Source organism: Ovis aries, chromosome 4 (assembly GCF_016772045.2).
Source record: "Ovis aries strain OAR_USU_Benz2616 breed Rambouillet chromosome 4, ARS-UI_Ramb_v3.0, whole genome shotgun sequence".
Lineage (NCBI taxonomy): Eukaryota > Metazoa > Chordata > Mammalia > Artiodactyla > Bovidae > Ovis > Ovis aries.
Genome location: NC_056057.1, coordinates 70,041,400 through 70,329,757, shown reverse-complemented (window position 1 = coordinate 70,329,757; position 288,358 = coordinate 70,041,400). Strand labels below are relative to the sequence as shown.

Here is a 288,358-nt window from a genome sequence, read left to right as displayed (position 1 = left end):
GACCAGATGCCATGATCTTAGTTTTCTGAATGTTGAGCTTTAAGCCAACTTTTTCAGTCTCCTCTTTTACTTTCATCAAGAGGCGTTTTAGTTCCTCTTCACTTTCTGCCATAAGGGTGGTGTCATCTGCATATCTGAGGTTATTGATATTTCTCCTGGCAATCTTGATTCCAGCTTGTGCTTCTTCCAGCCCAGCGTTTCTCATGATGTACTCTGCATAGAAGTTAAATAGGCAGGGTGGCAATATACAACCTTGACATATTCCTTTTCCTATTTGGAACCAGTCTGTTGTTCCATGTCCAGTTCTAACTGTTGCTTCCTGACCTGCATATACGTTTCTCAAGAGGCAGGTCAGGTGGTCTGATATTCCCATCTCTTTCAGAATTTTCCACAGTTTATTGTGATCCAAACAATCAAAGGCTTTGGCATAGTCAATAAAGCAGAAATTCTCTTATCCCCTTGTTAACTCTGTCAATTCATTTTGTTTCTTTCAATAAAAACCCAAATTGATAACACAGGTACCATGAGGTTCTTTCTTAGTGTGGCAGTACTCACACTCACCCATCACACCCTCCTTCAGTTCAATTAAGTTCAGTCGCTCATTCATGTCCGACTCTTTGTGGCCCCATGGACTGCAGCACGCCAGGCCTCCCTGTCCATTACCAACTCCCCGAGCTTGCTCAAACTCATGTCCATTGAGTCAGTGATGCCATCCAACCATCTCATCCTCTGTTGTCCCCTTCTCCTTCTGCCTTCAATCTTTCCCAGCATCAGAGTCTTTTCCAGTGAGTGAGTTCTTCCCATCAGGTGGCCAAAGTATTGAAGTTTCAACTTCAACATCAGTCCTTCCAATGAACACCCAGGACTGATCTCCTTTAGGATAGACTGGTTGGATCTTTTTGCAGTCCAAGGGAATCTCAAGAGTCTTCTCCAACACCACAGTTCAAAAGCATCAATTCTTTGGTGCTCAGCTTTCTTTATAGTCCAACACTCCCATCCATGCATAACTACTGGAAAAAACATGGGTTTGACTAGATGGAAAATCATATCTGCCTTCTTAGAGCAGAACATTTCTCACTGAGCATCCACCTGTGGTTCAGATTTCAATTGTGATACATTTTATTCCTTGGAAGGTTAGCACAGTGTACTGAGAAGACAGTCCACACCCTGGAGTGGAATTACCCATATTAAAATCCTGGCCTTGTGCCTTAACTAAACCTGTCTACTTATCGGTTAAAAGAGAATAGTAGTATCTACTTTATAGGGTAGTTGAGAAAATTGAATAAGATCATTCACATAAAGTGCTTAACCTAGTACTGGGTACATAATACATCCTCAGCAAAATTAACTATGGGGACAATAGCTTAAATCTACTTCCTTAGATTTCCTTTTATTTGTTCTGTGTGGCATCTCTTTTTGGATAATAGGATTAAGCAAATATGATGTCTCTCAGGTACAAAGATACAGTGTGATCAAGTGAACATGTGTTTGGAGTTATTAAGCAAGCAGTGATTTTAAGAGGCTGGAGTCAGGGACTTTGCTGAAATAGAGCTCTCTGTATTTAATTGTTATCTATTACGTTCTCTCTCTCTTTACATCATCTCCTCGGATTCCTCTTTTTTCCTTGACTTTTTATGGTCAAATCTTGCAGCTGAACATACCTCTAATTAAAGAAATAGTTATTGAGGGCCAGCATTGAACATAAAGATGCATTAGAATGCTTAACACTCTTCTTCATCTTCATTTCTATTGCTTTCCCTGACATTCATGCTCTTAGGAATTCTTACTCAAATGGTCAAAAGGACTTCTTAACTGACCTTTACTCTTCCTCCCACCACTCAAATCTGTCTGCCAGATTAATCTTCCTAAAATTCAGCTCTGACTACGTATATCAGCAAAACCCCCTGTTATTCATCATTATGGTCCAAATAAGTTCAACTGTCTTATCTCTAGTGTGCGGGGTCTTACAATATGGTGTCACATTTTCTTCTCTGTCTTCTCCCTTCTGTTCTCCATTGCCCTGAACATCATCTCTTCCTCTCTGGCAGGATTTGCAATTCCCTCCCAAAATGGGTCAAAACCTTGACCATTCTTTAAGACCAGGAATAAATGTCACTAGTCTAAGAAGTTTTTCCCGGTTTACTAAGACACACAAAGGCTCTCCCTCCCCTGAAGCTCTGGAGCACACTATAACTCTGTTTCCAGCTTTTAAGATTCTGCTTTATTTCATAGACATTGAGGTAAGACCGATAGGACTCCTGGACTATAAGAAGAGAGATTCTGAAATGTACTTCCAAGGAGAGAGTGGGGAATTTAGTTTTCTCTGGAAACTTAAAGACAGGAATACATATTTCAGGGAAATTTTTTTATAAGATCCTGTTCTGCCTGGAAGTCAGTCAATGAACTAACATCTGCCAAAAGATTGGGTAATTACAATTCTAGTAAGTTTCTGGAGATAGTTTAAATTCCTTGAGACTGCATATGCATTTAGACAAGAAGAGAAAATACTAGCATGGACTCTCAGGAGGGAGATTAAAGACTACCTGGATGTATTTTTCCTTTGCCAAAGGAAATAGTTAGTAGCCAGGAGAAACCCCTAGAGGAGGGGTTGTTTTGAGAGTCTCTGTACCTTCTTGCATGCTAAGTTTCTTCAGTCGTGTCCGACTCTTTGTGACCCTATGAACCACAGCCCACCAGGCTCTTCTGTCCACGAAGATTCTCCAAGCAAGAATACTGGAGTGGGTTGCCATACCCTTCTCCCGGGGACCTTCCCAACCCAGGGAGTGAACCCGCGTCTTTTACGTTCTACCTGCATTGGCAGGGTTCTTTACACTGACCTTTCCCACCGCCATGTCCGTCTTAGGCCTGTCCTTCACCTTCCACCAGAATCAAAGAGAACTTTCTCTGCGTCCCTTTCCTTCAGGGATAGGTTATAAAGCCATCTCAGATTCTGAGCTAAACTATCAATCATATTGTGCCTCTTGTGCTCAGTTGTGTCTAACTCTTTAGCGACCCCAGGGACTGTAGCCTGACAGACTCCTCTGTCTAAGGATTATCCCAGCAAGAACACTGGAGTGGGTTGCCATTACCTCCTCCAGGGAATCTTCCCGACCCAAGGATGAAACCCATATCTCCTTCGGTTCCTGCATTGGCAGGTGGATTCTTTTACCACTGAGCCACCTGGCAAGCCCCTATCAGTCATATATCTTGGCTCAAAGAATAATATTTATTCACCTATAATGTGGATTTATTTATTCCACCTTTTAGTTCTATTGATTTTGTTTTATGTATTTTGAAGTTTATATTAAAAGGCACATGTGAATTTAGGATTGTTACATTTTTCTGGTGAATTGATTCTTTTATCATTATGAAATATTTTTTGCCATCTCTGGTAATATTCCTTGAAGTCTACTTTGATAGTGAGGCCACATCACTTTTTGTGGTTGACATTTGCAAAATAATTTTTTTCCATCCTTTTACTTTCAGCCTATTTTAGCCCTTACATTTAATCCATGCCTCCTATAAATAGTATATAGTAGATTCATTGAGTTATTAAAAAAATATGATAATCTCTGTCTTTTAATTGGAGTGTTCAGTTCATTAGCATTTAATGTAATTATTTATCTAGCTACATTTATGTATCCTATTTTCCCATTTGTTTTCTGTTTGCTTGTTTTCATAAAGAGCTGCATTTGAATAGGAAACTCATGGATACAGTGCTTCTACCCTTATTTGGTAATATTTTAATATCTTAACCCATGAAGTAAGGGGTCTTTCTGATATTACTCAAATGTTGCCAGGTGAACATCTGATTTTTTGCCTATCAGTAAGGGAATGTCCCAATTACTTAAAGCTTAAGCCATTTTCAGTTTTATTTTTGTAAATGGTAGCTCAGAGACCATCTTCTCCCATGTCTTTTACATAGTTTGGGCTGATATAATACAACAGAGCTCCACAAGAAGGATAATTGAGTCAAAGAGTATTAAACAAGTATATAATTAATGATGTACATTACTCCATTGTTTTCCAGGTAGGTGGTAGCAATTTACTATGCAACTAGAAATGCATGAGAGTGCCAATTTTGCCACACTTTTAGCTGCATTGGATATTTTCATGTAATATAAAAATTACTTTATTTACAAATTTAATTATACCTTAACTCTGTGATTATATTTAGTATATTCTAAATTTTGTATGTTCTGTAAGAACCTCAGAGCAATATGTGAAAATATAAAATAACTATTATTCTGAGAGTTCTAAAGAATTTTTACATAGGCACAGTGAAAAATTCTAGAGAAGATCCAGGGAGACTAAAAAAATTCCCTGCTTGATTCCTGAAGAACACAATTGCTACTTAATAAATCTTTCTATTAAGAATCCTCCTTTTCAAAACCTCATGCCAAATCTATATTCTGTTTCATTCTAAGGCATTGTCTCAAAAGGAATTTGCAAGATGCAAATTTTGATGCATCTAAGAAACAACTATGTGCTCAGAATGGAGATTGGCCCACCCTGACATCAGGGGAAAATAAAAATCTTTGCTAATTAGGTGCTTTTGTAGTAAGGAAACAATGATTTCTACTATGCAATTGAGTATGAGAATTTCTTTCATTATAAACTGCAATTCTTTGTTATGTGAAAGCAAGAACTAATTTTATTTTCAGATCAATATATGGTGTGATGAATTAGTAGATGTGAAATGTTGGACATAGTATAAAATAGCAAATTAGGCTGATTGAGTTTGGGAGCATCTGTCTAATCAGACCACATGGCTATGGCCAGGTTACACAAATCACATAGGTTGCTGCTCTGGAGTTTTCTGGATTGTGCAGAACTTCCTGATTGAGACAGGCCTCTGAAAAATCACAATGGGACTTTGAACAAATGCTTTCATCTCTAAGGCTTGTCTCATAAAATTGGTGTGGTTCTGAAATGTGTTTTCTCAAAGGGTGTAATGCGTATTTGCTTTTTGTTGGGCGGGCTGAGCCAATAATGATTGCAATCGATAAGAAACCCTTTCATCACTTGAGTTTTATGATAGTGACTTTAAGGGTCTCCTGACATGAGATGAACTCAGTTAAGTTTTATTGGTAATTTGCCAGATATGCGTCATGAAATCTACTCAGAGGAGTTCAGAATTCATTTTCATCTGCACCTATTGAAAGCCTCCAAAGATTATAGGAAACCTAAACCCATTTCCAACCTGGTCAGCATCTGGGGGTAATAGCCTACACAATCGGTTCCCAGCTGTCCAGACCAGTTCTCACAGGAACATTGACTGGCACAGATTTTCTGTCTGAGCTTTATTCCTCTCCTTTGCCTGTCTTTCCTCCAACTGTTGCCCCCCCTACAACCCCTGCCCCTCCACATACACACTCATATACCCTATCTAGCTGTCCCCTGTAAGTAGGAGATAGTCTGCTTTGATGGTGTTCTAAGCTCTAGCTGCCTTCCTGAAACTTAAAAAAAAATTATAAAACATTCTTAAATTATTTTTGAGTTGTAGTGATGCTTTAGATCTGTAATTTCACTTAAGCCTTACAATGATATTTTGAGAATATAATAATTCTTTTATAGAGGAGGAAATTGAGGCTAAGCAAAATTAAGCAACTTGTCAAATATCACGCCGCTATTTTACCTGGTGGATGAGGAATACTGTACACAGATCTAACTTGACTTCAATGTCCATAACCCTTCCAGAGACCACTTTGGCTTCCAGGGAGCACTAGGTAACTGAATACTTGCTTTCAGTTCAGTTCAGTCGCTCAGTCGTGTCCGACTCTTTTCGACCCCATGAATCACAGCACCCCAGGCCTCCCTGTCCATCGCCAACTCCCGGAGTTCACTCAAACTCACGTCCATCGAGTCGGTGATGCCATCCAGCCATCTCATCCTCTGTTGTCCCCTTCTCCTCCTGTCCTCAATCCCTACCATCATCAGGGTCTTTTCCAATGAGTCAAGTCTTCGCATGAGGTGGCCAAAGTACTGGAGTTTCAGCTTTAGCATCATTCCTTCCAAAGAACACCCAGGACTGATCTCCTTTAGAATGGACTTGGATCTCCTTGCAGTCCAAGGGACTCTCAAGAGTCTTCTCCAACACCACAGTTCAAAAGCGTCAATTCTTCGGTGCTCAGCTTTCTTCACAGTCCAACTCTCACATCCATACATGACTACTGGAAAAGCCATAGCCTTGACTAGATGGACCTTTGTTGGCAAAGTAACGTCTCTGCTTTTCAATATGCTATCTAGGTTGGTCATAACTTTCCTTCCAAGGAGAGTTTTAATTTCACGGCTACAGTCACCATCTGCAGTGATTTTGGAGCCCAAAAAAATAAAGTCTGACACTGTTTCCACTGTTTCCCCATCTATTTGCCATGAAGTGATGGGACCAGATGCCATGATCTTAGTTTTCTGAATGTTGAGCTTTAAGCCAACTTTTTCAGTCTCCTCTTTTACTTTCATCAAGAGGCTTTTAGTTCCTCTTCACTTTCTGCCATAAGGGTGGTGTCATCTGCATATCTGAGGTTATTGATATTTCTCCTGGCAATCTTGATTCCAGCTTGTACTTCTTCCAGCCCAGCATTTCTCATGATGTACTCTGCATAGAAGTTAAATAGGCAGGGTGACAATATACAGCCTTGATTCCTTTTCCTATTTGCTTTAACCCTGCCTAAACCACTGAGTAGGTGAATTATCCATACTATACTTGCTCAAATGAAAGGCTATGTGTAGAAAGTGTAAGTGGATATCATTAATATGTGATGTGATTATTTGTTGGAAGGTCAACAAAGACATCTAGGTCCAAGGATCTCCTGACATCCCTACAGGACTTCTAAAAGTGTTTTTGTAGTTAATTCTTTGGGTTGATGGGTCTGGCTCACCTTACCTTCTATCTCCATGATCCTTGGCCAGAGCCAAGTTACCTATAGTTACACTGGGCCCAGTGCCTCGGGACCATGATATTTTTAGAAGCCCACAAAAATGTTTTAATTTCTTTCAAATCAGAAGAAAAAAAGTGAATAGAGTCCAGCCTGAATTATATTAATCTTTATGCCAATTCATTAACAAAATAAAAATTTTAATATATACAATTTTAAATATCATATTTTCTCATGAAGGCAAAAGTGCCTAGAAGTCTATGAAAGTTACAATGCGGTGCTGACCTCAGTTCCTCCTGGCTGGGGCCATCGACGCATACAGACTGAAGTCTGCACTCCAGGCCACTGCCCCCACTCTCTAGCGGGGTTTGGATGTCAGGTTGCTGTGAGTAAGGGTTGGGTAACCAGTCATAACCAGTCTAAGCTGATTTGTTGGCTCTTGTGTATGTCCCTGCTTACCAAGTGTGGTAAGACTTCTAGCCCACACTTCTTTTTTTTTTTAATTTAAATTTATTTATTTTAATTGGAGGTTAATTACTTTACAATATTGTATTGTTTTTGCCATATATCAACATGAATCCACCACAGGTATACACGTGTTCCCCATCCTGAACCCCCCTCCCACCTCCCTCCCCGTACCATCCCTCTGGGTCATCCCAGTGCACCAGCCCCAAGCATCCTGTATCATGCATCGAACCTGGACTGGCGATTTGTTTCTTATATGATATTATACATGTTTCAATGTCATTCTTCCAAATCATCCCACCCTGTCCCTCTCCCACAGAGTCCAAAAGATTGTTCTATACATCTGTATCTCTTTTGCTATCTCGCATACAGGGTTATCATTACCATCTTTCTAAATCCCATATATATGTGTTAGTATACTGTATTGGTGTTTTTCTTTCTGGCTTACTTCACTCTGTATAATAGGCTCCAGTTTCATCCACCTCATTAGAACTGATTCAAATGTATTCTTTTTCATGGCTGAGTAATACTCCATTGTGTATATGTACCCCTGCTTTCTTATCCATTCATCTGCTGATGGACATCTAGGTTGCTTCCATGTCCTGGCTATTATAAACAGTGCTGTGATGAACACTGGGGTACACGTCTCTTTCAGTCTGGTTTCCTCAGTGTTTATGCCCAGCAGTGGGATTGCTGGGTCATAAGGCAGTTCTATTTCCAGTTTTTTAAGGAATCTCCACACTGTTCTCCATAGTGGCTGTACTAGTTTGCATTCCCACCAACAGTGTAGGAGGGTTCCCTTTTCTCCACACCCTCTCTAGCCCACACTTCTTGCTGTGTCTGAACACTTTCCTTCCCAATCTTTACCTGTCTAACTCCTATTCAGCCTTTGAGACAGCTTAACTATCATTTCCTTAGAAAGTCTTTCTTGACATCCTATTCTCAATCTAAATTTTGTACTCTTGGTGTAGTCTAGAGCATCTTGATTGACCTATGAAGTGCTTGCTACACTCCATTGCTGCGTTTATTTGGCCTAAGATCTATCTTCCTCTGTTACATCTATGCACTTTCACTAGCTGTCTCCGGTATCTACCCCAGTGCCTGATACTTGCTAGAAGCTTGATAAATACTTATTGAATGAATTACTGATTGATTAGATGTCTTCATAGCCAACCAAGTCTTGTATTCAGTGGTCCAGGGCAAGATCTGGGCCATGTCCATACAACCCTCCCATGCCTTCCCATCGTGTTGGAATTCCCATATGATGGAGTTCCAACACACTGAGTTCTAGCTTGCTTGGTTACCTTGAATAGTGCCCCAGATTCCCTGGGTTTGGGGCTCACCCTTCCATAGTCAGAGATTAGACTGACACTTCCACCTGGACCAGAGAACCGTACTGAAAGTTTGTTTAGTTTACTTCTGTGATATAGGCTCAGATCTTTGGAAAGCATGACTAGCATCCTCTTAGGTCCCTGAACTCTCATCTGAATTCATTAAGCTCTGTTTCTCTACTGGGGCGTGGATTCTGCTTGGCCCCAGATTCCTCTTCCTTTTCCATGGCCTCTGTGTCTCTATAGGCTTCATGCTGATGCCCATACTTGTATAAAACAGAAGTTACAGAAAGCCTCAGCTGAAATGGGAGAGGTTTACATGTTAAGCCATTATTAACCATTAACACCAAGTGATTTTCTTTTTTGAATTCTTGTAATTCAGGCAAAGTAGAGGAAATATGAGGGGCATAATCAATACTTCAAAAATTTTTCATTATGAAATCAATGAATATTCAGTGTTGGAAATTTATAATATAAAATAAGCAAAAGAAATAAAATAAAAATATTCAATAAATTTTTTTTGCTCACCTATGTTTTCAGTTTTTCAACATTGAATATGTATTATTTTTATAATAAGAAAAAAGTTGTTTTTAATTTTTAAAATGTTCAAGAAGATATATTCCAAAATGTTAGCAGCTTTGTTTCACTTGATGGTAGGGTTGTGGGAAATTTAAATTTTCTTCTTTGGGCTTTTTTTCTTCCAGTTTTTATACAATGATAGCCATGCTATTTTTATGATTGAGATGAAACAATTTCACAATAAATATTATAAAAATTAATACCACTACTCAGAAAGAATTATTGCCAATAATTTGGTGGGTATATCTATGTCTCCTATAGAGAGACATATAGGTGGGTTTCCCTATGTCTAGATACAGTTTTAAAAAATGGTTATAGTCACGTTGTATTGAAGCCTTATTTTAAAACTTACCCAGACATCTTAAGCATCTTTCTACATCATTAAGATTTTGTCCACAAAATCAGTTTAAATGACTGCCTAGTACTCCACTGTCCAACTATTACATAGTTTATTTAAACAATTCACTGTTATTGGACACATGTTGTTTCACATTATCATCATTATTAATAATACTAATGACTATTTTCTTTGAGAAAATACCTAGGAGCAAAATTGCTTGATCATTGTTTTTTTTTTCATGTGCCTTTGTAAGGCTTTGTGTTCACATTGAAAATCCAAAATTAAGGTTCTGTTGCTGGAGTCTGTTGCTGGAAACTTGAATGAAGTGAGGACCTGAAAGGGAAAAGGAGAAATAGTGTGATTATGGAGGACCACAAATCTGGGTTGGGTAATGAGGACTGTGTAAACTGTATCAAGGTAAACACAGGTAAAGCCGTGACAGACTAGGATGAGGCAAAGAGTAAGGTGTTTACTGTGAATGCCTGTACTCGTCATCCAAAATCCAAAATTTCTTCTTGGCTTGGACTCTTTTGTCCAGGCTCTTGATTTGAATTCCTGATTCTATGCTCAGTCTCACAGTGTTTTCAATGTCTTTGTCACTATTGCTTAGGGCTGAATTTCAATTTAAGTTGCGTCTTGTGCGTTCTAGGGGACACTGCTCATTGCACCTTACGAGTTGTACTGTCTGTGCACTGTACAAGGGCACAACTCCTTGCACAACTATTGCTCCTTTCCATCTCTTTGTTGTGGTTCTGCCTTTTTGTTATTTAGAAGAGCCCTTTATTCTCAATCTTTTGTCCAGGTCCTGGATTAGCTTTTCACATAAACTCCCATACTACTCCCATTCACTTTAGAAGGTTGGTGCTGTTACGAATGTAGCAGAGGAGATTTATACTCTGGATGGAAATTTGGGCAAAAAGTTCCTTGAAACTCAAATTATCTAGATTTCCTACAAGTCTTTTTGTTTGCCTTGGGAACCAGCTGAAATCAGAAGCATTAAATATAACTGATCTTAAAATACATTAAAAATAGAAAAAAGGATCCAAGTACCTGGTGTGCAATCCAACTGCCCCAAATACTAAAACTTTATGTTCATCCATAATACTTTCCTTTTAGAATAAAAACATCTGAATATAATAGTAAAGCAGCAGGGACTCACCAAAGAGTGAAGTTATCACCCGCCTGCAGGAGAGGAGACATTTACAAGTACTCTATTCCTTGTGGCCCTCTCTATTATAAAATTTTCATGATAAATCCATCCCCAGCTAATGCCTAGGGTGATTTAAATATACGGCAGCAAAGTCTCTGGTGGTCAATAGAGGGATAATGAGTTGTAGAACTACCAAAGAGAACAGAAAAATCTTCTTAGTTCAAGCTTTGTGTTCTTTCTGTTTGAAGCTTTTTGAGACATTAATTGCAGAGGAAAGGAATAGATGAAGAGGAAAGCGAGGCAAAGAGACTAAGTGAAAAGACTGAGTCTAGGCTTTTGTGCTTATATCCAAATAAATACCAAGTAGTGTGCTAAAATTTCTCTACAACGCATAGCGTATTCCATGTTGAATGGCCAAATGGAACATTTCTAACACCTTCCAATGTTGCTCATAAGCAAAGAAGTGTATTGGGCATGAGGAAACATTTGAGTATATTTTGTGAAGTGGGAGATAACAGAAGAGTCACCTCTGAGATCTGCCTGCACCACTATGTGTGCATGTGTGTGTGCACACGCACATACACACTCGCTCACGCACACACACACTTGCAATTGTTATGACTTTCCACCTCTTTCTATACTTTTAAATATATTAAAAGACTTGAGGTTGGAAATCTTCCTACCCTCCCCTTTCATGTCTCTCTTCTTCCCTCTGTAAGTACAATCACTGATTATAATCAACTTCAGAGCACTTTTCTTTTCAAAACACACTGACAATGATGAAAAATTTACTTTTCATCTGTGACATTTTATGTGTGAGTAACTCTAAATACCCATCTTTGTCATATATTTAGGAGTATGTGGAAATAGACATAAAGAAAGAACTGGCTTCCCTGGTGGCTCAGACCGTAAAGAATCCACCTGTAGTGCAGGAGACCCCGGTTTGATCCCTGGGTCAGGAGGATCCCCTGGAGAAGGGAATGGCAACCCACTTTAGTATTCTCACCTGGAAAACCCCATGGAGGGTGACAGCCCATGGGGTCGAAAAGAGTTGGTCACAACTGAACGACGAGTACTTTCACTTACTCTTCATAAAGAGAGAGAGAGGAGATAGAGAGAAAGAGAGAAATAAGGAAGAAAGGGAGGAAAAAAGGAAAACAACAAAAAGAATAATCACTTAAGCACTGGAACACAGTAGTTCTTAATAAAGATCTTCTATATTTACCACATTCTCTGAATGATTTTAAGAAAAAATCTTGCCCACTACTCTCTCTTCTCTGGTACTCTGTCCTGTGTTCTCTGGCCGCCTTGATCTCCCTGTATTCCCATGTGTGTGTGCTAGGTTGCTTCAGTCATGTGCAACTTTTTGTGACGCTATGCCTTGCTATGCTATCACTTCTCTTTATATCTGTTTTAACGTGCTTTGGCATGGTTTTCTTGTGCTTGGGGTTTATTGAACTTCCTAGATCTGTGGGCAATGAAATTTGGAAAAATTTAGTCCTCATTTCGTTACACATTTTTCCTGCCTGCTCCCTTCTTCAGGGATTCCAGTTTACATGTACGTTAGGCCTCTTGAAGTTGTCATGCAGTTCACAGATGCTCTTTTCTTTCAGTTTTTTCTCTTGGTATTTCAGTTTAAATAGTTTTCACTAATTCTTCCTTCTGCCATGTCTAATCTGCTATTAACGCCATCCAGTGTACTCTACATCTCAGACGCTGTCATTTTCATCTCTAGAAGTCTGGTTTAGATCTTCTCTTCTTGGCATGTGGTGTTTTGTGCTGTCACTTGTTAAAGACTTATTTTGAAATAATTTTAGACCTAAAGGTGAATTCAAAGACAGTTAAGTCCCTTGGAATGGTTTGATCCTTTCAGGTTTTGTTTTTAAACCTTTTTAGGTGAGACCAGAGCTTTAGTGCAGGGCTACTGTTGCCCACCGCTGAAGTGAAACACTTCTGAGTACTCTACCAAATGTCCCATGAATTGTGAACTTCTCTCTCTGGCTGGTGGGAAGAACTATTTCTGGTCCTGAGTGACTTCCAGAGATTGTTTCCTCTAATCGTTTATGTGCTTCTTTTCCCAGCCTCACATAGGTAAGTTTCCTGATTGGTACTTAGTATAAGTCCATGCTCAAGAGCATTTCCTCTGCAAATCTGTGAAGTTCTCTGCGCAGTTCTCTCTTCTCTGGTACTCTGGCTGCCTTGGTCTCCCTGTACTCCCATGCCTGCGTGCTAGGTCTCTTCAGTCGTGTCCGACTCTTTGTGATGCTATGGGTTGTAGCCCACCAGCCTCCTCTGTCCATGGGATTTTCCAGGCAAGAATACTGGAGTGGGTTGCCATACCCTCCTCCAGGGAATCTTACTCACTCAGGGATTGAACCTACATCTCCTAAGTCTCCTGCATTGGCAGGCTTGTTCGTTATTATCAGTGCCACCTGGGAAGCACGACCCCGCCCCCCCCCCCATCCCGCCCCACCTGTATTCCCAATTTTCCCCAGAGCAGGGAGATTTGGGGTTTTTTCCCCTGGGTTTTCCCTGTCTATGCCAGAGGGAAGTCTGTAGGCAGTAGTAGACAGAGGTAATTTTAGGACTCATTTTGTATGTTTCCCATCTTTCAGGGATTACTATTCTTTGGTATTTTATGCCCAATGTCTTAAAAACTCTATTTTGCACTTTTTTTGCTTATTACTGTATCATGGCCAAAGAAAAGTCTCAGTAAATGTAATAAATATTTGTTGAATGAATGAATAAACTTTGTATCCTGTACCGTGGTGGGAGTTCATTAAAATGCTTTTACTGAAAATTGTTCTGTTCTTGGAAAGTTAGATCAGGAAAGAACAGTAGTTCCTAATGGCAAAGAAGTTGTAATTATTTAGCCATTTTGTCAGGAAATGTGGCTTTAAGAGATGACCTCCAACCAGTTAGTCTCCTGTCCTTAAACCCCTATAAAGATGGAAAATCTCAACAGCCTGATGGATCCAGCTTGGACCACATACTCTTCCCTTGGCTTGAGAGTGCAGCATGCCACAGTTGACAGTCCTATTGAAGCTGCTTGCTGTGACAGGAAGGTAAGGTGCCAAAAGGAAGCAGGGATGCTCTGTACAAACAAAGGAGATGGATTCTGTGCAGCCAAACCAATAAATGTGTCTGGTCAGTAGTCATTTACAAAGATGTTTATTGGATTTTTTTTTTTTTTTTTTTTAGTACTGAAACCTTATTGGCTTCTGATACCATGAACTTGCAGGTAAATGACTGCTGATTACTTTGCATTGTATTCTAAAGCATTTCTAATGGTATCATTCTCAGATGATAGATGTTTCGTCCTATTATTAGGAGAACTTAGATATATATGCCCTGCTACACGCACTTGGCTTCTTTTCTAAACCTCTAAAAATGCTCTTATACCTAATGTATTTTGGCAGCATGATGGCTACAAGACAGGGCAAGTCTAGAGTCCTCTGGTCTGGGAACCAGGCTAGGTTGGATCAGGCAGAGCGCATGATATGAGGGTAAGAAGCTTTGAGTGTGAAGGTTCAGAAAGAATAATTTGAAAGGTGTGTGTGTGTGAAGTTGGAATACAGAAAGCATGATTAAGATCTAGGCCTGGAGGGTCTGCAGTACCCATACAGGAAGACTGATGAATCACAGCACGTGTGGGCAGAAACGGAGACTAGACATACAGATACAACCCAAGTTGAGCTTAAAGGAATAAACAGAGAACGTATTCTCTAACTTCTAAAAGATGAGGGACCACAGTAGTGTTTGTACACATGGGAAGATACACATAGCACCTGAATTGCTTGTGACCTTTGAGGTGGGACCATTTGTTCCCCAATAGATAGTGATTAGGGCATTGATGCTTTGTAGCTTCCTTACAGTTCTAGCATCTGTTGTTGTTGTTGTTGTTTTTAAAATAGCTTAGTTGGCCCTTAAATTTGTGCCTGTAGAGGGACATCTGGAGGTCACAGTGCTCCTTATGAAATCTCATAAAGTATCGATGTAGCAAAAAATGTAATTTGTGCTAAACCACGTATCACTTTATTTGGATTCTTGTAAAGACATGTAGTAATATGTGTCAGAGATTTAAGAAGAATTCAAGATTAAAATTCAAAAATAAGAAAAACATGCATTATCTGGGTTTTTTCTTTGTGAACACAGAAAAATCATAATCTTTTCCTTTTTCATTAGTGGAATACTTTGATTTGACTTGTATAACACTGGGATTCTGTGATGACTAGATGACAAGGACACTTAGAAGTACCTGCCTTTTTATTGAAAAACTTTTAATTGCAATATATTTATATATTGTACTGGTAACAGTTACTGTGTATCCGCAGTTCACCCCTTGCTCTGTTTGAATCCATGTACTGCTGAAGCTGTCTTTAAGAAAGAACTCATTGCCCAGCTGTAAGGAGTGTGGTCAGCTGACAGCTTCTCATTGTTCATTCGTTCAGGTCTGCTTTTGAGCTGAGGTCGTGCTCTCCTCAAGGTGACCCCAGTCAATGACTCTTTAAAATTAATCAATTTTTGGCTGCACTGGACCTTCATCGCTGCGCATATGGGCTTTCTCTAGTTGTAGTGAGCAGGGAGATGTGCGGCCTTCTCATTGCAGCATCTCTTGTTGCAGAGCACCAGCTCTAGGATGTGTGGGCTCAGTAGCTGCAGGTCATGGATGCTAGAGTACAAGCTTCAGTAGCTGGTGCATGGGCTTGCTTGCTCCTTGGCACGTGAGATCTTCCCAGACCAGGGATTGAAGCCATGTCCCCTGCACTGGCAGGTGGATTGTTAACCACTGGACCACCAGGGAAGCCCCCAGTCAATGATTAAATAAGACTTTTCACAAAGACTTAGTCATGTCAACCTATCATGGAATTCCTCCAGAGCAACATTTGCTCTGCAGCTCCCGATGAGCTGGTAGATTCTTTACCAGCTCTGCTGATTGTCTGACAGCTCCTCCTGCCAGTCCTCCATCTCCCCTGTCCCTCACCAGTGTTACTCTCTAATAAACATTTTATACCCTCTCTCCCTCTTGGCAACTGCTTCTGAGCCAACTGATGGACATGTGCACAGATCATAAGTGTACAGCTTAATCCATTTTTACAAACTGAACACACTCATGTAACCAGAACATTATGAAGAAGATTATAAACAGCACCCTAGAAATCTCGTTGTGCTACCTGCCTTCCAGTCATCACCCCTCTTCTAAGGAGTAACCATGACCCTAACTCTTTTAACATCCTGGATTAGTTTGTCCTAGTATTGTAATTTATATAAATGAAATTTTAGGATATCACTTGTGTTCAGCTTCCTTTGCTCAAGATTATGCATTCTTTTAAATTCTTTAAAGTGTATAATAATTGAGGTGTAAGTTTTCAAGTAAGCATTTTACTTTTTCATCATTATATTCTGGTCACTTTCTTTGTCTCTTTGTTTCTCTCTGCTTCTCTTACACAGACACCCACACCCCAAACATGATGAATATTTTCCAGTTCAGTTTCCAATCTGACAATAGCAAAAATTTTATAGGATGTTCAAAATACTAATTTAGTTAAATTACGATACGATGGAGGGCTCTCTGGATGGCTTAATGGGTAAAGAATCCGCCTGCAATGCAGGAGACACAGGAGATGTGGGTTTGATCTCTGGGTTAGGAAGATCTCCCGGAGAAGGGAATGGCTACCCACTCCAGTATTTGTGTCTGGGGAATTCCATGGATAGAGGAGCCTAGTGGGCTATAGCCCATGGGGTCACAAAAGAGTCAGACATAACTGATCAACTAACAGTATACCACCCTATAAGACATGCTGGAATTGTCTATGCCTCTGTTTGTCTCATGCTCACCAAGTTTCTCTAGTTTAGCTTCCACTAGATCTTAGTCATCAGGGATAGATCACCTTTTAATACTATTACAGAGGACAGTGACTGCTTTCAAATAACTACCAATGGACCATCGATACCATGTCTATGTGAAGCAGATCTTTCCTGAGTTTTAGTTTAATCAATTCCCCAGCTCTGCTCTAGAGAAACGGGGGTCTTATTACACAATAATTTTTGCTCAATTCTAAAGACATTTCTTCACTCATTAACTGCCTGTTAGTTTAATCGCTTCTAGAAAAATTCCTCTTTCTCAAGCTGCTTGATGGTCGAGGATTTCACTATATGTGTTTAAAGAATTTCCACCTTTCATTTCTTATTCCCTACCCAACTTAGGAGCATTCTTGAAAATAATAAACGGAAATTTAAAAGCATTTTTCATTCTTGACTATGTGCACTTATAATTACCATAGAGTCCTCTGGTGAGAGGGTATCTTCCAGGGTGTTTTTACTTATAACTTTATTGTTAGTGGGATTATTTTAAAGCCATGTTGGAAAGAGAATTCTTCATTTCTCCGTGGAGCAGAAAATATCTTGCTACAGATTGCTGTGCTTTTACATATGGCTTTTTTTTTTCAAACTCTTGAAAACAAAATGTTGGTTTAGTATTGTAAGCCTTCTCTTTCCTACCTTGTAAGTATTCCAAAACATTCGTGTTAGATCGACAAATGAGATCAGGGTTCTTCCTAGAAAATCATTTTTTTCTTAATGCAGTAATATTGGTCATATATAAACTCTTCATTGGCTTTCTTTGGGGCCTCAAATGCTGCACTGTTCAGAGTAACCCTCCAATAGAATGAATGAATTGATAGGGAATTCCCTGGCTGTCCTGTAGTTAGGACTCTACACTTTCACTGCAGGGGGTATGGGTTCAATCCCTGTTCAGGGAAATAAGACCCCTCATGCCACGTCCTATGGCCAAAAATAAATAAAAAGAATGAATGAATTGATGTAAAGGCCTTGTGTGTTTATGTTTTAAAATTTAAATAGTGACTTCAAAGAGAGGAGTAAACAATGTGAATTTTTTCCCAAGATTTTAAAAGGTTTCTGTTTTTATGACTCACTAGTAGTAGAATCTGTTGTGAAGTGAATTACGTGTGAATTTAGATCACTTCTTTGAGATTTGATCTGAGAGCAATAGTGAAGTTTCACAGCTTTTAGCAGGGTTATATGTAATTAAATATACTTATAGATTCTTACTATTTTAGAACTACGTGCAATGTGCTCAGTCATGTCCGACTCTTTTGCAATTCCGTGGACCGTAGCCCGCCAGGCTCCTCTGTCCATGGAATTTTCCAGGCAAAAATACTGCACTGGGTTGCCATTTTCTTCTCCAGGGGATCTTCCCAGCCCAAGGATTGAACTCATGTCTCTGCGTCTCCTGCACTGGTAGGCAGATTCTTTACCACTAGTGCCACCTGGGAAGCCCAGGTCATTATAAATGACCTTAAAAATAGTCTAAGATAACTCCCTCTCCCCCTGCACACCTTTACAGGGCAAAAGTGACCAGTTCAGTCACTCATTCATGTCTGACTCTTTGTGACCCCATGGACTGCAGCACGCCAGGCCTCCATGTCCATCACCAACTCCCGGAGCTTGCTTAAACTCATGCCCACTGAGTCATGATGCCATCCAACCATCTTATCTTGTTATCCCCTTTTCCTCCTGCCTTCCATCTTTCCCAGCATCAGGGTCTTTTCCAATTTTCCAGTTTGTTGTGATTCTCACATTCAAAGGCTTTGGTATGGTCAGTAAAGCAGAGGTAGATGTTTTTCTAGAACTCTTTTGCTTTTTCTATGATCCAACAGATGTTGACAATTTGATCTCTGGTTCCTCTGCCTTTTCTAAATCCAGCTTGAACATCTGGAAGCTGACAAGAGAACTGGGAAATTACTGACCATGCCACCCAGCTGAACAGCCCTGGGGTTTTCCATGTTGTCCACACTTTAGGAACTCTGGCTAAACTAGACCATTGTTCTCCAGAGATTATCAGTGTTACAATCTCAAATTTACATATGTTCAGTAAGGAAATGACTGACATCCGAGGGTCATCTCATCCACCTCAACATTTGAGGTTATTCTAAGCTATTCCAACAAGTTTCTCTGTCAATGTCCATGAACATGCATTTAAAAATTCATCCAACCAAACTGTGCTGGATGAACCAGATTTAGGACCTGCCTTTATGTCCAAAGCCTTTGACTGTATCAGTTTAGGTCAGTCGCTCAGTCAAGTCCGACTATTTGTGACTCCATGGACCGCAGCATGCCAGGCCTCGCTGTCTATCACCAACTCCTGGAGTTTACCCAAACTCATATCCATTGAGTTGGTGATGTCATCCAACCATCTCATCCTCTGTCGTCCCCTTCTCCTCCTGCCTTCAGTCTTTTCCAGCATCAGAGTCTTTTCCAATGAGTCAGCTCTTGGCATCAAGCGGCCAAAATATTAGAGTTTCAGTTTCAACATCAGTCCTTCCAAAGAATATTCAGGACTGATCTCCTTTAGGTTGGACTAGTTGGATCTCCTTGCAGTCCAAGGGACTCTCAAGAGTCTTCTCCAGCACCACAGTTCAAAAGCATCAATTCTTCATCACTCAGCTTTCTTTATAGTCCAACTCTCACAACCATACATGACTAATGGAAAACCATAGCCTTGACTAGATGAACCTTTGTTGGTCATAACTTTCCTTCCAAGGAGTAAGCGTCTTTTGATGCGTCTTTTCATGGCTGCAATCACCATCTGCAGTGATTTTGGAGCTCAAAAAAATAAAGTCTGACACTGTTTCCACTGTTTCCCCATCTATTTTCCATGAAGTGATGGGACCAGATGACATGATCTTCGTTTTCTGAATGTTGAGCTTTAAGCCAACTTTTTCACTCTCCTCTTTCACTTTCATCAAGAGGCTTTTAGTTCCTCTTCACTTTCTGCCATAAGGGTGGTGTCATCTACATATCTGAGGTTATTGATATTTCTCCCAGCAATCTTGATTCCAGCTTGTGCTTCTTCCAGCCCAGCGTTTCTCATGATGTACTCTGCATATAGGTTAAATAAGCAGGGTGACAAAATACAGCCTTGATGTACTCCTTTTCCTATTTGGAACCAGTCTGTTCCATGTCCAGTTCATGGTCGAGGTTAAAAAAACCAATAAGCACAGGATGGGAAGTCTGGAAGCCCACATTATCCTCCTGGCTCTGTCAGTAACTGGCTGTACGATATAGGCATGTCTCTCCACCCCAGGTTCTTTACCTGAACAATAAGGACGAAAGGATGATATTGAAGTTCCTCAGACTGGCATCTGAGGATTCTATCAGTCTAGGCAGCTTTATGCACTCATGCTTGTTACTTGAGGAAATGTAATTAATACAGTTTCTGAATTCTAACCCAACCTGATGAGAATTAGCTCACTAATGAATAAAACTCATTTAGAGAGGCATAGGCAATGCAGACCTCCCAGTGTCTTCCTTTCCTTTTCTAAGCAGAAGGAGAAGAAATATTTGTAATTTATTGTGCTTCAAGTATTTCATTTAATCATAAAGATAATACTACAGGCTAGGTATTATTATTTTCATTTTACAAATGTGGAAACTGGGGTTCACAGGCTTGTCACTTGCTCTTCCATACACATGGAAAGTGGGGTGCTGGGATTGGTACTCCAGTCTGTAGACAGGAATCCACACAAACAACTTCAAGAAAGAGGTATTTTATGTAAGATTTAACTTGAATCTTCATAGAATTCCATGAATACAGCTAATAAACAGACCAGACCTCACAAAGTCCAGAATTCTTGGGCATTTCTGGATCCAAGGTGGTCCTTACAACCCAAGGACCAAGAGTCTTAGATCCTTACTCTGTTGTTGCATATGTGATGTGATCTGAATATCTGGGTATCTATTTCTTTTTGTCTCTGATTACAGCAAGCTCCAAAACATTTACTCTTTGTATCTATTTTATCCTTAAAAAAAATTCACAGTCTTTGCTTTCTCATAGTTTTGGCTTAACCATAACTTCAGCTTGCCAAGATCCCTCACAGCCCTACTCTACTTCCCTCTCATAAACTCTCTGCTACTTTATGGCTTCTTTCTCTATATTCTTTAAATTTCCACTCCTTCTGCTAACTGCCTATATTACTCCATGTTTCCCAAACAAAATTATCAAGGGACAGGCCCGGCTCTTCTTTCGTGAGAGCCATGTGAATCTCCCCGTCTCCAAACACACCCAGAGCAAGAGTGGGTGCCTGACTCAGAGAAGACAATTCATTGGCTAGCCAATGACTTATGACAGAGTTTGGAATGAAAGTACAAGCAGGGCCTATAACTCGTTGCCTGAAAGCTTATATTTTTTTGAGGAGGAAGCCTATGGGAGTCCACTCAATCTGTTAATAGGTAAGCTGAAAGAACAAGAAAATTAATGCCTCCCAAAGCAGTATTCAAAGATGAATGGGGGTTTGGCAGACATGTTCCTGAGTTACTTCTCTTAGGAAACCAAGCTGTGGTCCATAATTCTCCCAGGGTTCCCCAGGAAGATTGAGTTCGAGTTGCTGAAAGTGGCAACTGACTTGATACTGCTGCTGCTGCTGCTAAGTCGCTTCAGTCGTGTCCGACTCTGTGTGACCCCATAGACAGCAGCCCATCAGGCTCCTCCATCCCTGGGATTCTCCAGGCAAGAACACTGAAGTGGTGAAAACTGAAAGTGAAGTCACTCAGTTGTGTCTGACTCTTAGCGACCCCATGGACTGCAGCCTACCAGGCTCCTCCGTCCATGGGATTTTCCAGGCAAGAGTACTGGAGTTGGTTGCCATAAAGCACCTCATATTCGCTCCCTTCCCTTCTCTGACTCATTTCCTACCTCCTATTGGCAGTTCCTGGGATCACTTCCTAAGTAACTACTTGTCCTTAAATCATTGACTCTGGTTCTATTTCTGGGGGAACACAAACCAAGACCCTCCCTTCTTGTGTGTGAGGGGTACACATCAATTAACATCTACTAGGCTCTGAGCATGAAATGGCTGGATGGCATCACCGACCCGATGGACATGAGTTTGAGTGAACTCCGGGAGTTGGTGATGGACAGGGAGGCCTGGAGGGCTGCGATTCATGAGGTCGCAAAGAGTTGGACACGACTGAGCAACTGAGCTGAACTGAGACTCTGAGCAATGTTGATCTAAAGTACCCAGGAATTAGGGAAGGTGACGTTTATCTCAAACTAATTGAATTTCCTGAAATTTGTAGATAGCAAAATGAATGGCTCAAGTATTTTTGATTCAAGGTGTTATTTACTGAGAGTAATTCAGCATACATGAGGATCTTGGGATCTTAGATATGCAACCATTACACTTTTATTTTACCTCTTTGTTATTGTTACCTGTTTGTTTCTCTCACTGAAACATATGTACATTATATTCTTTTATATCTTCCTAACATCTCAAAAGGAAGGTGTGTGTGTGTGTGTGTGTGTGTGTCAGTTGCTCAGTCATGTCTGACTCTGAAACCCCATGGACTGTAACCCACCAGGTTCCTCTGTCCATCGGATTTTCCAGGCAAGAATATTAGAGTGGATTGCCATTCCCTTCTCAGGAGGATCTTCCCAACTCAGGGATCAAACCCGGGTTCCCCACATTGTAGGCAAATTCTTTACCATCTGAGCCACCAGGAAGCCCAAGGAAGACATAGTAGAGCATTTTTCTTGGCATGACTGTAAATCCTGGTTGTGTTTTTGACATTGGATCATCTTAGGTGTCATTTTTAGGGACTCTACGAGTTACCACAAACATCTCTGTGATGTTAAAAAGAGGCAGAGAAACAGGGTGGTCTGTCAGCATAAGAATTTTCTCCATTGTAAAATTTAGAATCATAATGGTTTTCTAAGACTACTTTGATTATCCAAAGCCTTTAACTAATAAATTTCCAACCATTTTGTTGTTCTGATCTCCAAATTTTAATTACATGTTATGATTAAGAAACTGAGATGATTTTGTTTTAGGTCCTTGAGGTGCTTTCAGATCGAGCTAGTAGAGGATTCTCATTTGAGGAAAATAAGACATATTTTTAAGGAAGCTGGAGCACCTCACAAATATAATATCCTATTCCAGTTAAACAATTTAAGACATATTCAACTGGTTATGGTAAAACTTTAAACACCCCTGAATTGAGATATGTATATGAATATATTTAACCTGTTCACCCACATAAATTTTGGTAGGAGATGTTTGACGGCAAGTAATGGGTAAATTCCAAGTCAACTGTCCTAAGAATAAGTGCATTTTATTTTCTTGTATAACAAGAAGTTCTGAGAGAATGGCTGAGGGTCGGTGTCAACTCATTATTAAGGACACAGCTTCCTTGCACCTCTCTGTTATCCTCAGTAAGCTGGCTTCTTTCTTAGACTGACTTCTCTCATGGTCATGTGACAAGCTGTTGATTAAAGGAAAGGGAGCATTCTTGCCATGCTTCTCATTTTAAAATCAAGGAAACTTCCCAGAAAAGGCTCCTGGTAGGCTTTCCCTTGAATTTCATCGGCCAGAATTGCATCATGTGCCCTTTCCTAAATCAGTCACTGGAAGGAGATGGCCTGATCTCTTCAGGCTTTACCTATGAATTGTATAGGAGAGTGCTCCCCAGGCAAAGTCAGGGCTCCCTCAGCAAGGAAAGGCAGTGTGGGTAACTGCTGGGTAGACAACCAGTCGGGTCTGCTATTATCTCCCAAACTGTTGGCCTTGGGAGGACCAGAGTAAAGGAGTAGCAGTTCTTAAAGCACTTTCTTTTGTGATGTTTTGTGAGTAAAGAAATATAACCCATAAATGGATTACCAGTGATGAACTGTCATGAAAGATGACTACTAAGCATCATGCAGCATTCAGGAGTGGAATGATTTGGAGAGAGAAGACCTAAATTTATTTTCTGACTTCAACAGTTACCAGTGTGACCTCAGGTGATGAATCAACTTCTGAGTCTTAGTTTCACTATCTGTACAATGGAAATATTTTCTATCTCACAAGGACCTCAAAGTTTACAGTGAGGATTAAATAAAATTGGGTGCAAGGGAGAGTGCTTTGTAAACAATTAAGATCCATATATGAGAGATTTAAAAGAGAAGCAATAATCTGCTGTTTATATAGACAAAAATATCCATGCTTGGCTCTAAGGGAAAGCACTTGGAAGAATTCCAGTGTATGAATAGATTTTCAATGAAACAAAGATGAGTTATTAACAATCTCAACAAAGTTAGACTCTTCAAACTGTTTTTGTAAGTTAATACATTCAGGAAGGGGTTTAGATGTACAAATGTGTCACCTGTCCTTCTACTTCTGGGTTTAAGAAGGAGTATACTGGCCTGGGACTAATTAAGAATCACGTAGACTTGTATTTTGACGCAGTTAAGCCTGGACACTAAAGGTCTTCACCATCACTGCAGGCTTGCTATCTTCATTACGACCAAGTTCACACAAGCTCCTGTTAGCTCCTAAGAAAGCTTTATCACCTATTTAAGTTCTAACTAGCTCAAACCCACATACATCTCCAAATGGTCTACCAGAAAAATATTATTTTCCTAACTAATAAGTTACTGTGATCTCAGTTTCTCTCCCTGCCCCCTCATCCCTTCAGAGCCTTAATCTTTCATCTCTAGCCTTGGACCTGAACTCCAGCAGTTCATACTGAAGGAGGCTCTGTTGACTTTGAGCTCAAGAATTTGTATGTGTTGTAATACAAATGTCATTAAATATAACATTTACCTGCTGAGAACAACATTATACCATTTATGAAACTGTATGATTTCTATAACTAAACTCAGCAAGATTTTATTGCTCTTCCCACCTGTAATCACAGAAGTGCTGACTCAACATTCTAGAACCACAGCTTACCAATATGCAGTTTCACTAAAATCTGCAACTAGTCCTTGTTTTCCCATCGTTTCTGTTTAACCAGTTTTTGTAGTTAAACAACCCCTTTCTAAAAGGTTATTATTAATTAAAGGCTCAAATTAACGCCAAGAAAACTTTCATGTCACAAATTCTCACTGCCTCTGTGATTAGAAAGAACTATACTTCTATTACCATGATGATAAATATTCATGAATGTCTTTTAAAATTTTGTAGGTATTTAAGTCAATTTCACTTTCTCTGAAGATATACCAAAAGAAGTCTTTGATGTACTGACATGATTTCTTCCTTATTTCCTTATCCCCTACTCTGGCTTATTTATATTTTATTTTATGTTATACACACATACACACAAATTTTCTTCCACGTATCTGCCCCTTTTTATTGGAATGTTTAAGTGATTTTGTGTTTCTCTTAAGGTCCTTTAGATATTTTCAAATAACCATTTATACTGCGTTACATCCTGATCCCCCTGAAAAAAGAGAGGGGGAATAAAGAGTGCCACATGGAAATGGTCAAACAGTTCATCTAATCCCATTTTCACTTTGAACTACAGTTATTAGTAGCATGAATACAGTTAAGCTGAGAGGAAGGTATGAGAGCAGCAGAAAAAGTTAATTGTGTACCAGATACTGCTGTGTTTATTTGTCATAAACTAATTGTTAGTATGTTGAGGGCACGTAAAGTGTCCTCCTGACTTCAACTGTGGTATGAGTGTATGTACAGAAATGTAAGAATTGATAAGAGTTACCAGTCACTAATACCACTGTAAAACTGATCTCTAGAAGCTTTACATCATTTAAAATTTTTTTACTAAGCTCTTCACTTCAATCATACCCTGAAGCAGTTATTTCCACAGGTTAATGATGTGTTATATAAAGAGCAATTTCCTTTTTATTCTTGGTGAATTTGCCTTTTAATTTCATTTAGCAACCATTTTGTCTTACATGATGGAATAGTGTAGATTTAAATGAACTCTCCAAAGATTGATAAAAATCGATGTCTGTTCACCAAGCTTTGAACTATACTTCAACCTTATAAATGAAAGTTGCTGTTTTCTTTTAAAAGGATCATAAAGAATATTTGATTATTTTGGTAAAGACGGGCTTCCCTTTGTAAAAAAGATGGTATATTATGGAATGACATTTATAACCTAACGTTATTCAGATAAAGTGGGGGAAAAAAACCCAGCAAGACCTCAATGAGGGAAGCAAACCTGGAAAATAAGGAAATCTGAAAAAATATAAGGCAACTATCTTCATTTTGTTTTGTGGGACCTTGTCGTTACCTGCTGGGGAACTCTGGCAAGTCTGTTCAGACAGAGGCTGGCAGATGCATTTATTAATCATTTCAGGAAAGATGAAGAATGCCTTCAAAGACAACACCCTCTCGTTCACTTCACAGAATCTTTTAAGGTTTTACTGTTATTAAGATTAAATAAGAGATGGGCAGTAAAGATATTGGAGAAGAGTTTATTATGAGAAAAAGTACACATTAAGAATCGGGCTCCCCCACCACTTAGTTCAGCACTCTGTACACATTCTTCCATTCAGATTTTTTTATTGTTGTTTGCTTAGGGAAAAAAGTCCCTGGTGAAAGAATGTAGGCATGAGTACATTAGCTGCCTCTCCAGTGCTCTGTCGGCTCTGCAGGCCCACATTCTCCTCCCAGGTTTGTAGCTGTCTGCTGGTCAGTGTTGTAGGCTGCTGCTGGCTGCAAACCAATCTTCTCCTTGCAAATAAAGGAGTCGTCTGCCAGCATTGTATTTGTTGGGGCTCTTCTGAGCCAATCAGGACTGCCCTGGATGGAGGGGACAAGGAAAAGTTTATAATAGGATCAGTTTTGTTTGCAATTTGTTTCTAATAGATGCCAATAAGCCAGTTAACTAGGCTCCAGTTAATGGACATTTTATTGTTTCTCCCCCTCGTTGTGCACATGACCTCTCCTTAGAAGATCTGCTTTGCCTAAAAACATGGATCTGCTGCCTGGTAGCTGGAGGGCTCTCTCTGCTCTAGAAAACTTGTTCGCCAGCCTCAGGCTGCAGACCAGGCCAAAATACTTTGATCATCCTGTCAGTGGGAAATTTACAGCAACATTCGGGCTTTTGTTCCATGTGTATTTCTCCAAATATAATATCTCCCTCAAGAAATCAATGATAAGCTGTTAAACTAAAGAGCATGGTAACATCCACAGAGCAGTAAATTAATGGTCTTTTGTGGATAGATGGTTACAGATTTCATCATAAAAAATGGATAAAAGATTACATATCACACAGAGCGAAACTTTTAATAACTCAACATGACTTTTCTTAATGGGTTTTATTCATTTTAATCATTATAGTGTCAATGATGATTATAGCCTTATTAGATTGTAGTGACTGAGGGGACTGTTTATGAGATATTGAAAATCTCAGGCTGCTCAGAATAGCCCAGCAGCTTGTGTGGGTTTGATGTGTAACTTTATCTGGAGGAGTAGGGCTTGTCAGGGAGAGTTTCAATTAATACTTTTACTAAATTGCTCCTGTCTTTAGTGACCTAGGTCACAGATGACTTAAGAATTCCACAACATCAGCTTTTCAAAACAGTTGAGCTGCAGCAGTGTAAATCAAAGGAGGTTTGGAGTGAATGTGTTGTGTTTAAATAAGGTGGGCCAGGAAAGGCCTTGGACAAAAGTGGCAAAAGTCCCTCTTGCTTCATTTTGCAGCCAGCAGAGTTCTTATTCTGCCTGATGGTGCCTCCCCAGAAAGGAGGTACCTTAATAACAGGATATAAAGCTAGCCACAAGAATCTGGAAGGTTAAATTCTCAGTTTTTCCCTTAATGTCTGGACACATGAGTAAAATGAAAGCCAGGACTCTATTAGTGATTAATAAGGTGCTAGTCCGGAGAAATGCCCCAGGACACTGTCATCCTAGGAAAATTATTGTAATAAACGTGTTAATGCTATTTCTTAAAAAAAAAAAAAAAAGGACCCTACAGATGAATACCTTCAATGGAACCATGGTCATAATACTATCCAGATGATACCCTCTTGATTTAGTATTGATTCTCCAGAATGCCTATTTCTATTACAAACAATTCTGTCACCTAACAATTATTCCAAATGTCCCACTATAATGAACATCATGTATAACAGGTCCAGGAGAAGCTGCGCATCATGGTGTCACAGCAGGAGACCTGGTTTGCATTTGAGCTGTCTTCTTTAGTAGCAGTGTTTTGGGGGGAAAGTGACTTGAACTGTCCCAACCTCCATTTTGCTGTCAGTAGAAATAGGAATAACACCTGTTTTGCTTATGTCTTTCACAAGGTGATTAAGAGAATTAAATAAGCCCACATTTGTGGTTAAGAAAGCCTGTGTTTTCAAGTTAATCTTTAGAGCTCCACTAAGATCCAGAGGCCAGATCCCTGGCTTATATACAGGGATCATCATATGTGTGTGCTAAGTCACTTCAGTCATGTCCAGTTCTTTGCAACTCTATGAACTGTAGCCCACCAGGCTCCTCTGTCCATGGGATTCTCCAGGCAAGAATTCTGGGTGTGTTGCTGTGCCCTCCTCCAGATCTTCCCAACTCAGGGATTGAACCCATGACTCATATCTCCTGCATTGGGAAATGGGTTCTTTTCCACTAGCAGCACTGGGAAGCCCAATCAGTCACTAAGCCCAGTCAATTCAAATTCCTTACTGTGGTGGTTTGAAAATAGATCCCCAAATTCTCTGACATTTTTCCTATTGAGAGGTGAGTCTATGTCTCTTTCCCTTGACATTTGACTTCTGTGACTGTATGACCAATAGAATGTGAAAGTGTCACCATGTGACTTCCAAGGCTAATCCATAAAAGGTGGTTCAGCTTCTATCTCACTCCTTGGAACTCATCAGCAAAAGGCCTTCATGTTGTGGGAAAGCCCACACTAGCACATAGGGAGGAACCACATAGGCCCTGAGACAGAAAGAGACAGGGACTCTTGGCCGACTCTCACCTACTTTGCCCTCTGCTTTTGAGGCTCCAACCACCATCTGACTACAGCTATGATAGGTCCCTGCCTAGCTATACTGCCTGGCAAGCCCTTCCCAAATTCTGACCTTCAGAAAACATGAGAGATGATCAAATCATTGTTGTTGTTTTAGCCACAAAGTTCTGGGGCAAACCGTTACAACACTAGCTAAACCACTGGTTCAGTTCAGTTCAGTTGCTCAGTCGTGTCCAACTCTTTGCGACCCCATGGACTGTAGCTTGCCAGGCTTCCTTGTCTATCACCAACTTCCAGAGCTTGCTTAAACTCATGTCCATTGAGTTAGTGATGCCATCCAGCCTCCTCTGTTTCCCATTTTCCTTGTGCCTTCAATCTTTCCCAGCATCAGGGTCTTTTCCAATGAGTTGGTTCTTTGTATAAGGTGGCCAAAATATTGGAGTTCCAGCTTCAGCATCAGTCCTTCCAATGAATATTCAGGACTGATTTCCTTGAGGATTCACTGGTTGGATCTCTTTGCAGTCCAAGGGACTCTCAAGAGTCTTCTCCAACACCACAGTTCAAAAGTATCAATTCTTTGGTGCTCAGCTTTCTTTATAGTCCAACTCTCACATCCATACATGACTACTGGAAAAACCGTAGCTTTGACTAGACAGACCTTTGTTGGCAAAGTAATGTCTCTGCTTTTTAATATGCTGTCTAGGTTGGTCATCTTCACTTTCACTTTCATGTGTTAGAGAAGGAAATGGCAGCCCACTCCAGTGTTCTTCCCTGGAGAATCCCAGGGATGGGGGAGCTACTGTCTCTGGGGTCACACAGAGTCGGACATGACTGACGCAACTTAGCAGCAGGTTGGTCATAGCTTTTCTTCCAAGGAGAAAATGTCTTTTAGTTTCATGGCTACAGTCACCATCTGCAGTGATTTTGGAGCCCCGAAGAAAATAGTCTCTCACTGTTTCCACTGTTTCTCCATCTATTTGCCATGAAGTGATGGGACCGGATGCCATGACCTTAGTTTTTGGAATGTTAAGTTTTAAGCCAACTTTTTCACTGTCCTCTTTCACTTTCATCAAGAGGCTCTTTAGTTTTTCTTTGCTTTCTGCCATAAGGGTGGTGTCATCTTAGTATCTGAGGTTATTGATGTTTCTCCTGGAAATCTTGATTCCAGCTTGTACTTCATCCAGCCCAGCATCTCACATGATGTACTCTGCATACAAGTTAAATAAGCAGGGTGACAATATACAGCCTTGATGTACTCCTTTCCCAATTTGGAACCAGTCTGTGTTGTTCCATGTCCAGTTCTAACTGTTGCTTCTTGACCTGCATACAGATTTCTTAGAAGGCAGGTCAGGTGGTTTGGTATTCTCATCTCTTTAAGAATTTCCCACACTTTGCTGTGATCCACACAGTCAAAGGCTTTGGCATAGTCATTAAAATGGAAGTAGATGTTTTTCTGGAACTCTCTTGCTTTTTTGATGATCCAGTGGATGTTGACAATTTGATCTCTGGTTCCTCTGCCTTTTTGAAATCCAGCTTGAACATCTGGAAGTTCATGGTTCATGTATTGTTGAAGCCTGGCTTGGAGAATTTTGAGCATTACTTTGCTAGCGTATGAGTGCAATTGTGCAGTAGTTTCCACATTCTTTGGCATTGCCTTTCTTTGGGATTGGAATGAAAACTGACCATTTCCAGTCCTGTGGCCACTGCTGAGTTTTCCAAATTTGTTGGCATATTGGGTGCAATACTTTAACAGCATCATCATTTAGGATTTAAAATAGTTCAACTGGAATTCTATCACCTGCACTAGCTTTGTTTGTAGTGATGCTTCCTAAGGCCCACTTGACTTTGCACTCCAGGATGTCTGGCTCTAGGTGGGTAATCACACCATTGTGGTTACCTGGGTCCCGAAGATCTTTTTGTATAGTTTTTCTGTGTATTCTTGCCACCTCTTCTTAATATCTTCTGCTTGTGTTAGGTCCATACCATTTCTGTCCTTTATTGTGCCCATCTTTGCATGAAATGTTCCCTTGGTAACTCTGATTTTCTTGAAGAGATCTCTAGGCTTTCCCTTTCTATTGTTTTCCTCTATTTCTTTGCATTGATCACCGAGGAAAGCTTTCTTATCTCTCCTTGATATTCTTTGGAAGTCTACATCCAAATGGGTATATCTTTCCTTTTCTCTTTTGTTTTTAGCTTCTCTTCTTTTCTCAGCTATTTGTAAGGCCTCCTCAGACAACCATTTTGCCTTTTTGCAGTTCTTTTTCTTGGGGATGGTTTTGATCCCTGCCTCCTATACATTGTCACAAATCTCCGTTCATAGTTCTTCAGACATTCTATCAGATCTAATCCCTGTAATTTACTTGTCATGTCCACTGTATAATCGGAGGGGATTTGAATTAGGTCAATGACTGAATGGTCTAGTGGTTTTCTCTATTTTATTCAATTTAAGTCTGAATTTGGCAATAAGGACTTCATGATCTGAGCCACAGTCAGCTCCTGGTCTTATTTTTCCTGACTGTATAGAGCTTCTCCCTCTTTGGCTGCAAAGAATATAATCAATCTGATTTTGGTATTGACCATCTTGTGATGTCCATGTGTAGAGTCTTCTCTTGTGCTGTTGGAAGAGGGTGTTTGCTATGACCAGTGCATTCTCTTGGCAAAACTCTGTTAGCCTTTGCCTGGCTTCATTTTGTACTCCAAGGCCAAATATGCCTGTTACTCCAGGTATCTCTTGACTTCCTACTTTTGCATTCCAGTCCCCTATAATGAAGAGGACATCTTTTTTGGGTGTTAGTTCCAGAAGGTCTTCTAGGTCTTAGAACTGTTCAACTTCAGCTTCTTCAGCATTACTGGTTGGAGCATAGACTTGGATTACTGTGATATTGAACGGTTTGCCTTGGAAATGAACAGAAATCATTCTGTCGTTTTTGAGATTGTACCCAAGTACTGCATTTCAGACTCTTTCGTTGACTATGAAGGCTACTCCATTTCTTCTAAAGAATTCTTGCCTACAGTAGTAGATGTAATAGTCATCTGAGTTAAATTCACCCATTCTAGTCCATTTTAGTTCACTGATTTCTAAAATGTCGATGTTTACTCTTGCCATCTCCTGTTTGACCACTTCCAATTTACCTTAATTCATGGACCTAACATTCCAGGTTCCTATGCAATATTGTTCTTTACAACATCAGACTTTACTTCCATCACCAGTCACATCCACAACTGGGTGTTGTTTTTGCTTTAGTTCTGTCTCTTCATTCTTTCTGAAGTTATTTCTCCACTGCTCTCCAGTAGCATATTGGCAACCTACCGACCTGGGGAGTTCATCTTTCAGTGTCCTATCTTTTTGCATTTTCATACTGTTCATGGGGTTCTCAAGGCAAGAATAATGAAGTGGTTTGCCATTCCCCTCTCCAGTGGACCACATTTTATCAGAAATGTGGTTAGGGTTAGACTACTAATTAACAGTGCTAAACAGACCACTTAGCATCCATCTCTCTATGATTGCCACACTGTGTCAGACCCTTGTTGCCTTGCCTGGCCAGTGGCTGGCGCAGAGGAGGACTAGTGATCATTTTGGGCTGAAGGAAAGCCAGCTCATGAGAACAGGCTTTGTGGGCAAGATTAAGATCTTAAATCTATTTAGGCCAGAATTTTGTGATAAGAGATTTCTCCCTACATTGTGAAACTACAGATCTATGATACAGATATTAATAAATCCAGCAACTAGCAAGAGATACATGCCTCCATCAGAAATGAACAATAAAGAGAATATGTTTTTCTAAATGAGTATTATCAAATCCTACAAGAATGATATGTTTAGAGTTGGTTCAGATCTCCCCACCAGTTTACTCTTTTTCTTATCTTATCAGTTGAAACCAGACCAGTTACTCGAGGTTTTCTCCCCAAAGGGCAAAACAAAGATTGTTTTACAGTTTTCTTTTCATGCCAGCTAGTATTCCCCAGTTTCCATTGGAGACATTAAGGTTTTAACTTTTGTTAATCCTTAGACAACACTAAAAGGATTCAGAGAGAGTCTGATTTACACAGTCAGTGAGAAACAGCCTTCCAATTCTTATTGCCTTTTATGTGTTCCATTTTTCAATTTTATCTATTGGAATGTAAAATTTCAGCTCTTTTATAAATTGCCTACTAATGTTTAATTCCTTATATCATTGTATTGTTACCAGATAGCCACAATTGCTTCATGGAACAATACAGAAGATGCATTAACTATCAATAGACAAGGACTCGAATAGATAGCAAAAGTAATATACATGAAAAATAGACTGTCAAGCAATGTCAGCCTCAATGAGCAGGAATTTACAGTCGTGTACAGTAGCCACAATGGCCCTCACTGTTGATTCATCCTCTGATTACTCTGTTTGCACTGTAGACAAAATGGCCTAAATGAAGACCAAGATAATAAGTGAACTATCTATCATCTCTTTTATTTTTATTCCAAGCTAGAATTGGCAGAGAAAGAACAGTAAATGGAGATTCCTGCTGGTTCTGTGTCATAGGACTCTTTTAAAAACACCAAAGGCTCCGTGAATTATTTAAGACAGATAGAAAGTAGGACTTTGCAATTTTACTGAAGCTTTATGTCAAGTTCTTTACCCACACCCCAACCATCATAATCTCAGGGTACAGATTTTTGTTGCTGTTGTTTAGCAACTATCAGTTACAATGTTTGCTTTCAGTAGATGGTAGACTGGCCAAGTCAGGAATTAATGAAAGAGCCAAAAATGGAAATAAATATTGTAGGTACAGGCTGAGAACTCAGAAGAATATTTTCAGTTACTCAGAGAATCTCTCATTTTAGGCCCTCGTTAAGTAATTTTACCACCTTAACAGTCCCACAGACTTGTCAGGTCTTGGAGGTCCCACAGAATCTTAAACTCACCATAGTTATGAGAAAACTTGCTATTATATATATTTTTTAAACCATTCTACAATACAACAAAACTAACCCCATCCCTTTCACCTTGATTTTCTTTCTTGCCTTAATGGCATTATAATTTTCCCACTTACTGGTGCTCCTAACCTTACTGCCTGCTTCATTGTCCACTTACAATATTCAATCATTGCTGAAACAGACATTTTCCATGAAGCAGATGAAGCTTTAGTTCAGGGCTTCTCTTGTGCACAGATCTCTGGCAGCAGCCCAGCAATGTGTTTTTGTAAAAGCATATGAGATTTTTGTAAAATTGGGGAAAATAAGATATTTCAGCTGATGTTTCTTTCCACTGTGCCCTCTCCTCAGCCACTCTTGCCCTCTTGTCAGGTGCCACGTTGGAGACTGGGCAAGAGGGTTGTCAAATTGAGTTTGGGGATTCATTCATTTGGGTTTAATGGGACATGTTTATGTGTTCTGGAGGCACTTCTGTTTATATTTAGTTAGTGCAAGTTGTCCCAAAATAGGGAATGCCTTCCAGTATATTCCTACTGCCCACTGTGCAGAATCATCGACCTTATAACATAAAGAAGCAAGGCCAGAAGTGCATCATTCTGTGCGAGTGGGGAGGAAAACACACGTGAATGTGTGGAATCTTTCAGTTGCCAGGCATGTAAAGTTGTAAGCCGAGGAGTCACTTCTCATCAACCCCTGGTCAACATAATAGTTCTCTCCTATCAAGAATGTACTCTAAAATGTAGTGTATGCAATTATGAATCCACCATACATTTTCTTTTTTTTGGTAAGAGAACACGTAAACCACCTCTTGATGAAGGTGAAAGAGGAGAGTGAAAAAGGTGGCCTAAAACTCAGCATTCAAAAAACTAAGATCATGGCATCTGTCCCATCACTTCATGGCAAATAGATGGAGAAACAACGGAAACAGTGACAGATTATATTTTCCTGGGCTCTAAAATCACTGCAGATGGTGAATGTAGCCATGAAATTAAAAGATGCTTGCTCCCTGGAAGGAAAGCTATGACAAACCTAGATAGCACATTTTAAAAAAGCAGACATTACTTTGCCAACAAAGGTTCATCTAGTCAAAGCTGTGGTTTTTCCAGTAGTCATGTATGGATGTGAGCTGCTGCTGCTGCTAAGTCGCTTCAGTCATGTCTGACTCTGTGCGACCACATAGATGGCAGCCCACCAGGCTCCCCTGTCCTTGGGATTCTCCAGGCAAGAACACTGGAGTGGGTTGCCATTTCCTTCTCCAATGCATGAAAGTGAAAAGTGAAAGTGAAGTCGCTCAGTTGTGTCTGACTCTTAGTGACCCCATGGACTGCAGCCCAACAGGCTCCTCCGTCCGTGGGGTTTTCCAGGCAAGAGTACTGGAGTGGGGTGCCATTGTCTTCTCCGATGGATGTGAGAGTTGGACCATAAAGAAGGCTGAGCACTGAAGAATTGATACTTTCGAATTGTGGTGCTGGAGAAGACTCTTAAGAGTCCCTTTGACAGCAAGGAGATCAAACCAGTCAATCCTTAAGGAAATCAGTCCTGAATATTCATTGGAAGGATTGATGCTGAAGCTGAAGCTACAGTACTTTGGCCACCTGATGTGAAGAGCCAACTCATTGGAAAAGACTCTGATGCTGGGAAAGATTGAGGGCAGGAGGAGGAGAGGGCAACAGAGGATGAGATGGTTGCTTGGCATCACTGACACAGAGAACACGAATTGGAGCAAATTTCAGGAGATGGCGAAGGCAGGGGAGCCTGGCACACTGCAGTCCATGCGGTTTCAAAAAATAGGACACGACTTAGTGACTGAACAACAGCAATATGAATAATGAAAAATAGAGTTCATCAGCCTATGTTTATATGGCACAAACTGATAGCAGGTCTATAAATATTAGGTTCATCTTTAACTATTTACACTTAAAGGAAACTTACTAGAAATATTTTGTAACTTTAAACAAGCCTAAAAATTTATATGACAGCACTAATAATGAGTTATGAGCCAAAATTTTTTAAAACTAGCATTAATATAAAACAAATTTTGGTCACCCATGCTAAAAGAGAGACTGAAGTTTCTTCCTACCCTTTCCATAGAAAATTGTATTATAAGATATTGGCCATATGAAGATGCAATCGAGTGTACAGCCAAAAATGTACAAAGATAAGAATTTTAGAGGTTTGTCAGGCAGTTCATTTCTAAAATATGCTTTTTTGTGACGCTAGTGGTGTTTGTCAAGTTTCTCGATTTTGTAATTTGTTATGATTTTTTTCTCATTCTAAATAAATGTTCACACCTATGGTTTAGTTGCTAAGTTATGTCCAACTCTTTGCCACCCCATGGACTATAGCCTGCCAGGCTCCTCTGTCCGTGAGATTTTCCAGGCAAGAATATTGGAGTGCATTGCCATTTTCTTCTCCAGAGGATCTTCCCCACTAAGGGATCGAACCTGGGTCTCCTGAATTGCAGGTAGATTCTTTACCAGCTAAGGTACCAGGGAAGCCCAGTTATTAGCCCAACAATTAGTATTACTGTAACTTTTATACTTAACACTTTATTGTTTTTCTTTATAAAAGAATCACATAAGCTTCTTGATTATATGAACTTCACATCCACAAACCTGGCTTCATCCTGACCCAGCCCTATGGGTTCCTCCTGCACGGTGTTTCTTTCTTTCTTTTTTTAAAGTATTTATTCGGCTGTGTTGGGTGTTAGTTATAGCATGTGGGGTCTTTGTTGAATCATGCAGTCTTCCATTGCAGCTCATGGACTCTCTAGTTGTGGCACACGGGCTCAGTAGTTATGGCACATGGGCCTATTTGCTTCATGGCATGTGGGATCCTAGCTCCCCGACCAGTGACTGAACCCAGGGCCCCTTTACTGGAAGCATAGAGCCTTAGCCATTGGACCTGGATCACCAGAAAAATCCCTCTCCACGGTGTTTCTTGACTCTGTGCCATCTTTCCATTTGTCACAGACATCACCTTACTTCAGACACCATTTTTTCTTGTGTTATAATCCATCAGAGGGAGTACTTAAAGCGATTCTCATAGCATCTTCTTTTCCTTACTCTTTTCCATACTGCTTTCTCATATCAGACTACTCTTATTAATAACAACAATAAGTACAATTTGTGCAGTACTTGTTAGGTACCAGGTACCTTATATATATTGCCTTTAATTCCCACAATCACCGTAGTAAGTAGGTATAACTACCATTGCAGAGATGAGAAAATCAGGTCTCAAAATGCTTAAGGCACTTGCCCAAGACCACAGAGGTACCACAGGACAGAGGCGAGATTCAAACCCAGTTCCCCCAATTCTGTCTGCCAATAGCATGCAGCCTCCCTCTCTTCTAAATGTTTATCTCCCTCACTGTTTGCAGAAATAAACCTAAACCTTTAGCTCTTCCCAGTAAGATGCTGGCCTCGCCTTCCAGGCAGGTGGATCACCTTTCCTGTTTACGTGCCCCCAAGTCAGCCAAATGGAATCCTTGATGGTGCCCAGGTATAGCACACATTTTCCTTGGCACTGAACTATGGTAAGTAACCCCTTCTCAACTTTCTGGAGCCCTTGAATGCAAGCTTCCATGCCATCTCCAGCCTCCCAAATGGGTGTGATAGCTCCTCTTTAGGTCACAAAGAATCTTGGTTTTACTGTTAGAGATTATACCATATTTTACTTCTTTTGATTTATAGGAGGAATATGGGCACTCATCTGTACCTTGTTGCAATCACTTTATTTCAGTTTACTTGGTTCACTTAATACCATAGACACTTTCCATATTTTTCCTCACAGTCAATCATTTCCATTTTGAATGGCTACTTTTTTATTTGATGTGAGTTATTTAAATATTACTCTATATGTAGACTTTTTTGTTTCTGTTTTTGTTTGTGTTTTTTATTGTTGTTGCTGTTTGTTAAAGTCAGCATTGGAAAGAACATCATTGGAAGGTAGATTTCTTTCCTCTATGGCATTATTTCCCCAGGATAAAACTCTAGACATGGTTTTATAGGATCAAAGAGAATGGGCATTTTATGGCTCCCGTGGCCCTGTTGCTTTTCAAAGGTTTGCATAGTTGACACATTGTGATCGGTAGTACAAGATTGTACTAGTTTCACCTTACAGCATTGGGTGGTATTTAATTTTCTGTTTTTGCCATAAGCAGGTGGTTCCCTTTGATTTCTTTCTTTCTTTCTTTCTTTTTTTTTTTTTGATATTGAGTGTCTTGAAATTGGGGTCATAGAAAGGAGGGAAACCAATGAATCATGTGAATAAAATTTCTTTAAAATTTGGAAATTTTAAGATGAACGGTGGGAGGAGAAAAGTTTGTGAATAATTTGATCCAAATTACAGAAATAATTTGACCCACAAATTTATCAAAGTTTTCAAAACTACATGATTGTTACCTGATAACCAGGCTCAGTTGGCTGATTGGTTGGCTATTTACAGATGCAAATATTATGACTCTGCCAGATGTGTAATTGGACAGCCACTGCCAATTAAAGGAGGCAGCAAATTGAAGGGGTCTGGGAGGTAATTGATTCTCCAGATTAGTAACCCAATTGGTCAAAATTACAATACCTGTTGAAGTTGTTTTAAATTATGCTCTAATAGTAATTAGAGGCTTTGCCTCATGTTCTATGAAATATTTTCTCTTTGCCAATGAAGTATTAAGGGACTGGTAATTTAGGCAAATAAATGATGATTGCCTGATCAAAGTCATTAAATTAATATAAAATGTAATGGTAGTAAATTCTCCAATAAAAGAAAATGGTTTTAATATCTCTATAGGGAGGTAGCCAAAAATACATTCTGCAAATATTTGGATATATTTTTCATAAGGTCCAGCTGCCCATTCCATTTTGCAGGTTTTCTTGATAGGTTCATAGACCCATCTTTTTTCTTTTACTATGGCAATAAGTAATTGTGTCTATTCCATGCCTTTGTCCTACCTAATTGCCACTTTATTGTTCCCAAAGGGCAATCGGACTAAGACTTAAAAAGCTGAATTTAAAATGACTAATAAGAGTTAAAAGAAAGAGCCCAGAGATTGCAGAGCCATCACAGCCTGATGCTATTTTCTACATTTATATTGTAAGATAATTAATGAGAATCATACATTGTCGAGAGAGTTGAACTGTGCTTTCTCAAGATCTAAACTTTAAGAACCATCTATTTACTCTCATTTGTGACATAGCATATTCTGACGCTCTCAGATACCTTTGGCTAACCTGTCCTAACACTTACATTTATTTGAAAAATAAAATTACCCTGATGTGCTGAGCTGTATCCTTAAAGGAAAATGAATCTGAATAAGAAATGATGGCTTTCCCCACATACTGAGAATTCCACTCAACATGCAGCATTTAGATTGCGATAGAATTTCTGGTATTTTCTAATTGTGGCTCCTGGTTGCTTTATAAAGATGAGGAAACTGTGGCTCAGTCTTTGTCTCCTAAAACAGAAATCTGGAGAGCACTCACTTTTTCACTTAAAAAGAAAAATCACTAATTGTAAGACTGAGTTCTGCCCCAATAATCTTTAGCATAATTGGAGAATTTGGCTGCCATGAACAAAAGTTGTAATTGAAATTGTTCCTGGGACTCTTGAATAAATACAACCTAAAAGTATAACCCTTCACTGCTGTGGAAACAATGTAAAAATTGAACATGATTTTTAGAATCTTTTTTGACAAAGCAAGTTTCTCCTGGATCCTGGGTAAGTGGACTGGGAAGGAGGCTGCACTTTTTGGGTTTAGAGCTTACCAAGAGTTAGTGAATCTGAACCTTAGTCACTGCAATTTTAGTTGGTCTGCCCCAAGTAAAGCACAAAATCATGTTTTAAAGGGGTGAATAGATGCTTTAAAAATGTTTTCAAAATAAATGTTCTGAATGTCAGTTTGGTCTCTGGGTTAAATTGCCTCTAAATTATCCAGTTCTAAATCGCATTTCAAAGCTTCGGGAAACCGTGTCTGGGGCCTGTCTAGACCTCAGAATTGGCCTGGTTTGTTTTAAGGTTTCAGCAAGGCCTAGGCCTGCTGGGTTTGCCTAATGCCAGGGGAGAGGCATGTGTGAGACGTGATACAGATTTCTAAGGTACTGTTGTGGGTTGTTTTTTTTTTCCATTATACTTTGTGTGGAAAAATAATTTAAAGTGTGATATCATGGTATATTTCTGGAATTGCATCATTTCTTGGCTTCAGAGCTTCTTAAGTGAGGAAGGGCAGCGTGGTAGATCACAACCAACGAAGTGGGATCAGAGACCTGGCTTCTAATCTGACACCATCACTAACCCACTAGGACTTTGGAGAAGTCATTTAATCTCTCTGCACTTCATTTTAAAAATGAGGACATTTGGAATATAAGCTCCCTATGGTCTCTGGTTCTATGCATCTATGATATTACAAAAAGTGCTGACAGGTTTTCTCAATTTTATTGTATGCTATATGTTTTTACTGGAAAACAAACCAACAGTTTACCTCTAATTATATACCAGGTAAATCTAAACCTTAGAATGGACACGCCAGCTGGGCATTTGTGGGTTAGTAAATAAGGGTTTATGGAGATTCGGAAATCCATGCAGTTAAGGCACCAAGCCAGTCGGGGTTATACATCTGTCACAATTGCTGTGACGAAAGATTCTAACTGAATATATACTTTAAAAATGTAGACAGGCTTTGGCTGTTTTTTTCAAAAATAAAGATCTGGCGAGAACTAGAAACATTGATCAAGTCAGTTAGCTCATACCTTAGCAGTTCTGCTTTGCATGCATTTGACAGAGTGGAACATTCATAAATAGGTATATTTAAGCCCCCATCAGGGCTGGATTGTGTAATAGTCTGGCACGTGTGACTTGGGCATTTCTTTAATTACTGGCTCATGTAGCACCTGCATTACAAGTCAAGCACTGTGGGTCTGGTGGGTCCAGCTCACACTGAAGGGATAAAGGGTGCCACTCATGTCTGTTGCCTGATCCTTTGAAGTTGGACAAAGTAATCGAGTTAGTCACTGGAGATGGACCACTGGGCATCCTACGGGGCCCTGTCATTCTGGCCAACAGAGATGTTCCCTCAAACAGCCAAAGCCATTTACACATGAGTTCCTAGCACAACAGGACGCTTCTACTTCTGGCAGCTCCGTCTCAGTGTGGTTCTTGCTGTGTGAGGAAATCTCATTTAGAGAGAGATGTATTTACTGTCTTTACCTAGGGAAGATATTATTGTTGTTGTTTTTCAGGCACTAAGTAGTGTCCAACTCTTTTTAACCCCATGGACTACAGCATGCCAGGCTCCCTGTCCTCCACTATTTCCCAGATTTTGCTCAGATTCATGCCCTTGAGTTGGTGATGATATCTAACCATCTCATCCTCTGTCGCCCCCTTCTCCTGCCCTCAATCTTTCCCATCATCAGGGTCTTTTCCAGTGAGTCAGCTCTTTGCATCAGGTGGCCAAAGTATTTGAGCATCAGCTTCAGCATCAGTCCTTCCAATCAGTGTTGATTTCCTTTAGGATTGATTGACTGGCTTGATCCTTGCAGTCCAAGGGACTCTGAAGGGTCTTCTCCAATACCATGATTTGAAAGCATCAATTCTATGAAGTCTTTTTAGGTAGTTGAGAAAAAACACTCTTCTGTCTCAAATAATGGCTATTGAATGGACTAATTGGCTAATTGTTAAACTCTTTTCTTTAGACCCATTTGGTGATGTGAATTCTCTTAAAACATATCCCTGAACCTCTGTCTCATAAGAAAATTGGCTGTAGAATGAAAAGTGAATGAAGTCTGGGAGAAGTGTTTTACTTTTGTAAGAAACCGAGGCTCAGTTCACATAGCATAGAACTAAAACCATTCCAAGGTGTTAAATTCAGTGGCATTCAGTGCATTCACAGTGTTGTACAATCACCACTTTCTCCCTAGTTTTCAAAGCTTTTTCATCATCACCAAAGAACACCTCAAACTCATCAAGAGATAACTCCTCATTTCCTCTTCCCCCATCCCCTGGCAACCACTAATCTACTCTCTGTCTCTGAGGATTTGCCTCTTCTGAATGTATTTTAGGTTTTGAGAAGCTACTTTTATTTCCAAAGTATTTAGCTCCAAAAGATATGAAGGAAAAGAGTATGGATCTGAAGAGAGAACATGCCTTTGACTATTAAATATTTACCTGTCAGTATCTCCAGCTTCCTTGCTCCTGAATTACAATGCTTCCCTGATAGCTCATACTAATTTTTACAGTTGAACTGAAAATATTTCTATACAGGTGCAAAATAAGAAAAAAAAATCATGGACCAACAAGAGCAGCTATGTGGTCTTGTTTTTTCATTAAGTATTTTATAAACCTGGGAACTCTAGGAATGCTAAGCTGGGAAGAGAAAGGGAAATGAGGAAAATAGCAAAAATGGAAAAAGGTCTTTTTATCCCTCAGGCATCATTCTTCAGTGAGTAAGAAGAGTTTCCAAATACCTGCCTATGTTCCAGGAATATTTAAGAAATCTTAATAAACTCACCCCTATTTCCTTATTCTTCCACAACCTAGTCATTTTTTCCTCTCTAGATTTAAGCACCAGGTTGCACGGAATATAGAAATTCATGGGTTTCATCCAAAACCTGCTATTTCTTCAAAGGTGAACTCATTCACTACTCACATAAAGTAGCATTGTACATGAAAAAATATATTTAAATTTCTAGTCCATGGTTTTTAAAAAGTAACTTGCCTTCTCCCACTAATGTTCTACCCAGGTAATACAATAAATGAAAACATGTATTCATTGCCATCCAACTTTTAAAATTTGGCAACAGTGAACACTCATTGAAATCTGCTCTATTGCACGGGGCATAAGGGGCTTCCCTGGTGGCTCAGTGGTAAAGAATCTGCCTACCAATGCAGGAGGCTCAGTTCGATCCCATTTTTGCATTAGGAATGCCACATTTTAATGTGTGTGGCTGGCCTGAAGGAAGGTGTGCAGGGGCAGTGCTGGGGCTGGAGGGCTGTAGCTGGAACTGTAAACCTTTAAAGCTACAGAGTTTTAAAAATGACTCTGAGTTCTTCAAAGCTTTCTTCTTTTTTCTCAATAATTTCTCTTCATACCAAATAGCATGTTTCTCTTCCAAAGCACTTTCCCCCACTCTGTTTCTGTGAGACGGGCTCACTTTTCAAGTGAGAACATAAGCTCCGAGGAGTGGCTTGCACTTCTTGTCTCTTAGGGCCACTACAAGGGCTGAGAACTCATGTCCCTCTTTTCTTTCAGCAGAGCTGATCTGGTTCTCATGAACCTCATATTCAAGTTTATATTATAGGCTGCTAAAAAACTTTCTATAAAAATGATTTTAAAAGAACAATAGCCAAGTAAATTTTTTAAAAAAGTATTATAAACAGGTTAAAAAAAAAGTCATTTGGGCAACTTTTTGAAAACCACCATCTGATATTATTGTAATTTGAGGCACCATCAGTCATCTCTTGCATTTGTTTTCATATTTGTAACCATGGAGTTTCTCATCTCAGAGCTATAATACTTTTTATAACTGTAAGTGGAAGCTGTTGCCTAGGTTTGATTTGTTAGTCTTCTGCCGTTAATTTATTGGTTGGTTCTACATATTTTATAAAATTCAGCCCTTGAAAAACAAGCCTTGGCAATTTAGTGCCATATACACTTTAACACTTAAGAAATGGCTAGATGTGTTTCATTTATATTCTTTATTATTCATTTGACTTACAAAGTATATAGGCATGGAAATTGCCTGTCAGTTTTACTACTGAAAGCTTCAGCTACTCTTACTTAAGATTAAAGTCGTTCTTTTTATAATCACTCACTTTCCTCCAGGAAAATTCTCTGTGTGGGGGGAAATCTTCAGTAGAGAAGGATTCTATGTGGACTTCCAACCCTTTAACCTAGATTATAGTAGCATGTTAAGTCAGGAAATGACATATCGGGGCAGGAATCAGTTGTGCTCCCTCCCAAGTCTATTTTAAAGCACTTTCCATTTTAAATATAGCAATAAAATATCAGCCTCGAAATGTCTGATAAGGATAAAAGCAATAGATCCAAATCCAATCTAAATCTGACACTGCCAGGAACAAGAATTCACACTGGTAAGTCAGGACTCATTTATGGGGCCATAAATGGGTGGGCCAGCTATAATTTGGGTATTAAACTTGTAAAATATATTGATGGTGTGCAAGAGCTAAATAAATAATTTACTATAAGAAAATTGGAAATCTTTACATGGTACTTAATTGACCAGTGGGTCTCCCAGATTCTTGATGGGTCTTTGCTTTGCATTTGTGTATTTTTCACAGACTAGATTTTTCTTTTCCTCACTTCAGTTTAATTTCCCTCTGCAGTGAATGATCACAAGTTAGTGCATTTCTGAAAACACACACAGTTTCCATTTAAAATTCTACCAATCCATTACATGTCTTTGACAATTTCATTTACCTTCTCGGAGGATAATTGTACCACACATTTGGACTATTCTGGAATTAGACAAATTTCTTTCTGCTTCCCAAAAAATTACTTCGGTACTGCATCTCAGATTTCTGTTCCACAAACAGAACGGGTGTGAGGGTTGGGTTTCAATGAGATACTTTAAATAATGTACTGTAGGGCTTCCCTGGTGACTCAGTGGTAAAGAATCCTCATTTCAGTGCAGGAGGCACGGGTTTGATCCCTGGCCAGGGAAGATTCCACATGCAGCTGAGCAACTAAGACTGTGCGCCACAACTATTGAGTCTGTGCTCTAGAGCTGGGGAGCTGAAGCCACTGAAGCCCTCTCTCCCTAAAGCCAGGTCCCCACAAGAGAAACCACTGCAATGAGAAGCCTGCACACCAAAACTAGAGTAGCCCCTGCTCACTGCAACAAGAGAAAGCCTGCATAACAAGGAAGGCACAACACGGCCATAAATAAGTAAGTAAATAAATAAATATTTTTAAAAAAGAGTGTACTGCATTCTTTCACTTGGTATTTTGGGGAAATGCTGAATGAGGAAAAAAAAATGACAACTCTGTCACTGTCTCCTACACATCTATGAGATGCTAAGTACAGTTGATGAAGGGGAAGGAGAAAAAAATAGGGAAACTCAAACTAAAGTATTGTGAATGGCTATCTACTCCAGTATTCTTGCCTGGAGAATTCCATGTACAGAGGAGCCTGGCGAGCTACAGTCCACGGGATCACAGAGGGTTGGACATAACTGAGCAACTAACACAATAACAACAAGAGGTTAAAAGAAAGACAAAAGCAGAGGCATGGAGTGATGACAAACATGACTCAAGAACTATTATATATGTGTGTCTAAAATGGAAGTGAACACATTATAAACTTACCTATCTTAAGACTAGGGCTTCCCAGGTGGAACTAGTGGTAAAAAAAAAAAAAAAATCACCTGCCAATGCAGGAGACATAACAGATGTGGGTTTGATCCCTGGGTCAGGAAGATCCCCTGGAGAAGGGCATGGCAACCCACTCCAGTATTCTTGCCTGGAGAATCCCATGGAGAATCCTGTAGCCTGACGGGCTACAGTCCATGGGGTCACAAAGAGTCAGCCATGACTGAAGTGACTTAGCACGCACACAGCATCTTAAAGAGTAAGAGATCATGTATGTATACAACAATGACATGTTTCACAGATGTGCAATTTTACTAAATGAGAAAACTGAGGTTGGGAACTTGGGATTTGCACAAAATAATTTGTATAGTAAATAATTAGGTTGGAAAGATACCTGCTCCTTGGAAGGAAAGCAATGACAAACCTAGACAGCATATTAAAAAGCAGAGACATTACTTTGCCAACAAAGATCTGTATAATCAAAGCTATAGTTTTCCAGTAGTCATGTATGGATGTGAGAGTTGGACCATAAAGAAAGCTGAGTGCTGAAGAATTGATGCTTTTGAACTATGGTGTTGGAGAAGACTCTTGAGAGTCCCTTGGACTGCAAAGAGATCAAACCAGTCAATCCTAAAGGAAATCAACCCTGAATACTTATTGGAAGGACTGATGCTGAAGCTGAAGCTCCAGTACTTTGGCCACCTGATGCAAAGAGCTGACTCCTTAGAAAAGACCCTGAAGCTGGGAAAGATTGAAGGCAGAAGGAGAAGGGGACGACAGAGGACAAGATGGTTGGATGGCATCACTGACTCAATGGACGTGAGTTTGAGCAAGCTCTGGGAAACGGTGAAGGACAGGGAAGCCTGGCATGCTACAATCCCTGGGATCACAGAGTTGGACATGACTGAGCGACTCAACAACTGGTGCCCAATTCCTCCAAATCCCAGATTGGCTCTAGTTTGAAGGGTCATTTTGTGCTTTCAGCCACAAGCAATAGAAAGGCCAACTCGAGCTTAAACAATACAGAGTTACATTGGCTCGTATTTTGGGAAGCCAGAGAGGGCAGGCTTCAGGCTCGGTTCCATCCAAAGTTCAACTCTATTTCTCTGCAGTCCTTTCTCCTTGGGGCTCTTCTGGGTTCTGACTTTGGCTTCTGGCTGGCTTTCCTCAAGGCTGCACAATGGTGGTCAGTAGCAGTAGGGGCAGCAAGCTCCCTAGTTCACTTCCAGCAGGCAGGAGGGTCTGATTCCCTCATTGCTCTTTCTTAAAAGCAAGCTAGAACTTCCCTAGAAACTTCCATAAACCCTTTTCCTTTTCCAGAATTGAAGCACAGGACATTCTCCATCAGCGATGGAACAAGGGCTGTGAGTAGACAGTCAACAGAATTCCTCAGCAGTTAAAGCGATTCTGGTAATCAACAGATTTGAGAAAATCTGTGTTTGTCATGGTCCAAGGCAGCAAAAAGAGGTTATTTTATTTGGTACCAAATACTAAATTCTGATTTTTCACTGTCTCTTATGTGTTTCCTTATTTTATTTCCCTGTTATCCCTCATGGTTTTTGCTTGCACATGTCAAGACCTTGGACTTCTCACTGGCACAATGATTGCATACCCCTCTTAGGTAAGAAACCCATTGGTTTGGCAGAAGCATCTGCTTCCTCAGAGGCCCAAACTTAATTCTATGCTGAATCTCATTTTAAAAGGGAAAGCAAACAAGGAAGTTAGTCATATGGAATCCTATACAGTTCTGAGGAAAGGTAGATGAGAATTCATTGTTTCTCCTGAAGTGGTGTCTGGCAGCCCAAAATACTCCCAAATACGCTGAAAATTAGTTTATAAGCAATGTGTTTTTCTGCCAAACTACTGTCCCAGCCACTATTCCATTCAAGACAGTAGGGCCATATAATTCACACAATCCTATCTATTCTCCCTGAGAATTACTTTATTTAACAGTACGTACTATGAAGCTTTTATTTTTTGGTCTGGAAGATTCCTTGGTGTTCCAGATATGCTGAGCCTTCCTTATAGTGGGTACCTGCCTCTCACCCTGAAAGCTGACAATACTGGTTAGCTATAATACCAGGCCGGGTCACACACACTGGGACCCCATGAAGCAGATCCTGCAATACATGGAACACACACCCAGAGAGCAGTATTTCAAACAGCACTCATTGGAGATGCTGAGGACAAGAAGGCAAGGTAGACAATGATAAGTACTTTGCATGCTTTCCATTGGAGGAGTCACTGAAACAAGGGGAAGTACTTTCTGTACAGGCATCTGGCCCAGGTAGGTAATAAAAAGCAAAGAACAGAACTCTAAACCCCAAATGCTATGTTTTTAAATGAGGCTTGAGACTTAAGTTACTCATTTGTGACTGGCAGGACTGGTGACATAATTTGCAAGGCCCCGTGCAAAATGAAAATGTGGGCTCCTCATTAGAAAACTACTAAGAGTTGTAAGGCAGTGACATCAGAGCATTGAATCAAGCATGGAGCCCTTTGAAGTGTGGTCCCTATCTGCCCATGCATGTCTCACGCCATGTAGCCAGCTCTGGTGACTATCTTCTTCAAAGTGACAACAATTTCTCTATCACTATTTACTGTATATACTTCTTAGATCTAAACAGTCATTTTCTCTGAAAGAGCTCAGAATATGGAAAACTAAGTTGCTTGGATATTAAGAACTGTTTTAAATAGGGAAAGATTTAAGAGAAGCAGAGATTGCATGAATAAAATTGTTTTTGCTCTAGAGTCAGTCTTGGTTTGCTAGACCCATTCCTGGTTGAATTCTGCTTTAATTCCTGAGCAGCCTTAGGTGAATCACATAAGACCCAATGTCTCAGTCTCATTTTATGTAAATTGGGAAGAATTCTAGTAACTACCTTACTGGTCTCCTGTCAGGATTAAATGCCACATTGAAAATAATGTGCCTAACATAATGCTTGGCTCATAGTAATTGCTCAATAAATAGTAGCAGTTGCTATAATAATTATTCCCAGTTCCCAGAGTGAAGGGATGGTTGAAGACTGAATCCTCCAAAGATGACTTAGGGTTAGTAGGCTCAAGCTATATTATTTTTCCTGAGTCTAGTTACCACCAGAAAAAATTTTTATGTGTTAATTTTTTTCCTAATAATATACTTTTTAATTGTAGAACATTTTAGAAAAAAAATTTTTAATGACATTTACCCATGGATTTGGAGAAAGAAATGGCAACACACTCCAGTATTTCTTGCCTAAAAAATCCCATGGACAGAGGTACCCAGTGGGCTGCAGTCCAGGGGGTCATGAAGAGTCGGATACGACTGAGTGACTAAGCGTGTGCACGCCCATGGATTGGTCATTCAGAGATAATAACTGTGAGTATTTAATACATTTGCCTGAAAATTTTTTATTGCATATTTATGTATAAAAATTGAATCCTATGTATGTACAGTTTTATATCCTGCTTTTCAATCCATGACTCACTCTGAATAGCACCTCATAACACTGTGACTATCACCTCATGTTATTAAGTGGCCTTCACAAAATTTTATGACAGCTTCATTCCATATTGGGCAGGTGTTCCACAATTTATTTTTTCCCTGTCTTTTGGACTTTACTAACTTTTCACTATCATACATCATGCTGCTCTGAATAACCATATGCATATATCCCTGGTCACCTCTCTGATACATGTCCTTAGAGAAGTGCTCTCTCTTAGAGATGGGTAAGGAGTAGGAACACGTCAGCCTCTCGATATGTACTTCCAAAAAGATTATGCCAGTTTCCCACTGGGTGAGGATGGGGGATTTTACCCCTCCTGAAACCTTCACCAGCATCTGGTAATATCACAGCCACAAACCTTCTTTACCATTTTATAGGCAAAAAAATTTATCATCGTGTTTGTAATAATTCATTTGCTTTGATCAATAGTGAGGTTGGACATGTTTTCATCTTTATTGAGTATTTGCCTTACTTTTTGTGAATTTTAAGTTCATGACTTTGTCAATTTTTCTGCTGGGAAGTTTGATTTGTGCCTTTGTATAAAACGATAAAAAGTGATTGAACAGGGATTTTAAGCCTAGGTGGTGTGGCTCTAGAATTGACATGAGTAACTCCAATATCACGTTGGCTTTAAATAAACAAATTCCTGTTGATAACCTACTTTCTTTTTGTACTTGGTATAATTCCTTTATTCTATCTCTCCAAATAAATCCAGCTGCTCTTAGACTTTTCTCCAGGTCTTACCACACAACTCTTTGTTTCCATTAGCCAGACTTCAGCAATGAGCACAATCAGGAGCCTCTTTCTACATTGTTTGACTCCTGGGTTATGACTTGGCCTTATAGTCTGATGGATTTAATCCCATTTCTGGGATTAAGAAATGGTTTAGTTGTTAATATTTGTCTGACTTTTTGTAACTGCATGGACTAAAGCCCACCAGGCTCCTCTGTCTGTAGGATTTCCCAGGCAAGAATACTGGAGTGGGTTGCCATTTCCTTCTTCAGGGAATCTTCCCAACCCAGGGATCGAACTTACATCTCCTGCGTCTCCTACTTGGCAGGTGGATTCTTTACCACTGAGCCACCTAAGAAGCCTGGGGTTATTACTTGCACTGAGGCAAAACTATCTACCTAATTTGGGTGTAAACTCCCTCAGGAAGATTTTCCAAGTCCTACCTCTTCAAGACTAGCAGTCATTTCCCTCCTATTCTCTGTTCCTGTTCCCTCTAGGCAGCACACTTCTACTCAGCAGTTTACATTGGATAAAAACTCAGCAACTGTTATTCTTGAAGCTGCTATAAAAGTCCCTAGTATAATGCGCACAAAAGATTTTCCATTATTTTGAATAATTTTTGGGTTAATTTACAAAGACTAATCAAAAGATACTATCAAAATAAAGTCAAGTCAAATGAACCTCTTTGAAAAACTTAGAATTCAAGGACACCAAAAGAAATGGGATTAAGCCCTTCAGATTTTAAGGCTGAGAAAAAGTGCTTTCTTCCTTATTTTCTGGATAAAATTCCAGAGCAATTCTGGGCATGAGATTGGGGAATGACAAAGGGATTGCCCCCCATCCAATAGGACACCTCTTGTTTCCTTGGAATGAAGCTTTTTGCTAATTTGTTCTGAACCATCCCTAGCTATCAGCATGGTCTGTGTCTAGTTACACATCTTCTCCTCTCTCTCAAGCCTTCTCTGATGCCCCTCGAAATTTGGATTAGCTGTCCACCTCATGCTCTCTCCCCATCTCATACTTGCCCATTCTGCTTAACAGCATGGCCTCCATCCTCACCCAGTTTGCAGGTCCTTGTGGGCAATGACTTTATCTCGCCCTTCACTGGATCCTAGTCCAACCATCTAAAGGGATTCATTCACTGATGCCAAATAAATATTTAGTAAATGAATGAGCGCGTCTCTGCTAATTGGAGACACTGCTTTTCGTTTACTTTTTCATTTCTACAAAAAGGCAACCTGACTCCTATGTTGGTGAACATAGAGTGTTTTTTTTTTCCCCCTAATTTCTCTCCTTTAATTAATGGATCATGAAAAATCACCAAGTCCTATTAAAAATGAACTGGTTCAGAACATCCCTCCCCATTGTTAGCAGCTCCCAAGGATTCTACAGGGCCCTTTCCCGAGGTGCTACCCTTTCCTCCCTGATGTCTCCAGAACCTAGTCCTGGAAGACTTTTGTTGAACAGAGAGAAAAACGGTGTGCTGCTGGACTGCTCTTTCTACCCGGCTCCCAGCCAGGCCTTTTTCTCCTACAGTTTCCCAGTGATCCAGCTGGTGACTGCTTCCTGCCCCCCTGCTATGCTGGCCCAGGGTGGGGGTGGGGGGTTGAAGGTTTTACTGTTCTTCAGTAATCATGCAGATTAACAGCTGCTGTTCAGTAGCTCAAGGCCTCCCTTAAATTGAGATGGCTGGGGCCACACATTCCACAAGCGGTTGGAAACAGCTCTGCCTTGGCTACCTTATTATGAGAAAGTGACTGTGACTGTGGAGGAATAAAGCAATGGTTTGGATGTCTTTTGTTTCATGCAGCCCATAAAGAAAAAGGCAGCTTGGTATCCCCATCCATGCTTGGTTTGGGCAAATAGACCCTCTGTGATCAAGTCCTTAATTTTCGCTCTCACTGCCCTCCCTGTTACATGCAGCGGGATGTCTTGTTTGTAGGTAGCATCCTTACAATGCCCACCCCAACCCAGTTGCTCTGAGACCCTGACTCAGGCTGCTAAATAGAGTATTGTATCCATTTGGTCTTTCTTAGAATTGCACACAGTTCATCAGCTTGCTATGACCTTCCTTCCATTAGTAGCTGTGGCTGAATTTTGTGATATCCCTTTCTTTTCTGCGTCTGAGGTAATTTTGGGGAATATGTGAAAAGCTAAATCTCCTGCTGGTCGACAGGCAAGAGCTGGGTACTAGAGGCCTTGTGGTTGATGGGGTATTTGATTCTTTTTCGTTCTGATTAAGCCTCCGGAGACTCATAGTCCAAACATGAAGGACAAATGGATTTTAAATTAGTTCTTCTGGTCCGAAAACTCTGGCTGCAAGTACAGAAAGGTTAATGGTCTTGTAGGCATTTTTACTTGCATCTCAGTTTTACAGCTTTGAGTCCTTATGTGAGCCTATACGTGCTTCCTTTTCGCCAGAGATGTGAGAGAACTAAATCCAGAAATAATAGATACAGTTTAAGGAAAGACAGGTAACCTGCAGAGAGACTGAGGTTGTTTTGACTTCTCTGCATCAGAGCAAGCCCACTCTCAGTAGGGCAGAGGAAGACATGGGAAAGCCCCGTCTTGGTCTGTAAGTGTCTAGACAGCACAGAATCAAAGGCTGTCAACCTTTCTCCCTATTCTGAGGTATCCACTCAGGGGAAATGGTCCTGTTGCTTTTTTAAAAAAAGGAATTTCTGAGGAGTGGACATTTATTAAATAAGGAAAATGTCCATTTGCTGATCTTGGTGTGATATGTGATTATTCATTCAATATTGGAAGCGGTGGAAGTCACATATAAACAGCATATATTAACAGTTAAGCATGAGATGTATGATTTCCTCAACTAGTAGCAAAGAAAGTGATAAAATAGCAGATACTTGATTAAAAGAAACTCAGATGAAGAAAATAAATAACTGTAGCTGAAGTTGTAATGGTCTTCCCTGTATATCACCATCAGTCTTTCGGCTCAAATGAAGATTTGAACGTACAGCTACCAGAAATTCCAAAATTGAAAGCAAATTGTCAAGTGCCAGGATGAAATCTCCTGCAATAATATATAATGTAGTAGCTCCATTTACTACTGCAGAGATTATCAAAGTCCGTTATTGTTTTTAATGGCAGTGTGTCTTAATGGCAGTGTGTCTTATTAGCAGTGTGCTTTTATCTCTCTGATGGAAAAATGGCCCTAAATCGGCCTAAAATAGCCCTACCGAGCACATTTCACACCTCTGCACAAGGCACTGGGGGTTTCTATGGGAGGGGTCTGCTTGCTTGGGTTGAAAGAGACTTGGTTTGGAAAGGGGGGTGATTGTTAAAGGCAGCAGGTACTTGCATTCAATTAAGGCCACAGAGAATACTGCCCTTCTGCCACCTTCCTCTAGGTCTTGGGGGTAGCAGTGGATTAAAGGTGTTGTTGAGATGGTGGAAGTAAAGAGAAAATAATTTATGAAGTTGAAGACTGAGTGCTAAGTGGAAAAGTTTTACCACCAACCGGAAAACCTGTGTCCAGCCTGTGGGGGGATGAGGTGTGAGGAGTGAGGAGAAATAGGGTAGGTCCTTCAAAGTCAAACATCATGAACTTCTCTGTGTTATTAGACAGCAAAGTCTCTGAGTGTCGCTGGAGGGCTGCTGGCGTATGAGCTGGTCAGTGGGCTGGCCAAACGTGGTCAGCTGCATATGCAGGGCCTCGGTTTTGGGATATGGAGATTGGGATATGACACGTGGTATCCAGTTGCCCTGCTTTGCATGTGACACCCGGGTCAGGACTGTGTGGCCCCATCAGCTCTGCACCAATATTGGCAGGTTCATGGCCAAGTCAAGGTTTATCAGAGGCCAGAGTACTAGGGAGATAAAGAGAAGATTCTATACATATGTCCTTTTGGTTTATGGTACTCTTCTGACCATTTCCACATTGAGTCACAAAGGAATCAGGAACAAGCTGTTTGATCTGAGCAATTTGCTTAGATTCTCTGAGCCTCAGCTTGCTCTTTGCTGATGACCCTTCCCTCCCTCTACCCCCATCTCCCCAACCTCTAGCCTCCAAGTATGATTCCTTCTTCTTGTATTTCTTCTCAGACACTACTAACTCCTCCAAACACTGGTCAACTCATTAAACTGGCTAATTTAAAAAGTGATCAGTTGAAAAGTCAAGATGTGGATTAGGAAGCTACTTATTGGTTAGTGTCTTCAATAGGAAAAAAAAAGCCATTTATCCTTTAGAGCAGAAGAAAAAAATGTATTAAATTCTGTGATCTAGAACATTTATAATGCATCTGACCACAAATTGCAAGACTCACTGAAATGACATTTAAATCTTACAGCACCTCGAGACTGAGGCAATACCAGTGAGGAATGTAGCTAAGAGACTGTGTTTCATCCTTGATCTGAGGTTTTCTTTCTTTTAAATACAATCTTGATAATGATTTCCCATGTACCTCCTTCCTTTCTCTGTTGCCTTAACCTTGAAACTTGGTTTGCTATCCACTGGGCAATACAGATTTGCAACTTGACTAGATGGGAAGGAAGAGAAGGGTTTGCAGCTATAAAACAACCCTGCTTTTCCATTTCAGAGAGAGGGCATCTCTAAGTGGGATTTCGCTGGGTGCTACTCAAGGTAAGGATCAAGGAAGGGTCACATTCCCAGTCCCCAGAGGGGTGAACCTCCCCCGGGGACCTCAGGCAGCACACTGCTGATGCAGAAAGGTGGATCTACCCTGCAGAGTGGTGGTAAGACTTGCAGGACTCTGGCTGCAGTGATGAGTCTTTGGATGAGAAAGCTGGACAGAGTGGCCTTCAGGGCTCCCAGGTAGAGCGCAGGGCAGTTCTCTTGGTGCTCATCAATGGTAAACTAGTAGCAATGTCTTTAAAGAAGCATGAAAGAGACTTACTGACTTTTTAATAGAGGGTAGGTTTTTGCCCTAATGCTAAAAACACATTATACTCTAATTGTCACCTTTATGTTTCTATTCAAACTATCATCTATCTTCTCCATCCTTTCTTCTTTCTTGTATCCCCATCTCCAGTCCTCCATCTGGGCATCCTGAGACAAAATTGTAGTGTGGGCAGAGCTTGCCCATGGCAGCTCCAGGAAACTGTTTGTGCTGCCCTTCATCTCCCTGCTCCCCATCCTCAAGGCCCAGGAAATACCCTCAGTGACTTGTTCTCCAGTGGGTGGTAGAACATAGGCTGGGATGAACCACCAGCTTCCACTGCAACTTCTGTCCTTTGCTACAAAGCATCCAAAACCACTGTGTGTCATGGTCTCTCCACATATATTAAGTGATAATAATCCTCACTCAGTCAGTAGGATGTTTTCAGCAATGAATAACAGAAAATTCAAGTCAAATATCTTCAACATTCAGAATGTTTACTGACTCCCAGACAGGAAGCCCAGGCTAGGGAGGGGTTAAACCAGCACCACAGCTTTCCTTCCCGTGTGAGCCACATCCTTCAGCCAATCTGGAGGTGGAGGAAGCAGTTCCCAGTGGAGAGAGACAGAGTTGCCTCTGGGAGGTGTCCTGAAAGAGCAAGGTGAGCAAGAAATTGCCCAGCTGCCTGGAAAACTTGTTCTTGAATCTCAGTAACTTGAACTGAGTCACGTGGGGAGTAGGGTCACCCTTAGAACAACTGGGCTCACCTCTGGATCTGGGTCAGGTAAGCCTCCCTGAGGGCACTGGGGCTGCAAGGAGAGGGGAGGGTGCTACAACAAAATCTGAACTCCCATTAGAAAGGGGCGGGGGTTAAGGAGGCCAGGGCAACATCAGACACTGTCTGCTTCATGTGCTTCTCTGCATGGTCTGAGCCCTCCACCCCCACCCCCACTCCCGCCCAAAGAAATAAAAGGAAAAAAGGGATGACTACACTTGGGCACCTAAAAATACTAAGTTCATATAAGGGACAGTTAAAAAGTTAGCGCTGTCAGGCTGTAGATGATTTGTTTCAGGGGAGCACCCAGCCTAATAGGAGGTTTTAGTCTGTAAAGGTCGCAGCCTTTAATGATGAGATTTAGTTCCCTATGTGCAGTCACTGGCATATGTTTGGGATGTGAGAGAGACTTCCAATATCTGACTGTCATGGCTTATATAAAAACCTTGGGCCAGCCTGGCTTCCCTTGGCGTTCTGGAGCATATCCACACCACAGCATAGGAGCTGGAATGGCCATGCCTTCTGTGGGATAACCAGTATCATCAAATGATGCTCATCTTAAGAGGAGGCCCTTGCTGCTGTGCTTAATTTACACCCACATCTGAAGATGCATCTTGAGGCTAAAATTTTAAAACTGGTCCAGAGACATCAGGTTGTGTCACCTTGAGTTCTCTTGGAGGAAAGAATGCAGAGCAAGCCAGTGCTTATTCCTGTTGGTGGGTGGTCTTCCTCCAGAAGCCACAGATGGCTGAGCCACACCCCAGGAGTTTCTGATACAGGAAGTCTGGAAAATTTGCACCTTGAGCAAGTTTCCAGGTGATGCTGATGCTCTAGTCCAGGGACTGCACTTAGTGAACCACATCCCCTGACCTAGGGGATGAACAATGGAGTGTGATTTGTAGCAAAGGAAAAAGAAAAACAGCAGCTATCTAAATGCAGTTGGCTTCATCCCTATTCTGGGTTTGATCATTATTCTCAATATGCTCCCCCATTCATTAGTGTCCTAGGTCATTTGTTCATGGAAGGATCCCCTTTTTCCTCGATAGTCTGGAGCTCCTTAGGGAAGAGTAATTGATTTGTAGTCTGTAGTCTATGTGGAGCTCAAGATTTTGCCCCCATGGCTGTTTATAATGTACAAGAGAAAAATCGAGTTCCTAGAGGTGTTAACCCTCTCTGCAATGATATTCAACCCTGGAAAGCACAAGGAAGTCCCGAACAGAAACCCTATACAGTGGCTCTGGAGAACTTGTAACTAATGGGCACTTGTAAATCTAACAGGATTTCCTACTGGTGTGAATGCCTTGGGTAAAATGCTCATTAAACTGTCAGCTCACAGAGAGGTGTTGCTCCTGGGAAGAGGGTCACAGCATCCTGGGGAGGAAAGAAGTCTCCCCAGGCCACCAGGGTCCTTCCCTCCCCTGATCACTCACCACCCACTTCTGGCTCCTTCCAAAGCCCTTCAGAGGGTTTTTACAACTCTGTGCCAATTCCATCAGGAAATTATTAATTTTCTCCAATCCAAAATATATATTCACTTTGTTGGCTCTTTGTTCTTGTTGAAGAAGATCTCTTCTATGGAAATGGAGAATAGCTAACCACTGTCCATGGTAGAACAGTACTTCCATACTTAAAATCAGTTTGTTTCGACAATGAAAAAGATTAACATTTATTTTTACTCAAATAACACTTGCACATCAGTAAAAAAAAAAAAAATTATATAGCACAAAATCGTATATAATGAAAACTGAGTTTCCTTCCCATCTCTGGCCCCTGGGCCAACTGCCCAGAATTAACCTCCAACACCTTTTTAGTGTGTACTTACCAGAAGTTTTCCAAACACGTATTTGTGTACACACACACACATTCACACACGTATTTTTAAACTTAATGACACATCTTGGATTCTCTTCACATTAGCACATATACTTCTTTGTAAGACTATATTATAAATTATTTAATCAGTTCTTTATTTACGATATTTTGTCGTTTCCAGTTCTAAACTTCCAGACAATGTTATAGATGCATCTTTGATTATGCTGGCAAATATAAGATTTCCTAAAGCAGAGTTGCTGGGTCAAATGTTTTACATATTTTTAACTTTGGCAGATTTGGTAGAGCTTACACCAATTTTTACTCCCTTCAACAGTGTTCAAAAATTCCAGTGTTTTGCTATATACTAAACAATGTGTTAACAAACTAATTTTTTTGGCCTGATAGGCAAAAATAATGCTACTTCAGACCTATAATTCACATCTCTCTCATTGTACTATTATCACTGGACATCTTTGCATATGTATGAGAACTTTGACATTTCTTGTTCTCTGAAGTTTGTTTATACTCTTTTACCTATTTTTCTATTGGTTGTTGACATTTTTCCTTTAGCTTTGTTGGTTATCTTTATATATCAGAAATTAGCCTTTGTCATACATGTTGTAAATTCTGTCATGCAAATTTTAAGGTTTTTTTCCCCCACAATTTGTCATTTCCTTTTTGATTAAAATTTTATTTAGCTCAAGGTGTTTTATGCCATGGAACAATTTCTTATTTTCATAAGAAAAATGTAAGTTAAATGTAATCATGTTTTTTTATTGGTGACCCCTGGGTTTTATGTGATGCTTAAAAGAGAAAAGGCTTCCCTGATCCAAGATTAGTTTTTTAAAGTTCTTTATTTTCTTCTAGTAATTTTGTGGTTTAATATTTATTTTAGAATAAGGAGAGAGATATGGGTCCAACTTTATTTTGCTTCCCTATGGCTTCCTATTGTTCCAACATGACTTATTGAATAATCTATTTTTAATTTAATGGTATGCAATGTCACTGTGATAATAACCTAAATTCCCATTTGAGTTTGAGAATCTTATTTGTGTAATCTGTATTCATTCCACTGATTTGTATTTTCATTTGCCAGAATCTCATTATAAGAAATAGTGCAACTTTATAATGCATTTTAATATCTGGTAGGACTAGTATCCTCCATTATTCTTATTTTTCAGAATTTTCTAGCTATACTTACTTATTCGCTTTTTCATACAAGCATGAAAACTAATCTGTCTGAAGTTTAATATTATCTTGTTGTTATTTCTATTGAGACTGCATTGAATTTATCAGTTAATTTAGAGAGATATTAAGTCTTCCCACCCAATAAAAGAGTTTACATTTCTATTCATTCAAATTTTCTTTTGTATCCTTTTGTTAAGGTTTTATTCCTCTATAACTTGAATATTTTTGTTAAGTTCATTTTCTATATTTTTTGGTTCTTTATTGTGAATGGGTATTATTTTCCATTTGTTTTCTAATTAATGTATTTTTTGTATCTTATTTTCATATCCATCAGTTTTATTATATCTATTTTCTACTATAATTTTGAATTGAGTATCTTTTGTATACTCCTCAAATAATTTTACTTTACTTACTCTTTTTTAAAAAATGTTTTCACATTTTATTTCTTTCTCCTGTTCTATTGAAATGATTAGAATAATGTCAAATTTCAGAGAGGTAAGTGGATTCGCTGGTCTTCTGATTTGAACAGGAAGGCTTCTAGGGTTTCCTTGCTCAATCAATAATGATTCATGCTTTGGTTAATGATCTTGTTATTTTGTTAAGATGTTTAGGATGCATCCATCAATAATGTTTTGTTAAATCTGCGTAAAAATTAAAAATGAATGTCAGGTAATTCCATGACTTTTCAGCATCTATGAAAGTGATTATAATTGTTCTCTTTCGATCTATCAGTATGGTGAATGATATATATTAATAGCTTTTTCCACTATTGAATAATAAATAGCCAGCTTTATTCAGTATTTACTGTGTGCCAGACACTGTTCTAAGCACTTTACATGTATTAGTTCATTGAATCCTCTCAATACACTATAATGAGAAAACTGTGGCATAGAGTAGTTAAATAATTGTGTGTCCAAAGTCCTACACCTGGTGAGTGAGAGCTGGGAACTGAACACAGTCATTTTACTCCTGAATCTATGTCCTCAATAGCTATTCTCAGCAGCCATCTTTTAATTTCTCATTAGGAGGTAGCATCCTCTTAACCTACTGCTGAATTCTGCCTCCTAAAATTTGTTTTTTTCCCTTGTTATTAATCGATTAGTTTGGACTATAATTTTTCTTTTTGTATGTGCGTGTTATCTTTGTCAGGTTTTGGAACTGGTATCTTGCTAGCTTCAAAAATTAATTTGGAGGTTTTTCTTCTTTTGCTGTGGCCTGAAACAATGTAAGTAGTACTGGAATTATTTTCTGTAAAGATTTGGTAGAAAGCATTCTCCACGCCTATTAAAGTGTCTGATTTTGTTGCTGAAGGAGGGAATGAATTTTTAATAAAATTTTTTCCTATTTTTCTATGATAATTCAGCATTTAGATTTTCTACAACTCCTATGGTAGGTTTTAGTCATTTATATTTTTCTGAAAACCATTCATTTCATCCAGATTTTCAGCCAATTTCAGTAAGTCTGAGCAAAGGAGTATCTCAGAATTGTTAAAAAATTGCATGTATCTATCACTTTCCCACTTACTATTTTCATTTTGTATTGTTTGTTCACTTTTTCCCTTAATTATATTAAACAATAGGTTTATTCTTTTGTTTTGTTTTCAGAGAACAAGCTCTTGGATTTATTTGTTGGTCCTTCATTTTATTATAACTTTTCCCTCTTTATCAGTGGTTACTTCTAATTTTGTACAATTTTGTTCCACTTTTTTACTTGACTATATTGGCTCATGATTTGTTTTTCTATTTTATTGTTTTCTTTGCTTTATCTTTATTTCTTTCCAGGAACCAACTCTTAGATCTATTTATTAGCTGCACTATTTTTAAAATTAGTCCCTTCTGCTTTTAATATAGGTATATTTTATTTCTTTTTAAAACTTGCATGCCTGATTGACTGCTTGTGTTTTTTTATCTTCATTCTTTCCTGTTTAACAATGCTAGTAAGTAGAACTATGCCATGAGAAGAGATATCTCAAAGGTTCTAATACATAGTTCTTGCATTATCAATATTTTTGAGATAGTATGTTTTTTATTTCTTCTTTGGACCAAGAGTTGAGAGGGGTGGTTAAGACTTCTTTTGTCTTTGATTAAAACATTAATTTGCAGCTAATTGCACTGAGATCAGAGATTGTGACACGTGATATTTCTATTTTTTGAAGTATATTGAGATTTTCCTCTGTGGTTCAACTTTTAGAAATGTGGCTATTTTTATCAACTGAATTATTGGCTTATTCTCTGTATTCAAGGTTTAGATATATAGATGCAGATATACACACACAAGTTTGTATGCTTACACATATATGCACACTGTGGGATTTTCAATAGCCTTACTAACTTGACTGTTTACTTGATCTGGCATGGACTGAGAAAAGTGATTTAGATTTTCCCACTGCAATTGCCTTTTTATATATTTCTATTTTTATTTACTGCAGTTTTTCTTTTATGCATTTTGAAGCAGTTCTACTTGCTGCATGAAAATTCACTATATTGTATGATTATCATTACAAAGGGTCTTTCTTTAATATAGTATTGTCCTGAATTTAACATTGGTTGATACTACCATGGTTCTTACTGTTTTTTTCTTGCACTTAATTTCTACATCTTTGCTAATCTTTTTACTTTCAACCTTTCCAACCTCATCAATTCCAAGATGTATTTCTTGAAAGTGTTATAAGGCTGAGTTATCATTTTTATCCAATTTGAGAGTCTTTTTACTTTAAGTGGAAGAGTTTTCTCAGTTACACTTACTAATAAACTCTTTTTGATCTTAATTCTATCATCTTATTTCATGATTCATTATTTTGCTCTTTCTTTTTTATCTTTTCCTATATGGTCTAGGTTTTCTTGCTTTATGTTCTGTGGTGAGTGAATGTATTTGCCTTCTGGTAATTCTGAAGACTGATATTCTGAGTTTTGCTATTCTAATGATACCCTAGTAACTTTTAATAATATACTGAAAACTCTTCTTGATTTGTCAACTTCAAACAATATATTTTAACAGCACACTGTAAAAATAAGGAAATTAGCAGGACTTCCTCTTGCCCTTCATACCTTCCTGCCTTTGAATATTAATTCCCTTCCCCTATTATAGTACATCACTATCACTAGTTTAGTTTTTCTTGGCACTAATCACAATGTATAACTACCTTATTTATTTATTAATTTAATTGTTTGTTCTTCAGCTCCCCCAGTGGACTATATAATGCTTGAAGCCCATGATATTTTTTTATGCTTTTGAGTGATCCAGAAGGTGTAGCACACTGCAGAATAAAGAGCCAGCATTATAAGAGACCTTTGGGATCACCTTCCCCAGCTCTCACTTTACACATGAAGAAACCAAGCCCTAGAGGATGGAGACACTCACCCTATATCATAGAGCTAGTTGTGACAGGAGCTGGGCTAGAACTTAGATCTGCTCACCCAAGCTTCTTCCAAAATTCCAGGCTCCCTCAAAATGCATCACACAAAGTTTTATTCTAACACCAGGGGAAGGTTCACACTTGCTTGCCAAACCAATGTGGAAAATACTTTTTCATTATGTCAATTACTATCACTCAGTGCCTTCTAAATGACATACTTGAAAATAGCTCCATTATAATGTGCAATTGAAAAGGACTGCCATTTCATACATCCACAATAACCTCATTACTATTTACAGATACATTCTGAATCTCTGGACATGTCTTGACTGAGGAAGCCCAAGAGGAAGACCACCCTCATTCTAGGCTGGGAATCAAGATTGTAATAAGTGACACATTCAAAGACACTTAGAATGGCAAGAATTGATTCCAGAAAAGAATCTCTGTTTCCTGGCAACCAGCTCAGTACTCCCTGAAGGGCACTTTGAAGAAAAGCTCAATCAATGGAAGGGTCAAATGTTTTCTTTTTCAAATGTCCATTTTGCATGTAATGGTTGCTCTGTGCAGACTTTATGGGGTGTTCGCTTGTTCGGGAGAGGTAGGGTCCTTCTGAGTAAACCCATGTGCTATAGGTGAGAAATTACTTCAACTGAGTTTATTGGCATTTCTTAGAGCATATGAGTTCAAAGAAAATTATTACAGGTAAGAGCTCTGTCCATTGAAACACCACTGTATAGATTACATAGTGATATATACAGTCAGAGAGACATCCAAGAAAAGCTCAGTACAGAGCTTGCCAATTCTGAAGATCAGCCTTTACAAGGGTTGGTAAATCTTTCTTTTGACCCTAAAGCTACCTACTTTGCCCTGATTATTTTTTCAGACTGAGATCTCCCTAGTGGAAATGAATGGAATATAGAAAGGGTACTGTAGTCATATAGTCCTTGGTTTGAACCAGGTTTTTGCATGGCCTTGAGAAAGCCACTTAACTTTGCCAAGTTCTGCTTTCTCTATATGTGGACAGAGTGGAATAACACTATTTTAGAAGGCTGATGTGATACTTTGGTAGGATTACATGAAGGAATCTGCCACTTGGTATGAACTTCACTTGACAGCTTTATTAGTTGTCAAAGATGGACATGGAGGTGTGGACCAAATGGAAAACGGAGGACTAAGTAATGTTGAATTATGTTTGTGCTTAGAAGCTTATGTTAGTGTCTCTGTCGGCTCTCAAAGCTATATTAAGCATATACATGATAACTCTTTAGGACTTGGAAAAATGGGTTTCCACTGAACAGAAGGAAAAGTGGGGCCATCAAGAAGTACAGTCATAAACCTCAATTTGCATCAGTCACTGGTCAGCTCTATGTATGAGCAGCTCTTACCAGGGGCACTATGGTACCCTGGGGGCTACTTTGTGAGTATGATGGGGATTCACAGATCCCTGGAGCCTCAGTACTTTAGAGAGTTCTCTGTTTCTGACTAATATAACACATTTCCTTAAATTGTCCATTGCCACACTGCAGACATGCATTCCCCTATCCATCGCCATTATTACCTTGTGTATGAGTTAGACAGAATAGGTCAGACTTTTAGAAGACAGGCCCATGAGGCATAACCCCAAACAAAAATAGTTTACATTTCTATCTCACTCAGCTCAGGTTATGGAGCGCTTATATAGTGTGCTAGGACTTCCCTGGTGGCTCAGACGGTAAAGCATCTGTCTACAATGCGGGAGACCCAGGTTCAAGCCCTGGGTTGGGAAGATCCCCTGGAGAAGGACAATGGCAATCCACTTCAGTACTATTGCCTGGAAAATCCCATGGACAGAGGAGCCTGGTAGGCTACAGTCTATGGGGTCGCAAAGAGTCGGTCACGACTAAGTGACTTCACTTCACTATATAGTGTGCTAGACTTTGTGAGTTCTGGGTGAGATGGACACGTAGGTGAATCAGACTCAACTTGTCCAGTGTAGAACTGGAATAACAGAAGACCATGTGGTGTTCACCTTGGCCAAGTTAACCTGGACCTCAGTTTCTTAATGTATATTAAAAAAGGAGGTCTTGGCCAGGTGATTCTCCAAGATCCATTTTACTTCTCTGATTTTTATTTATATACGAAACTTTATGCTAAGTTCCTTAAAACAAAAGAAGCAAAAAATAAATCTTAAAGGATAGAGGGATATAATAAGAAACAGAAACATTTAAAATGATTTTAACATCTTAAATTTCCTCTCTAAAAAAAATTAAACTGAATCAATAATGATGGCTTCCTCCAAGAAGTCAATTTTAGCTCATTGTGGAAGAGTCCCAAGGGTCTCAGCTGTCCTTTCCTTTTCTTTTTGCCCCATCAAAGTTTTCCATGTAGATGTTTTTTCCTTCTCCTGCTGTTGGCTGTTTCCTTCATGTTGTTTCCCGCTTGTGTTAATTCGCTTTTATTTGACCCCTCACATCATCCATCAAATTCTCACATGGCCATTACAATATCATTGTTTTAGTTGAGGTCTCAACAGCTTCAATCAATCTATGACCAAAATTCCTACAACTCTTGCTACTCTTTTTTTCTTCCTTCTTCATTTGGCTCTAGCTCTTTATGGGTGATATTAGTGTTTAGAGGTCTTCCTCCCATTCATCACCCATCTTTCTCCCCGCAAAATCTCTTTCAAAGTCTCTTCAGCTTTCAAAGCAGAAGAAAGAAATCTCTTTCAGCTTTCAAAATGAACAGAGTGATAATGCAGTAGACACTATTATGCTAAGAATACTTGGATTTTGCTTATTAAAGAAGTGAGGCTTCAAGTCATAATAGATATGAGTTTTTCTTTTTAAAACATTACATTCAATTAAGTTGTGTGTGAGCTAGGCTCACAGCCTATGGTTTATATTGTTATAAGCCACAAATGAAATAAGGATTATAAAACACACTGAAGAGGAAAATGCAGCTTGAGAATATGAAACAAGTGTTAATTCAAGACATTTAAAGTTTTTTCCATTAGTCTCTTTATAATTAAAAACACAAGCTAAATGAAATTAAAGAACAGGATAAAAGGAGGAGGATGTTTTAAAGAGGCAATTTAAGGTAATTATTGGACAGTCCCAGTTTTGCCCAAAGTCGTCTCTACCCATCTGTCCAGCTATCCATCCAATAGCTTGGGCACTGGAAGGTCGGGTTGTACAGTATACAGAAAACAAGTTAGATATTGTCCTTTCTATGGAGATTTTATTCTAATATTATTTAGTCACTAAGTCATGTGTGATTCTTTTGTGACCCTATGGACTGTAGCCTGCCAGGCTCTTCTCTCCATGGAATTTTCCAGGCAAAATTATTGAAGTGGGTTGCCATTTCCTTCTCCAGGGGATCCTCCAAACCAGGGATGGAACCCAAGTCTCCTGCATTGTAGGTGGATTCTTTACTACTGGGCTACCTGGGAAGTTCTTTATTCTAATGTGTGCTTAGTCACTCAGTCATGTCCAATTCTTTGCGACTCCATGCACTGTAGCCCACCAGGCTCTCCTGTCCAGGGGGATTCTCCAGGCAAGAATACTGGAGTGGGTTGCCATGCCCTCCTCTAGGGATATTCCCAACCCAGGGATCAAACCCAGATCTCCCACACTGCAGGTAGATTCTTTACTATCTGAGCTACCAGGGAAGCCCAAGAAGACTGGGCTTCTTCCCCATCTTCCCAACCCCAGGAATCGAACCAGGGTTTCCTACATTGCAGGCAGATTCTTTACTAGCTAAGCTACCAGGGAATCACTATTTATTCTATAGTGGAGACCAAATTTTTGAAAAGGTTAACAAATATATGAACTTAATAATCTCAAAATGTGGTAAATCCTGTGAAAAACAGTGGAGGGGGAAATGGTGGAGAATATTTGGGGAGCTTTTAGGATACTAACATCTGACCAGGTGGCAAGCTGAATCATGCACATATTTAAATAGCATGCTCTTTTTAAAAAAAAAAATTATTTTACTGAAGTATAGTTGATTTACAATGTGGTGTTAATTTCTGCTGCAGAACAAAGTAATATATATATATATGTATGTATATGTATATGTATATGTATATGTATATGTATATATATCAGAGAAGGCAATGTCACCCCACTCCAGTACTCTTGCCTGGACAGTCCCATGGATGGAGGAGCCTGGTGAGCTGCAGTCCATGGGGTCTAAGAGTCAGACACAACTGAGCGACTTCACTTTCACTTTTCACTTTCACGCATTGGAGAAGGAAATGGCAACCCATTCCAGTGTGTGTGTGTGTGTATGTATATATATATGTGTGTGTGTGTGTGTATATAATTTTTCAGGTTCTTTTCCCTAATGATTTATCACAGGATTTTTAATATAGTAACTTGTGCTATACAGTAGGAACTTGTTTATCCGTTCTGTATATAATAGTTTGCATCTGCTTGTCCCAAACTCCCAATTTATTCCTCCCCCACCACTACCTCCCCGACTTGGGCAACCACAAATATTAATGTTCTTTAAAGGGAAAATGAACTTCCACCTCAGAAACTAGTTTTCTGAAAGGGCTTTAAGAAGATGAGGAGAGAAATGACCAGTTAGGAGACAGTTCTGTAAACAAAACTGTAGCTTCCAGAATACATATCTTTATATAATAGGAGCGGGCCAGGCTCAGCTGTTAACCAAAGGCAGTTAGTGGTCCCACTCAGCCATTGATCATTATCGCAGTGAGCCCCTCCCCAAAGAGAGCAACCAGCGAGTGACCGTTAGTGGTCCGCCCCAGCCATTGGTCAGCTTTGCAGTAGGCACTCCCTCCTCTGTATAAAAGGAGCCTGAATTCAGCCTGCTGCTGCTGCCGCTGTCACTTCAGTCGTATCCGACTCTGTGTGACCCCATAGACGGCAGCCCACCAGGCTCCCCCGTCCCTGGGATTCTCCAGGCAAGAACACTGGAGTGGGTTGCCATTTCCTTCTCCAATGCATGAAAGTGAAAAGTGAAAGTGAAGTCGCTCAGTCGTGTCCAACTCTTAGCGACCCCACGGACTGCAGCCTACCAGGCTCCTCCGTCCATGGGATTTTCCAGGCAGGAGTACTGGAGTGGGGTGCCATTGCCTTTTCCAGTAGCTTCCAGAATACAAATCTTTATGTAATAGGAGCGGGGCAGATTCAGCTGTTAGCCAAAGGCGGTTAGTGGTCCTACTCAGCCATTGATTATTATCGCGGTGAGCCCCTCCCCAAAGAGAGCACCCAGCGAGTGACCGTTAGCGGTCTGCCTCAGCCATTGGTCAGTTTGCAGTAAGCACCGCCCCCTCCTCTGTATAAAAGGAGCCCGAATTCAGCCTGAGGGAGACGGTTCTCTGAGAGACGAGTCTGCCATCTGCTCTGTCTGTGAGCTTAGCTTTGTGGTTACAGTCGTTATTCCTTGCCCCAGCAACCCACCTCCTGATTTATTGGCCTTTCCTATGGGAAGCAGAGAGAGCTTGGGCTGGGTTATCACTTACAGTGACAGTTTCTAAAGTCAGAGATGACATGAGCCTGACCCTCAGGTAACCTCTCTGTTCTCTCCTCCTCCTTGTCTCTCCTCAGTCACTCTGACATCTTTGCTGTTCCCTGAACATTTCAGTCCACCTCAGGGCCACCAGACATGCTCTTCCTCTATCTGGAATGCTTTTCCCCCAGAGTCGTATTTCTTGCTCTCTAATTCTTTTTAGGTCTTCAGTCAAATATCACATTTCTATCGAGGCCTTCTGTGGCCATTGTATTTAAACGTGAACATCCTGTTCCCACCTGGCTTTATTTTTTTTTCCCATAAAACACCATATTATGATATACATTTTATTCTTTTTTTTATTGGCCAGCCATCCCTCAACATTCTGTGTAGGTTCCATGAAGGTAGGGAATTCTGTCAGCTTTGATTAGTGTTGAATCTCCAGGACCTACCTAGAATAAGGCCTGACATAGAGCAGGTGCTCAATTTCTATTTGTTAAGTAAATGAAATAATAAATGGTCATATTTGAATACATATAATATATAATATGAATGTAATGATATAATTCTATATAATGTATAATATAGTAATAAATTCTATATTATATAATTCTATATAATATGAATATATATAATATAGAACTAAATCTACATTACAGTATTAAAATTATTATACTTCAGGCTAACTATGGTAAACCAAAGGCATAAACTTACAAGGACTAAGAGAATGAGAGGAGACAGTAGCAGAAAGGAAATTTCACCAAAATTTTCATGACAGGTGGTCTTATTTTGCCAGGCTGGGAAAGCTGAAACAAGCCTGCAGGGGAGAAACAAATTAGATAGAAGTTATTTGTGCCACAGATCAGGATTTGGAGGCATCTTATATTTCCCCCGTCCCCCTGCATCTTTCTCAAAAAGCTACTAGAGTATATATACCACCAAACAGGGGAAAAATTGAGAAAGAAAAACCTAGGATTGAGGAAACAGGACTCTCAGAGACAGGTAAAAGAATTTCCAGAATGAGAGTGAAGAGAAGTTCCAGCCTGACAGATGGTCATCAGGCATAGGCAGCAACCAGTCCAGACTATAGGAGACAGACAAAAGACTTCAAGGTTGACATCTTTAAAAAAGAAGAAACTGAAAGACAACCTGGTATATTTGAACATATGGAGAGATTTTACATTTCTATCAGATTTTAAGTAAGGTTCAGTTAGTTTATAGGGATATGGAAAACTAAAAATATGAGAAAAGAAATGATTAACTCTGAGGAAAAAAAAAAGCTATTAAAAAAAAAAAGAAATGGAATTATGGTCAACTTAGGTGGCACTAGTGGTTAAGAACCTGCCTGCCAATGCAGGAGACATGAGATGCAAGTTCAATCCCTGTTTCGGGAAGATCCCGTGGAGGAGGGCATGGTAAACCACTCCAGTATTCTTGCCTAGGAAATCCCCATGGACAGAGGAGCATGGTGGGCTACAGTCCATAGCGTCGCAAAGAGTTGGACACAGTTGAAACAACTTAGCATATAGTGGCTCAACTGTGAATGATATTTATTTATTCATCACAATACTACAATTGAGAGGCTGAGGGGGGGAGGGTAAGTCTTTGATGTGTGTAGGGAAGTATTAAAAAAAACAACAACAGTATCTTCCATAGCTGGGAGTCAGCAAATATTATCTAAAATTGAAATACCAAAAAAACCCACATATTATTTAGAAATATGGAGATGAAAACAAGTAGTTAAAAACTGAAAATGACTTCTGGAAAGCAGTATTAAGGGTAGGGAAAAGTAGAATAGGAACTGAAGTTTTCCTTTACAAACCCTATAAGCCTTGACTTTCTAAGTGATATGTACATGTTATATTTTGATGTAAATAAAAAATAAAGTAATAAGAGGAATGTATGGTTTCTTGTTACTCTCTGGAGAAAGATCTTGAAGTAAGACATGTTTATGTTGGGATACCTGTAAATATAGAAGATATAGAAGATACAGGAGATATTTGTTAAATGTAAGTGAATGAATGAATGATGAGAGTTGTCACAAGTTTATTTAAAAGTTGAGAGTATATCACTGGCAGCCAGTGAAATGATGAGAGGCCTTGCATAGGAAGACGATTTAAGGAAGCCCAGAAAAGATATGCATTTGTGTACCCCACCACAATGGAGCCCCAGGGTTTCTGCTCAGTTTAACCTATTACACAGTGTAATGCTGGCAAAAATTGCTCATTTCCATAGAGCTGACTTTGCAGATTTAAAAAGTACTGAATGGGAAATAAATATGCTGCTCTTAATAAATGTCTAGTTAAGGTAGAGTTAATATAGTTAAATGTGAAAGTGTATGAATGATATATTTTAATAGCATTCAGAGCACATTTCAGCATCAAGATAAATGCAAACTTGAAAAAAAAAACTCTTAACATCCTCTAAACACATTGCCTTATCATAGCAAATGATAAATTACTAAAGAAACATGTTATTCTGCAGTGTTTTGAAGATTAAGTAGAGTATGAGTGAAATTAACATTGTGTATAAGTAAAGCTGTGACTATATCATGTCAGGCTGGTAATAAAATTGCAAAGGGGAGAGAATTAGAGTTTTATGCCACAGAAATGGAAGTAGTTTTCATTTTAATTGTTTTTCTTTAAATGGATTGTTTCTGTAATATACTACATTCTTTCCAGTTCACAGATGTTCAGGAGGGATAAAAGAGTTATAAAATATTCTAATGTGAGCTTCTAAAATAGCTTTTTTGGAACAGAAAAAGAACAGCCTAAAGAATTCAGAATTTTTAAAGTACAGTAAAGCATTCACATTGCAAATTTAGTGATTCGCATTTTGTGATATGGGAAAACAAATGGACTTTTAACTTTTATGCCATAACTGGCCTTTTAGTCAAATAAATCAGTTTCATCTATGATATTCCACTTTTTAAGTTGGGTGTCTCTCTACAATTCAATTTCTTTCTTCCTCATCTCATCTCCTGCTAGCAGTTCTTTATTAGAAGTGGTGTTAGAACTCCCCCTTTTCTCTATCAGATAGATTGGGTTCTGGTCTTCACTTCACCTGAGCTAACTCAGCAGGATGGATGTATTGTGCCAATGTTGGAGGCTCCTGGCTATCCACTCTATCCCCCTCAAAATCCCTTTCTCCCTCCCCTCAACCTGTAGCCCTTAGCATGGGCTACTCAGTTCATCTACATCAGCTCCCCCAGGGATGCTGTGTTCCTCTCCAGTTCTCTATTTGACTTTTCTTTTCTGCTTCTTTATATTTCTTTTTAGAAAGCCGTTGTTTTTCCATGATCCTAAAGCTATTTGTATCCTTGTGCTGTGTACAAAGGCTCCTGTTAATCTCAATGGCTCTGCTTTTCTCTTACCATCATAATTGCCTTTTCCTTCTGGCCCACATGGTCAGAGCCTCATTTATATGTGCTGAGACGGGGATCAACTGCCTTGGGTGGGTTCGAGTTCTGTGGAAGACAAGCTTCAAGGTTAAAGGGCCACTTTAATTACTTAAACACCACCAACAAATATTTACTAGGACCTACTATGTAGCAAGTACTATGCTAGATTTATAATGTTGAACAAGATAGGATCAGCTCTGGTCTTATGAAGTTTAAAATCAGGTGGATGAAATATGCATTAAACATACAATTGAAATAAATTTCATTGTGAACCCATGAATTCCAAGTAACATAATGGTAGGAGAAAATACAGGATGCTATATGTTCACATAACTAGGATATCTGACCTAATAAGGGGGTTAAGAAAAGTTTCCTTGAGGAAACAACATTTAAATAAAGAGCTGAAGAATAAGTTGGAGTCAGCCAGGGAAAAGTAGAACTTTGTCCATTGAAGGAACCTGAGAAGCAAAGGCCTTAGGCAGGGCAGACAGTGGTGTGTTTGAAAAAACCAAGAAAAGGACTGAGAGGCAGGAACACAGGCAAGGAGAAGGTACAAGAATGAGGTGGGAGCCTGTGGAAGAAACAGATCATGTAGGCTGGTACCTAAAGGGCAAGAGGAGGCTTAAATGGAAGCATTGTTGGTTCAGATTTGACCAGACTGACATTATGCCAAGTGAATTGGAAGGGCATGAGTGTGAATGGGGGCCTTCTACTCCAATCCTCTTCCATATCCTGATCCACTGTGGATCCAGGGATTCCTGCGGTCCTGCTACTCTGTCACACACAGGGGTGGGGGAGTTAGGGCGGGGCATGGCACACTAACCCCCTTGAGATGCCTTGACAAGGTTTCTCATCTAATAGGAATATGGCTATTAGAAGATTCTCTGTTTTTCTTTGGGCATTTCTCTCATTTCTCAATGTCCGATCAGTGATTATTTTAAGCTTGCTCCTGCTTTCCTAGTCTTGATCCTCTGATCCATCCTGTGGAACATAAAGCTCTAAAGTAGCAAAGAACTGGGTGCTCACCCTTGTTTAGCATGTGGGTCATCTGATCATCCACAAAATAAAGTTACCCTTGAGGTAGGGAAATGTGTGCTGTTTTGAATGGACAAATCTATTCATTAACTACATTGTCAACATTATTGACAAAAAAGACCAGTGATAGAATGAGACATTAAAGAAAAACACAAACACAAATTTCCATTTGCCTAACTGGAGGGTTGTATTTATTTGGTTTTAAAATTCCATCAGTCCCGCCAGAAGGTTAGGATGACCTACCCCTCCTATCTTCCTCTGCACAGCCCAATAAACAGATTCACTGCGGGAAGCAACACTATTGGGCAAAATTTTAATTTCTATCAACTATTTAGAAAAATGAGTTATTTTACTCATCATGCTATGTATAATTTTCAGCATCAGAGTATTTTCTAATGTTTAGCTTGTAATTCAGTACTTAATATCACTAGGTAAAAATACTTCCTGACTATAAGGGCAAATTCCTTCCTCCCTCTCTTTTTACCTCCTTTTCTTCCTTCTCTCTTTCTCCCCTTCCATCAGTCAGTATTGTTTATGACATTCAAAGTATTAACTTCATTTCAAAGTAAAATTTGAATGAAATTAACAATTTTGACAATGATTCCAGCATTGCCCTAAAGCGGCCCAATACTGCCTTGTCAAGTCAGTTCCTAACCACACTGATTTTGCAACTGCAAATCCTGACTAGTGTATTTATTTCAGTTCACCTGGGCCTTCTCTACATGTGTATGTAGAGAAGGTATGAGAAAAGATAGAATATTTGGTATGAGAAATATTCTTTAGAGGTATGAGAAAAGATAGAATATTTGGGTGGAAAGGGAGAGTCTATTCTGTAGAAAGAGGGGGAGAGAAGGTGACAATACAGCTCTATACAACAGACTCAAAGAAAAACTAGGCAGTGTGTGAACTACCAAGCACTGCAGTGTGTGGAGCTCTGATATACAAAGGCAAGTGAGGAGAGATTCATCAGGGAGAGAAGGTGGGAGGCAGCCGGAAGCTTAGGGGTGTAGGCTCATCAAACATGTCATTGTGCTTGACTAGGGCATTGCTGCCTGCCTGACCAGCAGTGGAGATGCTGACTACACCACATAGCCCCCTTGGGCTCTATTCATTTGCACATCTGTTCACCCACCATGGGCTCAGCAGGCATTTATTGAACACTTCATATGAACATGTCAATGAGATAATCACAGATCTTTTTATTCTTGTAGGAGCATAAAGTTTAGTAGGACAGAAATAGATTGGATAAAGAAGGGGTCCTAACAGAGCGACACTGGCAGGGATGCAGAGAGAAAGGAAGATTTCATTCTGATTGAGTCTGAGGTTCAAATATGGGAACTACATGCTTAGCCATTAGGTAAGATTATGAGATATGAAACTGTAACATACGCATGAGGTATATGTTAACCCTTCATATCAAATAAGCCTAACATGAAAATTTAACCTTAGAAAAATTAGGTAGGACTGTTTGTTACATTATGAATAGGTGCCCTGCTATATAAAAAAGATTCTATAAATAACAAGTGTGTCTTAACTCACTATGATACTGACTAACAGAAAATTCTTAGAGATGGGAATACCATACCACCTGACCTGCCTTCTGAGAAACCTGTATGCAGGTCAAGAAGCAACAGTTAGAATTGGACATGGAACAACAGACTGGTTCAAAGTCAGGAAAGGAGTATGTCAAGGCTTGTATAATAAGCAAGGCTGCTTATTTAACTTCTATGCAGAGTACATCATGTGGAATGCCAGGCTAGATGAAGCACAAGCTGGAATCAAGATTGCCAGAAGAAACTTCAATAACCTCAGATACGCAGATGACACCACCTTTATGGCAGAAAGCAAAGAACTAAAGAGCCTCTTGTTGAAAGTGAAAGAGAAGAGTGAAACAGTGGCTTAAAGCTCAACATTCAGAAAGCTAAGATCATGGCATCTGGTCCCATCACTTCATGGCAAATAGATGGGGAAACAGGGGAAACGGAGACTTTATTTTTTGAGCTCCAAAATCACTGCAGATGGTGACTGCAGCCATGAAATTAAAAGATGCTTGCTCCTTGGAAGAAAAGCTATGACCAACCTAGACAGCATATTAAAAAGCAGAGACATTACTTTGCCAACAAAGGTCCGTCTAGTCAAAGCTATGATTTTTCCAGTAGTCAAGTATGGATGTGAGAGTTGGACTATAAAGAAAGCTGAGTGCCAAAGAATTGATGTTTTTGAACTGTGGTGTTGGAGAAGACTTGAGAATCACTTGGACTGCAAGGAGATCCAACCAGTCCATCCTAAAGGAGATCAGTCCTGAATATTCATTGGAAGGACTGATGCTGAAGCTGAAATGCCAATACTTTGGCCACCTGATGCTGGGAAAAAGATTAAAGGCAGGAGGAGAAGGGGATCACTAGAGGATGAGATGGTTGAATGGCATCACTGACTCAATGGACATGAGTTTGAGTAAACTCCAGGAGTTGGTGATGGACAGGGAGGTCTGGCGTGCTGCAGTCCATGGGGTCACAAAGAGTCAGACACGACTGAGCAACTGAACTGAACAGAAGGCATAGACTTGGATAAAAGACTTGAAATGTCAATATATCTGTGTGAAAATATGGCTCAAGCTACCACCATGTCATTGCACATAACTTTTCATAATATTTCTGTGAAAGTCAAAATGTACCTGTAATTGTGATCACAAATCACAACTAGCATTTTGTAAATGCAAACATCTTAATCTGAATGTACCCAACAAAATAGTTAGGATGGCCATGAGGCTCCCACTATAGGTTACTTGGCAAAAGGACTTTAGTGTGAATTCTCAAAAAGTTCTTCCTTTAGTTCTTTTCCCTGGCTGCATCTTAAAATCATATAGGGAGCTTTTACAATAAATGCTGGAGAGGGTGTGGTGAAAAGGGAACCCTCCTACACTGTTGGTGGGAATGCAAACTAGTACAGCCACTATGGAGAACAGTGTGGAGATTCCTTAAAAAATTGCAAATAGAACTACCTTATGACCCAGCAATCCCACTGCTGGGCATACACACCGAGGAAACCAGAATTGAAAGAGACACATGTACCCCAATGTTCATCGCAGCACTGTTTATAATAGCCAGGACATGGAAACAACCTAGATGTCCATCAGCAGATGAATAGATATGAAAGCTGTGGTACGTATACACAATGGAGTATTACTCAGCCGTTAAAAAGAATTCATTTGAATCAGTCCTGATGAGATGGATGAAACTGGAGCCAATTATACAGAGTGAAGTAAGCCAGAAAGAAAAACACCAATACAGTATACTAACACATATATATGGAATTTAGGAAGATGGCAATGACGACCCTGTATGCAAGACAGGAAAAAAGACACAGATGTGTATAATGGACTTTTGGACTCAGAGGGAGAGGGAGAGGGTGGGATGATTTGGGAGAATGGGAATTCTAACATGTATATTATCATGTAAGAATTGAATCGCCAGTCTATGTCTGACGCTGGATACAGCATGCTTGGGGCTGGTGCATGGGGATGACCCAGAGAGATGTTGTGGGGAGGGAGGTGGGAGGGGGGTTCATGTTTGGGAACGCATGTAAGAATTAAAGATTTTAAAATTTAAAAAATAAAAAAAACTAATGCTGAAAAAAAAAATCATATAGGGAGCTTTTAAAAAAATCTGAGAGCCCAGGACACACCATCAGAATCTTTTGGAAATAAGACCCAATAATCAATAGTTTTTTAAGCTCCCTAGGCAATTCTGGTGTGTGACCAAAACTGAGAACCACTACTTTGGGAAGTGCTTCTCAAATTTTAATATGCATAGAATCTTCTTAAATGCAGATTCTGACTCATTAGGTCTAGAGTGGGGCCTGAGATTCTGTACTTCCCAGGTGGTAGTGATGCTGCCAGCCCAAAGCCCACGCTGTGACAATGCCATTAGATCTAAATCTTGTGCACCAGAGTATCTGGGGGAGCATCTGATTTGACAGTGGGGACTTGATTTTCCAGATCTCCTCATCCTGGAGTACAAATGAAATTATGTAACAACAACTCGAACTCCACTAGCTCTTGTTTAAACCAGTTCTTTTAGGTATATAGCACCCCTGTCCCCCTCCCATGAAAAGAGACCCAGTAAATGTGTTCCTTGATAGTCCTTGGGTAGGGGGGTGGTCTTAGGAAGGTCTTACATGGCCTCACAAATATTTTTTCCCCTTCTTTTGATTAGCTTTGTTTTCACTGAGACCCTACTCCTTTCCTCCAATCAAAGGACCACAATTATTCCAATGGGAGCTACAGCCGGTAGACAATTCTAGGTGAAAGACACCACCCTGTCCTCAGAATCCCTTGTCCCAAACTACTCTGGACAGCTCCAGGGGTGAGGGCTGTTTTTCCATTAAAATGACTTCTTTCTCAGGAGGACCCCCATGGCCTACTGTGCATGTCTGAATCCTTGCTCATTTTCAAGTAGGAACCATGGACAAATCAAGTTTGTTTTTAGAAAGAACAGAACAGGTCCAGCAAAAAAAAGGAGTGCTGAGAGATGAAGAACCGTTTGTGGGAGGAGTTCATACCAAGGCGCACTATAGCCACAGTCTCCATAGCAACAGGAGCACTTATTGTGATTGCTGACCAATGGGCTATGCTCGGTTAGGAGGGCCACACTTCCTGGCAGTGTGTCAGTGTTGGGACTTTTGGATGTTCCACAGACTGGCTGTCTCATGCTAGAGTAGCCTTAGTTCCAGGGCAGTGGGTGGGCGGGGTTTCTCATCAGTGAAGAATTCTGTGGTTAGAGAAGCAACTTTCCCTTCCTCTGTGATCATCCAACCTCTCTCTGATCCCCTCTCATCATTTCTCCAAGTTATTTTTGCTCTCCTTGTGCTCCATTCCCATCTTACATGTGTATCATATATGTGTTTACACTCTGTTACTATTAAACACACAATTATTCTGTCCTTTACCAAATGCACATTTCTTTTAGTTATCTTAGGGGTGACTAGCCAGTCAAGTGACCCTAGTAATGATTTTAAATGCCTCCCTGCAACAATTTACAACCATTAAGAAATACTAGCATAGTGTCTCTTAACGTTGTAGTATAAAATAGCAAATCCTGGGGAAATTCAATGGGGCCTAGATTTCCAAGCCCTCCTATAGACATTTATGCCAAATGGGGTCTATGACACTATATGGCTCATTCTTTTGCACATATTTCTATTGTTTCATAAGTAAAACTCTCTTGAATAAGTATCATCTGCTTTCCAAGCAGAATGGAAGTGCAAAGATCCCATAAAGTTTCGTCTTATGAAGCAAGTAGCTTGAGTGATACTACGTTTGATTATTTTAGCATAGTTTAAGATGTAGGAAAGCAGAACCATACCTATTGCAAATCACCACCTCCACTACCACTGATGTGTGAAAACCCACGGTTTTCAAACATACAAACCAAATTAATGCTAGACCCTTCATTTTACAAAATTTCTCTTAAATGTTGTGTTTCTAGGATGCACTCCCACCAAGGCAGCTTTCCAGCAGTTAACCTCCTGTGTACTATGAAGCATGCATGCTTCTCATTTTGCACAAAACCTTTCTTAATCATGCAATCTGGATTTAAATGCTTTTCAAGGAGAAGAAAAATCCCATGTTTTCACATTTGTAATCAGAGGTTAAAACAAGATCGAAAATCACTCTGAAGACAAAAAAAATTTAGTCCTGGAGAGCAAACAATAACATACGATGTTTGTTAATGTTATAGTATCTCTGGCAAAGAGGCACAGCTGAGTGGCTCTCAGTTCAGGCTACAGCCAGGGCTTGTGTGAGCATACTGGTCCCACTCTTACTGGCATCTCCTGTAGAATAACAAGGTAGTTGCTAATCCTGTGGGGTGGACATCACCACTATCAGCTCACCCTTACTAGGACCTTCCCCAGACCTGGTAGACTCACCCAGTCAGGCCTAACTGGGTGTTCAACAAGGCATTTCTGGGCTAGAAAAGTCTTAGGAAACCATGTATTTCAGTCCCTTTGTTTACTATGGATGAAAAGGCAAAGAACTTGCCCAGAATCATAACTGGAGGCTGGCGTTGAGACTACAGGCTTGAGTTCTTGGCTTCTAGTCTTAGACTCTCTCTCTTTCTGCCTGTTACCATAACTCTGCATCTCTTTACCTCTAAAACGGAGTACTCCTTGTTAAACTGCTAGTTAACCTGTTCATTAATACTGACCATGGAAAACTCTGGGCCCTGAATTTCTGATGCAAAGAACTGACTCATTAGAAAAGACCCTGATGCTAGGAAATATTGAAGGCAGGAGGAGAAGGGGACAACAGAGGATGAGATGGTTGGATGGCATCACCGACTCGATGGACATAAATTTGAGCAAGCTCTGGGAGTTGGTGGTGGACAAGGAAGCCTGGAGTGCTGCAGTCCACGTGGCCGTAAAGAGTCGGACATGACTGAGGAACTGAACTGAACTGAGCTTCTATAGCCATAGCTTGGGTTCATCAACTGGGAATACAACAAACCCCAGGCTTCCACAGACTCACCTGCTCCTGAACCCAGACCCCTGGACTCTTAGCTGGGGTCTCAGAGCTCCCTAATTCGCTCCCAGTACAAATCTTAACCTGATACTTTCAGCTTTTGCATTAACGCTGCCTTGATTTCCTCCAGGAACAAGCAATAGCTCATGGAGTGTTTTCTGTGGGCTCCACATGGTTCCAAATCACAGCCCATGGCCAGGAGAGCTGCCAGCTCCCTCAACAAAATTGGGAACTTTGTGGACCCCACGAGAGGCCTTATTTATTACATCTCCCAGAGAAAGCAGACTGGGGCAATAATCGTCAAAGTAATATTTACCCCTTAATAACTGCCTATTTTTATATCAGTGTTAGAGGTTAATAGCAGTGTTATTTACTCCTCTGCCAAAAAGAACTGAAGGATGTGAAATGTGGCAGTCAATAAAGCTGAACAGTCAGATAAATAACATTCATATTATTTCCTGACAAATCCTTCTGCAACCCAGGGATATAAATAACCCTAAGAAAGCAGTTCCTGCATTACAAGTTTACTGATGTGTAAAATGTAATTTTAAAAAGAGCTGCAAACCCTAGAAGCATTGGATTCTGTAACTATATACTCCGATAGCACTCAGGATGTATGCACACACACGTGTGTGTGTGTGAGTCCTCTGGGAACACACATGCATTCTCCAACATACTTACCACCACGTATCCATGTGGATGGGGTGTCAGTGTGTGTAGTTATTGCCTCTCATTTCCTCTCTGCTTCCGTGATATGCACTCTTCTGCTTTTTTCCTCCCTCACTGGTGGCTTTTTCTTAAACTCCTGCTCTTATGCTCTTCATTTGGAGCACACCGGAGCTCTGTCCTATTCCCAGGTTTTCTGCTCTGGCATCTTCCTAGGTGATCCTATCCATTCTCATGGCTGACACACAAATGTGTATCTCTAGCTGTCAGTCTCCTGGGGCTCTAACTCCAATGTTAACAGGCTCCTTGACATTTCTAGCTGAAAGTATAGTAGACATCTTGGCCATGGTAGGGTCATAGTGTAGCACTCATTTCCACCCCCGAACTGCTCCCTATGCCCCTACTTTCTACTGCCTTCCCCACAGCAAATGCTACCACTTCCCACGCAGTTATTCAATTTAAAAACCAAGCACCTTTTTAATCTCTCTGATATTCACCTGTGTGTAATTCACAAACAAGTTCTATAAATTTTTCCTTGAAAATACGTCAGGAATTACATCCATCCATCTGTCTTCTTTCTGTCTTCACCACTCTTCCCCAGTCTACGTGTACCATTTTTCTGACTGCTTTCCCAGATTCTACTCTAGCCCCCTCTTATTCATTCTACTCTCAGCATAGTAAGCTTTTAAAATATGAATTCAAATATCTTTCTTTGGCCTGCAGGCCCTGTGTGATCTGACCCTGCTCCTCCCTCCCCTCCTTTCCTGCCCATCTCCCCTTCTTCTTTGTCCTCCAGCCACACTGTGCATTTCTTCAATCCTCCAGCAGATCAGGCAACTTCCTTCTGCCTGGGGTACACTGGAGCTGGTGTTCCTATACTGGCTACCTCTTGTCAGTTCATGAGCAGGTCCTCTCTGGTGGCTGACCATCTAGTCTGAATAGATGTACCAACACCCATGTCACAACATTCATATCATCATCACTGTTTTTTTAATAACATCTATTATTTCTTGAAATTATGTTGTTCCTAGATTTGCTTACATGTTCATGAGTTATCTCCACCAGAGTAAAACCCTCATAAAAGCAGGATCCTTGTTTGTCATCTTCACCGCTGTATGTCCAGTGCCTGGGAAACAGCCAAACACAGAGAAGGTACTAATGTCCGAGGACTAACGTCCGTATTAATGACTGTACTAATGTCCGAGGACTAACATCTGTACTAATGTCTGTACTAGTGTCCGAGGACTGCCATATAAAATGTACAACAGATCTAAATAAAAGAAATTAATTTTCTCAAGTATCTAGAGGCTCTAGATCAGGGTGTTGACAAGGTTGGTTTCTTCTGTGGTTTCTCTCCTTGACTTATAGATGACCACCATCTCCTTATGTCTTCATATGGTCTTCCCTTTGTATATGTTTGTGTCCAAATGTCCTCCTTCTTATAAGGACACCAATCATATTGGATTAGGGGCCACCCAAATGACTTTATTTTAACTTAATTACCTATTCCAAGGCTCTATCTCGAAATAGAGTAATATTCTGAGGTACTGGGGGTTAGGACCTCAGTGTATACATTTTGGGTAGGGACACAATTCAGTCCATAACAGCATCTAATAAAAAATAACAGTGATCATCATGAAAGCTAATATTATTGAGACATTATATACTAGGTGGTGTTTTTAAGTACTTTCCCGGTATTATTTTAATCTTCACTATTAAGATTTAAGAATATTACCAATCAGTTCCATTTTCCAGATGAGGAAACTGAGACACAAAGAAATTAGATGACCCACTGGAGGTCACAGGTTATAAGTGGTGGAAACTGATTCTGGGACCTGTGTCCTTTTCAACTGCCCTACACTGCTCCCCTGTGTTTATAAAGCTCTGTTGAACGAACCGGTGAAGAGGAAGCAGGCACGGCAAACAGTGAGCTGTAAGTGCACAAACACCAAAGACAGCGCTTTAGCCAGGAATACTTATTTATATCTTAGGCTCCTAAAAGTGATTTGAAGTAAAATATCTTAATGAATCTATACAATATCACTAGTAAAATAGAAATTAAGATCAGAGAATCAGGAGGAAGAAAAGAAGAAAGAAACTTAAAATCATGAAGACAAAGAGAGTTATTGAGATTAAATGTCAGTTGTCTTTGAGCTTCCTTAGTTCATTCCAAGAAAGCCTACCAACCCCCTAGAAAGATAAAAATTATCCTGTAGCTAAATCCTAAATACATGTTTCATGTAAACTCTTACATGATAGCCATATTTAAGTGACAGAAAATGGTCTTTCATCAAACTCAGGAAAAAGAACAGTTGGATTTTACTTTATAACGTGCTCCATTTGCAATATCCTGAAAGGATCCACATAATTTTTCTGCCCATCAATGACAATCTGTGACCTCATTCATTCTCAGTTTTTACTAATCCATTATGAGTTAGGCCCAGCAATTCCACAGAGCCCTCACTGACTTTCCTACCAATTAGGTGGAAGAGCTTGGCTGCATCTCCAGCAGAAAGTCTCAGAGGGCATTTATCTTGGTGCTGAAATGCTAACCACAGGGAAAGTCCCCATTTCAAAGAGAAGGGCTTCTGCTGCTGCTGCTGCTGCTTCTGCTAAGTCGCTTCAGTCGTGTCAGACTCTGTGCGACCCCATAGATGGCAGCCCACCAGGCTGGGTGTATGCAAAGGGATGAACGCTTTTCTTTTTTAAAATAAAGTGGAAGTAGAGTATTGGGAAGGCCAGGGAAATTTGCTTCTCCTTTAAAATCGGTTCCCCCAAGAAATAAGTCAGATACAACTTCCAGCAGCAAATCAGAATTTGACAATGGACGTTGCCTATAAAACCTCCTGCATAGGGCCTGGCACTTAGTAAGTAGCACTCAATAAGTATTCATTATTGTATTAGTGGCTTAAGAAAAGTGCTAGGAACTCTTTGGGCATTTTGATAATGTGTTCTCCCTAGTATTTTTAGTAATATTGACACACATACATGGTGATGGGGGGAGAAGAGAGAGGAGTGAAGGTGGGGTGGTTATGGAGATCTGATGGCTCCTCCTCTCTCTTTTAGGACTTGGAGTCCCTAAAAATCAGGGCAGACAGAAAGATGAAGCAGGTTAGGGAAAGAGGGGGAGGAAAACACAAAGACTGGTATGAGCAGGCTGACTTGGAGATTGACTCGTTGTAAATATCAGTCTTTAAAAAACAAATACCACTGAAGAATGATGTTTGTGGTGTGGCAGTATCCCATTCTGGAAATTTCAGGCAACTATGTTGGCATCGTGTAGCACATCATCATTGTCTCTTCTGCCTACTTCTGAGAATAAAAAGACTTGGCTGAAAAAGCTCCTCACATCTCCATCAGTTTGTAATCAGTGAATACAGTAAGTGCAGGGGGTTGATGACTGTTTGCAGAGTATGTAATTTTATATATCTTGTGGGAGAGTTTGAGAGGATTCTGTTTAAAAAGGCTGCCCTAATAAATGATTTACCAGGGCAGCCAGAGATCAAAGAAATTGCTCAGAAATTGCATCTCAGGGCACCTAAAATTGTAAGTTTATGGAAGTCCTCAGAACCCCAAACCTTTTATGACTTTTATATTAGCTAACCACTAAATTTTCAAAGCAGTGTGACTGCCATGGGTTTTAATGAGAGCTGCATGCTCAACCCCTCCTTCCTTTAATAAATATAAGGGTGATGCTGCCGAGAGATATTTTGAAAACATGGCAAGTGTCATGGAAGATCTACCAGGAAGCAAGACCCAGGCTGGAGAGCAGAAATGTTAAATTCTGACAGGAAAAAAATCGACTCCAAACGAATCCCACAAACCTTGCAAGAAGATAACAGGAATGCAGCCTTGGATGCATCTCTTAGCTGGAGTCTGCATGTAGGAGTGCCATCAAGGAGGCTAAGTCACTCTGGAGATTGGAAACTGAATTTAGTCAGGCTGGGCACTGGTTGCTCCTGCCCACTGTTTGGCAATTAGAAAAGTTCCCCCAGCACCCTTAGGACTTCAGAGAGCTTCCCCAGAGTTAACCGGTGTCCCCTGTCCCAGACAAGCCATAGTCCAGTCTGAAAATGAAGAACCAAAAATAGGTTGCCTAGTGGTTCTCAAAGTGGGTTCCAGGGACCCTTTGGAAGGTGGTCCCTGAGACCCTTCCAAATGGTATGTAAGGCCAAAACTATTTTCATAATAATACTGAGATACTGTTTTTTTCATTTTCATTCTCACATGAGTGACCACCAATAGGACTGAAGGAAGAACTACTCAGCTGAACACTGTTCAGATTTTTAGAATCATGAGCAAGTAAAATGATTTTTTTAAATCCCTAAGTTTTGAGGTGGCTTGGTTTGCAGCCAGAGATAATTGGAATAGGCATGTCTGAGATGCATACTGATGCTGGTAGTATTGGTGACATTGACTTGGGATCACTAACTTTTCCAACCACATAGAGACTGAGTCTGGGTGTCACTAGGGAAGATGGGTAACGGGGTTATTCACAGGGACAGCGATCAGAATGGCTGATTTCCTGACATGTTCAGAAATCAAAAAGTGAATCGCTAAGCTCAGTCATGGTTTCCCCTTCATGGACAGAGATAAAGGTGACTACTGACACATGAAGGAGATTTCTTCTGATGAATAAGTTTGAGGAAATTCATAGCAATGATGATGAAAAGGATGGTATGAAAAGGATGGTGATGATGATAAGGATGATAAAGGTAATGGTGGTGATGGTAATGATGATTGTATAGTGAAGATGGAACGTGGTCTTGGGACTCCAGTCCTGAAATAAGAGAAATGACTCCTGAGGACAACATATTGTGATGGGAAGGGTGCAGACTTTAGTGTCAGAAAACCTGGTCCATATCCTGGCTTCACAATCTTGGAGAAGTCATGCCTCCTACCTGAAGTTCAGTTTCCTAACTGCAAAAATGTGAAGAACTGTGTTCACAGCTCTTCCCCCTGACAAAGTTTTCATGAGGGTCAAGTGAGAGTACATGAAAGTGCTCTATAAACTGTAAACTACTATGCAAAAAGGAAGAATATGAAGATAAGAAATAAGAGATTGTTGCTGAAAGGAATCTTCCCTTATACTTAAGCAGTTCTAAGAAAACATAAGATGATTAAAGGACTTTCTGCAGAAAATTTTTAAGTTTGCTTATAGAAGTTACTGAGCTTGCTGCCCCACATGACAGCCAGCCGGGGAAAGATGATGTGGCTTTGAAAATAAATACAGGTTCCACATTTCCCGAGTTCTAGAGAATGTAGCATTTTCTATTCTATTTCCCAGCATTACATATAAGCCAGTCAGTACTTCCTAGATGTTCAGCACTGTGCTAGAAATTGGGAATAAGAGCTGAGGAAGAAAACTAGCTCCTTCCTTCCTGGCCTGCTTGTGGTAGGTAGAATGGTGGCCCCTTAAGATGTCCTAATCCCTAGAACCTGGGAATATGTTAGTCTGTGTGGCAAAGGGAATTATGGTTGTTAATTAGCTGACCTTAGGGTGGGGAGATTATCCTGGGTTATCCAGGCAGGCCTCAGTGGAATTATAAGCATCTTTGAAAGTGCAAAGAGGGAGGCCTGAAAGGGAGAAGCAGAGAGTTGTCCATGTGAGAAGGACTCAGCCTAGCGTTGCTGACTTTGAGAAGATAGAGGAGAGAGCCATAAGGCAGGGAATGTGAGCAGCCTCCAGAAGCTGGAAAAAGCAAGGGAACAGATTCTACCCCAGAGCCTCTAGAAGAAACAAGATTCTACAAACACCTTGGTTTTAGCCCAGTGAGACCCATCTCTTACTCCTGATCTCCAGAACCCTAAGATAATAAATTTGTATTGTTAAAGCCCCTGCTTTTGTGATCATTTGTTACAGTAGCAATGGAAAACTAAGATATTGCCCCACAGTCTCTGAAGCAAGGCACCTTTATGGGAAGAATTTTAGTTCCATCTGTCATGGTAAGTTCAAAGATCTAAACCAGTGGGCAACAAGTAAGTTCTGCTAATTTCCCCGTTTTTGAAGCTACAGTTATATGTATACACAGGAAGTAGTGTCAATACCAATGGCCAAGCTGTATACAACTTACTGTCTCACACTGATGTATTGACTTATCTGCTTTATGTTCTGTCTTTCCCTCATGTAAGATATAAGCTTTGTTAGGTTCACTGCTGTAACTTCAAAGCTCAAAATAATTCTCAGATCACAGTAAGTGTTCAATCTAATTTTTGTTAAAAAATTCACTTATTCAACAAAATTTTAAGATTATATGCATCAATACTAGAAAATAAGTTCAATGAAGGCAGAGATTTGTATCTGTTTTGTTATCTGGTTTTTTATTTGTGTGCATAGAATAGTACCTAGCACTCAATAAACATTTATGGAATGGAGTGAATGAATGATTTAAAGAATGAAACAAAAAAGCCCCTGTACTTCAAGAGGTTGTAGTCTAGTGGATGTTGGTTTCAGATTCATCAATATAGATGTCTACACCAAAACTGGACTTGCCTTCTTCCTCAAATTTTCCAATAATTTTCAATGATTTGCCAAGTCGCTGTGTTGTGGGGGAGGAGAGTGAAGGCCTGGAGAAGAGTTAGGGAGATAAAAGGGGATTCCATGTCGATAGTATTTTTGTCAGATAATATGAGGACTCGTCTAGACATTTCTTTTCTGACACAGTTTATTTCTATTTTTGTCATTTTTACAAATGTACATTATTTGTAATTTGACTACAGTATATGCTCATTGTAACAGAGTCAAGAAGCAATAGAGCTCTCTGACTCCTAAGGTCTGCTCCAAACCCCCTCAAAGGTAACGGCTATTAAGAGTTTGGCCTATATTTATCCCCTTCTTCAAATATCTTATTGGATGCCTCATTTTCAGAACTGCTTAAAATAAGTATAGGACTAGACCTCAATCTTATCCAAAATTGCTGAGGAAAATAGTTTAAAAACGTATACTAAAAATAATGTAAAAGAGAACCATGTAACAGAAATCCTTAGATGGGAAAAATCATTTTTTAAATTGCTGTGATTTGTACAATAGCTGATTTTCCCATGCTCTATATTTTTGTCCCTTTAAAATTTTTCATATCTTGAAATTACCAGGAGCTCCAAGGCTATTTGCCTGAGAATGAACAAATAAGCTTCTATTACTGTTAAAAAAAAAAAAAACCAGACTTTTTCCCAATACTAAACAGGAATGATGTTTTTGTGAAAAATTGAATAAAATACTTTGAAAAACTTTGTGTTTGTAGAAATATAAGGAGGTGAGGTTATGAGTCATTGTCTATAATCCTAATGATTTCTCACCCAGGATTGACATTGGACCCCTTGAGAAGAAAGATATGTCAGCAAACTAGGACCAAAGCTGAGTCAATAACCATATGGTTGTCCTTGAACCTCTCTCTCATTTTTAGTCCCTCTTAACTTTGTGTTGGTGCAATATTTAAAGGCCAACTTTATACTATAATAATAGTTAATATTTGTATATCACTTACAAATATTTACAGAAGTTTACAAAGCAATTCCCCACCTAGTATCTTGTTTGAACTCTGAACTTCCCCAGAGATGTGTGTTACCACTCTTGTGATGACTATTAGCTCCCATGACTCAGATGAGAAAACTGAGGTTCAGGGAGCTTGAATGACTTGTCAAAGATGATATGTTCCATAGCAGCAAGACTTCTGCCTTTAAATCTCTTGCTTTTTCCTAAAAGCAATTTTGGCCCCCAAATAAGAAACTTTGGGTCATAATCTCCTGTTATCATCAAAATCCTCAATAACTTGTAGGAAAAAAATTAGACAAGGTATTTTATATCATTGCATTTTTCTTTTTATGCAGCCAATACAAAGTGCCCAAGGTGTCTCTGAGGTGTCTGCTGAGATGAGGAATGAATTTGCTTGTGGGGGAATAGTGAGGATGTGCCTGTGGCCATCTCTGACTCCAAGCTCTGACAGGGGCCCTGGCCAGTGTGTTTGATGTGAATCCAGGGCCATGAACTCCCCTTTTGCTCAAGAGGGTACTGGGGTTCCCCACAGCATATTTGCCAACACCACTCACCCCAACCCTCCAGCCTCTCTCTTTCCCTGGCCTGCTGTCTCATTGCTCATACCACCTGCAGTGGGCCAGAGAGTCAGGCGAGTGATACTGACACTCCAGGGACCTTCCAAGACTCTATCGAGTCTAACAGCGGGTCTGGAAAGATGAAAGGCCTATGGGTAGGACTACTAGACCCTCCTGGAAGATATGTTGGGCTTCAGGCCTCAGGTGGTCTGCCTCATGAGCTACATCTGTGTGCATAGTTGAAGTAAAGCACCATGGGAAAGTCCTGCAGCAAATGAATATAAGATAGGGTCAGGGGGAGCTGAATTTGAATCCTGCCTCTGCCACCAAATAGCTAGAAGCTTCCTAACCTCAGAGATTCCCTTTGATCATGGAGGTGAGATGCAGGAGCATTATCTGCCGTATATGGTATATAAGGTTGTTATAACAACTCGATGAAAAAAAGTATGTGAAAGCACTTAATAGTGCTAAAGCACTAAAGCAACATCTGTTTGGGTTTTGTTTTTGTGGTTGGTTTGTCTTCCAGATAGAAATCTCTGCCCATAAAATCTTCCACAGTAAAGGGACACTGATACAAACACATGGCTCCCCTCCACTGTCTCATCGTCTATGTGCTTTTTCAGACAGCTCATCATTTTCTTCTCCTTTTCCCCTACACCTATTGGAATCCTTTCCCTGATGATTTGTCTTAGTAAAATTAGTTCCTCCTAATTTTAGCAACACAACTCAGATTGCAACTCTGAATGTTAATAAAGTTGAGGTTCTATGTCCAAGATTGTATTTTTGTCCCCTTATATGTAATTTCCTCTATAATTTCAGAGTTTTTATTTGGGCACATGGCTGCTGAATTAAAGATCACATTTCCCGACCTTCCTTGGGGGGGGTCATGTGACTTAAGTTCTGAGCAATGGGAGTGAACAGAAGTGATGTGTGTAAACTCTGGGACTTACCCTTAAAAGGAAGGAACATAACCTCTTTCCTCTTCCCCTTCCTGCTGCTTGGAATGCTGATGTAGCTTGGGACAACCATCTCAGACCACAAGATGGAGGGCATGTGTTAAGGATGGCAAATGGGACATTAGAAGCAGCTTGGGACCCTGACCCTGTTGAGCCATCCTACCTTTGTCATAAGACAGAAAAAATGAATTTCTTTCTGGTTTAAGCTATTGTGTTTGTAGGTCTTTTGTGATGGCAGCCTGACATACCTCATAACATGTTTTAAAGAGGAATACTTTGAGGTCTACAGCTTCAGATTTTTTGAGTTTGGCAAATTCCATGTCTGTCCCAGATCCTGGTCTAAACTAGAAAAAACTCATAAATGCTTTTCTATGACTTCCTCCTTCTGCGTTAGTGTTCACCATTGTTATTAAAATTGTTGTTGTTCCCATTAACATTGATTTAAAGAAACCAGGTGAAATGAAATATTATATATACAGCTAAGTCTGTTCTCTGTTCATCTGAAATTACTACAACATTGTTAATCAGCAATACCCCAATACAAAATAAAAAGTTTAAAGTTTGGGGAAAAAACAGGTGAACTGGGCCTGAACAACAACAAATAGGTGAGTTGAGATTCATCAAAATTAAAAGCTATTGTGCATCAAAGGACATCATCAAGAAAGTGAAAAGACAATCTACAGAAAGGGAGAAACTATCATTTTTCTGATAAAAGTCTAGTATCCAACTATATAAAGAATTTTTACAACAAAAAAATAAATAACTCAATTAAAAAGAGCAAGGAACTTAAATAAGCATTCATACATTTGCTTCCAGCACATGAAAAGATGATCAGCAGCGTTAGCCATATGGAAATGCAAACCAAAACCACAGTGAGATGCCATTTCATGTCCACTAGAATAGCTATTAACTTTTTTAAAAAAAGGAAAATTAGCAACTGTTGGTTAGGATGTGGAGAAACTGGAATCCTTGCACATTGGTGATGGGTATGAAAATGATTCAGTTGCTGTGGAAAAGTTTTTTTCTTTAAAAGTTAAGCACAGAATTACTATATGACCCACCAATCCCACTCCTAGGAATACTGCCCAAAGAACTGAAACAGGTACTCAAACCAACACACATATACACCTGTTTACAGCAGGGCTATTCATGATAACCAAGAGGGGGAAGCAATTCAAATGTCCACTAAATGAATGAATGGATAAACATATGATGTGTGTGTATGTGTGTTCACTTGCTCAGTCGTGCCCACTCTTTGTGACCCCGTGGACTGTAATCCGCCAGACTCCTCTATTGATGGGAGTTTTCTGGCGAGAATACTGGAGTGGGTTGCCATTTCCTCCTCCATGGGATCTTCCCGACCCAGACACTGAACTCGCGTCACGTCTCCTGCAACTCCTGCATTAGCAGGCAGGTTCGTTAACCACTGCACCACCTGGGAAGCCCACAAGAGAGAATTAGTCAGCCAGAGAAAGGAATGAAGTACTGATACATGCTGTCACATGGAAGCACCTCAAAAAACATTGGGTTAAGTGAAAGAAATCAGACACAAAAGGGGCACATATTGTATGATTCTATTTATAGGAAGTATCTAGAATGGGTACATTCATAGAGACGAAAAGTAGATTTGTGGTTACCAAAGCCTGGTGCAAGAGGAGAATGGGAAGTGACTACTTAATGGGGTTTCTTTCCAGGGTGATGAAAATGTTTGGGAACTAGATGGAGGTGATGGTTGTACAACATTTGAATGTACTAAATGCCACTGAATGGTTCACTTAAAAATTAAAATGGTTCATTTTATGTTATATGAATCTCACCCCAGTCTTTTTTTAAATATCCATGGGGCCCCAAAGCAGTAGAATTGCTTGTTTACAGAAAGGTGGCCGATCGTGCTGGGGTCTGCTTGAAACAAGAGGCTGAACCATCTGAGCAACTGGATAGCTAATGAGCACCTCTTTTCCCCTAGAAGCAAGCCCTCCTGCTCCCTCTTTCTCCCAACCATTCATTAGGCTCCAACCTGCTACTTGTCAGGGAGCATTAGCCATCCAGGACACAGGGACTGAAGTCTCCTGCTCTTCCTGATTCCTTATTTATTAGGGTAATGAGAACATGACCATGGCTCTGAGGCAGAAATTCCAAGATGGATATTTAGGGTGTATTCAGGTGCAGCTGGTCCACACGGGGTAGACTGAGGGACCCCCACCCAGAGGTCTGGGACTCTCACCCACAAGCCCAATTTTGTCACATCCTTGCTCTGTATTCTTGAGAAAGTCAGTTACCCTGCAACCTAGTTTTTCTCACTCCGTAAAATAGGACTAGGTAACATTTTCCTTAATTAATTTCAATATCCAGAAACTAATTGTTTCTCAGCACTTCCCCCGATACCACCCTGGTTTAAGTCACTGTCATCTTTTCCTTGATAAATGCAGTGGTCTCCTAACTTACCTCCCTTCTCTGCCATTTCCCTCTTCCCAGCCTACTGTTACACTGCCAAAAACTGGTCCTTTCAAGCAAAAGTCAGACTGTGTCATTCTTCTGCTCAAAGCCCTCCAGTGTCCTCATCTTAGTTAGGGTAAAACCAAATCTTCACACTGGGACCTTTAAGGTCCTACAGGATGGGATTCTGGCTTCCACTCTGATCTTATTTCTTACCACCAGCCCATTTCTCACTTCGCTCTACATCCAGTGATCTCCTTTCTGTTCCTGCCTTGGGATCTTTGTACTTTCTGTCCTCTCTACTTGAAAGGTTGCTCTAAGGTTGCCCTTGTCCTTGCCTCCTCCAAGTCTTAAATTCATGTCCATTGAATCGGTAATTCTATCTAACCATCTCATCCTCTGCCGCCCTCTTCTCCTTTTGCCTTCAGTCTTTTCCAGCGTCAGGGTCTTTTCCAATGATTCAGTTCTTCACATCAGGTGGCCAACATACTTTGCTTACTTCTATTTTATTTTAAGGGCTTCCCTGTTGATTCAGATGGTAAAGAATCTGTCTGCAATGCAGGAGACCTGGGTTTGACCCCTGGGTCAGGATGATCAAGGAAGAAATGGCTATGGGCTCCATGGGTTTGCAAAGAGTCAGACATTACTGAGCGACTAAGACACACACAACTTGTCTCCTACTAAAATGTAATTTCCACAAGCTATTTTGCCTACTACTATATCTGGAGTGCCTAGAACAGTGCTTGGAAAATAGTAAGTGTCTATAAATATTTATTGAATGAAAGAATAGGTTCCTTTGAAGAGCAAGAAGGACAATGAATGTGAAAACACTGTACAAAGGCATAGTATTTTTTATTTGTATCTAAATGTAATGTGCTTTAACAAGGTCTACACTAGAACGATCCATGATATTTGGGGGAAATAAATAACAAAAATTAAAAATTTCACTGTTCAAAAGACTTCCAGAAACCCCAAAGGATATTTTAGGACCTGAAAGAGCCTCTGTTTTTAAGCCTTCATCATTAATAATTTTCCCAGAACCCGTTTTATCAACCTTAATGGAATGGGCTTGAGATGAGCAGCTTCCTGATATGTGTGAGTCAAAGAAGACTGGGTATTTCATAGCCTGTGTGGGATTTTACGAACATATCAAACTGGCATTTTATTTGCTACTGCAAAAATTAAATGAGAAATGAAAGTAATTTGGTTCAATGAAAAAAAAAAAAAACCTCAAAGTAGGGGGGAAAAAAAGGCCAAATCGCATAGAGGTCAGGATTGCCAGGAAGGTTTTCTTCTTAAAGTCTTATAAATAGAAGGTAATTTCTAAAATGTCAAGGGTTTCTCGGCTCAATTAAAATTATTTGTAGCACAAATGGTTGAGACCAGGGAGTACTTTAAACCATGGAAATGCAGTTACAAGAATAATAAGTAACTAGGTTATTGTTGTTTAGGAGAAACCTTATTTAAATGTTGAAGAATTTCAATCATGTCGGATGCCAGAAAGGGCCAGTTATAAAGGGAAGTAGAGCTGTTTTCCCTCAGATTTCTTTCCCCTGCTTCCACTTAGAAATAGGAGACTGCCAAGAGCCATTTTGCAATCGAAACAACTTCATTTCCCATGTCCATTTGGAAGAAAGAGCTATAACTCAACTAATACACATTTAGGACAGGTTTGGGAATGGCTGTGATGCTGCAGCCCTGAGCTCAGAGCATATAACTTCTTTCTAAATGTGTTTTGGACTCCATGGCTGTCATCTACTAAAGGATGAATTTTGCAAATATTATGAACTTATCCATTTGGGAAGCAAAAACAAATATCGGATAGACCCAGCTTTTGTCATAGATAAATAGTTCTTTACATTGCAAGCCCAGGAGTGTTCAGAGCAACCTTGCAAAGTCCAATGAAGTGTCAGTTCAAGCCAGAGGCATTATCATTTACTATCAACATGGACTGTCACCACTTATGGCCATAATCGGAAAAATTACTGATGATTGATACTGACGGCAATGATGATTACTCTTGCAATAAGCTTAATTAAAATAGTGAAGTGCTACTGAATGTGACTTAATTGTGGCACGGGTGGGATAATGTGTACATGCCACAAGGAAGTCACCAACCTGCATGACATTCATATTTCAGTCCTGACACAGCTGGGGAGCCCCGGAGACACTGCGTGTGATTTCCATGGCCCCCTCCCTTCTCTCTTAGGCCCACAGCTCCTCATCCTTCTTGTACACATAATTGCTGGAATAAGTACAATAGCAAGAGTTCTACTCATTACTCCTTTGTGCTGCAAATAGAGCTCAGCAGATGACTGGAACTGTCTCCTCCTTATTGGTCTTCCTGTAGAGCTACTGACCAAACTGCATGGGGATATCAAGTTAATCTCTGTGCTTCCCTACCACTAGTCACCCACACAAAGTTGAGGGAAACTGTGCGGGGAGAAATGCTTCTGACCTCCTGGAACACCAGCTCTGAAAGCCGACTCTCTGGCTGGCCTCTACCATCAGTTCCTTTTTCTTCCCGGAGCTTTTTGCTGCTTTGTTTTCCTCTGTTCCTCCTGGACTTAGGGTGTGGGGGAGATAGGAGGAGAAAGAATAAAAACCTTGGAGGGACTTTTAAACCACCCAGAAGGTCAGCCTCAAACCTAGTCCTCTGTCCATTTCACGTAATTGTTGAAGGCCTTAAAAACACAAACAGCTCTCATCCACAGCGGGAAGATCAAAGAGACATTTACCCACTTGCTTAACTTAGAAAAAATAAAACACCCAGTGCAAATTGTGGGCTTTTAACTATCTTGCGGGACCAAAAACTTAATCAGAGTGCTGAGGACTATAAACATGTAGGAAGGGAACCAGACAGTCATTAAAATCTGATTATGAGGCCAGCAGTGCTGATCGGGCCCAACTGCCAGCCTCCCTGCAGAGGGATCGGCTGAAAGAGAAAGGAGTGTGATGGAAATCAGCCTTGAGCATCTTTCCTGCACATTTAGAAGAATGTGGAGCCATAGGGGCCACTACACCTTACCTCCTTTCAAGAGAAAATTTGGCCTCAGTGGTTCATGGAATTGTTTTCCCTTCTGCTCACTCACAAAACATTCATCGTATATCGATCATAGGAAAACAGAAAAATGCAAACTCTCCTGTAGCATATCATAGCAACTTTCTCTGGCTACGTGGAACTGGGATTTGTTTCATTTGTTCATTCAACAAACATTTACTGAGCATAATCTATATGCCAGACTGTATTTTGGGTGCTGAGGACACAGCAATAACATGACAAAGATCTTTGCCCTGCTTGGGCTTATACCCTGGTACAGAGAGACGCACAATAAACACATAAGCAAAGTATATCAGTTGCAGAAACGCTGTAGGCAAGGATAGGAAGTGTGAGGGAAGGGCTGCAATCTTAGATAGACAGCCAGAAAAGACCACACCAAGAAGGGACACTTGAGTAGACACCTGAGGAAGTGCTTCTTGGAAAAACTAGGATTGGAAACAGGTAAAGTGCTAAAGGACAAGTTCTTAAAAGAAGGAACAAGAGTGACATGCATGGAATGCTACCCTGTGACAGGGCTTCCTAGATGGCATGGCAGTACATAATCTGCCTGCCAATACAGGCGATGTAAGACATGGGTTCAATCCCTTGGTCAGGAAGAGCCCTTGGAGTAGGAAATGGCAACACACTTCAGTATTCTTGACTGGAAAATTCCATGGACAGAGGAGCCTGGCAGGCTGTAGTCCATGGTGTTACAAAAGAGCTGAGCACAACAACACAACACCCTGTGACAGGCACAGCGTTGGCCAGTTTACCTATACTATCTCTTAATTTAATAGTGACTTCTGTTAGCACTCATCTAATTGCAACAGATTAGGTGATCAAAGCCAAATGCACTTAAGTCAGTGCCTAGGGCTGTCTGTCGTCCCAACTCTGAAGTCCCCTGGAGCCTATCAAAACAAATGGCTCTGGAACTATATTCCCATAGCACCTTGATCACACTTCTATTACTGTGTTAGGTATCAGCTCATCTGTCTGTCTGTCCATCTATCCACTCACACAAATGTTTATTGAGCACCTGCTCTGCCAGGCACCCTTTGAGACCCTAAGGTTTGAGATATAAACAAATCTAGCAAAAAACTCTCTTTGCTGGGCTTACACCCTAAGCATATTTCCCTTCTCCAGGGGATCTTCCCAACCCAGGGATCAAACCCAGGTCTCCTGCATTGCAGGACGATTCTTTACCAACTGAGCTATCAGGGAAGCCCTACATTCTAAATAAGGATCTGGAAAAGAAAATAACTAAATACATGTCATATGGTCATGGTGCCAGGGCTTCCATATCTTGTTCCTGAAACCCCAAAACTTGCTGTTGGTGATGGAGCTAAAGGAACTGAAAAACACCTCCACCCTTCCTAGGATATACTTCATTTGCAAATAAAGGTAGACAAATTTCCATGATGCTACCTGGGAGGAAATATCAGGAAATATAAAGGTTGACTCCCATGCACACTCCCCTAAACTGGAATATGTAAAATAAAAAGTCAAAGATCATTCCAAGGAGTGATGTTAAATTGACAAAAGACCCTGTGGGTTTTACTGGACCTGTTTACCTGGTTTGTCCTATTCTCTCCTACCTTCCCATCTGCCAAGACTTCAGGGATGTGTTGGCTTTCATTTCCTTGAAATAGTTAATCTTTGCAACCCAGGTTCCAAATGGGAGGTTTAAACTGGGATCAGCTCACTCTATGAGCAGGTCATTTAAGAGCTCAATCTCATCTTTGAAATATAGATTATCCAGGAGAGTATGAGTTCAGCATTTCTATGTAATGTTGTTTCATTGATCCTGCAGGCCAACTGGACATGGCTTCTGATGGATACCTAAAAATTAGTTTTAAAACTTTCCCATCTTTTAATATTTTATAACCTGTCAGAAAATCAATTACGGACTCTGCCCCCTTTCAACGCTTGGTTTCATAGGAGCTGATGTTTAACCAAAGTGAGGTTTTTCCTCTCCTTTACAAAAAGCAACAGACAAATTCAGAGTGAATGATGACTTCAGGGAAATTCTTGGATTTGTAAAGATTTAGAGACGAATTGAATAGCTACGACCTGCCAAGTCCAGAGCTTGGCTTTCTCTCTCTCCAGTGCAATAACGAGACTGGTTTCCCTAAACCCTGGGAAAGATCAGGGATCCAGAGGCTAGTGCTACGGGGACCCAGGCATAATTTGAACTTGTCAAATATCTTGATATATTTTTTCAAGCCGAGTGAACCACAAAGGGCTTTATCCAAAACCCATCCCTCCTTTTAGGCACACACGTACACATGGAACATAGTCTTTCAGACTTAAAAATATCTTTCTATTTTTTGTAACAGAGAAGGATTTAATGGAAAGAAAAACATTAGGAGACATGCTGAAGTGATTTTTATTTTCTTCTTTACCTTTTCTATACTCTGTAAAATTTCTAATATAAAAATGTATTAATGTTTTTTTTTAAATAAGAACTTAGCAAAGTTACACCAATGTAACATCAAGAAAGTAGAGTTAATTTCAGTATCAAGTTAACAATGAAAATTCCAACTTCCCTATCATGGGAGCTATTAAAGAAAACACATATGAACCAATTTCTACTGAATAGCCAAGTACATCAAGATGAACCATAGTTTGTCCCGTGAAAATATCAAACATTCATAATTTAAGAAATTAGGGGTGAGAAAGGAGGGAGGAAGAGATAGAGGGGAGAAAAGATAAAGTCCTGAGCTAGGAGGAAAGGAAATAAAAAGAAGAGGAGATGAAAAGTCAGAAAAAGAACATAGACTGAGTCAGGTGGCTGAGGAACCAAAAATGTGTTGGGTTCAGTAGGGAAATTCCAGCTCACCTCGTACCCATGTTTATCACAGTTACAGCAGGAGCCACAGTACAATAATCCTCATCCCTGGTACAAGCTATGGCACCACTGAATGCTATTCTTTAAGTGGAAGTGAAACCCTTGCTGTCTTTGTTATGTTGACATTTAATAACCAGAAGAGTCCTGGGAGAAAGACACCTAAGGTAGCTGCCTTTGGAATAGTGGCCAGTGCTGCTAGAATAGGGATACCAGTTATCTGGCTCTCTTGCCACTTTCTAACAATTGTGGCCTGAAATCCAAAATTCAGAGGTCTGTCACCAGTTGAGTCTAAAAGCCTGGGAAAATCCCAGTGGTGCTAGTGGCAAGAGAACCCTCCTGCCAGTGCAGGAGACATAGGAGAGTGAGTTCAATCCCTGGAACAGGAAGATCCCCTGGAGAAGGAAATGGCAACCCACTCCAGTATTCTTGCCTGGAGAATCCCATGGACAGAGGAGCCTGGTGGGCTGCAGTCCACAGGGTCACAAAGAGTCAGACACAACTCAAGCAACTTAGCATGCATGCAGCAAAGGGGAACAGAGAGAATAAAGAGGAAAGAAGGTAGAAAGATGGCAGATGGGGAAAGCGGGTTGAGGTGGCCATAGTGAATCACAGTAAACAGTTTGCCTAAAAGATTAACAAAGAGTACATTGGATTTCTGCTTTGTGCCTACCTGGTTCTGAGAACTCAAGTTCTTTCCTGGTTATCACATTTGCCAAATTTGCCAAGTCCCTAAAATGTGTTATCAGGTAAATTAACTTTTTTTTTTTCCAGCAAATAGAAAGAACCATGTTATTTTCTTAGTCCCATTTGGCAATGACATTTCATACTGAACTGGGGAAACATCTAAATATCCTCCTACTTATCAGTTAGAGGTGCCCAATGTAGGCCTCACTCTCAAATCCACCTCTCACTAGCAGCAAGAGCTTGAGCAAGTTATCATACTTCCCTCCCTGAGCTTTATCACCTCTGAAATGCAGAAGATATAATAATAGTACCTACCTCTCCAAGTGGTTACAAGGGTCACTCTTATTAGTGAAGGTGAAACACTTAGAAAAGTGCCTGGCATGAATTTAGAGCTCTGCTTTAATTTCGATCATTGACAGACATTTTTAGTACCTGTTATGTGCCAGGCACCATGCTGAATACCAGGAAGAGAAAAGTGAAGATGTCTTTGGAGCTTACATTCCAATGAAGTCATAATAAAATCATGACAAAAATAGCAATAACAGTGGCAGCTAGAATTTATTGGGAGTGTAATATGCAAAACCTAATTTGATCTTCATACTAACCTTATGAGGTGCTGCGCTGTGCTGTGCTTATTCGCTCAGTCGTGTCCGACTCTTTGCAGTCCCAAGAACTGCAGCCTGCCAGGTTCCTCTGTCCATGGGGATTTCCCAGGCAAGAATGAATACTGGAGTGGGTTGCCATGCCCTCCTCCAGGGGATCTTCCCAATTCAGAGATCAAACCCAGGTCTCCCACATTGCAGGCGGATACTTTACCAGCTGAGCTACCAGGGAAGGCCAACCTTACCAGGCAAGTAGGAATATTATTTATAGGAGAGGAATCCATGGACTTAGAAAGGTTAAGTACTTTGATCACACAGCATAGCCAGTGAGCAGCTGAGCCAGAACTAAAGCCAGCTGACCTGGATCCCAAGTTCTAGGTCTTACCCTTGTCTTTCTATCATTTTAGGGGAATATGGGCTACTTGCAAATGACAATCATGGTTCTGGGCAACGGCACATCCACCTTGTGTCTCCACCTTAAAATGTCATTGCCCTGCCTCCATTTCTTTTATGCCAGGCATTGAATTTTGGGGGTCTTCCCAGGTGGTGCTAGTAGTAAGGCACCTGCCTGCCAATGCAGGAGATGTAAGAGGCATAGGTCCAATCCCTGGATCAGGAAGATCCTGGAAGAGGAAATGGCAACCCACTTCAGTATTCCTGCCTGGGGAATCCCATGGACAGAGGAACTTAGAAGACTACAATCCACGGGGTCACAAAGAGTCAGACATGACTGAGCACGCAGGCACTTACTGAATTTTTTGGTCCCACCCATTTAATGTGATAACATAAAACTACTGGGTGTAAAACACCTTCCCAACCGGTCAGAGGAACAACTCAGCATCTGAAAGAACATTTAACACTGTTCAGTTCGGCCTTCATGCTGGGAGACAAGCGCACATCTTGAGGCCTACCCTGAGCCAATCACTGGAGAAGGGTCTAATTGGTTAATCATATAAATTACAATCACTTAATCATTTTAATCACCATCAGCCAATTAGCTCAGAGTTATGGGCTCTGAGGTAACAGTTATGCAAATGTTTGTTCCACTGTAGGCTATTAATAGCCATATTTCCTCCATCAAGCAGACAGAGACTGATGGGTAGGGGAGAAAAAGGAAAGAGAGCATTTGTTCAGTTTAAACTTCTTTCCCATTGGGTTATAAAGAAGCGTTCAGTGGGGAGAAGCACCAAGCACAGTGATTTCTTTATTTTCCTCAATGTGCGTGTGCCATGCAGACTAGAGGGAAGCTCCTGAGGGCAGTGCAGGGGCTGGAGAGGGGGAGGATGGACCAGCTAAAAACTTGCATGGGGCTGAGTTTAGCATGCTACTGCCAAGAGGACTGGCTTTGCTGATTACTTAGGGAACTATAGTGCTGCAGATAAGGAAACTGAGGACCAAAATGGGGACACGACTTTTACTGCTGCCTTTCCTCCACTAAGCAACTGAGAATGTCCAACAGTAATTTGGGGGATTGGCTCAAGTGTGAACAGAGCATCTGTCTATATTTTTTCATTACCACCTATAACAGTAATAATTACTTTGTAATAACAATGAAGAATATATAACACCACTGAAAAGATAGGCTGTGATCAGTGGACCAGAAATTTTGAAGGATCCTTGAAACACTGGTGATGTGGGAGTAGATATATTCTATACATCCAGTCTCTGGTTTAGTGCCTGGTATATGGTAAGTGTTCAACAAACACTTGTAAATGGACAAATTATTAGTGCTTAAATGGAAACTCTTTAGGAAATGAAGGGGTTCTCATTTTTTAATATGAATGAGCTCTGCAAATATGTATGTATGTGCTACCATGCCCACAATGGTTGGCCTCTGTGGTAGCAGCCTTCTGCTTGCTTTTATCCCCTGTAATTCCTGCTGTACTAGAGCTTTCTGTTGAGGGGCCAATAGAGTGGACTGGCTCATTTGTGAGCCCCCCCCCATTGTCATATTTTCAGGAATGATGACAATGAGAAACAAACAGAATTGCAAAGACAGAACTAATTTTGTAAGGTGTGTGCAAGAAGTGACATGGTTTTATGGCCCTTAGAAAGGCCATTTATGACTATGGCAGTCTGCTACTGTTCAGAAGCTAAGCCATGCCTGACTCTTTGCGACACCATGGACTGCAGCACGCCAGGCTTGCCTGTCCTTCACTGTCTCCTGGAATTTGCTCAAATTCATGTCCATTGAATCAGTGATGCTATCTAACCAACTCATCCTCCACTGCCCTCTTCTTCTTTTGCCTCCAACCTTTTCCAATGAATCAGCTCTTCAGGGTCTTAATGAATCAGCTCTTCACATCAGGTGGCCAAAGTACTGGAGATTTAGCTTCAGCATCAGTCCTTCCAATGAATATTCAGGGTTTATTTGCTTTAGGATTGACTGGTTTGATCTCTTTGCAATCCAAGGGACCTCAAGAGTCTTCTCCAGCATCATAATTCAAAAGCATCAATTCTTTGGTATTCAGCCTTCTTTATGATCCAAATCTCACATCCATACATGACTACTGGAAAAACCATAGCTTTGACTACATGGACCTTTATGAGCAAAGTGATGTCTCTACTTTGTAATACATTGTCTAGGTTTGCCACAGCTTCCCTTCCAAGGAACAAGAATGTTTTAATTTCATGGGTGCAGTCACCATCTGCAGTGATTTTGGAGCCCAAGAAAAGAAAATGTGTCAATGCTCCTGCTTTTTCCCCTTCTATTTACCATGAAGTGATGGGACTGGATGCCACGATCTTCATTTTTTGAATGTTGAGTTTTAAACCAACTTTTTCACTCTCTTCTTTCACCCTCCTCTTCATTTTCTGCCATTAGACCTCAAATCACATCTGAGGTTGTTGATATTTCTCCCGGCAATCTTGATTTCAGCTTGTGATTCATCCAGCCTGGCATTTCACATGGTGTACTCTGTATATAGGGCTTTGTAGGTGGTGCTAGTGGTAAAGAACCTGCCTGCCAATGCAGGGGGTGTAAGAGTCTGGGATTTGATCACTAGGTCGGGAAGATCCCCTGGAGGAGAGGACATGGCAACCCACTCCAGTATTCTTGCCTGGAGAATCCCATGCACGGAGGAGCCTGGTTGACTACACTCCAAGGGGTCGCAAAGAATCAGACATGACTGAAGCAACTTATCATGCATGCAAACACTCTGCATATAAGTTAAGTAAACAGGGTGACAATATACAGCTTTGTCCAACTCTTTGTGACCCAGTGGACTGTAGCCCACCAGACTCCTCTGTCCATGGGATTTTCTAGGCAAGAATACTGGATCGGGTTGCCATTTCCTACTCCAGGGCATCTTCCTGACCCAGGGATCGAACTCACGCCTCTTAAGTTTCCTGCATTGGCAGGCAGGTTTTGTTTTTGTTGTGTGTGTGTGTGTGTGTGTGGTTTTTTTTTTTTTTTTTGCCACTAGTACCACCTGGAAAACCCATTATGGCAGTCTAGTCTTTATTTAAGGAATATCTCAAGTGATCCTGAGACTTTGCCTGCCTTTGCTGGTTAGTTAAGAGTGGGGTTGGGGTTGGACCCTTCCCCTTCCCTTTACCAAACACACACCATGTTTGTTACAAAATCTTCATTCATTTATTCAATAGTTCATGTTGAACTATTGAACTTCTGTTATGTGCCAGAGATCATGCAAGGGACCAGGCAAATAGCACCAAATTGGCAAAACACTTGTGATATGATGACAAAGTGTTGCCAAATTCAGACAGGATAGGTCAGTTCTTCAAGGCTGATGGAGTTTTGGAGAACTTCCTAAAGGAGGTGGTGTTTGATTTGGAGAAAAATTGAATAGAGATGAAGGTAGGGAATTTAAAGGAGACCATTAATTTGGCATCATACTTTATGGTATGTACATGTATGAGAAATATCCATGTCATTAGTGTAGTGATAGTTTTTTAAAAAAAACTTTCTTTATTTCCCATCTTAGTGTTTTTTAATGCCTAAAGGGAGTAACTGGCCTTGTTTGAACTTGTTTACATAGACGGGGTCCAGAGTTGCCTTACCCCTAGGCTGGTGGGTCAGTAGAGGTTTCATGGTGGCTTCTTGTTTGATCTGAGCAGATGACATCTCCCTGTTGCTTGCCTTGCTTAAAAACTTCCTCAAACAGGGAAAATGATATCTACCTAACCTACCAGTGTTGTGAGGAAAAACATAAAAAATATGGCAACACACTTCAGAGAATGAGGAACTGCTCTAAAAAGTGCCTAACAATGAGTCTGCTTAGGTTAGTGAGACACAGAAAACAAAGGGTAGAAAAGGAAAATTCAACAAAAATCACATACAGAGGTTTTTAAGATTTTTTTCCTTCCTTTGTAAATGTAAATAGAGCGTTTACAACACTCTATTATTGAATTTAGATTTTTTTTCTTGCACTTAATCAGTCAAAAGCCAGGCGAACACTCTCTGAAATCCTCTTACAGGTTAGACACTAGCCAGGGTCCATACTTGAAAGGAGAGTGATTGAACCACTTCCCTCTTTGATTACCTCTCTGTTTTCCAGGTTTTGGACATACAGTGTGTACTATATACATTTGCCCTTGTAACTTTGAAGTCATTTTGTTTGTCTTTGGGGGGTCTCTCTACCTTCGCCCCCAAATATATATCCTGGAGAAGGAAAAGGCTACCCACTCTAGTATTCTGGCCTAGAGAATTCCATGGACTGTATAGTCCATGGGGTCACAAAGAGTCAGACACGACTAAGCAACTTCCACTTTCACTTGGGGGTCTCTCCACCTTCAGTTCAGTTCAGTTCAGTTCAGTTGCTCAGTCGTGTCTATTTGTGACCCCATGGACTGCAGCACGCCAGGCCTTCCTGTCCATCACCAACTCCTGGAGTTTACCCAGACTCATGTCTGTTGAGTCCGTGATGCCATCCAACCATCTCATCCTCTGTTGTCCCTTTCTCCTCCTGCCTTCAATCTTTCCCAGCATCAGGGTCTTTTCAAATGAGTTAGCTCTTTACATCAGGCCAAAATATTGGAGTTTCAGCTTCAACATCAGCCCTTCTAATGAACACTCAGGACTGATCTCCTTTAGAATGGACTGGTTGGATCTCCTTGCAGTCCAAGGGACTCTCAAGAGTCTTCACCAATACCACAACAGGTTCAAAAGCACCTTCACCCCCAAATGTATATAGATTCCTGACCTCCTGGGGAGCTTGCTTAATGAGGATATTTTGGCAAGACAACTCTTTTAAGAGATCTGATCAAATTAAAACAGCAGACTCAAAAACTGATTCTAACTCCAGGATCATGAGGTGAGTTCAAGGCATATGCCCGGTTTGATTCAAATTCCTCTTCCTTTTCCTGGCTCAGGATGGAGTTGAAACTTATCCTAGTCCTTTCCTAGACTCTAAGTCCAGCTCGATTTATATAATAAATGATGTTTTGTGTCCTAGTTTGAGTTTCCCTAGAAGAAGACCCAGAGACAAGGATTTGAATGCAAGTAATTTATTTGGGAGGGGTAGGAAACACTGGCAGGGAGAGGGAAATATGAGTGGCTGGAGCTGAATTTGTGGAATAGTATAGGATTCAGAACTAGAACCCCTAGATGGCTGGTGGGCCAGATTATTTAGACACCAACTCCAGTCAGTTATTGGTTGAAGGCTGCTGGGGGAGGGGTTGTTAGTTCCTGGCAGAGAGCTTGGCTTAGTTCCCAAAAGAGCCCTTGGGTTTGGAGATACAGGGACTGGCAGCTCCTTCCTCTTAGGAGCACACTGACGCTCCAACTGAACAAAGGAGTTTTCCCCGCTTTTTCTTTATACTACAGCCTCTCTACATTCTTCAGACACCCCAGTACTTTCATAAATATATGCCTTTACATATAAACCGCTTAATTCAATACAACAAATAACTGAGCTCTCACTAAATGTACTGGCATGGGAGATACATGGACAAATGGCACAGAATCTGCCCTTAAAAAAGACTTGATTGACCAGTGTATCAAGCCAGTGCTTCTTAGACTATAACAAGCATATGACTCCCTGGGGATCTTGTTAAAATACAGATTTTGCTTTAGTAGGTCTGGAGCAGAACCTGAGATTCTGAGTTTCTAGCAGGCTCCTAGGAAATGTTAATGTTGTTGGTTCCCCAGCACTTTGAGGAACAAAGCATTCTGTGCATCTGACTGAGTCACGGCAACTGTTTAGACGGCTCTATCAACAACATTATGCCAAGTGTGACAGATCATTTGAAAGCTGTTAGTTGCTGAGGAAGCACATTCGTGATGTGGGGGGTGGGGGAAAGCCTTTACATTTTGCTAAGTTTCATATCCTCTATGAACACTTTTTAGTGGGAAAGAATGACTCTTAAGTCATAGGCTGATTCCCTTACCATGTGTAGACTTCACCCTGGTCTTATCCCCAGCTGTGTTTGAATTCCAGTGTACCAGCCTCCCAGCACAAGTGAACTGAGGGCAGTCAGAATTATCTTACCATTTTTCTGGGGTGTGGAAGAGACACAATGGTGGATTCAGTCTGGGTGCTGATGTTTGGGGAGTGGCAGGTAAGGCATTTCTATACATTGCACTGATAATAGAGTCAGGTTCTCAGATTATATCATTTTCTTTTCCACTGCTGGAGACAGTTAAGATGTGACATTTTCATTGTCACGTCTAGTTGAGATATTTCATAAATCTGTAGGGTAATCATTTAGAATTAAAATTCTTTCCCACTAAAAAATGTTCATAGAGGATATGAAACTTAGCAAAATGTAAAGGCTTTTTTCCCCCCACATCCTGAATGTGCTTCCTCAGCAACTAACAACTTTCAAATGATCTGTCACACTTTGCATAATTAAATCACAGTCTCAATGACAGTGAATCATTGCAGGAAGAGCTAGACAGCACTAATAGAACATGAAGTACGAAGAGGGAGAATTTCTTGGTTAGTAAATTTCTTTACATCAAGCTAAGTACTCCACTCCAATGAACAGAGATGTAGGGAAATAAACTCTCAATTTAAATAGACTGAAAGAACATTTCTAGAGAACCAACTGGGTGATCCTTGTCCTTGAGGAATCTACCATCTTATCAAGAACAAGAGTTCAACAACAAAATAGAGTTCACCTTTGATGTGTCAGGAGCACCATCCAGATGATGATAAGTACGGATTGGTTATCATCAGGGTCATTTGAGACAGTCACTTTAAAATACAACTCTTCATGTCCACTTTCCTGACACTCATCAGCCACTGAGCAACATGATTTCTTCATCTCTTGGAACTTTTATTCCTCCAAGACTTTAAATTCAGATTCAGTTCCCCATCACATCATTTTATTGCCATCTACTTTTCCTGTACCCTACCCTCACTAAGCATCACCAGGACTTCCTATCTTTTTAGATGAATGTAGTGATTTGGAACATACAGGAACATAGACTTTGGAGCCTAACTTTCTGGGTTTGTGTGAACTTGGGCAAGTTACCTAATTACACTGCTACCCTCATCTGAAAAATGAAGGTAACAATGGTATTAATACTATTTCATAAGGTTCCTGTGAGGATTAAGTGAATTTAGTAAAAGGACATAGAACAGTAGCTGGCTCATAATCATTAAGCATGTGTTTGCTTAGTGTTTGCTCATTACAATTACTGATCCTTATTTTCACATTCTTCTCCAGCTGCATGGCTTCCGTTTGCTCCTGATCAGTGGCAGTCAGCCTACCATGCCCACCTTCATAATGAAACTCCTGGAGTTGGTCTTTTCCTCCCCCACTGCTGAAATGTCATTAGAGAAGATGGGGTCATAAACCCTCTTGGTGTGTCTGTCAGGCTCACTGTGATCTCCATCCATGGGAAATGTCACCAGTACACAGAGGGTGGTGGACTTACAGCCTTTGTGAGCCCTTGTTCCACAGCTATAGCTGACTGGTCTATGAACAAACCACTGACCTATCCTGGACACAACCATTCTGTCTCCCAGGAAGCTGTAATTGAAACAGAGCCCTTGATTTGAGCATTTTGATGGCAGAACTTTAGAGAGACGGTCCCTGATGTTTTGATGCTGAGGCTCCTAGCATTGCTCTGGCTCCCTCACTTCTCTTGGCTTCTGTTGAGATACTCCCATGTCTTTCCAAGAAATTCCATTTTTTCTCATTTGCTGACCATTTCTACTTTCCACATGCAAAGGAATCTCAACTGGGGCTGCCAAAAAACAATTACAATGAGTTCTTCTTCAAACTCATGCTATTTAATCTCAGATGACCCATCACTACAGCTCAGCACTTATTCATTCATCTCTTTTTTTTTGACTCCCTGGAAAATTCTCCACTGCAGTAACAGTCAGAAATTCACTCTACTCAGGATGCATTCAACCCTCCACCTCTTCCTCACACCTACTCCTCAGTGCAGAAGTTCTCAACCTCGGCTGCATATTGGAATCACCCAGGAACCTGAGAACTACCAAGCCTGGGTCCCACCCCCAAAAATTTTGATGTAACAAGTCAAGAGCAGCCTGGGTTACTTCGATGTGTACCCAGAGTTGAGAATCACTCCCAGCCAGACCAAGACTACCCTACCCAAACTTATTCAACAGACTTGCACTTACTCCCACAGTTTCCCCTTTCTCTGGTCCTTTTCTCTTTCCTTCCAGGCTTAGAGGATGATATGTACCTGCTCTTGCAAAGGCCTCCACTGATGAAGGTGGCCGGTCTCTATACTCTGTTAATTTCCCCACTCTTCACTTCTTCCCTGTTTCTCCATCCAAGCTCTTGGAATGCAGCCTACATTCCATCATGTGTTAAACCAAATTAGGACGACTGAAAAATAGATTTACCCTTTGTACATCACATACTTGTTTCTTAATTATCACAAATAAGAGTTTTTAATGAGTGGAGAATATGCAATAATAATAATAATAATAGAGTGCTTACTATGTAATACCAGGCACTGTACTGTGCATGTCCCATCCCATAGGTGTATATCTGATCTCATTCTCAAAACCACCTGGTGAAGTAGAAGCAACTGTTGCCACTTTATAAATGACAAAACTGAGATACAGAGAGGCCAAGGAGCTTGCCCAGAAACACAGCCGGGACCTGTGTAGCTAGGATTCAAGGGGCTTAATAACAAGCATTTAGTAACAGCCATTGTTTTTTATTTAAGAAACTTAGCTGTGTCTGTTTTGTTCTAACTAAACAGTTCTCTACATATGGTTAACTTGGAGTCTGATTTTTTAAACGGCAGTCTGACCAGAATTGTAAAATTAAGACGAAAATTAAACAGCTGCTGTCCCTTAGCCTGCAGTCACTTATTTCTGTAGTAATAGCCTTTTTTTTATGGGAAAGAAAATGTGGAAGGGTAATTGACAGCATTTTATAGTCTGTGTGAAGGCCAACAATTGTCTAATCTAGCCATGTCATATGCTAATATTGATTAAATTCAATGCTGAGAGTTTTCAGCAAAGGAAAAAATTCAATCTATTCATATCAGCCTAAGAGGGACCATTCATGGGATGCTTGCTGTTTGTGATTGACGACTGCTGGGGCAGACACGGGGTAATGCAGTTACTCTCAGTGATTATTTTCGACTTTCCTTCAGAAGTTGCAGTAGTGCTCGCTGGGAGCACTCTTTGCTGAGCAGTCTGCGCAGGCCAACAGTGGAATTGCCAGCCAAGCACCAGCAGGCAAGTGAGGCCACTGCCGCTCCCACCATCATAACCAGCTCACCCAAGTGACAAACAGGCCAATGCTACCACCTGGGCTACAGAAAGCAATTGACTGCTGCTCAATTAAGCAGAAATGAGACTGTCACTCACTGAGGTGGAGATGTGAGAACTGCCTTTTCTGGTTCTCAATAGCAATTTGTGTTTTGGAAGTTATTTTACAGTTGTAATTACAAAGGGAAATGAAGTCCGCTTTGGCAATGTTACCAGGTGCTCTTCCTTCCATTATGACCTTGATAAATAGGCCCCCAGAGCCAACACTGGTTGGTCTGTTAACTGGTTCTATTACGCAAATGCAGGATTGAAAAAACACTATTCAACTGAGGCAGCAGCTTAAGACCCAGGGAGGCGACTGTCCTCATTCAGACCATTAGGTGACTCATATATTATCTTTAAACTCAACAACATCTTTTTAGACCAAAGAAACCAGATTCAAATCCAGAATTTTTGCTTAAAAGTTAAATCTCATGTACTAAGATAAACTTAGGGTCATCAGCTGAACTAGTCTATGAACTTGTTTCTAGTCTCAGAGAATTATCTGGGACAAATAGCATCGAATTGCGTGACAAGCTCTGATCTTAGGTTGGCTTCAGGGAGAGCAGAACTCTTCTAGAGTCTTCTGCTAATTTCTACCGCAGGGTAGGTCCCTTCACTTTTCTGTGCCCCTTTTTGCCTTAATGGAGTTTCCTAAAGGAGGACTGCTGAGAAAAATGCTATGGAACAGACCAGAGCAGAGTCAGGGTTCCGGACTTGAATGTTGTAAGGGACTTGAACAGCCATGCTGTCTTGTCCTCTCTTTGACACTGGGGAGAGACTGTGAGCCTGGAAGGTAGAGTGAATACCCCTGGCCACATGGTCTGTTGCAGAGCCAGCTAGAGAAGCAAGTTTTTGAGTTCCAGGCCAAGGGCCTCTTTAGAAAAGTCTTAAATGCTGTATGGAATCCAATGCAAAACATCATAACTTAGTGCTTCAATTTGACACCCAATGGGTTGGTTGCACAGTGTTTACTGCTTGTATCTCAGAAATAGCACTAGCTTGTGGTCAAATGGTCAGGCCATTCCCTCTTGAAATGGACATCACTGCCATGTCTGTATTAAAGAAGGCACCAGTGATATGACATTTATTAAGCATGGACCATCTGTCAGGTGCTGCCCTGATCAGTAAGCTTTCTGATGGGATTCCCATCCACCACCCTCCTCAGATAAATGAGTACAGTGGAATCCTTTTATACCCTTCTGGCTAAAAAGTTTTTTCCTCTGAAGCTCAGACACAGCAACGGAACTAACCAATGAATCTTCATCTCCCAAGTACTTCAGAAACTCTACACCTCCGGTGGCCTGAGCAAGAAACCACTTGCAAAGAGTTGGGTTGGTGTGCTAAGAGCTAACCCGCTGACCCTTGCAATAAACAAATAGTAAAGTTGTCTTTTGCTAGTCAGTACAAAACTCCCTCTCACTGCTCTAAAAACCATTTGGAGTTGGTCCAGCTTACATATCTGTTGGATGTTTAAGAAATAGATTAAGAGGTCAGCAGGGAAAACGAGACATCTCCAGATGGTTGTCTAAATGGACAATGGTAAGAAGAAGGGAGTGGTGTGGGGTGGGGAGTTGGGGGCGGGGGTTGATTGTGCTGAAACAGAGAGGGACTAATCAAGACCTCAGAATCATAGAAGCCTAGAGTCACCAGGTGAGGGAGCCTGTGATAGGATTCTTCCATTGAGAGTAGAAGAAAACCCGTCAGTGGGATTAAACTATATTGGGCAGTACTTCTTAAACTTTAAAGTACACATTAATTACCTGGGGGATCTTATTAATATGCAGATTCTGACTCAGTAAGTCTAGGGTAGGGCCCAAGATTCTGCATTTCTAGCAAGTTCCCAGGTAATGCCAATACAACTCCTCAGACAATACTTGCCAGGTTATTTGTTAGGCCATGGTCCTAACAGGACAACTGGAGGAGTAAGCTTCAGGACTCCCTTACCCAAAGGCTCTGTCTTGTCCTCAAGAATCCAGTTTCTTTCCATTTCTCTGCACTGCCTGCTACAGCTTTGACCAGAGTCAAAGGATCCTTCATCTACTGTTCGAATGATGGCTTCCAGTCATAATCTGGGCTGCTTGCCTCTTCATTCTCATACAGTAAGTGAGAGATTGTTAAGCAAAGCTCTGGAAGTTCACCCCGTTGGATCAGTTCAGGTTGCATGCCAACCCGCAAGTTGGTAGCTGGTCAGATGAATGGGATATGTAAACTTTGTTTAAACTTGTCAGGACTCATCTCTCAAGGTGGACAAAGGAGGAGGTTCTGAAACACAAGAGCTTCATGGGCAAAAAATAGATTTTAAAAATTGGGTACGCAGGAGGTGCATGAAGATATGGATGCTAGGTAGCCAATCAACAGAGCCTTTGGTTATGATAGTTGGTGAAGAGTGTGGGCCCTGCATACTTTGCCAATCTTGGGTCCGTTGATGACCTGAAGCTTCTACTCTGTTTGCAAAGTAACATCCATAAAGGGTCCTAACAGTGTCATACCCCTACCCCTAGCCCCTCATTTATAATCCATTCAGTGAAGGAAGTAAAGCAGAGAAAGGGACATTCATATTTCATGAGTGAAGTGTGTTTTCTACTCTCCCTCTTCCACATTATGGACCTCCTTCCTTGCCCTTACCATGTGTCTATGGCACTGTTGCAAGATCCAAATGTTTTCTTGGGGGAACTCAGTAAAATGCACCTACCCTCTGTTTCACTTTCCAGAGTAATAACTAGCTGACCTGATCAACTAAGTGATATGTGTATGTGTGCATGCTCAGTAGCTCAGCTGTGTCAGATTCTGTGACCTCATTGACTGTAGCCCACCAGGCTCCTCTGTCTATGGGGTTTTTCAGGCAAGAATACTGGAGTGGGCTGCCATTTCCTCCTCCAGATGCTCTTCCTGACGCAGGGGTCAAACCTACGTCTCCTGCATGGCTTGCATTGACAGGCACATTCTTTACCACTGAGCCACCCAGGAAACCCTGATATCATGTGTGCCCAACAGTAAATATATCGCTTCTCCCAGAGGGAACATGGTGACACTTTTAACTTATGTTCTCTGGAGTTGCAGCATCCTGAGTTAAAGGACTAAGGCCAACAATGGGATTTCAGGCATCGTGACAGGACTCTGGGAGAAGATGTTTTTGGGTAACAGAGCTTTTGAAGCCCCTTAGGCCATAGCACATCAATAGCTATGTATTCTCACCAAGAGACAATGCTAGCCCAAGACGGACGGGAAAATGACTAACAGTTTAAATGCTGTTTCTCATAGGGGAGTTTTCTCTAATTGCAGTGCACGCACACACACACTCACAAACACACCCCCCACTACCACCACCATAATGTAAAAAACATGTCGCTTACACTTCTGTTTAGAACTTAACTCCAACTTGCTGCCATTTTTGTTTCTCTTCCCCATATTGTAAGTTCCTTGTACTTGGTACAGTGCAGATATTGAATAAATTTATGTGGCAAGCGGAGCTCAAGTAGTGAGACAGTCGTAAACCCACACCAAGATTCTTGTCGTGACTGCTCTCCTAGAGATTCTCTACAACAAGCAAAGCAAGCATACCATCAAGATTCATTTCACTGGTTTTTGATATTGAAAGATACCATTAGGAGTGATCATTTCCAGCCATCAGGAGATACACTCCAAAAGGGGGAAGCAATAACATAATCAAGGATTGAGAACTAATAAAATCTAAATGTAGCTTGTCCCCGTATTTACAATACCCTTCTCAAAAAAGGAAGGAAGAGAGGGAGGGAAGGAGAGAAGAAGTGGAGGAGAAGATAGGGAGGGAGGGAGGGACAAAGGGCAGGGGGAGGGAAGAAATTGCTGGCAGGGTGAGCAGTGGGGCTGAGTGCCCAGTTATATTCTCTTGCTGCATCGGTTCTCACAAAATAAAGTCAAAATTAAAGATTAAAAATGAGAGTCTTTTGAGGATTACTCAGTATTGTCTGTCAGTCAGTTCAGTCGCTCAGTTGTGTCTGACTCTTTGCGACCCCATGAATCACAGCACGCCAGGCCTCCCTGTCCATCACCAACTCCCGGAGTTCACTCAAACTCACGTCCATCGAGTCGGTGATGCCATCCAGCCATCTCATCCTCTGTTGTCCCCTTTTCCTCCTGCTCCCAATCCCTCCCAGCATCAGAATCTTTTCCAATGAGTCAACTCTTCGCATGAGGTGGCCAAAGTACTGGAGTTTCAGCTTTAGCATCATTCTTTCCAAAGAAATCCCAGGACTGATCTCCTTCAGAATGGACTGGTTGGATCTCCTTGCAGTCCAAGGGACTCTCAAGAGTCTTCTCCAACACCACAGTTCAAAAGCGTCAATTCTTCAGCGCTCAGCCTTCTTCACAGTCCAACTCTCACATTCATAGATGATCACCGGAAAAACCATAGCCTTGACTAGACAGACTTTTGTTGCTAAGTAATGTCTCTGCTTTTCAATATGCTATCTAGGTTGGTCATAACTTTTCTTCCAAGGAGTAAATGTCTTTTAATTTCATGGCTGCAATCACCATCTGCAGTGATTTTGGAGCCCCCAAAATAAAGTCTGATACTCTTTCCACTGTTTCCCCATCTATTTCCCATGAAGTGATGGGACCGGATGCCATGATCTTAGCTTTCTGAATGTTGAGCTTTAAGCCAACTTTTTCACTCTCCACTTTTACTTTCATCAAGAGGCTTTTAGTTCCTCTTCACTTTCTGCCATAAGGGTGGTGTCATCTGCATATCTGAGGTTATTGATATTTCTCCCAGCAATCTTGATTCCAGCTTGTGCTTCTTCCAGCCCAGGGTTTCTCATGATGTACTCTGCATAGAAGTTAAATAAGCAGGGTAACAATATACAGCCTTGACGTACTCCTTTTCCTATTTGGAACCAGTCTGTTGTTCCATGTCCAGTCCTAACTGTTGCTTCCTGACCTGCATACAAGTTTCTCAAGAGGCAGGTCAGGTGGTCTGTATTCCCATCTCTTGAAGAATTTTCCAGTTTATTGTGATCCACACAAAGTCAAAGGCTTTGGCATAGTCAATAAAGCAGAAATAGATGTTTTTCTGGAACTCTCTTGCTTTTTCCATGATCCAGCAGATGTTGCAATTTGATCTCTGGTTCCTCTGCCCTTTCTAAAACCAGCTTGAACATCAGGAAGTTCACGGTTCACGTATTGCTGAAGCTTGGCTTGGAGAATTTTGAGCATTACTTTACTAGCATGTGAGATGAGTGCAATTGTGCAGTAGTTTGAGCATTCTTTGGCATTGCCTTTCTTTGGGATTGGAATGAAAACTGACCTTTTCCAGTCCTGTGGGCACTGCTGAGTTTTCCAAATTTGCTGGCATATTGAGTGCAGCACTTTCACAGTGTCACCTTTCAGGATTTGAAATAACTCAACTGGCATTCCATCACCTCCACTAGCTTCATTTGTAGTGATGCTTTCTAAGGCCCACTTGACTTCACATTCCAGGATGTCTGGCTCTAGGTGAGTGACTGTAGGTTCTAGAAGCAGCCAGCTACGTTAGGAGGCAGACACTGCAAGGCCTCCTAACAGAGGCTAGAAGGGCCATCACTGAGAGTTTCCTGTGTAGTCACCACCATCAGCTCTGACACAGGACCACTTTGTTTTGCACCCAGAGGAACCCTGTACCAAGGGGGAGTTAGAGCAATCTTGGCTCCCCCAGAAATCTTCCACATTTCATTTTTTCCCCAAACTGATAAGAAAACTATTTAGATTTCCATTTTTAAAAGTGCTAAGTTTTGCTTAACACTAGTTTAAATGATTGGTTATTGGACTAATAAAAGAATAGTTTCATGTGTAAGTTGAGCCTGTAAAAACCTTTTCCAGAATCTGCTTCCATGATAAGTTGTGAAAGCTGCTGTTTCGCTCAGAGAGCCACTAGAGGTAATTTTCAGTTCCTTAGATCTGGTTGAGGAAGTAAAAAGAGTGGGGAAGGAGATATTTTCAGTTTCCTTTCCTCAAAATGGATAATATTCTATTGGGGAAATGACATAGGAGATCAAATGATTTTATATAGCTCCATTGTGAATGTACGTTCTTGAACTTTCAGTGTCTGCCCTGGAAAACAGAGATTTCCTTTTTTACCTGCAAGAAGCTTATTTTCAGCCTTATCTGCCAAGGAAGGTACGAGGATGAGGCCTTCATCCTCAGGGAATGCTTAGAACTTTCTAGCTATGGGTACAGCTGTACACAAGAGAGAAGTCAATTATAACTTCCTATGAAAAATTAAAAGGGTTAAAACCCAAAAGAGAAAGAAAAAAAAATTAATGAAGAAACTAAGAAATAGACGCCAAATTGTTATAGAGGCCTATTTTCAACTCTTGCTTTCATAAAACCACATTCTAGGATGACATTTAATAAGGTGAAAGAGCTGAGTTACTTGACCAGAGGTTTGGGCCATGGTGCCATTTCTGCTGTTCACTGCTGTGTGCCTTTAGCAAAACCTCTTGACCCAGCAGGCATCCAACTAATCCTGGTTTTATCCCTGAAAGTCCTGAGCCCCTCAAAACTTCTCAGTCTCAGGAACATTAGGCTGGCTTTTTTTCACTCTGCTTAACCATGCTGAGTCTTCTTTTTACTCATGTAAAACAAGGGAATTGGATTAGATCATCTAAGTCCCATGTAGCTCCAAGTTAACTGGTTACCTTAAGTTGTTCGATTATTTTGTTTATTTACACATACTAGGGCGACTTTACCAAAGGTCTGAGGAAGCTTATGAGGATAAGCAGTATAAAAAAAAAAAAGAGCAGACTTTACAACCAGACTCACAAAAACATCTCCAATAGAAAAATAAGACCAAGGTTAAAGTGGTAACACAGATACACTGCCATTTGATCCAATAATTATTAAAACGGAGTGGCAAATCTGGTGCTGAGATACCTGGTAATCAAAACAAGAGGGAAAACATAATCTATAATGTGATACATGTTATCCATGAGGGAAGTATCAGTTTCTCAGAATAAAAGACTTTTCTGGGATTTTGTCTGAAATTTACACAGGCATCCTTATATAGAAGACACTGAATCCTGTCAAACACTGCACTTAACAATATCCTAAAAGGGCAAATGCAATAATGACGGTCAAATGGCTGTTTATTGAGTGTCCGTCAAAGTAAGCAGAGGATATTATACCAAAACAAACTCAGTGGAAACAATCCTGCCAAAACAATACGGTACAAGATGATATTTTTGAAGTTGGCTTGAAAAAGAGAAAATCTACATAATCTAGAACACTTGGTGTCCTACATGGCCATCAAACAATACTCCTTAGATTAATATCTTTCAGCCAGACTTCTTCTTGGTGTACAAAAAATCCAAGATTGTAAATCATGGAAGAGACACTGAAGCCTGGACCTCAGATAGAACCACTCCAAGGGTCCACTGTCCATGACCTTGTGGGAGGCCACCCCCTGGGTCCCTTTCCTCATGTCTTCTCCCCTCACCCAACCCCCACATTGCAGGCCCTTGTACTTCTCCGACATGAAGCTCTCAGCACTAGTTCCATCCCTCTTTTTGAAAAATCGAATAAAATATTAGCCCACAATGTACAGATGAGGTCCTCCTATATTGTGTCCAGAACTATTTATCATAAAACCTATAATTCAAAATTTGACTTAGATTTATCTTTAAATAACTGTCTGTTGAAGTGTTTTCATCCTCAGTGAGCTCAAACTCCCAAGACCAAAGTATGGTAGTCTTTGCAGACTAACATGCTTTCTTCAAATAGTTATGGTACCTACAATTGCCTGGGGAATGTAGGTGGGAATTTTGGAAGATAAATTCCAAATTTTTCCATGGCAATTGCCAAGATTGGGAACTTTTCTTTTTGTTATACCTGCATACAGATGTAAAGACAGGGAAATTGAGAAATTGGAGACAGGTCAAAGTAAATGAACATCTTGCAGAAGCAGGGTCCTTTTTAAAAATTACCTCTTTTGGTTTTCTTTTGCTTTTATTACTGTTACAAAAGTGCATGCTTATAATTAAAAATTCAAACAATAAAAAAGGGTTAAAAGTAAAAAATAACATTTCTTTTCCCTCAAAGGAAGATATATTTCTTGTATATCTGACGCAAAAATGATTAAAGATGGTTCACCAAGGCTCCAAATGATGTGCTGCTGTGCTTAGTCACTCAGTCGTGTCAAACTCTTTGTGACCCCATGGACTGTAGCCCATCAGGCTCCTCTGTTTATGGGAATTCTCCAGGCGAGAATACTGGAGAGGGTTGCCATGCCCTCCTCCAGGGAATCTTCCCAACCCAGGGATTGAATCCAGGTCTCCTGCACTGCAGGCAGTTCTTTACCATCTAAGCCACCAGGGAAGCCCCAAAATACTGGAGTGGGTAGCCTAACCCTTCTCCAGGGGATCTTCCCAATGCAGGAATCAAACTAGGGTCTCCTGCACTGCAGACAGATTCTTTACCAGCTGAGTTACTTAACAAATAACACTACTATTCTGTCAAAAAGTAGATACAAGCTATTGACTGAGTATAAAAGTCATGGCTCTCAGTTGGATCTCAAATCAAAGCATGCACCTTAACCACTTCGTAACCAAAAGACACTCACTTAACAAAGTCTACCTAACATAGGTGGCCTAATATTAGGCTAAAATGGGTAGCCTAATATTCATGGGTAGCAGGCGAAATATTCAAGAAGGAAGAAATGTGTGAGTAGTTAACTAATAATGGCAGAAATTCATTAGGAAATCCAGTGAAATTCAAAAACCTATAAAACCATCATATGTAGAAATTTAGGTTTTCTAAGATACAACTTGAGCTGTCTTCGTATGAAATGGGAGATGTGTCAGATTCAGACTTTTTAAGTTAGTGGGATTCTTCAGGTGGTTATAAATTCTAAAACTATATTAAGGTTATTGGGTATTGAAAACTGGAGTATAAATGGCACCAAATTCAGCAAGAAGAAAGTAATCTAACTTCCTCGATTCTTGTCTCACTTTTTCATCTTTATGGGTCCTTTTGAGGGAATCAAGACAAGCATAAGAGGAATGTCTGTTCCTCAGTGTCAGTGGCAGCAGGAATTCTGAAAGCCTGAGAGCTGGAAGCATCTGTAGGTTCTTCTCTCTTATGTTTGGAGGTTGATGATGACTGTTGGCTGAAGGCCTAGGTGGATCTGAGGGTCAGACTACCCAGACATGGCTTTTCCATGTGGCTTTGGCTTCTTGAAAATGTGGTAGGTGGGGTCCAAGGGCAAGTGTCCTGAGAGAATGAGCCAGGTGGACATTATATCATTTTTATGACCTATCCTTGGAAGTTATATGTTAATATCATCACTCCATTGGTGGGCAGTCAAACTAAGATTCTAGGGAAGGGAATACAGACCTGGGGAAGTCTATGGACCTCCATCCCTGGGTGGAGAAATGTCAGGTACACTGTAAAAAGATCACATGGGATGGGATAAATGTATCAATGTTGCCATCTCTGGGGAATGCAATCTGCCATACCATCCAAGAGAGGAGAGATTATAGCTAGTAATGACATTAATGCTAGAAAGGACCTCTAGACATGGTTAATGGTGTGCCTTTTTTTGTCAGATCCTGGACTAACCCCATGCAAAATCACAGATATAGGTAAAACATCTTCAAAGTTGTGTCCCTGCTCCACTTTCTACTTCAGTCTTCTATTTTTGCTTCCTTCTCTCCCAAAGGCTCATTGTCCCCTAATGCTTCATAGATGTCCAGATTCCTTCCTCTACCTTCCATACAACTTATCCTTGGCTGTCCCATTTCACCAGACCCCCAGAAGATCTCACTTTCACTTGTTAAAGTGAAAATAGTTTAACGTTTTAGCCACCTTGGAGAGGAAACACATTTCTACAATGGGAGGGCTCTGTGAAAACAGTGTCATATACCAAGCCTTGGTCTGGAAAATTGGCAAGCCAATAAAGCTCTTGGTAATTTGTGCTTTTAGGGAATTTGCTCCTTTGTTCAAAAGAGCAAAAGGGTGTCCCTGATATTCACCCCACTGTTAACTCTTGTTATCTGTGGAATTATGTTTGATTTTTCTTTTATCCTTTTATAAGTTTCCCACAAAAAGTGTGTGATTGATTTTGTAATTTGGAAACAAAGCTATTTTAAAACAGTTTTATTGAGATATAATTCATGTACTTTACAACTCACCTGTAGTACAGTTCAGTTGCTTTAGTATATTCACAAAGTTGTGCATTCATCACTGCAATCAACTTTAGAACATTTTTATTACCCTGGGAAGAAACTCTATACCTCTTATGTGTCACTTTCTCAATCCATCTGCATTCTACACTCCTATTTTCTATATATATAGATTCGCCTAGACTGCACCTCTCATGTAAATGAAATCATATAACATGTGGCCTTTATAATGGGCTTCTTTCATGTAGCACAATGTTTTTAAGGTTCATACATGTTATAGAATGCATCATTACTTCTTTTCCTTTTATTGCTTAACAATATTCCATTGTATGGATATATCACATTTTATTTATCCATTCATCAGTTGAGGGACATCTGAGTTATTTCTACTTCTTGGCTATTATGAGTAATGCTGCTATGAACATTCATTTACAATCTGAGAATGGACCCATGGTTTCATTTCTGTCTAGGAGTGGAATTGCTGAGACCATATGGTAACTCTCTTTAACACTTGATGAAGCATCATAATCTTTTCCAAAGTGGGTGAGCCATTTTACATTCACACCAGCAGTGTCTGAGGGTTCTCAATTCTCCCTTTCCTTGTTAACATGGATTATTATCTGCCTTTTTTACTCTAGTCATCCTACTAGATATAAGGTGACAGCTCGTTGTGGTTTTGTTTTTCATTTCATGAATGGTTAATGATTTTGATCATTTTTTCACGTGCTTGTTGGCCATTTGTATTAATACATCTTCTTAGGAGAAACATTTATTCAAATCCTTTATCTATTTTTCAATTGGGTTGCCTTTTTTAATGGGATTGTAGTAGCTCTTTATAAATTTTAGGTAGAAGTCTTTTTATCAGATATATGATGTGCCAATTTTTTCTCCCATTCAGTGACTTGTCTTTTCACTTAATGGTGTCTTTTTAAGAAATACAGTTTTACTTATTTGGCTGTGCCGGGTCTTTGCTGCTGTGCGGACTTTCCTCTAGTTGTGGCAGGTGGGGGCGTCTCTCTAGTTGTGGCGCATGTGCTACACACTACAGTGGCTTCGCTTGTTACAGAGCAGTCTCTAGGGCATTTGGGTTTCAGTAGTTGCGGCTCCCAGGCTCTGGAACATAGGCCCAGCAGTTGGGGCGCACAGGCCTATCGTCCTGCGGCATGTGGGTTCTTCCTGGACCAGAGATCAAACCCACGTCTCCTGCATTAGCCAGCAGATTCTTTACCACTGAGCCACCAAGGAAGCCCCTTAATGATGTCTTTTGAAGCACAGAGGTTTTTCATTTTGATGATGCCCAATTTACCTATTTTATTTTGTTGCTTGTACTTTAGTGTAATATATGTTTTTTTAAATTGCATAATACAACGTCACAAAGATTTACCCCCATGTTTTTCTCTAACAGTTTTATAGTTTCAGCAATCACATTTAGGTTTGATTCATTTTGAGTTAATTTTTGTATATGATGTAAGGTAGGAGTCTAACTTCATTTTTTGGCATGTGGATATCTCACTGTCCATGTATAATTTATTGAAGAGATTATTCTTTTCCTTGTTGAATTTCCTTGACACCTTTGTCAAAAATCAATTGACATAAATGTTTATTTATGTTATTTTGTTTGTTTATCAATTTTACTAATTTATTTATATGTCTACCCTTATGCTAATACCACAATGTCTTGGATACAACAGTTTTGTAGTAAGTTTTCAAACTAGGACACTTGAGTTTTCCTAATTTGTTGTCCATTTTCCAGATCGGTTTGGCTGTTCTGGTTCCCTTGTATTCTCTTATGAATTTTAGGATCAGTTTGTCAACTTCTGCAGAGAAGTCACCTGGAATTTCGAAAAGGATTGTGCTAAAGCTAAAATCATAGATCAATCTGTGGAATATTACCATCTTAACAATACTACATCTTCTGATCCATGAACATGTGATACTACGCCATTTATTTAGGTCTTTAATTTCTTTCAGCAACATTTTATAGGTTTCAGAGCAGAAGTTTTGCATGCAAAATTTTGTTAAATCTGCTAAACAATAAATTTTGTAAAGTTTATTCCTAAGTATTTTAGTTTCTCTTGATGCTATAACAAATGTAGCTATTTCCTTGATACTTTTTGTTGGTTCATTGCTACAGCAATGCAGGAGAGTTTTGTGTGTTGATCTTGTATTTTGCAACCTTGCTGAACTCATTTATTAGTTCTAGTAGTTTGTTTTAGTGGATTTTAAGGATTTTCTAAAACAAGATCATGTCATCTGTAAATAAAAATAATTTTATTTCTTTGTCTTCAATCTGTATAACTTTTATTTCTTTTTCTTGCTTAATTGCCCTGGCTAGACCTTTCAGTATAATGTTGAATATAAGGATGGACATCTGTGTTTTCTTTTTGATTAGGGGGGAAAATCATGCAGCCTGCTGCAGTCCATGGGGTCACAAAGAATTGGACATGACTGAGCGACAGAACTGAAATGAACTGATGATATTCGCCTTGGCTTTTTCATAGATGTCTTTTATCAGATTGAAGAAGTTTTCTTTTATTCATGTTTGTTGAATGTTTTTATCAAAAATGGTGAATTGAATTTTGTCACAAGCTTTTTCTGTGTCTATCAAGATGACTATGTGTATGTGGGTTTTGTCCATATTCTATTGATGTGGTGTATTACACTAATTGATTTTCAGATGTTAGTGTTGAATTCCTGGGATAAATGCCACTTGAGAATAGTGTGTGATCCTTTTTATACATTGCTAGTATTTTGTTGAGAACTTTGGGGTCAATATTCAGGACAGATATTGCTCTGTAGTTTTCTTTCCATATGATATTTTTTTGTCTGATTTTGGTATCAAGATTATAGTGCTTTGTAAAGTGAGTTGAAAGTCTTCCCTTCTTTCTTAATTTTTGGAAAAGTTTGTGCAGAATTCGAATTGGTTACTCTTTACATGTTCAATAGAATTAGTCAGTGATAAAATCTGGGCCTGGGCTTTTCTTTGTGACAGGTTTTTGATTACTAATTCAATCTCTTTACTTATAGGCTTAGTCAAGTTTTCTGTTTCCCTCTTGTGTAAATTTGACAGTTCATTTCTTTCCAGGAATTTAATGGCAACCCACTCCAGCATTCAAGGCTAGAGAATTCCATAAATAGAAGAGCCTGGTTGGCTACAGTCCATGGGATCTCAAAGAGTCAGACATGACTGAGCAACTAGCACTTCCTTTAAGTTATCTAAATCATTGGCATACAGTTGTTCATATTCCTTTATAATGCTTTTTATTTCTGTAAGGTCAGTAATAATACCACTCTTTCATTTCTGATTTTTAACAGTTTGAGTTTTTTCTCTTTTCTTGTTCAGTTTAGCTAATAGTTTTTTCAGTTTTTGTCGATCTTATTGAAAGATCAACTTTGGGTTTCATTGTTTTTATCTACTATTTTATGTTCTCTATTCCACTAATTTCTGCTCTGATCCTTTTTATTGCCTTCCTTCTGCTTTCTAAAAAAGCCATTTCTGAGTTATTAGAAAGAAGAAAAATTATTTATCTAATATATTATTGATGGCCATTTGGACCATTTCCAGATAGAAGCTACTATGGGTAAAGTTGTATGAACATTTTTAACATGTATTTATATGAATATATATTTTCATTTCCCTTGGATAAATATCTAGAAAAGGATTAGGAGTGAAGTGGGTGTGTGTTTAACTTTTTAAGAAACTGTCAAACTATTTTCCAAAGTAGTTGTACCATTTTACATGCCAACGAGTATCACCACACCTTTCAACATGCAATATTGTCATTCTTTTTCTGTTTAACCCTTCTGATAGAAGTATAGTGATTTCTGGTTTTAGTTTGCATTCCCCTGTTAATGAGATTGATCACCTTTTCACACCTGTCAAAGTGATTACTCAAATTTTTGTACTCATTTCTATTGAGATGTTTGCCTTTTTCTTGTTGATTTGAGTTCTTTACATATTCTGCCTATGAATCATTTATGAAATAAATTATAGTACTCAGATGGGGTTCAGGACACACTGCCCTAAAATATGGCATCTTGGCATATTGAATATTTAAAGTTGAAGGAATTTGAGAAATGGCATGTTTAGGAAGGACTTTCTGTTCTCCCCTTGAAGCCGGTCATAAAACCCCGCATGCTGTCATGTGAGAGATGGTCTCCCAATATCCAGGGGAAAGGAGCATCCTTATCTCCAAAGATGAAGGGACACAGAGAGGAAGCTGAATGAACAGGCCTTGCTAAGTCTCCCCCAGTTTACTGTACTTACTTTACACCCTTTGTTTTATCATATCTTTCCACAGCTCTCCACCCTTCATCAAGCCTAGCATAAAAACACTCATATTTAACTATTTCCTCATGTCTCCATTTCCTTATGAAGGCTCTTGAGTCATGTAAAACATATTAAATAAATTTTTATGCTTTTCTCTTGTTAACCTGTCTTTTGTTACAGGGTCCCAGTTAAGAACTTAAAAGGGTAGAGAAAAAATATTTTCCCTCCCTTACAGTACATTCATACAATGGACTGCTGCTGCTGCTGCTAAGTCGCTTCAGTCGTGTCCGACTCTGTGTGACCCCATAGACAGCAGCCCACCAGGCTCCCCCGTCCCTGGGATTCTCCAGGCAAGAACACTGGAGTGGGTTGCCATTTCCTTCTCCAATGCATGAAAGTGAAAAGTGAAAGTGAAGTCGCTCAGTCATGTCCGACTCCCAGCGACCCCATGGACTGCAGACCACCAGGCTCCTCAATCCATGGGATTTTCCAGGCAAGAGTACTGGAGTGGGGTGCCATTACCTTCTCCGATACAATGGACTACCAGACAGCAATCAAAGTGAATGAACTATTGCTATATACAGTTATGTAGATAAACTCACAGACATAAAAATTAGCAAAAAGGGGGCATTATAACAGTGTATATGCTGTGTAATTCTATATGCAGAAAGTTCAAAAACTGTAAAAACTAGCCTACTATGTTATAAGTCAGAAGAGTAGTTCCTTTTAGGATACTGGGCATAACTCAGAGGATGCATATGGGGACCTCTGCGGTCTTGGTAACATTCTGTTCTTCAACAGGTAACTGATTACACAGGTGGGCCAACTTCATGAAAATCTATGGAGTTGTCACTTTGCAGTTTGTATACTTCTCTGAGTGTTATACTTGAACACTTAAAAAGAAGGAAAATTGTGTTCTTGAGAAAATGTGATAGTTACCAAATAATTGGTGTTACTAGCAGGTTCTCTGCACTTGACATATTTCTCACTTACTATATTAAAGTGCTTTTTTCCTTTGCACTATTTTCCTTGTGCATACTTTCTTTATATTGTAAGACTAAAAATTCATCTATTAATAGGCCAATAGCAGAGTTTAATTTTTCCTTTGCTCTGGACTATAGACACCTTGGCAAATAACACAACCTGAGTTCCCAAGGGCTACAAGATTGTAAAATCTACCCCTTCCCCATCAACCCCATAATGCTGAATGCAGTGCTCATACAATGAAATGCTGCAGCTAACACCACTGTAGCTGCCCCTTAGGAATTCATTGTAAAAGGGTTTCACTGTACTTTGTAAAGCAATTTGGAATCCTTCATGATGAAAGGTTCTATATAAAGAAGGTAATATAATGGACTTGGCTTTCAACTTCTTTCATTTAAGCCTTAACAGAAACATGAATCTACTATATTAGCATCATAAACCAATAGGTACTACATAAGTGGTGAATAGAAATATTCTGGGTGAATAAAACTGCAAATATAGCTATGTATTAGCTAAGTGCTTTACGGAGTATTATGCAAATGAGGATTAATAAGGCAATTATACTTAATTAAAATAATACTACATTCTTCTAATTCTCTTGGCACCCATTGACTCAGTTATTTGGTGTGTGTCTGCCTCCTAAATCCCAAGTCTAAATGCAAATGCACAGAGCCTACTGTACAGCAAAAGAAATATTTTGTAATAGCCTATAAGGGAAAATAATCTGAAAAGAATATATACATATATATATATGTTCCCTGGTGGTCCAGTGGTTAGGCTTTGGTGCTTTCACTGCAGTGTCCTTGGGTTCAATCCTTGATCAAGGAACTAAGATCCTATAAGCCACAGCACAGCCAAAGAAAAATACAAGAGAAGTTATATACATATATATATATATATATATGGGTCACTGTGTTATACACCTGAAACTAGTACAATATTGTAAATGAACTAAACTTCAATTAAAAAATTAAAAAACGCAAACTCACATGAAATTCTTCTTTGGAAGGAAACAGTCTTCTGCTGAGTAGATACCAAACAAAAGCTCCAGCAAGTTAAAAGGGATGCAGACAAAGGAAGCCTCTCTCACATATTTAAAGAGCCCATGGTACTGGAAACAATTCTTCCAGGCCCTAGAAAATATGTAATACTGCCCAGAGTTACTTTTACGCTTCTCAGAATTTCTTTTGGAGATTAGATTCTCCAGTGCTTCCCAACACTATGATCATCAGGTCTTATATCATCAAACAGTTGCTGTGCTTCACCCCAAAGATAGTGATAAGCAGAAATACCCGACATCATCCCTATGTGGCATCTAAAAAGTAATTAGAATTCTGTTGATGAAAGGTGTGTTAACATGAATCATATATATCATACTGTTCTTTCTTTATAACATCTTTGGGGAATGAGTGGTCATCCCTACTTCTGTAGAATCTGTAGTCCAAACAAAAATTTTTTTGTGAGTCTTCAAGTTCAGATTTACAGAGAAATGTACTAAATCTACAACTATTAGTTTTGTATGTATGTCAGATGAACTCTTCAACTTTATGGGTGAAAAAAGACATTTCTATTTTGACCTCTTATCATTGAGCCTTACCATGATGGGAGAGAGAACAGTAAGGCTCTCACTAGAAGCCAGTTTTCTTGCAGCCCCAGCCCTCTGCACAAAATTATATAAATCATCAATTCTTTTGCAGAAACCTTCACATTTAATTTTGAATATGCACAAAAATTTGAAAGAGCTTGCACAGACTCAGGATGCTAAAGAGAGGATGGTAAACAGCTGTTTCCTGTCTCACTGAAGATGAGTGGGGGGCAGACTTAACTGAAGTGGGAAGGGTGGTGTTTTATGTCTCTTGCAGTGAAATGTGCAAGTCCCATACCCCAAGGAAAACCTAGAATGAATCCCATTCTTATTTCTATTCCTTTTGGCTGCAACATCATAGATATTTTACAAGAAATAGCATGTTCTGTGCAAGAATATTCTTGTCTTAAAAGGTTGTCTAGTGGGTTCTAGAACTCTTTTTGATAAGGACTACTTTGTTCCAGGAAATCTTAACATGAAAACCCAGATAGAAAACAAATTAAAACCCTTCAAGGGGGACCCCCAGCAGTCTGTTTTCTTAGTTCTAGTCTAGTGGAATCCCCCACATGAGGTCATTATTAGTTAGATCCACACACTCTTCAGTGAGGTCTTCATGGGGAAGATAGGACCTAAATCAGGCTTTGCATGGTCAGTAGACTCTGCCTGGATAACGTGTCTCCCTGGGTTCAATGCAGAAAGTTAAACCACTTCAGGCATGTCGAGCAGAAGGAGATAAAACAGAGGGAATTAGGTGCCTATAGTTTCACTGGAAGGGCCAGAGGAATAAGTCAGGGGGTCTTCAGGCCAGACATTTAGCTTTGAGTTCACACTACAGTAGTAGCCCCATGGGTAAGACTCTGTGCTTCCGATGCAGAGGGGCAAGTGTTCCAGCCCTGGTCAGGGAACTAAGACTCCACATGGTGAAGCATGTCAGCATATTCAGGGCTTCCCTGGTGGCTCAGCTGGTAAAGAATCTGCCTGCAATGCAGGAGACCTGGGTTCGATCCCTGGGTTGGGAAGATCCCCTGGAGAAGGGAAAGGCTACCCACTCCAGTATTCTGGCCTGGAAAACTCCATGGACTGTATAGTCCCTGGGGTTGCAAAGAGTCAGACACCAATGAGCAACTTTCACTTTCATATAGAGTTTCGATGCAGAGGTCAGGAAACTCTGCCAGGAATTGTACTGCTACCAATCTGGCCACCCCAGAGCCACCCAACATGCATGACCTGTAGGGCTGGGCTGCTGCAACCTGTGTCAGCGTGTGCGTTAAGCAGCACCGCTGCAGGAAGGTAGCATCTACCTCTTCCTGTCTTCTAATCTTCAGGCAAGAGCATCTCACTGCAGAACCTAAATCAAATCCAGAACCACACCCACAAAACACTCTAGGAATAGAGCGCTTAGCCTTTTTCTAGCTTCATGACACAAAAAGGAACCTAGACAAATCTAGGATCCTAATTGGATCTAGGCCAGAAGAACTGGGGAGAGGCAGTGTTTGGGAAGAGCCTGAGCAAAGATAGAGCTGATGCAAACTAAAGGACAAATTCTGGGTCAAGTGGAAATCTGCAGCCTCACTGTGAAATCGGTAAGAAGGACTTCTCCACTCAATGGATAAATGAAAGGCAAGGATCACTTTCCAGAGAAAGTTTAAGAATAGCCCAAGCAATCTTTTTTAGGCTGGGTTGAGATACAGTATTTTATTTCTTTCCTGTTTTATAGCATAAGTGATCTAAGTTCATTGCCAAAATGTAAGAAAATATATTGACCCCAAAAGAAAAATAAAAGTCATTCATAATCCCACCACTGGGAGATAATCATGTTAGTGAATCTTCTTCCAGATATTCCAGTATTTCGTTTACTATGATAAAATAGTTTTTAACTTTTTTTTTTTACTTATGAACAAAACTTTCCCCATTAATAAATGGCCATCTAGTGACAATATCAATATGTTACTGGCTACACTATCAGTAGTATTTTGTTATAGGAATGTCTCATATTTTATTTAATAAATACTTTATTTAAAGCCCCTCTTTGTTGGACATTTCAATATTTTAGATTAATAGTGATGGAATGAATAGACAATGCAATATTTCAAAGCAGTGAATGCAGGGGTTGAATTGTGAGGTGCTAAAAGCAAAAATATCAGTGAGATGGGAGATGTAGCAAAGCTCATAAAGTGTTAAAGCTGGAAAGAACTTAGAAGTCATCCTCGTCCATCTTCCTCATTTAACAGATGGGGGGTGTAAATCGAGACCATATTTCACCCTCTTCATCCCAAACTCTTTAGTCCTTGTTCTCCATCTTTCTTCCCTGTTTCCCAAGCCTTGTGTACAGTTCACACCAAGACTCAAACCTAAACAGCAGCCAACAGAAAATATTACTTAAAGAACAAGATCAACAAAAATCCAAGTTATTACAATTCAATTCAGTTCAACTTAATTCACCTAGCATTTATTGAGCGCCTTCTCAGTAGTCAATGCAGTGTTTGGGGAGAAGGGAACATAAAAATAACTCAGATAACTGACCCTACCCTCAGAGCATCTACTCTCTTACCTCTTTTGATGAGAAGGAAACTTTCAGGTGTGATAAGACACCTGCCTGTCTTGTAAGTGGGAATGGCCTTGAGTCCCAGACAATTTCCTTCACAATTTCCTCACTTCTTAGGTTTCAGTTGTAAAAAAGCAGGAAAGTGAGAAGGAATTGTATGTTTTTCTATTTTCCAGTACATGAACATTTAAGACATGCTCTCTAATATTTTTCTTGTCTAGAAATCCTTGTCTTTTTACTTTTTAATAAAGCAATAGGCAGTTATCTCTTGCGGTTTGTAGCTACAGTTCATTATCGGAGGAACACTTGGCTTTTAAATGGTGCTAACACTGAAGTCCTCTTCTCTTGTCCCTTTCTAGTTAAGATTGCCTCGTCTTGATCCTCTCTCTCCACATATTGATCACACATTGCCTGCTTCGAAGTGTTCACTTAATCATTCCACTTTTTTCCAAAAGAGTAGCTAGCTCTTAATATGCTACAGGTTTCCTATTACACTTCCTTTGCCTTAAAAATATCTTGAAAGAATAAATCTGACAGTGAAGAAACTCCCAGACATGAAAAAGCCTTCCCACAAATTCTCCCAAGTGGAGCTGGACTGTAAGTGGAGAAAATGCAGCACTAACATTCACACACTGTCTCTGAGCTGCTGGACCCATACATCGATGGTCTGGCTCCAGTGTGAGCCTCAACCTGTAGCTCCCTTGCCACTGGTCCCACAGCTTCTGAGATGTCAGCTGAATGCACTGGAAGTTATTCAGGGATAATGAATTCCAAGCATGGTATAAGATCTGGTCATTTTTCCCTGTTTATCTAGTATTCCTTCTGTTTAACAATTTGTAGCTTTTCATTTTTTTGGTCAGAGTAATAGCTCTTAAGCAGATGATTGTAATCAGTCCCCAGGTCTCAGCCTTGGAGGGAAGCTGGATGGAAGACTCCACAAGGAATGAGGATTCTGTGACTCACTCTGCTCAACCCCAGGGCCAAAAGTGAGGGTGCTGGTTGCTCTCAACCTGCTCTTGCATGAGTAGTAGATGTCGATAGATCTGTCTTCATTTGGTAGGGAAGCTATCCATAAGAGGGAACATGAAAAACAGTATGGGCCAAAACTGCATTCACAGGAGCCAAACTCATGCGTGCTTGGAACCAAGATTCCGAGTCTAGTCCATCTGTCATCCTTTTTATGTCCAAGTTTTAGCAACAGGATGTTTTCAAATAGTTTACATTTCTCCTGGGACATGTTCCGTAACCAAGTGTCATACTAGTGGTAGCTGGGAGTCATTTGGACTTATTCAGTTCTTGCTTCCAGCCCCATGATTTAGGCTATTTATGTAAGCAGACTCCTGCATTGAAGATAATGGGGTTTTCTTGTCTGTCCATAAGGAGAAAATTTATTAGATCACTGGGAATTTTACAGAGTACGTTATTAAATCCTCGGATGTTAAACATTTCACTTACTTGGAACACACACTTGATAGAAGCAAACTTCAGCTGACATTCAAAAGCATATTTGATGAAAATGTCAATGCTGGTATTTATTTTTATTAATACTATTTTATGTAATGCTATTCTCTAAGGAAATTATATTTATCAGGCCTTTCCTTTTTCCTCTAAAACCTTTTCTTATACTCCAAAATATCTTTTTCTCCTGGTTACAGAGTGGTAGATCTTTATTGTGAAATATCTGGAAAACATCAAGAAGTATAAAGAAAATGAAAAAGTACCTATGATTCTTCAGTTCTGGGGTCTTCAATTTTTCCAAGATAGTGACTATCAGTGAACATTATCTGAAATCTTGTAAAACTTAAAAAAAAATTTTTAATTGAATATTTTCCAATTTAAGCCCTGATTCATTCTTCTGCTAGAAATCTTGCCCTAAAATATCAAGACAACCTGATGTCATACATCAAATACAGCTTAATTCTAGAATTACTCTTTTTCAGGAAAGTGGACAAGAAGGTATGGGGTTAGCCTGGTTCCTTTCACAGGAGTATAGTTAAGCCACTATTTCCTTTTTAATGTAATATTCTGTGAATAAAACCTAGAACCATGAAGCAGCTGAGGAGCTCACTAGTTAGAAAATGAAGTCTCAGCCTCGGCTGCAAGGAGTTCTGGGCAGTGAACATTAGGAGCTAGACATATTGCTGCTGTGGACAAAATGGTGTTTCTGAAATGAGGGGCAGGGAGAGAGTGAATACCTGGTAGGCAACTAACCATGTCTGGTGAGGAAGTGTTACTCATAGAACCAGTTGGGGAAAATCTGGGACACTAACCAGAGACCCCTAACCCCACAATGCACAAGTTTTGAGTTAAGTGGACTTACCACGCCCACTTTTCCACAGAAACCTGAAACTAGATGAGCAAGGCAGTTATGGTTTAGAATTGTTCAACACGGGTGATGAAGTAATATTCTTTTAAGAGAACACATGGAGTTTTTACTGAACCATCCATGTAGATGTATTTATGACTAAGTTCACTTCCTATCTCCAGCCAAATTTCTGGAAGTAAATTCTTGCCAGATACAACTATGCTAAGATCCATGCCAAGAAATGCTTATTCTAGAAGCAGGTAGTTTTTCACACAAGAAATTTCTAAAATGAAAAATATACCCTGGCTGATAAACATCAGATAGGGGGGAAAAAAAGCCTTATGCATTTAATTCAACAGATTATTATATTGGTATAACTTAATTCTACAGGTTTGTGTATAGATGTAATTTTAATCTTGTAGTATATCCTTCATTTAATGTGCTTCCTATGTGTTGATTCTAAAATTCTCTCTAAAGCGACATTTCTACAGCTTTTTCTTAGGCGTGTATCTTCTGATCTCTGTTTGAAAGTAAAGGCATTCTTCAGCTTTTACTTTTCATACCCACCATTTTGAACCAATGCTGAGAACTTGCTAATTACTCATCACCTTTCCATTCTTTGCCTTCATTTTCCTCTTATCACCTTAATTCACTTATTCTATCCTATCGATGGAGAGAACAGTCTAGAAGCATAAAGGACATATTTTTCTGAACAACAGCTGTCACACAAAGTTTTGTTTTACTGCTTTTTTCCCTTCCTCACTCATTTGTGCAAGTGAGTGGCTAATTGCCCAGAATTTCTAAGATCTGGGACTTAAAACTCCACTGTCTCCAGGCTGTACCCGTTACTGAACAAGATAACTACATTTGGCAGAGAGGTGCATAGAACTGTTTTGATGGCAGAGAACATTAATTTGCAACCACCACTGCACAGAGTGAAGGAAATGCAACTGCTGTCCTCCTGGGAGAAGCCACTTAGGCAAGAAAATAAATAAGAGGATTTTGATTATATTAGGAACTCTTATGCTTGTATCCCAGGAGGCTCCATCTTTAAACTCATGTCGTTTCATGTTTACACAAAAATTATAATGGAAGAAAAAAGGCTCAGAGCTCTCTGGGCCAGCATTTCACATTTAAAAAAATGTATCCATGTTCTATGGGGGTAATGCAAGCCACCACATGCGTTTATCCATTTTTTCATCTCGTTCAATGAGATAACAAATGTAAAGGGCCTGGCACAGTCCCTGGCACATAGTTGGCCACCTAGAAACATTCTTGCTCTTCCCTTCTGCTTCTCTCCTTATATCTTGTTTCCCCTGCTTCTTGTCAGAAGTCATTTCTGAGAAGAATCCAGAATTCCAGCATCCCTGTGCAGTAGTTGGTCATTGCCAATGAACACACACTCTGCTGCTGGGCATCAAGCTCTCCGGGTCCCACTATTTTATGTGTGCATTATGGCTGGCTCTCCATTGCTGGGTGCAGAGAATCATTTTCACCCAAGCTGCTTTTACCCTATCTACTACTTGTGGAACAAATGGAGTGTTGCTCTACTGGAGGAAGAAATATGCATATGAATAGCTTAATAATACTCTGTGCTATACCCTGGGTGATAATACTATAATGATAGTAACTATTATTAGTATCAGGTCCATCTAGTCAAAGCTATGGTTTTCCCAGTAGTCATGTATGGATGTGAGAGTTGGATTATAAAGAAAGCTGAGCACTGAAGAATTGATGCTTTTTAACTGTGATGTTGGAGAAGATTCTTGAGAGTCCCTTGGTCTGTAAGGAGATCCAACCAGTCCATCCTAAAGGAGATCAGTCCTGAATATTCACTGAGAGGACTGATGCTGAAGCTGAAACTCCAATACTTTGGCCACCTGATGCGAAGAACTGACTCATTGGAAAAGACCCTGATGCTGGGAAAGATTGATGATGAGAGGAGAAGGGGATGACAGAGGATGAGATGGTTGGTTGACATCACCAACTCAATGGACATGAGTTTGAGTAGACTCCGCGAGTTGGTGATGGACAGGGAGGCCTGGTGTGCTGCAGTCCATGGGGTCATGAAGAGTCAGACACGACTGAGCAACTGAACTGAACTGATTATTAATATGGCTAGTAATTATTAGCACTTCTTATATGCCAAACACTGTGCTAGATGTTTTTACATACAGAGTATACTTATTTACTGAATGGGCCCAGTGAACTATAGGCGTCAATCTAGAAACATTTTTATTTATCTCTTTCAAACACGGTCTGTCAGAACTTTGACAATATCAGATACCTATCTTTCCAGCTCACTTCCGATGATTAAACCAGTCCCAATTTCAGTTTTGAAAAAATCCAGACCAGACTAAAACAAAATTTCAGACTCAGGTCAGGTTTAAATCTGCCTGGATTCTTCATGGCCTCCCAGTTCCTGTCTACAATCCCCATGAAGACCAGCTGTGCTAGACTTCAAGAGCTGCCCCCACACTTGTTCAATATCCTTCTCTATTTAAGCAAGCTGGCAACCTTACAACCAACCTTCCTTGACTAGAAGAAGGTGGGCAGTAAATTCCGAACAGAGCTTTTGAGAAACCAGACACTTTGGCCACTACTCATTTTCTCTGGTAGTAACTGGCTGCCTCTCTCTCCCTTTCTCTCTTGGACAGCTCATGCATGGTGGTGTCATGATTTCTTAACTAACATCTTTGTTTCTGTAAAGGGATGTTGAGGCTAAAGTTTAGACTAGGCACTAAGTAAGAGAGGGGAAAGGGGGCCTTATTTACTTATTTATTGGCTGCCCTGGGTCTTCCATTGCTGTGTACAGGCTTTCTCTAGTTTCAGCGTGCAGGCTTTTCACTGCAGCGCAGCGTAAGGGCTTTAGGCGCGTAGGCTTCAGTTGTGGTGTATGGGCTCAGTAGTTGTGGCTCATGGGCTTAGTTGCCCTGAGGCATGTGGAATCTTCCCAGAGCAGGGATTGAACCCATGTCCCCTGTATTGGCAGGCAGATTCTTAACCACTGGACCACCAGGGAAGTTCCAAGGGGATTTTTTTGAGGAGGATACCGAATTGCGGTGTTGGAGAAGAATGTTGAGAATCCCTTGGACAGCCAGGAGATTAGACCAGTCAGTCCTAAAGGAAATTAACCCTGACTATCCATTGGAAGGACTGATGCTGAAGCTGAAGCCCCACTACTTTGGCCACCTAATGCGACAAGTCGACTCATTGGAAAAGACCCTGACGCTGGGAAAGATTGAAGGCAGGAGAAGAAGGAGATGACAGAGGATGAGATGGTTGGATGGCATCCCTGATGCAATGGACATGAGTTTGAACAAACTCCAGGAGATTGTGAAGAAACAGGGAAGCCTGGCGTGCTGCAGTCCACAGTATTGCAAAGAGTTGAACGTGACTGAGCAACGAACAACAAATTTTGTTCGAAAGACCCACACTCTTATCTTTCACCTCAAGTGAGATGAGGCTACTGGGCAAATTTAATAAGTAAACCTCATGAAATTCACTTCATCTCCAGCCTTTTCTCACAGTCTTTTGGGATCATGATTGCTGGGTCTTGGAGGCCCCTCTTTGTAAATCCCATGTAGTGTGTCTTGTTCTGCTCTTTCATGTGGGGTTACTTATCACCTCACATCCACTCCAGAGATTCATTAGAAGCTCAGGCAACAGGATAAGTCCCCTCCCACATCCTGTTGCACAAATATTACCTGACTTGATCCTCCCAACAGCATGCAGAGGGAGAGAGTAAGATTCTTGAATTATACATGAGGAACTCTAGGGAGATTAAATACCTCACGCCAGATTACATACTCAGTAATGCTATTATAGGAATAAAACCCAGGTTGGTCTGACTCCAAAGCCCTTTCTTCTCACTGCACCCTGTCAGAGAAGAAGGGGAAAATATTACAGAATAAGCAGGGCTGTGAGGGATGAGCCTGCAGTATCTGTACCTCTGATGGCGAGTGCTCCCATGGAGCTGCAGATATAGGGAGCAGGTGGAGATGGTGGGAAATGGGTCCATAGAAGGAGGCTGAGGCCAGACCCCACTGGAAGGCTTCAAGTATGTGAAATCTCAGAAAAAAGGGCAGGGCGGGGGGAGTTTGGACTCTGCCAGAAATAATCCGAGTCATTCAAGTTTTGAGCAGGTGACTCCCTCATCTCTCTGCCTTTGAGGTCGTCCAGGTGGTCGGGTGGAGAACAGGTGGAGGGGAGCAGGACTGCAGTGAGAAGCATATTGTAGCCATCTGAGTGAGAGGAGCAAGGAGTCCACCAGGCAGTGCTGGTGGGGTGGGAGAGGTGTGGCTGGAGCAGGAGCCAAAGCAGTGCCCACAGGGCCGGCTAGTTCTCCCCACATACACAGAGGATGGAGCCAGGAGAGGAAAGAGCGTGGGTGCTATCCAAGGTGCCCTGGAAAAAAGCAGATCTCCAGGCTTCCCCAGGCAGCTCAGCCCAGATGGCTCAATACACAGAGGTGCTGAGCTCTGCAAAGGGAAGGTAAGTGCTCAGCAAAACGCATCCCTGCAGCTTTAGATCGGGAAGGCCTGAACATGTGTGTGTAGCAGATTCCCAGGCTGCTAACAGTTAACACTGATATGACCTGTGGAGAGTTCAGAGTGATATGTAAGGGCTACCTGTGAAGCTTGGCAGTCACTTGAAGAGTTTGCAAATTGAATGCGGACTGGCTCTTCCCTTCTGAGAGTGTGTGAATGTGCGCATGTGCACGTGTTCATGTATAAATTGTCTTCTCTCCACATTCAGCAGACTGGTTTCTCTGCCTGAGTCAGGTCACCTGGCAGTGGCTGGAAAACTCTATGCCAAGCATGAAGCCTTTCATTCTAAATCAGCTTTTGCTTCTAAATGAGTTTCACAAAACAGCATCCATTAATCAACACCTTGTTTGGCCATGGGTCCTTTTCGCCTGCATTAGGTGATGTGGGAGCATCTCTCGGGGGCTCCCAGGTGAAGTCCACGTTTCTGTCCCTCCAGCTCCTCACGAACTGCCTGCTTCTTGGCCTTTCAGCCTCATCTCTCACCATTTAAATCTCCCTAGCTTGCAGTCTTTCTGAACTTACAGTTCACACCACATGCTTCTTCACACCCAGGAGCAGGGGCTACATTTCATCCTTTCTGCTTGAACTGTCCCTCAAGCACCAGTGACAAGCACATGTGAGCCCCCTTCCCTTCATCCTGTAGTTCCAACTCACCTTCCATGCTCAGATGTCTCTTTCAAGAAACTCTCCCTCACTTACTGCTCTGAGTTTTCTTCTGTGTTCACATGGTTTTGTCACAACACCTTCACACTGTATTTTTAAGTATTTTTCATTCATTATAAGAGGCACTCAGGCTTACAGTACAAAATTTGGAGGAGGCCAAAAAGAACAAGTCTGCTTCCTGGAGAGCCCCACCTGCAATGGTAGCAATCTAGAAGATACGTAGACACCCCGGCCCCCAACTTGAGTCTCATTCATGTCTAGATCACAGACTGTAGCACCTTGAGCAGAGACCATGACATAACTGTCATAGCGCTGACCTCTCTAGTATGTAGAACACTCTCAAATATGTGCTGTGATTAAAGGATTATAATGAACAGAGAGGGCTGTGTGAATATGAGGAGTTCTGAGTAAGCATCAGCTGAGTGTTTCCAGCTATTGAGATTAAAGGCAAGACTGACTGGTTCTCAAGTTTCAAGTCTGAGAAGCTACTGGGAGCTGATGTTAATTTTGTGGAAAACTGGTTTGATGTTAGTCTGGTGCAAATGTTGCATTTGAACTGTGTCAGAATCTTAAGGGAAAACATCTGATAGGTAGAAGGTATATAGAGCCAGGTCTTGTGTATGAGACAGTTTGAAAATAGATATTGAAGCACTATGGATTCATGCGGAAGTACCATGTGAACCTGTGAGAATAAGGAAAGTCTCAGAGTCAGGGTTTTTTCCTTTTTAAATTTATAAATAGAAGAGTAGAAGATCCATTAAATGATGGTGTCTTGATTAAAGAAAGAGAGAAGAGGAGGCGCACTGAAGGGAGAGAGAAGGGGTCAAATGTATGAGGAAGAGACTCAGTATGCTGCAGTATTCGCATGGACAAAAAGAAGAAAATTTCAATCGTGAGTTCTCCGTGTTAATTTGGCTCAAGTCGCACTAGAACTGTACACTTAGTTGTCTGTTCCATAATGCATGTATGGTAAAGGACACAGAGGTGATGCAGGGAGCAGGGCAAACGTCAGGGAACAATGATTGATATCTTCAGAGAGAAATGAAAATACCAAGATACTGGAAAAGAAGACCCAATGTACAACAGGAAGCTCTTGGAAATTAAACACATGATAATAGAGATTTTTAATGTAACAGAATTAGAAGATAATTGACTAACTCTTTCAGAAAAATAGTACAAATAGGGAGAAAAGAAAGTTGGAGAATCAATTTAGGAAATCTAATTTCTGAAAGATAGAACAGATAAAACAGACCAGGGAATTATCAAAGAAATTATATAAGAAAACTTTCCTGAAGGAAGTTTTCAGATGGACTAGGCTCCACAAAGGCCCAACACAATGAATACAAATGACTCACAACAATAATATTGATAGATATCAGTGATATTGCAGAGTTCTGGGGATAAAGAATAAAAGTTCTGAGAGACAGAGAGAGAAGAGATCACATGCAGAACTAGGATGGTATCAGACTCTTTAGTAGCAATGCCAGAAGTTAGAAGATAATGGAATAATGCCTTTGAGGTCCTAAGAGAAAATAATTTTCAAGCTAGAATCTCATACCCAACTGAGCTTTCAATCAAATTAGATGGTGGAAAAAGACAAGATCTCAAAATGTATCTCCCATGTGTCACTTTCTTTTCTTTCTTTCTTTGTTCGGCAATTACCCATGACTCGCAGGATATTAGTTCCCTCACCAGGGTTTGAACCCAGGCCACAGTAGTGAAAGCACTGAGACCTAACCACTGGCCTGCCAGGGAATTCCCCATGTGTCACGTTTCAAAAAATTCCTAGAGGATACATTCCACCAAAACAAGGTAGTTAAGAAAGAGCAAGACATGAGATTAACGACATTGTGCGTGCTAACTCTCTTCAGTCGTGTCTGACTTTTTGAGACCTATGGACTGTAGCCTGCCAGGCTCCTCTGTCCATGGGACTTTCCAGGCAAGAATACTGGAGTTGGTTGCCATGCCCTCCTGCAGGGGATCTTCCCAACCCAGGGATCAAACCTGCAACTCTTCAGTCTCTTGCACTGCAGGGAAATTCTTTACCACTAGCGCCTCCTGGGAAGCCCTTAACTAACGTAAGGTATGCTTCCTTGTGTCAGTCGCAACAAATAAACAAAAATTAGACGATCCAACGGAAAAGAAAAGAAAAAGCAATTTCCAGGATGGTAAGTTGGGGGAATATGAGAAAGCTGAATTCTGATCTTCCACAGCAGGAAGTTAATGGGTAACAGCTGTAACTGAAAAATAAAGAAATAGCAGTATAATATTGTTATTTAGAAATATAAAGGTAAATAACAGGAGGTACAGGTAAAGAAATGAAAGGAATTTCCTGGAATCTCATGGATGAAGAAATTAGGGGCAACAGTTGGGTGGGGGAAAGGGTTGCTGTTTTTCTTTAAAAGTTTTGTAGCATTTGATTTTTAAACTAAACACATTCATTTATTACTTTCATACAAATTAAATCTAAATTAGTAAAAAGTCCATGAATATGCCAGTAATCATTTGTAAATTGTGCGTAAAAATAGCCCTCTCACCTAGACTATTAGAAGTCATCTCTCAAGAGAGAAGGCAAGGCCCTCTGATTTGTCTGTCTTCTTCTGCAAATGGCTTTTGAGCAAATTCTTGGGAGCCCATCAATCTGCCAATTAGAAGAAAATGCAGGAAACAGCAGGAATCAGGACTGCAAGGAAACAGTTACCATCCCATAAAATTATTGCCTTTACCAAATTAGAATAAACCTGTCAAGGGGATGTTTAACTATTTTTATGTAAAAATCAAAACGGTCTGACTTCAACTGTCAAACAGACTCTTCCAACTTGTCTGTAACAGAACGCTCCCTTTGTAAGTCGTATACTTCAAGTTGCATTTGCACTCTGGGGAGATGGAGCTGCCAGCTCAGGACTCCAGGAGCCTGCATGGGGGCCTTAGATGCACACAGAATGGTCGGCTCGTTTAGTTGGCCTGGCAGCTGCAGCAGGATGGGTGGATGTTGCTCCTGCAGGCAAACTACAAAGTGAAATATCACTGCCCCTACCTCACTGATCAATAAAACAAAATAAAAAATCTAGCTTCTCCATTTGGATGAGAGGCAATTTTCTGTGGCTTCTCACATTTGCTATAATTTTACAAATATGTTTCCCCCAAACCACCAGATGAGGAAAATTGGTACAATACTAGTTATTTTTATGGGCTGCCTCATCCTTTCTACAAAGTATCTCAGATCACTTTCAAGTGCAAGGGCAGAATGGAGAGTGTGATTTATAGAGCCTAAGGGACCAGAGCTCATGCTACAGATGTAGGAGATGGCCCACAGAGGACCTGGGAAAAAAGAGGGGCTGAGAGCTGGATGTAACCACAGTTGCTTCCCCTTGCCAGGACACAGAGAGATCTATAGCAGGAGTGACAGCTTCACTCTCAGAGTTGAGGAGCTCATCATGGAGGGATGGGCAGAATTAGAAGATAGATGAACACCAACAAGGGTTGAAATGCTTATAAATCTCTCTTCACACTAATTACTTTTTAGAAAGAGCTTGATTGAGATATAATTTACATGCCATAAATTCATCCACTTAAAATGTAAAATTCCATGTTTTAAAATATATTTACGAAGTTACATAACCACCAATCAATTTTAGAACATTTTCATCACCTCCCAATAAAACCCATACCCCTTAGTGCAATTACTGTCCTGTTTCCCTCCCCACATGACACACAGTCCTAGGTAACCACTATTCTACCTTATGTCTCTGTGTAGTTGCCTTTTAAAACCGAACATCTCATATAAACAAAATCCTATAATACGTAGCCTACTGTGACTGGCTTCTTTAATGAAGCATAATTCTTTCAAGGTTCATCCATGTTGTAGCATGTATCAGTACTTCCTTCCTTTTTGTGGCAGAATAATATTTCATTGTAGGTATATACCACATTTACTTATCCATGCATCAGTTGGTGGACATTTGGATTGTTTTCACTTTTTGTCTACTATTCTAAGCTCATGGCATCTTGTCCCATCACTTCATGGCAAATAGATGGGGAAACAATGAAAACAGTGAGAGAGTTTATTTTGGGGGCTCCAAAATCACTGCAGATGGTGACTGCAGCCATGAAATGTAAAGACGCTTGCTCCTTGGAAGAAAAGTTATGACCAACCTAGACAGCATATTAAAAAGCAGAGACATTACTTTGCCAACAAAGGTCCATCTAGTCAAAGGTATGGTTTTTCCAGTAGTCATGTATGGATGTGAGAGTTGGACTATAAAGAAAGCTGAGTGCTGAAGAATTGATGCTTTTGAACTGTGGTGTTGGAGAAGACTCTTGAGAGTCACTTGGACTGCAAGGGGATCCAACCAGTCCATCCTAAAGGAAATCAGTCCTGAATATTCATTGGAAGGACTGATGCTGAAGCTGAAACTCCAATACTTTGGCCACCTGATGCGAAGAACTGACTCATTGGAAAAAATCCTGATGCTGGGAAAGATTGAAGGCAGGAGGAGAAGGGGACGACAGAGGATGAGATGGTTGGATGGCATCACCAAATCTATGGACATGAGTTTGAGTAAGCTCTGGGAGTTGGTGATGGACAGGAAAGCCTGGTGTGCTGCAGTCCATGGGGTTGCAAAGAGTCAGACATGGCTGACCGACTGACACTTTCACTTTCAATATCATTAATACTTTAGAGAACATTTGTATATCAATTTTAGTGTGAATATATGTTTCCAATTCTCTTGGATATGTATCTAGGAGAGGAATTTCTGGGTCATATAATAACCCTATTTAAATATTTGGGGAACTCTTCAAAAGCACCACTTTACATTTCCATCAGCAACGTATGAAGTTTCTAATTTTTCCACATCCTTGTCAATGCTTGTTTTTACCTGCCTTTTTAATTATGGCCATCCTAACACATGTGAAATGGTATCTCCTTGTCCCAATAATTTCTCATTTTTAATTTTGTTGCTACACTCTCATGATATATGGGCTTTAACGGCCAGTAGTTGTTTTATTAAAATTCCAAGATTGAAAGGAAAGGATCAATGAAGAACTCTTGAACTTTAGTGTACCTTTTAAAACCGTCCACAGACCCCAATGTTTGGAAGAAAAATTACCCCAATGCTTGGAAAGGGTAAACATGGCTTTAAAATAAACTATATATTATTACTATTCATTACACACCATTACTTATTGAGGACATATATACCACCAAAGGACCATGCCAAGTGCCTTAGAGGAAATGAAAAACACACAAGCTCTTGACTACCAAGGATTTGTAGAATTCTGGAACTCATAATGATGGCAATAATACTATTTGCACACAACTTTACAGATTATAAAGGGCTTTGAGATCTTAACTCTGGGTTGTTTGGGAATTTTTTTTTCTTAGAAACTGAGAGTTAAAGCAGCCAGGAGGTCTGTGACCTCACACCCACCCCAATAAGACAAGGGACCAGGGGCACGCTAGGAGGTAGAGGTACCATGGGGAAACACAGCAGGGGAACATCCCCTACAAGGCACACTTGGGGAGCCCCACAGTGCAGGCAGCATGGAGAGCCAAGAAGGACTGTAGCCTGGGATGGAAGTTCAACCAAGGTAGACACCATGGGCAGGAGAAACAGTGGCATAAAGACATGCACAGGTGGAGGTGTCCAGACAGACCACAGAGGATTGGGGACCAAAGGCCAGGCGCTTGGGCACTTATCTGAAACGGCTTCATGAGTGGCCACTAGCTTTCCCAGGCCACCTCCACTTCTCTAGCAATCCTGGCTCATCTGTGAATTTTTCAAATGTGCCTCCCATTCCTACCTTTGTGTCTTTCTTCTATAGGTTGTTTCCTGAAACACCCTCCTCCATTTCCTACACAACACTGCCAAAAGCAATTACTTTTTAAAAACCTTTTGCCTTCTCACCATCACCTATACCAAGGTGACCAAAACATGGCATTCAACGCCATTCCCAAACTCTCCAGCCCCGCTTTCCCAGGTCCTCTGCTGCCCCTTCCCCTTGCATTTGCCATTCTCCCCACATATTCCACAAGTCTTCCCTGACTCACCCAGGCAAAAGTGATTACCCTTTGCTTGTGTTCTCTCACCCTTTGCTTTATGCCATCATTGGTGTGTTACAAAGTTGTCTACATTTCAGTTCCTCAAGTTGTGGGGTCACTTTAAGCAGGGGTTCTGCCTCATTCATCTGCTGTGTTGACAGTGCCAAAGGAGGTTATCCAAGTGGAAATGTCCAAAAGGTAATGTATGAGTGATAGATGGATGGATTAATGAATAAATGAACTTATACAAAATGTTAGACCAAACCTGGAAATATTTAGAAAAAAAATTGCCTTGGACAAAGTGTTATGGCTAAGGGTTAACTTAATCTCAACATCAGATCAGAACAATTGGTGAATTGTTCTTTTGTATATACCTTTGTTCTCCAGAAAACCTATATAAACCTGCTTTGATTAGAGCTCTTTTTTGATTAGAGCTTGTAAAGGATATAGAAGTATTATTCAATGCAAAAATGACAAAATATAAATGAAAAATGCAAGCATGCCTTTCTTTCACAATTGTCATCGATATCAGTGAGATAGAAGAGCAAACAGAAGCATAGTGTCTGAGCCTGATTACTCTCCATTATAGTAAAAGTGCTTTAAAAGGGTGTGGGGTAGTCATGCTGGCCTTTGTGTTGATTTTCTAAGAAATGCAATAATTACAATTACAAAGTGAGTGAAAGTCACTCAGTCGTGTCTGACTCTTTGTGACCCCATGTACTATACAGTCCATGGAATTCTCCATACCAGAATACTGGAGTGGGTAGCCTTTCCCTTCTCCAGGGGATCATCCCAACCCAGGGATCAAACCCAGGTCCCTTCCATTGCAGGCAGGTTCTTTACCAGCTGAGCCACAGGGAAGTCCAAGAAATGCAATAGACTCGTACATTTGTGAAACAACTGGGCAATATCAGAGATACATTTTGTGGCATACTCTGTCCTCAGCAAATACATTGATCTCTATAGGAGAAAATTATATGCTATAGACAGCATATTGAAAAGCAGAGACATTACTTTGCCAGCAAAGGTCCGTCTCGTCAAGGCTATGGTTTTTCCTGTGGTCATGTACGGATGTGAGAGTTGGACTGTGAAGAAAGCTGAGCGCTGGAGAATTGATGCTTTTGAACTGTGGTGTTGGAGAAGACTCTTGAGAGTCCCTTGAGCTGCAAGGAGAACCAACCAGTCCATTCTGAAGGAGGTCAGCCCTGGGATTTCTTTGGAGGGAATGGTGCTAAAGCTGAAACTCCAGTACTTTGGCCAACTCATGTGAAGAATTGACTCATTGGAAAAGACTCTGATGCTGGGAGGGATCGGGGGCAGGAGGAGAAGGGGATGACAGAGGATGAGATGGCTGGATGGCATCACTGACTTGATGGACATGAGTCTGAGTGAATTCTGGGAGCTGGTGATGGACAGGGAGGCCTGGCCTGCTGCAATTCATGGGGTTGCAAAGAGTTGGACACAACTGAGCAACTGAACTGAACTGAACTGAACTGATAGGAGAAAATACAATGAATTAAAGATGGCTGCCTGTTCTTTGCCACTCATTTCATCAAGAGATGGATCTATATCCTTTCACCTTGTTTCTGGGCTGGCCCTCTGGCTTTCTTCATCCAATAGAAAGCAGTAGAAATGACACTGTGTAATTGCCAAGGCTGAGCATTGAGAGGCCTGCCGTTTCTGCTCTTGTGTGCTAGACATGTTTCCTCTTGGAATCCTCGCTATGCTATGAAAAGCTCAAGCCATGTGGAAAACCTGACTGGAGGAGAACTAAGGTGCTCTGGTCAACAGTCCCAGATGAGCTTCCAGCCAACGGCCAGGACCAATTCCCAACCATGTTGGTGAGGCAGCTTAGAAAGTCCACCCTGGTGAAGCCCCTAGATGACTGCAACCCCATCCAACACCACACAGTGCAGAAGAACCATCCAGCTGAGCCTGGTCAACCCTCAGAACTATGAAAGACAATAAATTATTGTTGTTATTTTGAGTCATTAAGTTTTGGTGTGGTTTGTCATCCAGCAAGAGATAACCGAAACAAACCCTGGTTCAGAATCGAGTAGGTTGAATTTACTGGAAAGTGAGACCAATTCAAAATACTTCTCAGCCCTAGGAATACCAAAATGGGACAGAAATAAGACTTTCTGCCTCCCAGGCAATTCCCAAGAGAAACAGAGCTTGGTTGGCTCTGGGAGAATTAATAAGGGCAATGCAGTAGAGTGAGATAGACTGTGCTTTGTCAGCAGCGTCACTGGCACAGTGTACAAACACTACTGTGCCATCAAGGTGAGCAGTCTAATTACTGCAATATGTATGAAGCAAAATGATCAACTTTCAGTTTGATGAGAAGAGTATATAAAATCAGTAGCTATAAACAGCACAGTGGAATCAATAAAGTTTATGAAAATGGGATTAGTTTTGTGTGAATGTGAGGAACAAATGCACAACATGTCTTGTTCTTAAGAAATGAGAAGAGGGCCCTCTGTGGTCTGAGGCCACATTTAGAATAAAGAGCTGACATATACCTATCTACTGCTTGATTTATTTCAATTATATCCAGGACTCTCGGGTTTATTCTAATTTTTTAGGTTTTGCGTTTGCCCAGACATCTGTCGGAGAGGGCAGTGGCACCCCACTCCAGTACTCTTGCCTGGAAAATCCCATGGACGAAGGAGCCTGGTAGGCTGCAGTCCATGGGGTTGCTGAGGGTTGGACACAACTGAGTGACTTCACTTTCACTTTTCACTTTCATGCATTGGAGAAGGAAATGGCAACCCACTCCAGTGTTCTTGCCTGGAGAACCCCAGGGACGGGGGATCCTGGTGGGCTGCCATCTGTGGGGTCATACAGAGTTGGACACAACTGAAGTGACTTAGCAGCAGCAACAGCAGACATCTTTAACTTGCTAATTTTGCCTCCAGTGGACTCCTACTTATATATGTCCAGCTCCTACCAATAATTAATCATTTTTTTCACTGTGTCCCAATGATACTTTTTACAAGTTGCTAAAATAGCACATATCACATGGTTTCAATTTCTCATTACATGAGCTTATTGGGGGCAGGACTAAGCCTTATTCAGGTTGGTGCGCCCTCTAATGGGTAAGAGCTGGCTCTGGGCACATAGAAAGGCTACACAGTGGGTGTTCAGTATTCAAATGAATATGGATGGATAGAAAGAATGGCTCCCAGAGCTGATTCCATTGATGGAATTCATTGGATATCAAATGAATATGAATGGATAGGTGTGTTGATTTCCCTTAAATGGTGAGTTATGGAAAATTCCAAGAGTTGGAAAGATGGGAAAGAAAGTTATGTGATGGCTTGAGAGTTTCTCTATAGGAAGAGGTGGCTCAGATGGTAAAGAACATGCCTGCAATGCAGGAGACCCAGGTTCAATTCCTGGGTCGGGAAGATCTCCTGGAGAAGGAAATGGCAACCCACTCCAGCATTCTTGCCTGGGAAATCCCATGGACAGAGAAACCTGGAGGTCTACAGTCCATGGGTTGCAGAAGAGTTGGATACGACTTAGTGACTAACCCAAGCATGGGAGTACTGTTGGAAGGAGAGGTGGAAGAACCCACTTAGAAGCACATACTCTTTCAATTTAGATTTCATGTTTATTTGGAGCAGATCTGGAGGTACTCACTCCTTGGTATAATTACTGAAAAGAGTACTTGCAAAATAAGTGTGATTGGTTCTCAAAAGCTTACTGGTTGGTAACAATATCTAACGTGCCCAAAGAAGGCAACTGGGACTGAGAACAAAATTACCTGATTGAGGACTGAAGCTCTACCACTGGGGCAATAGCAAGAAAGCATTATAATTTTGCAGCACCAAGCATAGAGATCTCTGTAGATGGGGTCTCTACCTTCCCAAACAGTTTCCCAGCCATGACTGGGCTCATCCCTTTTCCTTGGAGACCTTGATTTGATTGATTGGAAGGCAGTCTCCAGAGTATTTTCTAAAATCTTTCCAAGCGTGTCTAATGGACCATTGGATTAGAAACCATTCATTGCTCTAGAAGCTTGCAGATACAATGACAAGGACCACAGTGCTTTCAGGATGCTCTGGAAATCGAATAAAAACACTGTCTACATGTGAAGAGAGCCACATTGTATATACATTAATTGAGCTGACATTTATTGAGTGGCTATGAGGTACCAGGCCCCTCATGAGGGGCTCGGAAACAACGATATGCAGTGCTCGTGGTGTTTACATAAGTCTCGTTGGGGTATTAGACATTAAATAATAAACACACGTATAATCACAAATTGTGACAGGTGCTCTGGAGGAAAGGACAAGATGATGTGATACAAGATAATCCAGTTTAGCTGGAGTGGGGCAGGAAAGGGAAGCGGAGAGCAAGTCTCATTTCGGTTGAGATCTCAAATACAATTCAGTGATACATGTATTTGAGGAGTTGGAGGTCAACATTAGGTGGAACCACATGAAATTACTAAGATTTAACCATTTATGACCTACAAAATGGCAATTTCATACAGTTCAACCTAATATAAGCATGTAATCTGAGCAGGGACCAGGGAAAGGAGGCATGGGGTGTTCTATTTTCATCAGAGCAGGGACAGATGGCCGCAAGATTAGAGGCAACTGCTGCAAAGGGAGGAAAACTTGCAGCCCCACATTATAAAAGTAGCGCTGGAATTTGAGCAGTATACTGAATGTTTATAGCATCCTTTGATTTTAAATACCCATACTTGTTCTCAAATCACTGAGTCAGTGTTTGGAAAAAAATCTAAACTTCTGTTATCTCCCCTCCTTCTAGAATAGAGGTGAAGAGGCACTGTTGTTTAAAGCTTAGTTCTTGGGTACAGTGCATTTCTGAACAAATCAGCGGCTCCCATCACCAGGTAACCACACAGCGGTGAACAATGTAGTCCAGTTACCACGACTGCATAACAAACTCCCCTAAACTTAGTGGTGTAAAGCAACAACCATGGAGTATGCGCACGGATCCCAGGTGTCGAGCATTGAAAAGGTCACAGTGGGGATGGTTATTCTGTCTTGTAATGCCTGGGGCCTCATTTGGGAAGATTTGGACTGTGAGGGAGTAGAATTGCTGGAACTGGAGGATCCACGTCCCACATGTATCTGCCTCCCCCACTGAAGGGTCTTCACTCCCTTGTCTGCTGCCTGAGCTGGGATAGATGGCAGGCTGGCTCAACGGGGATGCTGGCTAGACCACTCCCCAACAACTTGGGCTTCTCGCATCCTACTAGCTAAGTTCTGAAAGGAAGGTCTCAGGAGGGGGCCTTTGCAGAGTGAGCATTTCAAGAAGACCATATCAAAGCCAACTAGACTTTGACCCTGTTTCAGAAATCACAATGAATCGCTCTGCCCCACTTCATTGGTGGGCACAACCGTGAGCTTACCCATATCCAAGCAGGGAGAGAGAAAGAGAAAAATTCCACCTCTCAGTGAGAAGAGTGTCAAGGTCACATTGCAGAAGAGCATGAGGGATGGGAGATATTATTGCATCCATCTTTGAAGATACAATCTGCTGTGACATGGTTAGAGAATAACACCCAGAGAAACTTTCATGATGGGCCAGGTAACGACTTTGCACAGGGTAGTTGGGCCTGGGCACAGTGAAGGTGAGGGTGAACTAACTGTTACAAGAAAGTGGTAACTCCACCAAAAGGAGTTTTCCACTTCTCTTGTGATAGTGTACAGAACAATGCTGGTTCTTCCTGAGAGGATGGACACACGCACACTCAGTTTAAAGAGAGACAGAAGCCTTCTGCTGGCAGAGCTACAATTTGCAGAGCATGTTAGAGGGAAACAGAGTCTTGCAAAGAAATCAAAGGCTCAGTTTGAAAAGATTTTTTTGAGAGAACTGCAGAAGCAATAGCTGAGATATAGTGACTAAAGGCAAGAAGCAGATGTCAAAATTTAAGACATCTTAGACTGTAGCCTGGAAAGAAGGAGCCAGTGGGATAAATACCCTGACCTTTCTCAACTCCTGCCCTTTGATCTCCTGCCAGCGCTTCCCATTGGCCAAAGCAAACCAGCAGCTGGAGGGCAGGAGGTGGATCCACATTCAGAGTGTGCTCTGAATGAAGGAGCACACTCAAGAGTCTGTGACCCAGCCTCTATGATCACCTGGACCAAGGAGGTCTGATCTGTAGACCCAACCAAATTATTACATTCAAGGTTCTGCAGCTGACATGAACAAAACTTAGGTAAGCATTGTTCCTATTTTGTGTTTGAGGCTGAATTTGGTCTGTGTGTGCTAATGCTGCAGAAGCATTCCAAAAAAATACCGTAGGTGAATACATGCAGGAGTGTCTGTGTGCCCCACGTTAATTATTATAAGTCAGGGCAGCGAGGGGGTTGTATTACTTAGTAAAATTGATTAAATTAAAACCCCAACATAATAAATACACAGCAAAGGATACTGTTCTGTACAGTAAGCAGCAATGACACATTTTGGAACTGAAGGAATAATGTGAGCATAATATTTAGGTAGCACATTTCCAATGATGCATAGCCGGGATTTCTAGGGATATGGAAGAAACAGGGAGGGAGAATCCACAGGAAGGTGGGTTGCAGGGGAACATGACCTTGGTCCTCAGCTGGGAGACAGCTCTGTGGTGAGGGTTCTGATGAGGAGGAGGAGCCTCTCTCTGGGTGACTTGGCCAATCCACATCAAATCGCATTCTCACTCCTGCCATCTGGCAAACTGGATGTGACTTTTAAGAGGCAGAGCATCAAACTCTGACTTGGCCCATTTATTCTTTTCCAAGATGTCAGTTGCTGACATATTTGTAGCCAAACAGGAGTATCTTCAGGCTGCAGAGACAGGGAGGAAGCCTGGCAAATGCTGGGAAAGAGAAAACCTTGCCTAGACAGCAGGAGAGGTTTCTGAGTGACCTTCAAAAGCCCGACTTAGCACCCACCATCACAGCCCTCCCTGTTTCTGAAGGGGAAGTTGCCCATGCAGAAACATGCCTACACCACACGGGGCTCTGTGAGCTCCACTACTGGGATGCTGTGCAGTGCAATTTAACTTTAGCCTGGGCCCCAGGAGCCGATTGGAGGTGCCCAGCCTAGAACGTGAGGCTCCGTGGCTTTCAAGAGGCTCCGTGTATCCTTAGGGATGGCCCGTCTGCAAATGACTAGGCCATGACCCGCTTCCCCTTCCACGTACCCTATTGAACTGAGTCAGCATCTCCATGGCACTGGGACAGTACTCATGCTAGAGGCTGGTCACCTAGTGGACAGTGATTAGACCCTGAATCAGGCAAAATGAAAACACAGGGCTCTCAATCCAGGTGTGCAGAGGCCGGTGGAGTGGAGAGGTCCCCTGCCTGAAATACTGGGGACAGACACCATAGTTATACATGCCTAGATAATTGTTGACAGGCTTCCCACAGAGGCCAGAATTATCACAAAAGTACATATGTTTGATGCAGAGAAAATGAAGGAAATGAAGGCCTCAACCAAAGCAGTAGGGCACTAAGCAGTTAAATAAAAAGTATAAAATCCAGCCACCCACCCACCCATTGCTCGGGGGCCTGGTTTCCTCTAGTGTATACTCATCTGGCCTGGGAGTCCTACAGACGACTGCATGCCTCTGTACCTCTGGATCCCACTTCATACTGGGCATAAATTTGCCCAGAAGGAATGCATTTGTCATATACAATTTTTTAAAAGAAATACATTTTCCTTTTAATGAGAACCCTGTAAGCTTTACTTGACCCTGAAATGCAGTGGAGGTCCAAACCCAGGTACCATTTCCTCTGGATTCTGGAGTGTGAATAAGACCCAACTTGCCGGCACCTCCTCTGTGCAGGTCCCTGCTAGATGGTTAAGAGCACCATTTCACTTAATCCTCATACCTTCTGAGCTGTATTTTATTTTTAGTCCCATTTTACAGAGAGGAGATGGGTTCAAAGAGGAAAAACAAGTCACCTATAGTCACCTGGGCAGTGTGACTATCACTCCATACCACCTCATACTCTTTAACATATGACAACAAAAAGTTAAAAATCCAAGATTCCATTTCTTGACTCCCAAAGTTCTGCTTTTGAATTCAGTGACATGACCCTGCAATCCAAGTCATGCAGGGTGGAGACTGAGCTCAAAATCCACCGCCCATGGGCTGGACCTGGGTGCAGGCAGGGAGAGGGCACTGCTGCCCACCACTGTCCCCAGCATGCACCTTTCCCTGGTCCAGGCTGGATGCTTCCCAGGTAATCTGCCCCCGTGAAGAGCAACTTCTTCCTGGCAGACCCAGGCTGTGTTTAAGCAATGGGTGCAGACTAGGCCTGCTCCTGCAGGTGGGGTCTGCCCTGGCAGCTGACATCTGGTGTCAGGATATCCTCTCCTCCTGGTCCTGGTCATCGGTGAGTGGGGAGGCAGGTGGTCGTCTCCACCAGGCGAGTCCTGCTTGGGTCCATGCTCAGGCTTCCTTGTACCTTCTCCCAGTGGGGAAACTGCGTCCTTTCATCAATCTCTAATGAGGTCCTTACCTGTTTTAACAAGAGCCAATGCTGTCCAGGCTATTTGCAGAGTCTTTACAAATCTTTGCTTTGGAATCCCTGGAGAGAAAGAAAGATTCCCTAAACATCTTTCTCCCTCACCTTTGAAGGGGCTCTCATCCAACATCCTCTCCACTTTCCTAAACCAAAGGAAAGACATTCTTTGCAATCCCTCTAATTAACAGTTTGTTTTATTTTTCAGTATCTGGTGGTCGATTTAGTTTAAGGTCCTTGGAGATTTTAAACTACATGGATTAAATAAAAGCAGCTGCAAAGTGGAGAATGTTTCAGCAGAGTTTTTCCCTCTCTTTTTAATTGGTAGCAGCACAATCTGTAACAAGGTGAGTCTAATTCCATTCTGCTGAAAGAGGAAGAAAGTTTCACTTTTATTATCCTTCCAAGAATATCTAGCAAATCGGCAGGGTTGGTGGATTTTTTTGTGTTTCTCCCCCCTAATATAATGAAAAGGAGAAAAGCCCCAATTTCTTTCCATTTCTGAGGAATCATCAAGTGTGGAGGTCAAATGAAGAGATAGACATGTCCCTTGCATGAAGTCTTTGCCTTACTCTGGAGTCCCGATCTTGGTATCCATTTTATCTAGGAACATGGGCTGGCTGCATTGTACCCAGCCATTAAAGCCAGCCTGGTCCTGCTCCTCTTGGAAGCGTGAAGCGCATTTTCTCCTCCAGCAACCATGCGACAGCTCCCTATTGGGGACAGGTGGGCCTCTGCTTTACATCAGTTGTTTCCTTGACCTCTGGGCCAGTTGATTACCTGCTTTCAAGGCCTCCCTTAAGCCTCACCTGCTCCACGAAGCTTCCCCAGACTAATACAAACTCATCAGACTATTTCCCTTCTGTGAATTCCACACAGTCCTGAACTGTTGGGCATAATTCTCCAGATGTGACCACAGCAGCATGGGCAGCAAGCTTCAAGCTTTCACAGACCTGTTAAAAACCCTTGTTTATGTAGTCTCAGTGCTCTTATACTGGTCAATTAAAAAGCAACTAGATACAGCCTTAATGGAAGGCAGCTTAGTAATAAGAATCAAAAAACTTTAAATTTCACTGGGCCTTTGACCTACCAATTATACCTCTAGGAATATATCCTCAGAGAAAAATTATGTATGAAGAATGCTCATTAGAAGTATTTATTACTTCTAAAATTTGGAAATAATCCAAGTGTCTAACAATAGGAAAATAGTTAAATAAATTATACAGCAGCTATACAACGGACTAGTCTACAGCCATTAAAAATATTACATATAATATTTAATGACAGGGAAAGTTATTCAGGCTATTTTTTAAGTAGAAAAACAAACTTTAAATTAATGGCAAATTTTACTTTTAATCATACAATATACATCTTTGATTTATAAAAGTCTAAAGCTATTTTATATTTTCACTCTATTATCATTGAATTAGCTGTTCTTTGAATAGCAAAAGAATTACCGACAAAACTGCAGAATCACTTCTGCCTGGGGTAAATTTAGGGGTATATAGCCATTCAAGGATTCTCTGTGGTTCATCTACCTTCCACCGATTTTATTAGTTAGAGACTGATGCTTGATATTGCGCGTGTGTGTGTGTGTGTGTGTGTGTGTGCATGCGCACGCATGCTCAGTTGCTTCAGTTGTGTCTGACTGTTTGAGACCCTATGGACTGTAGCCTGCCAGGCTTCTCTGTCCATGGGACTTTCCAGGCAAGAATACTGGAGTGGGTTGCCATGCCCTCCTCCAGGAGATCTTCCCAACTCAGTGATCGAACCCACATCTTTTATGTCTCCCTCATCACAGGCAGATTCTTTACCACTGAGCCACCTAGGAAGCCCCATGATATTGCCTATTGCCTGGCAAACCAAGGCCCAAGAGAGAATGAAACCTGATGTCTTCCTGAGTAAAGACCATACTGCATTTTCCCTGCTAAGGTCTAATTTTGGTCAAGGGGTGAAAGCTTGTATTGAGTCAGATCTACGGTCCCAGTAAACAAGATAACATTTTAATTTGCCTTTTGTCCCCTCACTTGTATTGGTGAGAGCTGAAGCTACTGACCCTTCTTTTGAGTCACACACACACACACACACAGACACACACACACACTTCTGTTGCTAGTGATCAGTTTCCCAGCTACTGGAAAGAGAATCTAACGTTTCTTTTTCAAAGGTCAAGTCTATAAGAGTTATTAATTTCCTGTTTGAGCTAATTTGAAGAATAGCCTTCAGAAAGGAGAGAGGATGAGGTGGCATTCTATAACCTTGCCTCTCTCTCCAGGGCTCCTGATGAACAGAAGTGGGTCTAGGGAGGTGAATGCAGTGGTGTCAAGGACCTCAGGGCATAGAACTTCATGGTTTCTGGCTTCTCAAGGAAGCTTCAGAAACAGTGGGTTTTCTATGCTCCACAAAGCTTGCCTCAGTTAGTAACTTTTGGACACTGATGGACAGATGAGTGCCATAGAATTCATGCTTTTTAGAGAACCGGAGGGTTTTTTTTTTTTTTTTTTTTTTTTTTTTGCCATGCCGTGCAGTTCACGGGATGCCAGCTCCCTGGGCAGAGAATGATCTGGGGCCAGGGCAATGAAGGCTCAGAATCTTAACCATTCTGAGCCCCTAGGGAACTCCCTAGGCAATTGGGGGTTTCTAAGCCTGGCAGGGAGGGATCCATCCTACTCCTATCAAAATTCCCTCATCTTTTTATGCAAGGAAGATCTGCCAGACTCCGCTGCTCATGTGAGTACCAGCCCCCACCATGGCTCAAAGAGGATTTTAGCAACACTTCTACACCCCCTCCCTCAGGCAAGTTTTTAATAGTTCTTTCCCCATCCTAACCAAGCTTCCAAAGCCAGGGGATCAAAAGAAATAAAGGCTCTGGGGGATCAGACTTTAGAAATAGAATTCAATTCAAATCACCTTTGTTGAATTCTTGGGGCTGCATATATGACTAGGACATTGCATTTTCTAAAGAAACAGCAGTCTTTAGTAAATAACCTTAAGATATCTGTCATATGCTTTTTGGGGAAAAATAGCACATATATATACATTATATGTATATGATAATTCCATTTTTAGACAAATAAACACATCTATATATAAGTAATCATATACACATTTTAAAAATTTGTAAGAACACAAAACATGCTGTTAATATAATTAGAAAGGGAGGACTTATTTTATGTACTTTGTTTTCTTTTTTTACAAGCAAAAATTACTTCTTAATAAAGATTTAAATTTTTAAAAATAGAGACTTTGGAAGAGTTTCATGAAAAATAAAATTATAATGAAATACACTAGAATACTCAGAACTTTAAGTTATTTTAGATGTAAAATTCTGTTCTGTAATTGATTCATTTTTTTATTCATCCAACACATATTTTTAAACATCTCTGTTCTCAGCATTTTATTACTAGGTGATTTTAAAAGTTAAAATGCACTGGGTCAGGGGAGGGTAGAGGGAGCAGAAAAGAACCAAAAAGGAAGGCCAAAGAACTAGAAGACAAGGTCGTTATGCTTAAACTTACAAAATTCATTGCATCCAAGCATTGACCCATCCCCTCAGTGAATATATACTACTTGCAAGACCCTATGCTAAGTACTTCAGGGTATAAAGAGGTTAGAAAAATCACTCCCACCTGTAACAATTCTGCCATCAAGGCCCTAGAATGTTTGCCCTATGCCGTGGACACTGTAGTGCACCTCCCAAAGCCACCGTCATCAGAAGATCCTCAGTTCCAGTGGCTGGAAGGCAGCCTTCAGTTGTCAGTTCCTTCAGGGATGCCCTCAGCTCCAGAGAGCTGCCTGCCCAAGTTCTGACCCCTCCCATGTGGCTGATACCCAATAACTGACTCTTGCAGGAGAATAAAGGCCCAGACATCTCAGCCCAACTTGGGAACGCTCTAAGGGGATATTCTACATCCAGAGCGCCTGTGGAACTGGCTGAGTCTATTGCCAGGTCTGCCTCACAGCTTGGCTTCTCCCTCTATCTATTCTCTCCCATTTTCAACAGGTGATGATATCAAAGGCATTCCTTAATGAACATCCTTTTCATCAAATTCCCTCTCAGACTCTGCTTCCTGGGGAATCCAATCTGCAACACACTAGCCCTATCAAATCCAATATTTACAGAAAATGTTAAAATAAGTCAGATTCATCTACTTGGCATTAGTCTGGCCAGGGTAGTTACAGAAGCAGTATTGTGTAGGGCAGGGGTAGCAAACTATTCTGCAAACAGTCAGACAGTCGGGCTTTGCAGGCCACAAAAAGTTTCTGTTGCATATTCTGTACGTGTGTGTTTAAGATGCAAAAATCATTCTTAGTTCACTGGCCGTAGAATAAACAGGCTTCCTGCCAATAGATGGTAGTTTACTAACCCTAGTGTAGAGCATTAAGAGCACAGACTTGTGAGATTGTTCTCCAGGGGTCTCTCATATTTTCCACATCTAGCAAAGTAGAGGTGTGAATAACATTGTCCCACACTTATCTTTTCAAGCATTTTGTATAGCCTACAGCCTGGGAAGGCACAGCATCTCCCGCCACAGAAGAGGTCAGGCATACTCTCTGCCTACTGTAAAGCCACTTAGGTGACATGGAAAACAGAGCCCATAAGTGTCTCTTGGCATCGAGCCCATTTCCTATTTTTCCAGAGTGTACTATGCCTCCTTCCCCACCCCCTTTCTCATGTGTCTTCGTGAGGGAGCATGTTTCTGTCCCCCCGCCCCCATCAAGAATCTCTGATTTAATGTCAGTGGAACCCTAACAGAGTAAAGTATAGACCACGGTGTATGCAAGTTTTATAGCTTATGTAAAGTGAATACACTATTATTTGTAAAGAGTAGGCCTACAAATACAGGGAAAGAAATACTTTGCTAAGGTCCCAAAGCTACTCACACCTTCCCTCAATTAACTATACAAGAGGCCCCATTTGGGCTCCTTCCCAGAACTCCTCCAGAACCAGAACCAGTTTTCAAGGGAGGGTGAGCAACACCACTACCACCCATTTCCTGATTTAAGAAATCGAAAACCTGCAAGACTGGGCCTCTTCATGATGGGCCAGTGCCTAATCAGTGGTCTAGGGGGATCCCCACATCTGCTGGACCCCGAGGCCTGTGCTCTTTCATATAATACAGTGACCTCACTGATCATTTCTGATCATAGGTCTCTAGCCAGGCCGAATCAGGATCACCTGGGGGAATTTTTTAAAAATGTGGTTGCCCAGGGCCCACCCCAGGACCAAGTCAATAAGAAACCCTGGAGATCAGGTCTGGGCATCTATGTTTGTTTGTTTGTTTTAAAAAAAACCTCCCTGGGGTGGCTCTCAAGTGCAGCAGTGTTGAGAGCCACTATCTCTCTGTCCCTGGGAAGACCAGTTCCTTCAAGACCTGGAACTCGCCCGCAGCCCCCAACCACAGAGGGGAAGGGAAGGCTCCCTGGCGCCCAGCCTATTCCACTCTAACTCCCACACAGAGCAAGTTCACTGGCTTCCTGGGTCTCTGGGAAGCTGCCAGTTCTGGGCCTGCCTGCTCTGGCCAGGGCCCTGGAACAGAAGACGCGAGTCCGTGCACCGCCAGTGGCACTCAGGCTGCCACCTGCCAGGAACATTCTGTGGCTTAATATTTCTGTCAAGAAGGGGATCAATAAAAATAGTATCTGCTCGACAGAAAGAGCAGCTATTACAACGCCACGATGCCTGAGGTGGAGGCTGGGGGCTGGGAGCTTCCTCGCAGGGCCAGACAGAAAGAGGCCCCATTTGGGCTCCTTCCCAGAACTCCTCCGGAACCAGAACCACTGCTCTGACTCTGCAGTTATTCTCCTCTTCGTGCCAAATAGGACTCAGTGTGGGGTTCTGGGAGGGATGCCTTTCAGGCCTCACGGATTCCAAAGCCCAGCATCCAGCAGAAGGATATCCAAGCTCCTTGGCCGCATCCTCCTCCGCCTCCCTCCCAGCCCACCTGGTGGTCATTTCACTGCTCATTAGCACCTCCTCCAGAAGGTGAGGGGTTGAGGAGGAGGTGAAACTCAAACCCAGACATCCTCCTGCCTGTTAGCAGTGCTTATAAAAGCCTCGACAGAGGAGCAGATGAAGGCAATTGGCAAGAACCCCAGCCCTCAGGCATCCCAGTCCCACAGATGCCCGGGGCCTGGCATTTACTGAGCACTTCCTGTCACCACCAGGGCCTGCTGAGCACCTCCCATAACCACCAGAGCAGTAGCTGATGGTGTGGGAGGTGCTCGAGACTCATCGCTTCAGAAGCAATCCTCCAGCGAGCCTGTGAGATGTGTACAGTTCTTGTCTTGACAGATCTGGAAGCTGAAGCTGGGAGAGGCCAGTAAAGCCTGTTCAAAGGTCACGCAAACCACAGAGAGCAAGTCTACCAGGAGTGTGAATTCAGACGGAAATCAGAGTCCAGATGCTATCGGCCTTACTCTATCCCTCTGGTTTCCTACCATGCACTCTCCCTGTGAGGTTCAATGTGCCCACCCACAAGGGATTTCTGATTCAACAGGAAAGGAATGTCATTTTCAGGTTAAAAATTTAAAATCCTCAAAACCCAAAAGGAAAGTAATGTGTGAGAGTCATAGCTGCTGAGAAGAGAATGAAGAGAAGGAGCTTGAAGGGGCAGCATGGGAGACCTGTTTGGAAAGGGGATGGCATTCGTGTGGATGGAGATCAGAGGAGATTCTACGCAAGGACTGGGGAGGAGGGGGGGAGGGGGGAGGAGGGGGCGGGAGGCCCTTCAGAATGACAGGGGCTGCAGTCAGGTGAGCAGTGGTGGGGCCGAGGCTGGCCTGGGGCGACTGAAGCGCCTGCGGCTGCCTGGCAACTCTGAAGGCTGAGCGGGTCAGGTCCAAGTTGGGGCTACGCTCCAGGAAGGCCTCAGGGACAAACATGGGTGGAACAGGTTGAAGGGAAAACGCACAGGAAGCAGGATCAGTCCCACTGCCACCATGGTCCGGACGGAGCCAGGAGGGAGAAGCTGGGAGAAAAGAGCGGCCCAACAAGCAGAGAAATGCCCTTGCAGAAAGAATCATCTTCGTTTATGGAGCCTGTAACCAGCTCCAGGGAGTGCCTGTAAAACAAGGCTACTGGGCTTCCATGAGGTCTGGTTACCCTGTTACAGCGTCAAAGGGGTTATTAGTTTTTGGTCCTCAGATGGCTGATATATTGGTTCTGAGATTTACAATTTTTCTTGGAATACTCAAGTTCCTGGAATTCTTAAAGATTTCAAATCCTTCAGTAATAATTTTTAAACATTAAAATTTTCTCCAGCAATCTCTTCAGGGCTTCATAAAGTCAGCTAGGCTATTAGGCTCTTTGAAGAGCTGTAAGGAGGTGGCCTGTCCTCTGAATAAGCACCCAGCAAATCTCAAGTCAGTGGGACTGTCTCTCACCAGGCTCCCACGCACATAGTTCTGTACCTTATCATGACATGTCTCTAAAATGAATTGGCCCACAGAAGATCTTAAAATTAATGTTCAGTTTCTCATACTCATCTTCGCCTCTTTCCTGACCTAGAATAGGTCTGGCAATAGATGAATTTAGGAAAGGTTTTTTTATCATCTTGGCTCAAGCTGACATTTGCCTTGGGAAGCAGATAGGTGCATTCAGAATTTCGTGTTTCTTAAAAGCTGTGATTAGATTGATGGGTGGTCAGGAGCCCACCTCTCAGGTCTCTCTCCTTGCCTGCCAGGCAAGAGGCAGCCTTTATTTAAATGACTTGCTCCCATCAAGCTGATCCAAGAGTCCAGTCCATAGAATGGCCAGTGACTTATGGGTGGCTGGGAGCAAAACACTGAACTCGGCTAATCAGATTCTAGTTCTTGAGAATTTGATCTGGCAAATATAGAGGAAATTAGGCACCAATATGAGCTGAAGTTGAAAAGATGTGATGATGGAACAAAGAATGTGGGAGGGACTATTACGGGCAAAGAGGAAGACAAAGTTATGAGTCAGCAGCTTAGGTCCATGTATATCCCATCAGTAAATCCTCTGCTTCTGAAGTCTGTTTTTCACTCCCAAAGAATACCTCCTCAAACTAAAAACCTACTAATTACATCCTAACCACAGTATCCCCTAACATAGCATGAGCTGAGTCCTACTCAGACACCAGCTTTTCTCAGACCTGAATGTGAAAGGAATCCTCTGGGGATCCTGTACAGATTCTGATTCAGCAGCTCTGGGCTGGGGCTGGGCTTCTGCTCCCAGGTGATGCCATTCCTGCTGGTCCCAGGTCCACAAGAACGAGATGACAGGTAACTGTTGTTACTTACTTGAGAAGAAAGAAAAACCTAAATCAAGGTCAACAGAGACAGATTTCCATCCTGTAAAAAGGCAAAGTCACTGATACTTTCTAGCCCTCCTTTTCCGTTCTATTGCATTTTGAAATAGAGTGGATATAGATGGTCTACAGGACCAAGGGCCTCTGAGTTTTCGGTACACTATAATATTTGAAGCAATCATTTTTTTTAAAAAAAAAACAGAAGTCTTAGGTTTTTAAATAAATCTGTTCTCTGGCATCAATAAATTCCATCATTTTGCTAAATGGATTGGTTTTGAATAATTTTTATGACACTTACAAGAAACTGTTAGAGTTCACCAGAAGGTAGTATGATGGAAGTTGGTAATCATTCTAAGAGTGGTTAGGACTCCGTGCTTTCACTGACGACGACCTGGGTTCAATCCCTGGTTAAGGAACTAAGATCCCACAAGCCAAGAAAACAAAGAGGCTTATATGGTCTAAACTCAGCAAGTAACTTCCTGCTGCCTCATTTCCAACAATGTTGCTTTCCACTGATGCTAAGTCTGGGATGTGTGTGTCGCTATTGAAATTAGAAGGTTAATTCTTGATTGAATGCAAACTTCATTTTCCGTGTACATATTTTCCTGTTTTAACTGCAAGGTGGATTAAACTGCACATCCTCTTCAAACACCAGAAAGCCCCACTGGAGCAGGAGTTAATAGCGAGATGGGAAGTACAGGGAAGAAAAGGGGTACGTTACTGAAAATATGAAAGCCAGCCTTAGAGCTGGTTTAATGAAATCAAAAAGCATAATATAAATATGTGAGCTCTAAAACTATCCAGTAGACTACACACTTACTTATCTGAAGGGGGGAGAAGGAGGGCTTTGCCTCAGTGGTATTATCATCTGGGTGAGAATCTTGGGCAAGGGGTCTTTTAGTCCATTACGGTTTGTGAGCATTTACTGCCTGTGATAAGCTGGAGCCTCGCCATGAACTTTTAGCGCTTCAGGTAGAGTGATCACAGCTTTCCAAACTGTAAATTACTTAAGCAACTACTCTGGACAGAACGAAGTAAAACAGAAGACTCAAGCTGAGAGGATCGTTTCTTATTCTCCCTGTATCCTGGTGCTTATCTGCATGGGACGTTTGGGTAAAAGCAGGCTTTATGCCATCCCCCATCCCTAATCTGAGTAGCCTTTTTAGTTGGATTTTGAGTAAACTTCAAAGCCCTCTGTCAGCCAATCAGTACATGTACATGTGAACACACCTCACCATGACGATAAACACAAGTGCGTATTGGAGGCTTAAGCACCACTTTTCACATTTTTAAACTACTTCTCTTGGCCTTACTAATCTACTTCTTCACTACTCAACCAACTCGTTGAATCAATCAATAACAGGGTCTTTAATCGATAAGGTTGGTACAAGGGTAAATGCTTTAAAATTTCACTAAGATAATGAAAAAGTATACAAACTATATAAACCAGACCTTTCACATCTGGGACATAAAATAATTTTAAAGATGTTACATTGATCATGTTCTCTGGATCTGAAATCAATGCACCTTGTACACTACACAGTTTTCCTGAGGAGACAACTGGACCAAATATTTGAAAATGGAGCTGAATCGTATTGACTATCTTCCATGGGTCAGATGCTTTATAGATACTCTTTCATCTCATTTATTTCTCCCCAAAGCCCTCTGAACTGCTTTTCCATTACAAAGTTAAGAAAACGAACTCTAGAAATGTTAACATGCTAATTGTTGGCAATGCTGGTGTTCCAGTATAAGTCTGCCATACTCCAAGGCCACTGTTCTTCCCCTTCCTAGGTACCATGCCAGATAAAGGCAGCCCTCTCTTTACTGCTCTCTTCTCCCCTATTCCTGACTCCTGTCTTTTCCTGCCTCCACACAGTAGTTCTGTTTTAGTTTCCATAGCTCTATCATTTACTCTAGGATCATATTTGTCTGCCTAAATACAGTCATTTGCACTTCCTCTCCAGTAACTAGGAGGCTTATAATAGGTAGCTAGAAGCAAAGATGGATGGATAATCTTCACTGGCTGTGCTGTGCCTCTATTCACAATTTAACAGATGTAGGGAACATTCAGTGGAGAAGGCAATGGCATCCCACTCCAGTACTCTTGCCTGGAAAATCCCATGGATGGAGGAGCCTGGAAGGCTGCAGTCCATGGGGTTGCTGAGGGTCGGACATGACTAAGCAACTTCACTTTCACGCATTGGAGAAGGAAATGGCAACCCACTCCAGTGTTCTTGCCTGGAGATTCCCAGGGACAGGGGAGCCTGGTGGGCTGCCATCTATGGGGTCGCACAGAGTCAGACACAACTGAAGCGACTTAGCAGCAGCAGCAGGGAACATTCAGAGGTTCCTATAGTTCTGTGGTAGCTCTTCACACCTTTCTTGCATCTCCAAAGCCAAACCTCTTTACCAGCTGACTCTAGGCCTGGCAAAGCTTGACTGGAAAGAGCCTGAGGAAGACAATGGTACAGACAAGGCACTGAATGACTTGTCAATTCTATGAAACAAGCTAAGATGAAGGGGTATGCTTATATCTCTATGTGCTGAAACAAATGTTTCATTGTCTCTTTAAGATGCATTCCTAGGAATGAAACGACTGGCTCAAAGCACCTACTCTGTGAAAGCGCTGTGCCATGCACTGTACATATCTTGCCTTTTTAAAGCCTTTCAACACCCCCATGAGGTAGGTACTATTATCATCCCTATTTTAAGATGAGAAAATGGAGACTGAGGGAGGCTGTCACCTTTCCAAGGCCATACACTGCTGCTGCTGCTGCTGCTGCTGCTAAGTCGCTTCAGTCGTGTCTGACTCTGTGCGACCCCATAGATGGCAGCCCACCAGGCTCCTCCGTCCCTGGGATTCTCCAGGCAAGAACACTGGAGTGGGTTGCCATTTCCTTCTCCAATGCAGGAAAGTGAAAAGTGAGAGTGAAATCGCTCAGTTGTGTCCAACTCTTAGCAACCCCATGGACTGCAGCCCACTAGGCTCCTCCGTCCATGGGATTTTCCAGGCAAGAGTACTGGAGTGGGGTGCCATTGCCTTCTCCGAGGCCACACACTAGGAGATAGTAAAGCAAGGATTCAAACTCAGGCCTGATCTCTTTATGGCCCAACTACCCTGCCTCACTGTTGCTGTGTTAAAAGGTGCAGAAGATGAGTGGAGTGAAGGATAGCTTTCATCATTATTTTCAAAAGTTAGATTATAAGTTTGTAAAATAAAGATGGGGTTTTAAACCTATTTCAGTCATGTATGTGAACCCAGGAAAAAGAGACGAAGCAAAGCTTCTGACTTTCTGCTACAATGAGTTTCCGTGTCCCCTAAGCTTGGTGATTAGCCAAGCAGCATTTCAAACTAATGGGCCTATGAGTCTAGTGGAAGTGCTCACCTGCCAGCATCCAGACACAAGTCACTCTGGGACATTGACCAAGTATCTGCTATAGGTCAGAGCCTATGCTAGTGGCTTTACATGTGTAACTGGCTGTTTAGAGGGGCTTTTCCTGATGCCGTAGAATTGGCCTTGGGGCCCTTAAAAACAGGGGCTAAGTGTTGTTTTGAACTCAGGAGAGCTTCTGGAGCTGGGCATGGGGCAGCACCCATACAGTACCCCGAGGCTTCCAGAAACCGGGCAAACCAGCCTCACTGCAGCCAGTCCCTTCCCTCCAATCGCTCCTGCTCAGAGCCCACAACAGCAGAGCCCATGGGAGCTTTGGCTTCAGCTCTGTTCCTGGTGAGCCAAACAAAGGGGAATGTCAGAGTATTACTAATGAAAATTGGGGTGCTTTAACAGAAAACTGGTATCTCAGCACTTTGCTCATTTATTCATTCATTCTCCCTACAGATACAGTATTTAGTGAGTCTATACTGTGTGCCAGGCACCGCACTGGATGCTTGGGACACACGTGACAACCGAGGCTCTTGCCCATGTGGAGCTCCATCTGGACGTCTGCTCTGGCACTAGCCGCGCTGGTCTGCCTCAGGCTGGCCTGAGCTGGGAAGAAGTGAACTGGAGAGTGACGTCTATAGGGAGAGGGGGAGAAGGAAGGGGAACAGCCTGGCTTCCCACTGTGGGGCATCTAGGATGCAGGTATTGCCCAGACTCCTGAAAAGCAGGTTTCTGGAGCCTTCTTATCAGTACTCACATAGAGGGTTACTCTCAGACAAGCACACCTGCCTGGAAGGGGCTGTCAGGTATATTCCCATGTGGAAGATGAGAGAAATGTAGAAAGGGGCAGGCTGGAAGGGGACTCTTCCTATGAAGGAATACTGTGGGGGTGTGTATGGGGGATGAGGGTGCCAGAATGGGGGAACCGCAAGGCCTTCCAAGGCCCTGTATATGTTCCCTTGAGAGATACAGAATGCACGCGAGCCAGCTTTCCTGAGTACAGGTGTCTTGCTTGGCCTCAGTTGGATTGCCTTGCAACCCTCTCCCTAGCAGTCTTCACAAGCAGGCACCTCAACAAGACCTTCTCTTCCTCCTCAGCCTAATCAAACCCATCTGGAGAAACAGAGGGCATGGCCTCCCTTTACACCCTCCATCCATCTGAATTAGCTGGACAGGACCTGGAGTCCTGGCCAAGTCAGTATGAAATTGTCCCCGGCCTCTCTTCTAACACTTACCAGAGCTGGACCATTTTTTTTTTTTTTCAGAGTGGAATGTCTCCAAGGTGACATTTATAGGAGTGTGCTGATTAGGAAGCAGGGTAAGGCTGAGGTCCTTGGCCTTGACAAGGCCAGACACAAAGGCTGAAGGTTATTATTTAAACTCAAGTTCCCAACTAAGCAAGTTAGTGTCGCCAATGTTTACAATACTTAAAAAGCATCTTTCATAAACATAAGGATGCTGCTGCAAGCCAAAGAAATAGACCACTGCCCACCATCAATTCACTGCCTTTTTGGAAGGTCACAGGTGAAAACTTTCAATATCATTTCATTTTCTTTAGGGACTGTTTATTTTCCAAGTTATCCTTTGTCTCTACTGAGCTGCCCATTTGTTATCTATTCAAGGATCAGAGTGAGCAAAGGTTTTCTTTTGACAATTTCTTCACTCCAAAAGATATACTTGATTACTGATAGCAAGGTAACTACTTATTATTCTGAAAACCAAAAGTGCAGTTATACTGATCAGAGGATCTTTTCTTTCTGGGAGTATCAGTCTTGCCCACCTCTCAAGCGGAGGGCTGCTAACTAGCAGATTTTATTTAGAACGTGCGCTTAAACTGGCCCAATTTTTTCCTCTACTGTTCCCATATCTCCATAATGGTAGGCTCTGGAAGGTAGGCTCCATGGGGTCAGGGCTTTTGTCTGCCTTGAGCACTGGTGGAGGGAAGCCTGGTCCAAAGAATACAGCCTGGCTCCAAGGAGGTCCTCCAGAAACATTGGTAGGTAAATATCTGTGGTCTGAGTCTGCAGTCCAATGTTACCTTTTCTGTGATCATTCAGATTAATCCTCCTTTACCTCTCAAATAACATAGAAAGGGAGGAAAACCTTTTTGTAACCTAATTTTAAACTCATAACCTACGTCCTTCATTATACCCTTCATTTAGAGCAAGCAAAACAAGTCTTAGGTCATCGTTTCCCCATTAGCTGTGGACAGAAAGTGTTCACTTTATATGAATATTCTTTCCCTTTCCCACAAAGTAATTACCTAAGATTTCTAGCTTTAAAAAAATGGTGTAATTTCCAACCTGGAAACAGCATTGCTCATTAAGGTTGAAAAAGTGACTGGGGCTTGCTGAATCCTATGCAAATCAGTCCTGATGAGCCCTTAACTAATCTGTTTACAAACCAGACCTGCTAGACAGGCCTCACTGATTTTCTATCAAAGCAAAGCACTGCTCTTTATGGGCATCTGGCTGTCCCTGAATGGGGAGTTTAAACATAGACTTTTTCCTTCAAAGTAAGATCAAAGGCTTTATTACTCTTAAATGAGTGCATTATTTCCACTTACTACCTTCTTGTTTGCAATTTGTGTTTATTAACAGCACTGTCTCAGGTTTACTTTGTGAATTACTCGTTTCTGAAAACAGTATGGCAGTTTTATGGACCACAGTATACATTTGTGGAGATTATGTAGCATATAATACATAGAATGGCCCATCAGATAGGACATTAGGCAAAGAAAATTCTCCGCAAAGATGACAATACCTGACCATGCAGAATTCATTTATGATTTCTTTTTTTTTTTTTTTAAGAGGAAACCATCTGGCATAACAGGGCTAACATAAGAAAAAGATTCCCCAACTCTAAAGAGCTGGAGATTAGATAACTCTTTGACTGCCTTGAGAAGAATTTTCTTTGAAGTTTTCATTTTATTTCTTCCAAAGAGAACAAGCACACCAAGCTGTACCATGGATGAGGGATGCCATCGGTACTGTTCCAGGAGAAGCACAACCAGATAGAGAAGAGAATAGACTGTTTTCAAAAACCAAAAATGCCAGCATGTGAGTAGCAGCACTGCAGAAACCCCTCTTTCAGAGAGTCCTTCAAGCCCGCAGTCTCCCTGGGGCCCATGAGGGGGAGGACAGGCGTGTCTGCCCTTCTTGGTCCTAACACGGAGATTAGAGCCTTGTCCTTCACTCCCACTCTCCAATTCATCTTAGGAGGATGAAGCTGCCAAGAAAATTGCATCTTTTAAGATTTGTGGTGACACGGGTATACAAGCTCAAGGGTGTCACTGACCTATAAAAGGGGCCAGACTAAACTGCTATGAGTGCAGTGCAACTCAGGGAACAGGCAACCTCAGAAGGGGCAGCTTTTAACGCCACTAGTTGGACCAGCGAGAAATTAAATGGGATGGCTAGGAGAGGCCATAATCAGAGATCAAGCCACTGTTCAAAGTCATATCAGTTTTTAATAGTGGAGTGTTTTTTTTTTTTTTTTGACACTGAAGCAAGCATAAATTCACAAGGATAAAAACACATTGTCAGAACCCCACGGTCAGACCCCAACCAACCCAAATGAGTTGAGCTGAAAGTGGAGAGGCAGACAACAGAGAAACTAAACCGTCGTAAATCTCTTTAAAAGTCTGTTCGTGCTTATCACTTTCTAAGCGTCCTTGATGGCCCAAGTCTGCCACTGCAATATTGAAAAAAAAAAAAATCAGCATACATTAAACACCATGTCAAAAAAATTCCTGCACACACAGACAGAATCAGAAATTACATTAGAGAGGCTGGAGAAATAAGACATTCATACAGCAAAGCTTCAAGCACGAAAATTTTTATTGAAGACATTATGACTCCTACAACTCAGAAGAGGAAACTGGTTCTGAGAAATAGCGCATTAGGGTATAACTGCACAATAAACTATGTTCTTAATGAACGTTTGCACTGTTACCTGTAACATGGTACACATATTTGTGTGCAGAGGCACAGAATACAAAGACTCTCCCCTTCTTGAGCAGTTTGCTTTGTCTTTCATTCCTGGATAATGTCTGTCTCTTGACTGGCTTGTTAACGTTAACTGTTTGCATCTCCCTTGTCTAAAATATGGACTTTTCATCTCTGAGACACAGGGTCAATTTTAGGCAAGAGTAAAAGACAAATAAATGAGTTAGGAGTTAACTAGTAGAGCATACTTACATTAGCACAAATAAGCTATCAGGTCTCCCTAGTCATCTTGGCTCATTAAAGAGGCAAAACTAAATCAAGCAAAGAGAATGAATCATGTTTGGCACTTATAGAGAGCAGGCTTGGGGTCAGGGTTAAGGTCATTAAAAGGAGGAGAGGGGAATGAAAGCTACATTTGCTCTTTAAGGTCTCTGCGATTGGAACTCAAATGTGAAACTTCTAGAGAAAGGCTTCAAATTGTCTAAAATTACCATAGAATATTTCAAGTTCCAGCCATAAATGGAATGAAAATTGAATGCAACAGGCACAAAACAAATGTGAAAGAACAGTGAATTTGATATCATCTGAGCTGTGCTCAGAGGGGCTGAGAAGCACCATCTGGAGGCGAGTTAACCATTTCAGGGCACAAAGCTATCTCTTCATGGAGTCAGGAGTCATCATCTACCTTCAAAAGGCCCAGACCATTCATTTTTATAAGGAGAAGTGGCAACAATTATGCCCAATATCCTCTGACTTATAGGGAAAATAATGGAGGATTTTTTATTTTCCGATGTGACAACTTCAGTGAGAAGTTTTCTATTGTAGGGTACCGTCTGGTCCTGAAACAATATTTGTTCTAACCTACAAAAATCCCAACTCTCAAGCATTTTAGGCATTTATCATTTTTAATGACCACAGCAAATGCCAAATTTTGTCCTTTTGAAGATAAAATGCTACACTCAAAAAGTCATGGGATTTACATATACAGCCAAGGCTGAGAAACACACCCCAAATCTGCCCTTTGATTTTATGAGTCTGGCTGTGAGGAAGGTTTCCATAGTGTTTCCCTCTGCCAATGTCATTATTTTACAGAGAGGCCTGCCAAAACGCAGCTCAGAGCTAAGCTCAGTGTGTCAGGTTTATTCAAGGGGCTCATTCTAGACGAGCTCTCTTGCCATCTCTTTACCAGGCATGACGGACTATCATTAATAAAAATGTATTGATCTCTGAATCTATTCCCAGCTATAAAAAAAACCCTAATAAATAAGATGCCTATATGAGCAATAAATAATCCGTGACCAGACAGAGTCCAAAACCTGTCAGAAGCACGTGACTTACATTTTCCTAAACCCTTAACTAAGAGGAATCAGAAATTTAGAGCTAAAACAAATCCTGGAGATCAGTGCAATGCCCTCGTTTTAAAGAGAAGGAAACTGATCCATGATGCTGGACAGGTGAATGCTGACCCAGGTCTCCTGTCTGCCAGCCAGGGGCAACTTTGGGAAACAATATACTTAGGCACTCCCTACAGGCTGCTTGAAAAGTGCTTCGGCTTTACTTTATTTTCCTATTAATGTTCTCCAAGAGTTGAATTCTAGCCTGAATGAAGAAGTCATCATCCCTTTTAGGTATTCTTGAATTATTAAATGATGAATACAATTAAATAGTAAAAGGTCATCTTCAATCTCTCTGCCACTGACGAGAGATGATTCCCAGTGCGCACTGGCGCGATAGACATGCTGGTTTATGGGCCTGACACCTTGCATGGAACGTTACAAATCTCTATGATGTCTTTAAGCTACCGCTTGAATTGAACTGAAGGATGGCTAAAAACCCCACTCAGGCAGACAACTCCCCATTGGTTGGCCGTTTGAGAATGCTCAAGGGGGTAGTTACTCTGGCTGAGGCTGGTGGTAACCTGTGAAGTTTCCCTGAGCAGCAGCAGGCTTCTGACAGTAGCCTGGGTAGGATTTATGCACGTGGATAATGCAACCCCATTCTCTGCCCTTTCTTCCCCAACCCCCATAGGAAGTGGATAGATCACACGCATTTCAGAGCGCTCAGAAAACAAATCAAGATCAAAATCCCTGCAGTAAGAAGCTTGGCCAAGGGTAGACCCAGACCATTTGGGGTTTCCTTAAATACGGACCCAGCGGCGGCCTTGCATATGTTCTCTCATCATGGTTTCAGATCACTAGGGTAGCAAGAGTCTCTGAAATACCTAACTCTTCAAGGCTCCATTGAATAAATCAAACCTGTGTTATTATGAAATTCACCTTATGCCTCAAGGTCTAGGCTGTGTGATAAAAAAAGATCACATTTGGAACCGCTGTACGCCATAAGGTGGAATATGTGCATGCTTCATCTGCTTGCAAGTTGATGTTTAAAGTACGTTAACGTCAGACTAAAGCTTGCTACCAAAAATGCATATTTTGATTGCAGAAGTTCTTAGGTCAAACATCATAAGCTAACCTTTTGACTAAGAAAACTTTGTAAAAGTTCCACACTCTGCAAGTGTCTAACAAACTGCATCATTTATAACCCAAAGGAAAATAAACTTGATCCGCCAAGGAAGAATCAGGAAAAAGTTCATGCAGATCATAGTTAACCTAACACAAATGCAATGCCGCTGCTTCCGCTCACTCAGTCTTCTACTGAGCTCTTATTTGATGCCAGGTGCTGACCTCAACACAGGGACTCAGAGCTGAATAGGATGCACTCTGTGCCCTCAAAGAGCTAACATTCTGTTTAGAAAACAGCTGAGCAAACCAGCAAACATAATGTAAGAGGAAAGTGCTATGATGTAGGCTGAATCAACAAAGAGCTATAGAAACAGGGGAAATGACTCAGCTTGAGGTGGCCAAAGAAGGCCTTTTAGATGATACGGGGCCTGAGCCAGTGGGTCAGGAGTGTAGGAGAAGGGTATTTCAGGTGAAGGAAGCAGCATGTGCAAAGGTCCTGAGGTGTGAGAAACATGGCATGCTCGGGAACCGGCAAGTGCTGTGGTTCACAAGCTGGGGCCCACAGGGTGCCGTAGAGGAAACAAAGGGCAACAGTGTTGGGGAAGTAAGACAGGAGCCAGAGGATGAAAGGCCTGAATACCACACCAAGGGGTTCAGGCTGCATTTGAGGCTAAAAGGTGTTAACGTGAAAGCGAAAGTGATAGTCACTCAGTTCTGACTCTTTGTGACCCCATAGACTCTACGGTCCATGGAATTCTCCAGCCCAGGACACTGGAGTGGGTAGCCTTTCCCTTCTACAGGGGATCTTCCCAACCCAGGGATCAAACCCAGGTCTCCCAAATTGCAGGCGGATTCTTTACCAGCTGAGCCACAAAAGGTTAATTACGCAGGGGAATTTTAGCCTTCCACTTCTGCAGTGGGGGAAAAAACAAATTGGGGAAGAACCAGATTGGTGGCTAATAAGCAGCTACAAGTCTACAGAGTCAGAAAGATGAGTGGTTGCTTAGAGTTTTGGGGGTTAGGGGAGGGAGACTGGCAAGTGACAAAATGAGATTTGGGGGTGGTGGTGATGGAAAGCTGGATGGATTGTGGTGATGACTGCTGCTAAGTCGCTTCAGTCGTGTCCGACTCTGTGCGACCCCATAGACGGCAGCCCAACAGGTTCCCCCATCCCTGGGATTCTCCAGGCAAGAACACTGGAGTGGGTTGCCATTTCTTTCTCCAATGCATGAAAATGAAAAGTGAAAGTGAAGTCGCTCAGTCGTGTCCAACTCCCAGTGACCCCATGGACTGCAGCTACCAGGCTCCTCCACCCATGGGATTTTCCAGGCAAAAGTACTGGAGTGTGGTGCCACTGCCGACTAAAGGTCACTAAATTGTACATTTAAAATGAGCAAATTTTATTGTACATAAATTATACCTCTGTGAAGTTCTTGGGGAAAAAAGAAGTAACCACAAAGAAACCAAAGTATTCTAGACAGGAATCCATGAGGGTGTGAAGCATGGATGAGAGATTTAGAATCTGCTTTGGAGAATGGGTGGAGGAGAGAGCCTCAGGGATGCTTCCTGGGAACCTGGATAGACAGGGACAAGGAGAAGCAGCAAGTCAACAGGGGAGGATGTGGAGCTCAGGTGTGATACACTGAATTTGAGGTATTTATGGAATACCTGAGCAAGGTTTCTCAGCCTCCCCATCCTCTTCATGGCCAGTCTTCCACAGTATGGATACACCACGATGTGTTTCTGCAATTGTCAGTTGAGGGATCTTTGGATTACTTCCACTTTTTGTATATTATGAATACTGTTGCTACAAACATTCATGTACAGGTTTTTATGGAGGTGTATATTTTAACTTTTCTTGAGCACTTTCTAGGAGTAGAATCGCTGGATCATGTGGTAACTCCATGTTTAACCTTTCAAGGAACTGCCAAACCATTTTCCAAAGTGGATGCACCGTTTTACAGTCCTGGCAGCAATGTTAGGAGGGTTCTACTTCCTCCACATCCTCGTTAACACTTGCAATTGTCCTTGACTCACGTTTTGTTTCAAGTTTCCAAAAGAGCACTTAATACTAAGCTACACTGTTGATGATAACTTTGTAGATAAGAAAGCTGATGATCAGGAGGGTGACTGATACAGGTAACGCTTATAGGTCACTGAAGTCCTTGCCAGCACTAATATTTATTCTGTTGAAAAAATAAAAGTATAATTTTTAATTATATTTAATCGCAGTATTTAACTGCAGTACTACTCTATCCTTCATATACGATGCTGGCAGTTTGACACATGATTTTTATGCTGGTTTTTAGTTTTCAAAGCTCCATCCATGCCTCTACCTTTCTCCTCTCACTACTCAAAGACATCACTTAGCAAGTATCCTTTTTTGCATTATTACTTTACCCCTCTGTGATCATTTCACCTCCATCAGCATAACCCTATAACACCTCCCATCCTAAAAATATAATGAAACTTCCTTTGACCCCATGTTCCCTACCAGTATTTATCCCATTTGTCTGTTTTCTTTCCACAGCAAAACTTGAAATCTGTCTCCATTCATTTCTCTCTTCTCATTCCCAATCTTATTTCTAACACTCCACCAAAACACTTGTCAGAGTCAACAGTGACTTCTATTTTACCAAATTCAAATGACTAATTCTCATCCCTTACATTACTCAACTTGTCAGTAGCTTTTGATACAAATGCGCATTCTCTCCTTATAGTGAGTCTTCATTTGGCTTCTGGGACACTGCTCCCATTTTTTTCCCTACCTTACTGGTCACTCAGTCTCATCTGCTGGTTCTGCCTCATGTTCCAACCATTAAAACCTAGAGTAAGATGGGGCTCGGACCTTGGACCTGCTTTTTATCCACCTAGATGTCTATCATAAACTCCTGATTTTTTCTCCTATACCTCTCCCAATCCTCCCTAAATTCTTCTCCCACAATCTTGCTCTCATAGTACATGGTCACGCCTTTCTTCCACCTTCTCCACCAACCTTGGATTGTTCTTGACTCCTTTTCTCTCTCCCCATCCATCTTTATGTTTAGAATCTGACCACTTCTTGCCTCTTCCAGCTTCATCATTCTGGTCCCAGCCACCATCATTTCTCACCTGGATTATTACCATTGCCTACCTGGTCTCCTTGCTTGCACCCTTTTCCCAATAGTCTATTCTCCACACCACAGCCAGAGGGATCCCTCTAAACCAAAATCTTTCATGTGCTGGCTGTGATATTAGCCATTTGCAAAATGGTCCCGTACTGCCCCCTTCTCTGTGTCCACATCTTATGCAAGCCCTCCCATATTGACTCAGGGCTTCGCTAGGTGACCTGCTTTAACCAATGGCACAATACAGCCATAAAGCAAGCAGAGGCTTGAAAAATGCTTGCTCTCTGGGACTTGTCGTATGTTGCCGCTGGGAACTTTCTGCCACAAGGTCAACAAACCTGGATCTTCCCAAAGGATAAGTGACTATGTGGAAAGAAGCCTCAATCATTCCAGCCGTCCCTGCTACATGAGACCAAACCACAGCTGCCAGCTCCAAATGAGTTAGCCCAGTCGGAAGAATAACATTGCCCACCTTGAGAACCTTAAAAAATAATAAATGCTTGTTAAACCACTAACCTTGGGGGTGGCAGTGTATTGGTTACCTTTCACTTTTGCTAACTGACATGCTACGCTTCACTCAGAATAAAAGCTACCATCCCAACATATCTTCTAAGGTCCTACACGATCTGGTTTCTCTCAGTCTATGACACTTCACAATTCTGGCCTCCTTAGTCCTCATGTATCTTATGCTGTCCTAACTCAGGGCCTTTGCACTTTCTGTTTCCTGTGCCTACAATGTTCTTTTCCCAGATATCTGTATGGCTTGCTCTCTTGCTTCCTTCCTATCTCTGCTCAAAGGCCACACTCCCCTTACCTGCCTAATAAGGTACCTCTACACTCCCCATCCATCTCCCTCACCCAGCTTTATTTTTTCTTTTAGTCCTTATTATCACCTGACATACACATTCATTTCTTGTCTCTCACACCTCCTCACATATACACCTAAGAGACACTAGAATTTATGGTGTAGAAGGGAAGGATTTTATGTTTTGCTCATCACTGGAGCCCTAACACTTACAATAATGCCTGGAATTTTTGATCACCAGAAAAATAATTAAAGTAGCAGTACTTTTGCTAAATCTGGTGTCTAAGTATATGGCCTGGAGTATTTCCAGGGGCTGTGATGGGGAAAAAAGGCAACTGTGCTGCCTATTGGGACATAATTACATCTATTGCAGACCAAATTCCTATAGCACCCACGAACCAGAAAACAAAGACTCATTAAGGATGCAGGCAGAGGAGAGGATGGGGGCTGCCCACTGGCCAGTTCACACTCAGTTCCTTTTGACCTGCCCTCTCTTCCCCTCGTCCCATCCTCTCCCCATTAGTTGACAACACCAATCTGTTAGGTCATTTGACTGTTCACCAAAAAGGTTAGGAAGACACAAAAACTCCAAGGAAGTATTATCAGCATAGAAATTTATTTGAATTCAAAATAATATGGTTATATTTAGGATAATGTAATAATTATCTAAAGCATATATCATTGGCTCTAAAACAGTTCTAAAGAAGTCATTCTTCTGAAGTCAAAAAATATGTAGTAAGAATGTACAAGGAAGCAAAAATATATTAAAAAAAAAAGTTTGCTGAGTATTGGGAGTTGTTACAAGAGGGGCACACCGAGATACTATAACAGGGTCCAAATTACATAACATGCAGCAAGGCATTCTCTTGCTTTATCAACTCTTGGAAAATAAACTATAACCTCAGAATGCAAGACCACCACCACTGGGTTAACAGGACAAACTTCCTGAGGGACACAGGGAGTAATTCACTATACTTCCCCTTTCCCTAACTCATTTCCTCATACCAATTTCTTTTCCTTCCTTGAAGATAGGTTTTATCCTGTTGAAAAAAAACTGGTCTTATTTGTGAAACTGTGAAAGTGAAAAGTGGAGTAAATAATATCCTGATTGAAGTAGGCAACGTTTCAGCTGAAGATGCTCAGGAATCAAACTTTTGAAAAAGGTCAGTTGGCTAGCTAGCAGAGACCATCAGTGGCTTGCAGAAAAGGAAAAAAAAAGAAAATTCAGGTACTAGGTGTTTGCTAAATAGATAAAAACAATAAGCAGTTAAAAATGGGTGAAAAATCCCAGGGTTTATTGTGACCTAGACAATCAACAGCAGACAGGTGACCTCTGATTAAGCCCATTTACTTGTGAAGTGAGCTATAAGTGGCTCCAAGAGAGTTTGGTTTCCAACAGTGTCCATAGCCAAAGGGCAAATTCAGAATGTCTCCTCCTCTCGCAGAAACTGGAACACGGATGAGAAGTCTTTTTTTGAGTAGCCTTTTGCACACATCATCCTGTAGATCTGATGGGCTTGACTGCCCAGAAGGATTGGGCTCTTCGTGCTGGTGGCAGAGTCTTGTGCTAATCCCAGATCCTAAATCAAACAAGGGTGGAGGGAATACATTGAGGCTGTGCAGTTAAGGCTCACTTTGGAATTGTGGCTCCTAATGCTTGGGTTTCAAAGAAGAAAAAATGAAATCTGAAAAAATAAGATACTTACAAGAATGATGTTAAGTTATATGTCTGTGTGTGTCTATAAATATTTTATAAGTGCTATCTTACAGCTACAAAATTGCTCCAGAGACAAACCTTTTGTGGAGGAGTGGAGAGGACACTCCTCCACAAAACCTATCTGTTTTGACTCTGGACAGGTATGTTCCCATCCAGATGAGACCACATAGAGAAATGCTTTTTCACATCTGCAGAAGCCTGTAAGCCTAAGACAAACCCCAATATGAAATTAAGCATGATGAAATTATCAATGATGAAAATATCCATTCAATCTCTTAGCACATATTTAAAAAATGCTGTGTGCTGGACACTGTTCTAAGTGCTGGTGATACGTAGTCATAATAAAACCAAGTCATTATTCTAGGAACTTCATGTCCAGTGTGGAAGACAGACAGGAAAACAACTGCTGAACTTCCAGATAATAACAAGTGATGAGGAAAAATAAGCAGGGTAAGGGGTCAGGAAGTCATACATAGCAAGGGCTAGAGTGGAAGGAAGAGAGTTCTGATTGATGAGATGTTTAGGGAAGCCCTCCCGAGGTGAAGACACTTGACCTACAATGTGAATGTGAGGGGGAAGTGAGCTGTTTGGAGAGCTGGGAAATAAAAGTTTCAGGCGGGGGGAAGAGCAAGGGATAGGCCCGAAGGAGGCATAGCTTGGATGTTCAAGAAACAGTAAGAAGGCCAATGAGACTGAACTAGAGTGAGCAAGGGGCTGGGGAGGGAAATGAACCTGGGGATGGGCAGAGGTGGAACAAGAAAACTTTATGATGTTTGGTGAGAAGGCTGGATTTTCTTTCAAGTGCAATGGACAGACAGCATCACATCAACCCTTTAACATCTCTGAGAGCTAATGCTTCATTCTGAGAGTTTTGGAAAACTTACAGTTGTTTAAAAATAGACAAAAGCTAACATTATAAACTTTTTATAGTTAAACTGTGGTGAATGATATCTTCTACTAAGAATAGAATCTTGTCCCACCTTGAAATATGTAGAATAAATGGAAGACAATGAGAGCATGGATAACTGAAACAATATTCCCCACACTTCATTTTATTTGTGATTATATAAGAGCTGCACAAGTGGCAAAACCAACTAGATTGCCTTCTTACTGTTACCATCCTCATTGCCTCATCAACAGAAAAGTCAACAAGCAATGAAAAAGGAGGCAAGATCAGGACCATTTGTATTCTTTGAGGAACATTCTTCATAAATGAGCAATTATGGATACCGTCCACTCAAAGGAGGAAATGATTCAAAGAAAAAAGAAGGAAAGTTTAAAGAATGGGTTAAATCTCTAGCCGCTTGGATATGTATGATGCTATAGGTGTTAACATGATTTTGTGCTTACTTATATATTTTCACATGCAAACACATAGATTTGGAAAGTCTACTTAACCTAAAAGTTGTCTATAGCTTCCACTAAAAAGCAAGGTTAATTATTGCCCACACATTTAATAAATGTGGGTGAATAAGCTACATTATTGCTTATACCCGGACAAGCAGATAAGCCTCTTGTCAGTATCATTTTGCTGCATATCTGTAAGATGCATTTATTTAAAAATGACAGAAAATCTACATAGAAAGACTGCCTGTAGTTTTTAACCTAGAAATATAACTAGAATATAAAAACTTAGAGTAAACATAACATATTGAGGAGAACACAACAATATTGAGAAGGAAAGTCTATTAGAGGTTTTCAAATGGGCAAGTAAATATCCCAAATAAGAGCTAATAAAACAAAAAAAAAGGCAGCTAAAATAGCTTTGCTAGCTGCTACCTCAGAGGACAGACATTCTAAAAAGAGAAAGGTGATTTAGTCTATAAAACTCTAAGCGGCTTGTCTGTCCTGAAATGTAAGAAAAGAAGGCATCCTTTGAAGTCTGTAACATGTAATTTAAAACAAACAAATGCCCCATTTCACTAATCAAATAAAAATATTTATGAATTCATGAGCTCAGTGGGTGGTTCAGGGGAAAAAATAAAACAACTGCAAAAGTTTTCAACAAATTAATGAAGGACCAAGTCATTGCATTTTACAAGGAGACAGGTACATTAAGTAAGTAACAAGAGTGGTCATGATATTCCATAAGTTGTTCCTTAGAGGCCATCAGAAACAGACTTTTAGGTTGAGGAGTTTTTGGATGTTCTAATTATGTTCTGATTATATACACACCCTATATTAGAATTTTATGATGTTAAGAGATGAACATATAAGCCTCTGCTTTAAGAACACACTAACATTATCTCCCCCAACACAATGAGATCTAATAGCAGTTAAGCAAAATATCTCCTAGTAAGTTAAGGCCTTGTCATGGTGAAGGGGCTTGCATAATGCAATGAAGCTATGAGCCATGCCATGCAGGGCCACTCAAGATGGACATGTCATAGTGAAGAGTTCTGGCAAAACGTGGTCTACTAGAGGAGGGAATGGCAAACCACTCCAGTATTCTTGCCGAGAGAACTCCATGAACAGTATGAAAAGGCAAAAAAGATACAACACAGAAGGAAGAGTCCCCCAGGTCGATATGCTACTGGGGAAGAGTGGAAAGCAATTACTAATAGCTCCAGAAAGAATGAAGTGGCTGGGCCAAAGTGGAAACAACGCTCAGTTGTGGATGTGCCTGGTGGTGAAAGTAAAGTCTGATGCTGTAAAGAACAATATTGCATAGGGACCTCGAATGTTAGGTCCTTGAGTCAATCAAACTGGACGAGATCAAGCAGGAGTTGGCAAGAGTAAACATCAATATTTTAGGAATCAGTGAACTAAAATGGATGGGAATGGGCAAATTTAATTCAGATGACCATTATATCTACTACTGTGGACAAAAATCCCTTAGAAGAAATAGAGTAGCCTTTGGTTAACAAGAGTCCCAAATGCAGTACTTGGGTGCAATCTCAAAAACAACAGAATGATCTTGGTTTGCTTCCAAAGCAAACCATTCAACACCACAGTAATCTAAGTCTATGCCCCAACCACTAATGCTGAAGAAGCTGAATTTGACCAGGTCTATGAAGACCTGTAAGACCTTCTAGAACTAACACCAAAAAAGACGTACTTTTCATCATAGGGAAAGTGAAAGTGAAAGTGAAGTCGCTCAGTCATGTCCAACTCTTTGTGACCCCTGGACTGTAGCCCACCAAGCTCCTCCATTCATGGGATTCTCCAGGCAAGAATACTAGAGTGGATTGCCATTTCCTTCTCCATGGGATCTTCCTGACCCAGGGACTGAACTCAGGTCTCCCACATTGCAGGCAGACGCTTTAACCTCTGCACAAAGTAGGAAGTCAAGAGATACCTGGAGTAACAGGCAAGTTTGGCCTTGGACTACAAAATAAAGCAGGGCAAAGGCTAACAGAGTTTTATCAAGGAAACACACTGGTCCCAGCAAACACCCTTTTCCAGCAACACAAGAGACAACTCTACACATGGACATCAACAGAGAGTCAATAAAAATAAGATTGATTATATTCTTTGCAGCCAAAGATGGAGAAGCTCTATACAGTCAGCAAAAACAAGATCAGGAGCTGATTGTAGCTTAGATCATGAGCTCCTTATTGAAAAATTCACGCTTAAATTGAAGAAAGTAGGGAAAACCACTAGGCCATTTGGGTATAACCTAAATCAAATCCCTTATGATTGTATACAGTGAAGGGGACGAATAGATTCAAAGGATTAGATCTGGTAGAGGGTCTGAGAACTGTGGACGGAAGTTCATAACACTGTATAGGAGGTGGTGACCAAAACCATGGGAAATAGATGGGGAAACAGTGGAAACAGTGTCAGACTTTATCTTTTTGTGCTCCAAAATCACTGCTGATGGTGACTGCAGCCATGAAATTAAAAGACGCTTACTCCTTGGAAGAAAAGTTATGATCAACCAAGATAGCATCTTCAAAAGCAGAGACATTACTTTGCCGACTAAGGTCCGTCTAGTCAAGGCTATGGTTTTTCCAGTGGTCATGTATGGATGTGAGAGTTGGACTGTGAAGAAGGCTGAGCACCGAAGAATTGATGCTTTTGAACTGTGGTGTTAGAGGAGACTCTTGAGAGGCCCTTGGACTGCAAGGAAATCCAACCAGTCCATTCTGAAGGAGATCAGCCCTGGGATTTCTTTGGAAGGAATGATGCTAAAGCTGAAACTCCAGTACTTTGGCCACTTCATGAGAAGAGTTGACTCATTGGAAAAGACTCTGATGCTGGGAGGGACTGGGGGCAGGAGGAGAAGGGGATGACAGAGGATGAGATGGCTGGATGGCATCACTGACTCGATGGACATGAATCTGAGTGAACTCAGGGAGTTGGTGATGGACAGGGAGGCCTGGTGTGCTGTGATGCATGGGGTCGCAAAGAGTCGGACACGACTGAGCGACTGAACTGAACTGAACCAAAACCATCCCCCAAAAAAAGAAATGCAAGAAGGCAAAGTGGTTGTCTAAAGAGGCTTTACAAATAGCTGAGGAAAGAAGAGAAGTGAAAGCCAAGGGAGAAAGGGAAAGATATACCCAACTGAGAGCTTCCCAGGTGATGACAGTGGTAAAGAACCTTGTCTGTCAATGAATGAGATAAAAGAAACACAAGTTCGATTCCTAGATTGAGATGATCTCCTGGAGGAGGGCATGGCAACCCACTCTAGTATTCTTGCCTAGAGAATCCCATGGACAGAGGAGCCTGGTAGGCTACAGTTCAGAGGGTCACAAAGAATTGGAGATGACTGAAGCAACTTAGCACGCACACATATCCAATTGAATCAAGAGTTCCATAGAATAGCAAAGAGAGATAAGAAGGCCTTCTTAAATGAACAGTGCAAATAGAGGACAACAATAGAATGGGAAAGACAAGAGATCTCTTCAAGAAAACGAGCTATTTAGGGAACATTTCATGCAAGGATGGGCAAGATAAAGGACAGAAATGGTATGGACCTAACAGAAGCAGAAGAGATTAAGAAGAGGTAGTAAGAATATATACAATTACACAAAAAAGATATTCATGACCCAGATAACCACAATGGTGTGATCACTTACCTAGAGCCAGACATCCTGGAACGTGAATCAAGTAGGCCTTAGGAAGCATCACTACAAACAAAGCTAGTGGAAGTGATGGAATTCTAGCTAAGCTATTTCAAATCCTAAAAGACGATGCTGTTAAACTGCTACACTCAATATGTCAGCAAATTTGGAAAACTCAACAGTAACCATCGGACTAGAAAAGGTCAGTTTTCATTCCAATCCCAAAGAAAGCCAATGCCAAAGAATGTTCAAACTACTGTCCAATTGCATTCATTTCACATGCTACTAAGATTATCCTCAAAATCCTTCAAGCTAGGCTTCAGTAGTACGTGGACTGAGAACTTCCAGATGTATAAGCTAGGTTTAGAAAAGCAGACGAACCAGAGATCAAATTGCCAAAATTTGCTGGATCACGGAGAAAGCAAGGGAAAAACATCTACTTCTGCTTCACTGACTATGCTAAAGCCTTTGACTGTGTTATCACAACAAATTGTGGAAAATTCTTAAAGAGATGGGAATACCAGACCACCTTACCTGTCTCCAGAGAAACCTGTATGTGTGTCAAGAAGCAACATGGAACGATTGAGTGGTTCAAAACTGGGAAAGGAGTACAAGGCTGTATATTGGCACCCTAGTCATTTAACTTATATGCAGAGTACTTCGTGTGAAACGCCGGGCTGGATGAATCACAAACTGGAATCAAGATTGCTGGGAGAAATATCAATAACCTCAGACAGATACGCAGATGATACCACTCTAATGGCAGGAAGTGAAGAGGAACTAACGAGCCTCTTGAAAGTGAAAGAGGAGAGTGAAAAAGCTGGCTTAAAACTCAACATTCAAAAAACTAAGATCATGGCATCCAGTCCCATCACTTCATGGCAAACAGGTGGGGAAACGATGGAAACAGTGACAGATTTTATTTTCTTGGGCTCCAAAATCACTGCAGACAGTGAATGCAGCTGTGATATTAAAAGATGCTTGCTCCTTGGAAGGAAAGATGTGACAAACCTAGAGAGCATATTCAAAAGCAGAGACATCACTTTGCTGACAAAGGTCCATACAGTCAGAGGTATGGTTTTCCAGTAGTCAGGTACAGATATGAGAGCTGGACCATAAGGCTGAGTGCTGAGGAACTGATACTTTCGAGTTGTGGCGTTGAAGAAACTCTTGAGAGTACTGTGGACTGCAAGGAGTCAAACTAGTCAGTCCTAAAGGAAATCAGTCCTGAATATTCACTGAAGGACTGATGCTGAAGCTGAAGTTCCAATATTCTGGCCACCTGATGCATAGAGCCAACTTACTGGAAAAGACACTGATGCTGGGAAAGACTGAAGGCAAAAGGAGAAGGAGGTAGTAGAGGATGAGACGGTTAGATAGTATCACTGACTCAACGGATATGAATTTGAGCAAAATCAGGGAAACTGAAGGACGGGAGCCTGGCATGCTACAGTCCATGGGGTCACAAAGAGTCTGACACGACTTAGTGACTGAACAACAACAAATAGCCTCATCTGCCCAAGCAGGTATGACTGCTTTCATCAGTAGCATTAATGGGGATTTCTCTAATCTCTATCAATTTCTCGACACAAGTCTCATCATCTATAGTGTGTTTCACTAACAGCTCTCTGAGGTGAGGAAAGCATTTCTGTGTAAACTCTCTCATTTTAAGCAAAATTCAGAAGTCTGGTTCTTTGCAAGGAAAATGACAACTGCATTTTACAGAGAAAACAAGGGCAAAAGAGAACAATGTTCATATGTTTTACTACTGAATTGTCTTATGCTATCTTCTACTATCAAGGAAATAATTTTCAAGGACCTCAGTAGGGACAGATTCTTCCTGGGCAGGGATACTGGAGCAAATGGTGGACGGAAAGGTGTGATACAGAGGTCAGCTGCAGTTGAGAGTCCCAAAATAAAGGCAGCACTGCTCACAGGCCACTTGTTAGCTGCTTTTTCAAATGCAGCCATTAGTAGTACTTCAGAAACCAAACAAGCCAACAGGTCACAACCTACTTCACACAGATACATAAAGCAACCTGGGCATAAATGCGATTCTTTCACTCTTCTGTGTCCTGATAAACGACCCTGCAGCTTTGTGAAAACAATTCACTTAAGGAGCTACTTTCTCCAATAAAAGTAACACAGCACACTATATCAATAAAAGCCTGTGTGGAAGATATGCAAGCTGAAATACAAGGTACAGATTGGCATAAAAATAAGTATTTTCTTAAATGAAACATGAGGAGAAATGAAACTACAAAATCCACAAAATAAGAAACATAGTTTCAAACCTGGCTTCACCCAATAAATATTTCCAGTGAGCTGACAATGCGCCAGGGGTCGGGCTACAGGGAGAGGAAGCGTTGAGGTAGGCCTGGGGCGGACCAGGCGCAGGGCTGCCAGGGAGGGAAAAACGAGGGGCCAAATGAGTTCCATGTGGCTAAAGCAAAGGAGGGGAGCGCGAAGCAGAGATGAGTCAGGGAGGAGAGCAAAGGCCTTTAAGAAAACGTGCAGAGATGGACTTTAACCTACAAGTAACTGGAAACCACTAAAGAGACTTAACAGGAGAGACGGCATAATCAGGTTTTTACATTTTAGGAAGCCCACTCTTTGCCATGTCATGGAAAATGAACTGGAGACGATGAGAATGAAAGGCAAGGAGACCAGTTGAGGGCTGATGTAGCAGCATCCAACTGAGGTTCAGCCAAGGCACTGGAGGTGGTGGAGAGGGCAAGTGGACAAAGTCAAGGCACAGTCGAAAAGCAGAATGCACGGACATCATGGGGAATGGGCGAGGGTGACCTGAGCACCATATCCAAGTGTTCGTACTATTACTTTGGTTGAAAAGTAAAGGGCAGGGTTGTGGGGACTGAGAATGAGGCAACACACTACGCAAAAATCTGGAAGTCTGTTTGTCTAAAAAGTATTTTCTAACATTGAAATCACAAATGAGAGAAGGCCGATAATTTGCTTTTCAAATGACTTTACACATAAACACATATTCTTAAAGCAGGAAGGTGTATTTAGAAATCTAGTATCATGAGAGAGATCCTCTCTTCTGTGATATGTACATCTAATGACATTATATTATTAGCCATCAGAAAATGCTTACTGCTCCCATTTCTAAGGACTTGGTAAATGACTAAACAAGAAGATTATAAACTATAGGCAGAACAAAATTTTACCGATTCACATTACAAACAAAGCCAAGTACAAGAGAAACATCCTAATCTATTCTCATCCAAAAGGATGAGAATTAAAAATTAGGATTAAAAATGAACAAGATAAGGGTTTTTATCCAAGCTAAGTTTGAACTAATTTCCTGTGAGTGAGTCACTATTTTAGTCATCTTGCCTTCCAGGATAGAGGTGTGCTTTGTTACAAGCAGGGAGGAGTGGGGGTGGGGTGGGGTGGTGAGCCCTGGGGAGGGAGGGAGGTAGTGGCAAGGTGGGTGGGTAGAGAATGATGGAGGGAAAGATGGAAGGAGAAGAACAGAGCATGAAACATTTCCCCACTCTCTTGGGTAGTCACTGCATTTCCCATACCTTCGCCATGAGTGTTGTTCCAAATCCGCCCTGATAGTTATTAGCCGAGGGAACTCCATCCATCACCCCAGGCACAGGATTATAAGTGTCACTTGACCAACATCGTCCTGAGCTCATATTTAGGATTTTAGCCAAGAGTTTTGGGTCAAGCCCTAACCTGTCAAAGGTCAAAGGAAAGAAGTGTTAAATGTCAAAGTGTACAAGTCACGTGTGACTTATTTACGTCTGAGGGTGCTCCATCTTCTCTCTCCATTTATGATGTCTTGAAAAATCAAAGCAGACAGATGAGTGAAGAATCCAATCTTAAATTATAGGGTGTTAAAAGCTAGTGAAGAAACACTTCTGAGCCAGGACACTCTACATAGAGAAAACCTGTGCTACCCTGCTTTTAAGAAACAATATATAATTGCATAAAAAGTGTTCCTGGCTTATCATACACATAGGTTTTCTAGTCTTTTGGACATTATCGCATTTATGCGTCACCTAAGAACCTTAAGCCAAGATGATCATCTTAAGTCTTTACTTGCAAATGATATATTTCAGAAAGAAATACTGACAGATAAGCTACATATCATGGGAGTCTATGTATCATTTATGTGTATGTTTACTCTTTTAGCTTTTATGAGAATAAATGCAAGACATGAGTCATGAGCAGTAAAATGAGCTTATGAGAAGTTATTATTATAAAAGAGGACATTTCTTGCTGTAAACTTTTCCTTATTTATTAAATCTTCATTAGACCATCTTGCTTATGAAGCAAGTCTGCATAGAGCTGTGACATATGCTATCTATTCAGAGGCATGCATTATAGTTCTGGGTCAACTGCTGATAAGGTTACTGATCCTGATAAAACAAAGCCTGCCCAAGCGGAAACATCATTTGTTCTATCACTGAGCTGATGGCATAAACGGCTGTTCAAATGTGGACCCAGGGAAAAAAAGAAGAATTAAAATGCTGTACTACTTTGATTTCAAGTATCTTAGTGCAGTCTGGGAAGCACTGTTTTGCTGAGTGTCTTTTAATCAAGTTTCAAATAAAACTTTCTGCTTTTCCTTAAAACTAATCCGTTCCAGAATGGAAAAAAAAAAAAAGATTAAAAAGAGACATATAAATGTTAAATTGTGTATTTTAGCATGCTGTTTATTACCTGTGTGTTGAAATATATGTTTATTTCCAGGGCGGAATATAACAACCAGGAAAACCTTTTTCCAAATGCTCAAGTGGGGTCGAGGGCTAATACCCAGGATGGGTAAGGACTTAACACATAATACAAATGTTATGTAATCAGACTTTCAAGGAGCAATTGTGATTCAAGGAATACAATATGGCATGCCATCTACATGAATTCACATAGTGGGCCATGTTATAATGAGCAGTTTTTACTAAAAGATCGTAACAGATAAAGATTCCATTGAAGTCAGCTGTTCAACTGTACTCTGCTGGAAAGTAACCTGAACAGCTTCATTCATTCTTTTATAAAGATCCAAGTTTGTTACATGTATAATTTGCTACTGATGCTTTCTTTCTCTTTTAAATATAATCAGGCTATCAGGGTTCTATGGTAGCAGATGACCCAAAGACAATGCACTTATGGAACAACTGTGAAAAATAAAGTCACAAATGAACAATTCGTTAATTTGCTGTAACTGCAAATATATATTCTAAGCACAAATATTTTGTTCTATGAACAGGGGATATTTTTAAAGACCCCCTCCCCAAAACACTGCTTTTTCCTTCCATTTGAAATGTAATTCAAGCTTCCTAACTTAAATTTTCTTTTAAAATGGCTCATCACATTCTGAGCAGCAGAGATACTCCCCTGCTTACCAGCCTGGACTCAACAGTGCCTCACAATGCTCTTTATTGCTAAAGAAATTCATACTCTGTCTATAATACTCACCAAATGGGAGCACAGCTTATTATCTGTTGTAAAACCCTACATTTCATTTTGCTTGAATGTTCAAGGAAAAATACTGGCACTGATTTATGGAACTCTCTTTGGTGAACATGTTACTATTTAGAAGCACCCTGAGGGGCACACCAAAAAACAAGGTGACAGTTGTTATTCACTTTTCAAATCTGATGCTTCCCCACCATGCTATACCCTTTAGGAGATGGCTGCTCCCTCTCCGCTCCTCCCCAAGGCATCCCCCCACACCCCCAACAGCAAAGTGTATCATTAAAAAGAGCAAGTTAGAAGTGTTTTGCATTTCATCTTTCTGAGGATTCTTTCACTGGCATATATATAACTGACAGCTAAAATTAGACATGATATTAAAATCAGTTACTGAAGTCCTCTGTCTTCCACTGTGCCCAAGGCTTGTAATGGTCTGCAACCAGCTAGAATACACAGTAATTGTCATTCAGGGAGTCTATCCTAGAACGTCATGCTTCACTGGAGAAGACTGAGTTTCCATTTGAAATCAACAAATTAATCCAAGACAGGTATCTGAAAGGGCAAGTTTAATAGGAAGCAGCTACTGGGCTCTCAACCATGATAAAATGTTATTGCTGTTTCCCTGTAAATTGGCTGGGAACATATGATACTTTCTGCATAAGAGCCCCATTGCTGTTCAGGAGATATACAGCTCAAGCCATCAAAAGGATGACAGTCTGTCAGTCCCCATAATAACTTGCCACTGGATGTGGTTCGAGAGTACGCGCATGCATGCATGTGGCTTTACAATTGCTGGAATGTTCTCTGATATAAACAGAGAATGAATTCATTGCTCTGACCGCATATATAATGCAACTCAAATAAACGTCACTGTGTCAAATCTACTCACCTTTAAAACACAAGAATTTTAAATGAACTTTTGAGAGAAGTAAAAATGATGCATAAACTGTAAGAAAAATTCAAGGGAAGCCAAGTGTTTGTCTTCACTGTAACCAAGGCTTTAAAGGCCAAAAAAGTTTGCTCACTTTGTAGACTCTGTAAGTATCTATACTGTCTGGTTTATATAAGAACACAGCAAATGATGTCCCTAAACTGAGATGTGTGTATCACAGGAATCGATCTGGAAATGAAACACCCAAGACGAGGTCAATTTAAATCAATCATTCCCTTATTCACCAAAGTTTATGCAGACTTGCCAGCCTACAAGAGGCTGTGCCTGCCCTCCAAGAGTGGGCCAGTTAGGACATCCACATAGTAACATTTACCTAAGGCAGAGGGAAGAGCCTTGCCCACCTCCCTCCCTCTTTCCTCTTCATTCACCTGACAAACCTTCCCTGAGTGCCTACTATGTGCCATGGATGAGCAGACAAAGCTCACAGAGCCTGCATTCTAGTTGGGAAGACAGGCAATAAACAAATAAATACATAATGCTAGCCAGTGAGAAGCATTATGAAGAAAAAAACATTAACGTACAATTTAAATACTAACCACCACCATCACATCAATAACTGCCATGTATTAAGCACCTACTCTGTGTCAGGAACTGTTTTAAAAGATTGACATGGGTGAATTTATTTACTCCTCACAACAGATTACGTGGCTTCCCTGGTAGCTCAGATGGTAAGGGACCTGTCTGCAATGTGGGAGACCTGGATTCAATCCCTAGGTTGGGAAGTTCTCCTGGGGAAGGGAATGGCTACCTCCAGTATTCTTGCCTGGAAAACCCCATGGACAGAGGAGCCTGGAGAGCTACAGCCCATGGGTTACATAGAGTTGGACATGACTCAGTGACTAACACTTTCACTTTTCACAATAGATCCTATTATTACTGTGGATAGATACTATTATTTTTGGCATTTTATAGATGAGAAAAGTTTAAGTTGGTGGCAGAGCTGGGATGTGGTCATCAACAGGCACCCAGACTCACCACCCTGACTCTCACTAGGTCATATGGGTAGTCCATATGACTAAATCAGCCATCAAATTTGGTCAAACCTTTATTATAAACCTTTGGCCATATGTTTTATCTATTAGGGTATACAACTGAGAGGTCTCAGTCATCACTTAAATGAAAAGGCAACACCATCTCACGGCAGTAGCCAAGAAGCTAAAGTTATGCTAGTGGGAAAGTCTTCATCTTGAACAGCCTTCCAGAAGTTTAACTGTTTTAAGCTTCTTTTGGTGGAAGGAGACAATATGGCTGTTGCTATAGGGCCCTGGGCCCTGGTGGTAATGCAAATAACTTGTTACACCACCCATATTGGGGGGGTGGGGGGGGGAAGAAAACCAAACAAAAACACAATTTCTGGTAGAAGGAAAATGAAAACAAAACAACAAAACACATTACCAACCTTATTCTTATGTGGTGCATGGGAACAAAATCTCTCTAAGGCACATAAGGCATTTTTAGTACCATAAAACTATGCTCTGAGTCCTAAATAGAACCCAATTAGAAGGCAGAAAGGTCCAGTAAAAAAGAATCTCAAAATATGTTGTACACCAATGCTTTTTATGCTTTACTTTTTTTTATAGCATTTAAACTTTCACTGACATCCATAAACATTCACTGTAAAAGATCATATAGGGTCAATAAGAGTTTAAAACTATACAGTTTTATTCTATTTAAAAAAGGGAAACATCAGTGTTCCAGAAAAAAACACTGCCTTATGAGAATGAAATTAATCAGAAATGATCACTTCATAGGAACAAGTGACTCAATTTGTAAATGTTGACATTAATGCTCTAGAAAATTTTCACTTCAGAGTGAACAGAATATAAATGTGGCTGAACCACTTTGATGTTATAGTACTTTGCGGGAATTTACTACTTGGGAATTTATGTTTGCTGATGCCAATTTTCTCTTTCACCTTGCAAAGCTCAATAAATCGTGGTCGCTCTCTATACTCTGTTAGAGAACAATCCTGTCATTTTAAACCATGTCTGTAAACCATGGAGAAAAGACAATAGCCGAAGCAATCATTTTTAGGACTTTCAAACTACTGAGAATCTCTGTAAGATAAACTGATAAAATCCTAATGTTATGAAAATAATTCATTAGTACAATGTAGAGTCCCACAAACTTACAGATTATTAATATTATAGCACATAAGTAAAAATAATGAATTCCTGCTTTGAATTCAGACATATATGTGTGTGTATATATACATTTGTAAATATTTTATTTATACATGCATAGATCAATAACAGTAATACACAGTTTTGGAAAAATTAAACATTGAAAGCTTAATATTTTCCAAATATTGTTTTTATCATAGTGTATCAAGGCCAACGATAAAAGATTTACTGCTTTTGCTCTTAATACTTGTTTGAAATTTTATCACTTTTTTTTTCCTCTTTGATAATAAACTTACTTTAGTAGCCAATGTATACATTTTATTCATTTGATTCAACTGATTTTCATACTGTTTTTTATTAGTTGGCCTTTGGAGTTAGACTTCCATAAGCACTTACTGTACAAACATTTCATTTTAAAACGATCACCTAATAAGAGTTTTGCTAGGAAAACCATTTGAGGAATGCTATAAGATGCCTAATGAACATTCTGATCCAGTGATGCTTAAAGTAAGGGGCAGAATATGAAATAAACTGGCAAAAATAAAGGGAAATTTTGGTATAGTGTAACCTAGGCTTTTATATACTCATTTATATCCAGAAAAATGAAGATAAAATTCTAAAGCTGAAAATGCATATTAATACTCTAATCCTGTTGTCAATACCAATTAATTTTATATGCAATTTGGTTCCAGAAATTTACATTGTCTCCCTCCATAAAATTAGTCTAAAGAATGGACATGAAAACAAGTTACTAATAACTAGTTTTCCAATTATGATAAGTGACCCATAGCCTAAACTAGCTACATTACAGACACAACACTCTGAAAAGCTTCCTATATACTACCAGAAGACTTTGTACAGATATGCCTTACCATCTTACAGACATTCAATTTTAAAATGTAAATGGTACAGGATATTGATAAACCAATTAGCACTGATGCAAAGCAAATTCCTCTTTTATCTCAATTACAACATGACAACTTAATAGGTCAAGATAGTTTAACATCTGAGACAAGGGCAATTCAATAAAACAACAGCATCTTGATATGGTAATTAAGAGGAAATGTGAATCCATTACTGTGTTTTAAAAAATATCTCAAGTACTTTGGCTCTTTTATTACTTTTATCAAAAGCTATGATATGAAACACTACTCTGATTTGTAATATATTTGGCAAGCAGTTCTGGGAAGTGTGAAGAAAACACTTGAATAAAAGCATCTTTCTCATTAAGCATTTTCTAAAATAAGAAATATATTCATGAAATACAAAACATTCAAAAAATTAATTAGGTGATTAATCATATTTAGAATTCCTAACCCAAAAGATTAAAGACTAAAATTAAGGCATTAACCTTAAGCATTCTAAAGGATGATCCCCATCGTAGGAAAAACTTAATTCCTAAATCAATTGCAGCAAAGTATGAATGCCATTTTATTTCAATGAAAAGATATATTGTTAATGTAAAGTAAGGATAATATAAAATCTTAATGTAAAACCCTAGGCAAGTTAAAATGAAGAGTTATGCTATGCAGTCTTATGAATGCCATCCAGTTTATCCTGAGAATAAATAACCAAGAGTCCTTTTAGTGTAGATACTGGGCACTATATTTTAAATAAATACATAAAACCAGTCACATGGTAGCCTAATTCACTATACATTAAAACTGTATTTTATACGAATTTGTCCTACACTGCCAAAAATTGTTTAAATTTTATAGTAAAAGTGTTTCTTGCATTGTGACATAACAGAAGAAATGGAGCTCCCAATATAAAAAGGATAATGTAACTTCAAATATACAGCACAACACATTTTATGGTTTAGGGCAGAGTATTCATGCTCTCCAGGGTCCTACTGGTTGTCCAATAAGCAAAGTCTATTAAAGTTCAATAATGAAATACTTTCAAAATGTTTCTGGATCAACTCATTTATCTCTCATGAACATTTGTTTTCAACATCAGAAAATCAAATTGGAAAGCTCGTAAAAATTGTTAGTATATGAAAATGTACTATTCAACAAACCTGATTCCCAGATTCATAGCTTCAGCAGTTCCAATCATACTAATAGCTAACAGCAAGTTGTTGCAGATCTTCGCAGCCTGAAAACAAATTGAGTACATATTAAATATATTTATTTTCAAGCCGTAACTCACAGGAAGATTTCTTCACCCAATTCTACATATTTCTAAAAGTAAGAGCATTCAACTGTTGATTCTCTCAAGCAGGAAAAGGCATTTGGTGCTGCAAACCTCCCTCCAAGCCTAACACAAGCTCCCAGAGCTGACGGGGGTGGGGGTGTCTCTTGCACCAGGGAAGAACCGTGAAGTGTAGGTGACCGAGTTACTCCCATGGGTGCAGGCACGACAGGAAATACTGACTGATGTGGCACGACTGTTCCTTCAGGAATGGGGCTGACAACCTAACCGGGGAAGCAGTAGTAACACACTGAATGAAAAGGGCAGTGTACAAGCAAACACGACTAAGGGGCAAACTGCATGGGAGAAGCTGTAGGCAGAGACAGGAGTTCAGAGACCCCAGATCCTGAGGGCAGTAGCAGAAAGGAAGTGAAACCTGAAACCATCTCTCAGAAGGTCAGGCAGGATTTAAATAGGTAAGAGAGCGAAAGGAGGAGACCAGGAGAAAGAGTATAGTATGAGATATTCTTGAGAACAGTAAGGAAATGGATTCCTGGGCAGTGGTTTTAAGGAATGGGAAGAAGTTGTGACAGTTTAAGACTGGGTCAAGGGCTACGGAAGCTGGAATAGAGTGTCTGGAAGCTAGAATAGAGTGTCCGGGAGTTGGAATGGAGTGTCTGAGTTTGACATGGTAGGAAACAGAGATCGACACAAAGTGTCAGAACTGGGAACTCTACAAGGACACAAACATCTTGATTAGTTCTGGCTATAGTGTTGGCAGAGGGGTAAACCCAGTGTCTAGAGATCCACGAGGCCCTGGGAGCAGTCAACAAGGCATGACACAATGAAAGACTAGACCAGGTAATGTGTGGACTGAATGGAGACAGAACAATGAGAGCCACTGAAGCTAGAGTCAGAAACTGGAGACTGACTGGATAAGGGAATGGAGACAATAGACGTATCAAAGATCACAGTATAGTCCTGAATATGATGATAAAAAAAAAAAAGGGACCAGTGACCAGGACAAAGCATGAAGAGGAGTGTGAGTATTGGGTGGGAAGGGGACAACCTGTTTGATTTCAAGATTCAGTGTGATCACTCACCTCGATCTGACCAGAAAAATAATGTAACACATTTCTTAATGAAAATTGTGGGTTTTTTTAAAAGTTAAAGTGCATACATCACTTCTACCCAACAGTACTACGAACAGAGCTGTGGCAGCGATTACAAAGTTAGAGGGAGGGTAACAGCAAATCAGACAACATGAGCACTTCACACAGAAGCCATTTTAAGGATAACTTCAGTGGTCGCTGGGGCAAATATGTCAAAGTCTGAAATGAAGGAACTTTTGACATCTTTTTAAATTAATTGGCTGATCTCTGCTTACTTCCAGTAGGAATGATGGAAAACTAATTTTTTCTAATTTAAGAAAACCTGAGCAAACAAAACATCCATAGATTGAACAGAGTAAGGCAGAATCAGATTGTCGTCAGGAAAGAAAGAAGGAACATTAGCTGATTTTACATCATCAAATCAGTGTCAGTGATGTGAAAACGTTACCTGCCCTGTCCCAACAGCTCCACAATACACCACATTGGAGCCCATGCACCCCAGCAACTCTTGGGCAGCAGCAAATTCTTCTTCGACTCCTCCTACCATAAACGTGAGGTTCCCCGACCGAGCGGCTCCCACACCTGAATGGTTTGGGGGTAAAAGGGATAGAAGCAGAGGGATACATTTCTTCAAGTGTTTAAGTAGATTATAAAATCAGAGAAAATTCCAAACCAAATCAAAAACCTTGCCTCCAAGTTGTATTTGTATCAGGCATAAATCTCTCCTGGAATATTTTAATTGTCAAGTATTAAGAAGGTTACTCATAAGCCAAAGGCAACACACAGATTCAGTCGAACTCAATTCATCTCAAGTTTTTTGCAGGATCATGGAGTACCATGGGGATTTGAAATGTGCATTTTACTATTTCCATGCATCTCTTATAGTGTGTGAAAAAGATGACCTGTACCCTGACCAGTACCTGTGCCATGGGAACAGTCATGGGGTCAGCTGCCAGGTTTGGATCTGGGGTCTCTGGCTCACTCACTCCCTCTCTGCACACTATCGACAGAGACTGACAAAGAGAGGGACTTGTCTCTTTCTCCCATAAACAAGTAGGCATTTCAGATGGAAAGATTCTTTTTTAAGGTAAAGAAAACAATTGCTTAGTTAGACTGATTATTCTCATGTGCACCTTCCAGCTATTACTTGACTTTTCTTTTTCCTCCTGCTATACAAGCATGCATACCTTGAAGATTCTGTGGGTTCAGTTCCAGGTCACCCCCGTAATGTGAATATTGTAATCAGGTGAGAGTCACATGAATATTTAGGTTTTTCAGTGCATATAAAATTTATATTTACACTATTCTGTACTCTACTACATGGGCAATAGCATTATGTCTGTAAAAACAATGCATACACAATTTAAAAATTCTTTATTGTAAAAAATGCTAAGTATCACCTGACATGTCAAGGTTACCACAATGTTGGTTCTTTCTGTTAAATAAATATTTAATTTACTTATTGTTGAAGTACAGTTGATTCACAATGTCTTGTTCATTTCTGCTGTAAAGTGACTCAGTCATACATACATATATTCTCTCTCATTATGGCTTAGCACAGGATATTGAATATAGCTCCCTGGGGTGCACAGTAGGATTGTTGTGTACCCATTCTGTGTTTAATGGAAAACCCAATATTTGAAAACAGCAATGTAACAAGGTATACCTATACACCTTTTGGGCAGTTCATTCCTAGTGATATGACGGGAAGAAGAAATAAACTTTTATCCATGGTTTGGCCACTCCTCAGCCTCTCAAATGTCTGAAGTATGTTCACAAATGGAAATGACTGGAGAAGCAAATTCTACTTCAGCACAAAAAATATGGCCTAGACTTGTCTTAAAAAGGAAGTAGGGGGGAGCTTCACTCATCTATACTAATATTAACTATAAAATAAAACCAAGAGTATTATTTATTGCTTTTAGCATTAGAAAAAAATCTTAATTCATAATTTTCAGGTTAGGTTTTGTTGTTCAAAACCAGGGAAGTATGTGAAAGAACTATATTAGTATAATTTCTGCCTTTACAACTTATTTATAGTATAGCTAGGAATAAAGAAACTGTAACTATTTGTGCTATGTATCAAACCTGGCTATTAGACTAGACAGCTGCAAGTAATGGCCTACTTTTAAATTTAATTTATTCAATGAAATACAGGTTTTATACATAAAAAGCCAAATGAGGAGATCTTTATTTCATTCTAATTGTGAACATTTCACAAACTGATAGCCTTTCTGTTTTACAGTTCATGCTGTTTTTAACTAATTATTAAAAGGAAGAGAAGTCAGCATTATGTTAGCCAAACAATCTTGGAAAAGGAAGTGCCCACATGCTATGAAAGTCTGAGATGCTTACATATGGTTAAATTACATTATTTCACAATATTTTCAGACACACTATGGAACTGATTATGTACAAAAACCCAATTAGAACAAATGCTTTTAATTAGCTTATCTGTGTCATTTGAACATTCTGATAATGGTGAAGTTTAAGTGACTGTCATTTTGTTAGTTTCTAATTTACTTCACCAAGATGGTGGATCATTAATGTTTTACAATCATTTTGCTCAGTTTTTATGGCTATTTTAATTCAAACAACATAACCACCCTTACTCCAAATCCTGTTGATCTGACCAGGAGAAATTAAGCAGACGATTTAAGTCAAAGCTTACAAACAAACCCAGCACTATCCATCATAGGTCAACAGCTTTGTGTCTAGATTACAGGCTGCTAAATAGCTTCAGAGAGTCATTTATTAAAGGAAAATTAATGCTGACAATGGTTCTCAGCTGGTTAATCTTTTGACAGGTATACTTTCTCACTTGTTCAAACACATATTTCAAAAAGAAGAAATAAGTTATTTAAGAGAATACCACAAAGGAAAGAATGATTCATCTTTTAATTCACAAGTCTGCGGTATTTCCACTCTTTTCTCCTCTCGTTATGTGATGTAATTATTTCTGACTTTATCATAATCTATATTCCAATGCAGGGGTCTGGCCAAACTGGCTAATTCCAAAGTTTTGGCATTTCCTGGGACCACCTTCTGACTTTCCACATGTATTCCTTTAACTGTATGTCACTATCAAGCATGGTCCTGTTGCAATGACAAAATTAAGACCTGGTCCATCTAGTCAGTTACGGTTTCCCAGTAGTCATGTATGCATGTGAGAGCTGGACTATAAAGAAAGCTGAGCACCAAAGAATTGATGCTTTTGAACTGCGATGTTGGAGAAGACTCTTGAGAGTCCCTTGGACTGCAAGGAGATCAAACCAGTCAATCCTAAAGGAAATCAATCCTGAATATTCGTTGGGAGGACTGATGCTGAAGCTGAAACTCCAATACTTTAGCCACCTGATGTGAAGAACTGACTCTCTGGAAAAGATGCTGATGCTGGGAAAGATTGAAGGTAGGAGAAGGGAACGACAGAGGATGAGATGGTTGGATGGCATCACCGACTCAATGGGTATGAGTTTGAGCAAGCTCTGGGAGTTGGTGATGGACAGGGAAGCCTGGCGTGTTGCAGTCCATGGGGTCACATAGAGTCAGATATGACTGAGTGACTGAACTGAAGTTATCCCAAAATAAATGCAACCATTTCAAGTTTTGAAATAATGTAGAGACAGCTGGAACTCTAAAGCTGTATAAGACAATCTCCTGGATTTCAGAAGACATTGTATATATTTTTATGTCTATGAATAATAAACAATAACTTTATTACTCTGCCATGTGTTTTAAATCAGATCCACTCCCCAAAATAGGAAAATATGGAATATATAACTAGGCAGCTGCTAGACTATTGGGAGCATTTATTTTACCTTGCTGCTGCTGCTGCTAAGTCGCTTCAGTCGTGTCGGACTCTGTGCTACCCCATAGACGGCAGCCCACCAGGCTTCCCTGTCCCTGGGATTCTCCAGGCAAGAACACTGGAGTGGGTTGCCGTTTCCTTCTCCAATGCATGAAAGTGAAAAGTCAAAGTGAAGTCGCTCAGTCGTGCCCGATTCTAGCGACCCCATGGACTGCAGCCCACCAGGCTCCTCCGTCCATGGGGTTTTCCAGGCAAAAGTACTGGAGTGGGGTGCCATTGCCTTCTCCGTATTTTACCTTATATTTTAGTAATTGTATTATACATATAAAACCGAAATATGCCCTATGCTTAATTTTATTACAGCATTTACACACCTTATTAAAACCTTTGACTTTCTGACCTGATTCCTCCATGACACGGTAAATCACTTACAAGGGGAGCACTTGGGTCATGCTTATGTCAGCACTCCATTATCACATTCAACAGACAGTTGTTCCGTAAATTAATCTATGAGCGTGGTACAAACAGTAAAGGATCCAGAGGTGAAATACCTGGCTTGGGAGTGTGCTGGTTATGTTGTTATTATAAACAAATTACTTCACTTCTCTGAGGTTCTGTGTATGAAAGAGGAAAACATTAATAGCTTTTTCAGAGTAGTTTTTTTCTTCATCTATATAATATCTTGAGTCCTTTCCTATTTGGTTATCTAAGCTGTCTGCTCTAGTGTAATTTTAGCCTCTATGGCTAAACAGTGGCTGGCTTGAGCCAATTCTATAAATAATGGAAGCAGGCTGGTTAGAGTTAAGAACTACTAAAGTAGTCCATAGCCAGTGACATTAAGATTACAGTGAAGACCTCTTGCAAAATCTTTCAAAAGCAACACAATGTGGGAAAGTGACAAGAAAGCTGCATTCGTTTGGTCTTATTCATTCAACAAAATTAACCTACTAAAAAGCAAGCCCTGTGCTAAGCCCTAGGGGGACAGATGAATAACATGTGTTCCCGATCCTAAGAAGTTGTCATACACTTGTGAACCAGCTTCCTCTCTCCTTAACCATCACTAAACCTGGGTTGAGTCATCACCATCTCTCACCTGAATCGCTGTGACAGCCAGGTCCTACCTGATCTCTCTTCAGCTCTTGCCTCTAAAGCCTGTTCTCCATACAACAGTCAGAGGGATCCTTTTAAAAATATAGCTGACCCCTGAATAATACAGAGATGGGGAGCACTGACCCCCACCCCAATGCAGTTGAAAATCTGAGTCTAATTTATGGCCAGCCCTCTGCATCCAAAGAGTCAACCAATTATGGGTCGTATAGTACAGAAATACTGAAAAAAATCTGCACATAAGTAGATCCCTTGGTGTTCAAGGGTCAACTGTATAAATCTAGTTCATGGTTCCTCCCTCCTCTCCAACCTCCAAAGTGGCCCATCATTCTCAATATAAAATCCAAAGTCCTACGAAGTGGTACATGGTGTGGTCCCTGGCTACCTCTCCTAGCTCATTTCATACCATTCTCTTCAGCACTCACTGCTTTCCAGCCACCTGGCCTCCCTTCTGCTCCTGAACCAGGTCAAGTACGTTCCCTTCTCAAAGCCTTGCACTTGCTAGTCCTTCTTCCTGGAATGTTCTTTTCCTAGGTATTTAATACTTGTTTCCTTTATTTCATTCAGGTTTTTTTCTCAAAAGTCACCTCTTTAGAGAGGCCTTCCCTATCTCCCTAACATAACCATCTAAAATGGCACCCAGCCACTCTCTATCCCCTTTTCCAGATTTAATTTTATTCACAGCACAGATTACCGTCTGTTTATGTTAACACCTCTATTTATTTGTTTCTGATCTGAATTCCCCACATTAAAATTAGCTCCAGGAGAGTAGCAACTCTGGCTTATTCACCCTGTATACCCAGTGTCCAGTCTATAAGAGATGCTTAGTAAATACAGTATGTGTTCCAGAAAGAGAGAGGGCCAAAGGGAGAGCCAGGAAATGAGTGACTACAGTACATGCAAGAGCTGTTCCCACAGACACGCAAAGCATTTGTCCTTCTAGAAAGTTTTTTCACATGTAAAGTGAGATGATTAGACAAGATTATCACTGAGTTACTTTAAAGCTTTTGAAATTCTGTAATTTTGGATTCTCAAGTTCATATACATACACTTTCCCACATCCATCATACTAACACAAAACTGAAGCAGGTTTCATTTTATGGAATAATTTATAAAAAGTTTCAGATTAGAGAAAAGAGTTAAAAAAATGAATTTTTTCATGTAACGACAGTAATTAAATCAGACAAGCCTAAAGACTTGTAGTTGCCTTTGATGGTTTATCTAACACTTTCCTGTGATGATGTCGTCTGCGTTTCTCTCCTACAACCCTAGGATCAGAAAAACTGGATGCATTCGTACAGACAAATGAAAAGGCAAACGCCCAAACCATTCAAAATGGGTGGCTGACTACCCTTCCTTTAAAGTGATAGATATCTATCACTTCTCTTGGTAGCAGTTTGATTTCAATCAACCTTACAGTGGAGAAGCACTTTAATCCAAGACCCTAAATCACCCCTCCCCTTTATAAAAAAGGTATCACAGGGAGCCTCCGTTATCTAAACTACCTTCCTTCTACTTATAGTTGACATAAAAAAATGTGACCATCTAAAATCCATTCCTCAGTAGTTCTCAACCAAGAATGGCAAAGAAACAGTCCTTGCACCCAAGGAGTTTGACAACTAGTGTCTGTGGCACTGTGTGGATGCATGTGGATGGAGACAGGAAAAGAGGTAAGACAAATGCAAATATAAATAAAAGACTGTTAGATGCAAGCTAAGGGAGAGGTATACACACAACTGCAAGAAGTTCAAAGAAAAAAATATCAGCAGGAAGTATCTGTCAGTCCTTCTAACAGCTTGATAGGTCTTGGTGCTAGGTACAAAGATTCAAGGAGTAAGCATATTTTCTAAATGAAAAATTGGGACCTCTTTTTTGGTATCAGGAGAATATCTGAAATACAACTGTTCCAGAAAGTCCAAAATGTAAGGTCATGATAGGTATAAAACATATTCTTTGCTCTTAAAAAGTTTAACAAATAATTAGGAAAAAGAGACACATACTCAGAAGTAAATGCCAAAAGGTAGCATCACATACCATGCGTCAGATGGATGAAGACAATCACCACCAAATACCAACTCCCCCTTTCCTTCTATTTTTCAACCTCCATCATCAAAAGAATACTAATTCTCAGAAAGAGAAAGAGTAAAAATCAAATAAGAAATTGATCTCAGAGAGTAATGGTCTTGCTGTCAACTGTGCGTAGGCTTATGAAAACTTTGATAAGAATACAAGTATTTTGAACCCATTTGTAAATTGTGTTCAGAGCAGTTTCAAGTAACTTGAGCATGTAATTTTGTTTTATATACAGACAGTGAGTTCTGCCTGTTATCTAAATGCACATAATACCCTACCTCTCTTCACAACAGATCTGAGCTTGCTTAGTAGAATGAAACAATCAGAAAACTGAAAATGAGAATTAAGAACAAATACCAAAATGAAACCGTAAGATTTCACAATGAATTTCAAATACAGATATCAGGTTTGGTTTTGTTTTGGGGCAAATCCTATTTGGGAGAGGAATAAAGCAGTCTCAAGGAAAATATAACTTTTCCTTGAACTAAGTTACATGCTTAAAATATTATCATTTGGAACTTTATGCAGGAGACAGTAAATAAAGTAATGGACAGTGTTCTTCATATTTTTACAAAATAGTAGTGATAATTTTTTTCAAGGTAAACTGAGCTAAAATTCAGTTCCTTCTTTATATCCTTTTCTGGCTAACCTTAGTCTTGTACCTGTAATATAAGTCAACATTAATAACCTCATTCTAATATTTCTGTTTATCCTAATCTTTGGCACTTTTTTTTTTGACAGAAGAACCAAAACGGGCTTAAGTCTCAAGTCATGCATCAATATCAATATGAATATAACCAGTAGCTAGAGACATTAACCAGAGAAGGCAATGGCACCCCACTCCAGTACTTTTGCCTGGAAAGTCCCATGGACGGAGGAGCCTGGTGGGCTGCAGTCCATGGGGTCGCGAAGAGTCGGACATGACTGAGTGACTTCACTTTCACTTTTCACTTTCATACATTGGAGAAGGAAATGGCAACCCACTCCAGCGTTCTTACCTGGAGAATCCCAGGGACAGGGGAGCCTGGTGGGCTGCTGTCTATGGGGTCGCACAGAGTCAGACACGACTGAAGCGACTTAGCAGCAGAGACATTAATAACTATTCCTTACTATTTCTATATAGTCTCACAGTTTCTTTTCCATTAAGGAAAAGCTACTTTTTTCTGAAGTACTTAAATGTTTATGTTTCTGCAAAAAAGAGAACTTCATAATTCACTGTATCTTCCCCCTTTTCTTTAGTTACAGGAAGCAGTAACTTTCTGTTTCTCTTCTTTCTCTGTAACTGGTTTCTGAATTTTTTTCTTTTTAATGAACTCTATCCACTTCTCTGGTTTCCTCACCTGTCCCTGCAACAAACTGCACTATGCAGTGCATGCTGGAAACCCTTTCCAGCGGCTGTCAGTGCAACGGCCTTTCAGGCATCCATGCCTCCTCTCCTGGGCATTCCTTCTTAAGAAATGTCCTTCTTCTTCTTTGCCTGACTAACTCCTGCTTATCTTTCTAGACTCAGGGGACTTCTTTGATGGTCCACTGGCGAAGACTCTGCACTCCCAATGCAGGGGACCTGGGTTCAATCCCTTGTTAGGGAACTTGTGCTGTAACTAAGATCCAGTGCAGCCAAATAAATAAATAATAAATGAAATAAAGATTTAAACAAAGATTCATCTCAGGTTAACTCTGAGAAGCAGTGAATGACCATGACCCCCTTTTTCTATTATTGTGACATTCCTAGTGATATCTCTGATAAAGCACTGATACTAATCAATGATTTTTCTGGGGTCTTGATAAGATTATTATGGAGCTGTTTGAATCTTAGCATCCAGCATGTGTCTGATAAATGATCCCTGGCTTTTTAGGAGGTAAGCAGAGAAGAAATCAACGATTAATAAAATGACCAAGAATACTAAGACAATGTTTTCTAACATTAAATAACACAATGGTTTTACTTTGGAATAGCATGATTCTCCACATGTGATAATGGCATTCTCACTTATTGCTGAATAAATATGCATGCACATAAGTACACATGTATGGAGACCCTATCATGAAGACTTGAAAAATGAACATGTGATCTGCGTTAAGTGACCTGGAGTGAGGGTCACACCACTCAGACCACTTACAACATCTTTCGATCTTGGTTGCTCCATCTGAAAATGGTGATATAAAAACACTTGCTATATTTAAATTTGAAACTCAAATGAAAGAGTACATTGGAAAGATACTGAACACAGTTTCTACCCTGGTGTTACAGAAAATTCAAATATAACAAAAAGTAAATCTACTCAATTTGAACATGTTAAAGTCTTTGGCCTAACAGCAGCAAAGAACTAAAATATGGAATTTAGCCTTAATGAGAAGCTGAACCAAGAGTTCAGCTCATAATAAAAAAACTGTTATGCAAGCATAGACAACTTAGAATAACCATTTATAAGTCACAAATAAGGAGGTCATTTTCAATCCAATGGCTATTAGGACGAAATCTTCAAAAACCAGAGAAGGGAGAGATGGCAATCTGAAGAGTACAATCGAGTTAGATTTGTCTTCGATACTGTAAAAATCCTGCCACCAAAGCATTCTCATTGATATATAGCAAAATGTAGTAAATCACTTAATTTACTCAAAAGAACTTAAATGTTTTAACCAGTCTGCCATCAGAAGAGATCAAGAAGAGGGCCAATGGGACTCGGGCTGCAATGTGAGCCGTCTTTAAAATGCAATTGTTCTAATCATTTTCTACAGATGCAGCCTCACAAGGGGCTGCTGTCACAGGGACCATTTACGACTTGTTATGGTGTCTCTATTGTTTACCAGCGACATTCGCTGAAAAAGGCGACAGCTGGGACAGAAAGCTGCTACTCAACGAACAATATAATCCCGTGAAAGTAATCAACAAATTTAAGGGTGTTAATTAACTTTACACTTTATCATGTTCAATTAGTTGTCCTTTCTAGAAAAGATTGCCGTGCACAATCAGTTTAGAGCGTGCCATGTTTGATTTGTAAGTGATCACTGTTTCTGTTTCAGAGCCCATGTCAGATGTCCTCTTGGGTTTTGGTGACACAGATGAATGGCTCTGCACATGTTAGGGGGTGATCTGGTTTAACATAAGCCAGCATAACATAACCCCTTGTTAACACTATTGCTGGCATTATCCAAGCTGGAAACAGAAAAGCAGAAACAGTCACTGCGCTGTTCTGGAGTTGGACAAATGCAGTTTAGTTCTTCCCGCAATAAACACAGACACAAATACATGGAGAAATAAGCAATTTTTCATCATTATTTTTCAAAATAAGACTTGTCTTTCAGGGGCCTGTTTGGGATCATTTCCTCCCAGCAAGATCTTGAAGCTCTGCTGCATTATGCACAAAGCACCAGTGTCTCCTCAGCCTTCACATAATGCAGACAGCCTTCTCCACGGCAGGTGAACAAATGCTAGGCTGTGTTGTTAAGTACTAGCTGGTGTTAAATTCTAGACTGTGGCTTTCAAATCCAGATGCCCTGTTTTATGTGTGGGAAATCTTCAAGGGACTGTATCAATCCATGAACACAATGTGTTTCTCTCTTACCTTTAATGCACCTGTTCTGACATGCTAACAGTACAAGGAAAAGTTCATGATACAGTGACAATATATTCAGTATCATATTTTAATGTAAGTCACTGCAGTTCCTCTGAACTGATAAATGGAGCTTTGTATCAAATAGTTCATAAGTCACTGAATCAGTGAACAAAACGTGAAACAGGTTTGGCAGGAGGTGTCCATCGATAAGAAAATAAAAGCAAGGGACATGTTTCTCTTAAAAGAACAAGTAAAAACTATTTATGTAGGATTTTGAAACATCTTCATAAACCTACACCTTGCTCTTTCAGACTCCTTCCTATATAATACAAATTAAACACATACAAATAAACTACAGCTGGTTAGCTAGATATAGACACACAAGGACAAAGCTGAACTTCTTCAAAACAGAAAAGTTGTTAACTCTGAAAGCTAATAATGTCCTAAGTTAAATATTAAAGAAGGAAATTATAGGCTCTATCTGAAACAGCTGAAACCACAATACGCGGCAGCAGAAAACATTAGTTTTCTGCAGAAGATCTGCAGGGAGAAGGGAAGCGGTCGATAGATCCTTAAATTGGAAGCAATAGCCGTTCTTCTATCCCAAGTTGGCAGCTGCTACATTTGCAGACCTGGTTCATTATTTACCCATAATGACCATCAAGCTGCAGTCAAAGTCAGATCACAACAACTGTCAGCAGCTCTTTTAATTAGCCTTGTTTGAATTCAGATAAATATCACAATAGACCTGCTTATGCTGAAAGAGCAACAGAACGTCCCGCATGGAGCTGGGCTGGTCTCAGGACCAACGCAGTACAGAAGCCATCACACAGAGTGGGGATTTTATAGGGTGGGGGTAAATAAGAGAATGAAATGGTTTGTTTGTATTTTGAAAATCACTTTAAAAACCAATTCTCTGACATTCACCCCAGATCAAGATGGTGCATAATGTTGGATTTACTATGAAACTCTAGGCTCCTAAAAGCTACATATCTGTAGCCCAAGGAGAGCCCAAGGAGAAAGTTAATGATGTCTTCAGAGATTGTGATTTTCAAAACTCCATCTTGCAGATAACGTGTCTTTCAGCTTAAAAAAAAAAAATCACTTTTAAAAGCCAAATAAAAAATCTTGTATTAAACAGCTTGCAGCCTTTGTCCTTCTGTTTTGCTTTCTTTAGAAGTAGCATAATTTGCAACAGTTTTCTGTGATAGGAGTCAGATTCTTCCCTATACATTTTCTACACATTCCTTGTATTCAGCATTAACAATCACAGAGTATAGCAAGGCTAACAAGCCAAATTCTGAGTAACCCATTCACTGCTGTATTTCACAAACCTCTGAGGTTCCCTTCTCCTCCAGTTTGCTTGAGAAGCAGCAAAAGCATGTTCACCCACCTTCTGTTTTATAAAGCACTGACTGTTCACCTGAGTTCTGTTTTAACTTTGGGGAAAGGTAAAAGAAGTGCTGAACGACAGAGAAGGGAGAGTAGAGAATAAGGAGGAAGAAGCTAAAGGCCAGGTGATAGCCTGGCAGCAAATCAGAGCCAACTCAGGATAGAAACTGAAGATTAAGAGAAACCCCTGCTAATAAGTTACCCTCAGCTAACTGGGAATTACAGTCTCCAGGACCCACTGGGAATTCCTTGAGACCCTGGCCTCTGGAACTGGGGGGCAGGCACAGTTGAAGAGGTGGCGCTTCCGAGTGTAGGCCAGTCTCAGTCCACTCTATCATGCTTTCCAGCCCTTTGGCTTTTCAGTACCCTTCTGCCACCATTTTGATGTTGCACAGCATCATAGTAAGAAAGGGTAATTATCGTATCTGCATGATCATCAAGAGCATACTGCTGTTTACACAGGGTTTAGATACCATTTACTATTTCCTTATTGAGTAGAAAAACAATACTATAGGAAGTAATAAAAATTATTATATTTGTGGTCAAGTACTAAAACCTGCAGAAGAAAACTTTTACTGAATACTGTGAGACCAAATATGTCGTCAAGGCAACTAGTGAATGTTGACCATTTAAGTGGTACGAGAACTCGCCTGGTTTCATGAGAATGAAACATGGCAGGAAGGAATGCTTCTTGCCCTACCTTTTTTTTTTCCTGAAAGTAAAGAATAAGCCATATACATCATCCTATCATAGATGACAGCCTTCTCCCTCCTCACCCCTTAATACAAACTACCTCCTGACGACACTCACAGCCAGCCACTTTATTTTGTTCAGGATGCCAAGTACGAAGTCAACTTGTCAGTCCCAGGTCTAGCTCAGTGTATTTGAATCAAGAATTTACTCTGTAAGAATACCAAAGAAAATCTCACATCCAGTTGGATGGCTACTCTAAGACAAAACAGAACTATAACAAGCAATGGTCAGAATGTGAGAAATTAGACCCCCTAAACACTGTTGGTGGAAATAGGAATCGGTGCAGACATGCAATGGAGTATGGTTCAGCTTAAAAAAGGAAAGAAATTCTAACACATGCTACAACATGAATGAAAGTTTAGGTCATTGCACTAAGTGAAATAAGCCAGTCCCCAAAACACAAATGCTGTATGAGGTACCCAGACCAGTCAAATTCACACTGACAGGAAGGAGACGGGCTTCTGAGGGAAGAGGGAAATAGGCAGTTGCTGTTTAATGGGTGTGGAGCTTCAGTCTTGCAAGATGAAAAGAATTCTGCGGATTTGATGATCATGATGGTTGCAAATACTACTGAAATTTACCCTTAAACTTGACTAAGATGGTAAATTTTATGTTATATGCATTTACACAATTAAAATTATACTAAATAAGTAAATTAATTAAAATAAAAAGCAAAGAAAAATACTTTTTAACTGGTGGTATTCTGATGCTCTTTTGTTGACTGTGAGGGCTACTCCATTTCTTCTAAGGGGTTCTTGCAAACAGTAGTAGATATAATGATCATCAGAATTAAATTTGCCCATTCCCGTCCATTTTATTTCACTGATTCCTAAAATGTTGATGTTCACGTTTGTCATCTCCTGCTTGACCACGTCTAATATACCTTGATTCATGGGCCCAACCTTCCAGGTTCCTACGCAATATTGTTCTTTACAGCACTAGACATTACTTTCACTACCAGTCACACTCACAACTGAACATCATTTCTGCTTTGGCCCAGCCCCTTCATTCTTTCTGAAGCTATTTCTCTGCTCTTCCCCAGTACCATACTGGACGTGACAAACCTAGACAATGTACTAAAAAGCAGAGACATCACTTTGCTGACAAAGGTTCATATAGTCAAAGCTATGGTTTTTCTAGTAGTCATGTATGCTTGTGAGAGTTGGACCATCAAGAAGGTTGAGTGCCGAAGAACTGATGCTTTCAAATTATGGTGCTGGAGGAACTCTTGAGAATCCCTTGGACTGCAAGGAGATCAGACCAGTCAATCCTAAAGGAAGCCAACTCTGAATATTCATTGGAAGGACTGCTTCTGAAGATGAAGCTCCTATACTTGGCCACCTGATGCGAACAGCCGACTCATTGGAAAAGACTGATGCTAGGCAAGATTGAGGGCAAGAGAAGCGGGTGGCAGACGATGAGATGGTTAGATAACATCACTGACTCAATGAACATGAGTCTGAGCAGGCTCCAGAAGACAGTGAAGGACAGAGAAGCCTGGCATGCTGCAGTCCACTGAGTCACAGAGTCAGACACGATTTAGTCAGAACAACAACAATTCTGATATTCTCACATACTGCAAAAGAACAGAGTGTTTCAATGATATGCTATTAACTGTGAGTTTTACAAATCATTAATCCAGTTATGTAGAGGGTTTTACAAATGATTACTGCAGTTATGCAGAGAAAACTAAGGAAAGTCATACTAGTCTTACAATGTCTATTTTAGAAACACAAAACAGTTAACAGGAAATAAGTAAACGTACATAGTTGAGCCAAATGAGTAAAACTAGGGTCCTCTAATTTGCAGTATTATGCTCATTTCACTAGGCCAAATTGCCTCCCCAAAGAAAAATGCATAAATTCTGACAAGAGGTTACCCAGGAGTTAAGATGAAAAAGGAGACTAATCAAAGCACAAAAACTAGGATCAAGAACTGGTTAAACTAAAAGCATAGGCTAAATGAAAGAAACAAATGATTTTAAATCCATGTGGACTGGTACTTAAACTATAAACAAGGGAGTAGGGGGGAAAACCCAGTATGTTATAAGTGCCATGTATATACATGCTGTCACACATAAAAATAGCACCTAGTGTCTTGACATGGTTGAGTGAAGGGTAGGTACACGGAACAGGAGACTATAAAGCAAAGCGAAATGCCTTCAAGATTCAGGAGAAGGCAATAATCCCAGGATAACACTACTTGGAAGCAGAGTGATGGTTATCTGCTTTGCCTAATCATGAAACCAGATTTGGGCCAAAAGAAGAGGGTTTTAAATCTGCCTTTGTGTGAACTGTAAAAACCCTTCAGGGCAGAAGAACCCAGAAAAGGGCAGCCCCTTTCGGTGAACAAATCAGAAAAAGGCTTTACCTCAAACAGACAGAAGGAGGTGAGACCACCAAGTCTGGCATGTGGAGAATAAACTGAATTTCAGCCCCAATTCAGGTCTCCTCAGCAGGGGACAACCTGCAGAGGGGGACACAGTAGCCTTGGGAAGACACACCAGACCTATGTTCAGGCTCCAGTTCTGACAGAACAGTGCTATTTTGGGCAAATCAACCACTTTGGGCTTTAGTGCCCTCTTCTATAAAACGAATCTCATCTCCAATTTTAATAATCTGTGAAAATGACAAATTAATCACAGTTAATTCACATATCCACTCAGCATTACTGAACTCCTACTGCAATCCACAGCACTGGGCAAGGCAACTTCAAGACAGTTACAGTCCTTGGGCCCCTAAATCTTCTAGTCCAAAACACAACAAATGAAAAATGTCCAGTCTAATGAGCTCAGATAAACCTAGACAGTGTATTAAAAAGCAGATATATTACTTTGCCAACAAAAGTCTGTATAGTCAAAGCTATGGTTTTTCAGCAGTCATGTATGAATGCGAGAGTTGGACCGTAAAGAAGGCTGAGCATCGAAGAATTGATGCTTTTGAACTGTGGTGTTGGAGAAGACTCTTGAGAGTCCCTTGGACCGCAGGAGATCCAACCAGTCAGTCCTAAAGGAAATCAACCCTGAATGTTCTTCATTGGAAGGACTGATGCTGAAGCTGAAGCTCCAATACGTTGGCCACCCGAGGTGAAGAGCCGACTCACTGGAAAAGACCCAGATGCTAGGAAAGATTGAAGGCAGGAGGAGGGGACGGCAGAGGATGAGATGGTTGGATGGTACCACCAACTCAATGGGCATGAGTTTGAGCAAGCTCTGGGAGATGGTGAAGGACAGGGAAGCCAGGCATGCTGCAGTCCATGGGGTCACAAAGAGTCAGACGTGACTGAGTGACTAAACAACAATGAGCTCAGCATGTTTTGTCCTCCCAACCTTCCTCTCACACAGACCCCAAACTGGTTCTTTCTTCTGTGCATCCTTTCACAGTTAAGACATTACTACTATCTGTACGTGTGCTCAGTTGCTAAGTCGTGTTCAACTCTTTGCAACCCTACAGACTACTGCCCACCAGGCTCAGACTTTGTCCATGGGATTTCCTAGGCAAGAATACTGGAGTGGGTTGCCATTTCCTTCTCCAACTATCTGTATACACTATCCATATACACTAGAAATCCCCAGCAGTATTTCTCAAGGCCACTTCTTTAGAACACTACTCCTATAGGATGTTATTGGATGTTTAGTGATATGGTTTTGTTTCTGGCCCCTGTAAGCTTTCCCATTCTCCTTCTATTAACAAATCCTCCCTCTCTGGCCAAAGGGTTGTGCTCATAGACCATAAAGGTACCACATCCTCAGGGAAACAGTACCTGGTCCATGGGGACAAGGAAATTCAACAAAACCAAGAGTCCTGTCCTAGGTTGCTAAGTTAAGATTGCTGAAGGCCCACATGGACAGTATCTGCAGTAAAAGATTATGAGGCTGACAAGCAAAAGCAGAAACTAGCAGGTAATAAAGACAAATAAAGAGTGTTTCAGCAGCATCAGCTGCTCAATTCTAGTCACTAAAACCCTGTTTCTTGAAGCTCTTCTTTCAATTTGAGAGTTATCCCATAAATTTCCTACCCCGACTCCCGTCTCTTAAACTTATTAAAGGCTTTATGGTCAAACACATACTGGCTTAAACAAAGTTAAACAGATTAATATGAAAATATGCACCTTGAATAGTTCCAAAAGCGTGACCAAAAACATGTATCATTTCTTAAATTTATTTGAATACAGAAAAGGAAACCTCCTCAGAATTAGTTTTCTCGGAAGCTGTCTCAGGAAATGCTACTTCAATCATCTGATTTCTCTTTAACTTTCTATATCCAGCTACTATTTTTTGTTAATTCTGATCTGAAATTTCTATTCTGGTTAATATTTTCTGTGTTTTCTCTCCCCCTATGTTTAATCTTTTTGCATAGCTTTTATTTCTTACTTTCTAAGCACTGCACAGCCTATGGGATCTTAGTCCCCCTCAACCAGGGATTGAACCAGGGCCCTCTGCAGTGAAAGCTGGGAGTCCTAACCACTGGACAGCCAGGGAATTCTTTCTTTTTTCCCTTTTTCCTTTTTCAAAAAGATGTTTGGATATGTCTCTCGTAGGGAATAGAAAGCTGAAGTTTTAAATGACAATCTCAAGAAAAGTGAACTTAGCTAGCTTATATGTATTACAATTAGATTTATTCCTAACATAGTTTTTGTGTTTACTTTCATTTTTCCTTAAATTGCTTTCTTCCTATTCTCTTGCCTCCTGTTGGATTGATAAACATTTTCTAAGATTTTTTCCCTGACCAGTGGGCTTTGGAATCTATGAATCACTTTTCTTCTAATGGTAGTCCTTAAAAATTTTACAGATACAAAATTAACTATAACATTTTCCAATACTACCTAAAGGTTTTCAGTGTTTCTATTCTCCTCTCAAACATAATCTTGAAGCTTAGCACGCATTAAGCCAGAGGATACTCACTGACTTAATGAGTATTAAGTAGTAGAGGATACTACTCCTTCACTACATGCACACCTCAAATCTTATTATTGTCCACTTTTAGCTTTACTTTTTAAACACACAAAAACAGGCTTTTTTAAACAATCAACACTTAAAGTTTGATTTGATTTTTAAAAAACTATATGCCAGGTCTTAGTTGCAGCATGCAGAATCTTTAGTTGTGGCATGTGGGATCTGGTTCCCTGACTAGGGGTTGAACTCGGGTCCCCTGCATTAGGAGCCTGGAGCCTTAGCCACTGGACCACCAAGGAAGTCCGACACACACACACACATACACGTGGGTGCACACACACTCACACACATTAGTTGCTCTGGGCCTTCATGGCAATGTGCAGACTTTTTCTAGTTGTGGTGCAGAGCCCACAGGCTCAGTTGCAGCTCGTGGGCTTAGTTGCCCTGCAGCATGTGGGAATCTTAGTTCCCTGACCAGGATCAAACTGGCATCCCATGCACTGGCAGGTATATTTTCAACTACTATACCACCAGGTAAGTCCCTGTGATATGATTTCTAAAATCATCTTGTGTTTGTGGATCATTTTTTAAAAATTAATGTTTTTCGGAGTATACAGCTGCTTTACAATGTAGTGCTGGTTTCTGTTCTACAGCAAAATGAATCCACTATATGCATACACGTATCCCCTCCTTCTCGGATTTCCTCCCCATTTAGGTCACCACAGACCACTGAGTAGTTCTCTATGCTATACAGTAGGTCCTTATTAGTTATCTATTTTTATGTACAGTAGTGTGTCGATGTCAATCCCAATCTCCCACTAACATTTGTCATTTTGTTTTTTCCATGGTAGCCATCATAATGCATGTGACATGGTATCTCATTGTGATTTTCATTCGCATTTCCCTAATAATTAGTGAAGTTGAACACCTTTTCATGTGCTTATTGCCCATTTGTATACCTTCTCTGGAGAAATGTCTAACTCAAGTCCTAGGCCCATTTTAAAACTGGGTCGTTCTCTGCTATTGTTAAATTCATTTCATTTTTCAAATGTGTTTTTATTTTTGCTTTGAAAACGAAAAAAAATTAGGAGTTCTTTCCTATACTCACTTGCTTCCTTTTAATATACTTTCAGAATTTATTCAAAATTTGAATTTGCTTTCTCTTAAAAGTCCTACTTTAGCTGCATCCCAGTTGAATATATTTTTTTCTTTATTGTTGAGTACTATTCTTTTGCTCTCATACTATTGCTTTGAGTAAAGAACATGAACTCTTTAGAAATGTGGTTTTAAATTTCAAATGTACAGAAATTATTTTTGCTATTCATCTCTCACTACATTGTTAGACAATGAAATCTATAAGATATAAATTCTTTGGAGTTGGAGACTTGCTATGTAGACTTGCTTTATACACATGGTCAATTTTTAATATTTTGTCCAAATGTTTTAAGAAATACATTTCTTCAATTTCTAGGTATAAGGTTCAAACTTGTTAATTGTGTTATTCAAATTATTGCATTTTAAAAAATTGTTCATCAATTGCTTAAAAGAGGTATACTGAATGTCTCACTATTATGGTGGACAGTTATCAATTTCTCCCTATGGTTGTCTTCTTTTTTGCTTTATAAATTTTTAAGGTTATTTTGTTAGGTGCAGTATGTATGTTGTTTAAGTAGGTCTGGTGAAGATAAAGTCTCTTAGTTTTCCTTTAGCTGAGAATGTCTCTATTGCACTTTCATTCCTGAAAGATATTTTGCCATATATAGAATTCTGGTCTCAGCACTAAAAATGTTGTTCCGCTGCCTTCTGGGCTTCATGGTTTCTCTAAAGTCACTCATATCACTGTTCCCTGTAATGCATCATTTTTCTCTGGCTGCTTTCAAGATAATTTTCTTTCTCTCTGGTTTTCGGCAGTTTGTTTATATCTAGGCATTAATCTCTCTGAGTTTATCCTGTTTCAGGCTCACTGAACTTATTGGATTTATAAGATTTTCTTTTGTCAAATTTGTGGCACTTTCAGTCATTTTTTCTTTCTTTTTTTTTTTGACACCACACTGTCTCATCTCCTTTGGAAACACCAATGGCACATACACCTTTTGATGGTATTTCATAGGATCCTGAAGCTCTGTTCCTTGTTTGAAGTCTTTTTATCCTCTGTTGTTCAGAATGAATAATTTGCATTCGTGTCATTTCTATCTTCAAATTCACTGACTCTCACCTTTGTCATATCCACTCTGCTTTTAAATACATTCTGTGATTTTTTTTTTTCAAATTTCTGGTTATTGTAGTTTTCAGTTATAAAATTTCAATTTGGTTCTTTCTTATAGCTTCTATTTCTATACTTCTTGGAACATGGTTATGATAGCTATTTTAAAGTCATTGCTTGATATGAAACATCTGGGTAATCTCAGAGTTGGCATCTTGATAGTCTTTTTCATTCGAGAATTTTTCAGACTTTCCTGGTTCTTTCTATGTCAAGTTAATTTTTCAGCATATCACAGACATTTGGAATATTATATGCTATGAGACTCTGGGTCTTACTCAAATTTTATGAAGAATATTGCATTTTGGTTTTCGTCTGTTTGCTTTACCAGACAATTGACCAGGTAAGGGTCAAGCTGCAAACTGCTATTTGCTTTTTGTGCATTGTGGTTTCAATGTCAGTTCAGTTTTCAAAGTCTCAGTGGTGACATCTGAATTGTACTACGTGTGCATCAGCAGGGGCCAGTCTGTCTACCCCACAGTTAAGTTCTTAAAGCTTTGGTATGCTGTTTAGGGAGAGGTCCACGCTGTGTGGCTCTGGGATGGACCCAAAAGTGCACACAGCACTAAGGGATCCCTTTTCCTTGAGTCCCTTCCTGCCTGTGAACTCCCGCCAGCACCCACTCCCTGACACTCCAGCACCCCCACTTCCAGTCTTCTCCCTCTTCTGCTCCTCTGGCTATGTGCATGCATGCTCCATCGTGTCCCGCTCTTTGCAACCCCATGGACTGTAGCCTGCCAGGCTCCTCTGTCCATGGGATTTTCTAGGCAAGAATACTGGAGTGGGTTGCTATTTCTTTCTCCAGGGGATCTTCCCAACCCAGGGATCGAACCCGCATCTCCTGCGTCTCCAGTATTGGCAGGAAGATTCTTTTATTACTTGAGCCATTAGGGAAGCCCCATCCCCGCTACCAATCCTCCCCCTATTCTTGTCCTCTGGCTATAAAGTCCTGCAATTCGTACAACCAGGTCTGTCTCTGGGTACCAGAAACAGAACAATAAAGAAAGGAAAAAGCAAGGGGAATTTTTCCACACTCTTTGGACCACAGATTCTGTGGTCAGACAGATGGATTTCCTTCCTAAGATCTTTAAGAATCTGTATGCCTGCTGCTGCCACAAGAGAATTGCAGTTTCAGAAGACTTACCCTTTAAATAAGCTCTGCCACTGTAAGTGGAGGAAAAAAAATAAAGAATTTCTTCCTCTCTGTTTCATGGGGCCTTTCTTTCTGCTCCTTGGACTATGAAAGTACCCTTTCCTCAGAACTCTTTTAGTTTATACTCAAGCATAGCTTCAGAATTCGAGCTGTCATTGAATCCAAACTGGGAGATCTGGGGGTGGGGAGGGGTGTTAGGTGGATTCCTGGTTTTTGTGGATTTATGTTAATCTTGGAAATTCTTAGACATTATCATTTAGACCATTTTCCCCCATTGTATCTGGGAATTCCAATCAGACACATGTTTGACTTTTTCTATCCATGTATTCAGGCCTCTTAACTTTCCCTTCATATTTTTCATCTCCAAGTCTTTCTGTAATACATTTGGGTGATTTCTTTGGATCTCTCTTCCTATTTACTAATTCTCTCTTCAGCTTCCTCCCAAATACCCTTTAACTCATCTATTAACTCTTAAATTTCAACTTTTTTTTCCAAATTTGAGTGGTTGGTCCTTCTTGATACTCTCACATTCCTTGCTCATTTATTTTTAATTCTATGTTTGTCATTTTAAAATGTTTTATATATAGTAATTATATATATTCTGTTTGGGGGGTTTTAGTATCTGTAGCTCTTCAGGACCAAGAGCTTTAGGGATTTGTTTGTTCCTGTTAATTCTTATGCTGGAAACTTGCCTTATGTTTTAGATATATATATTTTTTGTCAGCTCATATTTACTAAGCTGAATACTTGTGAATTCCAAGAGGTCTGGATTGAGGGTGATTTTCTCCAGAGAGGATTTTCATTCTTTCTGTGGCTAACAAGCCCTACCAGCCTTACCAACACAGAAACCGAACTTACTGTTTGAGTGTTTCCCCAACTGGGTGAGTTGCTTAAATTTGAACACTATACCTGAGATCAGACCTACTGTTACAAAGATTTGGTGGGGAGAGCCAGGCTGATATATTATGCAAACTGTCAGTTCAGTTCAGTCACTCAACCATGTCCGACTCTTTGCGACCCCATGGGCTGCAGCATGCCAGGCTTCCCAGTCCATCACCAACTCCAGGAGCTTACTCAAACCCATGTCCATTGAGTTGGTGATGCCATCCAACCATCTCATCCTCTGTCATCCCCTTCTCCTCCTGCCTTCAATCTTTCCCAGCATCAGGGTCTTTTCCAATGAGTCAGTTCTTCCCATCAGGTGGCCAAAGTACTGGAGTTTCAGCTTCAGCATCAGTCTCTCCAATGAATATTCAGGACTGATTTCCTTTAGGACTGACTGGTTAGATCTCCTTGCAGTCCAGGGACTCTCAAGAGCCTTCTCCAACAACACAATTTAAAAGCATCAATTCATAGGTGCGTAGCCTTCTTTATGGTCCAACTCTCATATCCATACATGACTACTAGAAAAACCAGAGCTTTGACTAGACGGACCTTTGTTGGCAAAGTAATGTCTCTACTTTTAAAAATGCTGCCTAGATTGGTCACAGCTTTTCTTCCAAGGAGCAAGCGTCTTTTAATTTCAAGGCTGCAGTCACCATCTGCAATGATTTTGGAGCCTCCTAAAATATAGTCTCTCACTGTTCCACTGTTTCCCCACCATTTGCCATGAAGTGATGGGATCAGATGCCGTGACCTTATTTTTCTGAATGTTGGGTTTTAAGCCAGTTTTTTCACTCTCCTCTTTCACTTTCATCATGAGACTCTTTAGTTCTTCACTTTCTGCCATAAGAGTGGTGTCATCTGCACATCTGAGGTTATTGATATTTCTCCTGGCAATCTTGATTCTTGTGCTTCATCCAGCCAAGTTCATTATTTCTCATGATATACTCTGCATATAAGTTAAATAGTAAGCAGGGTGACAATATACAGCCTTGAGGTACTCCTTTCTGGATCTGGAACCAGTCTGTTGTTCCATGTCCAGTTCTAACTGTTGCTTCTTGACCTCCATACAGATTTCTGAGGACGCAGTTTGTTGTGATCCACAAAGTCAAAGGCTTTGGCGTAGTCAATAAAGCATAAATAGATGTTTTTCTGGAACTCTCTTGCTTTTTCAATGTTGGCAATTTGATCTCTGGTTCCTCTGCCTTTTCTAAATCCAGCTTGAACATCTGGAAGTTCACAGTTACCACCATAGATACTGTGGTTTTTCCAGTAGTCTTTAATCTACTTTATCAGCAGGGATATTATCCACAGACCACCCTTTTTCCAGAGGATACGGCTTCTGGGTATTTTGGCTTTTAGGAAGTAGGGGAATACGAGGCAGGCGTCAGCTTTCCCAACTGGTGCGAGCACAAGGCCTAGTTTCCCATTATGTTTTGATTCTTCATTCATCAGCATTAATCCCTAAAGCTCCTGGTTCCTGAAATCAACATTTGCCTCTGGGGCAGCCATAGCTTCTGGATTTATTACTCTGACTTCAGGTTACAGGCATATCCTATTTTATTGCGCTTTGCCTATTGCACTTCTCAGATATTGCAGGGTTTTTAACAAATTGAAGGTTTTGGGCAACCCTATGTTGTCAGATGATGGTTAGCACTTTTTTTTAGCAATAAAGTATTTTTTAATTAAGGTATGCACGTTATTCTTTAGATATAATGCTACTGCTCACTTAACAGACTATAATATACTATAAACATAACTTTTATATGCACTGGAAAACCAAACAATTCATGTGACTCACTTTATTGCACTCGTCTGGAACTGCACCAGCAATATCTCGGAGATATGCCTGTATTATTAAATTATTTGGTCACCGAGGATTTCTCTTATTTTTTGAAGTATCTGAAATGCATTTAAAAGTATGTTTGTTGTAATTTATCCTGCACCTAGGTGTTTTATTTTAACATATCTAATTCACTATACTGCCAGAAGGAGCAGATAGATATGCAAAAAAAGAAAACAGAACAAGTCCTTAAATGTCAAAGGCACAATTGATTTCCATGTTATTTTTATGCTGAGATATCTTTAACTCTTTTATGATAATAAAAAAGGTTTTATCTTTACCATTAGCACCTGTGTTACACTAAAAATTTACAACAGAATGTTGCTTTAATGGCATCTACTTTTACAAGCGAAATCAAGAAATTTCATCCAGGTATAGCAGCCAGTCAAATCTATGAATATTTTTCATGAAAGTAATCTAAAAGAAAACATTAGGTTTGGGGAATCTCTAGATTACTTTGTGGTTTTATTTGATTTACATTTCATAAAATATATTTACTACAAACAAATCAAATACTTACAGAATTTTTCCTACATAGAGGGAATTCACTCTTGGTTCTTCACAGTATAAAAAAATAATTAAGATCCAATTCTTGCTCAAGTTAATTTTTGTGATCCAGAACAAAGGTTACTCCATTATAAAATTAATCTTAATACAAAGACAATTGCCGTAAGAAAAGCCAAAATGTCCAAAATTCAAAGAAGGAAACGTCACATTCATTTGTGGAATAAAACTAGGAAAAGAGAGTAGGAGAATCTTCACTAAAAAGATCAGTTCAATATGGGCCATGAAAGATGATTAAGACTAGGATATGCTAGCAGGGAAAGATTTGGGTAAAGAGAGAAATTCTAGAAGTGAATTACAAAAGCAAACACATAAAGGTATAAAAGTACGAATCTGTTCAGAAAATAATAAGCAGCTCCATTTGAAACAATTAAAACTCCAGAAACTGACTCTCCCTTAATAGTCCTTAAATATTCCATGCCCTTTTGCAACTCCAAATCTTCAAAACTCTCTTTTTCTTAAAATATCCTTGCCCAACTATAAAATACATGGTAACACTCATCAGCTCAGGAAAGTAACTGACCTTGAACTTATTCAATCTGATAAATACATATAAACCAAACTATATCATCATCTCATCATGGAACTTGCTTATACAACTGTTAAAGCAACTATAAATCTGCATTGTAATGGGTTATTTTTTCCATACCCATCGCATTGCCTTTTCATTTTGCTGATGACTTCCTTTGCTGTGCAGAAACTTTTTAGTTTGATGTAGTCCTACTTATTTGTTTTTATTTTTATTGCCTTCTTTTTGGAATCAGATCCTTTAAAAAAAAAAAATCACCAAGACTGATGTCAAGGAGCTTTGCTGCCTATGTTTTCTTCTAGGACATTTATGGTTTTAGTTCTTACATTCAAATGTTTAATCCATTTTGAGTTAATTTTTGTCTGTGATGTTAAGATAGTAGTCTAGTTTCATTTTTAGGCATGTGACTGTCTCAACACCATTTATTTAAGAGACTATCTTTTCCCCATTTTATATTCTTGCCTCCTCTGTCATATATTAATTGACTATGTGTGCATGGGTTTATTTCTGGGCCCTCTATTCTTTTCCATTGGTCTGTATGTCTGCTTTTATGGCAATACCATACAGTTGTGACTACCACAGCTTTCCTTCTCAATACTGCTCTGGCTACTGGAGGTCTTCTGTTCAGTTCAGTTCAGTTGCTCAGTCGTGTCTGACTCTTTGCAGCCCCATGGACTGCAGCACGCCAGGCTTCCCTGTCCTTCACAATCTCCCAGAGCTTGCTCAAACTCATGTCCACTGAGTTGGTGATGCCATCCAACCATCTCATCCTCTGTCATCCCCTTCTCCTCTTACCTTCCATCTTTAGCAGCATTAGAGTCTTTTCCAGTGAATCGGCTCTTCATATCTGGTAGCCAAAGTTTTGGACTTTCAGCCACAGCATCAAATTTTAAGATTACTTGTTTTGCTTCTATGGAAACTGTTATTGGAATTTTGACTGAAACTGAATCTATAGATTGCTTTGGGTAATATGGACATTTTTAACAATATTAATTATTCCAACCCATGAACAACATAGAATATTGATCCAATTATTTGGATCTTCTTCAACTTCTGGGCTTCCCTGGTGGCTCAGATGGTGAAGTATCTGCTGCCAATGCAGGAGACCCAGGTTCGATCCCTGGGTCAGGAAGATCCCCTGGAGAAGAAGATAGCTACCCACTCCAGTATTCTTGCCTGGAAAACTCCATGGACAGAGCAACCTAATAGGTTACAGTCCACGGGGTCACAAAGAGTCGAATACAACTGAGTGACTAACACATATACAACTTTTTCATTAATGTGTTAACAGTTTTCAGCGTATAGTTTTTTAACCTTCATTAAATTTAGTGATAGGCACTTTATTCTTTTTAAAACAATTTAAAATGGGATCGTTTTCTTAATGTACTTTAGGTGTAAAATGAACACCAGATTTTGAAGACTTAGTATGGAAAAAAAGGATGTAAAAATACATCAATAATTTTTACATTGATTACACGTTTAAAAAATGTTAATATTTTAGATAGTCTGGCCTAAATGAAATATTATTAAATTCTGTTCCTGTATTTTAAGATACTTTTAAAATGTGACTACTAGGAGGTTTTAAATTATCCATATGACTTACATTATATTTCTATTGGACAGTGCTGTTCTCAGAGTCTAAACCTAAAATTTAAAAATTTTGAAACTATAAATAGAAATCAAGAGGAAGAACTTGTTTTACAGAAAAGATGAGCCTGACTTAGAAAAAAAGAGTTTGAACTTAAGGAGTTAAATTAATAACAATGCAGGTCCAGAAAGTAAAAAAACTGTGATGGAAATACAGAATTAGGAAAACACTTCAGAGATGAGCTACTTGAAATTTTAGAAGAGTAAGTGAATCCTACAGGAAAATTTAGAGCCCACAATCTAGAAAGAGGAGGAAGAAGCAGTAAGTTGATTTTCTTAAAGAATAAAAAAGGCTGGCATCCTGGCTGGCATTCCAAGCTGAATCTCTGATATAATTTCCCACAGAAACATGATACTTACCATAATTTAGGAATATCCTATGTTGACTACATTTGATAGAAGAAAGGACCTATATATACTAGAAAATGTTGTTTCCAAGGAAAAGTATATTCCAAATTCAAACAGGTAATACTTTATTTTACCTTGTTATAAACACTCCGCAAGTTAGCTTCTATCATAATAAAGTACATTCTTTATTCCTTTAATAATATGCAATTTATATATGTATTCAGCCACTGGAAAATCTAATCGAAAAGAGCTGGTTCAAGTTCAAAATGCATATATCCTCCTACTTTTACAAATTTTTATAAAACCACAAAAAATTGTAGCTGTTAAAGCAAAAGGTTATTTTTTAACTAAATTCTCAATCTCTTCAAGATAGAGCTATGCAAATATGAGGAGAATCACTTCAAAGTATAAAATACATTTCCATTTCCCTCTCCCTTAAGTGATATAATAAAGAACTATTTGTGCCGAACAAAGAACTGTTTGTATTTTAGGACTTCTGATTTATTTGCCAAGAATTGTATTCAGTGACTCTGTACTGAGTACAGGCAATATTGAGTCGAGGCAAGAACACAGGTACACAAGCCATTACAGCTCAAGGTGGGATGGTGAGTGTCCTACCTGCTACAGCGGTTCAAAGAAAGGCTCACCACTACTGAGGGAGAATATCACAGAAGGTAGCACCTATGTTGGGCTTATTGTCTGACAGATAGGAAATGAGGTAGAGATGGAAACTGTAGCAAAGGAAAGCATAAACAGAAATAGAAACTTGAGTAAACAAAATACACAAGTAAGAAATCGTGAATGGTTCAGTTTGGCTAGAAGTTAAGGCACGTGAAGAGAAGTAATAAGAAACAAGAGTAGAACAGTTAGCTTGCTCCAGACTGTGGAGAGCCTTGAATGGCAGGTTGAGAAGACGGGGCTGGTCTAGACGAACAATGTTATCAGGCATGTGCCTTGCGTGGACTGAAGCAACCCTGAGAACTCTGAGTGAAAACAGGTGGCACCTCCTACCTGTGAATGCCGAACCTCAGGTACAGAGGGCCGGCTGTCCTATGCCTTTTATATAAGAAACTTGAGCAGAGGAGTTTGATATCCGCAGGGGGTCCTGGGACCAATCCCCCATGGATACCGAGCACCCAGCAGTTGCCTACCATCAGGGGAAGTAAAGGCAACATGAAGCAGAGGAAGTCTGAGTAGCAAAGGACTGATGTACCTGTTTCTGGGCAGAATGCACAAAATCGTTCTCAAGAACAGAAAACACATCTACACGTGTTCCGGTTTTCTCCCTATGATTAAGAGGCCTCCTCCTGGGCAACCAGCCTAGTCTCTAAGGAAGAAAACAAATTTATATCACATGAGCAAGGAAATTTGCCTTTTCCTGAGTGGATTCTGGGCTGGACAGGTTGAGGAGAGACATCTGCTTGCAGCAGCAGTGGTGGCAGCAGAGCACACTTGCTCACACGCATATGGTTTTCCCTTCGCAGGTTTGCTGGGTCCAAGTCACCCACCCTGGGATTCCTTTAACAGAAGCAGATAAGAGTCAAATTCTACTCCTCACTTACTCAAGGCTGGAAAGCTGGAGAGTAAACAGTCACTGAGTTAATCAAGCAGCTGACTCACATAAAGCAAACCAAAGAAGGGAGGAAAGAAACCAGGTTAGACAGAGCAGAGAACAGAGATGGGATCAAGAGAAACCAAGAATGAAGCATGGAGATTTTAGACAGGCAGAGGGTGGACTGGATCAGAACCATTACACCTGTGATCACATAAATGTAATTTTCATTTACAGTGAAACTTTCCTTTCAAAAGGAAGGAAAGTTCCATGAAAGGGGTGAAGGTGGTAACAAAGTTAATTACACCTCGTAATTAGTAATTACGACTAGATAACAAAGCCTTTGGCAATACTTCTCTAATGATGGAGGACCAGCATCTGAGAAATATAATAGTATATTAGCATAACCACATATGCAAAATACATAGAACCACTGCCACAGTTAACTTGGCATTGAAGGATTAAATATGAATTCATAATTAGAAAAACCCACACTGTAATTTATTGGCTTTCCTGACTGTTCTGGTTCATTAAAAGTTGATTACTAAACAGTGACCTCTAGTGGCCTGTGATTTTCTAATGCTATGTTTCTCTGAGTCAGCAAGAACCTATTTATTCTAAATAAGGCTGTTACTTTGAAAATGTTAATATTCTTTTTTCCCATAAAAGGAAATATTTGTTACCATCCCTCCTTAAGATACATTCTGTGTCACAAATAGAAAGTGTTAAAAACATTCAGTTTCTGCACAAGTGACACATATTCATTATTAAATTATTACTGAGCACCTATCTGTAAGACTGTTGAGCTGGGTTTTTGTGGTGTTTTATTAATATCTGGAAACTGAATTCATTCATTCTATACTATCCAATCAGAAACTAAGTCAACATTAATACAAGAGTCATGTTACTATTCACTGCCTATATACACACGGGACATGTGTGTATTAATGTGCATATTATATGTATAAAACATTTGAATTTAAAATTCAAAGAGACTAGTAACTTCAGAGTCACTGAATACTAAACTACTGAAGTTTATCTTAAAAGGCAGTGGACTAGCAGCTACTTAAAATCTAGCCCTTTTCTTAAAAAAGATTTTTTTATAACAATGACACTTCTCAAGAAATCTACTCCCATAGTACATAACTAAGCTTTCCAAGTATCATCTCTCCCTTAAAATGAACATATCTTTTAAAAATATTCACATGCCTATAATTTAAAATTAAATCCTACTTAAAAGTCTGTAAACATTTGCTTTTATTACTTGCTACCCAGGTATACTCATTCTTCACACAAGTTTTCAGGAAGGTTCACAATATGAAAAGAAACTTTGGGTGTGTTATTTACAAAATTCTACACCCCTTTATCTCCCCAAATCAGTCAGAGCATTTTAGTCCTCTAAAATAGTGGCAACGCTGCAGCTTCCATAGAGGATGTGATTAAGCCTCCAATAAATTTAAGATGCAAACAAAAGAAATATATACTTCCTCATCTTCTATTTCTACAGAACACATGGATGTGGGGGTACCATGATGATTTAATGCAGTAGCTGGATAATGAGTTGTACCTTCTGCAACAAGCGAATCACCATTTAATGCTATTATCAACAGTTCATGACCCACCAGCAAGAAATGTCAACCTGATTAATCTAAACACTGCTGACCTCAATAAAAAAAAAGCGGGGGGGAATTTACTCCTGTTATTAACATCTACTGTTCTTTAGTATGAACATACAGAAAACAAATCTTTAGATGAAAACAGTATTTTTATGAAAATCTGGTATGCAAATTTTACTAAGTGAAAGTTGTCAAGAGTTCTGAAAAAGGAAGAGCTGAAGACAATGCTTAAATATCAACATTTGTTACAACTATGAGAACTATTGTTTTGGAGATACCTGATTTTATAAGTTCAATATATGTTATTTTAAATATTTGCTTTATTTTCTTAGATAGCACTATAAACCAGGGCTACAATAAGATGTCAGTTTGGTTTTAAAGTTCACTGTTAAACTCTTACTACTTATACACAAGTTCCTAAATTAAACCAGAGATAAGCTCAGAATAATAATCTAAAGACACAAATATTGGAATGCCTATTTCCTCCCATGAGCATAAGGTACAAGAGAGCTGGTACAAAATACTCACTCTCTTGGTTTTATTTCAGTAATCCACTTGCAATTCAGCCTGTTTCTGTTTTACACAATGGGAATTTTTGATGGGATGTAAATTTGAAAGCTTTGAATTTCAGAAGAATATTTAATGCTGCTCTTTTAAGATTTCTATGGAGCAAACACCCTACCATCAGGTTTTGGAAAGGCTCATTAGATCATAAATTGGACAGCTGAGTTTTGCTTAAAATTTTTTTTTCTTCATTACAATATGCCAGGCTTTCAATATCTACAAAAAAAAAAAAAAAAAAAACAACACCAAAAACCAAACAAATTCAACTACTACTTCTTTATACCTGGTTGAGACTCTAAGGAAAGCATCTGAGAAAGGCAAAAAGTCAAGATTCTCTACAAGTGAATGCCAACTTTTTTTTTTTCCAAATCAAGCTCTGTATGGTAACCAAAAATGTTTAACTTTATATCAATAAGGAAACAAACTCAGAATGAGAAAAATTCCATCAGATAACTTGATCTGGACTCCAAAAATGACATCATGAAAGATTTTTCTAAAGGAAAAATTTGGAAGGCTGATGAAACATGACAACCAAACGTAATACATGAACCTTTATCAGAATGCGGATCACAGAAAAGGAAAAGCCCAGTTATTTGGGGAGTAACTGAGAAAACCTGAATATGGATTCTACATTAGATGATACTGAATCAATGTTAAATTTCCTGGATGTGACAGCAGTCTTGAAGTTATACAGGAGGATGTCTTGGTTCTCAGGAGATTGATGCTAATAGTTTTTAGATAGAAGTAAATGCTTCAGCCAAAAAGAGTAGGAGGGATGGGATGGGGGTAGGGAAGGGATGTACTGTTGGCAGAAACCAACACAACAGTGTTAAAATTTTAAAATATAAATTAAAAAATAGAGAAAAAAGAACAAAGTCTCAAGGGAAGAACCTACAAATTGAAATTACAAATAAAGCACAAAATTGTAAATCAACTATAGTCCAATAAAATAAAAAAAAAAGTAGAATAATAGCACTGATCCACCTATAAATGGTGTCTTTGTATACTCATTATTTAGAAATGTTTCACAAATTCTACTTTTACTGTCTTTTAAAAAGGCAGGAGGTGACAGGGAGAATTCTGACCTAAAGACCAACAGAGATAAATACTTGTACCTTGCTTTACAAAAGATACTCTCCTGAAACATCTGCATCAAATTTCTACTAATGGAGCAATCTTTCAATAATTTACACTATTATATTGCTGAGTTACTTTGTATCTCCATTGTTATAATCAGCTTTCACATGTGCTTTCTGTGCCTGGTAGCTCTGAGTCCACCCTGGCAATAGCTTCCCAAGTAAATGACTAACCACACCAACGGTATTTGTTCTAGACTATTTACCAGGGCATACATATAAAAATTACGTGAGTTTCATTTTAAGGTTGTTTTACAAATAAAAGTTCAACTGCCAAAAAAAGAAGCTAGTATCATTATCCTAGTATTATTTGATTGACATCAGTAAGGAAGCAGCGCTCTGGGACTGTTTTAGTACATAGCGCTATGCTACTGAGTTACAGTCCATGAAAATCCACAATGCTTTGCTATGTTGTTGTTCAGTCGCTCAGTCACACTTGACTCTTTTCATGGTCTGTAGCATGTCAGGTTCTTCTGTCCTCGACTATCTCCTAGAGTTTGCTCAAATTAATGTCCATTGAGTCCATGATGCTATCTAACCATCTCACCCTCATCCCTAATGCTTACTTCCATACTAAACCACACACATGTACATTGCTCATGTACATTTTCAAAACACACAGGAGTCTGAATAGCCATATTTCTATAAATTAGGATTTAGAGAAAAGAAATACGGAGCCAAATTAAAATATATGTGCCTTTCTCCTATGACTTTTCATGAAACAGAGGTATCATGAAAACACTTTTATTCTCATTTTAAGGAAAGAAATGCAATCAATTACACTCAAAGCCAATAAAGAATACTTCTTCATTTTTAACTGAATGAAGATCTCTGTCACAATCTAATTTCTTTTTATAACATTTACCTTAATGTAATTTTATATCATTTAAATTACACTTGAAGGTTTATCCTTACTGTTTCTCTCATCTAGAAGGTCTCCAGTGCCTGGATTAGTGTTTTGTCCACAGCAAGTGTTCAATAAATGCTGGGTAGGTAGATTAATGAATGAATGAAGCTATTACAAACTCTTATTAATTTTAGATTTTTTTTAACCACAATTAAACTTTTTTTTTTTTTTTTGCTTAAAAAAAAGAAAAATAGAAATGCAATCAATTAGATTATGGCCATAATAGAATCTGTCTCCTTAAGAGAAGAGAAAACGTGATGGAGCTCTAAGCTAGGTCTTCTGAGCAGCAGTACTGGGTAAAAAGGAATAGGGGTTTGGATTTAAATAGATCCACTCATTTGTGAAACTGCCACCAGTGAAATCCATATGAAAAGGCTTGAGCACTCAGATATCAGAAAAACCTCAGCTCTCAGTAACCAAAAAAATCCAAATAACTAGAATTACCTGCAAAAAACAAATTCTACGAAAAAAATTTCAAATGAGCATATTTGTAGGAACTCATTATAAACCTCACTCAACCAATATTTTTTTAGTGAACAGATCTGAACTTCTAATTATAAAGCACAGGGAAAGCCTATTTATTAGGTGTGTATGTTTTGTCCTTTTCAGAACTTATAGTTTGTATCTTTTTTCTTTCTAGAAAAATTTATTCATTCACTCATCTATCCATTCAACACAATGGATAGATGGATGCATATCTACTGTGTGTTAGGTACTGTTACAAGTACTAAACAAAACAGAACAAATATCTGCTCTCATGGAGCTTATATTCTAACAGAGTAGTTCTCAACCCCAACTGCAAAGAACAGCTCCTACAGATTCTGATTTATCTGGGGAGAAAGCAAAAGGGGTAGAAATCAGGGCAGAAGTACAGAAGTTAGCTTTCGACAAAGCCCTGAGGGCTCATCCACTGTGGCGGGAGGGAAGGCAGAGGACATGCAGCAAGTAGCAGGAGGTTAGTAGAGGCAGTGCTGCGATCGCGTGGAAGTTCTTTGACGACTGTCTCTTTCCTCAGTGAAAGTTAAGAAGGAAGCTCATGAGATGACACTGGGGAAGGGTCCTAGAGGTCTGAAGAGAGAAGAGAAGCTATGAAAGAATTATTTAGGTGATGAAAAGCGTGAATGAATGAAAAATGAAAAACTGTCAGTCTTAAGGGCCCACTTGAAGTTAGTGATAATTTAAAAGTGAAACCAGGCCAACATGGGCATCCATTTACTCCAAGCATGCTCAGCTCCTCAAGGGCAAATGAAGGGCAGAACAGGGATGGAATAAATTCAACAGAGGGATGTTTAATCATGTACCACAGAATATAAACTGAGTAAGAAAAGTGAGGACTGGAGGAGGATAGGGATAAAAAAAAAGGCTGTTTTATGATTCTCCCTCAATTCTCAAAGCCAGTAACTATATTGCTTATCTTCTTAACATTTGAAATGTTTTCTTTTACAAAAGGCAAATTTCTTGAAGACCACTGTTTAGGAATGACCAAACATAACCTATAATGTTAGTCTCTTTCACAGTTCAAGAGAATTTAGTATTTGCAAATTTTTCAGTATTTGAAAGGCTTCCTGGTAGCTTGGCTAGTAAAGAATCTGCCTGCAATGTGGGAGACCTGGGTTCGATCCCTGGGTTGGGAAGATCTCCTGAAGAAGGGAACTGCTACTTCAGTACTCTGGCCTGGAGAATTCCATGGACTGTATAGTGCATGGGGTCGCAAAGAGTTGGACACAACTGAGCAACTTGCACTTTCAGTATGTGAAGACCAAGACCCAGAATATCAATCTCCCACTCTCACTGAAAAAAGAGAGAAAGAAAGAGATTCTATTACAAGAAGACATCTGGGAAGAAGAGACCAAGGCAAACAGATTTGGTTTTTTGTGGTTTCTTTGATAAGGGCAGATTGTTCCAATGAAATATTGGACTTGATTCTGTCCCCAACATTTAACATGAAGTATATTTATATGAGAGGAGATGCGTGGTTTTTTTCTCCTTGGATATAGTTAGTATTTGAGATTAGGAGCAAAAAGGACTTACTGTTTTGACTTAATATGTAGAGTCTCTTTTGAACACAACAATCATCTGACTATCTGGTCCTCAACTGGTAAAGAAATCTAGGCTTCTTTATTCTCTTGAAACATTATATTGTATGCTTTCTGAATCCACAATCCCGTCCCTAGAACTCTGTTCTATAAAACTTCTAAAAGCAAAAGGTTATTTTCTTCACTCATTTGACAGCAAAACTTCATCTGAACTGACATAAGGTTATTTACATATTCACAGTCTTTATCTTTCATATTAACAGCATTTATTATGCTTAGTGTGAATATCACATATTTCACTGTAGAAATAATTAATGTATTTGATTACCGAGGGTGGCCCTGGACCTTGTTAGGGATGTTACATAATATATGGTAAATGAATGGCATTGTCTTTCTAAAAAATTTAAAATGAAACTCTTCTGGTTCCTAGAGTTTCAAGTAAGGGATTATGAACATATAGTGATATTTTTTCTTTTCATATTTTATAGTCAGGAACCCAAACTTTTGGCTTGGCCATGCAGTTATAATAACTCACTTCCATGTACTCAATGATTATGACGTATCAGACACTGTGTTTTATATATGCCATTTTAACACTGGGGAATGAGACTCACAGATCATGAAGTTTATAAACCTGAATCCAGGTTTTCCCCTACCTCAGAATCTCCCAGAGTGAGGAGCAGGGCTGCCTTGTTCTTGTATTCATCTGGTTGTATTCACTTCTCTTTTATCAGAGGCAGTATATTATAGGGTTCAAAGTATAAACCTCATGGTCAGCCAGACGTGGGTTTGAATTTACTCCACCCTCACAAATGACTAAAGACATGTTCTGTAACATCTCTGTTTGACCACTTCTGCCTCAGTAAAATGAGGGCTGTTGTGAGGATTAAATGTAATAATGTCTGTAAAGCATCCAGCTATTTTACAAAAGTACCTGGCTGGGGACTTAGGTATCTGCAGCTCATTAAATACTTGTTTCCCATACCCATCTTTACCAGAAAGCATGTTTATGGTGCTGTTTACTTTTTGTATTACAGCTATTAGTCCAAAAATTTTTTCACAGAAGTAAGATGATAGTCACCTGAAATGCTCTTGTTTTCAAAGGACCGTTTTGACTTCAAGGGAATATTTTACTCGTCACTGAATGTCACGGACACACTGCTACCATACAGAATTTTAGAACTGAGAGAAATGTTATATTAGAGGGAAGTATATATATGGGACAATTATCATATGCCAGGTACTATTATCTCACTTAATTCTTTCAACTAGCCTAAGACGTAGCTGTTGTCCTTATTTTTAAAATAAGGGGAAAATATTCAGGTTAGGTAAGCTGGTTAGAAAAGAACAAGATGTTTTCATCAAAAGCCAGGAGGAAACAGTATCTCATGATACACTTTGACATTCTTACAACTTTTTTAGAACTTTTTCTGCCTTCTTTCCCAATGAAAACTGCTTCATACCTGAGTGTTATAGAATACATTTGATATAAACATTATACACTTATAATTTTTTTTACAAAAGTGGAATATTGTATATATTATCTTATAGCCTGCTTTTCTTACCTAACAAAATACTGTAAAATTTTTTTCATGTCAAATATTTAACATTTTGATGCATATTATGCAATCTAATCAATTCCCTCCTATTGGACATCTGTGCTATTTCCAAGTAATCATTATTTTAAACCAGTGGTTCTTAAACTTTCTGGTCTTAAATGTTATTGAGGACCTTTAGCTTAGGTGGATTATATCAATTGGTACTTACTACATTAGAAATTAAAATTGAGAAAATGTAAGTATTTATTAATTCACTTAAAAACAATAAACCCATTACACAATGTTAACATTTTTATGAAAAATAACAAGACTTCCTAAAGCCAAAAAAAATTTAGTGAGAATAGTAGCACTGTTTTACAGTTTCTCAAATCTCTTTAAATCTAGCTGATTAGAAAGCAGCTGGATTTTCATACCAGATTGAGTGCAGAAGCACTCAATACCACTTGATACCATACAATAGCACTTGATACCAGATTGGTATCGAAAGCTGGCTTCACATGGGTATGAAACTGAAAAAGGGAGGAGTGTTTCAAGAATCTTTTCAGATAACTGTGGATACTTTTCTTTGATATTAAACCAAAACTTTGAAAACTGGTAGTTTATTAAAGGCCAGCTGCAGGGTGGAATCTAAAATTGTTACCAATGAACTTTTTTCGGTCTGTTATATTAAAATCTATCTACTTTATATTTTGAATGCATCTTTTACTTAGGATAGTTCTGTAGGATTATATAACAATCTCTTGGAAAATAAGGGTTCCATGAGTTACGCATATCTTTCAAATTACCAATATACGATATTAGAAATTCACACTCTGTAACAGCACCACAAACCTCTTCATAATAGTCTTTAGTGTTAAAAAGCTGTCAGGCTTGTAGAATCAGGTTTTCTAAAATTCTTATTTTTGCTTGAAAGGTCCAATATTATTATTGGCAACTAATATTTGAAGTAACAGGCTCACCCTGTCCTTTTTCTGTAAAATATCTTATCAGTCATTCTTTTAAATAAAAAGATATTCCATGAAAAAGCAGATAGTTCATCTGGCAACTCAATCACAAAAGAACTTTTCCTCAAAGCAATCTACTGTAGCAGAAGTGTTTATGCATGCTTTTCATTTTATCACACAGATTATTTTTTAAAAAATGTATTCAAAGATCAAGACTTAATTTGTATTGCTTCAAGGCCATTCTTAAGTAAAACTGCATGCAGGTGGCAATGAAGAACACAATGCCAGTCCCTTCATTCATGTTGGGGGCCAGCACTTTTACCCACAATTCCTTTTGCATTGTATTAGTATTAAATCAATATTATTAGTATTAGTATGAAAATAATACTGACCTCATGGCCACCCCCAGGGTCCATGGATAGCACACTGAGAACCAGTGTTGTGAACAACACTAAATGTACATTCCTTAAAGGTAAATCTTTATATACATTCTGAATTTGTGGGGATACATTCTTATAATTACTAGATAAATTATTTTACATAATTATTTTAAGCTTTTGATGCATCCAGCCAAATTATTCTCTGAATTGGTTGTAATAATTTCCATCCCCAAGAGCAATCAATGAGGCTTCATATTTCCTCTGTCTTGGCTGAAAACAGACTTTTGTATCTTCGCTTATTTGAAGGTTAAAATGGTAACCTTTTGAACTGTTTTTACTACCGTAAAGCCCAAGGTGCTCCAGTATGAACTGTGTTGTTTCATTACAATTTGGTTGTACTGAAAGTACAAGAGCCTGGGGCTTATAACAGCAAATTTCTCATTTTATTGAAAAATGCTTCTGAGTTATGCTGCCCCGAAAAAAAACAATTGTATTGTCTAGTTATATGATTTTTTAGAGTGAAAGTGTTATAGATGGCAAAAATCTTGATTTAAAACTACAGATGTAAACTTTATTAATAGCAAGCCCAGAGCTGACCTTCCTCTATGTTCATTCTAATCTAAGAAGACAGGTGATTATATAATTCTTCTACATAAATGCAGCTCACCTGGACACAGGAAGGGAGTGGCCTGTACAAATTGACCTCATACCATTTTCTCTGCAGCTTATTCTTAAAATATATTGCTTTTTCTTATAAGCAATAAATCCAAGATAGATTATTAAACTATCACCTATTTCCCCCCCAAACAAATATGCCCTGGTGGCAAGTATGCAAAGACAGAAGGGAAAACATAAAAAACAATGTTCTCTTTCATCTCAACTGAGTCAACATGTGCTCTCAGGAAGGTGGCCAACTTGGTTTCAAGGTTTTAAGATTATGACATAATTCAGAATGACCGCAGCCTGAAGCAAATGTGTTTTTTAAAAAAAGAAAGAAAGCCTGTCCTCTTCAAAAAGGAGGGGAATGGCTCTGGAAGGCATTCGCTTTGGGGCTGCAATGGTGACCACCTCTACTTCCCTAGGACAGATTTCTTCATCTTAACAACCTTCACTGGTGACTTGTGACATTCTCCTGCCAGTCCCTGCAGGTCCCATACCCTGACAGGCCATTATGAAAAGGCTCTCCAACAGGGCCATGGGCTGTCAGAAGCCACCAGCTGGCCTGCCACAGCCCTGCAGTCGCCAGGGTCCAGCTGCCAGTCTGGGCGGTGCTGTCCATGCTGAGCAACGTGCCGCCCAGCTGCTGCGCGGTCATGTCCATCTGGAGCTCGCTAGCTAGACAAATCTCTGTGCCTGTCAGATCTCTTCGGCAAGCCTTGTTATGCAAATTCAATTACTCAAGTGTGCCCTATTACTGCTGGCTAACTGCTCCTAGAACCAAGCTCACACTGACAGTCAGTTCACATTTTGTGCTCACCAAAAAGTACCTCATTTATTCTTGCTTTGCTATTCCCTTGTATCATTAAAGCTGAACAGCCAAAGTCCACAGTATTCTAACCTCTCTGCAGTGGGCTACTGTGCTCCACAAAGAACTCAGAGGAAAATTAATTACAAAAGGAAACCTTCTAATCAGACATGAAGTGGTGTTAAAGCTACAGCCTCCCTACACTTGACAAGGATGATTTTACTACTAGAAATGTAACATTTAAATCTTAATGACCTAAAGGAAAATATAGTATAAGAAGTTATACTGGGCCAAAAAAAAAAATTATTAGGAAAAATGCTATAGTGGTACTTTGGCTAATAGTCATTTTTAAATGAAAAGGAAAGAAGTGACAAATTTCATCAGGTACAGTTCATGTGGAGAGCTCACTGCCTTGTCTACGTTCCTCCCTCCCCTACAACCCTCCCCAGCCAGGCACCCGCCAAACGTGCACACCCTCCCCCTCCTCTGCCTGCACCCCTTTCATCTTCCCTTTCAATTTGGTTTCTTTCTCTCTTAATACCTCTTTTTAACCAACCAACAATCTCAAAATCATTTGGGATGTGAGCATTCAAGAGCATTTAACTATTTCTAATCTTTTCAAAAAATACCTGAGAAAAGATTCCCACCGGGCTAAAGCTGTATTTCAAAAAGTCTCACCCAAATAACATGATTATAAAATTGGACATTTTAAACAAGTGAGAGGGTAAGAGAGAGAGAGATGAGCATATCAAGTAGTCATACTTCCAAACTAGCAGATTCCATGGTCTGAGTATGGCAGTTCAGGAGGGAGAGGGTCTAAGTAAATGTCTGTTTATGAATCTGGCAATGGTACAAATACCAATAGAAATTTAGCTAAAACAGATATTACAGAGTGACAGAATGATATTTGGACCTCGGTCCCCAAGGAATGTTTCTAGCACAGGAATGTTTAGGATCTCTACTCTGAAAACAACAATTCACTATTGACTGCAAAACTGAAAGAATGAAGAGACTGCTGGCCAGGCACAAACCACACTTAAATGCACTTCAGGTTTAAAGCCTAAAGACAAGGGAGGAAGGGTGTTTTTTTGTTGGTTTTGCTTCATTTTCTAAGTAAGGAAATAAGGGAAGATGGTCCAGGATAAATGCAAGGCAAGAGATTCTGGTAACCATATATATATATAGTATTCTTAATTATCAGTTGTACAGTATTTTTACATCAGTATATAAGTATTTTAAATATATATAATAAAACATACAGTACTTTAAAATACATCTCAAAATTATCTTGTTATCTGATAAGATGATTTAATTTATAATTCTCTAGTTTTGCTTCTAGAAATTACTAACATTTCCTTAATGGCATCCGAAGAGTCAACACTCTAAAAGCAAATTATAGGGAATTCCCTGGTAGCTCAGTGGTTAGGACTCCTTACTTTCACTGCTGAGGGCCCCGGGTTTAATTCCTAGTCGAGAACTAATGCCACAAGTTGCGTGGCACAGCCAAAAAATAAAAGCATTTTAACAAATTTAAAAATGAAAGCATATTATATTCTCTATTTTTACTGCTTTACCCTGTTCTTGATCATTATTTTTATTTCATAAGAAGCATAGACATAAAATGGCATATGCTCACTCTGGAAATTCAATGGTTTTATGAACCAATTAATAAGGTTTTCATTTCATACAATATTTCACTTAAACTTCAAAATACCATATATGTACTCTCACCACTTTTATACACACCCAGGAAAGTCAAGGCTCACAGAAGTCAAGTAATTTTCCCAAAGCTACACCACAGGTGCTGGAAACAATGCAACTCAAACCTGTCTTCAGATTCCTAACATTACTGTCCTTTTCACTATGCCCAACTCTTTCATTCTTAATTAAATATTCTGGTGCTAGACTACAGTAAATTAGAATTTCCTTTGTATGCAAAACCATCTACAAAGCAAAAATACTGGTCTCCAATCATCTGAATAGTTTCTTCTTGATTCTTTCAGAAGAATAAGGTACAAATCAAAGGTTTCCTACAGAACCAAGTCAGCAAAAACCATAACAGACCGCTGGTTTGCAGATTTTAAAAGGAACATCTGCTATTACTTAACTACCACCTATCTGATCCCTTTAGAGCTTTACCTCTATCTACACCTCAGCTGCAGAGCATTCTCAAAGTATCTCTTAATTCCTTCATAGTCCCAGATAAGGATCTCACTTAATTCTGTAAACTAGCAATATCAATTTCTTCAAAGTCTGGGCGTAATACTAGCACCTAGAATTAGAAAAGTACCTTATCACATTTAGAAAACATACCAGCAACAGTTAAGTGAAATTATATTTCCAGCCTTTCACTGAGGCACTCTGCTAGCATCAGCGCTTGAATAGCTCTCTCAAGCAACAGAGAAATGGTTAACAGGAGAAAACAGCTCAGGAAAAGCGCTAATACTGCAAGAGAACTGCCGTAGTTATCCTTTCATTAGTGACTTAAATGATAACACTATCATATTTTGGTATCAAATGGTCTTACTTAAGGTTAATTTCTTTTTTTTAAGCTTTGCTTTCATCTTTCCTAAGTGGAAGCACTACACAACCTTGATTAACTGAGTACCATCAAAATTATCATTTAAGATTTTTCACAAACCTCAAGTCTCTCCCTGAAAGTATAAGTCTGGTAAAGACCTGAGCCCTCTCAGCTCACTCAGATATCACTGAGCCACTGCAAGTTCTGATTGCCTCCAGTGAACAACATAGGCACTTTCACTATTTAGTTTTACTATCTGCAAGCATTTATAGGTTACATAGTGTAAGGCAATTTCAAAGATGGTATTTTCTACAAAATATGTTATCTGCTTTCTTGAAACTCAGCCTAACAACTTGTTAGTCTAGATAATAAGATTTTTTAAATGAAGTCATAAGCTTTTAAAAGCAAAACATTATTTACTCCCCAGTCAAATACAAATGCTTTTCTGAATGCAGTGATTCTGGAAGAAACTTAATGGTAAACGTCTTGCCAACTTGGCCCATCTCATCTCCTGCCACTTTCCCCTCTGTTTACAACCAGCAACACCAAAATTTAGAAATGTCAAATGGCCGTATTTCAGCAAAAAACATTGTGCTGTTTCAAGTTTCAGTGCCCTGTACATGCTACATTCCCTTTGCCTGTTCTCCCCCTGGCAGATTTCTGTTTATCCTTTAAAATGTAATTTAGACCATCCCTATTCCAAAAAACCAACCATGAGATGCCCCCAAAAGGATCAATAACTCTTATTTTGCATGTTTTATATGTTACATTTAGTATAGTATGTTGTTTTATGAATATACATCTGCCTCATCTACTATATTACGATGACTTTTAGGGCCCAGTCATCCTTTTCCAGGCACCCAGCAGAAAACACAACACAGAGGAGGTGCTCAATAAAATTTGCTGGATAAAAAATGCTTAAGAAGAATGGACAGAAATCTGATGAAGAGACTGGATTTTCAGATCAGCAAACAAAAAGAGTAAAGAAGGAAAGAACTAGAGGACAAGCACAGAAACAATTAAAACCAACTCCTGGGACAAACATAATTTTTTTTATTCAAAAGCTGCACCTCCACTTGGCTTCCCCCGATCCTCTGAGTTATTCTTGGTGAATTTTATACACTGACTCTTTGTAATGCCTAAATATAAGATACTTTGAGGAAAACAGCCAAATAAACAATCAATTAGGTTGCCATTTTCTCGAACTCCACAGCCACAACTCTAGCTCAAAGTACCATCCCCCTGTGTCTGGCCTCTTGCAATAGCCTCCCAATTAGTCTCCCAGTTTTGACCCTTACCCTGCCTCTAAAATATTAATATTTTCCACACTATAACTATGCGATCCTTTAGAAATCCAAATCCAGTCATGCTGCCTCCCTGCTTAAAACTTTCAAAGGTTTTCCATTCTCCTTAGCATACAGAACAAAATGAGTAGCATCACTGAAAAGGTCTTGATTGTTAACCCCTGACCCCTCTCTTCAACACTGTCCAACATGGTGCTTCCCTGCAAATGTACCCACCCTCAACTTGGAATCTTCTTCCCCTGTGCCTAGTTACTTCATTCCCTTATCAAAGATCACAAATCAGAAGCTACTTCCTCCAACAAGAAAATCTCCCTATTTATATACTTCTATAAGCCCAGTGTATCGCCAATGTACCATACTAGTAAGAATATTGTACCACTTTCTGTGATTAGATGATCTGTCTCCCCTCAACTAGATTATAAATTTCATGAGGGCAGGAACTATACTGGTTATGACTGCTCACTTCCCAGTGCCAAAGTTAAGTGTCTGACCCATACTAGAAATGTAAAAAACATCTGAGGGAATGAATAATGAAAGCACCCATTGAAATAAAAGTAATGGAATACTTTCCTAACAATTTTTTTTCAATCTCCCTCAAACCAAAAGCTACCACTCTATTTACCATCAAATCCAAAAAAAGCCTTCTCATTAATGTCAGAGACATGACAAGGGTGCCTGTTACCACACTTCTGCTGTTCAAAACTGTTCTGGAAGTATCAACCAGTGTCATTTGTTATGAAAGAAAGAAGGAGAGCTGAAGCTTGGAAAAGAAGCAAAATTATTATTTTAGAACTGGAAAACCCAGCAGAACCAACTGAAAAACTACTTGAAACAGTAAGAGAACTCAAAAGGGAGGTGGAACTCAAATTAATATACAGAAATCAATATTTGTCATATTTATTAACAAGTTAGAAATATACAAAAAGAAGGGCTCCATATTTGCCAACAAAAATAACAAAGATAAAAAGACTTTTTGAAATAAACTGCACAAGAAATACATTTGGTGTACAGAAAGAAAACTTTAAAATCCTAATAAGAGACATAAAAGAAGAAATCAATAATGAATAAATCTTACTCTTCAAGAGCTTTGAACCTATATCAATTTCTTTATAAATTCATCCATAAACTCAATGCAATCCCAATCAAAATAATAACAGAATGTTTTGGGAGGAACATGATAAAATGCCACAATCAATAGACGAAAGTAGTCTGGACAATTCTGAAAGGGAAAAAAGACCAGTGAAAGACTAACCTTCTAGATAGGAAAATAAAGCAACAAAGTTAAAAGGTCCTACTAGGAAAGACTCAACAATAAAGTATCAATAGAAGAGTACACAGAGCTCAAGACAGAGTATTTGAAATTAATGGGAAAAGATGGATTTTCATTAAGTGAATTAACAACAACAAAAAAAACGTAATCTCCATCTCTACCTTCATTCTCTCCCCCACAATTCTAAATGAATCAAAGATTTAAATTTTTAAAAAATGAAATCATACAATAACTAAAAGAAAAATGTGTACTTGTTTTAAAAATGTTATAATCTTGGAGAGGAAAGGCCTTTTTAAAAAGGACATAGGGAATTTCCTGGCAGTCCGGGAGTTAGGACTCCACACTTTCCCTGCTGAGGGCCCCGGTTCAATCCCTAGTCAGGGAACTAAGAACCCACAAGGAGCATGGCAAACAAAAAAAACAAAAAGAAATGGGGCATAAAACTCAGAAGCCATAGGTAAGATTGACAAAATCAATTACATATAAATTCAAAACTTCTGTATTTCAAAAAGTACTATATACAAAATGAATAAAGAAAGGACAAACCGGCCAAAGACATATGCAAAATATGTATCTCCCTGTGGGCTTCCTTAGTGGCCTCCCTGGTGGCGCAGAGGGTAAAACGTCTGCCCGCAATGCAGGAGACCCGGGTTCGATCCCTGGGTCGGGAAGATCCCCTGGAGAAGGAAATGGCAACCCACTCCAGTATTCTTGCCTGGAGAATCCCATGGAGGGAGGAGCCTGGTGGGCTACAGTCCTCAAGGTCGCAAAGAGTCGGACACAACTGAGCAACTTAACTTTCAACTTTTTCAACTAGGGGCTTCCTTGGTGACTCAACAGTAAAGAATTAGCCTGCCGATGCAGGAGTCGTGGGTTCAATCCCTGGGTCGGGAAGATCCCTTGGAGAAGGAAATGGCAACCCACTCCAGTATTCTTGCCTGGGAAACCCCATGGTAGGCCAGCTTGATGGGCTATATAGTCCATGAAGTCACAAAAGAGTCGGACACAACTTAGTGACTTAAAACAACAACTTATCCCCCCACACATACTCACACTCATTAAAAATATACCCTCTCTAAGAGTGTGTATATATATGAGTGCTTGTGTGTTTTCTCAATTATGTATTCCCAGACTTAGACTAGTATTTAAAACATGGTAGATGGTCAGTAAATATTTGCTGAATAAATGAATGAGCATTTGGCAGTCATACATATCAATTAGAAAAGATCAATGTCTAGCACAGTGCCCAGTACCCTCTAAGTACTCAACTGCTGAAGGAATGAATCCAATAAAAACATGCCTAAAGAACAGGAAGAAGCAATCACCGGAAAAAAGAAAAACAAACAAAAGGCCAATGAACATTCCTAAAATGCTCAAACTCATAACTTAAAAAAAAGATAAAAACCACAGTATGATATTTTAAACTATCAGATTAAAAAGGAAATGTAAAGATAGTGTTGGCAAGAGTGTGAATAGATACTTTTCCAACATTGTTGGTGGAAGTACACCTTTGGTGAAAAGACTGGCAGTATCTAGCAAAACTGAAAAGACACACACTCTTTGACCCAGCAATTCCATTTCTTAGAATTTCTCTGATAAATTTGCATATACATGAAAAGACCTATGTTCAAGAATATTCAGAGTAACTTTTTCGTAATAGCAGAAATCCGTCCACATAACAGAATACTTTGTAGTAACTAAAGTGTAACATAAATCTATTATATATTAAAAGTAATTACATTAAACTTAAAAAATTGCAAAAAAATCCCATTTTCTTTTTAACAAGTGTACATATGCATATACATGCAGTAAAATATTTTTTAAATATTAAGATGCAGTCTTCAATTATAATATACAGAAGCTTCAGGAAGAAATGGGAGTCATTTTGTTTTAAAAAACTGATGAAAAATAAGTAAAAAATAGAAAACAAGGCAGGAATAAAAGTACACAGAGGAAGATTTTAAAGAGACAGAAGTGATAAGAAAACTCATGTCTTTGAGTCCATATTTATGACTCATACTCCCAAAAAAGATTTGAGATAGTTGGTAGGATGACACAAACACATAGATCTTAAGCATTAAGAATAGGGGAAACAGGTCTCTGTTCACCACTGTTTTACCAGTGCTTAGCAGCAGATAGTAGGGACTAAATAAATATGTGTTAAGTTAAAGCTACAAATGAGAATGGAAACCATGTGGAAGAGCACGCTGGGGAAAATAATGACTACTACTGGGTATGTTAGCTCTGAGTCTCCTAGCAACCTCAGAAAAAGGAAAACTATGATGCTGTGAGTCAATAATCTTTCGACAGGTACATCACAATGGGAGGTCCCTTTTGCATCCTCCACTTCAGATGCAGAAATCACAGTTAAAGACTTGTGTGAACTCCAGATACCACTGAAACCAACCAGTATTCTGCTTCTTTCCCCCAACACCAGTAAAAAGAGGGGCTTAAGACTGTGGATACTCTTACTATTATGCTGTGCTATGCTATTCCTGACTACTGAAGCTATGAATACTTAAGAGGTAGAACATAAAAAGTAAAAGAGCTGGAAAAGGGAGTCTCAGATTAAAAACTACAATCTATTTTTAACTTTATCAATATAAGGTAGTATTAATGCAAATAACTGAAATGTGAGGATAATAATAATTTGCAAATTGCCCCCACAGACAGAGTAGAAGCTTCAACTTTACTCCCAGTTTTGATCACAGCCAATCTTGAGAATCACCCAAGAAAGAAACAAACTATCTTCACTTTTTTTTTCCTTGTTTTTGGCCGTGCTGCACTGCTTGAGGGATCTTAGTCCCCTGACCAGGGGTATAACTCAGACCCTCAGCAGTGAAATTGTCTTCAAATGTCAGGTCATTTGGTTATAATCTCCTATGCGTTTTTAGTAACAGGTTTATTTATAAGAAGGAGTCAATCAATGAAAATTTATTCCAATTCAGCAGCCAGGTCCAGTAGCCAGGATCTTCCAGTGTAGATAAATTACAGATCAGATCTGCATAAAAGCTACAACTACACAATTATCTAAAAACACTACTAGCTGTATGAATCAAAGTTAAATTTAAAAAAGTTGTGGCCGAAGAGGGAAATGCCTCTTAGAATATTAGAAACATGCACAAGGAAGTCTTTTTAACAATAAAACTAAGGCTAGCTATGCTATAAAAGACTTCAACACTATGCTGTGAATAACTTTTCTGTGAACACAAGGGAAAGGCACAACTGCTTCGCATTCATTCTTCTTTTATAAAATAGGGACAATCCTTCATTATACAGCCACCTCTTCCTATAGGCTCTGAGAAGAAAGGTTTGACTATTTTTACCACTTACTTTACTTCAGACAAAACTGATCATCATTTCTAGCTTTTATTCCTAAACCTTCTTTTTTAAGGGAGGGTGGAAAAGTCACAAGCATCAAAGAGAAGCACGCATTATTACTGTTGATCTGCTGGCGGGCTTGGTGTTCAACAGTTTGAATACTCAGATTCCATTTTCTTCAGGAAACTGAAACAAATAGTAATCTTTCCAGATCAAACTTCCACCAAGCAGTTTTAGTACAACATTTATCATACCTAGCAAAACCACCAGAGGACAACTCCATCTGCTACAACAAAACAGAGGAAGATAAAGGTCTCCAAACACTTAACAGCACTTTCCAAAAAAAAAGGGCCATAAACCTAACACCACTGAAAGAGAAATGCAATCTGCACTCTGCAGACCTAGACAGGAATTGCTTCAATACTATCTTTTCCCCTCTTCCTCGCCATAAAATCTACCCACCCCTAGTTGTGATGTACAGACCCACATCCCAAGGCTCTTAGGAGATTAGGAACCCACAAGGACCAACAAAGGCAGGAAACAAGGACTTCTTTCCCACACAAGCTTTTCATTTCAGGAATTACACAGAGTGAACACTGAAAAGCAAAGCAAAAACTATGCCCACTTACAAGCATATCCGAGACAGAGCGGGTACAGCGCAACTGGACACACAGAACATGACCATCCCTGTCAAAGGTTAGGTACAGAACACCTTAGGAGAGTATGACACTGCTACCATCCATTTTAGATCGTTACTGAGAGGGAATCATTTAGGAGCCCTTCAGAACACAAACACCATATTCAAAGATCTGTGTTCAGATAGGAGTATATATCCCAATAAGAGTCAAAGCTCTGGTTTGGGGGTCCAAGGAAAAAGTTAATTAAATGCCTTCCTCAGGTTTAATTTAAAGCACAGTTAAAAGGAAGGAAGTTTAAGGAAGGAACTTTAAGAAATTTCAGTAGAAAACATAGGAAAAAGCCAGATGCAATTAGATAAATTTTTCATCCTAAAATTTTGAATTCTTTACATTTATACTTTTTATTAGTTTTTAAAATTATGATTAAAATTAAGGAGAAAGGATAAAAATGTAAATAAAATTAAATAGCAATTATTGAAAAAAAATTTTTAAGAAAAGTTTTAAGTTTCTTTTTCAAAAAAGGTTTATATGGAAAAATTATAAACAGATGCTTGCTTCTTTCTTTGTGTACATTGTGGTTTCATCATATAAAAAACTCAAGAACATCTAAAATTCAAGCATAAGTAAAAGGAAAGTATATCACCTTCATTTTTGTTGCCAATGGAAAAAAATTCAGAGCTTAATTTACTATAAGATGTGGAGCGCATGATAGAAAAATAACCTCTTACTTCTTAGACGTTAAAATTTTGCTTTGGCAGGATAAGGGAGAACTATCAGATAAAGATGCATATCCACACACATACACATCTATGATTCTCAAAGGAAAGTAAGCGGGAAATAGTAAATGGTTAGTTTGTGAAACCACAAACAGCTCATTTTCACAGTATCTTTTCCCAAAACTTGTTCCCCGGTTGTGACATTCATACCCACATGACACATACGACAAATTAAAAGTCAACAATTCCTTATTTTGGAATTTTATTTGAAGTTTATTCTGTTGCTCAACTGTACTGCAAATATACTTAATAAGGAGTGGACATCAAAATTACTATTTCAAAACTGTTTTGCTCCTGTTGTTAACTTTATATCTACATATAATTGGTAAGATATACAAATGCCCTAGTTCTCTCACTGCAACAACAAAACAGAATAGGTATTGTTCCTTTAGGTTCTATACAATTCCTTACCTCATTACTAGTTTTCCCATATCATCTCCCCTTTATGAAAACACTGTCCTATGTTCACGATAGCATACTTCCTAAATAACAGCAGTTCATTCGTTTAATGTCACAGCCTCCATCTTCAAAAAACATATCACCACTTAAAACTGATACACAGATGAAGATCAAGAATTGCTCATTTTTTTGCCATAAAGAATCTAAATATCATAGGCCACTTTGGTTAGAAAAGATAACATGACTGAAGCCAGGCAAAGCTAATCCTGACCCTGCCATAATTGGATGACCCACTAAAGGTCCCTTCCAATACAACCAACAATAGGAAAAGAAAGCAAAACCACAGAAAAATAACATTTGACTAACTTTCAGTTTTCATCATTATCCAGTTGGACGATTTTCTGACCAGCAATAATAATTATTCACTTGGAATTTCACCCCAATAAAGATCAGGGTCAAAATATCCTTAAGAAAAAATTTTTTTCAGAAATTTCTTAAAAAAAAAAAAGAAAGAAATTTCTTGCCCATAGTCTCTACTCTGCCTTTTCTATCCTTAATATTCATAGCAATCCATCTCGTAAGCATTTCTGGGGATAACTGGATAATCCTTAAAATAAGAACAAACTGAAATGAAAGAAGCTTCACATATAACTTCCAAAATAACCTGGGAAGACTACTATACTCTTCTTCAGTGTTCTGAGCTATTAGTAACAAGAATGCTGGTTTATTTTTTTCCTGTTGAACACACCAGGATAAGGGGAAGAAGGGCCCACTCATCATTCTTTTCAAACTGCTGCCAATCATGCCTGAAGCTAGATCTATGAGAATGAAACCAGACATATCCCACTTGAAATTCTCTTAGTATATGTAAAAAAAGAGATTAGGTGAGGTCCAGTTTGTATTCCAAATATATACTAGCATATTGCATTTCAACACACTTGATCTTTACAAAATTCAAAGAAAAATTGGCAAAGTAAAATATAATAAACATATTTTCCTATAGCTTTCGATGAAACCTATGTTTTATACTTAAGCTATAACAGTATGCGTTTGTTTGTGCCTCTCTCATTTTTTTAACTAATGTGAATTATGTTTAGAAAGTACCTTCAATAATCAAACTATTGAAAGACAGACACACTCACATACCACACGCAACTCTTAAAGGCCTTCTGCAAAAGCTGCTGGGACAGATTTTTTTTTAATAATATGACTGAGGAAGTGTGCATATTGAGAGGGTATAAAAATATGACAGGATAAAAACTATTAACTCCCATACATTATAATTCTTTCAGTAAAACACATGATGATAGCTGTAATGTGAAATTAGACTAAATACTGTACTTTATTATTATTGAGCAATAAACTTTGATACACTGTTAATCGCAAGGCTTAATGTTGAATACTATAAACATACTAAAAAAAGGTATACATGCAGTTAAACATTATTTTTGTAAAGGCCAATTTTTGGTGATTAAAAAGCTGTAAAAGTACACTTAAATAAATAATTTATTTTTTAAAATAAAAATTTTAAAACCCTAGTTAAAAGAGTGAACATATGTAAAACTGTTCTGTGCACTCATACTTCAACCACATAGCTAAAAAGATACCCTCTGGCATCTTTTAATCTTCTTTCCAAGGAAGTTATTTTAGAGGGTTTAAAACTTCTGACTTTCACTTCTGGTTCTGCATTTTCTTGTCCCTTTTATTCTTGTCATTGACTAGATTCAAGCATAGAAGACCAAAACCAAAACTGATTTAAATTACTGACATTTTTTCAGTTGGGTAATAATTTCTTCTATATTGGGGTGGCAGGGGGAGGGGGGAAGTCACTGAATGGTGATATCAATGGAATGTGAAAAAGTATTTTGCTGATTTTTTTTAATTAAAAAAAAAAAAAGGCTTTTGTTATTCTAGCCTCCAAAGAAATTCCAAATTTGAAAGTACTACTCCTTTCATAATAAAACCCTCTACCTAAAATGTCTTCTTGCTATATCAGGCCAATTCTTATAATAATTCCAGTTTGTCGTATCATACCTTCCAAAATGAGCCTCAACTTTCACACTAAAAAAAAATGAAGACAGCCTGCATTTCACGAAGTTGCTATAAGGATTAAATGATTTAAAATACACAAACCACCTAGCATGATAGCCAGACACACCAAAGATACTTAATCAATATTATCTGCCTTCTAAAAATTTCTGTATTATGAATTTTAAGGAGGTTAAATATATTTTGAATCCACTTATTGATAAGGCTATGTGCTTTCCACTTCATTACGCTTCACTCCATTAAGAGTGTCAGATTTTTTCTAAGAAAGAGGGGGAAGGGAGGTAGCAGACACAAACTGAAACAGAAAAACAACATAGATGGTATTGCCCTTTCATTTTCAAATAAACTTGACTTTTCATCACTCTTATCTATTTTCCCAAAACAGTTTTTCTTCATCTTTTTGTATAAGAAATCAAGTCTAAGCCGACACTCTATGCCGAAAGTACACCTAAGAGTGAGCATGATGTATATCTTGGTTGCTGAACATTTTACAGTTTAAGGGCCTCATGCAATCTCTTTAAAAAAAAATAAATGAAGAGTACTGACAACTAAGCCTTCTCTCACAGTTATGAACTATTTCACACCCCTTGAAGGTTTCCCTTGATTAATTTTATATGCCAACATACTTTCTCCTTCTTTACTCTTGACCCCGTTGTTTCCTAAGCCACAGAATCCACTGACGACTAAACTCTTTGCATTCCATTTCACTTCTCAACACCCCCTCTCTACTCCAACACCCACCCGCCCCCCCAGGAGCTGCCAGCATTGTTTGTGTGGAGTTGGAAACAATACACTTCCACTGCTGGTTAATTTACATCCGATTCGGCCAGGCCTGGGGAGCAGTGTGCGGTCTTTCCCCCCTCCTTTCTGCTTCGGTTTCCCCCCTCCTTTTAAAAAAAATTTAAATTACTCTTTTTAATTTAAAAACTTCCGGATGTTTTATTACCTTGGCAGCTTTACTTTTTCTCTGGAAAGACTAAAAAGGTAAGCTTAAACAGTTTTTGTCAGGTTAATGTCTTTTTTTTACACGGATATATGACAACCAGAATCCATAGTGTTAAAACTGCAATAGTAATGTTGCACTTTACCACACTAACTCCTGTTTGGCACAATTTCACTGGTTTTTGTAGCATAAATATGCAAAAAACAAAAACCGTTACATAACAGTGAAACTGGCTGTTCTCTAAACCTATTTGTCAGCAGCTACATGTGCTCCTGAGGATATAAAAGGATTTAATGCTTGCTTTTGCTATTTTCATTCTTTTAGAAAGCCATACAATATTATACATGTAAATACAGTAAATCGTTGTTTCCTTGACCCATAGTTATAGAAAAGCAAAAACTTCTTTTATTTAAAAAAATCTAATATTAAAAATACTATGAAGTCTAAAAGTCAGTTTTCCTTTGAAAGCCCACGTTAACTGTCTGCTCATCAGCAAAGCTACAGTTAAAAAAAATTTTTTTTCAGATATCTTAAAAAAATTAAGTATGTTAAACTCTTTAATAAAATTTATAATTAAAGCCATCTCAGAGACTGAAATACTCAGTTTCCAACCAAGAAAATTTTGCAGAATCAAATATTTTATCTAAAATCAAATAAGTTAAACATGTTCCATCAATACAATTTAAAATAAGATATGCAGACACTCCCCAACATATGCAAATGATACAAATAATTAGGAATCACATTTCATCCATTTAAATTTTAAAACACTTCCATCTATGAGACTCCAAAAGTATGAGTACACGGTTTTAAACTTTAATGTCTACTTTCTACACTACTTTTCTTCCCTTCTCATCCTAGCTCCCTCTAGACCCCCAACATATACATAAAATAGATCATTTAAGCCAGTGGTATTTGAGAACATCGCCCCTCCTCCTCCAGTTAGACAGTCTTGCCTTTTATATCTATGTGGAGGTTCCCATGGCAACACTCACTTACACCAATACTATTTCCAACTGAAATGAAAGAAGCCAAAATCTTAATGCTTCGTTACTAAATTACACACACCCTCAGAGTAAGGATTTTTTATCATTTTTTAATGAAAAAGTAGATTTCTAGAATTTCAGCAAAGTAAGTCATTTAGTATTTTAGAAATAAATTAAAAAAAACAGTCATTGTAGGTAATTACATATGCATATTATTACAGGAGATTTGAATGTGCTTATTCTTATTACATAAAACTGATATACTGAGCCAGGAGGCTGACTCAATTATAATTATAAATAGTATAATTTTTACTAATCCCACCTACTGTATCAAATTCTTCTCCCTGCCCGCCACCCCCCCCCCCCATCGTTAATGTTAGCTACATAGCTCACAAAAACCCTGGTGAGAAATTCTAACAAAAAAAAAAAAAACCAAGAAGCAATTCATGGACAGCAGGAGGCAATTCCAGAACACAGGCACAATCTATAAAGGAAAACCACTACAGCTTTTTGATGTTAAATAAGGAGAAATATCAGCATACAACAAAGCCAAGAAGCAAACTGCTGTATCAAGTTTAAAAGTAAAATATGCAGTGTTAAGTATCATGCACACCTTTTGTCGTTTCAAATATGAAATTTTCCTAATTTTTAAAACAAAGTTTTCCTGATAATCCTGACGGTTTGTATGTATTTAGTTTTAGTACCACACACATTACAATCAAGTTATTCAAAATATAGGAAAGGAGAGGGTTATGTTGTGTGTCTGTGTGTTTATATAAAAGCAGGAACATCAAAGTGGGAGGCCAAACACTTAATTTGAAAACATACACATTTCTTAATCAGGCTGTACACACTAAGAAGCCACAGAGGAAGAGGTGAGAATATAAATTGAGTAACATTTCATAAAGCATTTTAATAAATAATCAAAGTTAAGCATTAAACATCTCTCTGTACAGTGAACATTTTAAAAGGATAAAAATCAACAGAATGTACGCTGAATCTTATTTATTGTGACAAAATATTATGGCACCTGAATACTTGTATCATACAATTTTTTCTGAAGAGTTTATTAACTTATATATGGGTTCATAAAAATAGAACATTAATATATTTTAATGAAAGAATCTTTTTTATTAAAATTTATAATGAGCCTTTTTTTCCCTGCTTTTACATTATCACTTTCTTAAAATGGGCTGACTCAAAAGACTATAAAGACTCCCTCAAAATCAGTACAGGAAACTGCAAGAATTTACTTTCTCAAAAACAGCTTTTAAGACATGAACGTGAACTGCCTAATGAATCTCATAGTTAGGCTTGTGAAAAGGACCAACTTGCACGTTTCAGAGGTCCTTCCCTCTTTTTAAAAATTCCCATACAGTGAAACCTGCTGACACTGCTTTTATAAGGCCTGGGGTGAGTGTTGAGGGGAGGAGGGCACTGATTTGCCACATTGTGGGGGGCAAGCGGATTTTTGCAACATTTGTGAGGGTTTTATAGGCAGGATCCTCTCTCCAGGATTTAGACAAGTAAAACAAAACTAAAAAAATATCCAACTGTTAAATGTTCATTTTATTAAAAAAAAAAAAAAAAGGTAATCCTCTGCAAATGTCTCAACGTTTCAATTTACTTTCAGTATTAACCACCTAAATGCAAATACTTGCAGTTCAGGAATCTTTTCAGTTCTTTGGAGAGTGACATTTAATCAACCTTGCTATTAGATGTATTTTTAAGCTAACTTCAAAAACAAAATCTAGAGAAAGTATTATGACCTCTCCTGAACAAAAAAGAATGTATTTTAAAATCCTCCCTTTATCACAAGCAGGTTTGGATGTAATGCCACCTGGTGGCACAGAAAAAAATTTTTTTTTAACGAAGCTTAGAATTTTAGAAACTGAGCTGTTCTATGAAAACACCAACCACCCCTTCGGACTCCTCTACCTTCCTCCTAAACAAGTTATTCATCCTGCCGTTTAATAATAACAACTAATTTTTATTTTAAAACTTTAAAAATTTTAAGCAATTAACTTCGTGTGACAATGTCCTTAGTGTTTAAATATCATAAAGGAAGCCAAACATTTTTTCTTTTTTCAAAAACCTAAAACTGTACTAAAGCTCTAATTTTTAAAAGATGAAATACTTAAGAATTGGGGATGTAGGGATGGAGTAACCGAACTGCTTTGTAAAATTACACTGTATAATTAATTCCATGGTAAGAATGTTTTTATGGTGTGTTTTGGTGACCTTTTATTACCATCAAGTTCACAATGCTGGTGGGCTGCCTTTTAATCCCTCCGCAGACAAAGGCCCTAAATAAACACAGATCCCTTCCTGGGAAAAAGTCCACTCTGGTTAAATGGTAAGGAAATGAGTAAATCATTAGTAATCTTTAAAGCCAAAGCTATAAACTCAAGTTACCTTAAGTTGAAATGAAAGTGTCCTGCAAGAGTTTCAAAGTTCTGTCACAGATAGAAATCTCCAGCTCTTGACTCCAGACTAGGCGCCAGCTGATAAACAAACAATTTAAGTCAAGAGCTGGAGAATTCCCAGCTTTTTCATTTAATGGCTTTGGCCCAGAGTATTTATTGCCTCCAGTTTTATTCTCACTTAGCTCTAAGAGGAAATTTAAACTCATCATTATCTTAAAGCCCCATATGGGCAGCACTCAGCTCACCTGATAGAGCTCCTCTTACTCGGTACCAGTTTGAGTCTCTACTAGAAGTGATGTAATAATGTAAACTAATTAACTAGTGTTCGGTTGACTTCTTAACAGGCTACATAAATTGTGTTCAATATAGTTTACATTCCCACTTGGGGTAGTAACGATTCCAAAAAATTTAATTCTGCAGTTTTATTCCAAACTACCAGCTAAAATGGAGAAGGACAATGTCAGTGTTCTCAACCCCCGACATGCACCTACCCAGCCTCCCTCTACCCTCACTCTCACCCTTGTCCACCAGCCCTTGAATATTACATAAAGCAACTTTTCTGTATAAAAGTAGGCTATTCCTATTAACTTCAAAATACTCAGTGTTGCCTGATCTATTTCCCAACAGAGCAGGGTGTAAGATTTAAGATGTAAATGCCCGATCATGAAAAGTTGTTGATTTTATACGAGTACTAGTAAGAATATAAAAGTACAGCCCAATTAAAGCCCATAAGGTACCATCAAAAATTTCTAAATGCTGTTTTTAAATGTTTGCTACTAAAGATTACAGATCTCAAAGCCAGAACCATACTGTTGCTTCTATTCCGTTCTCAAAATTATCATTTACTTTTAAAGAAAAATCTCATCTCTTCTCAGGATTTTATGTCAAAATAATTCAACTATCTGAGTGTTTGCAGATATTTCACAATTACAATAAATCAACTATCCTTCTTCCTCTAGCCGCTTATCTAATGAAAAAAATGCTGCAAGAAAATTTTTATAGCCTAAGGTAAAGGGTTAATGTGGCATTAATGCAAAGAAAAATTCTCTCATTTCTTAAAAAAAGTTTTATAAACCTATCTTGGCTAGAAAAGCAAATTAACTATTTCAGTTGTCTGCCAAGATTATTTTTCTACTTTTACTATATGTACATAGTACATTAAAATGTTGGCCACTTGAGAACAAGTATTACCCTCACACATAAGAATTAGTGGAAAAGAAACATAATTAATGATAAAACCACTTGTATGCCTGGCCTCATAGTGTGTTTCACAACTCCATAAGAACAATGCTGTCTTAGAGACTGCAATGGATAAACATTCTGAAGCCCACAACTAATAGTCAACAACTTAATTTATAAAAAAGATGTCAGGTGCAAACCTTAGAATTCTTAATACTCTTTTAGAAAAGAGTCCATAACTCTCCCTTGCTGGATATAACCTAAGCTAAACACAAAATAACAACAAAAACTCTCTACCTTCAGGTCAATTTAAATCACTTAATGCAGAAGAGAGACGGTGAGTTGGTTATCAAACCTTCATTGGCTATGTTGGGAGGATGGCTACCAAGAAATGTGCATGTAAATTTAAATTGTTCACAATTAAAATATCCCAAAGACTGTAAAATAAAATAGAATTGTATGACAAATATATACCGAGAAGGTATTAAATTCAATGTAATATACTTTTCATCGGCTGATATTATCAAACTTTAAGAAAATCAGACAACTGTAAAACTGCAAATAAATGTGGTAACAGTTTGTGATGACAAAGCCCTTGTCAAATTCTTAATTCCATTGCCTCCTCTCACTTCCCCTCAATAGCTATCCAGGGATCACAAGCAAAACAAAATAAAGATGTATAATACATCAGGGGTACTGAAATTAATTTCATGCTGCTAAGGAATCAATAGATGTTAATGAAAAATAAATTATATACAATTAATAGACTTAGATTTATTTACCAAATCTATTTCACCTTTATATAAACACTGCTAGGCAGTTCTAAACTATGTGACCAGACCCAATTGTGTCTGGTCTGACTTACATCCTGAATGGCAATTAAAGGACATTAAAAATACCCCAGGATTACTTAAGGCAGGACCCCTGCCTTATCCATGCGCTTTCCAACAAAACCATGTGAAGAGAACAGCTCCACCACAGGACAGAGCCTGGCAAGAGCAACTCTGGTAATAGTTACTTGACTGGAAATTGAGATGCAGTTAAAATCTGGCCTGCAGATTTGGAGATGAGGGAATTGCAAACTGCAAGAGAATAAATTCTTAGAAATAAACTAGGTTGTTGTAGCAATAATAATTATTACCAACAATAGGTGATAGTAATAATACAAACACTGAATGAAGTGATCACCCTGCATTCTCTATCCCATTCCTCCACTATTTTCTTAGGAGACAAATTAGTAACGCTGCCTCAACCATGTTATCTTGGGCAGTGAGTCAGGAGTCTTTTCTAAACATGTTAAGAACTCATTAACACCTTATATAGGGACTCTCCACAACAACTGTTGTAAGGGAGTTTCAGACATGCCAAAGAATGTAAAAAGGAGCTTTTATGGGCACCTCTTCTTTGGGACTAATTTCAAAGAAATCCTTGGAATTTATTTACCAAACATCTCTGAACCACTTTGTGCGAACTGGAGAAAATCCTAAGCAAAATGTACTCTCCAGAGACAGAAGGGATACTTAATGGATACAGGATGATAAGTAAAATTATGGGTAAATGTAAATGGATAACATAATTAACTCATTTCTGGGTATACTGGTACTGATGAATCTTAAAGTCATTTCTAAAGAAATAGATTTATCCATTAGATCAAGTTAAAGAAAAATTTAATTATTTTAGTTACTACTAAAGTTTTAAATACCACTGAATCAGACCAAGGAGAGGCTTACTTTAGCATTTTAAGATAGATTAATCCAAGTCTCTGATACAGAAGTCAATGCCACAAAGTACTTCTAAGTTTTATAATAAAAAATAGAAACTGATCATTTTAAAAGAACTAAAAATCATCACAATAATACAATTTTTTAAAGGAAAGAACCCGTGAAAATGAATTGTCTGAATCATGTTAAACCAACTTATTTTAAAACACTGAAAACAATATTACTGAGGTAAGACTAAAATTCAACAATGAGTACTGTACAAAATACTACTGTGTAATCAAACAGCTTATGAGAGCACCAAAGACCTCCTATGAGAGCTCTTCCCCCCAACACTCACATTACAAACCACTGTAAATTAAGTTATATGAAATTTGGTAAAAGAATTTGCTTTTGGACAGAAATAGCAATGTTTCAGCCCAAAGCAAAGTAAAATTGCCAAGCTATAAACCTCTCTAAGAAAATGTTTTAATGGAAATGCCAAGAGACCCTTAACCATAATGGTGTGGTGTTAGGTGCCAAAACATAAATAAATTTTGTTTTTGTGCTCCCTTTACCATAAATTAGATACAGGTCGAGTGGAAAAACAGTAGGTATCCAATTCAGTGAGCGGTAAAGGCCAAGACTTGCACATTCGATTTTAAAAACAATAATGGAGTCTATGTGAGACTTCCATTGAAGAATTAAGCAAGCAAGTCTAGCACTCTAACAGAAACTCCTTAATAGGTCTTGTGCTTACTATTCCATATTCTAAGAATACCTCAAACAAATTACTAAAATTTAACCCAGCCAAGTAGAGTATAAAATCTGGTTTCCTGGTCGGGAACTGTTATACAAACACATACACACAAGTTCAATTATTTAATTTTGACATTAATCCTAGCCAGGGCAATACAGTTTAGCAAATCAACGAGGCTGGCCAGCACAGAAAGCCTTGGGCTATCTATAAGAGCCATTTCAGAGCCACTTCAACTCAAGGTTTCTGTGCAAACCTACAGACATACTATGTAATCAGTGATCTTATTTTTCAATTATTCAAGTACAGTTAAATGCTATAATTATGCCTTCAGCACAGAAAGAACAGTATCTAGATATCAATTACAAACAATAGTTTTTAATTTGCTTTATATCTAGCATTCATTATACAAGAGAGCTGATCAAACTGGAATTAACTCTGTGGTAGCAGACCATACCCCCTGCAAAAAAAAAAAATGCATGTGTCCAAAATGGTGTCACTAAACAACATTTCACACTAAAGGATTTCAAGTTTCATAAAGATGTGATTTACACAAGACAGATAAACAGATTAGGGCATCATACTTATGAGGCCAGTGTCATGGCTAACAGACAGAGATCCTGGTTAGCTTTACTGTAATACACAAACTGTCAAACAAGGGCATGGCATTAGACATACAGGGAATCAATATACAGGTGATCCAGTTTAACTAACTCCGAGTGAAACTACCTGCTAAGTGCTAGCAGTACAAAGACAAATGTTCCACAAGCATACCAAGTTTGTTCATGCCTCTGAGCAGGCACAGAGCACCTCTTACCTTACAGAGTACCTCTCTCCACTGAAGGACCTGTGTGTGCAGATCTCTGTTTAAACGTCACTTCCCCAGAGAAGGTTCCCTGTCCACTCGATGTGAAAGGGCCCTCCCCTCTGTCTGTCTCCTTAACTGTTTACTTTGTGTTTTTTCCTTTATAGTACTTATTATTGAAATTATTCTTGTTTGTTTATCCTCTCTATTCCAATCAAATAAATCATAAGCTCCATAAGACAAAAGATGTTGAGTATCTTCAAAGCTCTATCTCTAGTATCTAGAACATACCTAGTACATAGCAAGTACTCAATAAATGTTTATTGCATGAAAGGAAGAATGAAGCATGTCCCTTGCAATCAAGGTCCCGTCAGCATAAAAGAGAATATCAGAATATATGATCAGAAAACAGTATATAACACTGTAAGAATTATATAAATACAATAATTTAAGTATAAGACATTCCACTGAAGAAAAAAATGAAGACCTTCACTTTTAAGTTCCAGGCTCTCTGGAACTTAAAAGTGAAGGTCTTTCAATTTATCAACAGAAGTACAACAGAAAATGAAACTAAAGGTGGTAGAATTATATGAACTAACCAATTTCCTTTCTTCCTTGCCTAAAGAGTATTTACTAAAAACAGTCATATCTAATTCCAAATTCCAATGATCCTCCTTGGATCTGTGAATCATCTACAAGGTTTCCAGTTGATCTTTAACATAAATGTTCCACTTCCAGAACTTAAAATCCTTCACTAGCCTAGAATCAGGTGTATGAATCAGATCTGGTGTTACCCTCTTTTTAAATATCCAGAATGGTCAAATTAAGTATTAATACCCACCCCAGATAGGACAAGAGTAGGAGAAACACGTAAGAACTTCAAAGGTAATAGTAAGGCTTTATTTCTTAAACTGGAAGGGGGGAACACATGGGCCTGATGGGCACTTATAACTTGCACCTTTATAATTTTATAAATATTTTGCATATAAATTCATATTTAATAAAAATTTGGGGAAAAAAGTTACTCTCTGCACTCAAAAAGATTAAGCTTTACAGGAAGAAGAGAATCAACACCTATAAATATAATGTAATATGGGCTTTAATAAAGGCATGTTTCACAGCTTCAAAAGGAAGCATCAGGATTTCCCTGGTGGTCCCGTGGTTCAAGACTCTGTGCCTTCACTGAAAGGGTTCGATCCCTGGCTGGAGAAGTTTAAAAAGTAAGCACCAGAATCGGTTGAGGCACGTCAAAATATTTTATAAAGTAGTATCTAGGGTACAAAGCGATAACTGTACAAGCATATAATAATTATTTACATTGGTTTCAGGATGATAAGCAGAACAGTTTAAGCATCATTTGCTTTTGATTTTTTTTTAAGTTATATGAAACAAATAAAATTGAATAAAAGCTTAGCAGAAAGCAGAAGGGGCTGGACTGAAGAAATCACTGTCTTAAAAATCCGTACAACTTCAAATTCTTCATCTGGGTTTTAAAAAAGGTTCTCTTTAAAATGCTAACCACAGAATACGGAGAACAATGTGTTTCCATTTTAATTTTCAGAATACTATTATATTTGTAGGTAACACCTCTATATAATTACACAGAAATGCATTTTTTAAGTCTAAGATAAGAAACAAATGAAGAGTGGGGGAGGACAAAAATGGGGGAATTTTTAAAAAGATTTTATTACAATTACTTCAAATAATATATGCTTTAAAACTGACAAACATAGAACCTCTGTAAAACTGTAAGCTCATTTGGGTGCCTAACCCAGACTTTTCCCAGGTCCCTTTTCCTAAATTTTATTTAGTTAAAATACTATGATTTTTAAACCTGCTAACTCTAACTTACAGAAAGTTCCCTCTATTTTAACTGAGAAAGTGCAGACATTTTTAACCCATATGAAAAATATAAAAATAATAACAATGAGAAGACAAACATAAGTTTCTATTATATGCTAGCCACTCTCATAATGATGTGTCAAGCAACAAATTATCACAAACCGTCTCTACACAAAATTTTCAATCTGTAATACAGATCAGACAAATTAGCATTTTTATACTCTAAAACCAAAAAATTGTGATAAAAATAACTTGATAAGGATGAGGAGTAATCTCAAACTTTTATCACAAAGAAGACTCTATTTTTAAATGTTAAAATAACATTTAAAAATCAACTTAGTATTTTTTGTTATCAAATGATAATTTTAGGCTATATTCTTGAAGCAAAAGATCAATCAATAAGATCAACTAATAAATATGTACCATATCAATTTTCAAGTTAAATTACAGAACCACTTAAAGAACAAAGAATTGTTCATTTACTGAATCTATTCTATAAATAAATTCCAACACCAAGCCTAAAATTGCTTATTAGTATTACGTAATCAAAGATCCATACCACATTATAAATCTTAACACCTAAAATCCTACTTAAATGATTCAATATAACAATTATAGGGGCTAAAAATTATTTATACCTCCATGTATACTAAAAGGGCTTCCCTGATAGCTCACTGGTAAAGAATCTGCCTGTAATGTGGAAGACCCCAGCTGGATTCCTTCTAGTGGAAGATGCACCAGAGAAGGGACAAGCTACCCACTCCAGTATTCTTGGGATTCCCTTGTGGCTCAGCTGGTAAAGAACCCGCCTGCAATGCAGGAGACCTGGGTTTGCTCCCTGGGTTGGGAAGATCCCCTGAAAAAGGGAAATGCTACCCACTCCATATTCTGGCCTAGAGAATTCCATGGACTGTATAGACCATGGGTCACAAAGAGTCAGACACAACTGAGCGACTTTCACTTTCTATACACGAAAGGGTTTGGGATATAAGATTCCTTTACAAGCCCACTAGGTTCTTTATGAAAAAGAAACTGATTTAAATTATTACATTTCATTTTTTTTTTTTTTAGTTTTTTATTTTTTAAATTTTAAAATCTTTAATTCTTACATGTGTTCCCAAACATGAACCCCCCTCCCACCTCCCTCCCCATAACATCTCTCTGGGTCATTCCAAAGCCAACAATCGTCCTTGCTTCAGCAGCACATATACAAAGCCAACAATCATGTTTAACAGGAATAAAATTGCTATTTCAGTGCCTACTGCCATATTGCTATAATTCCATATGTATGTGTATAGATGTATGCACATATGTATGTGTATGTGCATATATATTTGAAAACACAGTAACTCTGGAAAATTTGTAAATTATAGAAAATCATAATCTTGCCATTCTAAAATACCTAGATATCCATATTAGTATTTTATATAATATTAAGCTTTTAGAATTTTATTAGCTCCCTGTCCTCTGATTGAGATTGTGGTAAAATTTATTTATAAATTTTCTAATATTCAGCTATCTATACGTACATGAGATAAACTGAACCTGGGCTGCAGTGTCTGATCTCGTTCATACACAGCTGTATTTCATTTGTTAATGTAATTTATAAAGTTTTTACTTCTATATTCATGACTGATGTAGACCTATAGTTTTTCTCTCTCATAATGTTTCTAACTGGTTTAATTATCAGAGTTATACACATCTTACAGAATGATTTGGGAAGCATTTCCTCTTTTCTATTGTCTGGGAAAGTCCATATAAAGTTGAGATGGTATGCTCCTTTAAATTTTGGTTAACATTTGGTAAAATCACTTGGGCCTAGTATTTTCCTCATGAAATCATTTTCTCTTTTTTGCTACTTCTTCAGTTTCTTTAATAGTTATAAGATTATTCAGGCTAATTATTTCTTGAATCTGTTTTGAAAAGTTAAAATTTTCTAGCAATTGATCTAGCCCTACCTACAGCAATCTGGATCAAAAATTCACAGCTCTTCAAAGCTGTAACATCCTTTCATCTGAGTTTAGAATAAGCATTGTATTTTGAGAGGGCTAAATAACATAAGTCAGTTTTGCTTTGTTTTTATTTGTAATGAGGAAACTGAGAATCTGCAATAACTCTCAAAATAATTGGATTATCTTGGGTACCAAAAAATAGTCTAATTGTTACTTCTGACAAACTGAATAGGTGTGCACCTATTTTAGCTGCCACTTACCACCAGAAACAGGGGCATCCATGAACACTGCTCCCATTTTTTCAACTTCTTTGGCCAGTTCTTTTGAAACCATAGGATCAATAGTACTGGAATCTATTAATAGTGAGCCTTTCTTCACTTTTCTAAGTAAACAAACAGAAACATAGTTTTTTACAAAGTACAGTTTCATAGTTTTAAAAATATAGTTTACAACTCTGAGTAAGTATTTCATGCAACTACTTATAGAATCAGAATCTGCTAAAAGTTGCCAGATATCAAGGAAGTCTCTCGTGTAAATATTAGAAACATTGTCAGGGACTTCCCTAGTGGCTCACTGGTAAAGCATCCGCCTGCCAATGCAGGAGACATGGGTTAGCTCCCTAATCAGGGAGGATCCCATATGCTGCAGAGCAACTAAGCCCGTGTGCCACAACTACTGAGTCTGTGCTCTGCAACAAGAGAAGCCATCACACTGAGAAGCCTGCACACCACAACTAGAGAGTTAGCCTCGACTTGCTGCAGCTAGAGGAAAGCCTACACAGTTACAAAGAGCCAGAGCGGCCAGAAATAAATTATATTTTCAAAAAGCTCATTATTAGAACTGGTTCAAAATCTCAAATTCATTTTCAGATCAATTACAGTTCAAAGTAAACTCAAACTATTTCAAACAAACCAAAGTAACCTAATAAACTATATGGTATAAATTCTGGTTTCACGTGAAATACACATTAAGCATAATAATGTAGGTTAGCTAAGATGTAAGCAATTTAAAACACCTATTAATTTTAAAGGGGCTATTTGGTAAGATTTAAATTTTTGTTTGTAAAATAGCTGGGTCTCTTTAAAAACTAATTTACTTGTCTTTAACAAGCCATATTGCAAATTTCACATATCCATTTTATTTCCACTAGGTAGAAAAAATATAAGCAATTAAAATTTAGCCATTTGCTTTAGAATGGCATATTCTTTCATAATTATAACTTTGTAAAGATAAAATAAAATATCAAACAAATACTAAGGAAAATATAGGAATGGACCTAGAAATCTCAGAGAGTCTTCTTGTTCTTTATGGTAAATTTATATATATATACTGGTAAAAGGGGGAAGCAGTCTTTTCACATATCATATTTTACATCAATATTTAAAAAGCATTCTTAAAGTAAAGGGCTTCCCTTGTGGCTCAGATGGTAAAGAATCCGCCTGCAATGCAGGAGACCTGGGTTGGATAGAACCCCTGGAGAAGGGAAAAGGCTACCCACTCCAGTTTCTGGCCTGGAGAATTCCATGAATATACAGTCCATGGGGTCGCAAAGAGTCGGACACAACTGAGTGACCTTCACTTTCACTTTAAAGTAATAGTTTTGTTTGCACTCTAAATGCAGACTATATCCTGTCGAGTTCCCTTACAGTATATAATCTATGCTATTGTCACTGGCTTAGAAACTCAAATCTAAATTATAGTTTTTTTAAAGGGCTATGGCTAACCTTCCCAAAGTTCTTACCTCAGATAAACTAACACACAAGACATTTAATCATAACTATGATTAGAAAATTAAAACTGAATAAATATTAAATATTAAAAGGGAAACAGAAAATCATTGCTAAAACCATTAAAAAAATTTTCTACAGAAAAAAAATAGCACATAAAATGCTTTAAGCAACAATTTTTGACATATGAATTGATCTGGTCTAAGTGCAGTAACTGAGTAAGTTCCATAGAAAGGAAACAGCATGCTCTATTACAGATCACTCCAGGATGTATATACCCTAAAATATGACAATTAAGTTTACCAGTCTTCTGTGATATTAGTATTTTTAAGATCTTAAATCTTTAGTCAAATGGGAAATCATTTCAAAAACTACACATGCAACTGGGTGTGGGGAAGTGATCCTGACCCAGAAGAAAATAAAAAACCACCCATGAGAAGCAAATCACAGTTCAGTGTAAAGCCAAACTCCTTCAAAGCACTCCCTAGACAAAACCACCCTGGTTGGTGGCCACCATATTCCTAATAAAGGATATTAATTAACATAAGATTTTTTCTACACAAAGTTTTTAGTAACGTTTCCCTGAGAGGTAAAGCAGGGCCATAATTGGAACAGACTAGGTAAGGACACAGCTAGGTCACCTCAGGACCACACACACTGTGAGCCTGAGGGCTTCATCCAAAATGAGTGTCTTTCAGCCTTCTCTGAAATCTAAACATTTATCTTATCAGTTTTCTGCCTAATAGTCAAGTGTCTTTTGCTTCTAAGTTTGCTAGTTTTCCAAAGCAATTCCATTTCCCAAAACCTCAAATTCCATGCATTACAGCTTCATGAAATTAAAACCCTTTCTTTCAGCCCTTCATGTGTCTACTGAGCCTACCAATTTGTTCTAGCTCTCTGATATAATTCAACAACGAAACAAGTTAGGTACAGGAATCACTAAGACCAGAAAACTAAACTGAGAATTCAACCATTGCCATCCTAATATAACCACAAAGGTCTGGCAGCAGGCACCAATTAACCAAAAGGTTCTTGAAGCGAGGCACTGGGTAGGAAATGCTGGCCTCAATAATATATCATTCAGGGAGCTACTGCTAATCTTTAATTCCAGCTTCTCAAAGTTCTTACTACAAATGTACTAACCCAGAGGACATACAGTAACTTTAAATTTCATAATAAATTTTAAATAATAGTGTTCTTTCCAATGCTTGGTTTTGTTTTTCATAGAAATCTTTTCCTGAATTTCTATAAACCATAAGAAAAGTATGCTTGTACCACTTGTGTACAGTTTAAAGTCAAGCTTTAAAAACTCTCTTAAAACAGCTTACCAATGAAAGTGTAAGTTTAACACAAGAGTTAAAGGAAGAGAAGGCAAAAAAAAATTCATTGCCAAAAGTCACATACTTGACTTCAGTGAAAAAATAAACCCTTTACAATGAGAGAAACCACACTATTCACTTTTAAGACATAAGAAAACAGTACAAGAAGACCTAACAAACATAACTTAATTTCACAACTGTTCTAACAAATGTAAAATTCATAAACTATCATAGAAAGAACATATCTACAGTTGAGAAATACATACTTTAGAATTCCATTTGCTCCAGAATAAGCTTCTATCGCATTGATGCTGGTGGGCAACATGGTGATAATTCTGTCAGCTTTTTCAGCTACATCTGCTGGGGAAGACACTACCTTTAAAAAAAATTGCAAAGGCACATTATTTAAATCAAATGCTTCTAGAGCACAAGTAGGACCCACTTTTTATACATGCCTGTAATAGTAACAGTGAATAAAAACCAATACTTGTTTTCAAATGACAAAAAAAAAAAAAAACCTTACTGCCTAAAATAGAGAATCCATCACTTATACACACACAAATGCAGTTTCTATGGAATCACATCCACTGTTTACTTTTAAAAGTGTGAAGTGAGTTGAGGGGGAAAAGGGCAAAACCCAACAGTCCTGGGAACAGACACACTTCTCATGGATTTCTCCAACTTGGACTCTCAAAACAGCATACTTCTTGGTAGATGCTCTAAGAAAAACATTCTAGTATAACAGCTGGTAGCTGAAGTACAGGATTCACCAGTTACTTCATGAGCAGCAAAATCCCCAAGAAAATTCTCAAGCCCCCATTACCACTATCTTCTAGCCTCTATTTTCAAGAGAAAAAAAAAAAAATTAAGCCTTTTCACTAAAGTCAGAACAAGGACAAGCATGCACTGCGCTGACTGAGACCACCATGAAAGTCTGAGAGCGTGAGCTGCCAGGACTCCTGTGGAAACCACACGTGCAAGGAAGACAAGCCAACAGGCATCAAGGTACGCCCTCTCTGCAATCCTGACTTCTGCTTTAATGATGACCATGAACACACCACACAGGAAAGCTGCTCTGTCCATCCGCTGAACATACGTGCATACAAGCGTGGGTGTCTCTGCCCTCACTCACATCTCCCCCATTCTCTGCTCTCTCGAATACATACATCAGGATACATCTGGCCAGCTGGTCAGCCACCAAAGAGGCCAAGAGACCAGGAAATCACTTCTTGACTAAAACTCCCCTTTAACAGAAAGAATCCATCACCCTGTCATATAAGTTCCTGCCCAAAGCTTTTTTTCCTCTTTAAAAAAAGACAAAGGATTATCAAGAGGATAATCGAAGATTTCTCCATAGGATGATTTACTTATGCATTAGAAACAAACATATTTTCTACAAGGAAATGTGAACAGGCACATAAGCATCTTGGGAAAGGGAATGACTCTGTTTTCCATGCAGTGGAAGTATACAAAACGTTTTCTTTTTGTCTTTGATGTACAGCTGATGAGTGAGAAGCCAAACACAGTGTGCAATCTAAATATTATGAACTAGAAGCAGTTACATTTCAATTTTCCATAGGAGACTATCAGCTTCTAAATCAAAGTCTACATAAAGGAAGTTTTAACAGAATTTCCTATGTTGTACTTCAAAATTTCAGACAATCAAGTATCCTGTCACTTTGTGTGTTAACATTAAGTGAAACACCACAGACTCTAAAAACCAAAAGAAAAGAAAAAAGATAGTCTCGCTTATTCTAAAGGCAACACGGTATTTTCAAGTCTACAATGCAGCACATTCAACAACATGTATATTTTGATATATAGCAGGGATCTGCCATTTCATGCATTGGAGAAGGAAATGGCAACCCACTCCAGTGTTCTTGCCTGGAGAATCCCAGGGACGGGGGAGCCTGGAAGGGGCCATCTATGGGGTCGCAGAGTCGGGCACGACTGAAGTGACTTAGCAACAGCAGCAGCAGCAGCAGGGATCTGTCACAAATCATTCCAGAAAAAAAATCTTTTCCATCCAATGACAAAAGAAATACTTAAGTTAGGTGAAAACCATTCTTACACTCAAACAAATACTGAGATTGGAAAAGAGGCAACTATTTCCTGGCAAACAATTCAAGTTTATTCAAGCAAAAAAAAAAAAAAAAAAAAAAGGTTCAGTCAGATGAGAAGATAAGAAAAAGAAAGGTTGTAGGAGCTGTAATTCTCTACTTCTGGACTGTGTCAAGAATATGGGTTACATGGAGAGAGCCCCACCCATTCACCCTACTTAAATGAAGTAACAAACACAGACAAAACAGTGGCGTACCTTTCAGTGGCCTTTCCTTCTGTCGCAGCTCCATCTCGCTTGATCTTTCAGGGCCTGTATTCTAAAACCTCAGCCCTGAGCTCTAAGAGTCAACTTCGAACTTTCTCTTAGGAATCGAGTCTCTTCCACTGAAGGAAATTCAATTCCATCTAGATAGCTCCTTGAGACGTGCCTTCAGGGACCCCAACGATTAGCTCACAGATCCAGGAATACTTCGCACCTCCAAGCTTCTCATGTTCATGAATTGGCATTGCCAATTCATACAACTGCCAAGTGCATGGGGAGGCCAATCAGCCCCCTGCATCCTTAGCACCTGCTTCTTGGGATGCTTGGGTTGCCAGAGTACTGCTAACCCCTCAATTATATAGGAACGTAGTGTCAAAGCTCACAGGGCCGGAAAAAACACACGATGATAGTGATAGCTGGAATGTCACCACTCTACTGGCCACAACTGCTCCATATCTAATGACTATATACATTCGGTACATTTTAACAGTCTCTAATTTGCACTACAGAAAAGGCATGTTTATTAGACAGATAAGACAGACATGTGTGTCCAGTTATTCAGATCATCTTGCCTTCCATGTGATGACTTCAAGCCTCTGAAATAATTGACTAACAAAATTTGGCCACGGCTCAAAAGCTGGCAGGAAAAAAACAAACCTTATTGCCAATCTGACACTAACCACAAAAGCCTTTAGGAGCCAAACTAATTAGAGTCTCTTCAATTACATTTGCTAATTGAATGGATAAGCACAAACAGACAGCATGGATAAGTGAAAGGAACACTAATTTAGAAGGCAGAGACCCGGGTTTAGTTATAGCTCAGCCACTAAGTCATGTGTGCTTTTGTGCAAATCACTTAACCTCTCTGACTTCAGATTCTGAACCTCCAAAATAAGAAAACTGACTTGGGTTATCTTTAAGGGTTTCTACCTCCAGAGTAGAAAGGAAACTCTGGCAAGGAAATTTTTTCACAAGTAAATTTAAATTCTAGGAAGGTATTGCCTCTGTGAAAAAGGACTGATAGGACAGGAAGCATCTGCAGAGACTCAGGACTCTTCTGCCCCTCCACATGTGTGGGTGGTCACTGATCTGGCTGACTCTGGACCATGGCTTGGCTCTGTCATGCCCATTCCAGAAATTCTTGACAATTTCAACTGCCTCCTTCTTACACCACTGTGAATTAAGATGGCCTTACTAAATGGCAACTCACTCCGGTATTCTTGCCTGGGAAATCCCATGGATAGAGAAGCCTGGTGGGCTACAGTCCATGGGGTCACAAAACAAACACAACTTAGCAACTAAACAACAACAATTTTTCCCTTATCTCAATTTTGATTACAGGAGATTGATTCCCTTCAAAATATCTAGTTTTTAAGCATTTCTGCAATCAGAGTCATCCATATGCTAGTAAGTACCATGGCAGGTGTACAATATAAAGGGTAGATGAATGGACAGATGGAAGACAAAATCTGCTTTGCTGGGTGGTGGGGTGGGGGATGACGGGCATCAGGGTCCACAGTAATCTGAAGTAACTGTGGATTTTTTCTACAGTTACATTACTTTCCTTTTTACTTACATTTTACATTATCAATGGAAGGAGACAACAATTAACCTAGCTATTTTACATAAAGAGATAAATCTCGCTGTCTTTCCTAGACAAAACAGTCACATAAGTCAAGCTCTTAGCACTGCTTCCAAATAAACTAAGTGGGATAGAGATATTTGCAAAGAAACAAGAGGAACCTGACCTTGGTTAAACATGCCACTCTGTGTATTTTCATCTTTCCAAGCAGAAAAGCATATTGTTGCTTCAAAATTGCACCACCCTTAAAAAAAATTGACTGAAATGGTTTGTGCCTACATCTTGAAACATCTGGTCAACAATGATGAAGCCCACTCAGCAAGAGGCTTTTAAAGTTCCCATTTAACGAGACCTGAGTGGATGCCAGATTAGATCCCAAGAGACTTTCTTAACCAAACATGTTCAGCCTTACAATCTAGGAACAACAAGATGGCTTCCAAGTTTTTAGAGAGAATCCAATTAAGCCTCATTCAACCGGAAAACTCACACAGAAATGGTGCATAAGTCTCAAGACTTTTGGCACCGATCGGAGGCATCTCCAAGGAAATTCCTAGACAATGAAAATGAAAATAAAGCACAAGTCACATGCCCTTGATACTAATTCTTAAAAAAGAGAAACTGGTTATCTTCTGTGTCCAGGACACAAGGGACTCTGCAGAATATACTTTTAAGCAGGGATGCGGTCAAATTCCTCTTTGTCTCCTAATTTGGTTTTAACTTTTATCATCATTCTTTGATTTAAAAACATGTCTAAATTCTCTTCCAAGCAGCTCTGGACTCAGTGACTCAGGCAAGACAGTGGTGCACTTCTGTGTGTGATGTTGGGGATGAAGATTTGGGAGAAATACAGTATAGATATTAAAGCAACAACCCTAACAGTACTAACAGCAATGGCAGCAATAATAGCACTCCCTATGTGCCAGGTTTTCTAGAACTAAAACGAAGATACTATTGCTGTTGACATTTTGTGAGACACTTTAAGTATTGATAGAAGGACGTTAATCTGTCTAAAGTCACTCAGAGCTGAGATTTGAGACCAGACAGTCAAGTTCCTAGGTTTGCGCTTTTAAACCACTACATTCACCATTTATTGATTCATTACTTCTAAAACCCAAAGGGCTGACGATTACCAGGATTATATTCTTATAATAGATGCTCTAAGTTGCAAAGATGCATTCAGGGTTAAACTTGTAGCCCGCCAGGCTCCTCTGTCCATGGGATTTCCCAGGCAAGAATACTAGAGTGGGTTGCCATTTCCTCCTCCAGGGGATCTTCCCAACCCAGAGATTGAACCCAGGTCTCCTGCACTTCAGGCTGATTCTTTACCAGCTGAGCCATCAGGGAAGCCCAGGTTAAACCTGAGTTTTCAACAGAAATAAAGACATAACAAAGGGTTACTCCAAGAGGAAGGCATAGGTTTTTTTAAAAAAATGGAAATGACCACAAATAATGTATTAAACCAGTTGTAAATGTCCCAATAGAATTCATTAACATGTAAAGGTACAAATTTCCTTCATAACCCAGTAGCATTTTTTACTGCTAGGTACAGCTGGAAGGAAACCCTCCAGGGTGGTCACATCCAAAGCACTTCTGCACCTGGAGCTACAGGCGGCCACCTTGCACCTTGAGGGGAGGGAGGAGCTGGCCTGCAGAAAGGGGAGCCAAGACACAGACAGAAATGAATCTGCTTACATCTTTACCCAAAATTCAACTATGCTTAGGTTCAGACCACTCCCCAACTCTTCAGTTACATGAAACAACAAATTCTCAGTTTTTGCTTTTTAAAAACTGAAAAAGCACTTCTTCAAGGAGATGTTCAAAGATCTTTAAAACCAGGTGATTGCTTTTTGATCCTCCAGATATGTCTAGTTTGGTACTTTCTCTCCCCGTAAATTTCCTACTGAAAGCACAGTTGACATTAGAAATCAACTAGCCATGCTTTCCACAAATTTTGAGGGAAAAAAATTATGTTTCCTTCGGCTGCCATTTCATGGACTTCCCTTGAGATAGTAACATTAAGGGAAGAAAGGGACATCTGTCCTTAAAATGTAAGCACCAACTCAAATATACTCTGACTTTTTGAATTCCTCATCCATCCACTGTACTACTGTGGACAACAGCCAGAGGTTTCAAGGTTTTCACCTGTATTTTCCCATCTAATCCCAAGTCTTATCTGCATCTTTTAGTGGTAAAATGAAACTTACTTTTCCCTTTATCAAACATTTAAAACTAAATATAGCTATGAAATAATACTGACATTTTAACATATCAGAAGTCATTCATCCAAATTTAAAGTAGGACACTTAAGAAATCACACTTGTTTGAATGACACTGCCACTGTTCAAAATGGTTTTTAAGCTGCCAGCATAAATCATTTATCAACAAATATTTTCATTTTATGATATTTAGGACAGAATATTCCCCCTCAGGCCCAAAGCTCTTTTTACTTTTCACCCTTCTCCCTTCATTCATCTAAATTTCACATCCTCCTGCCCTCCTCTGCTGTTACAATCAATACACATAGGACTCCTTAGAGTCAAGACTCTGAGGGGAAGCAGAGATAGAACGTGGGAAAAGTGGAGCCTGCCTTTCAGGCTTGCCACCTTATAGTGAAGCATCCACAGAACTTTTCCCACCGCGTGCAGTGGTCAGGGGTGGGAGCTGCAGGCATGAAGCTAGGACATGTCTTCACTATTCACTAATCTGGGAAGGGCAGCTACCCAGAACCCAACTTCTTTCCTTCCTCATAGGTCAGCATCTCAAGGAAGACGGAAAGAAGGGAAATCTAATGACTCAGCCTATGCCATAGAACCCTCTGATTTCTATTCAGGAGTCTGAGAGATCTTGTCTATATGACTTTCATTTCAGACTACAGCATTTCTGTTTGCAGGTCAGCAAACCTTAAAAGCAATATTTATGTAGTTTTCTATCAGAAATGAAATGGCTCTTAACAGTTATTATTTTTTCCCCTCAAAACCTGCTTCAGCACTTCATTATTGTCAAAATGCAATTTTAATAGAAACTCCCTCCTAATTTTAGTCTGGCTACCTAGGACACATCTAAAACATTGCCACATTCAACCTGTTTTATTCTCCACAGCACTAGGTGGACTGCTAGACATACTGGTTCAGTTCAGTTCAGTCACTCAGTCGTGTCCGACTCTTTGCAATCCCATGGACTGCAGCAGGCCAGGCCTCCCTGTCCATCACCAACTACCGGAGTTCACTCAGACTCATGTCTATTGAGTCAGTGATGCCATCCAACCATCTCATCCTCTGTTGTCCCCTTCTCCCGCTCTTAATCTTTCCCAGCATCAGGGTCTTTTCAAAGGAGTCAGCTCTTCGCATCAGGTGACCAAAGTATTGGAGTTTCAGCTTCAACATCAGTCCTTCCAAAGAAGGACTTGAGAACTGAGCCATACTGGTACTCAATTAATATTTGTTGACCTAATGTAGAAATCTCTGGACACTAGAGAGGGAGCGTGCCACCTGTATTATTTTCTCCCTCTACCCTCAGCTTTTCTCAGACTCAAAGGATCAACACTCACTAGGTAAACTGCTGTTGACAAAAAATACTGCCATCATTGTAGAGCCTTCCACTTTTAAAGAAAACCGCTCAGGAGGCAAGAATATACAATGGAGTAAAGACAATCTTTAACAAGTGGTGCTGGGAAAACTCGTCAACCACTTGTAAAAGAATGAAACTAGATCACTTTCTAACACCACACACAAAAATAAACTCAAAATGGATTAAAGATCTAAATGTAAGACCGGAAACTATAAAACTCCTAGAGGAGAACATAGGCAAAACACTCTCTGACATAAATCACAGCAGGATCCTCTATGATCCACCTCCCAGAATTCTGGAAATAAAAGCAAAAATAAACAAATGGGATCTAATTAAAATTAAAAGCTTCTGCACAACAAAGGAAAATATAAGCAAGGTGAAAAGACAGCCTTCTGAATGGGAGAAAATAATAGCAAATGAAGCAACTGACAAACAACTAATCTCAAAAATATACAAGCAACTTATGCAGCTCAATTCCAGAAAAATAAATGACCCAATCAAAAAACGGGCCAAAGAACTAAATAGACATTTCTCCAAAGAAGACATACGGATGGCTAACAAACACATGAAAAGATGCTCAACATCACTCATTATTAGAGAAATGCAAATCAAAACCACAATGAGGTACCACTTCACACCAGTCACAATGGCTGCGATCCAAAAATCTGCAAGCAATAAATGCTGGAGAGGGTGTGGAGAAAAGGGAACCCTCCTACACTGTTGGTGGGAATGCAAACTAGTACAGCCACTATGGAGAACAGTGTGGAGATTCCTTAAAAATTGCAAATAGAACTGCCTTATGACCCAGCAATCCCACTGCTGGGCATACACACTGAGGAAACCAGAATTGACAGAGACACATGTACCCCAGTGTTCATCGCAGCACTGTTTATAATAGCCAGGACATGGAAACAACCTAGATGTCCATCAGCAGATGAATGGATAAGAAAGCTGTGGTACATATACACAATGGAGTATTACTCAGCCGTTAAAAAGAATACATTTGAATCAGTTCTGATGAGATGGATGAAACTGGAGCTGATTATACAGAGTGAAGTAAGCCAGAAAGAAAAACACCAATACAGTATATTAACACATATATATGGAATTTAGAAAGATGGCAATGACGACCCTGTATCAAGACAGCAAAAAAGACACAGATGTGTGTAACGGACTTTTGGACTCAGAGGGAGAGGGAGAGGGTGGGATGATTTGGGAGAATGGCATTGAAACATGTATACTATCATGTAAGAATCGAATCGCCAGTCTATGTCCGACGCAGGATACAGCATGCTTGGGGCTGGTGCACGGTGATGACCCAGAGAGATGTTATGGGGAGGGAGGTGGGAGGGGGGTTCATGTTTGGGAATGCATGTACACCCGTGGTAGATTCATGTCAATGTATGGCAAAACCAATACAGTATTGTAAAGTTAAATAAAGTAAAAATAAAAATTTTTTTTAAAAATGAGAAAAAAAAAGTTAATTAAACCCCTTCTTCCAACAACAAGAAAAGTAAATAAATAAAGAAAACCGCTCCTTTGTCTCCATTATTCTCTGGATAAATCCTGTTTGTTCTCACGCTATCTGCCTACAATGCTAGTCTTCAGCAAACAGCCCTAACTGCCCTCTCAACCAATGTAGTACAGGTTTTTTACTGAAAACTGAGGAGCTGCTACTTTTTCTTTTCACATCAAAATTTGGAATCACATATTTGTGTGATCTGATTATCTAATACCTCCTGCTGGTCCCCAAAGGGAAAACTGTAACTATTTTGTTCTAGGCTATAATACCCATACCCAGCACAAAGTACTCAAGAAACATCAGTCGAAGTAGCAAATAAATGAAGGTCCTATCCCTTGTTTTGCTAGGAGAGTCTAAGGTAGCCTTAATCCGCAGTGATCAAAGTAACTTCTCTTCACAAAGAAGAGACTCTGACACTGTCATGTGAATAGAGAGCATTAGAAAAGGAATTACAGCTCTGCACAGCAGAGGGGAAACAAAGACTTCTAGGAACTTAGACCTAACACACATAGTACTTACCATGCCAAGCATGACTTTAAGCTTTTTACAAATATGAATTCATATAATCCTCATACCAGCTCTCTGAGAAAGGTTGTTATTATTATCCTTAGGAAGAAACAGAGATACAGAGACACTAAATATCTGTCCTGGGATTGCAGACACTTAGTGGTAAAGTCATGTTCCAGGTTCCATTTCCTGTGGCTGCCACAACAAGTTCCCATAAGCATGGTGGCTTAAAACACAGAACCTTCTTCTCACAGCTCTGGAGGCCAGAAGGACGAAATCAAGGTTTAGGCACCACCATGCTATCTCCACCGGAAGAGCCTCTTCTGCCTCTCCTAGCTTCTGGTAGCCCCGGCTGCTCCTTGGCTTGCTGCAACATTAACTCTGAAGTCAGCAAGCACCTGCCCTAGCTTGCCCTCATGTCTCTCTATAAGGATACTCATCACTGCCTTTAGGGCCCACGCAAAGTCCAGGAGGACCTCATCCCAAGATATACAACCCAATTACATCTGCAAAGACCTTGTTTCCAATTAAGGTCACTGTCACAAGTACTGGGGTTAGAATGTGGACATTTACCTTTTTTTCCAATAACTTTATTGTGATATATAATTTGCCCACATAAAGTAAATAATTTGATAGTTTTCAGGGTATTTATAGATATGCACAACCATCATAATTTTTGTGCCTGCCTCCCTCTTTCCCACCCAGCACTAAGCAACCACAAACCCACTTTCTGTCTCTATAGATTTCTCTGTTCTGGATTTTCATCTGTCACTGCCTCATTCCTACTTATGGTGGAATAATATCATCGTATGAGTATACCACATTTTTCTTATCACTGATGGGACATATAGGTTGTTTCTGTCTTTTGGCTATAATGAATAATGTTGCCACTCATATACAAGTTCCTGTGTGGACATGTGTTTTCATTCTCTTTCACATATACCTAGGAGTAGAATTACATTCTCATCAGCAGTGTGTGATAGTTCAATTTGTTCACACTTGTCATCTGACTTTGTGATTCTAGCCAAACTAAGGGGTGTGGAAATCTCACTGTGATTCCAACTGCATTTCTCTAATGACAAAAGATACTGGCATCTTTTCATGTGTTTATTGCCTGTCTGAATATCTTCTTTGGGGAAATGTCTATTCAGATCCATTGCCCACTTAACTGAGTCACTTGCTTTCTGTTTGAGTTGCATGGCTTCTCTACACATGCTAGATACAAGTCCTTATCAGATACATGATTTCAGTTCAGTTCAGTTGCTGAGTTGTGTACGACTCTTTGCGACCCCATGGACTGCAGCATGCCAGGCCTCCCTGTCCATCACTAACTACCAGAGTTTATTCAAACTCAACTCCATTGAGTCGGTAATGCCATCCAACCATCTCATCCTCTGTCGTCCCCTTCTCCTCCTGCCTTCGATCTTTCCCAGCATCAGTCTTTTCCAATGAGTCAGTTCTTTGCATCAGGTGGCCAAAGTATTAGAGTTTCAGCTTCAGCATCAGTCCTTTCAGTGAATATTCAGGACTGATTTCCTTTACAATTGACTGGTTTGATCTCCTTGCAGTCCAAGAGACTCTCAAGAGTCTTTTCCAACACCACAGTCAAAAGCATCAATTCTTCGGCACTCAGCTTTCTTTACAGTCCAACTCCCACATTCATACATGACTACTGGAAAAACCATAGCCTTGGCAAAGTAATGTCTCTGCTTTTTAATATGCTGCCTAGGTTGGTCACAGCTTTTATTCCAAGGAGCAAGAGTCTTTTAATTTCATGGCTGCAGTCACCATCTGCAGTGATTCTGGAGCCCAAAAAAATAAAGTCAGCCACTGTTTCCACTGTTTCCCCATTTATTTGCCATGAAGTGATGGGACCAGCTGCCTTGATCTTAGTTTTCTGAATGTTGAGTTTTAAGCCAACTTTTTCACCTCCTCTTTCACTTTCATCAAGAGGCTTTTTAGTTCTTCTTTCCTTTCTACCATAAGGGTGGTATCATCTGCATATCTGAGGTTATTGATATTTCTCCCAGCAATCTTGATTCCAGCTTGTGCTTCATCCAGTCCAGCATTTCGTATGATGTACTATGCATAGAAGTTAAATAAGCAGGGTGACAATATACAGCCTTGATTTATTCGTTTCCTGATTTAGAAGCAGTCTGTTGTTCCATGTCCAGTTCTAACTGTTGTTTTTTGACCTACATACAGATTTCTCATGAGCCAGGTCAGGTGGAATGGTATTCCCATCTCTTGAAGAATTTTCCAGTTTGTTGTGATCCATACAAAGGCTTTGGCATAGTCAATAAGCAGAAATAGATGTTTTCTGGAACTCTCTTGCTTTTTTGATGGTCCAATGGATGTTGACAATTTGATCTCTGGTTCCTCTGCCTTTTCTAAATCCAGCTTGAACATCTGGAAGTTCATGGTTTATGTACTGTTGAAGCCTGGCTTAGAGAATTTTGATCATTATTTTACTAGTGCTGTGCAATGAGTGCAATTGTGCAGTAGTTTGAACATTCTTTGGCATTGCCTTTCTTTGGGATTGGAATGAAAACTGACCTTTCCCAGTCCTGTGGCCACTGCTGAGTTTTCCAAATTTGCTGGCATATTGAGTGCAGCACTTTCACAGCATATCTTTTAGGATCTGAAATAGCTCAGTTGGAATTCCATCACCTCCACTAGCTTTGTTGGTAGTGATGCTTCCTAAGGCCCACTTCACATTCCAGGATGTCTGGCTCTAGGTGAGTGATCAAGCCATCGTGATTATCTGAGTCATGAAGATCTTTTTCGTACAGTTCTTCTTTGTATTCTTGCCCCCTCTTCTTAATCTCTTCTGCTTCTGTTAGGTCCATACCATTTCTGTCCTTTATTGAGCCCATCTTGGCATGAAAAGTTCTCTTGGTATCTCTAATTTTCTTGAAGCGATCTCTAGTCTTTCCCATTCTATTGTTTTCCTCTATTTCTTTGCATTGATCACTGAGAAAGGCTTTCTTATCTCTCCTTGCTGTTCTTTGGAACTCTGCATTCAAATGGGTATATCTTTCCTTTTCTCCTTTGCCTTTCGCTTCTCTTCTTTTCACAGCTATTTGTAAGGCCTCCTCAAACAGCCATTTTGCCATCTTGCATTTCTTTTTTTGGCGGATGGTCTTGATCCCTGCCCTCCTGTACAATGTCAGAACCTCCGTCCATAGTTCTTCAGGCACTCTGTCTATTAGATCTAATCCCTGTAATCTATTTGTCACTTCCACTGTATAATCATAAGGGATTTGATTTAGGTCATACCTGAATGGTCTAGTCATTTTCCCTACTTTCTTCAATTTAAGTCTGAATTTGGCAATAAGGAGTTCATGATCTGAGCCCACAGTCAGCTCCCAGTCTTGTTTTTGCTGACTGCATAGAGGTTCTCCATCTATGGCTGCAAAGAATATAATCCATCTGATTTCAGTATTGACCATCTGGTCTTCTCTTACGTGTGGAGAACTGAAACATTCATCATCCCTTTGTGAATCTCTTTGCTGCTGCTTCCCAGATTGCTGGAGCTTTCTGATGCTCTGCCTAAATTGCCTCATACTCTGAAGAGTGTGAGGCATTCCCTAACAAAATTCTGATTTTTTTAGCGCTGCTAATTTGGGTAGATGTGAAAGAAGGTTACCTTAAGAATAAGACTTATACTTGAATGAAGGAGACATTTACATTTTAAAAGACTACACATGGACATGTGTAGTCTTCTCTTGTATTGTTGGAAGAGGGTGTTTGCTATAACCAGTGTGTTCTCATGGCAAAACTCTATTAGCCTTTGCCCTGCTTCATTCTGTACTCCAAGGCCAAATTTGCCTGTTACTCCAGGTATTTCTTAATACATGATTTGCAGATATTTAATCCCATTCTGTGGGTTATCTTTTCACTTTCTTGCTGGTGTTCTTTGAAGCACAAAAGGTTTTAATTTTGATGAAGTCTTTTTTTTTTTATTATTTTGTTGCTCATGATCTTGGGTATCATACCTAAAAGTCCTTTGCCAAATCCAGGTCATAAAGATTTACCCTCATGTTTTCTTTTAAGAGTTTTCTAAGTTACTTCCTTCAATTCAGTTCAGTCGCTCAGTCGTGTCCGACTCTTTGCGACCCCATGAATTGTAGCATACCAGGCCTCCCTGTCCATCACCAACTCCCGGAGTTCACTCAGACTCATGTCCATTGAGTCAGTGATGCCATCCAGCCATCTCATCCTCTGTCGTCCCCTTCTCCTCCTGCCCCCAATCCCTCCCAGCATCAGAGTCTTTTCCAATGAGTCAACTCTTCGCATGAGGTGGCCAAAGTACTGGAGTTTCAGCTTTAGCATCATTCCTTCCAAAGAAATCCCAGGGCTGATCTCCTTCAGAATGGACTGGTTGGATCTCCTTGCAGTCCAAGGGACTCTCAAGAGTCTTCTCCAACACCAGTTGGGGAACTACTATTCAACCTACTGTATACTCACTTAACTATATTATCTATCATAATAGATAACTACTATTTACTTCCAACAAATTTCATGGGTACAGAACAACACATTAAGTAGGGTGTGGTATATAATCATTACTACCCTGACATCATCTAATCCAAAAGAAATCTAAGCATTTTATTGTCTAATAGTCTAGGTTGTAGACAGGTTAACAGGTGCTTATTTCAGAATCATCAAGGAAGACACCACAAATACACTTAAAAATGTCTCGTACATAAATTTCATTAGTGACTATATGTTATATAATTAAAAGAGTTAAAACTCCAAAGTCAAAGACAGACCTTTGTTCAAATCCTGGCTCTTGCCATTCACTCATCGTGTAACCTTAGGGATGTTATTTAACTTCTCCAAGCATCAGTTTCCTGAAAATACTTCTGTTGCAAAGGTAAAATTAGATAATATGTACAAAATATTTAGTAAGAGACCTGACACATAGTAGGTACTCATTAAATATTGTTTCTTTTCTCTCTCTTTTAAAATGTAAATGTCTCCTTCATTCAAGTATAAGTCTTATTCTTAAGGTAACCTTTCACATCTACCCAAAATTAGCAACACTAAAAAAATCAGAATTTTGTTAGGGAAGAGTATGAGGCAATTTAGGCAGAGCATCAGAAAGCTCCAGCAATCTGGGAAGCAGCAGCAAAGAGATTCACAAAGGGATGATGAACGTTTTAGTTCTCCACACGCAAGCTGTTCAGTGCTACAGCAACAGGGAAGAGTAAGGGTATTAGAAACAATCTGAAAGGCCCTAAGCATCTGCTTTGCCAGTCCACGGTAAATCAGCTTCCATTCAGTTTCTACCTCTCTATTACTAGAAGGGGTAGGAAGAAGAAGAGGAATTCATGGGATTCTTCATAAACACACACACACATGAAAACTTCTGGAACATTAGTCTCCAAAATGCCAAAAGAATTTCCTATTGTTACTTTGATTAAATTCTGTATTTAATAGATATTTCCTCTGTTTAGAGATTATGTACCATTGTTATTTTTACAAATAAATACGCAAACTATTGGAAAGTGCCAAATCAAATAGATGTGTTATCCCAAAAAGTAATATTCATCTCCTGAAAAAAACAATTAATTCACCCCAGACTGAATATTAACTTGGAACTCCTGTCCACCCTTGAAGATGGCAATGGCCAACCTTTCCCAGTACAAAGAACTGATCAAATCTCTCCAACAAGTCTAAGTCCCTAAACTACTTAAGAGTATCAGTAAGCCTGCTGCACTGGTAGCACACTGTCAACATCCAGAGACTATATGGGCATAAGCAGCCACAACCTTACCCTGAAAAGTTCCAACATGATACTCACACATCCTCACACAACACTGCAGCCACCCCATCTGGCACACAAACCGCAGGAGAAGGAGACAGAGGATATCCAGTTCTATAAACGGCCTACAAGTTACCTAAACTTGCTCTTTGCATACACACTGCATCTTCTCAGTATTTATTTCAAGTCTGTTATCTAGAAGTTTATTTGTTCTTTAACTTTTTTCTATATTTCTCAGTATTTTTTAGTATTCAGCCAGCTCTGGGATAGCATCCAGCTGTCAGTTTCCACTCTACACCTTGTACAAGAATTTCCTGCGTATCTTGAGGGGGACCTCTAAATTTACTAGTTACTGGAGAAGGAAATGGCAACCCACTGCAGTGTTCTTGCCTGGAGAATCCCAGGGACGGGGAGCCTGGTGGGCTGCCGTCTATGGGGTCGCACAGAGTCGGACACGACTGAAGCGACTTAGTAGTAGTAGTAGTACACAGTCTCCCATGTGTATGTGTGTGTGTATACATGTATTTTACATATTATATAATATATACATATGTAATCTTACATATAAAGAAATAAAATTAACAATGAGTTAACTTTATAAATCCATCATGTATACTTCCAAGCAGCTATTACTTACTTGAATGTCAAATATCAAAATCTGAAAAACATTTTTAAACATCAACATCTTAAAAGAAACTTAAGAAAAGGCCTTACCTGTTCACCTGCGTCTAGAAACTCTTTGCATGCATCAGGGAACACATCATAAATAATAAGTGGATAGCCATGTTTCATGAGATTTTTTGCCATTGGATTCCCCATGTTGCCGACTCCAATGAATCCAACTGGAGTCTTAGAAGCCATTGACCTAGAACACACTGATTTCAACACATTATTTTTAACAAGAGCAGACAATGTTTTATTTTAAATATTCACTCAATATTAATAAGTCATTGTTATCTTGACATTTTCTATTAAAAAAACTTTTTAAAGGAGACTTTTAAGCTAATGATCATTTAAAGATATCAGCAACGTACAGGCAGACTAACTTCTGAATATATAGTTCTCTAGGAATAATCATAAAATTTTAAGTAATATCTCTTCTACTTTCTACCTCTACAACATCCCCTTACTATTTTAACAATAAACTTAATAATGTTACCATGTACCTATCTGCAGTGCCCGTTAAGTGAAGTATCCTAAATTCTCTTATCTAGATTATCTTCTTTAAAAATGTGTACAAAAAAACTGGAAGTATTCAGTAAAACCTGTATCTTGGACAAGCACCAAGAATGGAAAAACTTTTTAGCTTCCCACCTTCACATTTATTGAAACTACTCCTTCCAATGGTATAAAAAAGACAATTGAATAAAATCCAGAAGAATGTATTTCAACTTAAAAGTCACCAGTTTATAAACAGGGTCCTAGGTGAGATCAGGGGGTCACTTTCATGGGCTTTCCATGACAACGATAACAGTCTCATGACCTTGGGCTAACAACTCCAGGCACTTTCAGAGAAGAGGAATTTTCACTCACAGAAAAAGAAACTTGTCTTAAAACTCTGTATACAGCTTTTGATTTTTTTTCTTTCTTTTCATAAAAGACTTTGTGAAATCACACTTGGGGCATACAACTCAAGGTAATGCTTTTTGCAAGACAGCAGAGAAGCTCTGCATTAGACAGTGTTACTACTCCATTCAACAAGTATTTACTGCATGAAGTTCTATGTCATGATCCTTGCCCTCCAAAAGTTCATAGTCCAGTGAAAGAAGAAAGCAAAATAATTCCACTTGCCTTTTCTCCTATCATTTCCCAGCTTTATTATTTCTTTTTCTTTCAAGGACTCCAGTTTTAAAACTGTGTAGTGTTTAATAAAGTGTATACTGACTAATCACAGTAACATTTTAAGTTTCAGATCCTCTCAACTGATGGATCCCTGCTCTTCTTTCAACTTAATCTCAATGTAATGAGATTTCCTAAAAGTGGATTATTTGAAGCCTTAACGCTTAAGAAAAAGAGGTCATCTTGGGTCAGAAGCATGTTTTATCCCTATGAACTCCACGTCTGTCTCTACCATTTCCATTAAAGCTGGGTGTGCTTCCTGTGCATCACCACCTCACCAGTGTGGAGTTTAATATGCTGGGCATGACAGGAGTCCTGTGCCTAACTTTGTGGTTCACAAGGGGTTTAATGACAGAGAAATGACTCCTCACTGAATTTTTATTTTGATATTAAGTACACTTTATAAGAGAACTCTCATAAATACTAGTAACTAGTGTGCCTGACTACTGTATTAAGCTTGAAAAGGTATAATTTAACTAAAAACATTAGAAACTAGAAACATTATTATTTAAATGCAGTTAATTTTAACAGGCAACTCACTCTAAGTCAAACAATAACTATGGCAAAGTAGAACCATGATTTATTTATACATTCAATAAACATGAAGCAATCATTTGTACCATGCCAGATGCATTCAAAGACATAAATGACATACAGTCCTTGCTTTCAACCAGCTTAAAACACAAGAAGACAACTAGGTACACAGACACTAAAACATGAAAGTAAAAGGTAAAGTATGAAAAACAATGCTGATACTAAAGGAGAACTTGGGAAAAAACAGCATTTGACCTGAGTATTTTAGGATGGGGAGGCTTTCAAATGGAATGAGAGTAGAAACAAAGGGAGTCCCATACAAAAAAGGAATGAGGATGCATATGAGTGTATGCAAGCCAATAGGAAAGTCAAGCAAAATGAATAATAAAAGTTAATAGTTGTGGCAATTTTATTACATGCCAGACACTTTATATATAGCACTGTCATTACATCCCATCATTAAGCCTATCGTCCAGCTCAGGTCCCTGACACTTAGTTTAAATAAAATGCACAGATTCAAGTTGTTGTAATGCCAAGATTCAAATCCAGCCAATCTGACTCTAGGTTCTTCATTTTTAACTGCCATCCACTCTTCCTACAGGACACACACAGAAACAAAAGAGCAAGATTAAGACTGAAAGAAACCAATGCAGCCATAACACGGCTGGGAAGCATGCTACAAACTATTTGACTGTATTCTGGCAGCCCACTCCAGTATGTCTGCATGGAGAACCTCATGGACAGAGGAGCCTGGTGGGCTCCAGCCCATGGGGTTGCATGGAGTCGGACACCACAGAGCGACTAACGCTTTCACTTTCCGTAAGCAAGGAGCGGTACCGCAGACTGAATGTCTGGTAACCCCCAAATTCCTATGCTGAAAAAATAACCTCCAGTGTGAGGGTATTTGGAGGTGGGGCCTTGACGCAATGATTATTAGGTCCTGACAGAAGAACCCTCAGGATGGCATTAATGCCTTTACAAGAGAGGCCGCAGGGAGCGCCCTCCTCTCCTTCCACCCTGTGAGGACACAGTGAAAAGATGGCTGTCCTTGAACCAAGAACTGAGCCCTCACTCGACGCTAAATATACCAACACCCTCATTCTGGACTTCCCAGCCTCCAGAACTCTGAGAAATAGTTTTCTGTTGTTTATAAGCCACCTAGTCTGTGGTATTTATTTATAGCAGCCCAAACAGACTAAAACAGGTAGTTACTGAAAGGGCTGAGAGAGATAAATGACCTGATCAAACCCATGCTTTAGAAAGAGAGAAACAGCAGCAGTGTACAAAAACTGAACTGTAAGAGCCTGGAGGCAGAAGGACCAATACAAAAGTGACTGTCTAAAGTCTCAGTCCATTCCAGCTGACGTAACAAACAAACCACAGACTTTGTGGCTTAAACGACAAGCACTCATTTCTAACAGACCTGGAGCTGGGGGAGTCCAAGATGAGGTAGGCAACAGATTCGGTATCTGTGAGAGCCCACTTCCTGGCTTGTCGATGACCTGTTTTCTTGTATCTCTGGAGAGCAGAGAGAGAACACAGGCTCTCCTGCCTCTGTTTAGGACACTAATCCCATTCATGAGGACTCCAACCTTATAACCCAGTTATTTCCCAAAGGCCTCAGCTCCTAATACTATCACAGTGGAGATTAGGATTTCAACACATGAATTTTGGAGGGCTGCAAACATTCAGTCCACAGTTAAGTTCAGAACTAAAAAAGGGCGGTGCCATAGAAAATACAGATATGAAAAATATTTCAAATATAGTAATAAAAGGACACAGTAATAGGCCTCATTATAATGTAATAATGGAAGAAATACTGGAAGAAAAGACTTTAAAAACAAAGCAACAAACTATCCAAAATACAACACAAAGAGAGAAAAAAGAATTAAAAAAAAAAAAGAACATCAGTGAGCAGTGAGACAGCTTCAACCAGCCAAATACACAACAAAACTGGAATCCTCAAAGGAGAGGAAAGCAAAGTGGGGACAGGAAAAGTATGTGAAGAACTAATGGGAAAAATTTCCAAATCTGATGAAAACCATAAACCCCACGCATCCAAGCTCAATGAACTCCACAAGAAACATGAAAAAAACTGCAACAAGACATGTCATAATCAAAATGTTCAAAAGCAACCAGCAGAAAAAAGACACTATGTACAGAGGAACAAAGATAAGAATGAAGGCAGATTTACTGTCAGAAATCAAAATGAGTGAGAAAATAGGAGAGCATTATCTTTAAAGGACTGAAACAAAAAATGACTGTCGAGCTAGGATTTATCTAGCCAGTGACAGTGTACAATTATAGAAACCTGTGTATGTAGGGGTATGAGGAAATCAGCAGGAAAGGGGTGAATGGATATGTTCACTATCTTGATTGTCACGATGGTTTCCCACATGTCGAAACCCATCAAACTCTCCATGTTAAATACGTGTAGTTTATTGTAGGTCAACTATATTGCAATAAAGCTGTTTTTAAAAAGTCAACATGTTTACAAAAAAACAACGAAGAGAAGACATTCCTCAGTCCAAAGATACTCAAGTGATAATATCAACCAAATGCAACATGTGAAATATGGATGGATCTGGATTCGGGAGGTGCCAAGGAAGCATTAAGACATTCTAAGGAAAATTATGAAATTTTATATATAAGCTGTACATTAGGATGATATCAGGGAAGTTCTAACTGCCTTGTTGTTGTTTAGTCACTAAGTAAGTCGTGTCTGACTCCTTACAACCCCATGAACTGTAGTCCACCAGGCTCCACCGTCCATGGAATTTTCCCAAGCAAGAATACTGGAGTGGGTTGCCATTTCATTTTGCAACACTAACCTAGGGATTGGACACACGTCTCCTGCATTAGCAAGTAGATTTACCGTTGAGCCACCAGGGAAGCCCGCTAATTGTCTGAGATAGTGGTAATTTGGTTATGCAGGAGACAGTTCTTAAGAGATTCATGCTGAATCATTTAGGGTTGAAAGTGTCATGGTGTCTGCATTTTACTTTCAAATAATACAGGTGGGATATGAACATGTTTGGAAAGAAAGAAAGCAAACCTGGCAAAAGGTTAACAACCAGTGACACTACGCAAAGAGTACATAGATGTTCGTGGCATTATTCTTTCAATACTTTATGTTTGAAATTTTTCATGAAAAAACACAGAGGAAAAACTTACCAAATCTATATACAAAAAAAAATCAAAAACATGACCAAACACAAATAACTAGGAAGAACACTTGAAACACAAGCTAGAAATAGGGCTCTTTTACTTTATATGCAAATAACTTTAAAATCTATAAGAAAAATTTAAATAACCCATTGTTTTAAAGTATGCCAAAATCACAAACAGACAGTTAACAGAATATACCCCAAAAAAACTTTTAAAAAATGTTCAACTTCTGTCACAATTAGAATAATGCAAACAAAGCAATGTAGTATCATTTTCACCTATCAGCTGGACAAATGTGTTTCTCTGATAAAACGCACAACTGGTTAGTAAGGACTGACAAAAACATATACTCTTATACACGGTAGAATTGTATTTTATGTTAACCCTAGACAGCAATTTGAAAAAAAGATCTACATTTGAACCTCATTATAAAATTTAAATTTAAAATGTGTATACTCTTTGAAACAGTAATTACATTTCTAGGAATATACACTATATGTAAGGGGTCAGCACACTTTTTCCTAAAGGGTGAGCGGTAAACAATTCCAGTTTGGGGCCATAAGGCCTCTGTCACAACTATTCAACTCATCCACTACAGTTTTAAAGCAGTCATAGGCAATATAAAAACAAGTGGTTGCGCTTATTTTCCAATATAGCTTTCTTTACAAAAACAGAGGTCCAGCTGTTGGGCCACAGTGTGCTGACTCCTACTATATATAAACTCTGAAAAACACAAAAATGTAATTTACTACAGGAATGTTTGTAACAACAGAAAAATTATAAATAACTAATACTGCAGATGGTGACTGCAGCCATGAAATTAAAAGACGCTTACTCCTTGGAAGGAAAGTTATGATCAACCTAGACAGCATATTCAAAAGCAGAGACATTACTTTGCCAACAAAAGTCCGTCTAGTCAAGGCTAGGGGTTTTCCAGTAGTCATGTATGGATGTGAGAGTTGGACTGTAAAGAAAGCTGAGTGCTGAAGAATTGATGCTTTTGAACTGTGGTGTTGGAGAAGACTCTTGAGAGTCCCTTGCACTGCAAGGAGATCCAACCAGTCCATCTTAAAGGAGATCAGTCCTGGGTGTTCATTGGAAGGTCTGATGTTAAAGCTGAAACTCCAATATTTTCACCACCTGAGGTGAAGAGCTGACTCATTTGAAAAGACCCTGATGCTGGGAAAGATTGAGGGTGGGAGGAGAAGGGGACAACAGAGGATGAAATGGTTGGATGGCATCACCGACTCAATGGACATGAGTTTGACTAAACTCCGGGAGATGGCAATGGACAGGGAGGCCTGGTGTGCTGCAGTCCATGGGATTGCAAAGAGTCGGACATGACTTGAGCAACTAAACTGAACTGAATACATATTAATAGGACATTTAATTTAAATAACTAACTATATATTAATAACGGAGAAGGCAATGGCAACCCACTCCAGTACTCTTGCGTAGAAAATCCCATGGGCAGAGGAGCCTGGTAGGCTGCAGTCCATGGGGTCGCTATGAGTCAGATACAACTGAGCGACTTCACTTTCACTTTTCACTTTCATGCAGTGGAGAAGGAAATGGCAATCCACTCCAGTGTTCTTGCCTGGAGAATCCCAGGGACAGAGGAGCCTGGTGGGCTGCCATCTACGGGGTCGCACAGAGTTGGACACGACTGAAGTGACTTAGCAGCAGCATACATTAATAGGGCCCTTAACATTCCATAGAAAATCAACACAATGAAATATTATGTAATGTTTGCAAGAACATGGTATATCTATCTAAAAGTATCAGGGAAAAATCTCCAGGATATGTTAAGGCAAAAGAGCAAGATTCAGAACATTATATGTAGTAAGATATAGTGTTTGAGGAGAAAAAAGGAATTGCTGTTTAGTTGCTAATTTGTGTCTGACTCTTCTGCAATCCTATGGACTATAGCCCACCAGGCTTCTCTGTCCATGGGATTTCCCAGTCAAGAATCCTAGAGTGGGTTGTCCTTTCCTTCTCCAGGTGATCTTCCAGACGCAGGGATCAAACCCGCATCTCCTGCACTGCAGGCAGATTCTTCACTCCTGAGCCACCAAGGAAGTAAAAAGTCAGAAAAAAAGAATACACATGCATTAAATTCTTTCAAATTTCTGTAAGACACGTAAGAAACAGTAGTTACAGCTAGAGAGTTGGACTGATGGCACAGAGTTTCACTTTTCATTCTATCACCTTTTGAGTTTTTACCATGTGCATATGGTAAAATGACGTTTATAACTACTTCTATAATAAAATGTGCCCTGGTGGCACACAGTTTGTTTAATAATGTTATATGAATGAATTACTAACTAGAGAGAGGTTTCATCAAATGGGGATAAAAATCAACGCTAAAACAAAAGATAATGATAAAATGGATCCAGCAAAGAATTAATTTAATTGGTATTACAGCAACCATTAAACAAACATTTCCGGTTTACTCTCCAATATCCTTTCCTCCCAGACCTAGAGTCAACCTCCAAGTTATCTAAACCAATTAGGTACTGCCATCTCTCTGCAACTGACTGTTCACAGACTGGTAACACTGAGTACAAGATTTAGAGAAGCTCTGAAAAATATGAACATGTACTAGGAAATGAAATAGAGATTAAAGAAATGATTGTATCTAATCATCAAACCTCTGTGATTCTCAGTACCACCACATAGGAGGAAGAAATAGCCAGAAAATTTGGTAAAGTTAATCTCTAAATTGATAGCTGTAAAATTATAGGTTACAACCTCTTTCTCCAATGGAACATGGACAAAATTACCCATATCTTGTTAACACTTGTCAACCCAAATCAGGCTACTCCAAGTATAAAAATGCAAAAATTGGTAAGAGGTTAATTATATTTCCAAAAGTTTTTTTTTCCTTGCATCAAAGTAATTCATTGTAAAAAACTGGAAAATATGAAAAAGGTGCTTCCCTAATGGCTCAGTGATAAAGAATCTACCTGCCAATGCAGGAAACACGGGTTAGATCCCTGGGTTGTGAAGATCCCTTGGAGAAGGAAATGGCAACACTCCAGTATTTTTGCCTGGAGAATCCCATGGACAGATGAGCCTGGTGTGCTACAGTCCACAAAGAGTCAGACATGACTTAGCAACTAAACAACAACTAATAAAGTCATACGGGAAAAAGTTAATTTCACTACACAAAAATAACCAGTTAGCTTTCTGTATAGCCCTACCAGTCTTCTGAATGCATTTTTTAGATTATATCATGAGACATGTTGTACATACAACTTGGTGTCCTACTTTATCACATATTATGTCATAAGCATTCCTTTTGTGTTAATGCTAAGTATTACTAGATTAACGGTAGTGACTCTATAAAGGCCTTTATTATTTGGATCAAGTTATTTTAGAAATACAGTTGACCTCTGAACAAGTGGGGGTTTTGTGACGCTCCTCACAAAATCCAAATATAATTTGTAGTTGGCCCTCCACATCCATGGTTCCAAATCTGCAGATTAAACCAACTGTAGTATAAATTCATTGCAAAAAAAAACATTTTTAAGCTGACCCTTGCAGTTCAAACCGATTTTGTTCAAAGGTCAATTGTATTTTCCTTATGCAATATTAAGGTCAACTTTTGGTCCCAAGGTCATGTGCAGCTTCTCAGAGCTTCATGTGCAACCCTAGAAGCTAATGCAGAGAAAAAAAATGCCATTAGTCTTATTTACACAAGGAGTTATGCTGTTTTAAAAGCAGATTTCATACACCCACAGTGTCAATAATAAAGAAATGTATTCCCATTTCTGTCTATAATTCTGGCTAATTTTCCCATTCCAGTTTTGCTCAGGTGGTCACTTTAAGATGATCTGTTACAAATTTATTTTTACTTGTACTTGTTAGTGAATCACAATGGCTATACAGGGTCAACATCTGTAATTATTTTGTCTGTACAAAGAAGTCTGAAACAAAAACTTACTTTTATTAAATGGTGATACAATAGTAATGTATGGCTAGTTTAATGCTTCTCACTTTTCTATTTCCTTTTTAATGCTTTAAATATTAAGATAAGCTATTAACCAGTAACTACTAGATCTTATTTTTTTCAAACTGTAAATAACTGTACAGATCTTTATAATATTACCCGCCACATGATATAAACATGTTCAACATACCATGGAGACAAACAGTCTACAGAATTTAGAACACTAAATAATGTTACTATTTGAAAACTTGGCTGTTTTTCTTAATGTCCCTAGACTCCAAATTGGCATGTAATTTTTAAGACTCCAACATCAAAAAAGTTAACACTTTTGTAGTAAATTAACAAAAACATTTAAAACAATTCCAGAGTAAGAATACTGAAGCATTTTAAACAATCATCACACACACACCAAACAAAAAAAATTCAAAATTTGTCATATATCTATATTATTACAATGTATTTGGGTAAACAACATTATATGCCAAAGTAGTCTATCAATGTTTCAAGGTAGGCCTTTCCAGTCTAGAGAAGCATTTACTATAGTCAAAGGCCTCTGACTCCTCTTCCATGAATTTTAAGAACTTTTGTAACTCTAAAAGGTACTTCAAGGGTTCATTAAAATATCATTAGAACACCTTGTAAAACCACTAAACAGCACATATGTCTTCTTTGACTAATCAAAACTGAAAGAATCACACATTCATCTGAAAACTGGCGCTACATTTACTATTGCAGAAAAGTGTTGTGTTTTTAATATCTCCAACGTGGGAGGCATTGTCTGTAGTTTAATAGATGTAGATCAAGCAGTGGTTACACTCCAGGTTGACAAATTCTGTGAGTTTGTATCTTATTAGTGTGATTCTGTATCAGACATCTGTTTTCTCTCATCACAGGGAGCTTTCTTTTTTCAAACCAGAGAGGAAATCCACTCTTCTGCTTAGGTTTTTACTGAGGGATAGGAAGGGAGTCTGTCAAGAACTCAATTCTCAGCCTGCTGTATTTTTATTCAGTGAGGATCAGAAAAAAATTAATACCAAGGCTTTCTCAAAACTCTCAAGTAATGAGAGTGTTAAACAGTGTACTGTCAAAACTAAAAATTTTTACAGGAAGACAATGGCAGTGTCCGCACAAACCAACCAATTTTTCAATTAAACAGGAATCCTGCTGTAGAAGAAACATGCAGGAATCAGGAAGAACCAAGGACTACTTTTTAGGTCCTGTTGTAATATCCTAATTCACTTATCCGAAAGGCTTTAGGTTCTTTCCTCTGAAAAAATGAAAAGACTATTAGTTCTCTGTGGGTCTAAAAAAACCTGTTTCTTCCTAAATCGATGGTTAGCTTCCGTTAAGTTATAATGATACGGAGGGAGGAAGGGGACGGAAGCAGGAGAGCTTCAGGCCACAATTTTAAGGACACAGAAAGTATTCTGGTTAATAAATTGACAGAAGTGCCATCTTCAGGTGGCACAGTTACAGAGAACTTGGGAGGCTGGGGGGAAGGGTAAGGAGCCCGCCTGGCCACCCAAAGGTGACTTAAAACTTTGCTGGAAAGACTAATCATCTGGTTTGTATAGACTCCATTTGTGTAAAAACATCTGAAACAGTTAAGGTAGTTTAACAAAAATCAGGTCCTGCGGCCAGACGGCGCGCCCACCCGGGGCGTTGAAAGGCCAGCCAGCTCTGCAAGGCCAGGGGTCACCGGCGTGAGTAGGGGGTGGCCCGTGGGGCTGGGCCCTCCAATTGTCCTCAAAGTCCTAACTCCAAAGAGGCACGAATCGGACCCAAACACTCCTCCCTTTATCCCAAGCTCTTCGCATTACTAAGTCCCAGAAGGACGCTAAACCCTATTCATATACATCCAGGTGGGGATAGTTGGGAGACGCACTGGCGGCGCGAGCCGCGGCCGCAGAAGAGCCTAGGCCTTGGAACCAGCCAAAATGTTGGGTTTTAAGCCCCGATCTAATCGCAGCGCCTCCAGTGAAAAAACCTCTTCCGATGAGCGAGCGAGAAGCGGGCGACCGGAGGAGGGACGGGGGAAGAAGGAGCGAGGTCCTTACCCGCTGCAAGGCTGGCCACTGCCGGAGGCTGCCGGCGGCTCCAATACCGGAGGCCGGAGGCGGCTCCACGGAGCCATAAGGAGGCTGCCATGCTGCCCCCGCCCCGCCTCCCCACGGTGACCTCCGCAGCTCCCGGCTCACCCACTGACTGCCAGGGTGCGTGGTACGGCGGGCGGGCTCTGCTGCGGCGTGGGGCCGCATGCGCACGCGCTCTGCTGCTCGGGGCGGACACCTACCCGCGAGAGGAGGAGCACGGAGCCGAGAGGCGTGGCCCGGCGGGACAAGCGCCGTCAATCACCTTACAGACAGGGAAGAAGGTCAATCAGAAATCCCAGGTCTCTCCGCCCTTTGTGAACCACCAATAGGAAGGCGCATACCTGCTCCCTGACCCCGCCCCCAGGTTCCTCCCTTATTTACGGACTGCGGGTTGGCGTCTCCTTGTTTACCAAAACGGAGAGGGCGTGTGGGAGGCGGTGACTGTGACTCAGAGCCTCCTTGTAACACCTGCCCCTCAGAACTGCCCCTTGAGTGCTGTAACTGCACGTGTTGCTTCCATGCAGACAAGGACAGAACTTTGGCTCGCGGCAGCTGCTGCAATATTTAAGCAAGAGCAGAAATTCCCATGTTTTCCAAGAACAGTGATCCCTTTTTAACTTCAATAAAACGTGGGCCTCTTGATGTTAGCATTTGTGTTTTTAGTGTCTATTCATTGCACAGAAATCTACCATGAATGCAATAATTTTATCAGACTCAGCTGATTTTAATTTGCGGAATAGTTTCCCCATAAATTTGAAAAATTGTAGGAAAACAATACTGTTTTCTTCGAAGTATAGAATTGCTAGGAACTTGATCCTCGAATATATATTTCTCTAATGTTTGAAAATTCTGCACCCATTTCATTTAAAGAAAGCTGAGTGCCAGAATTGATGCTTTTGAACTGTGGTGTTGAAGACTGTTGAGAGTTCCTTGGCCTGCAAGGAGATCAAGCCAGTCAATCGAAAAGGAAATCAGTCCTGAATATTCATTGGAGAGACCGATGCTGAAGCTGAAACTCCAATACTTTGGCCACCTGGTTCGAGAAGCCGACTCATTGGAAAAGATCCTGATGCTGGGAAGGATTGAAGGCAGGAGGAGAAGGGGATGACAGAGGATGAGATGGTTGGATGGCATCACCAACGCGATGGACATGAGTCTGAATAGGCTCCGGGAACTGGTGATGTACTGGGGAGCCTGGAGTGCTGCAGTCCATGGGATTGCAAAGAGTCAGACACAGCTGAGCTACTGAACTGAACTGAAAGGCAAATGAAAGTGCAGAAAGTATGTTTGTGTGTCAGAAAGGAGGTTTATTCATTCTTCTATCTGTGCTTGGTGTGCATATTTGAATCTCTGAAACCTTTGGCGATGATTACAGGGCTTCACTTCCTCACTGACCCCATGGAAGGTTTGGGAGCCATGGACACCCAAGACAAAGACTTGCTGCTTTTCGGGTTTTGTTTTGTTTTGTTTTGTTTATGGAAAAGTAGTACAGAAGGAAGGGGCTTCTCAGGTGGCACTAGTATTGAAGAACCCACCTGCAAAGTCAAGAGAAGTAAGAGATACAGGCTCCATCCCTGGGTCGGGAAGATCCCCTGGAGGAGGACATGGCAACCCACTCCAGTATTCTTGTCTGGAGAATTCCAGGGGCAGAGGAGCTTGGCAGGCTACAGTCCATAGGGTTACAAAGAGTTGGACAGGACCGAAGCAACTTAGCACACTGCACAATACAGAAGGAAAGAGAGTGAGAATAGACTAGGGCAATAGAAACCACTCCCCTGAATTCATTTTATTTATTCACTTGCCTAGGTTGTTTTTACCCAGCCTTTTGATCTAAGTAGCAGAATCAACAGATATGACTTTTTTTTAACCTCGCTACAGCCACACGCAGGAGTTCAAAGTATCTAAAGGAATTGGATGATTTCCAAGTATGCTCTCTCAGGGTTCTTGGCATGGTAGCAGTGTTTCCAAAAACTGGTACAGAGTGCAAGATCGCCATCTGTAACTGATAGAGAAGCAGTTCCTTTCTTTGACTTTTTCTCCACCCCAGCCCTCTACTCCACACAAACCCAAACCAAAGAAAGGAAGAAGATAGTAAAGAAAAAAATTATTTCAGCCATGGGGACAGTCTCCTAGATTTGGGTCCCCACCCAAATCTACTTACTAATTTCTGGAGCATTTCGGACCTGATCATCTATTGCTGGTTTATTTAGGTTTCAGCTTGAACAGACCTCCTGCAAACAATGAACTACAATTGTTAGTGCACTGCTGCTGCTGCTGCTGCTAAGTCACTTCAGTCGTGTCAGACTCTGTGCGACCCCAGAGACAGCAGCCCACCAGGCTCCCCTGCCCCCGGGATTCTCCAGGCAAGAACACTGGAGTGGGTTGCCATTTCCCAATTGTTGACATGCAGTCTGCCTTTCAACTAAGTGAGCCTACATAGCAGGGGTATTTAGAAAACAGGCCCACGTATCAATTGATCTCCCAGCTCCTTAAGTTTATATACCAGTCCTCTTGAGATTTTATATCCAATCAGATGGATTTTTGTTGTTTTTATTGTGAGGTACAGTGCTTGTTTCTCTAAATTGTTTGTAGGACTCTCTTCTCAGAAAATGAATGTTTCTTTACAAAAGTCTCCTCTTATGAACTGCTTTCTCCTAGGACTAAAAGGAAGAGAAGAAATAACTCAGAAAGAAGAGGAAGCAGACCTAAAGTTACACATGAGGGCTTTTTAATTAAAAAAAAAAAAAGAATGTGCTGGTTTTGAAAAGGGACTGAATGGCATTGAAAGTTTGATTCATTTTGCTCAACTAGGACCCAGGGGTAAGTTATAATTTCTCCATATTCCTACATCATGTAGTTTAGTATAGTTTCTTAAAAGCCCTATGTTGCTTCATAAATTAATGCTCTGAGGTTTTCGTAGAAGTTTTCTCATAAGCACCTTGATTTTTTAAAGTAACTATTCCTATTTAAAGGTGCTTACAGATCTTAATGTATCTGAAAAAACAGTTACTCCTGTGGCTGGCTTTACTTGATTGCCTTCCTGATATTTTTGCTGGAAAGGCCCTGTAACTTCTCCCTAAGTCACTGCTGTGTAGTTTTGCTTGAAATTGTGTTTTAGTGCATTATAGGATCTTTACTTCCGCTTCTGGGAAAATGCAGTAGATGTATTTTTCTCTTTTCTTCCCACACAGTACAATTGAAAACTCTGGACATTACGTCTAAAATAAACATACTGAAACCAAGTCCCTCTAAAACCAAATTCCCTTGGTAGGTCTATGATTAATCTCTCTATCCAGAACTTTATTCTGTTTCTTATTCTGCCCCTGTACTCCTCAAAATTGAGGAGTGTCAAAAAAAAAGGAGGGGAAAAAGGGGAATTGAAACCCCCCTGAGGGGTCTTCCCAGGTACAAAAGCCCCAGCATGTCTCCCGTTTCTTATTTGAAAGGAAAAAAGTCTTTAGTTTCCATGGCCTTCACTGAGTTCTAAAGAGCAGGCTTAAGCAGTTAATGAATGATTAATCACAGGAATCCCTCCTAACGGGACATTGATAACAACCTGATGCATATCTTTGAGTTGCTCAATAGAATCTAAGACCCTCATCCAGATAGAGGATGGCGACTTATGTGCTAACTGCAAGCAGGTAGACCCCAGATTGGTTGGAATCAGAAAGTTGAGATTCCTGAAACGTCATCCTCACCATCAACTGATGTGAAGGTCCACAAGCTGATTATGCATTCTACAGGCCTCTCCCCTAATACTGTCTTTAAAAACCCTGTCTGAAAGCCATCAAGAAGCTCAGGTGTTTTGAGCATCAGCTGCCTGTTTCCCTTACTTGGCACCCAGCAAATAAACCCTTACTTTACTGCAAACACTCATTGTCAGAGTTTGGTTTTCTGCACAGTGGGCACACAAGTCCTTGCTCTATTACAATAAGAAGACTCTGAAAAGTGAATAAAAGAAGGGATACTAGCTAAAGACCTCAAGATTCAAACAGGAACACAGAGGCAAGTTCTTGGATTTTCATTTAGCATTTTATATCACATACTGGGTACTAGAGAATCCCAAAACCAGAAACCCCAAATAGCCAAGAAGCACAAACCCAAATGCCCCAGTAAAAGACTACTCTTGTTAGCCAAAGGGCCAAAAAAAGGGGCAGCCTAGCAAGACAGAAAACCTTTAGAAAATAACCACACTACTGCAGACAAATACCATATAATAAAAACCTACGGCCCCAGTCACACTCACACCAGTAAAGGCCAGGTGAGGAACCAACTTCCACACCCTCAGAGCCATAATGAGACACTCCAACATCTTAACAGCCCAATCTCTCTACACTTCAGCTCCACTCGTGTGTTTCAGAGAAAGCCAAGTAGACAGCCAGGATTTTTCCCACTGCTGGATAGTAACAAGTACCCATTCACACGTTCTCCCCTATCCCCAAGATGTCATTGGAAACCACGTGGTGAGCCTTCCACCCCCACCTGACAGTAAGAGTCAGAGGGGCCGTGTGGAATGACTGGACTTCCTCCACCATCAGAGGTAAGGAGGCCACCCCTCACTGCCATGGTGTCAGAGGAGGCCACCTAGGGAACACTCCTACCCTTCTAGGCTAGGGGCATATCAGTGGAAGCCCAGTGGGGAGTTGAAACTCTCACTACTACTTAACAGCAATAAAGAACCCCAGCCCCACCCCCCAATAGGTATCAACAGAGGCAAAAAATGGAACCTAGACTTCTATCCCCATCTGGCATTAACAAAGACAATGCCCCCTCCATTCCCTCACCAGAGCAGTGTCAGGAAAGCCAGCTAAAGGAGGGGATTAAAATAAGATCCAAAGTGTCACAATACCCAAAGCACTCAGGCTTCAATCAGAATTATTCATGATACCAAGAACCAGGAAGATTGCAAACTAATAAAAAGAAGATGTCAATACAAACGTGACAGAGAAGTTAAAATTATTTGAAAAACATTTTAAAGTAGCCATCAAAAAATGTTTCAATAAGCAGTTAGAATACCCTTAAATGGGAGGAGAGGGGAAAGGGCTTCCCTGGTAGCTCAACTGGTAAAGAATCCACCTGCAATGCAGGAGACCCCAGTTCAATTCCTGGATCAGGAAGATCCCCTGAGAAGGGATAGGCTACCCACTCCAGTATTTATAGGCTTCCCTGGTGGCTCTGATGGTAAAGAATCTGCCTGCAATGTGGGAGATCTGGGTTTGATCCCTGGGTTGGGAAGATCCCCTGGAGGAGGGCATGGCAACACACACCAGAATTTTTGCCTGGAGAATCCCCATCAACAAAGGAGCCCGGCAGATTACAGCCCATGGGGTCGCAAAGAGCCGGACATGACTGAGTGAGTAAACACATTAGCACAGTAAAAAAAAAAAAAAAAAAGATATAACAAAGAAATAAATGAAAATTTTAGAGTTGAAGAATGTAATAACTGAAAGAAAAAACAAACCCTCAAAAAATGAGCTCTACAGCAGAATAGAGGAAAGAATCAGTGAGCAAGAAGCTAGAACAGCAGAAATTACCCAATCTCAACAACAGAGAAAAAAATATTCTGGAAAAAAAAAAAAAAAAAAAACAACCTTGGCTTCAGGGATCCATGTGACAAAAGATCTAACATTCATGTCCTCAGAATCTGGGAAAAAGAGGGGGAAAAAAAGCTTTCCCCGAAAAGACCCAGGCTATCTAATCATTTTACATCTGTCTCCAAGCTATTTTCTTATTCACTCACCTCCACCATAAAATGATACTGTCTCTCTTGCCAGATGACTCTGAAATACCAGGTTCTGTCTCTCTCTCCCCGTCTCATTCTCTTTCTTTTCCACAACAATAAATAAGCAGTCAAGAAAATGGTAAAGTCTGGCTAAGAAACGATACCTAAAGGTACCTTCAAAAATTGTAACAGCATCAGGTTTAGCTGAAAGAAACAGAGAGGCCAAATGATAGCAGTCTGGTTAATCATCGCATAAAAGAAGTCTAAACATAGACAAACCAGGATCATTATGGCAACTCTTGAGTTATCAAAAACCCAGGCTCCTCTTTTTGTTTTACTGTCTGCCACTGGTTTCTGGCTTCATGCTTACTTCACCATCCAAGGTGGCTGCTGGTGGTCCCACATAAAAGAAAAGGAGGAGAAAAGGTAAAGGAAAGGAATATGGTGGTGGATGGTCATTTTCAGAATTCTTCTTTATAAGCCACTCCACAATTTCCCTTTCCCACTGCCACAACTTAGTCACTTAGCCATTCTTAGCTGCTTTTAAAAAATTGGCATCAGA

At 39.8% G+C, this 288,358-nt stretch overlaps 1 protein-coding gene, 1 long non-coding RNA gene and 1 other non-coding gene across 3 annotated transcripts; all 3 read right to left on the bottom strand.

Moving 5' to 3' along the window:
* Window positions 1–162,974: 162,974 nt before the first annotated feature.
* LOC132659740 (uncharacterized) lies at window positions 162,975–170,437 on the bottom strand. The gene is made up of 2 exons (XR_009600496.1): window positions 167,603–170,437; window positions 162,975–167,508 (listed from the first exon to the last, which is right to left on the bottom strand). It is a non-coding gene; the product is annotated as an uncharacterized LOC132659740 (long non-coding RNA).
* Window positions 170,438–170,443: 6 nt separating this feature from the next.
* Window positions 170,444–282,188, bottom strand: HIBADH (3-hydroxyisobutyrate dehydrogenase). Its single transcript, XM_027968653.2, has 8 exons — window positions 282,039–282,188; window positions 271,203–271,363; window positions 255,484–255,593; window positions 252,432–252,553; window positions 188,786–188,919; window positions 187,113–187,189; window positions 180,121–180,277; window positions 170,444–171,426 (listed from the first exon to the last, which is right to left on the bottom strand). Exons 1-8 carry the CDS (start codon window positions 282,127–282,129, stop codon window positions 171,268–171,270), a joined length of 1,011 nt encoding a protein of 336 aa, XP_027824454.1. The 5' UTR covers window positions 282,130–282,188; the 3' UTR covers window positions 170,444–171,267.
* Window positions 262,641–262,711, bottom strand: LOC114114645 (small nucleolar RNA SNORD56). The gene has a single exon (XR_003589265.1). It is a non-coding gene; the product is annotated as a small nucleolar RNA SNORD56 (small nucleolar RNA).
* Window positions 282,189–288,358: the final 6,170 nt, after the last annotated feature.

Excerpts from the sequence above, each read along its gene's own strand:
- HIBADH (XM_027968653.2), bottom strand. The coding sequence starts at position 282,129 with ATGGCAGCCTCCTTATGGCTCCGTGGAGCCGCCTCCGGCCTCCGGTAT. Across the intron at positions 252,554-255,483 it reads GGAGCAAATGGAATTCTAAA|AAAAGTGAAGAAAGGCTCAC; the intron begins GTATGTATTTCT and ends TTGTTTACTTAG. Across the intron at positions 180,278-187,112 it reads GCTATGAATCTGGGAATCAG|GTTAGGGCTTGACCCAAAAC; the intron begins GTTTGTTGAATA and ends GACCTTTGACAG.